The sequence below is a fragment of the Chamaea fasciata genome, unplaced genomic scaffold (assembly GCF_029207755.1).
Source record: "Chamaea fasciata isolate MVZ Bird 193981 ecotype frontalis unplaced genomic scaffold, bChaFas1.0.hap1 SCAF_19, whole genome shotgun sequence".
Taxonomy (NCBI): Eukaryota; Metazoa; Chordata; class Aves; order Passeriformes; family Sylviidae; genus Chamaea; species Chamaea fasciata.
In genome coordinates, this window is record NW_027094104.1 from 8,844,059 (window position 1) to 9,087,851 (window position 243,793).

A 243,793-nucleotide genomic window follows, 5' to 3' on the forward strand; every position below is an offset into this window, starting at 1 on the left:
GAGCTGCCAGAAAAGAATCACCCCACAGATACACGGAGCAAAGCAGAGACTCAGAGCACCTGGATTCGGGGAGCTGTGCCCAGGAGTGAGCTCCCCACGGTGCCGGTTTGCTTTGCCGGGCAGGTGGTGCCTGCAGAATGGAACACTGAGCACACTGAGAGCTGGGAAGAGAGAATTCCTGATGGGAAAAGGGATCATGCCTGCAGATCTGAATTCCATACCGGGGCACTGGATTGCTGTCAGTGCTGCCACAGACAGGCTCTGACTGCAGACCACTGCTATTTTCCAGCTTTTCGGGTACCACCCATCAGCCAGGCTCCAGGTGCAGGGGGGAAAAGGAAAGCTGTGTTAGACAGCATTTGTATTTGTCTCTCTACACACAAAAATATGATTAAGGCTATTCAATAAACCAATTTGTTTTTATGGGATTGTTTCCCTGGTTAGAGCTAATGCTGAGATAACCATGAGCCTCACACACAATTCCCACTGGGCAGCACGAAGCACAAGCTGGTGCTGGGTGAAATTAAAGCTGCACTGGGTAAAAGGAAGAGCATTAATTTTCTTGTAGATGCTGATTTTCTTTAGGTTAGGTAAAGTAAACACCAAGCTAAAAAAGAGAATAGAAAACTTTTATGAGGAATATCATGACTTAGCCCCAAAAAGGAATTTAAACTAGGAGTTCAGACATTTGAAATAACTTTCAATTCCAAAGAAGAATGGAAAGCTGGAATGCTGAGGTGAGCTGGAAAATGAGACATTAGGGAGCCCTGGATGAGAAAGTTTGAAATTTAAATGTTTCTTTTCAACAGAATCACAGTATTTTGCTAAATACTAACACCCTTGGGCTTGAAGTGAAGCAATAGGAAAAAAATCTTTTAGAAGTCTCAGTGAATATTTACCATGGAAAATATCAGCGCAAGCACATTTTTTAATTACAGAAGTCTCTTTTCTCTAACATTACTCATCTGTGGTTTTAAGAGGCTTCAGAGAAGGCTGGGATTTTGGAGGAGGTGTATGAATTACTGATTAACTCTGCAGGAGAACTCCGAGCTGTGAAATCTCAGGGCTGGAAAGCAGCCTTTCAGCAGGGCACTTGTGTCATCTTTACATCCTCTGTAGGCAGGAATTACAGCAGGAAGACAAGTTGGGATGTGTGAACTGCTCTGCTGAAGGGATTTCAGTGTAACCACAGGAGGGATTTCAGGCTGAGGGAACATCGACAGCACAGGTAGCTGTGAGGTGATAAATCAATACCACTGGGGCAAGGGCTTGTCTTTTGAAGTCAAAGTCTTATTAGCTACATTTTTAGCTCATCATTTTTTGGCTTTTTGTTGTTTTTTTTTTTTTTTTTTTTTAGCTAACTTTACTGGAAAGAGGAGGTGGAAAGAAGAGATACCTGAGTAGAGGCTGCTGCCAGACAGAAGTTGTATGACATGCTGACAGCCAAGCGTCCATATGTTTCCCTCCTGGACAGTGTGTTGCTCCTCGTCTATAAATAATGCAAGAGAACTGTCTGCAAAGAATTAGCCTGTGGTTATTCCGTTATTCAGTGCACACAGGGCTGAGACCTGGGTTCATTAAGCTGAGCAATGGGAGGACGGGCTGTGGGATGTCAGCACAGCTGTCACCGCCACGGCGTGGCCAAAGGAGAAGTGACAGGAGGATTTGGGCCAATTATGCTTCCCACAGCTGGGAGCTTGGGCTGATAACACCAGAGTGGAGCACCACCGAGCTGTGGGATGAAAGGACAGGCCAGCTCCCAATTTACAGTGCACAAACTGGTGTCACATTGTCCAGCCTGCCTGTTCTTCCCTCCATGGGGAGCCTGCCCACCCCAGCAGCACAGCAGCTCCAGGGCGGTGCTGGGACACGTCTGTTCAATGCTGTTTCATCTCTCCACACAAACCACGCACAGAGCATCAAACCCAAGCACTCCTCACCCCAAGGGACTGCTCCAAGGGGTCCTTTCCTTTCCATCTCCCCTGTTATTTCTGCACATAAAGCCCCCAGACTCCTCCCTGCTCTGCAGCCCCACGGAATGACTGTGATGCCACGCTGAGCACGCGAGCCAGCCTGGGCACCAGAAGCAGCCTAATCACATCAGCACAGGCCTGCACCCAAATGAAGGAGCTGTAGGGAGCTGCAGGGCTAATTGGCACCACACAGCGCTGCTGTGCCTGCCCTGCCTCGGGGACTGGAGCCTGGCACAGAGTCAGGCACAGCTCAGAGCTCCTGCTGCTGCTCCTCACACCCTGGAGCTATGCCAAGGGCAGAGGTGCATCCCACGGACACCTCTGTAAGAAACAGCACAGAATTCCTCTCCCTTCCACCCCGCTGCAGGAACAGCCCAGGACAGACACTGACTGGCCCAGCTGGTTCAGACAAGGGTCTCTTCTCCTCCCCTCAAGCTGGAAGCACAAGGTGGGTCCATGTAACCCCAACACCATGTAACCCCTAGGTCTGAGCAAACAGCTCCCCAAGCTCCCTCAGCTCAAACACACCAACCTGCATTAACATACCCCGTGGGGATTTCTTTTCCAGGCTCATGTGTGCAAAACGGACAGAAAATGCCTCTAGGGATGTGTGAAAACACTGAAACCCTCAGATTCATGACAAGATCTATGATCAGAGGGAGCTGTGAGGGCAGCCTGGAACACTGAGAGCCTGGGCACAACCAGCCCTTGCGTGGAAGAATTTGTTCTGCGACATAGAAGGATGATTTTTATTATTATTTTTCTGCCTGTTCATTGTTCCTTTTCTTTCTAAATCCCTCCAGAAAACACCAGGGGTAATGTATTAAGAGCTGCAGATGTCAAAGAATGCTCTCAGGTACATTTAACAGCTTCTTTATCCCTTCTGAAAGGACCTGGGGTCAGCAGTCCAGGCTTGATACCTTCAAATGGTTTTTCAAAAGAAACAATTTCAGTCCAAGTATTCTTAACTCAGTGTAAGCACCACACGCCTTAAAACATAGAAACTTTTTATACAGCGAGTTAAAAGCCAGAAAAACGACGAAATAAAATAAATACACCTGACTATGATCTCCCCTGCTGTATGAGCTCATTTCAAGGATGCCAGGACTTTATTCACTGAAAAGCTGCAAAGAAGCCCAGGGATGAAACAGCTTCAGCTTTAACTCTGGAGTGTTGCTTCTTGCTTCAAGTTCTGTGTAGTGAATAACTAGGAAGTGGTGAACGTGATGCCAGTTTTGCAAAGAAGGTTTCAGTGATGAGTAGAGGGACTACGGAGGAGTAAGGATGGTGAATTAGGAGAAACTGGAGTAAAGAGAGTGAACAGGCACTTGAATAAGCAGGGTGGGGAAAAGGCAGCTCTGGTTCTTGAAAGAGAAGCTCTGCCTCAGGAATAGATTGAAGCTCTCTCAAGGAGGCCTTGAGGGTGTAGAAATATAATCCCAGCAGTTTGTTTGGATTATCAGGAAGCAGTCAGCAAGGTCCTCCAACAGCTACTCTTCCACGAGCCAAGAGCAGAGGTCGTCAGACAAATATAACTGGTTAAAAGTTCAGAGACAAAGTGTGGGGGTAAATGGCCAATTTTCAGTGGAGGCAACCACCTGTGGTGTCCAACCATCCAGCACCTTCCTAAGTGAGCGGGGGAAGAAGGACTGAAGGGGAAAACGACAAAGTTTGCTGATGACGCAGAGAGATTCTGGAGAGTAAAGTCCAACTGAAACATTAAACTTGTTTGCTTCTTGACCCTGATAATATCTGAGTGTCCCAGCCAGGGCTGCACTCACAGCAGGGCTCCAGCAGCAAATGCTCCTCCGTGCTTACACAGCCCGTGACAAGCCCTTGCAATGGAATTAATGTGCTCACAAAGGCCATCACAAGCCCTTGCAGTGTGGTCAGTTGCCATGAAACAGCCAAGTGGGTCCCTGCACTGTGCCCTGGCCATGGCTGTGGGGCTGCCGAGCCACAGCCACGCCAGGAGCAGCTCGTGGGAAGCTCTGGCAGTGAACGTTTGAAGGGAAAATGCTTCAAACTGCTGGGCACAGGTGGCACTGGTGGCAAAATTCTGCCCTTCCTTTCCGCCCTAGTGAAGTTCTGTCAGCTCCCACTGCTTTCCGTGCACAACCGAGGGATTTCTGTTGGCTGTGCTGCCAGGAGGAGGCACGGCCAGATGTTGCACTGGCACAGAATCCTGGACCATCACTTGGATAACGTCCCAAGAGGACAGGAACTCAGTCAAGGCCAGCACAGGTCACCCAGAGCCTCTTTGCAAGAAGTTGTGGGATATCTAATTGCAGTCATTACCAAACAGAGTCACGCACTGCTAACGCAGGCTGCCAAAAGGAGCTTCAAGCCACGAAAATCCTTGAGTGTTTTGCTTGCACTTAACACTGGAGGTGTTTAAAGGCTCTCAACAACCATCCTCCTGTACAGCAGGTGCCCAGCCTGTCTCATTTGTGCTGAACACAGCAAACTTGCAAAGTGCAAAGTGCTTCAAGGCGCCCTGCCAGACCCAACCCCTGAGCCTGGCTGTGTTTCTCACCTTCAGTGCCCCAGCTTGGAGAATTATCTTATTCCAAAAACCCTACGAAAGACAGTGTTGGCAACGTGGGAATAGGCAGGGTGTGGGCTAGCAAGGAGCTGTGGAGATTTGGGTGGCAGGAATGGGACAGGCTCCCCTCTGCCAGGGGCCTCGGTGTGGCCTCAGCCACCACGGTGATGCAAACTCAGAATAAACGGAGTTGCACCAGACCAGTCAGTCTAACAGGGGCAGAAGGGCATTGCCTGGGCTGCAAACGGGCAGTTTCATGGGCTTGTCTGCGCCCCCTTCTCACACCAGTGCTGGGGTGAGCCCTCAGCAACCCCAAGGCCACCCTCAGCTCCCCCATCTGCTGTGGGCAGTCCCCTCACATTGAGTGGGGCAGCACCTGGGAACAAAACAAAAAAAAATGGCAAAATATTGCTTCAAAGTATTACTCCATCAAGCAAAATGTTACTTTGGACCAAGCCAAGGCAAAGAAAAGCATTTTGAGGGAACCAAACACGCTTTCCAGCTGTGGAACCAGGCACCTGCTCAGTCTTCCCACTGCTTTTGGCTGGGGAATTAAGCCACTTTTTCTACATTAGAGCCATTTCCAGAGGAATTTCCCTCTGACACAAAATTCCAGCAGCCACTTCCCTCTGGAGGAGGGTTCTCAAAATGCAGGAGCAGACAATGATGGGAAGGGACAGCGGGCAGGGGAGTGCTGCACCCCGAGAGAAGGGAAAGAAGAAACCCTAAGAGAGTGTGGCGCAGGTGGAGTGCCACATCCACTGCTCACTTCAGCCACAATCCCCCTGCCTGTTCCTCCATCAAAAGTGCCACCAGAGGAACAAACACGGCACAGCCGCCTCCCCTGTGCCCTTCAGGGTCCTTTGCTGCTGCCCAGCCCTTGTGCTGGTGACACAGATGTCCCTGCAGAGAGGGACCGTCTGACTGGCACAGAGGAGGCATCTGCTCCCTGTTCTTCATCCCAGGAGGCGACCCATGGAGGGCAAAATGCTTTATTTAAAAACTGGCACATGCTTTTTGGAGCAAGAGACAACCAGGGGACTGCCAGGTCTCACCAATGCTCTTCCTCAGGAGCTGCTGCCATTCCTCTGTGTTCCTGGCCAGCATCAGAGTTTCAGGAGGACTTGAGCTCAGCACGACGATGCAAACCCTTGGTGTCCTCTGGGCTGATCCCAAAGTCAGGGCAGACTCTCAGGAGCTAATTGGAATTTCTGTGTGACCACAAGAGCACAGGCAGTGGACACTCCGAAGATGGATGTTGTACTGAGACTGCTTGTGTGTGTGTTACGGGGTCTGGAGTTGAGTAAAGCAAGCCAGGAAAATGGGGATCACATCTTATCCTGAGCCTGCACATGTTTCTAGACCTGATCCAGCCCAAGAATGCAGACACATTCATGAGATTCTTTCCTTTTATCAATTTTGGCTGCATTTGTACAGATTTTTTCGTAGAAGGAAGGAGCAGCCCTTATTAGATTTTTAGATGTGATACCTTGACAAACTTATGTGTCCAGCTTGGAGCAGAAAGAAGCCCTTGGCCGCTGGCAAATTTGGACTCCAAACTGCCCCAGCAAAAGTGGAATATGCCAAAGGGCCTGGGCAGAGACCAGAGGCAGCAGACAGCTGGTGGGGGCACAGCTGGGAGGGCACAACTAAGTTCAAGACACACTAGAAATTTTACTGTTTCCATGAGGTTTGAATAACCAAACACAATCAAATTCACAAACACTGGCATAAATCCTCACTTCAAAGGGGAGAGTGAGTCTCTTTTGCCCTGTAATTAATAGAATAATTGTGGTTATTGCCTGTGCAGTAACTTCAGAAGGCTCCTATGCAGAACTCCAGCCCTGTAGCAGTGGATGTTGGATGTTGGATGTTGTCTGAATGATTAAGCAGACCTGATCCATATTTCAGAGGACTCCTATGTTCACCCAGGGTTGACTGTGCAGTTCCTGCTCCTGTTACACGAGATCCCAGGGGCTGCCACCCTTGTCTGTAGCTCTGACAGCACCAGACAAACTTTGAAACCCCTGAAACTCAGAGCACCGGGAGACGAGTGAGTACAGAGATCCCTGATCTAAAGATGAGGAAATAAGGGGAAGAGAAGCAGCAAAACTGCGACCCCCAACAGCCCTTTTGAGCCAGGACACTGCCCACACTGCTCCCAACCACTTCCCCTCTAATGACTGCAGCAGGACACAGACATTTGGGAGCCCAGCTTCCCCTCATGGCAGCCCCGTGGGCACTGAGATTTCCTGATAAATGAAATCACCAGTTTAATGTTTTTCGAAAGGTTTAAGTGCCACAAAAGGAAGTATCAAGTTGGGATCCCCAGGCCCAGAAAACTGATGGGTTACCCAGATGGATTAGCCTTCCTCCATCCCACTGCTCCTTCCTTTCCCTGGGATGGGTCAACACCAACACGAATGGCTCTTTGGGGACAGAGGAGTGACAGAAGTGTGGCAGTTCCAGACATCTGGACACACCTACCGTGTGCTGGAGGTGCTGAGCAGAGGCACCCACGCCCCCATCAGCATCCCTGCACTCCCCAACCCTTTGGGCCACATGCAGGCAGTAGGAAAGGGATTCAAGGACAGCAGCAGGTTGTCCCTGCTCTGCCTGGCAGGAGGGCACTGCCACATCTCGGACCTTCTCTCTCCCAGTGGGAGCCACTTTGCCAATGGCTTCAGTCTCAGTGCTCACCCGGGGAGTGTTCCTGCTCCCTGGAGTCACACAGGCGATGGGAAGTTGGATCTTGCTCAGAAGACAGCCTGAGAAGCAGCTCCCATCCCATACTCCACCAAAGATTTCTAGGGGCCAAACACAAAATGCAAAGTCAGAGCAAAACATGTACATTTGAGAGTGTTTGGGCTGGGTTTTCTCAGCCAACCTTTATTAGAGCTGCTTGCTAACATAAGATCTATTTTTACTGTAAAATCCAGCTTCCAAATGGATTTGCTGTTAAGCCAAGCCCTCACCCCCCTCAAAAGTCTTCCCCTGAGCAGGGCCCTGCTCTGCCCACCAGCTGCCTCACTGTGGGGACAGGCACAGAGCTCACCAAGCTACCCAGCTGCTACCACAGCCACCCTGGGCAGCTGGAGCCAAACTGGGCTCCCACTGCAGGAGAACAAGGCCTTGGGCACAGGACGCACCTCCAAGCAGGCAGACTGCGGAGTGCAGAAGGTTGGGAACACGGAAGCAGTGATACGAGTATCCAGGGAAAGAGGCAGAGGAGGGAAGAGCACTCAGGAGCAGCGCTGCAGGATGGATGTGGCAGGGCCATCTGCTGTGCCAGCTGCTGGTTTCTCCCAGGAGCCCAAGGTTGGGAAGCATCACCTGCCTGCTGTGGGTGCCCAGTGCGAGCCAGTGAAGCAGGGAATGGGCCTGCCAGGCATCTCCCACACACCTGTGTCCTGCAGGACACACCTGCCCCAGGTGAGCGCTCCTCACTCCCCCCCGGCACAAATCGGGAGCGACTCCCTGCTGTCCACAGGGGACGGGGAGCAATAGCAATCCCATTGTGTGCAAGCAAGCAGCACAACGTTCAGCTGCTCACGAAACAATCCAGAGTTGAGCTGCAGCGTTTCCCAGCCCCATCCAAACGCTGCTCTGTTTCAAGGTGCTGGGTTGACCGCACTCTGTGTTTGAGTGTCACTGGGGGGAAGGGGAACCACCCAACCCTCAAACAACTCAAGTAATATTTTATTACTGCCGGCCTGAAATGTCTCAGATGCTGTGGTGTGTGCCCCCGCTGCACGGCTTCGTCTGTTAACACGCCATCCAACCCGAATAAACTCCGGCTTCGCTTTGGAATTGATCTCCAAATCAAGGAGCTCTGCTGTTTCCCTGGGCAGCCCACCCTCCCGCAGGAATTTCACCCTCCCGCAGGATTTTAACCCTCCCTGGCCCAGTGTCCTTTCCCCAGCCGTGCTGGCCGTGCTCAGGCAGCGTTAGGAATTTAGGGATTCGCCCTCTCCCGTGCGGTGTTCCGAGGGCGCTTTGCCTTTCACCCGCTGCTGGGATGAAACAACCTGGATCTCTCTCCTCGCCGGCGCTGGGCAGGGGGATGCGGCTGAACAAGCCGTGGTTATCAAACCCTGCTTCTTTAAACAGCCTCTTCTTCGCCGGCTGCAGTCAAAGCCACGCTATGCCTAACGTCACCGGGGAGCAAAAATAGCCGGCACGAGTGGAGGGAGGGGAATGTGAGTATTAAGAGCGCCCAGATTTCAAACATACTCGGCTTGGCAGCACGCTCCCTTCCTGCCCCTGCCGCTCCAGATGCGACGGAGCACCGGGATCTCTCACTCTCTGCCCTTGAAGAAGGATTCTCTTCTTTCTATTTTTTTTCCCCCCTCTTTTCCAGTTTTTCTTTCTTTAAGTTCCAGCTTTGATACTACTAGATAGATTTTTTTTTTTTTCCTTCTTGTAGGAAACTTCACCCGCCGAATTTGAAAACAAGGTTTGAGCAGGAGAAATTCATTTCTGTTTACAGCTGTTAATGTGCGTGGTACTCCTGTGGGATGACACCGTAGAGGGAAAGGCAAGATTGGCTGGGAAAATCGCCTGGACCGTAAGGTGCTTGAATGGCTGCTTGGAACAACAAGCTCTCTGTTGTGTGTGCATGTGTGCGTGTGTTTGTGTACGAGAGCTGCAGTGATGGGAAGTTTAAAACGATGCAAGGGCTCCCCATTTGGCTTAATTTTCCTCCTCTAGCTCTGCGTGGAGACGGGCAAAGTGTCTGAATGGAATCAGTGCTGTCGGAATTTTATGAATGGAGCAAAAGGCAGGTTCAGCGGAAGAGGAGCAGAGCAGGGAGATGCAGTGGGCTCGGCTGTCTCTGGCAGGAGCTGTCACTCCAAGGAACTGCTCAGACAGGCACCAGCACGGCACAAACCTGCTCTAAGTCCCTGGGACACCAAGTGAGGCAGCTGCAAGGAGGCAGCACCTGAGCCATGGAAATATGCTCCTGAAAACGAGCTGTCACCAGCACACCGGGCTGAGAGCCGTGTGTGGGACCAGCCCTGGGCTCAGCTGGAGCATCCCCTGCAGAGCTGCTCATTTCTCACCCAGGGTTGTGAGGCAGAGGAGCAGCCACAGCTCCCAGAGCAGCCCTGTCTCCTTCACGGGAGTCACTTTCACTGCCGGCACAGCTCGGACACCAACATCGATTAAAGGGACAACGAGGGTCTGGGACAGACTGGCTGCACCTGCCCTACAGCAGGAGGGCACTGCACAGCACAGCAGGAGCAGGAAGAGGCAGATTTGGGGCTGCAAGGTCCAAGAAATGGATCTTGATGCTTCTGAAGCTACTGGGGACCAGCCCAGAGCAGCACTGTCCTGAAGGAGCGCTGACCACTGCAGAACCTCGCTCATCTCTCACCTGGACTCGAGGGACTGGGGTGGGAGCTGGGCTCTGTGTGTTTCTCTATCCCCATTGCTAAGTGAGGGAAAACCTCCCTCTGGGCTGGATTGTCCCCTCTTATAAAGAGTTTTTAATGACATCTCTGTAGCACCTGTCATCCTCAGCAGGTGGCAATGGGGAGAAGGTGAGGGCAAGTCATGGAGAGGATGAAAATTGTCCGTCCTCAAGTGCCACAGAGGTCACTGACAGGGTGACACAAGGGCAGCAGGGTAGGGCCTGGGACTGTAATCCTCCTGCCAAGGAGGCAGTGGGAGGAAAGAGGCAAAGGGATCAGAGCTGGTGAGGAGGGAAAGGGACACCTAACTCACCGGGAAAAGCTGCAGATTCCCAGGATTCAGCAAATCCAACCTGCCCAAAGGCAGAGGGGAGTCTTTGGCTGCTGAGCCTTACAAGGACAAGGCAGTCCAGCAGCCCTCCCCCTCAGCATTTTCCAGAGAAAATGAAACAGTCTGAGTGCTGTAAAACACACAGTGCAAATCACTTCTGTATGCAGTGACCTTTAGGATGGCACAGGCTTTTGGTATGCCTTAAAATCTGGGCATTTTAGCTACTTCTTCAGCATTTCTCCGAGGTAGGTTTGCTGTCCATTTGCCTACACCCAGAGTGAATTCAAAGCAACCCAGTCCTGATTTGTGCAGCACCGAGCCTGAGCTAAGCAGAGGCACCCACGTACGGAGTTGTCTCACATGTTGCCTCACACCTCGCTGCTCAAGGGCTGTTCAGGCAGGTTCACACCCAGCTCTGGCTGAAATAGATCTGTTTTACAGACACATGGACAGCTCTGGTATCACACTGGGCAGACAGCGTGAAAAACCCTGTGTTTACAGACATAGAAATCCCACAGGGAAGCTACACTTTGCTTTATAAAGTGCCTTTTCCTCCGTCACTCGAATAGTGTTTGAAACTGCAGGACAGAGGAGGAGCTTCTCATTCAAGGGAAGCTGCTCAGTGAAAACGCTGCAGGGATGCTGGGCAGGACTTTGAATGCATCACTAACACAGAACAGACAATTTGGCTGCAAATGATAAATCTAAAGTTTGTTTCCCCCTTTTTAGGGGTCTTCCTCTCCTTCAGGGTTAAGAACGTAGCAAAGAGGTTTAAGCAATCATGCTGATAGCTCTGTAAATCATTGTTAGGAATTTAAGAAGGATTTTTTTTTTTCCTCCAACATCAAGCTAAGGACTGCAGTAAGTGGTTCCAGTGATCCACACGACCTTTTTTGTCTCTTTTCCATGGACACACCTCACAGCTGGGCTCTTTTAATGAGAGCATGAGCCCCACAACAGTGGCCTCCGTGCTGAAGACCTTTGCTACATTCAGGCGGTGCAGATACGTGCTCAGGGACAGGTAAATGATCTTTTGTGTTGCTCTGGCAGATTTCTAAGATGTTGTTTTTGATGTCTTTCCTCTAGGGGAGGATGCGGATGGTCCTTGGATGAGACACCTCTAAGAAATGGTTCAACATCTCCCAGCGGCCGCGTTTCTCGGAGCAGAAAGAACCCCCTCAGACCCCCGTGACATGAGCAAAGCTTCTGGCATTTAAACCCAGGAGGATGTCCCTACCTGACGAGCTGGAGAGCCACTTCCCTGCCACCCCCTACATGGTGACAGACACGAGTGAGGATAACGTGTTCAGGATCAGAGCCAACGTCTCCGCCAACGGCACCGGGGATGGCGCGTGGGCGGCCGGCTCCACGGAGGACATGATTGCCATCTGCACCATCGGGGCCATCCTGTCCCTCATGTGTGTCATCGGGGTGACGGGCAACGTCTACACCCTGCTGGTGATGTGCCACTACCTGCGCTCCTCCGCCTCCATGTACATCTACATCATCAACCTGGCGCTGGCCGACCTGCTCTACCTCCTCACCATCCCCTTCATCGTCGGCACCTACTTCATCCAGAAGTGGTACTTCGGGGACGTTGGCTGTCGCATCCTGTTCAGCCTGGACTTCCTCACCATGCACGCCAGCATCTTCACCCTCACGGTGATGAGCACGGAGCGCTACTTCGCCGTGCTGAAGCCCCTGGACACGGTGAAGAGGTCCAAGAGCTATCGCAAGGCCATCGCTGTGGTGATCTGGCTGGTGTCCCTGCTGCTCACCCTCCCCATGCTCATCATGATCCAGCTGGTGCAAAGGGACGACAAAAGCATCTGCCTGCCCACCTGGAGCAAGCTGTCCTACAAGGTCTATCTCACCATCCTGTTTGGCACCAGCATCGTGGGCCCGGGGGTGGTCATTGGCTACCTCTACATCCGCCTGGCCAGGATTTACTGGGTGTCACAGACTGCCTCCTTCAAGCAGACCAAGAGGCTGCCCAACCAGAAGGTACTCTATTTAATCTTCACCATAGTGCTGGTCTTCTGGGCTTGCTTCTTGCCTTTCTGGATATGGCAGCTCCTCTTCCAGTATTATGAGTCCTTCCCTTTATCTCCCAAGGTGATGAAGAACATTAATTACCTGACGACCTGCCTGACCTACAGCAACAGCTGCATCAACCCCTTCCTCTACACCCTGCTGACCAAAAACTACCGGGAGTACCTGAAGAACAGGCAGAGGTCCCTCAGCAGCAGCAGTGGGTACTTCCAGAGGAGGAATCGTTTCCAGAGGATTTCAGGGAGATCCCTGTCCACCAGCAGCCAGCACTGCACAGAGACTTACGTCCTTGCTCACGCTCCCCTGGGAAACAGCAGTGCCTGAAGGTAAAATATATCTCCAAGAACAATCAATATTGACTTCAACGTTGCTTTGATAAAAAGTGTGCATTGTACAGGCGAAGCCTTGGCGGGCCCAGAGTGTGCACACATTTAGCCCAGAGGCTGTGCCGTGTGTCTGTTCTCATTTCTCCAGTGCCGCTGATTTGATGCTAGCAGCACATCTATCTAAATAGCCTTTCACTTTTTATCTTTATATTTTATAGTGTATGTCTCCTCAAGTAGCCATCAATAATGAAAGCCCATAACAGGGCCGTGATTTTTAATAGTATCAGCTGTCTCACAACGTTTAAAATTATGTTACCCCATGAATGGCTGTAGTTTGCTCTTTTTTTTTTCTTTAGCAGTAGTGCTAAATTTGTAGTTGTATGAGGACCGAAGACAATGAAATAAAAAGCAGCTGATGTTTGTGACACACCATGCGGTTTGCATTTGGGATAGGACTGGGCAACGTGGATGAGGCATAGCCAGGGTAGCTTGTCCTGGTTTGGGTCATACTCACGTTTATTCTGCACTTCTGTGTATGCACTGGGCTGGATTCTCCAGTCACGGAGGTGTGTGCAGTGGAGTTACACCATGGTCCTTATCAGCAGCACAGGGCTTCCCATGACAGTGCCACAGGCAGGGAACAGCATCTCCTACTGCCCTGACCCCGAACACCCATATGGAGCAGCATCATCTGTCCTGGGCAAGCGTATCCACCCTCTGTCCCCTGTCTGCACGGAGCACCCTGAAAGCAGCAGTGTTGAAGGCACTAGGCCATGGCAGATGTCCAGGGGAAGGAGCAGGGATTCCCTTTTTCCCTGGAAGGACACACAGCCTCAGCCCTGGGCTGCACAGTCGCCCTTCTCCCTTCTCGTTTGAAGCTCCTGCTGTCTCAGCAGGGGCTTTGTGATGCGTTTGTCAAATCAGCTGAACAAAGCCAAGAGAAAAGACACCCCCGGGCCAGGGCCTGGCTGTGGGTGATGCTTTTGTCAGTACTGGGTCATCTCTGAATGATGAGATGTTTCACTCAAGCCTTTCCCTTCCCACCCCAGGCTGGAGTTGGTTTTTGCTCCTTCGAACACTCACGTCCTTCAGCACTCAGGCAACAGTAAGGGAAGATTATTCCAAGCCTGCAGGTACAAGCAGGGCTCTGAGCACTTCCCAAGCAGCAGAGTCCCAGCCCTGCATCCCAGCCTGACTTTCCAGGGCACCAGCCACGCTCAGATACCATCAGGGAGCTGTTCTCTGCCTGAAAGCAAAGAGCAGCTCAGCCCCAAGAGCCCGCTGAATATTAACAGGGGAGCAGGAGCAGCAGTGAGAGCCAAAGAGGGAGCTGCCTCCTCCAGGACGTAGATTAACTGCGTGTTTAATGATAGCCACAAAATTATTGTGCCCTATTTATTCCTCCCTGCACAAACCTGTCATCAGTCAAAGACCCAAGAGCAGTCCTTTGCATAAATAAAATCTGAAATTGGTGTGAAAGAGAAGTGTGTATGTGTGTGGGCTTGCATAGCTCAGAGCTGACTCTATTTGTTAGTTTTCCCCTGTGGGGTAAGGCCAGGAGTTCTTTCATGATCCCAAATCCTTAAGTCCTCCCATCTCTGAGGTGTTTGATGCCCCACAGACTGGAATCACCAGCTGAACTCCAGATAGTAAAAGCCAAAACACCAAATTTTTTGCCCATTTAAGCCAGGAAACATTAACAATATCTCAAAACTCATAGAAAATACAATTTTAAATACTCCAAAGGTTTCGAAAAGGGCCAGGGCAAGGACCAGTGCTCCTACAGCTGGAAAAGGCCAGGTACCCACTCTGGTGGCTGAAACAGGCAGCAAAGTGCAGCTGGGGCCAGGCAGTGCTCTCAGCTGGATGTGGTCTTTGCCAGAAAAGGATGACGTCTGTGTTTACCCAAATGATTTGCAAATCCACCCAGAAATTTAAGAATCCTTCTGGAAATTCTCTTATTTCTTCTTTTTCCAAACTCTGAATTGTCTCCTTTCAGCCTTTAGGAGGCAAAACAGCACAATTTGTCACTTCAGGGTGAAGCTCTACCCATCAGTTTGCTTACACTTCATTTTAAAAAGCCTTTTTCCATTTTGTTCAAACCACAGGACTCTTACAAAAACGTCCTGTGGTCCAAGCAGGAAAGCAGAGAGCAGCTGTGCATCCCTCTGTCCAAACCCTGCCTGGACAGGGTGGTGTCCACCAAAGTGCCACCCCCTGCCCAATTCCCAGGTGCCACAGCAATCCCAGGCACAAATCTCCCTCCTCACTGCTGATGGAGCCTGAATTAAACTCAAACCCACGCCCAGCTTGAGCCCCCTCCTTGTTCCTGCAGCCCAGTGACTGCAAGGCCACCCTGTCCTCCTGTGAGTGTCCCACCTCAGCTGCTGGGACACAGCCAGGCCAGGAGCTCTTCAGCCTCCAAGCACCCAGAAAAACCTCAGCCCAGGCTCCCAGAGAGGATCTGGGCAGTATTATGCCCATTTTGGTTCACTTACAGCTCAAGATGGGCCAGGCTGGCTGGGTGAAAGGTGGGATTTAAGGAGCACTTTGGCTCTTGGTGACCAGCTCAGTGATTACCCCACAGGGCCAGGGGGTGACAATTTCCAGATTGTCAGGTGATTCTGCCCTTGACAGAGCTGCCTAGAAAAAACATTCCCCCTGCCAGGGCTGCCCCACTGGCATCTGCTGGGGATGCCACATCAGGATGTCTCCGCCGGAATGATCTGCCCCAGCCACGAAGGAGCAGCACACTCAGACTGACTGCTCTGGGGATCTTTCTTTCTTAAAATTAAATCCTGAGGCCTCCACACAGCCACGACTCCTTCTCCAGATCAAACTCCAGCTGTCTCTGCAGTTGCAACGGTGAAGAGTTCATTGAAAGAAAAATATCGGCTCCTGTCTTGTGCTTGGCAGCTTTGCCTTAAAGTGACGTCTGGGCACACTGGGTATTGTCCTGTGCACCCCTGGAGCCAGGCCAGCTCTGCGTGGGGATCTTTGCCATCCATTCACTGCATGAGCTGCCATAGCCTGGGAAAACACTGTCAGTTCTAAACGGTTCTGACCACTTTTGCACCTCCAAAAATCAGTCTTTTATCTGCAAGTCCTGCTTAGACCTGATTTTCAGCTGAGGATGCTGATCCGGGCACATCAGAAGTGTGGTGGAATCAAGGTAATCAAGGAGAGAGAGCAAGAGCAGGGAATGAATTATGCCGCTAGAATACAGAGGGGTATTTGAAAGGGCTGGGAATGGCAAGGCAGAGCAAAACCAGGTGATTTTTTGCTGACTCCCAATTTTTCAGTGTAGTAAAAATGAAAATTCGCTACAAACATTGCAGAAAGAAAACCCCCAAAATCCCACATGTCTGAGTGAAAGCTGAGCAGCAGATAAATCCATCGCTGGTAGTAACAAAGCAGCTCGCTATTGTTCTGATTTCCCAGGAACAAACACCTCACCAACGTACTCAAAGATCAGGGAATCCACCTGTCAAAAAGTCAGAGTTTCCTCTGCACACTGAAGGCTTGCTGCTAAATCCACTCTTCCCAAACATTTATCACCACTGAAGCCATCTGTCTGCGAGGAAAGCACATGTTTTTGCCAAAAGAGAAAGTGTAAATATCACAATTTGCGTTTCAAAGACCAAGCCACTCAAGCATGCATAATTTCAACTGTTCCTGGCTTTAATTACATGTCAAGTAGCTGCTGTTATTAGTTTAAAGCTGTCTAGGAAGACAATAAAATAGCACAATAAGAGCAAATATATGACAAAAATCAGTGAAATACCCTGCCTCAGTGGCAGAGTGGAACATCCCCTGGCTCAGGAGCAGACAGGACAGGATTTGCCGCACCAGCTCTGACTGTTCCAACCACTCCTGGCCAGTTCTGGCATCTCCCTTTCACAGACATCCTGGAAGTCCCATAACAGAGTTAATTCATTGGCATCAGCTGCAGTTCCTGCCACGAAACATCCAAGACTGAATATTTTTTTTTCCCTTTCTGTTGTGCCAAAGGCAGCACAAGGGGTGCACCCACCAATGGACAGATCCTCAAAATTAATTAATCCTTGTGGGAAAGAAAGGCAACGCCAGGAGTGAGGTGTGAGCATCAGTAAGGAAATTCTTTGAGCCCTATGAACACGAGAATCAAATATTATGACAAAGGTTTCTAGTTTTTAATCACTATTTCACAAATGGGAAAAAAAAGTCTTAAAAGGAGGGAGGTTTCATCCATACCCCAAGTGACAACAGGTACCCACATGCTTTGGGAATTAAAGTAGTCACACTCCTTCCAAGGCTTTCCTTTCCATACTGAATTTGGAGCCCAAATCTGAGCACACTGGGCAGCAGAAGTGCACTTTGGCTTTTCCTGTGTTTGTGTTTATTTGAAACACAACAGGAAACGCAGGCAGCAAAGCCTCCTGCTGATTGCATCGTTTAGTTTATGGGCTTGCTGCTCAAAGGAGAGTGTAACATAATTAATTCATTAACTGCGAACGTTCTACAAACCGAATTGCCCCATGTTCATGTGAACTGCAAAATGTTTATGTGAATCTGTGAGTCACTGGTCCTCTCTGGTACCATCAGAGGAGAGATTCCTTCAGGATCCAGAACTGGGGCTGCAGAGAGCTCAGTTCCGAGCACAAGGCACTGGGTGCCACCAGCCCCAGCAGCCCCTGACCCAGCTGCCCAGCCAGGACCCCCTCCCTGGGGGTCAGAGGCTCTCCATTCCAGCCCCTCCACCGGGGAGATGCTGGATCCCAGCTCCTCAGGGCAGCATCAGCACTGAAGTCTAGTGAGGAAAAAAATTCTTCAGGTAGTTTGGCAACACTTCGCAAAACCTGGAGAGGAGCAGGGCAGGAGCACCTGGCGTTGGCTGCAATGCGCAGGTAGCCCAAGGGAAAGGAAGTCTGATGGTGAGGAGTATGGGCCAAACCACACAGAGAGCCCAGGACTGACACATTCAGGCTGAGATTTCTGGAAGAAATGCATGTTTCATTTTGCACAGAGTCTGGCTATCCTATGCTTTCAGCTGAGGCTATTCCTTTCTTTTTTCATGCAAATTAAGCTTTCCAAGGAAAAGCTACAAGTCTCTAAACAATAAAAGTAGGTTTGTTTCCACTGGAGTCAATGCAGTTGTACCAGTTTATACTAAAAACACCCCAAACATTTTTGATCCTCTGAGTCCAGGAATTCTGCATTTCAGCTGCCCCCTTGAGTAACAGTGAAGATATCAAGTGATCCCATGAATGAGGTACTCCATTTACTAGGACTTGAAGTCTTCAAGGGTGAGACCTACCCCGTGACACCAGGATCTGTGCAAAACCATGTGAGGTGAGGCAGAATTTCTGAAGTTTCCCGGTCCCTGGAGTATCAGACAATGGTAAATTTCCTTCCTTTAAGGGCAGTTTGTGCTGTTTCAGCCTCCTCCTCCGTGGCTGGGTTTCAGTACAGCAGCTTTGGCCATCTGGCTTCATTAGAACATCATCCCTGGCTTCTTTGTGATGGACCAAAAATAGTAAAAGCAGTTTCCCTTTGGGCATTTATCAAGCTAACTGGTGGGCTGATTAAGATTTAGTTTGGCTAATTAAGGAAGAAAACATCTTTGTAAGCTGCTGGGGCTTGATTTGCTTTCTGCTGCCTAAAACTTCTTCCTTGCTTTGAAACCCACGTCTGGAAAAATCTGCTGTTGGGCCAACCCGCACAAACCCTGAGGCAAACACCAAATGCTGCCACACTCCTGCACTGCAGCAAGGGAGGAGCTTTAATTTATGCCACCCCTGGGAATGGATGAAGCAGAAACTTTATTACCCCTGAGAGAAAACAACCAGGACCTGCAGGATTTTGGACACTCAGGCAGGCCCCTCTGAAACTGTTCTTTATGGTTGTCTTACCCAGGGAGGTTGGGCACGTCTGTCCCACCCATGGAGCTCCCACCCTCAGACTCCCTGTCCAGGTTGAAGGAGAAAATGACTGCAGTGCATGGAGCAGCTGTGCTCAGCCAGCAGAGACCTAAAAGCTCTTTTTTTCCTACTCTGCGGGAACACCAGAATATTAAAATCCGTTACCAAAAAGAATCAGAATCAGAATCAGAATCAGAATCAGAATCAGAATCAGAATCAGAATCATTATGTTGGAAGAGACCTCCAGGGTCATCAAGTCCAACCCAACTCTAACCTCAACTAAACCACAGCACCCAGTGCCACATCCAGTCTTTTCTTAAACACATCCAGGGATGGTGACTCCACCACCTCCCCAGGTAGATCATTCCAATACTTTATCAACCTTTCTGTAAAAAACTTTTTCCTGCTTTTCCTGTATTTCCCTTGGTGCAGCCTGAGGCTGTGTCCTCTCGTTCTGTCAGTGCTGCCTGGAGAAAGAGACCAGCCCCAGCTGAGCACAGCCACCTTTCAGGGAGCTGTGGAGAGTGATCAGGTCACCTCTGAGTCTCCTTTTCTCCAGGCTGAACAACCCCGGCTCTCTCAGCCGTTCCTCACAGGGTTTGTATTCCAAGCCCCTGACCAACACCAAGAGAAACCCACAGGCTCCTAAACCCAGGTTTGCAGTGACTGAGGATGATCTTGCGTAGCTTAAGAATCACAAATACCTGCTTTAAACATTTCCTTGGAGGAAAAGAACCTCCTCAAAGGTGATGAAGAGCAAAAGTCCAACTTATATCCCAACACCTGAAGAACAAAACGCCCTTCTCAGGAGCAGGAGGTGGTTATTGTACCCTTCCCACGTGAAGAAATCCACATCCCCATGGCATGGAGGGCAGAAGTGGAGGTGTGCTGAAGACACTGGGCTGAAACTGAAGAAATTTTGGTGAAACTGGCTGCAAAACAGCCTTTCATGTGAACCCAGGCCAGCCAAACAACTTTTCTGGGTTTGAGATCCTCATCACTAACCAGCCTTTTCTCTCCCCTGGTTTTGTCCCTCTCCTCTCTTCAGGACACAAATTCCTCAGGACACTGAGTACTTCTGGCAAAGCCTGTGCAGATGCTCAGTACAGTGAGGCCACAAATGTGGCTTCAAAAGCAGCGTGACACAAACGGCAAATTTCAGCTGCTAATGATAAAAGCAGAGGTATTTACTAGAGAGAGGCTTTAATCCCGTGCAAAGCTGGTGCCCTGCAGCCAGATGCCCACATCCATGCTCCTGAGCAAGGAAAGGACAGGACAGCAGCAGAACAGAGCTCACCCTGTGCTTGTTACCCCCTCTGTGAGATGGCTCTGCCTTCCCTGAGCCAGGTTATGCAGCTGCCTCCAGAGTCATTGCAGCAAATATCCTTTTCTTTTTCCTTTTGGTTTTTTTTTTTTTTCCCATTGAGTAATAAAGCAGCTTTTTCTACCCTGCCGTGAAAAGAACGGCTATCTCTGGATATGTGCTTATGGAAGAGCTGCACTGGCATATTTAGAGCTTCTCTGACTGGTCAGGTAAATCCATCAGTGACATGTGAAAACGCTGCCCAAAGGGATCAGCTATCAGTTTGCAGGAAAGGCATAAGTCGGGGAAGCAAGCTACTCAGATGACCCAGGATTAGTTAAGTGCAGTTGTTTCTCCTTCGAGAAGCTGCTGAATTTGCAGCTTTGGGAGCGTGAGTTATGCACAGCACTGACACCCACTGCAGCTGCCCACAGCCCATCCAGCGAGCTGCACCTGAAAACTGGCTTCGTAGGATTAAAAAACTGCAGAAATTGTCTTTTCTGGGGCTTCCCCACACAAGCCTGTGAGCTCCTGGGTGTGCTGTGCTGAAGCTCAGCAAATGGCAAAATACCTGGGAAGCTCAGAGCGCCCAAATCTCCCCACACAGCTGAGAAACAGAGCAACAAGTCGGTGTGCACAGAGGGAAGGGGTTTTGCAGCTTGGGGTGAGAGCCTGCCAGACCAGGGTGGAGAAGGGCTGTGGATGTGTCCCCTGGGGGTTGGCAAACTCCTCCAGAACAGCTCCTCTCTCAAACTGCTTAGCTCCAAACAGGAGAAGCTGTGTGGCAGGGTGTCCCCTCTGCCTCTCTGAGGGAAGGTGAGCTCCATTCCCAGCTCTGGGCCTTGAACCAGTACTGCTGCATTCCTGTTGACAAACTAAAACTCAAAAAACCTTTTGTTTTCCATCCTGAAGTCCTTTGAGATCAATGCATGAAACAACAGTGTGCCCTGTACCGCTTGGATCTTCTCTCTGGCATAAACTAACACACAGCTCTGTGTTTTCCTTATTTCTGAGCAAAATAATCTCCAAGAAGAGAAAGGATCTGCCAGGTTGATTGGGAAAGGGAGCAGGAAACATTCGGGTGCAAGCAGGGAGACCTCAGAGCTCTGCTCAAGGCTGAAATCACCTGCCTGGCAAATTGCATGACAGCTTCATCCCCCAGAGATCTGGCTTCTCCTGGCTGTGGGGCCTGGGTGAGGCTGAGCAAAAGCCTGTCCTGGGAGGAGAGCTGAAATGGGAATTCTGCTGCAATGGGAATGCTGCTGGAATGGGAATGCTGCTCAGCCCTCTGCCGCTCCAGACAGCGCTGAGTTATCCTTGGCACGTCTCCCCCGAGCTGGAGTGATGTTTATAAGGGTGCTCTTGTAAATGGAAGAAAAATACACCCCAGCTGAATTAAATGGCAGACATTTCTCCCGAGTGAAGTTTGGCAGGGGATGCAGGACAGGATGGTTCTGGCACCGTCCAAGGCAGCTCCGCTCTCACGGAGGTTTCTCTGTCTCCATTCCATTTATTTATGTATTCCTTGTGAATGTGTAGTTCTCGTTCAGGGCCTGGCATGCCATAGGGTGAAAGTGCCCACCGAGGGGGAATCCAAAACTCTCTGGGGACGGCAGAATAAGCACGTGGGAGAGCAGATGCAGAGCTGTGGGTGTCTGAATGTGGTCGTGTCAGCATGGAAGTGTTTGGAAGAGCAGCTGGATGGTCCTTTTGTGCTTGGCAGAGGCAGGTGAGTGGGGTGTTCATGGCTGTGCATGTGAGCAAAGGCACCATACTCCTCTTAACCCACTGTGTTCACATTCCTGATGGATCAGCCACTGAGATAACAGAGCTGTCTTTCAGTCCTGGAGAGAGTAAGTGTATTTTTTGGGTAAAGGGTCACTGGAGACATTGAAAACCCACCAGCCCTGACTTTCACTCCTAGAATTTTCCAAGACTTTCCCAGGGATCTGCATTACATCTGTTTAGCATCGCCTTCACACCTCTAAGCACCTCCTGCGCCAAACCAGCTCAGCCGAGCCAGGGGAACACAGGTAACAACAGCACCTAAAACCCCCGCAGGGAGGAACAATTTGCCCTTCATCATCCCTGAAACAGAAAAATGCGTTGGGCTACAGTGGATTTCTGTTTTCTCTTGCGCCCATTTGACTGGAAAAACCTCAACAGCAGCAGTTTGTCAGGAGCACATTACAACCAGCAAACCCAGCTCGAGCAAGAAGGGGGCAAAGCCTGGGTTCTGCACACACCGGGGTGGGGGGGAAAGCAGCCCTTGCAAGCACTTTATTACACTTCTAATGCACAAATGGGTGTAAAGACTGCCCAGTGACAGAGCCAGTGAGGCCCAGGAGCTCAGTCCCTTAACAGCCAGAGACCCCATCCCAGCTTCAATGCCCATCCCCTCCTAAAGCCTCCACGTGTCTCTCCATCCTGACCATTTCAAGGCGTGGTGTCTAGAGATGGATAGCAAACACTTAGGCTGTTGGTGCTACTACAGCAATGACAAGAAATTAAGTAGGCAGACGTTTAGGAATCAAGACCATACACATCAGGCAAGAAAGGAATCTAAATCCTTCCCGAGAGGAATGGATGTTATCATCACTGATTTTTTTCGCTAGGAGTCATCCTGCAATGCCACATTTCACAGAAACGTTTCCTTGGCCTTTTCAGAAGGGTTTGGTGGTGTAAACTTTCTCACAACTGGACATTTTTCCACCCTATGAAGTCACCAGAGTTTTTAATTTCTCTCTCTGTCCAAGAGAGAGCACAGACCGTGAGGAGGAGGGCTTGGCCCAGCGCTGAGACTGGGAGAAACCCATACTCACACAGTGCCTGCTCTGGAGAGCGCTCATGGTTTCATCTTCCCCAAGCACTGAAATTTATTCCAGGTTTTTGTTTTCTTTCTTTTTTTCCCCTCTTTTTCCTCTAAGTAATCCTAAGTCTCTGATGGGACTCTGCATTTTGTTTATTCCGATCAGCAGCAACTCTAGTGGCTTTTGGACTGCAAAAAAGCAGAGTGAAAAAGCAGACAGCGGTGGGAGAGGGAACACACAGACACCTTAGTGCCAGCACTGATGTCACGCTGAATGGACATTTTGAAAGAATTTAATGTCTCAGTATCATTTGCTCCCAGAAGCAGCAGCTATCCAAAACACTCCAGCATGGTTTGCATCCAGGAATTCTGATCTCTGCGCGCCCAACAAGTAGCACAAACTCCGGTTTGTATCTCACGGTTCAGGGTCAGGATGGTTAAAGCCCCCATGACTTCTGGTGTCCAGCTGTTTTATGGCAATTTAAAAATCATCTTTACTGCTGGAACGTGGCAGTCCCCCTCCCCAGCAGGTGGCCTGAATCGAGGGCCAGGATTTCATGGGGTGACACTGAAGGATTTCATGGGGTGACCCAACTCTGCAGAGGTTTGGGCTCACTCAGGTTCCCTCCTTCCTCAGGGCCATGGTCTGCTGGCACTGAGGTGGTGACAAGTCTGAGCTCCCCAGCCAAGGGCAGGGATGTGCTGCAGGCCCAGCAGAAAATGAGAATATCAAAAGGCAGAAGTAAGTGGCATAACCTGCAGCTGTAACTGGACAATTAAACCCCAATATGCAAATGGACCAAAACTTATCAAAGTGTCAGACCTCGTGACCATTTTGGGTCCACCTTGGGTGTAGCCCTGGTCAGGCTCTTGTCCTGCCCAAGGTGTATCCTAGAGGCCTTTCAATAAATAACTACTTTATTCTCCAGCTCTGTGCAGTCTCTGTCCCAGCTCTGTCCCAAGGCGTCACAGGCTCCACGCTGCCCTTGCACAAAGCACTGCCAGCATCACCAGTGCCAGCAGGATGGCACACTGCAGAGCCTGCCACTGCTTTTCTCCACCACGAGAGCTGCTTTTAATTGATGGAGTGGGACCACTGACAGGGCTGGGAATGCTGGGAGAGAGTGTCCTGCAGGATAAGAGCGCTCCTACCCCTGCTAGTCCACAACTTTACCGGTGCATAAGCCTTTTTATTCTCAGCAGGTAAAAGTCAACCCGTGCTGACAGCAGGCAAAAGGCATCTGAATCACAGCCTGCAAGTGGAGCAAATGAAACCTGGAGCAAAGGGCTCTGCGCCGTTCTGCCTGGGATATTCAACAGGCACACACACCTCCTACCAGCTTTCCTAAAAGCGTGTGCCACTGGTGTCAGCCTGGTGCCACAGGTTTGGAATAGGTAAATTGCTGAAAAGCAAACACAACATTTAATTTGACAAATACTTCCCAAAAAAAAAAAAAAAAACCCAGCACCCAACCCCTATGGCAGCCATGCCACAGAAATGAAACTAATTTAGAAAGCCTGAATGAAAGGAAATCATCAGTATTCTTTGCGGGAAACTAAATTTACCTTGAGTGAAATCTAGCTTGTGCAACCAGCCACCAAAAGGCCTGCCAAACTCCCAGGCAGGCCTTAAGGACAAATTTTGCCAGCTTTAGGCTACAGAAGTCTGTGTTTAATAAATGTTGACCCACCAGTAAGTCCCTGGCAGGTTTTGAAAGGCACCAGGCTGAGGGAGCTCACAGATTTACTCGTCATGGATGACAGTGAGAAAGCTCTCAAAGGGCAGTCTGAGAAAATTGGTTTATGTAATTACAGAGATTTATGTCTGTTACAGCTCCAGAAGTTTCACTGTATCCTGGGGATCTCGGCACACGGGAGTCAAAAAAAGCGAAATGTAACATCATCTCTGGACGGAGATTGTAGGATCAACACCCACAGGGTAAATAAAGTGTTTGGTTAGGACGGAGCACAGCAACCCCTCCCTTGGAGGAGACAGAGGTGGCAGAAGAGCCTCGCTGCAGCAAACCACCCTGCTGAGCAGGAAAAGCCATGGGAGCTGGCAACCAGCAGCCACATTTTGATTTATTTCCATGTGGCAGAGAGAAACAGCTCATTATCGAAGGCACTGGGCGTGCCAGGGCTTCTCATTAGCAGAGCACAGTTGTGTGGTCAGCCTGAGATGATTTTCGGGGCTGGAATGTGCTAAAGTCAGAGTGTTGAGGTCTCATTTAGGGGTAGGTTGTCTAGAATAAACACCTACAGCTCTAAACCACAAGAGTCTTTGCCGCAGCCCTGAATTTCCCCAGTGTTGTGGAACAGTAAATTCATCACTTAAATAGCACCCCGACTAAGATTTCAATGAACCAAATGTATGAAAAATAAATGTCCAAGCCCGTCTATGTTTTTCAGTGTACATACAAGGCAGAATTAATGACTCCACGGAGATGGAAACCAAGGGCTTTTAAAACGAGGGTTGTCATTGTCCTATCAAGCCTACAACAGGACATTGTGCCACCAGCTCCAACAGTTTTCTATTAAGTCTCAGATGCAAAGTGATTTTTTTTTTTTTAAACAGTCTGGTTGCTGAAATCCCTGGACTGTTGGAAAACATCGCCTTACTTAAAAAAAAACAACATACAGTTTAGTTTCCAGACCCTCAGATTAGCTCACAGGTGTGACAAAGAAGATCAAGAGAAACCCAGGTCTATTTTCTCGTACTATCCTGTGCTACCTGAGTCAGTCCCAGCCAGAATTCTGGCTGAGCTCCAGACTGATGCTCCTGCTGCCCAGCACCCGTGGATTCACTGCCCTGACCTGGCACCTACATCCTGGGGAAGTTCTGTGCCAAAGACAAGGGCAGGAGAAAGACAGTGAAGAAGAACAAACTAAAAAGGCTTTTTGAGCTCTTCCTGATGCAGCATTTCCTCAGAAAGAATTTCTGGAGAAAGGACCACAATAAAAGACCCAACCCAAAACCTTGCCATGGGAGGCTCGCAGGCTGCAAGGAATTTGGAAAGTTGGCTTTTTGACTGCACTTATAAGTTGATGACAACAAATTGGTAGAAAGCTTTGAATGAATAACTCCTTGAATTCAATGCCTGAGCTCCTGGGCAGGGCAGCAGCCCCTTCCCAGGACAGGAAGGCTTGCTCTGGCTGCTCGCTGAGGGAGAGGACAGGAAAGGCTTCGTGTCAGCACAGTGCTGAGGTTTTCTCTGACTGGAAACCTTCCTTGTGTTATTCTGAACAGTCTGTCCAAACTTCACGGCATAAACTGCTTTAGAAATTACAGCCTGGAATGTAAACCCAGGGCGGGCTGGCTGCGGGCCCTGGCTGCTCCTCCAGGCCTCTCTGCCAAAGGGTGTCTGGTGTCAGCAAGAGGGACAGGAGCATAAAAAAGCAAACAGCTAGCTCCAGCAGCCATCCACCCTTCTAGCCAGCACTGTTTGCTTTGTGCCACAAGAGAAGGGAGAATAGAAGCCACGCTTTGGACTGTCAACAGCCAAAACCAACACATGGACAAAACACATCCTGCAGCGATTACACTCTGTGGTTTCCATCCACATCTGGATTTCGCCCCAATACCATAGATCTGAGCCTCTTGAAATGGCTCCTTGATCCGCCAGCGTTGGTGCGGAAGGCAAGCAAGGAGGGGTTTTTTGGGTGAGAAGTGCTCAGAACTGCCACTCTGAGTGGTTTGGGGAAGGCTCCCCAGGGCAGGGACCATGAGTGTGCCTGCCCCAGGAGCAGGAACAAGCAGGATACGTGCCAATCCACCCCAAACACAGCCAGTGCATGGGAATGCAGCCAAGGGGAGCAGTCTGGTCCAAGGTCCAGATGTTGCCATCTTATCCAGATAAGATAAACAGCTTTACACCGCAGCAATCAGACTTTTACTCCCCTCCATTAACTCCTAACTGATCAAGGGTTAAGAGGGTTAAAGTTCACGCACGTTAACGAGGTTCAGACAGAGTGATCCTCCCCATATTAAAACAAAAATCCCCAAAGCACAGGCCAACTAAATCATGCTGAGGGGTCACATTCCCCAGCCCCTGTGATGGCTCCCATTTTATCAACACACCAGCCAGAAAAGGGCTTCTGGCCTGAGATGATGTGCAATAATTATATCTTAACAGCAGTACTTGAAGGCCACATCTTCTCCATTACTCCTGTGTTTTCAATGTTAAACTCTCTACCAACCTTATTTAAGACCAAAGAGGGTTTACAGGGCCAAAGCCAAATATGTTAAGAAGGTCTCATCACATGAAATTGCATCTTAGGCACCAGAGAGAGCAAATGAGAAACTGGGTGAAGGCAGAAGCCAGAGTGATGAAGCTAATGCTGGAACTCTTTATCTCACAGAAAAATGACTGGGTAGCTGCTCATTTGACGTGCAGCAATTAAAGACTAATTTACACAGTGCCACTTAGTGACAAGTATAATTATGTCCTACTCAGGGTACATATCAGATAATAATTGCCTCCAGCTGAGCTGGAGGTTGTAACCACTAAAAGGGACTTTAATGATGTGGCCAAAGATGGATTTCAGCTGGAAAGTTTATGACTGACCACAAGAGCACAGGAGTTGCTCACAGCTTTTTTAGGAAAACTACAATAGAAGCTTGATCTCCTCTCTGTAAATAATTGCACTGATCTATGCATAGATGGATAACAAAGATGAGAAGGTAGAAAACAAAACAGATTTCTGGGGCAAGTAACACAGGAATTTGTTCAATTCACAAGGTTCTGGTGCCAAAAGCTTTTTTAAAAAAGTACTCTGCAGTACTTAGGGCTGCTCGTAGATTTTATCAGCCTGTTCAGGAGAACAGCATTAGTAGTAGAGGTAGTTTTGATTAACTGCCATAACATGACTCGAATGTGCAAGTGTGGAAATGCATCAGAGTGGGATGTCAGCGCCGTGGAACAATCAAAGTCACTTTAAATGAAAGCTCAAGGCATTTTCTCACACGCATTTGTCTTCCTCCTCCTCCTCCTCTGACGTGACGAGAGATGCGAGCCAAATTTCATCTCTAGTGCTCATTCTGGTTTCTAACTGGAAAAAGATTCTCAAACAAATTCATTAAACAGGTGAGGTGGCTCAAGAGCTCGCACCTGTGGCCCACTGGGGCCCAGGATGGCGTTTTCCAGCACAGGAAGGACTGATAAGAGACTGAGCAAGCTGAGCTACACCCACAGCAAGGACTTTCTCAATTTGCCATCTCTTCAAAACAGTGAGAGGTTTCATTGCTTCTCATTATTAATTTTTTATGCTTGTGGATACTTTGTTTGCTAAATAAATAGATTTTTTTTCCATTTTTCTCCAAGGATATCTTTTCCCGAACCCGTTGGTAGAGGGATCACTTGAATTTGCTCTTTTGGAGGGACCCCATTTGGAGGTTTTCTCTCAAATTTGCCCTAAATCAGGACAAGTGGGTACCAAGACCTGAGGTTTCACCTGGCACTTCAACTTCACTTGTCCTTGGAAGTAAAGGTCTGCTAAGGTTAGGCTGGGGTGAGGGATTCCTGTGTGATGATCACCATGATTTTGGGAGGAGGCCAATGACTGTGATCATTAGGCTAAAATTGGCTTAGCAAGGCTGGGCTATAACGTCCTGTGACCCTTAAAGCACTGTCCCCGCTGTAAAAATAACTTCACGTGGGATCACACGTCCCGGCAGGAGCACGGGTAACGCACACAGACAGTCCTGTCCCCAGGCTCAGCAGGGATGAACACCCTGTCCCCGCTGTTCACCATCCTAGCTGCCATCCCTGCTTCCCCTCGCCCACTGGATTCTCTCTCAGCTGTTGGGAGATGACCAGGCTTCCCAAGCCACACCTTGCTAAGACGCCTTAAAAAGTGACTGAGCAGTTCTGTGCAGTCTTTTTTGTATTTGATGGTCCAGATGAGCTTTTTTGGCACCTTGCTTGATGAAACTGGCAACGGGCTTTGAGGTACGTTTCCAGAGCCCAATCAGCGCCCCTGTGCTGCCACTGGGCCAATTACAATGAGAATTTTATGAAAAATTCTAGTTTAACTTCTTTTCATGTTCTAAGGTAAGCTGAAACTCCTTTCCTCATATAGAAACACCTGTTGGGGCATGGGAGTGCCTTACTACACACCATCCCAGATTTTAGGCCAGTTCTTGCAGGATTAGGGAGTTTGCAGCACCCAAGGTCCCTGCACTTGCTCTGGGATGGGTGTGTTTGCTCACGCAGACATATGCAGATAAAGCACCTCGTTAGCTGTGTTGATAATGGCCCAAAAGGTGACCCAGGCTCTCTCCACAGAGCTTTGGTAATTAATGCCTTGCACTTCCCAAGCTTCACAGAAAGCATTTATAATTAACCTCTTCTTCTTTCCTGCTGTATGGTGCAAAAAAAACAACAACTGTTACTCTGTCAAGAGCTCAGGAATATCTATTGGGCAGACTCAGTCAAATCAGGGCAGAAGCAATTTAGAAGACAGTTACAGGTAGGAGACGTGAGCTCCATTCTCAACTCCAGACACAGCACTGAAGAATAAAATGCCTCAGCTCCCAGGCTCTATGCCAAGGGTAAGCAGCATGTGAAAACCTCTCAAGTCCACAGCACAAGTCAGAAGGCCTTGAATTGGAGAGGACTTGGACTTGATGCTCATTCCTCAGAGCCCTCCCCGGCTCTGAAATCAGGCCCTGCTTTGCATATTCCAGTCTAGCAGAGGAAAAAAAAACAAATCCAAACACCAGAAAACAAGAGAGGTGGTAAAAAGAACAATGAAACCAGCAGAAATATTTCCCCAAATGAAGCTGCAGTAGCTCCCAACAACACTGAGGATGTGTCCAGAGCCAGAGCACCTGGGAATAACCATGTTGCAGAGGTCTCTGCACGTGTTCCCAGAGCAAACCTCTGTTGTGTTTTCCCACTGCCAAAGCAATTCCCTGCAGGCAGTGGCACAGACACGGGAAGGGGAAGCAACTTCTCCACACTCACTCAACAGGGCAGTGGCAAAGCTGAAACGTGTCCAGATCCCAAATCCCTGAGTTCTGGTCCAACAGTCCAGATACCAAACCACATGTTCATCCAGATGCCAGATGGCAACAGGAACAGCCAGCACAGGATGTGTCCTCACTGGGAGGGGAAGAGCATTGAGTGGCAAAAGGGTTCAATATTTCATTATCACATCATTCCCTGCCACTTCTAATGTTAAATTAATCCCTGTCTGTCCAGATCAGCTAAACTCATCCTCGAGATAAACTGGGTCAGCAATAGCCTGAATTTAAAAAGGAAAATAAAATCATCTGATTGAATGTTGCAAGTTTCTTCCGCGGCTGATTTCCCCGTGAATTATTCATCCCAGCAGCAGCTCTGCATTGCTCAACAGAAACATTCCTGTAGTCAAGAAAGCACTTCACCAGCAGGGCAGGGCAAAACAAGCCAAATTCCCCCAAAATATGGTGGCAGGGCACACACCCTGGCACGCTGTAAATCATCCTTCACAGAGCTGCATCCCTGCCCACCACCTTAGCCTTCCTTGTTCAGCAAGCACAAAAGCAATTTGCCTTTGAAAATTTGGCCTCGGGGTCAAAACCAGCCAAGAAATTCCACCAGGGCTTTATTTTTTTTCACCCTGCCAAAGGAAGATTGCTGCAACAGTCATTGATAAAGTGACTCAGAGCCTCTGTGAGCCACGGAAGAAAAACGGAACAGCAAAACCTTGACTATCCCAAAGCTGTTGCAAAACCCTGTGTCAAATCATTTATTGGCTGTACCTACACACACTTTAGTTAGTCCTACGAGATTTTAAATGCTTCCTAATATAGTGATGGCCCGGATTATCTTTCTACCTTATATAAATGATTTTAAACCTGTTTCAGATGCATAGCAAATTCTCTGCTTGCAAATGAACGTGCTTCTATCACAGAGAAACCTGAAAATGCTCTCTAACATTAAAAACCACCTTTTCTGAAATAGACCTGGTTGTTTTAGAGCTATGCAGCTTTTACTTTAAGTATTAAACTGTTCTCCAGGGCTTAAATCCCGTAAGTTTTAAGATAAAAGACGCTCTCACACATCTATTTAATTGTTATTAGATGAAAGATTCTAAGATACTGGAAGGGAGATAAGCCTGTACAGAGACAGAAGCTGTTTTCTAGTTCTAGGGGACAATAAATCACGCTACTGGTCTGTCTCTGGCCTTGGCTGGTGATAGATCACAGACATTTTCATGCCCAAGTTCAAAAAACACACAGAAAACCAGCCACAAAATAATCACAGTGCCAAAACGCATCCTAAATAACACTCACAAAAAAAGGCCGCAAACCAGTCAGGGTGCCAAAATGCATCAAATGTTAAGCAGCCTGTGGTGTTCAGGATGTCAGGGTGAGACAGGCTGGTTGATGATGGCTTTTCAAGAGAAATTTTGGGGGTTTGCAGGCTGTTCCTGACAGGAAAACTCAGTTATTAGAGATCACGACTCGTGGAGCCATTTTATGAAATTTCCCCTGAGATGGCTGTCTCAGAAAGGGTGGGAAGTGGTGGAAAGCACCCAGAGCTGTTAGCATCTCAAAGACAGAGAGTACAAACAAAAGGCTGCCAGAAGCAGAAGGTGGCTTCAGCTGCAGTCCTGACCCCTCCTCACAGGGACAAGGGACATCAGGAGGAGCCACAGTAAAAAAGGCAGAGGGAGAAAATGGTGAAAATCAGCATGTTGGGATTAAAAATTCAGCATGTCTGCGCTGAGAGGCAGCTCCTCAGGCAAGGAAACCAGAGAGGGGAAGTGGTGTCATGGTCAGGACTCAGGGACATGTGACCATAGGGAGCACAGTGGGGACATCGTCACACCTTTAAACAGCAGAGAGTGGCCTTGAGCTGGTCCTCAGGGTCCTTCAGACCCTTTACACACCTCCACACACAAACCCTTTGCCCCTGTGAGTACAAAACCGCAGCACACCCAAGGTGGCACCCAAAGGGACAGCCATCACCCGAGCGTGACACACGGGACACAGGCCACGCACATGTCACCAGTGTCACCCCACCAGGGCACAGCGTGCAACACACGTGGTCATCCTGCAACCACAGAAGGGAAAGGAGCATGAGGAAGGTCCTGTCTGGAAGATAATTCAAAGGCAAGCGGCAGCATCCAGCTTCAAAGAGCACCAGTGAGTCAACCTTCCAGAAGAGAGCCGCTGAGCCATCAGTGGTGATGGCAGCTGAGAGGAAGGGAACTGGGCTGGCATCACAGCGCTGACCTTTGTGAAAATTGCGATGCAGACAGAGCGGAGGGAACAGTCCGTGCCTTCACCCGCTAATTCCAGCCCTTCCACAGCTCCAGAGCAGGAACTTGGTACCCAGCCCACGAGCACATAAGAGGGCTCTGCTGGCACTCGGAAGGACTCGTGTTACTGTAATTCTTCTCTGTTGAGAAGAGATGGAAAATAAAGCTCCATTTTCCTGAGATGATCCTCGCTCTCCATACTCGCACGGTATCCGTGGCATGTGGGCACCGCACCAGCCCCAGCGGCGTCAGGGATACAGACACTGCCTTCGGGAGCCTTTCCCTCCTCCTGGTAAATCCATCCAGCTTGGCCTTAGGAGCGGTGAGCAGGCACAAACACACCCGGCACTGAGGGGTGGGGGTGAGGGCAGACAGGAGATCAGACCCAGACTGCTTCCCACAGCCCGGATGCACCAGCAGACGCCGGATACCGCCCCATGGCTTTGCATTTTTACTCCTGTCATACCTGGGATGTCTCAGCAAAGCAAGAATGAGGGAAAGCAGCAGCCCAGGGATCCCTCTGCTGGCCTCTGCTGCTCAGACCTACCACGGTGTGCTCCTCTGCACATCCCTCTTGCTCAAATGAGCATCCCCTTTGGAAATTCAGGCTCCATTAAAAGCAGCAGGCAGTATGCCGTCATTTATCCTGCTTTAACGTGGATGCTCAGTAACAAATGTGCTGTAGCTGTCACGTGTTGTATTCCTCAGCTCTGTTTTCAGTCCTCCTTTCCAAGTTTAATCCTCCCTGGAATTAGTGAAGTCTGAAAAATATCACTCCTCAGAGGCTCTGATTGAGGACTGGGAGTAGGATTAGCTGGGTTCTCTCAGAAGGTGCCAAGCAGCATGCAATTGATGTGACAAATATCAGGACAAACAGAGAGGCTGAGACAGAGCTAACAGCACAAGCATGACACTGAGATGAGAGAGAAAAAGAGCACGATTCAAATGAAGAAAAGACAGTCAGAGGGCAAGGAAAATCTGAGGAAGACAATGCCTTCAAAAGTGACCAGAAAATAAGGGTCCCTTACCCCATGACCAACTCTCAGAGGCTGCTGCAGCCCGGCCATGAAGGAATGGAGTTGGTCCTGTATATTTACAGCTGCTTTTTACTTCATATTTCCAGCTTTCTAATTCCACTGATCCCAAGGGGACTCTAAAGATCACAGCTATGCTGTGTACTGAACTTCTGCTGCAGAGATGTCTCCCAGGCACAACTCTGAACTGCCAGTCTGAACTGAGAGAAGTCTCTGGGACGTACCAATATGCAGAATAACAAAAACAAGGAAAAATACATCCTTTATTAGCTGCTTTGTGATTCATTCAGATCGTGGCTAAACACAACCAGAAATGAATGGACAAAATTAAACTCTCAGCTTATCATTGTGACGAGTAGTTGTTCCTGTCCCAGGTCACAGATGCAGGTGGCTGCAAAGGGGACCAGCTAAACAGCCTGCCTGGTTGGCATGTGGATGAAGATACTTGAATTGTTGTCCTCCTGGACCCTCCTATGGGAGGGTTGAGGAGAGGGCTTCTTTATCCTCTAAAGAAAAAAAAAAAACCAAGACTTTCATGAAGTATTCACTTCTTTGTTTTATTCTCTCCAACATGAAGCTTAAACAAAATAATTTGAAAGTTTCTTCACTGCCATCATGGGCTCCAGGGGAAGCTCCTCAGCTGCCTTCCTCCATACCAAAAGGACATCCAGCCCTTTTTCCCCTCAGTCTCCAGAGCTGCTGCAGAGGCACTGCTCCCTCGAGTCACAGGCTGGTTTTATGAAATGCCACATAATTGAAAAACCTCCAGCCCAGACCTTTGTGCTCCTCCCACGGAAGACAAGCTGCTCACAAAGACCCACCCCAGGGAACACTGCAGGGGCAGTGAAACCTGTGACACCTCGGTGACTCTCAGTCAGTGAAGGAAAAGTCCAGATCTTCTCATAGCACCAGGAATCCCGCTCTGAGCTACACCTGAGGGCTCAGCCTGAGCTGATTTCTGAGACTTGTCTCCCCCAAGCCTTGGCTTTGCTGCTGGCTGCGCTGACACAGGGCTTGTGCTGGCCTCTCGTGCACTGTTTCTTAGCCACTCCTTTTCTAGTCCAGGCACTCCAAGGTAGCAAAATTCCATATTTATTAATAAAGGCAAATCACATTTCCCTGCGTGGAGCAGGTGTTCCCATAGAAACGATTCAGACACATTCATGTGAATGGGCAATTTTACTGCACAAAAATCCTTGACATCGTCAGAGCTGGGGGCAGACTCGGGGACTAAACAAAGTTCTGAAACCTCAGCAGGGGACAGTGGCCTCAGTGCTGGCTGGTGGCTCCCAGGAGTGCTAGCTCTGAGACAATGGCCACGTTTGTAAAGTGTTGTTTCCAGTCATTTTTCAGCCACCTTAAACTGGAGTGCAGAACCCAGCCCTGGGTTCATGTCACCCTGATCTCAAGGAGGAAAAAGCTTTTCTGATACAAACAAGTGGTTTCCAAACTGTTGACCCCAAGTGGTTTTGGACATCATGGAAAAGGGGCTGCACACCTGCCTGGTGCTTGATCTGCTACAGCTTCTGGGGGTCGTTCTCTGGCCAGAAGTATTTGGGTATTCATTTGCCCTTCATGTTTATGTAAGAGGTTCCCATTGCTGTAGCCACAACCAATTCCCTGCAGATCTAGCTCAGGGTTGGGTGAGCAAGTCCAGAGACAACTGCTCAGAGACACCCAGAGCATGACACGGTCCTGGTCCGGGAAGGGAAGAAATAAGGGAAGAATAAGAGCCACAGGCTCTCAAAGGACTCAGTGCTGCAGAAGAGGCAGTAAAGCCATTCTTAGCTGAGGCTGCTGAAAAAAAGAGACTCTGGTCTGGTCCTACAGCTCCAGCTGTAACTCACTGCAGCTTTTGTGGCCACCACCACCACATGTGTGGCCCTGCCAGGTGGGACACAGTTGCCATGGAAGTGTTCATCAGGCACATCCAAAGATCATGTTCCCAGTTCCCACTAACCCCACTCAAAAACCCCTCCTACTTTGGAAAGCTACCGTGCAGGCCAGGAGGACGGGCTGAAGTAATCAGGCTTCGTCTCAATCTGCCAGCTGTTCTCCTCCTCTCGTTGAGATGTTTTAGTGGGCAGGGGAGGGATGAGACTGTTACTTCCTTCAGCTGGGATTTCAGCAGCAGCTCTGCAAATGCCATCTCACAAAACAGAGAATCTCAAAGCCACGCGCTGCCAAGGTTATCAGATTTGGGCAGCACTTGCCAAGTAACACAAGCAGGGCTTGGAGATGAGATTGTTCTAAGTGGCAAAACAAGATTCAGCTCCTCAGGGGGAGGCAAAAGTCTTTTCTGTGAGAGATAATTTCTTTATTTGCATATCAACCAGTGATCTTTTGACATTCACTTTAAAGCTGCTCTATAAAACTCTTTTCTGCTGTAAAAATTTGAACTGGTCACACTCCAAACTGCACAAAGAGCAGGCTGTGTCTACAGTGCCAGCACTAATCAGCGGGGATCCAAGCTTAGCTTTTCCATATGTGTTCCTGCACCGGTCGCTCCAATTTACAAACCAGAAGTTATTTTGTGAACTCCTTTAAATTATGTGCAAGTGTCAGAACTGCTTTAAATTATATATGTGTGTCATCAAAGTTTAAACTGCTCATGGATAATTCACTGCCATTGGGAGAAACTCAAAATGCAAATTTTTGTCCAAAGTAATTGCTTCCATGGCTTTGCAAACATGTCAGAAGTGAAGAAATTTCCCAAATATGGGGCAAATTTGCACTCTGGATTAGTTCCACCTCACCCATAGTATTGGTTCCCAGCAGTGGGAATCTCTTAAACAAACATGAAAGGCAAATGAATACCCAAATACTTCTGGCCAGAGAACGACCCCCAGAAGCTGTCACAGATCAAGCACCAGGCAGGTGTGCAGCCCCTTTTCCATGATGTCCAAAACCGCTTGGGGTCAACAGTTTGGAAACCACTTGTTTGTATCAGAAAAGCTTTTTCCTCCTTGAGAGCAGGGTGAGACGAGCTGTTGGTCTCGTGCAGTGGCTGCTGGTGAGGTTTGGTGCTCATTCCCAGGGCAGGGTACCTGGGGTTGCTGGATCTCCTCACCACCGTGCTTTGTTTAACATCACGCCCTTTGCCCCCTCCACTCTGTTACTTGCCACTAGAGCAGCCCTTAATGCAACTGTTCCTAATTAGTGGGGAGGAAAATTGGGATTCAGCCAAGGCTTTAATGTGGGACGATAATCATTATCAAAATGCTACAGCTAATAAACAACGGGTTGGATCTGTGACTACTGATCTGCAGTCTGTCTGTGCCAAGCAGCTGCTGGGAATCATAAACGTGTATAAAAGCATTTATTGTGGCCATTCGTGTAACAATAGGAGCCGTGAGGCGTCACTGTGTTCAGGCCCTGCTCAGTTAGGCTGAGATGGGGACAGTGGCTGCCCGAAGAGAATTCCTAATTGGAGAGGAGGAGAGAGGAAGGCAGGGTGTGCCCGGGAGGGGAGGGGCAGCACTACCACTTGCAATGACAAAGGACTTTGTGGCAGAGAGGTGAAGCTCTCCCATTCTCCCTTGTCATGACTGACCAAGACCCCACCCCTGCAAGTGTTCAAGGCCAGGCTGGATGGGGTTTTGAGCAGCCAGGTCTAGTGGAAGGTGCCCTGCACATGGAGGGAAGATTGGAACAAGACGTTCTTTGAGGTCCCTTCCAAGCCAAGCCATTCTGGGCTTTTAGGAAGATACTACCCCACCCTGGAGATGCTCCGCTATTGAATATGACACACTGACACACACCAATGAAAAGCCAAGTGCAGTGTGGAATTAACCCCCATGGGGCACCAGAAAGTCACGTCAAGCCTCTAAAGGGGGGAAATGATGCCTTAAGGTTTAGTTCTCGTATTTTCAGACTCTGGGCTGCCTAAGGGTGTAGCTCTGAGCCTCGTATTAAGTGCCAGTCAGCTCTTTTCACAGAGTAAAGACACAAAACAAATCCTTTTCCTGCTGCACACCAAGGACAGCTTTCAGGCCCAAAAGCACAAAAAAGGGTGGACTGAAGAGAGGAACAAGAAGGATGGGACCTCACAGCCTGGAGCTGGAATTGGACAATTAAACCCCAATACACAAGCGGACCAAAACTTGTAAAAGCGTGAGACCTTGTGACCCTTTGTCCATTTTGTGTCCATTTTGGGTCCACCTTGGGTGCAGCCCTGGCCAGGCTCTTGTCCTGCCCAAGGTGAATCCTAAAGGCCTCTCAATAAACACCTACTTTATTCTCCAGCTCTGTCCAGTCTCTGCTCCAGGTCAGCCTTCCCAAGGCATCACTCTTGCTTTTGTTTGTCACAAGTCTTCTGTGCTGGCTCTGTGGGATTTCTGAGAGCTCTCTGCCCGGTGTGTGAGGCCACTTAGAGCTCAGGTAGGGACAGCCCCTGGGAAATCACTTTTTGTCATTCAGTCTCATAAACAACTTGGTAAAGGAAAAACATCTGATGAAAAATTAACGAAACAAACAATACAAATGATGAAACGACTGACATGACTCAAATCCCCAAACCAGCATGAGATCTCAGAGGGGAGGAATGCAGAGATTAAAAGCTTTCCCCTGAAGACAGCACTTAGAACAGGGGTGGTTTCCTTCCAAATTGGGTCACTAGTCCCATTTTTCACACTACTACTTTGGATCTATTCCACCTGATAGACCAATTCTTCCACTCAGCCACATCCCTCAGGGAGGTCATAACCTTCTGTCTGCACTTTCCCTGTTTGCTTCCCTGGGAACAGCATCAGCTACAAACCCAGATTTACGACTTGGCTGAGAGAGGAGAGCTGAGGAAAGCGGAGAAGGAACAGTTCAGTCCAACAAGATACGGCTGTGATCAGTAGCAGAAGTGCCAAGGGAAACACTGGAGGACGGGAGACAGAGGGGTCTGAGCTGCTCTGCTCCAAGGTGGGCTGATGTGCAACACTGGGAGCACTGGCGAAATAAAGACACATCCAGTGAACTGCCCTGGCCCCAGAGGAAACCTGACAGTTCGGGGCAGCACCAAGCAGTGTTTCAGGCCGGGGAAGTTTCAATGCTTTTGGGGTTTTCCCAAAGCAATTCTCGCTGGTCATCCCTTGGTGGGGCTTCCTGCGTCACTGTCTCCTCTCTCTGCTTGCTATCCCAAGAAACAGTGTTGGGAAAAACAGTCTCCCCCTGCACTGAAGAAACACACCAAAGTCTCCGCAGCCATTGCTCCATAGAGCTTTTCTCAAAGAAAATAAAAAACAGTATGAAAATATTTCTATCAGAGAACAATATTCTCCTATGAGCTCTGTAACTGACTCAAATTTCAGTTGTATTTCTTTCCCACTGAGATCTTTTCCCCTCCCCTCCCTGTAAACACCAACAGCATTCCCTAGCAGCTCTATCCCTTTGACACTTCTCTGTAACATCACCAAGGAAAAAAGCATTTAATTCTCCGTGTATTCCAGCCAGGCCCACACTCCCACACACAGCACAGGCCCACAGAACTGCACGGGGGCTGGTGGGGTTTTGCCACCAAGGCACCACTTCAGGCAGGCCAGAACTGCCCACTTTCAAAATCCAATTTACCAAAGAGCCTCCAGAGCACCTGCATTTTCCTTTAATTGGGTGGATGTGCACAACATGAGACGGTATCTAACATTCTGAAAATCCATATATTCTTTTTCATCTCCTCTTGAATTTCGGTCTAAAGGGACACGGTATCTCAGGCTGAAGCTCCCATTCTAGATGAGTTAAACCCCACTTTTTGGCTAAGACACCTCAGTTCTGGTTTCTGCCTGCACTCGCCCTGCCCAGCTCTGAGATCCTGAGCTTGGCATCACAGCCACTGGGACTCACCTCAAGAAATTCAGTGCTGATCGGGGATAAGTCAAACCTTAGGGTGATGTATCATCTGAAAGTGCTTGTCTCTCCTTTCTTTCACCAAGCAGGAGTTTCAGATGCTGAAACTACATGGAGTAAATCCAGGCTGCCGTGGGCATTTGGATACCGGGTAAAATGGATCCAGCGCCTTCTGCTTGGTGACCTTGGCTGCCACACTTCACAAAATTAACACAAAAAAGCCCCGGCTTTCAACATTTTCACACAGGAATGGCGGAGGAGGCCACAGGCACATTTCATCTTGTTTAGCAGCACGATTCAAACCTCATCTCTGGCTCATGCAAAATGGCTGGAAACTCTTCCTGACCCTGGTTGACTTCTCTTGATTAACAGCCTCTGTCACTTTTATTTTGGTTACTCTGAACACAGTTGCTATTCTGTGCCCTGATGTAACATCACCAAGATCCAAGGAATCAAACCAGCCCGGGAAGTGGTGTAAAAAAAAGAAAACAAAACTGTACAAGACTAGCCAGATGAAAAATAGAAAAGGCTGAAAAACAGTTTGGTGGCACTTTGAAGAATGGGGATGAACAGTGCCATAACTCATGACATAACCAAAACTCCAGACAGGACAGAATTAGCTCCCTGCAAGCTCAAATTAAACCTCCTCTCTAACAAATCCTGATGTTACACAGGCTGCAGGTGCCAGGGAAGCAGCAGCCTGTGCCCACCAGCCCCTCAGCACTGCACAGCCCCAGGCTGGCAGCCACAGCCTCTTCTGTCTCAAAATAGCTCCCAGAGGGAGCATTCCCAGAAAACAAGGAGATAGAGGTCAAAGATAAAATGTGACGTTGGGCCAGATCCCAAGTATCTTCTCAGCTCTGTGATTACAGTGTACACCCCACGGAATATTTATCACATCTGAAATTAATAATGCAGTTTCCCCAGGGCAGGAAAGCCTTGTCCCTTTCCTGTCCCACACATGCATTCAAAAACAGGGCAGAGCCAGAGCTCTCCATCACAGACTGTGGGTTTGTAGAGACTTTGTGTGAACGTGGAGTTACCGGGCTAATCCGTGGAAATAGTTCAGCCACTGCCCAAAGGTGCAGAGGGGAATGGTGCTGGAGGAGCCTGGGCAGACCCAGAGCTGTGGGACACCACTGCCACAGCAGCAGGACACGGGCACAGCAGGTTTACAGAATCACAGATTCACAGAAGGACCAGGTTGGAAGAGACCTCCAAGATCATCGAGTCCAACCCAGCCCCGACACCTCAACTAAACCACAGCACCAGTGCCACGTCCAGGCTTTGTTTAAACACATCCAGGGATGGTGACTCCACCACCTCCCGGGGCAGATCATTCCAGTACTTTCTCACCCTTTCTGTAAAAAACTTTTTCCTAACATCCAACCTGTATTTCCCTTGGTGCAGCTTGAGGCTGTGTGACACCTGCCGCTCCAGGCTGAGATGGACACGGCAGCGTGGGCTGCAGAGCAAGGCAGGAAATGAAAAGGAAAACAGAGTGGGATGCATTAACCCAGAACATTCCAGGTGGAGAGGGGAGCTCCAGCCAAGCCAAACCATATTTGCATTCCTGCACAACAATTGAGCCCAACGACAACCAATAAAAGATAATTATTCTGGAGACTGGCTAAAATATAACCACCTGTGCCCAAGCTCTGATGAGGCTCAGCCTTCCAAACTGATCTCCAATGGAGTGCTGGTGGTTTGGGCCTGGACTCAGCCTCTTCTGGCCAAGGGCTGCTGAATCAGAAACAACTCACAGCCAACTCCCAAAGCCCTTCTGACATTACCAGTGCAGGAGGGGAGCAGGCAGAATGCAGCAATGTGGTTGGGGGATTTCACGCGGAGTCTTTCCAATTGTTTAATTACAAGAGGAACGGATGGAGAGGGAATTTCATTTTCACTGCAGCAGTTTCAGTGAGGAAGCCAAGTGAAGATCCCTTACAGCGACAGAGGCTGACAAGGAGCATTTCTTGGGAATTTTGCTTCAATCTTCTACCTACCTGTTGCTTTCTACATTTTCTGCTTTCTATTTCTTGCCTTGCTCTTCCTTTGTCTTCGTGTGACTCATTAGGTGCCTCTTTGGCTCCAATCTGTGGCTCAGATTTAATGAGGCTGTTCCAGCTCTGCAGTAGCTCCCTGCAGCACTGCTCTCAGTCAATGCCATGCAGACAGGAGAGCCCTGACCACAGAGATGCCGCCACCAGCATCAAAGCTGAGAGCTTGTGCCCATTCCTCCCCAACCCCGGAGACACCTTTCTACACCTCTGACCCTCAAAACCACGTCACAGAAGTTTGCATAGTTTTCCTACAAACACAAGAATGAACAATAGCAAAAAAACCTCAAGGTAGGATCACAAAACGAACTATCAGATACACAGTCACAGCCTCAGACCAGCACAACCTCTCCATGCTCATCCACCTTGGAGCTGCATTTGGCCTGCACAGCCCACACGATGGAGCACAGCCTGTCCACAGCAGCTGCTCCAAACCCACAGAACTTCTCCTCCTTCCCTTTCCTGCTCAGGATCCGACCCCTCCCTTGCAACAACACAATCAGCACTTCCACCCCTCCCAAGGGAAGCAGGGAGGGCTCTGGCACCTTCCTCCTGCCTCTCCCCACAGGCAGGCACAGCCTCAGCCTTTCCCTCAGCTCGTTTGCTTTGGAGCCCAGGCTTATTTTTGCAAATCCCTGCCCTAGGAACGTATTTCTAGCTGACCGTTTAAGAGCCTGGCATTTTCCCTGCCCAGACGACCTGCTGTCTGTTGGTTCACCTCCCAAAGCCCGGCTTGGGACCCCCCTTCACACATTTTGAATTCAGCAGTTTACTTAGTAACTGTTATGGTCAGCACCTTGACCTGACCCATCACAGCTCGCAGCACTTTGTCACTCCTTCCTGCACGAGTGGCACGGGCCAGCTGTGCAGGAGAGTGTTTAACCAAGTAACTGGAGCCATGTCCTCAGCAGGGGCAGCCTGGCAAAGAAAAGAGGATTTTCCTTGGTAGCAAACACCTGGCAGGCAAATCAGTTCCATCTTGCAGCTCTGTCTCGCCTCCCTTACTGTCAGAAGCATCTGCTTTGTGCAAAACAATCCGAACACGACCCTGTGCACTTCCCATTCCCGACCTTTTGTTCTCATTTACATCTAAAAGACTCATGGTTTGTGAGATTTATACTTTTTGCAATATTTGATGTTGACAGCTCACCCCTTGCATCGATAGCAGGCTTGCACCATCTGAAGTACATAATCACTTTCATAGCCCGTTTCTTGGTAAACACTGCAAATAAAGCACAGAGCAGAGTTTTCAGTCTATTCCTGTCTGCTGCTTTCTGCCCATAGATGCCAAGCACTTCAGGAGCCAGCAGTACACAGCAGGCAGCAGGCTTTTATGGCTGGGGCCAGTAAAACCAAATCAGGGCCAAAGCAGTTTGGAGATTTTCAGGGCCTGGGAAGCCCCGTGTTCTGAGGCTGCATGGAGAGGTTCATTATTAAATGCTCATTAAAAAGACTGTCAAGCAAAGCTCTGCAATCTGCCACCACAGCTGGAGTCCCCTTCTGTCCTCACCTCCGTGCAGTGGGGCTTTCCCTGGTGACCCCCCAGTGTCCTGGCTCTGGAGATCCCCCGTAATTCCATGGATTATACAGGTCAGATCCCACGCAATTCCCAAATCTAGGTGGTTTATGAACACTGTAACACTACATCAGCACTTAAAGGCTATTCTGACCCTCTCCTTCACGTTTTGTGTCTTCCCCAAAACCTTCTGAGCCAAAGCCCATGTGACCATCTCCTCTTGATATTCTGGACCTGACCTGCTTTGGAGCAAATCCCGCACTCATGAACCAGCTGCTTACACATCCCCTCCAGAGCCTTCCATTATTAATGCCTTTGCTTTCTTTTTGGTCTTCAAGTTACTCTATTCCTCATTAATTTGGGGTTTTTTTCCATTTCACTTCCCTGGAGGCTGTTATATTTCTCCCACTCCTCCTTGAAGATCCTGTTGCAACTCACAGGGCTAGGGATTGAAGAAGTCAAAATACACCCTTTTTCTGACAGTGCTATGGATGATTCCCAGTATTTATGAGCACTTTTTCCTCCAAGGAGGTGCACAAATACAGAAAAAACTAAACACACTGAGCTCTGCAAGGGAGGAAATCCATCACAGCTCAGAAAATGTACAAGTCTACTTCTCCACAGAACAGCTATCCATGTTCCTAATTGGATTTAATGTTTATAATCACTCAGTTCGTGCTGAAGAGCCCTGTTCACTCACCAGAGAATAATTATGCCAAGTCACCTTCGTATTTCTCATTTAACGTATTCCAAGAGATAACCAAAGGAATTAGGGAAAAGACAATTACAAAGGACAATAAGTGGGCTGGAGGCAGGCAATGAGTTGGTGGCAGGCAAGGACTGCAGGGACAGATCCAGAACTGCCAGATGTCCTCCTGCTCTGGGAGGGCTGGGGAAGGTCTGAGAGCAGGGCTCAAGTGTCATGTCCCAGGGCCAAGGAACACAGGAGGGTTGTGTCTGTTCAACCTGGGACACACACACACACACATTTCTGCCTGGGGACATCTCCTCGCAGTGTTTATGCAGATGTGAGGTGATGGCAGCCTGGTCAAACTGGCCCAATTTTCTGCACACAGGATTCCATGCCAGTTCCTCTTAGAACAGTTTGCCGAGTTTTGATGTAACCAGTCGTGAACAGGCTCAAGTCCACAGCAGAAGGGGAGCAAAATGGCAGAGGTGAGTTATTAAACTTGTCACTGACCAGCAACCTCAGGCTCTCAAATGAAATGCCTGATGCCAAAGGACTTTTCTGGAAATAGAGACCCAATCCAAAACTCAAAGATCTCTTGTTCTTCCATGGTTTCTGCGTGGGTGGCTCATGGCTCTAATGCACAGGATGCTGTGCAGAAGGCAAGGCTCTGCTGCGGATGATATCTAGCTCAGCACAGGGCTTCTGTCCTATTGTTAATGATGCCCAACTTAAAATCATCTTTATAAAAAAAAAAAGGGAGGGGAGAAAAAACCTACCAGAAAAACTCCAAAGACAAAACAACAGATAAAACCTTGATGTTATAACATATGTATTGACGCTCTAACATTGCTGTGTGCTGCAGGCTCTCAGCACCACATGAAACACTTCCCCGCTTTCCCCTGCAGGCAGATTTTCAGCAACATCAGCTTGCTGCTCAAGTCCAAGGTCTCTTTCTACAGGATTTTTTTCCCCCAGCCCTACATTAACAGCAACAGCTAGCAAGATGTACAAAGCCATGGTATAAATTAGAGGGCTTACATATAAAGTTCAAACTGTACTCCTCCTCTGGAGCTGTGCCATCTGTCCTTTCCCGATCCCATTCCACTCATCTCAAGAGCCCATAAAAATAGAGTAGAACACAGCCACAAAACAAGCAGATCTGAAGACACGCAGCCATTTCTGAGAGAATAAAAAGCCCCAAACCCCACGGCTTCTGGTGATTATCTGGGAGCACAAAAATCCCAAACCCCACAGCCAGCAAGAGGAGGATGAGACAGGGATGAAAAAAGCTGAAGTTGGATGAGTGACCTGGGTGGGAGCAGACAAGCCCCTGCCCACAGTGAAATCCAACCAGAAGATTTTACAGCTGGGATCCTCAGGCAAGGCTGGTCCCTGCTCAGACATTTGCCAGTTTGGTTTTAACTGGGCTGTTTGTTTGTTTGTTTAAATGCCTTGGAGCATCTTGGTTGGTAATTTCACACAGAGAGACGATACAGAAGCTTGGGAAGCAGGTAAAGAGTTTGCCCTGCTGAGCTGAGCAGGGAGAGGGACAAAACACAACACTTAAAAACATAATCTGAGCAAAGCCCGTTTATATGCAGAATCCACAACTCCCTCTAGGGATTCATTAGAGAAGGAAAGGAAATCTGCTTCTGTTTGTTTGGAACGCAGATTTATTAATGGCTGTGAAAAAGTTAGCACTTGCCAGCATTTCCCCAGATAATTTCTTGCAGACCAAGTCTAGTTTAAGGCGCAGAGAGCAGTTCACAGTTCAAAGTGAGAAAAGGATGAGCCAAGATTCAGGCTGGCCCTGATTTTATTTTGAAAGGGGCCATAGGCCACTGCAAGACATTACCATCACTGTTAAATGGAATTGCATCATCTGCAATGTGTTTTCATAACCAAAATATGCTTAAACTGTGGCTCCCGGAGTGCACTCCAGCTCTGGATGTGAACTTCCAAAGAACCTGAATGATTCTGAATTCCTCCAAGAGAGGAACACTTAAGCCAATCCTCACCTTCCTACATATTGTGATTAGATTTGATCCACATCTTGGGGTTCTTGTCCCCCAAACCTTTGGGACAGCCGTGTCCTTTCTCTTCAATTGTTTTTTATTGATTGTCTTTACAGTTCCTTGTTCCTGGGACAAGAAAAGCAGGACTCTCAGCCTCTGATTCTGGCACTTTCCCCATATAACGTGTGCTCTCCTCCCCTCACTGAAGGGCCACCTTCAGCTTGGTGCCTCAGCAACCCCTTGCATTTCCCATTAAAAGTTATCCAAAAACTTCCCTTTTCTGATAAACCTGTCTCTAGGACATCTGAACTGTTAGTCAAAATAGGTATCCTGCTTTTCTTTTTTTTTTTTTTTTTTTTGCTTGTAGTAGTAAAGATTTTCATGTAAATCCTCTCCACAACTTCAACAGAAGAAGTCCCAGGTGTTGTGCTCCATGTACAACATTAATTGTGATGCCAACCTGTGAGCTCTGGCGCTCACAGAAAGGAATGGACAAATAATAACACCCAGCACTTAACCCGTAATTATTTTCCTCCAAGGAGACCCAGGGGAATATTTACTCAAGGTTTTTTGACCATTTGGAAAACATAAATGAGGTATTTAATAAGAAATGCTTTCTTTCCACTGTCTCATCAGTATCAAATGTCTCATTGTCATTAGATCAGCTTGACTAATGGGATCTTAAATTCTCATTAGGGTCTCTAAATGTGACTTTCACACAATATAATTATAAAATAAATGCTAGTCAAAAAGACATGAAAGTGTATTTCATCGGAAAGTGCAATTCCTTCCAAAATCATGTTAGAAACTTTTCGGAAGGAAATTGTGTCCTAGATCCTCAAGCCCTCAAAAAAAAGTCGGTATTTTTTTCTTTTGGAACCAGAAGCTCTTTGCTGTTGTTATTTCTGTATTGGTATAGCCCAGGTAGTTCGATTGCTTCCTATTTAAAATTCCAAAGAACTTGGCTGGGGGTCTGGGGCAGTGTAAGCACCTGCCAATGACAGCCCTCAGTTGTTCCAATGCACTCACCAGGTTATGGAGGACTCCACAGGTTCCAGGGCAGGAGCCTTTCCATGGTCCAAGAGAGAGCCAGCAAAGAGGGATGAACGTCACAGCCCTGAAACATCTGATTCTCTAAATGGGGATGGCTCTCTGTTCACAACAGGCCAGGAGACTTCTGCCAAAGGGCAATATTTCCTCTTTCCAGATGTGCATCCAATCTGTTTCTCTCTGCACCCGGAGCTGCCTCCATTAGTGCAGTTACAGGACACTGTACTAATAAATGAGTATTTTGGAGCTTGGATTAATTATTTCACTTACTAATATGTGCAGAGTTAACGCTTCACTGGTTTTGACTGGTTGTTAATAAACAATTTGCTTCCTGATCAGAGGAGCTTCCAGCAGCACAATCACCTGCGAGAAGCCAATAAAGGCCATCGCTACGGCACAATAATGAATTTATAAATTAAAGTTTGCTTTGCCCTTGAGTCTGAGCAATTAGCATCACACAACCCTCTCACAGAGCAGCGATGTGAGATTTCTCAGGAGCTGCTCATTGTTGCTGCAGTCAATAGCTTGCTCTGGGGAGCCCATTGTGCACCACAAACAACAGTTCTGATAAACTCCAGCGCAGCCAGGCTGAGTAAAAGAAGCCTCGGGTCCACCTGGTTGACAGAAGCACCAATTAATACCCTCAAAGACCCTCAAAGGAGCAAGGACAGGATGGGCAGTGCTGTGGGGCAGAGCTGTGAGCAAGGACAGGCAGCAGGGGCAGGACAGAACAGCCCCAGCACCCACCTGCACACCCCAGGCTCCTCTTCCCAAATCTATCTCAGTTAAACTGGCCCGAGTGCCGCTGTCACCGCCAGCTCTGAATGCGCCCATTCCTCACCACCAGCACAAGAAGTGACAAGTTATACCCCAATTCATGGGTTTACAGGGAGATCTGACAACATCCTCCTCCTGTGCTCATCAACAGCTGACAATAAAGGCGCCCTAATCGACTCCCATCCAATCTGTTTCCCTTCATTTCTCTCACAGTCTGTATTTTTTTTTTTTATGTCACAAGGACAGGACCTTGTTCTGGGAAATTTATTGTGCTGCTATGCATCCAGTTTGCCCAGGCAAACTGAGGACAAGCACATATTCTCTGAACCCAAAGAGGATTTAATTGCCCCAACAAAAAATACCAAACAAGGGAAAATGTTACAGGTATGGATATGTTGCACCCTGCCTGATGCCATGGAGACATGGAGACCTCATGGTCTCTGCAAGTTAATGAAATATTTCTACCAAACACAGAACCTCTAACGAGTTTTTAAAAGATTATCTTTTTTTGTTTCTTTGTTTTCACCCTTTCCAAGCAATTAGTGCCGCTCAGGGTTTATGATTAATTAATGCAACTATCCCAATTGGTTCTTTGGAGGAAAACACTTCCTGAAATTTACCTGTCAGAAGTTTTGCCCATCTGATACAGTTTCTAACATCGGAAAACAGAAAAAAAAAAAAAAAAAACAGAAATGTTTTGGCTGCATTGCTTTGACTTTTGAAATAAGGCCATTAGCTCAGTTTTCAAAATGTCCGTGGTTTTGCCTTCACAACAGCCTTTGTGAGGAGGGTTCCTTTGTGTCTCCATGGCAGAGGCTCTTTTTCAACCTCTTCTAGTCCAAAGAAAAAGAATCCAGCTTTCATCTGCTTTTTTATGATTTTGATTGCTGATAAATGTGAGCGACAACATTTAGAGGTGATTTCACAGTCTGTGTTACAAAAACAGAGCACTCAAACGAAATCTGTCAAATACGTTCAGAAAAAAAAAACAAACCGAAACACAAAAGGAAAACGAACTCTGAGCAAGTTTTCCCACTGAGAAATGGGAAACCATTTCCAGCCTCCTGAAATAAAACTGAAATGCTCCCTTTTTAAGGAGGGATTCTTTCGAGCAGGAGACTTGTGAGAACTTCCCTACAACAGGAACCCCAAGGAGCTGGAACTCCATTTTTAAGGTGAAATTATCACACCACGAGCCTTGAATTATTTTGATTCTGATGGAGCCAGAGGGGAAGGCAGAAGAAAGGTACATTTAAAGAAAGCTTCTAAGGTCACTTGAGGTTGGTTGTCAGTGGAGTGATGTTTGTTCACTAAACATCCAAGAAAACTTCCAAAACTAATAAAGGCAGGCCTGTGTGAGAACATCCATAGAATGAGGCTGTTTGTGCTCCCAAAACCAGCTTCCATTTCAGCTGGGCTTTTCAGGACAGCTGAAGGAATCTCGGAGCCTAAATCCCCACGGGGGCCAACCTTTATTAGCTCGTGCTCTTGGAAATACTCTGTGCCTCTTACAACAACATGGATCCGTTCTAGGCTCGTGTGTTTCCAAGGAAAATTCAATCGTTGCGTCCCCATTCGGAAAGATTCCTGAAATGCTGAACAGAGAGATCAGTTCCGCTTTTTCAGAATAAAACCAAACTCCAGACCAGGCTGTGTTTGGCCTGAGTGTTCAAGGCAGGAGGACCTCGTGATGTTCAGTGCTCTCAGAGCTGAAAGCAGATTCCTCTCTCTAATAAAAGCCAAGTTTAGCAACAAGTGTATAAATATATATACTCAGATACCAGGGGCTTTTCCCCCACACCTCTTTTCACCCACACAAGAATCCCCACATAAGCTGTGTAATTGCTGCCCGAAATGGCAACACATGCTCTGCAATTATCATTAGAGTTAATTAAAGCCTCTGAGCAGTAGGCAGCTTGAATTGCTGTTTACTCTCAAGTCTCTGAAAATGCTGCAGGTAATTGAAAGAGAAGCGTCAACGCAATATTGCTGATTTTCTTACTGGCAAGGCTTTGATAATTTGATTTTGGTCATCACATAGTTCTAAAAATAAAAGATTAATTTTCTCTGACGGCCAGAATTTCCCTTGCAGCACACCCCACTAAGGTACTCTCACATTTCTGGGGCCTCTGCTGTAATGAATCTTGGAAGTCCTAAGAGAATCAAGTCAAAAAGGAGATTATATAGAAAAAAAATCTCATGTCTATGGGAGGGAAAAGTCTTTTCTGCATTTCAGAGCACTAGGCCAGGTGTATGCACTCTGGGATGTCAGTCAGAATGGGACTGGGAGGCACAGGGTCTGATCTGGATAATCAACTAGAGGCAGTCCATTTCTGCAAGACCTCAATATCCTCAGTACCCATTTGAGTACAGAAGAAAAAGGAACGCTCAACAACTCCATCCATCAGGGCAAACAAAACATTTATAAAATGGACACTTGGATAAGCAAGATGTGCCTGAAAGTAGATTCTCCAGCCCACAACAAGGACTGATGGCTCTGGTTTCTGATCTAGCCCTGACACCAGCCCCACATCTCCATTCTGCTCCCCAGGCCACGTGCTCCAGGAAAACTGGGGGTCTGGAGCACAGGGTGACCCAGCCTGGAGGAGGAAGACCCAACTAATTTGGAAACCTGAGCAGGTTCTACAAAAACACCCGAGGTCAGTTGCTGGCAATGAACCTCTGTTGGCTCCTGTGCACTTTCAAACACTTTGAAGGCTTCTGATGCCAACGTGCTGCTGAGCACGGAGCTATTTTTGGGCTGAGAGGGGCCCTGCCCAAGGAGAAAAGTGGCCACTTAAAAAGCCCAGACTCCTCCATCTCCATTAAAACTCATCTCTTCCAGACATCCTTCCTGCCCTAACCTCCTCAAAATTCAAGCAGAGGAGTACACACAAAATTCACCCAGCTTTTTCAGCTTGAGATAGAAGGGGAAAAACTCTGCCTTAAATCTGCCTCCGCCGTTAAGAAAAATGTTCTCTGTGTCTCTATTAATTTCCTCCTCAGCCACAAAGCTGATTTTCCAACAAGGAGCTACGGGGAGTGACATAAAAATGAACTGGTTTGTAAGAAGCACAGATGAAACATTACCTGGACACAGGAAAGCACTCCTCCAGGGAGATCAAACCCCAGACGCTGCTGAAAACAAAATGGGTTTTAATGAATGGCAGATCTTAGGTCAGCAACAGAGAGAGAGATTAGTGGAAACCTGATGAGATCAAAGTCTCTGAGCACGGCTTAGAGACCACCGCACCTGGGCATGGTCACTGAAACCTGAAGGCTGAGTTCTGTGCTGAGAGGAATCTTTTTGTGTGTGTGCCTTTAATCAGAGGAGGAAGAAAAGCTGTTTGAAGAGTGCTTTGACAGGTGTGAGGAAGATAAGCTGGAAGCAGATCAGAAAGACAACAATGTTTGATAAAGAGAAGACCGGGGATTATCGCCACAAATATGCATAAGCTCCATTCTGTATAGTAAAGCATGTCAGTATTAATAATACTACTGATCCCTCTTAAAGCACTTTAGGCTTTCAAGTGCTGAACAAATACTAATCACTAAGCAGAGGTGCCAAAGAGTCCTTCCCATGTCCTGCTGATTGCACAGACCGAAAGCACAATAAGTACGACGTGTACAATGGCAAACACAGGCCTGAACAATCACCGTCGTTCATAATATTACAAAAGAGATTGTGCTCCAAAGGGGAAGATATTAGTGTGCATCCATCAGGAAACTGCTCCTACCTGCTGCGGAGGGGTTGGGAACAGCAGGCCTGCTGCTGGGAGGGGGCTGGAGCACAGAGGGGAAATGGAAACCTTCCATCCACAACGTCAGCTATAGGAGATGAGGGCAAAAAACTCCTCAGAGGAGGGAACCTGGGGAAACTTTGCAGCTGTACTGGGCAGCAAAAGGTAAAGCTGGGACAAAGATTCAAAAGTAAAGTCATTAAATCAAGAAGGAAGGTGCTGGATCTTGGCAGTTCTACTTGATTAGAAAGGGGGGGAATCAAATAAGCAACTGGAAATCATAAGGGACGGTCAGTTCAGTCCCTGGCAATGGGAATGAGGAACAAATTATATTAATTGTAGGTAATGATGGGAAACTGTTGCCAATTTTGGTGGATACTGGTTAGGAAGCTCACATGAATGAATCCTTTCTAGTCCTTGAGTCCCCAGGCTGCCCAGCAGCCCGTTCTGCAGGAGTGCTCAGACAGAATGCACAAAAAGCCAGAGTCTGTCATCACAGTCATCCTTCTCACAGCAACATGGAACAATCAGGATCCCCTCTGCTCAGATGTTAATCACTGCAGCTGCTGACCCTCCCGGGGGGGCTGCAGGATCCCACCAGCCTGTTCAGGGGCACAAAGTGGTTTTTGGTATGAGTGCTCTGCGCCCCGGTGGGCTCTGTCCTAAGCACCTATCTGCAACCAGTGCTGGTAAAAATGCTTTTTCAACTTAAACCATCTCTCCTACTAAGTGGGTACCATAAATTTGGGCTTTTTGGCCTCGGCTTTTAGTCAAACATGAACAGAAAACTCAGTTAATTGGCAAACACGTCCATATTTATGATGTGGGAAGAGCAGAGAGAGCCCCTTCTGTGATCCTAAACCAGAAGCTGCACGAGCTGCTGGAAAGGTGCAGAACAAACTCAAGTGCACTTTTCAGGCAGATCCCATTCACATCCCTCCAGAAAAGGGCTGTGTTGTCTCCAAGGCAACAGGCAGGCAGACCTCAGGTCTGGATTAAATTAAATTATCTCATTAACATCTGTTCCCTTATCTCGTGTTCCATCAGGTAATGCAGAAGATGCTGCAGGTATCACAAAAAGACTCTTCCATGCAGAATAAGGAAACACAACAAGCAGTGGAGAGATCCCAACCTTTTTTCCCCTGAAGCTCTGGCAAAGCATCTTGGCCTTCAGAGAGGAAAGATTAATGCTTTCTGCATTAAAAAGGATGAGGTTCAATTCATTAAGGCATCCAGTTTTTTACACCTGTTTGGTGATTCCCAGTGCATTTTATTTGCAAATAATCACGTGGTTGATTTAATTAGTTTGACTTGTAAAAACATCCTGAGGTTGAGGGTCTTCAAAGTGGGAAACAGGCACACCCGAATGAGTAAAGCATAATGATGTTTTTATGTCCCTTCTGAAAGTTTTGACCCTTTTTACCCCCATTTTGCTGAACAAACTAAGGATCTTAGCAAGAGGGAGAAGGAAAGAATGTGGTGGATGACAGAGAAACAACTCTTTGGAGATGCTCAAGTCTCACCCCTTGTTTTCTGCCTGCCATCAGGGATTCAGCCCCATCCCATGAACACACACGGTTTAAAGACCAGTGTCTCCAAAATACCACATCTGAGTTTGGGTCGTCAAAAAATCAGGTTACATTTTCTGAATCTCCAACAGTCAGGTTCCTCGTTCATGTTGCTGGTTTGATGTCAAACATTTGCTGTGGGGTCCAAGTCCAACAGGCATTAGTGCCACTGGGAACAGCTGTGGGGTCACCCACGGGGGTTGATGATACTTCAGCTCCTTTTCCCACACCGCAATGGAAATGGCCAGTGCATGGCAGGACCAGCTCCCCCTGTGAAGAAAAGTCAAAGCAAAGTATTCCTTATTTTTCTGTTTGATCTCCTTCGCTCCTAGTTGCTCTTTTGGGCAATTCGCTGCTTGTAGTTTTCATTCTTAAATCTGATAATATTTCCCAAATCCCTTCCCAGCAGAGAGCTGCCATCTACATGCTGTGGAATGTCTTCCCTGGGACTGCAGAAATCCTTTTCCCTTCCAAAAAAGCTCAACGCCTCTTAGCAACAGACAGCAGTACCACTGAATTCCTCCAGTGCCCTTGGATGTGTTTTGGATGTTTAAAATTCAAGGGAACAGCTGTCAACCGAGATGATAATTGTGCTGTCAGCGTACCAAAGGAGAATTAGTGAAATTACCCTCCAAAGAATGTAGGCTACATAATCTTGTAAGAAAAAAAAAAAAAAAATAGGTTTCCTTATCACATAGAAAGGGAAATAAGAAACACTGAAATAAGTCTGAAATAAGAAACACTCCTCTGAAATCAATGCTATCTGAAAGATGAAGTGAACCACAAGCATTGCTGGAAGCTGTGATAAAAGAGACACAGGAGGGGCCAGCTGAGGCCGCCAGGGACCACGGCAGCACAGGAGCATCACTGCCAGACTCCAGAGCATTGGAGAAAGACTCCAGGCAGCAACTCCTGTGACCCTCTGGAGAGCTTGTGGCACTGAAGATCCCTACATGTGACATGAACGCCCCTTACTTCAGCATGACATTGCACAGACACCTAAAGAACCGCCGCATCCGCTGAGCTGAGAACTGGGTGGTGTCAGACTCCCATTCCCTTCTCTTCTGATCCAAGTGACTTGGTACAAAGTAATCCTGGCCCCTAAGAGGTGATGCCAAGCTCAGGTGAGACCACAGCACAAAAGGAATTCAGATCCCTCTGTTGCCATTGAAACTTCCAGGACTGAGCTCTCCAGCAAAACTTCAAAGGGGGCTTCCACTTCTCAGAAAATCCCAAAGGGCTGTAGCAGACACAAGCAGGGAATTCCTCAATTCCCGCAAGGTGGACGTGGCACTGAGCCAGGGTGGTTGAAATAAGATAAGGATCACAGCGACTCGTTAAAAGACAAACTGCTCGAACAACTCCTTAAAAGACAAACTGTTCAAATAGGCAAGCAGGACAGTCCAGCTTCAAATAAGCGATTTACCATCTCCAGCCAGAAAAAAAAAATCAACAGCAATTTTCACATGTTGGAGAAAATCAGGCAGAAATGAGAAAAATATGAAAATTGGGAAATGACTGACTTGTGACATAGCTGCATTTGTCCTGTGGATTCTCCAACAGCATTTGTATGGAATGCTCCCATCGCCCCCCTAGGACCAAAAGCTCCCAGACTCCAAGGCATTTTTCACACTGAAATATTCCTGGTTATTTCTCATAATGCAGAGGCAGAAATCAAGCCCTCCCTTTCAGTTATTAAAGAATCATTAACTGTGATTTCTGCTGCCTTTGTGTTGCTCCCACTCCCATTGAAACCACTGACCTGAAGAGAGGTTTTGTCTCTCCATCACATCCGTGTTGGGACGAGATCCAACCAGAGGCTTCACGTGCTAAAAGGTTTCCAGAGTTTCCTAATATTCACAAGGATTCTGGAATTAATATAAAAAGGTCTCATGCATGCTAGACATAAGGACTTGAAAGTGGAAAGAAACATAATTTTCCATGGATAAGCACAGACTGGCCTTTGGGACAAGGGCACACGTTGAAAATTGGAAACCAGAGTGAGGATGAGGAGCGGCAGAACTAGACAGAATTGTTCATTCTGGTTCAAGCTAACTATGAACCAGACACACCTAAATCAGTGCTAGAGGAGCCTTACAGAGCCCACATGTCACTGTCCCGTGCTTAGTCAAAATTTCCATCGCATTCAGAGATTTTTTTGTCCAGAATTAGATACCAGGCTTTAGCTCAATATAAGAGCCTTCATTTCTCACTATGAATAGAAAGTCGCCCCCATTTTTTTTTTAGCAAAACCTCCTGCGAGGAAGCTGGACTTGAATCTGCTCCATTTTTCTCTCCCCACAAAAATGCTGCACGTGGTTGAAAAAACTGTGCTTCCTCCTTGTGTTTTTTTGGAAGAAGTCAATGCTTTCTGCTGGGAAGAGGGTGAGGAGGGAGAAAAGGATGAAAGAAACGATCACTTTCCAACCAGCAGCTCCTGGTTAGGTCAGAGGCTGCATTCAAGGAGCACAGGAAGAAAGGGGGCAGACACCAAAGAATCATCCCCAAAGGCAGCTCTACCAAAAACTTCTCCAGCTGCTTCTCTGCTTTATTCTCCAACTCCCCTTTGGAGAGGGAACTTGTTTCACCTCACCCCCTGCACTCAGCTTGATGTTTCACCATGAATAACTGAGTTCTTCTATCAGCTCACTTGTCTGTTGCCAGTATCTTCTGCTGCTTTATGATTTTTTTTTTCCCAACAGGGCTTTTCATTCAGTAGAAATCTATTTGAAAGGGTTTCACAGTAATACTCTGCACTTTCAGATTTTGAAGAATGGAAATTTATTTCACCTTTGCAAGAACTGATCTCTTACCAAAAAGCGGCTGGCAGACAAAAGACAGAAAACAGACAGACAGATGAATAAAATACAAAGGACAGGGAAAATGCGCCTGCTGGTGTACCCTATCCTGAAGTTTAAAAAAATCCTTTAGAACTCAGCCAGGTTAATTATCCATCAATGTCTTTCCATTGATTTTTACAGGCTTCCTGTAGAGGACAGCTCTTATAAAAACCTGTGGAAAAAAAAAAAGAACCAAAACCACAGTTTTAAGTCGCCCCTTTTATTGCCATTTCCATGGAAGAAAAAGGAGAACAGAGAGGTCAGGCACAGACCACAGGAATGTTGTGGTAAAGCAGCTGCTGGAAGCCCTTCCAGGAAGCCAAATAACCAAATGAGCTGACACAGTCAGGCAAATGGGAGCCCAGAAGATTTGCTGAGGTGCCTGCACAGACTGAACACTTCTAAACTCCGAAAGGTTTTTTCCCACCTTTGGAGGTGCCTCGCACTGCCCCCCATCTCCATCAGACCCAGATGCTGGTGGAAAGGCTGCACAGCAGCATGAGATCCAGATCCTCAGCAGGGGAATAATAATATAAATTATTACTAAATAATTATTTATATTATTATTAATGATATAAATAAAACTATATAAATATATCAACAATATTAATAATAAATACATTAATTTTAATATTAAATATAAATATTAAATTAATCATTTAATATCTAATATTGCTCAATAAACATATTAAAAATTTAAATATATTAATAATATAAGTATATTAATAATTATAAAGAAATCCAAATCATTTTCCAAGTGTGTTTGGATCAGCAGGTGGTGATGGTCCCAAACCAGTCTCTGGGTCTGGATTCTTTCTCAGCCAGAGTTATGTAGCTTGCGAGACTCATACTACCAAAAGGAACATGTTGCTCTAATTTAGCTGATTCTCTCTGCAGAAAACTCAGACTCTTTCTGGGTTTCCTTAAAACCATCGTTCCACTCCAATTTTCCTCTTCCTTATTGAGGCTCACTATTCTCACCAAGTGGCATTACAGCTCGAGCTTGCCGCTTCTCACCTACACCCCTTCCTGGCCAGGGAAAATCAATCTTAGAGGGATTTATTACTCCTGTCCCTTATCAGTGGAAAGCAGGTGCAAGGGAAGCATCCATAAATCCCAGAGGGATCTTCCACTTGGCAAACTTGCCCTGCTCTCACAGCATAACTGAAAACCCTTTTGTCTTGGGTTTGCTCACTGAAACTACTCTAAAATGCCTTAAATACATTTAGGGTGTTTCAGCCACACAAAAGCAGAAAATGTGTATGTGTGTGTCCATCTGCACACCTGTGGGTGGTCAGACATGTATCATATATGATAGATATATGATAGATTAGATATATGATAGATACATTTCCTCTGGAAATTTCTAGGCTCAGCATTAGATCTGTACATATAATTGAGATTTTCCTTTGTTGTAACCAGCCCATAATGTCAAGAAATGCATTTATGACTGTCTGAAGTATATGTGGAAGATGGCCAGCCCTGCAAGAGTTGTTGGAGCTGTTCGTTTTACCAGGAAAACTCCCTTTAAAGCCATCAGAGACCTCCCACCCCAAAACTGGCTGAGAACAGGCAGCATGAAATATCAGAGGGAGGTAAGAGAGCTGGCTCTCACAGGGACCTTTTCCCAGTGCCTGATGAGATCCAGAAACACCTCGGACAGCCCTGTACTTTCAACAAGATGCTGTCAGAGGGTTCTTCCCAGCCCCAAAGCCACACACATTTTCTTCCCGACATCTTTTTTGAAAATGATTCCCATTTGTAATTGTTCTTTGCCATCTCATCCAGTAGGAAATACTGACAGCACGAAGTTCCCTATTATGCAGGAGGAGCTGATGGTGTTAAAAACTACATGGCACAGTCAAACCTTCCCGAGGCCTCACTGTCAGATTGATCTTGGTTTCCTATCGATAAATGTAAAGTAGTGCCTTGTCAAATCCATCTTTTTCCTCATTTTCTCTCTTCCCCAATGCAAATTTGGAGAGGAAACCACAGGCTGCAGCTGGCACCAGTCCTTAGCAAGGAAAAGAGACACTCATGTAAAGTAAACAAATCACTATCAACATCTTTCTCTATGTGTCCTGAGGGTCCTCACTGTCAGACATCCTCAAAAAACACACCCAGTGCTGCTCCACAGGAGCTGGAGTCCCGATTTACCTGAACACAGCCCCACAATGAGAATAATCGTTCATCATCCTCTCATGCCCAATTCCTTTTCCGTGTGATTTGCATTTCCTGCGTTTTGCCCCGTTCACGTCTTATCGTGGAGCACAGAGAGCTGTGTTTGAGCAGCCAAAGCCAGACCAGAAAAACCCTCATGCATTCCAGGCAGAGGAGATGGATCACACAGCAGCTCGAGGAGCTGCGTAACCACAACGTGATTGCATTTAAATACCCATCATATTGTTCGAAATGGACTTTGATTGGCCAACAGAGGTTCTCCAGCCCTGGCTCATCACAGGCAGGAGCAGAGGAACCACTTGGCACCTGAAGCAGCTGCTCTTGTAGAGCTGCAGAACAAAGGGGGGAAGAAACGCCCACCACCTTTATTGTTATTCCCTGGTAGCCATACAGCAATCCTGTTCTCTAATGAGCAGAAAGTTCAACCTCAGTAAAGCACAACCTAACGTTTCAAATAGCTGCTTCCTCTTCTCCCAGCAGGGAGCCTCCAGGGATTGTGCATTAAAGGCATATTTGAAGATAAACGGGGGGAAAATTTGCAGGAGGTAGAGAAAAATTGAAGCAAGAGAGACTAAAGACCTAACCTGACAGAAAAAAAAAAAAATGGCAGAGGAAAGGAAGAGGTTTGAAAAGGAAAGTGGAGTGTTTAGATGGCGGAGGAGCTTAAGAAAATAGATATTCCCTTTGGGAACATGAGGTTTAGCCTGATAGATAACACACCTCACCCACAGCTCCATTAAAACCAGAACTGAGCTTTAGAGGAATAAAGGAAATCAAAGTATTTGACAGGAAACCAACAAAGCAACAAACTACAAGAAAAACCTTGTTTGTTTCTCAGTCCCTGCTGACTTTCTTTCCAGAGCATCTCCAGAGGAAACTCCTCATCCCATTTGAGTCAACCTGTATTTCAATACACGTCACAAGACCCTCTGGGCACTCAGTTTGGGGGGCCAGGTAATCTCCAAGGAAAAGCCACAGCCACTGGATAAATCTATAAATTGCTGCCATCAGGGAAATAAGGACATTTGGTTCTGGGAGCAAACAGGATCAGTTCTGCAGTGGTGAACCCCAGCTGGAAGAAAGTGGTAAAGTGTTGTTTTTTCTAATGAAATCTGCAGAAGAGAGTCGTTCTACGGAACATTACCACAGGAATGGAAAGCAAAAACAAAAAGTGCCCTCCACACCCTAGTGTTAATTTAATGGTGAAAGGTTTGGGAAAACATTACAATATATCTGGAAAAAAGGACTCTGGAAAAAAAAACAACTCCACTGCAGATCAAGCACCAGGGCACGAGAAGAAATGCACTGACAATGCCAGAAACCCCAAAATGAACCAGCATTGTAAAAGCTCAGCCAGAATTAACGATTCCGTTCTTGGAAGACCCCAGATTCAAAGCAGTTTGCAGGCCACATGAAATCCAGCCAACACAACAGCCACGTGGAGTCACCCCCAGAGTTCCCTTCCAGGGTGTTCAGATGGCTCCCATCCCATTCCAACAGCTATTGACACGAGAATATTTCTGTGCCCCCAGAAATACACATATATTTATTAAACAAATTTATGACAGACTGAGTGACTTAATCAACATAATATTGTGAACCTCATAGGAAACATCCCCCAAATTCCGCAGATTTACCATTCTCCCTGCAGAATATGGAGAAAATACGAGCTTCAAAGCATATCTTGAATACTGACACACTTGAGCTGTTAGGGACCGCAGGCAGAGACCCAATTTACAGCCCCTATTCTCATTGTGCCCTTCATGACATATTTTGTTGGTCAAGGAGTGAAACCACTGACTCAGGAAGAGGAACGGTGCATGGGAGAGGCTTCCAGAGGACCTGAAGGACCAGGGAAAGGAAGAGCAGAGCCCTGGGGATAAATAAAACTGTATCCATTGAGCTGAGCTTCCCTTCTTCCTCCTTAAAACCAGCCGGGTGAGGGACTCAGACCCAGCCCATCTGTGGGGCACAGGGAGTTGGTGGTGCTTGCTGACAAAAATAACAACTCTATTTTTATTCCAGATCCTCTTAGCAATGAGTGTCCATCCTGGTGGTCTCACCCCCTGCTGTTCAGCTTGTTTATTTCACGAAGTTGCTCCTGAGATTTGAGCTTCATTTCCCTGTTCATCATCGCTGGGCTCCCCAGGAGCACCAGGCTGCTGGCAGCACTCTGTTCTTGTTGTTAAGAGAAAAGAACCACATCATTTATTTTGGAAGAAGAAAGCACCGTCACAGAGACTTCTAAAATGATTTTTTTTTTGGCCACAATAGCTGCCCAGAAAGCTGTCAGAAGAAACCTTTTGTCTCCTGCTTAATCTGCACCGGGAAATGACGGAGTGATGAACTCGCTGCTAATAAATAGATGAGCATCTGCCTCTCTGCAGCTGAGAAATCCTTCCCACCACGGTGTGCAGCCCGGGGCAGCGTGCTGGGCCTGATTCACACCATCCCAGTGCTGCAGGTGCCTCGCACTGGGATTAATCAGGCACACACAGGTTGAACTCCTGGTGTACACTGGAGAGGGCATTAGCTGACATCAGTGCGATGCTCTCTGTTGGGTCCCTGCCTCCCAATAGAGCCTCTTCCCTTCTTAGCAGCCCAGCTATTAGCAATCAGAAGATGCAGTAATTGTTTAGGGTCCAATCAGCAGGAAATTTCATTAGCTGCATAGATGCAGCCTGTGCTTTTTACAGAAGCCAGGAGGGGACAAGAAAAAACCCTCAGGTTTATTTAAGGAATATCCAAATGTTCCTCAGACACCTCTCTGAGTGGCCTTTCTAACCATGCCCTGTGATTCACAGACATTAAGATCATTAATTCCTTTCCAAAAAGGCTTCTCATAAATAGATACCGCAGGAGCTTTGCGTCATTCATTAAAGGATTTTATTTTTTTTTTTCCTGAGAAGCTGCAAGAGGAGCCTTCTTTTCCTCCTCTCTCCAGGGAGAGGAAGAGTTTTAGGTGATGAATGCCTCCCCGGGGACGTGGGCAGTGGGTAAAGGCACGAGCTGTTTGCAAGTGAGCAGAGATGCAGCCACAAGACCCCGTGTCCTGTAGCGCCCAGGACCTTGGGGGCAGAGCCTGCAGCTGAGGGGCTCCGTGCCCCAGTTCCCTTCATTTCTAACACAGAACTAAATATTGTTTTCTGCATTCAGAAATTTTGCTGATACCCATAAGAGTAACCTTAAACTTAAGGGGATGGACCAACACTGAGGGCTTTGTCTCATATTTTTTGTAGAGGATTTGGAAGCATTTCCATCTCCTACAAAAACTGGCTCTCTGTAACTAGGTAAGACACCCTCTAACAAGTCAGACTCTTCTGCTCTGCCACATCTTTTTCTATGCATTAAAATAAGATTTTCTGCTTTTCAATCCTGTTCCCTGACCAAGCAACAGGACTTCAGCAATCCTTTGGAATTCATTCATTTCATTTCACTCTCCTACTTTGATTAAGGGCTGGTGGGGTCACTTGGAGGTTTTAACCTCTCCTTCCTTGTTCCAGCCTGGCACTGACAGGTGCCATTCCCAAACTTGCCTTTTCTCCTTCTCAGACTCACCCAGCAGCTCCATTAACCTGCTCTTATTGCAGTTCTAAGTGAGAGGTCCACGATTTTATTTGCTCAGCGCCCAGAAGCTGCAGCTGGATCCATTTTCCACGCGGAGATGCTCAGCGCGGTGTCAGACCCCTCCTGGAAGCTCCTGCTCCTCAAAGCTGCACAGCAGAACACTGCTGGGCAGGGAGCAGCCCAGATTTGGAAGATTTCTTGCCCTTTACCGTTCTGACTGCTTGTCACTGGTAGGCTCATTAGTAGAATTTTGCAAAGCGTTTTGAAAGTACATCAGGGCACTTCATGAGGAGATGTGTCATTTTGGACTCTTAAGCTTTTTTATTACCTGTAAGCTGCTGAAGTAATGAAGTCACACTAGTACCTTAAAGGAGTTTAAATCATGAAAATTTAACAAGGGAAGGAAGCCAGCCGATTTGAATTATTAGAATTGCCTTCTCCTGTTGGTTTGCAATTCACAGACCAGTTGGAGGCCCCAGCAGGTGAAGTCATGCTCAGACTGATTCCAGCACAACTAACCAACTGGACTGTCTGGAGGCATCCAGACCTTGGGAGTGGACTGTATTTCCAAAAAAGTATTTAAATAGTAGCAAATTGAGTATAGCAGGGCAAATTCTCTGTGCAGAACAGCTCATTCGAAGGCAAAGCCAGTTTGCAGGAAACGAAAATACGGCTCATTGTGTTCTCTAATTGATGCTTTCATCCTTTACTCTCCCCAGACTTAGACTAATTATTCTCTCCAACAGGTTTTTAAAACCCTTTCCATTTCCCGTACCAATTATTGTCGTATGCTTTAATACCTATTACTCTTTTATGTTTTAATAACTCTCTCTTCTGGGAAAATTGGAGGCCCCAGGCTACTTGTGCCCTGACACTTTTCAAGTTCCACATGGAAACAGGACATCTAACTCAGAGCTAACTCACAACAGCAAAGCTGGGAATTGTCTGAGCGTGTCCCTCGGTTTGTGTGTCAAAGCGATTGTAAATATCTGGTGGGAAATGAGTTTAACTCCCCTCTGATGGCACGGAGAAGCCAAGTGGGGCAAGGCCTTTGGTCCCACCCTGATTTCATGTCTGTGCACGTGTCATGACCCACGTCCATCACCAACCCTGCTCCTCAGGGACAGGTTCAACCAACAGGACGAATTCCTCCCCACAGCACCAACACTTTTCCAGCAAACACTGGGTTTGGGCCACGCGAAAATCGCCTCACCATTCCCTGTGGGCTTTGCAGTTCTGCATCAGAGAAGTTGTGACTGAGGGAGGGGGCTGGCGAGAAGAATTCCTGTTTTCAGCAGGTTATTAAGTTACTCGGGCACTCAGCATTATTGCAGCACGCTGGAATTTTTAGCTCTCCTGCTAAGTTCAGCCCTGGCTGCGTTTTGTGTTACTCTTGAGCTCAAGAGCAGAGTCTTGCTCAGAGAAAGGCTCTGACTTACTGAAAAGCTGCCCAGCTGATCAGAGGCAAAGGGGAGAGCACAGGACAGCTCAAAGTCGTGATGGTGAAATCCCTTCAGTGGAAAGGAGAAATAGTCAGCCAATTACACACACACAAAACAAAACAAAACAAATACCACCACACCACAGTTTTCTTCAACTTCTCTTCATTTTTGCTCCCTCTGCCATGGGGCCAACTCCAAACCATTACAGTTCCTCCAGTGGCACTCTGCCTCCACGTGGGCTTTCCCAGGCTCTGTCTTCCTGGTGCGGTGCTAACGCTGCCCCTTGCCTGGAACAGGGAGAGGTCTCTGAAGTTTGTATTGATTGAATCTCCTCAAGAGGCACTGGAGTTAAGCAATTCCCAACTCATCGGGCAGGGAGTTATTCCCAGAGTGGAGCAATAATACACCTGAATTCTCAGAGGGCTCTGAGCAGTCACCAATCAAAGCAAAGGCTGAATTACCTCTTCAGCCACTGCAGAGAAGTGATTTCGAGCTAAGGCAAAACAAACAAACAAACAAACAAACAAACACCACCCGCATTTATAGCAAAGCCCTTTGGGCAGAAAATTTGCTCCTCTAGCACTTAAAATTCTGCCCAAACGCACCAGAGAACCCAGAAATCCCTCTCCAGCCCGAGTTGCCCAGTTTAAGTAGGTTTGAGGCCAAAAAGGTGCAGTTTTCATGGCAGCATAACTGCATCTCCACAGAGAGACGCAGTAAAACCTCCAGAAGACTCTTTATTATGGCCTCAGCCTGTCTTTTATGCAGTTTTTACAAGCCTCGTGGGCAGCTTTAATTGGTTAATGGCTCTCTTGCTAATTATTCTATTGCTTAGTAAAAGGTATGCCACTTGTCTATCAAATCTCTCTGTTCTCGGATTGTTTGCATATTCTCTTTACTGATTCTCATGGGACACAACCCTTGTTATTACACGTGTATTTGTTTCTCACCCTCAGAATAGGTTGCTGTGTTAAAGGAACTTCTCATTCTCAAAATAGCTTCATGTGGGAACTTGGAAATTGCTCCTTAGCTGCACTTAGAAATGACAGGCCAGCTTTGGCTCCTTCCACAGAATGCAGTGGGCACCAGCCCCAAGAAGTTTTGGGGAGAACTCAGAGACCTGGGCTGGGTGGGAGATGAGCAGAGACAACAGGGAGCAGCCTTGGGCACCCAGCTGGGAGGGTCCCAGGAATTCACAGCTTTAATCCAAATGCATCCCTGTTCCCACAGAAACATGGCAGCACAGCTTGCAAGTCCGTGCCATTCCCAGCCTGCTGGAGAACACTCAGCACCTCTGAGGGAAAGGAACCTCGACCTCCCCCAAACCAGTGGTGGCAATGCCCTCCCAGGCTCCCCACGCAGATTCATCTCCCCATCTTCCCCAATGAACATTTTTTTTTTTTTCTCATCACCCCATTTCTCCTGAGTTAACAATGACACTCAGTGGTCAGGAGGATTCCCTGCAGTCTACACACATGCTCCAGCATCCAACAGTTAATAGTCATCATATATTGCCCACAGCAAATGTCTTCTGTGAGCTTCAGGACCCTAAGACAGGGTCCAAGTGATGCTGGAAGATCTTGGAAGGAAAGGCTTACGTGAAAGGTGAATCCAAACCATAATCTCTTTTCCAATTTGTGCAGTGACCTGGGAAAAATTTTCCATCAATCCACATCCAGGCTATTAAAAAAAGCAGAGCAGAGGAGGCCAAGGCAGCTCTAGATCAAATTATTAAACAGAGAACATGTAGTCAGAGCGAGTCCCACTGCCACCAGAGAGATCCAAACCACAAGTGAAGTTGGTTTTTTATAATGTGAAACTTCTGCTTTGTCCTCCTCTTCCAGCCCCAAAGATGGATGAAGAACAATTGCACAGCCCCGAGCTTTGCCTCTGGAGCTTGGTTCTGTTGCTTTCCTGCCACAACAGGATTTCTACCTGTGCTCCACATCCAGTGGATCACAGTGTGATGTAAAACCAGAGGAGGATTAAAAGAAAATTCTCGTCTGTGGGCAAATACGTGGTGAATAATTCAAGTCCGTTTCCAAACAGCATTTAATCAGCAGTTGGAAGGATTCCTGCACATCTCCAGCAGTACAAATCACACGGGGATGATGCCTTGCAGTTTTGATCTAGACACAAGACAGCTTTGCAATGAATTAAGAGTTTGATTTACAACGTTCCTGTGCTGAAAGAAAAAAACAAGCAATTAAATATCACACTTCACTGTAAATTATGTATATCCCAGATTCTGTTTCTCAAAATAATTCTCCGCCTCCCTAAAGTGCTGTGCTTATTATTTTTCAGGAAACGGTTTGACACCTTTTTTTATTTTCAATCTATGTGGGCTGTATCTCAGGCAAATGCACAAAAGGCAGGAATTACTCTTTTAAATTATTTTGCAATGTAAAGCATACACAATTTTAAGTGTATTCATACATTGATAGAATATGAAAACAGGTATTTTACTCCTTCTAACAATAATAACTCTATTCATTCCAGATTGCTCGTTTCCCTTTGGACTAGAACAGCAACACACCAGAAGGAAAAAGGGTTTCCACCTTATTTATTGGCAAAGAGAATTCATCACAGCCTTACCCAGGGTTCTGGTTTTTCTCCTCCCATTGTGGCAGAACTGTGTTTTCCATCAATCCAGTGAGAGCAGCACTAAGATACACCTTATTATTAAAGATTATTACAGCTGTCAAGTCGGGCATTTAAAAGACAGGAAATGCAAGAATTCACGTTTGGCTCCCAGCATGTTTACATGCAGTAGGATATTAACTTTATAATAAGACCTGTCCCCTAGATCTCAATATTTTATGCTCAGAACTGCACCCACTGGGCCCAGTTTAGGCTCCCTAAAGGCAGCCCTGGCAATGCCCACGTCTCTCCAGTGCCCACAGGGCTGTTCAGGATCTGCAGGGAGTATTTGGGAATGCCCACCACTGCAGGAACACCAGCTAATAGACGCCAGAATATCCAACACAGAGAGTATTTCCAATAAGGGACTGAAAACCATTTGAGCAAGCCGTCATTTAAACAACTTTCCCAACACAAGCTCACAAGTTTTTGTGAAATTTCATAATTTGTGAAATAAATTGGAGGGGGGCTGGGCTGGCACAGGGTCTCCCTGAGATGAAGAACCAGGCAGGGACAGCCCCTGTGCCATCCAGCCCGCGGTCAGAGCTACAGGACACTCCATCACACTTAAGGACAGAAATGTTGGAGCGTTCAAGGTTGAGGTTGAAGAAGTCTCACGTGGGTTGCACGTACCCAGAATGAACGAGCACGGCTCAGCATGATGAGCAAATTGCACTGGGCCTTTCCGGTGCTAAAAGGCATTTCATCATTAGCTCCATCACTTTAAGATGAATAGCAGCCTAGAAAATAACATCCTTAAGCCATGCCCTTCCTCCTTGTTTGCCATTGCAATGATGGAAGGATAAATTAAAATGCTCCAGCGTAAAGGAGCGCGAGAGAAACTGAGGATTCTGTATCCCATGAAACTTTAATCAGATCCACTGAGCAAAATAAATAAGACATTCTGATTATTAAACTGATATTTAAATTACAATTCAGAAGGACTCCAGCTGCCAAAAAAGAGAACTCATCTTGCAAAGCCCCGACACATTAGCATAAATCCCTGCCAGATTAATCAGCTCGGAAGGCCAGCAAAGTGACCCAAAATGTGACTTTTGCCCTGGGAACTCATCTCCCCCTTGTAAGACTCCAGCAGGATTGACACCCGTCAGGAATTCAGCTTAGGAAAGAGCTCAGCTTGCGACAAAGATTCAGGGTTGGAATGCACTGCACATGAGCCCCCCGCCCCAGAGACACAGCACACATCAGCCAGGAAAATCACTTCATTTCCAGGGCAAGTGCTGAGCACTTAATCTCACACCAAGACCATCCTAAGCAGGTAATTACAGGCCACCTGCCAACTCATTACTTCTTCCTTTCCCCATCCTCAACGCTGCAGCTGCTACACAACAGTGATCACACTCTGACTTCATTCAAACCTTCAATAAGCACACAGTTAACCAAGAAGTCCATTTAGTAAAAAATAGCTGCTGCTAATATTAATGGCATCTCCATTTGCATGTTGCTGGGGAAATTATTTACTTACTAAGGCCTGGGGGGGGCTGTTGGGAAGCGAATGAAGGTCAGTCAGAGATTAAACTTGCTCCAGGCTAACCCAACCAATGCCTGGCTCTGTGCAGGTATTCCACAATGAACCCACACCTCAGCCAGGTGCTTACAACCAAAAAACCTTCGGAACAAGAGAAGCAGGAATTCTCCTAAACGTCCTGATGTCTTCCACCAGCAGCCCTGTGTGCACAGCAGAGCTTTTATCCAAAGGCCAGGCACTCCATGGAGGCATAAACCAGGATGCGGGGGGAAATTCTCCCCTTTCCAGCAGCATCTTTCACAGGTCACGTTCGTGCCCTGAAAATACATCAATTTATTCCTCTCCCTTCCGAATTCTTTTTGAAAACTGGACCTTGGGATTTTGCGTAACATCTGAGTGAAAATAAAGGAGAAGCAGAAAATAGAGATCATCAGAATAGGATCCCCAGGTGCTGCAGAGGTAAGAAAGGCAAATTGTGTAGCAGGATAATAAAAAGAATTTATTCCTGGATTTTTGAGTGTAGAAAACAAAGCATTTCACAGCAGTGATAAACTTCTTAATCTGTTTACAGCAGAGACACTGAGGCACAGCAAAGAATTTATTACAAACCCCACAAACAAGGAGCAGCACCAAGAATTGCACCAACCTCCCAGCAGCAGCATCAGTGCTCCACATCCAGCCCTGCATCACCCAAGGACATCAAACAGCTGACAGGTGACTGGGGAAATTGAAACACAGGCGGGGAAGAGGCACAAAAGGGAGATTTCTATTGTTCAGTCACCCTGGGTGACTTTCTACAGGATTTAAATAACTGCAGAACTCACGGCTTCATCAGGCTCATTCAGGGGTGAATCCAAGTGCCAGAAGTGGCTTTGTTCCTGCCCTCATCTTTGGTGCAAGCTACCTGAACACTCACACCGGTGCAGACACCGACACTGCAAGGGTTGGAACTCCTCTGGCTGAGTTTGGTGCCGAAACTTTGTGGTTTTTCTCTCTGCAATGATTATACCAGGACAGCTACACCTCTGAAAGTCACTGCTACTGAGACACAGAACTGGGCAAGTGTTTGTCCAAACTTTAACTCTTACATCCAACAGGAATTTTTTTCGTGTCAGATTTCATCCCTATAGAAGGGGGGGAAAAAATCTACTTTTTCTGCTTTCCATCAACCAAGGTTACTTTCTGAAATAGAGCATTGAAAACAGACACTTCTCAGCAAAACCTTACAAAAACGAAGAGACTTCACCAACTCCTTCCCCGTAGGCAGCAATCTGCCCTTCCCTTCAGTCTCTCTTCTCAGTGCAGCAACAGGGACATTTAAACAAAACAAAACAAAACGAAAACCACACCAAAAAACAAGCAAACAACCAAACAAAATATATATCTATATTATATATATAAAATATATATACACACACACACAAGGCCCTCTAGCAATTAAATCCCTTTGTTTTGTCGTGCAAACACAGAGTTCTGTGGAGATCGCAGGATTCCGCCTCTCCATGGTCCCAGTCGCTCTGGAGCAGGTCAGGGGTGTCCTGCCAGCCAGTGTCACCAGGGCTCAGGGCCAATGCCACCCTCACAAACCCTCCTCTCCTGGGCACCACTGAGCTTCGGCTGCTCCAACCCCAGCAGCACAGAGTGTGAACTGCCTTGATACAAAGATGATTTCGAGGCATTTCTGAGCTGTCCAAGGCGGCTTTCACGCCCAGAAACACCGAGCAAGTTCCACAAAGAATCACTTCGCCTTTTCCTTGGGATCTGTTGCTGAGGCTGCTTAAGCCCGCTGAAGGAAAAGGCTGTTCACACACACGGCTGCAGCCGTAGCAACTGCCTGGGTGATGATTTCACTGGGGCAGGGAGGCCATCTGCATGCCGGAGACGTGGTCCAGGCTGACCCAAACTTGGCAGAAACCTTTCCCCAGCTCAACTTCCTCCAGCCACTGGCAGCATCCCCATGATTTAGCCAGGGCCAGATCTGTGCTGAGCGTTCCTGGACGCCCTTTCCCTATCACACAAGCTTTATGCCATTTTTTTTTTTTTTGTTTTATTTTTAACAATTCGCAGAAAAAATCCTTGGTGGAATTGCAGGAATTCGAGGCTACAGATATAATTTGAGTTCAAGCTCGGTGGGGAGCTAACCTGGATGCAGCTTTATGGCCAAAACAGCAACTTTTGCTGTGGAACAACCACTGAGCCCAGAAAGACTTAAATACAGCTAAGCTTCCTCACTCCTCCCAACCTGTAAAGCAAATAAATGACAGATTTTCTAGGCTGAGGCATCTCCTGTTATCAGCCTGGGGGGATTTTATATCCATGAGTTAAGCCATAAGAAGACATGCTTATGTAACAGAACAGTTTACAGGGCACCAAAGAGCTCCAGGCACCGCTTTAATGCCTCATAAACTTCCAGGCATTGGGGCATCAGTATTTACACTCCCCCCTTTGCTACCCCCAAGATTTCCTGGGATTTTAGCATAACACCATTACAATTCATTCTTTTAAAAAAATCAAAATCCAATCTCCTGCCACGTCGGCGCGTGACTTCACTGCCCCATCCAAATTAAAAAGAAACCAAGTGTTGTGCTCCTGTTCGCCGCCTTTGCCATCTGTATGAAGCTTCCTTTTGTTAAACAAGGGCTGAAAACAGCAGCAGCAACCCAGCACCTGCTACAGGGCAAAGCACGGGGTGTGCCCTCAGCAGCCTGGGATGTTCTGTCATTTCATGGGTTCAGACAAGCAGAAAGCACAAGGCAGAGCTGGCGCAGCCCCTCGGGCCGGCAGAACTTGCAGCTCCTCCTGGGCAAACTGCTGCTGGCTGCTGGCTCCCAGGGCGTCTCCCAAAACATCTCACAAAGCCTTTTTGTTCTCAGGAAGGGCTGAATTCGGAAACAATGTGCTTTCAAATGATGTTTCGGTTATGAAGCGTACCCTGGTAAAACTGAATTATGTAATAAGGGCGTCTGGAGCTGCGTAAGTGGCCAAGAACCACAGTTGGATTGAACCTTTTGGGTGTTTGGTCTCTGCAATGGCTCAGTCTTTGACCTCTCTTCTCCAGCCACTTTTCTCTCTCCATCCCACAGCTCTCGTGCTCTACAGAGATAACACCAGAATAACAGAGACCTGGAGCCTTGGTCCTGACCATCCTCCAGCCAGGGATGAGCGAGGGGCACCTGCTCTGCCCCACACATCCCCCTGCCCTCTCCAGGCTCAGCAGTGTCCCCTGGCACCAAGCCCAGCCCCGCTCTGGGTTTGCAAACCCACATCAGTCGTCTTGGGGAAGGGCTAAATGCCACGGTGAGAAATGATTTGGTGTTTATCCAAAACCAAAACAAATCGGTCTCGCTCAAGCCAGGACACCTCACCCCTTGAATTCCCTCCAGGCATGATCAGCAGCAGATAAAACCGTGTCAGGCTTTATAAATGTCACGGAACAGGACCAAAACTGCTTCTGCCTTCACTGATTAGAGGGGAGGAGAGGCTCTTGTGCTCATCTGCCTTGGCCTCCCGTGTTACACAAGCCCAGGGAGCTCACCAGGATTTCCAGCAAGTGGAAACTGTCAGGAATCAGCGTTTTGCCGCTCCAAAAAGCGCATTTTTCCAAGCTGCTTTCCTTTGGAAAAAATTGTTTTATTCATACCAGTTCAGCATTCTTTTTGCATCCCCCTGGAAAGTTTCAAAATTCAGCATTTAATGCCGATGGGAGAGAGGAGAAAGAGTCGAGATTTTTAATCATGTCTTTGCTAAAGAGCACAAAAAATGAGCTACCAAAACACCTGTGGCTTTGGGATATTCCCTGAAGCTGGAGGTGGGAGGGTTGTAACTGGAGTGGTAAAGCTGATAAGGAAACCTGCAATGTGTCTGGGAAAGCAGGAGTAGATCAGGAACAAGTCAGGATGGCTCTCCATGATGAGATGGGATAATCCAGAGCCAGACACTGGAGAAGAACCCAGGCAGGAAAAAAAAATAAAATAAACAAGAAAACAAAACAAACAAACAAAAAATAAAACCCCAAACAGGTTCTTCTCCTTAGTGCTGAGCAAAGAGGAATGGGCAGGAACTGATGCCCAGGAAGCTGCTCCTGGACATGGGGCAGAACTTCTTCCCTGAACAGATTGTCCAGAGAGGGCAGGGGAGGTGGGACCAGATGACCTCAGTGGTCCCTTCCAACCTCACCCATCCTCTGAAATCCTTCCTGCTGCTCTTCAGGTTTTCTCTGCTGACCTGAAACCCCTCTCCATGTTCCTCTTGCTGGCACTGGCACCAAACTAGTGGGAGTGGGGTGGATTGAGGTTCCCCTTCCCTGGAAATGTTAGATGAAAGCCTTTTTGTTACGTTAAAAAATAAAAGCGTGTGTGTTTTTAGATGAAAACCACAACAAAATTGTGCAGGGTATTTTTTTTTATTATTTTTTTTTAGAGTCAGAAACCAACCAAAATTACCTTTCTTATAAACGAACATGACTCATCCAGGCGTCTTTGTCGAAGTGGTGGATTTCTTCCCAGTAATTTAATAACTGAAAGAGTTTATCATGAAAACAGCAAGCCACCACCATTAATATTCACACAGAGAAACCAGAGAGGTTTTACAAAATCTACTTGCATTTGACATTTCTCCCGGCTCCAAACAGCGAGGACGCATTCCACGGGACTGTTTGTTCCTGGAAAATGCAGCCCCAGCTCAACTCCATATATCAGCTTGTCTAGAACAAACATTTTGTACTTACAAACAGCGCCTTAATTGACTAAATGAAAAAAGCAGAACATTTGCTCCACAGAGCTAATGGGGACGTACTTCCTTTGTCTCCAGCCACATTTGATGCCTTGAGAGGCTGCCTAGGGCAGAGGATAGACAGAGTTAAAGGAATAAAGCAGGGATTTATTCAAAGGCCTTTAGGGCTACACCTTGGGCAGTGCAAGGTCCTGGCCGTGGCTCCACCCAAGATGGACAGTGGGTCACGAGTTTTCACACTTTTATAAGTTTTGGTCCATTTGCATGTTGGGGTTAATTGTCCAATTACAGCTCAGGTTATGCAGTCCCATCCTCCCCGTTTGCTCTCCTCAATTCGCTGTCGTTTGCACTTTCTGGGCCTGAAGCTGCAGTGGTGTCCTTGGTTCTGCGGCTGGAAGAGGATTGTGTTTTCTGAGCTATGAGGAGAACTTGCTAACGCTTTCTATGAAGTTCAGAGTTATATACTAATGCAGTACAGAATCTGGAAAATATGAAAGCTCAAACTGAAGGCATCACACTGCCAAGTATATACATTAGGATAAGAAAAAACACTTGAGCATATCAAGAAAATCCCACGTGCCAGAAGTCGTGGTTACAGTTTTCATGCCTGGATCTCTCTGCTGGTCCCGATGAGAACTGACATTTTTCTGGTGTGAAGAGCAGAATCCGTATCCAAATGGACACATGCTGGGAATGAGAACTCTGTCACCTGGCTCGTGGGACTCTGCAAAACTGAGGCATGACTTAATGCATATCTTTGACTTCCTGCATATTCCTTAACCCCTTAACATTGCTGTCATGCAAACCACAGCATGAAGCTTATTTCTGTATTAATCCTCCAAATCTCTTTAATGCCCTAGGCAAGTCTATGAAAATTTTCTTTAATTCAAAATTTTTCAAAGACTGTGAATGAGTTTCCAATGATGAGGGAGAAATAATCACTTTTCTCACCATATCAGAATCCGTAAGTAGCTCCTATTTACTCACATCTCCTAGCAGAAGTCAAGGATGTTTGAATTAGGTTTTTTGAGGAATTAACAAAAGACACAAAGCATCATTATTGAGCAGCAAAATTTAAATTTACTGTTGCTTAGTACTGCCAGGTGTTGCAGGAGAGTTCCTGTAGCCTTGATGCCTTGGGAAGGCTGAGCTGGAACAGAGACTGGACAGAGCTGGAGAATAAAGTAAATATTTATTAAAAAGCCTTTAGGATACACCTTGGACAGGACAAGAGCCTGGCCAGGGCTGCACCCAAGGTGGGCCCAAAATGGTCACAAAATGGACAAAGGGTCACCAGGTCTCACACTTTGATAAGTTTTGGTCCATTTGCATATTGGGGTTTGATTGTCCAATTCCAGCTCCAGGCTGTGAGGTCCCATCCTTCTTGTTCCTCCCTTCAGCCCACCCTTGTTTGTGCTTTTGGGTCTGAAAGTTGTCCTTGGTGTGCAGCAGGAGAAGGATTTGTTTTGTGTCCCTACTGTGTGCAGAGCTGAGTGACACTGACTGTGAGCTCAGAGCTGCACCCCTGGGCAGCACAGGACCTGAAATACATCAAAGCTCAAACTTCAGGCATCATACAAATGCCACATCCCCAGTTCCCAGATTAATTATGTCGGAACTGACACAGAACCCTCTTGCTCTGGACACTCCCATCTCACTTTTTTATACACACACATGAAGCACTCTCCAGCCACTTTCTCCCCCTCTCTGCTATGTCAAACGTTCCCATAAATTTATTAATCCATTCAAAGTCCATCCTGCAAGAGCCTGTTCCTGTGTTTTTGTTGAAGCACCCGAGCTGCCAAACCCACAGAGGACCACGGCGTCCAAACTAGCAGTTATTTTGGCAGTGTCTAGAGCCCCATGTGATGCACCCAGCACCACAGCAAAAGCTCCAGCAGCTTTTCCTGATCTCTTCGGAGTGCAACAGGAGGTGTTTTCCTTAAGTGCAAAGCATTTAATACTGCAGCAGCCGCTAAACTCATTAAGCCAGCCCAGACAATGATCACATCATTACCATAATTCCATTTAAAGCACTTGCCTCTTTGAAGAGGCCCCCACACAACACAATCATTACAACGTTTTTCTGGCAGTTAGCTTCCTTGTTTGTTGAGGGAGTGAGGAGTGGATTGAAACGTCCTCATTTTTCTTTGATTAAGAGCTCAATTAGGAAATAAAAGATGTATTGATGTCACCACAACATTCCAATTTCCCAGTTTTTCCAGTGGAGCCCACAGAAACATCGCTGGACTCCAAAAGATGAGCAAATGGAGCTCCTTGCTTGTGAGCCAGCACCAATATCAACTTTACTAATCACTTCTGTCCTGTTTAGAATAAAATTCCCGTTCCTTATCACCAGAAGGCATTTTGCAAAGGCAATAAGAGAAAACTCAAATGTTCTTTTTTTTACAGAATGCAAAAGCAGCACCTGAGAACTCCTCGCCACATCTCACAAGCCTGCAGGAATGCACAACACTCCCAAAGGGGCAGCTTGGAGAGAGAGGAAATGCGTTGTGAAAATCTCATTACAGAGCCCTGAGCAGAAGGGGCAGGAAGCCACCCCTGATTGCTGCTGCCCACCCAGCGCCTGCAGGGAAGAAATTGCTGTGCAGGTGATGAGAGACAGAGCTTTTGTGACAGTCTGACAGCAGGGTGAAGCCACCAGGATGTTAAAATCTCAGAGAACAGGCTGCCGGTCAGATATCCAGCATCAGCTGGAATGAGCCTCACATTCATCCCTGGGCTAAAATGACACTAAGGAGTTCTTTTTCCAGGAAGAGCTGTGTGCTCTCACATTTCGAAGCTGCCAGGTGGAGGATGTAGATGGATAACTCCACACCAGTGGGAAAAGTGGGTTTCCACAAAACCCTGCCTTGCCCAGCCGTTCACTGTTTCCTGCAATTCATCGAGTGAAACCACGAGGCAGCAGGTTTTAAACAGGGGAAGTGGAAGTGTTTTCTACCCACACTTGTGGAATTAAAGTGGGGAAGGGTCTGCCCATGTGTGAGGAGGCCAAAAGCCAGTGAGGAACCAACAGTCCTCACCCCACACCAGAGAATCCGAAGGTGAGTGAGTCCCCACCTTTTGTACCTTCTGCCGCAGCAAACTCCTCCTGAAGCTTTCCCACAGCTGGGGGAATTGGTAACAAACACCTCCAACCTTTGTAGATACCTGCAAGACTACTGAAACCCTGGACTCACACCTTTCCCCCCTCCACAGATCCTGGAATTGGGTTTTCCTCAATTGCCGTTTATATTTACAAACCTTGAATCTCTGAAGTCTTTGCTTGCTTTAACTGAACTTGGTCAAGGCACTCAGAATTAACCAGGGGAATTGTCAGAAAGGCTGATATGTGCAGAGTGAAGGACCATGAGGAGTTAATTTTCTTCTGGAAAAAGCCTAAAATGAACCGTTTTTTCTGGCCATTGGGAGAAGGTCTGATTTCAAGGAGGGGATTCACAAGGAACGGTCAGAACACTTTGATGTTGTACATTCTGGTTCTTTCTCTTCTGGGCTGCAAGCCTGGATAGCTTCAGACAGAGAAAGTGAAAACTGTGGCAACAACTCATCTGTCCTGGGTGTGCTGCTTCCTGTCCGTGCCAGCAGCTGGGAGCATCTGCTGCCAGAGGAAATTCTTTTATAATTTCTTATTTATTTATTTAAAGTGTGGGTTGTTTTTTTTTTTATGAATCGGAATCTCTGAGCTCCTTCCAGAAGACACAGATTTCAATTTTCGCAACACTTCTCACCGGAAAGTCTTTCCCCCTCCCCGCCCCATCCCCATCCCTCCATTCCAGCTGTAAATTTAAATTTGTATTTAGTCATGGTGGGACTGTCAGCAACAGCAAAACACAGGCTGGGCTGGATCACAAACTTAAAAGAACAACAAAAACCAAAAAAAAACGTGTTGATACCTCTCCACACCCTCTAGTAAGATATTTTTATACTAAAACATCAAAAGAACAGAAATTACACTGAAAGCAGCTCAGGCACCAGGGAAACGTGGGAGTTTGCTGCCTCATTATGATTAAATGAACATTTATGTAGCAACCATGATATGCATCAGTGTCAGTAGCAACAGCAACAGAGGGAGTTAAGGGGAATCACGACTTGCTTAAAAAAAAAAAAAGAAGAAGAAAAAAAAAAAGAAAAGAAAAAGAAAGGTGTTTTCTTGGATGAGGAATTTGCAAAGGGAGTTCAGGGCACATCACAGGTACATTCCCACACCTCAGTGCTCCTGCTTGGGTCTGTCCTACCCTAAACCAGGCTCCTCGGTCTGAGGTTTTCCAGGAGAAAAGCACCACAACAGCCCACAGAGAATCTCCTCCAGCCCTGGAGTTTTAATTCAGGACAGAAATGCTGAGCCAGGTAACTCCTGCTGGCTTCCCTGCAAAATCCTTCCAGGATGCATTCAGTTTTAAAAGTTGTTTTGCTCCAGTTGTCCTGAACCAGAGGAGGAGAGAAAAGCAGCTGAATTTAAAGCAGAAGAAGCTGCTCGGTGTAGGAACGAAAGGAGGAGGGAGCAGAGCCCTGCAGTGGGTAAAGGCCACCACGGTGTCCTCAGGGTGAAAAGCAGAGCTGGCCCGATGGCAATTCCATGGGCTCTGTACACAGACCTCAATGCACTCAGAAAAACAGAATTTCAGCTAAAAATCTGCCTATTTCCTTTGGTGTTTATAATCCCTTTCTCTGGCCGGACTGAGGATCTTGTCCCGATGGTATCCCGTGAAAACACAGCATAGACTCTCACTAATATTTGATGTGTATTAATATTTCAACAATGTAAAGATGTAGCAAAGAGCTGGCTCTCACCATGAGATATTGCTGACAATCCTCAGGATTTGCCTTCAATTTCTGATGACTAATCTGAAAAGCCTCTTTTAAACAGGCAATTTTAAATGTCACTGCTGCACATTTTTTTCTGGTGAAATTTCCCCTTTAAATTTGGACTGGCCAAAAATGCAGACTTTCAGATTTAGTCAGCTTCTGCTGGTTTTCTGGGTGGGCAGCGGGTTAAAATATTGGATTTTTTTTTTTTTTTTTTTTAGGTTTTCCTAAGGAGTGTTTTCTTTTGAAATATTGGTTGCAATATCATGACTCCTTGACAGGGATAATGAAATTTCACCAGATGAAAATGATATTGTGCCAATTACTTCCTCAAAAGAATTCCTATGTAAAGCTCAGGTAGAAATCCGTGCTCCTGCAAAAATACTTTTATTTTTCTGAGGAAACATTTCTACACAGAAAACAGGCTCTGGTGAATTTTTAAAGTGATTTTCATTTTTTTCAGAAGCTTTCAAGTTTGTCATCTAGAAACAAGAATGCAAAAATCTCCAGACGGTTTGGTTTTTTTTCACTTTTGGGCATTGATGCACACAGACACGCCGTGGCATATACCAAATTTCCTTCCCTTATTGATCCTGTCACTGTGATAAAAGCTGCTACACAGCAAAAAGGCTGATCCAGGCAAGCCTGAAGTGTGAATTGAAAATAAACTAAAGAAGATTTCTCATGAGAACCAAACTGTTAAATCTGCTCCTCCGCTTCATAAAAATCTGTTCAAAAACAACGTTGCTGCAGTATAACTTCTGTCTTCAGTCACACTTTTTCTGATCAGTACAGAGACAATTTAACCCATTTCCCAGGAATTTCGCAGCCCGGCACAGGAACACAAGGAGTCACTTTGACTCTTTCAGCTTTTAAAAAAGAACACGTTCATAAAAAAGAGTCGATGAGGTCAGAGAGAGAAGGGGATTTAAGAGATTATCAGTGCTGGTGCATTGTGCTTGTTATGTTTGGAGTGTTCCCACTACCAGCAGCAGTATTTTAAATGAACAGTGAGGATTCCACGTGTCACTTCAGTTGTGCCTACAGGGAATTCCAAATAAACAGGGAACACCCAAATAAAACCCCTCAGGCTCACAAAATTACCTTTGCCCCTTCAGCCACGGGCACGGGGAGAGTTTTTCCACTTTTGGCTGGTCCTGACATCCTCTGCCCCTCCAGCTCCCAGCAAACTCACACCCACACACCTCACTCCCGGCACAGAGAGAGAGTTCCTGGCATGATCCTTCATCCCCCTGAAGGTTTCCCACCACAGCAACTCCACCAAGCCTCAGCCCACCCATCCTGCACCCCACTCTGGCTGTAGTGTGCTGGTGACAGGGACTTCTCTCTGATTCTCTCATCATATCGATGATAAAAGCAGGTAAAACGAGAAATTGAGCAAATCTTTCGTTGTTTTCACCAGTTCCTGTGGTAGTTCCTAGAGGGGAAAGATTAAAAATAATAAGCATTCCTGTTCCATCACAGCACAGCCTCCTCCCCTCAAAAAAAGCCCCACTTTGATGATCAGGTAACATTTCTCGACCCTGATGCCCAGAAACATAACACCAACCCCCCATTTCCAAAATACCTGTTTGAATTCCAAGCCCAGCAAACACACACCTTCACACAGATGGAAAGATCAGGGAATTAAAAAAAAAAAAAAAGAAATTAAAAAAATTCAGCAAATTTAATGACACTCTCAGTTGCATCAGTGGTGGTGACCAGGTAGGGCACCAGCTCTTCTGTCTGCGTGCAACAACAGTGGGGAGCTCTCTGCAGGCCTTCAAAATAATGAACAGGGGCTTCTAGCCACAAAAAAAATAAAAAATGCACTGTGTTTCTCAAAAAAAAAAAAAAATCCTAAGAACCTATGACCTTAATGAACCACATTTCTCAGCAACTGCCACACTCTTTTGCTGACAGGGAAAACCATCATCAGTGCTAATATTTTGTTCCCGAAACACAGCTTCAATTGTCATCACAGTTTGAGTCACCAGCACAGAGTATCAGCCTGTAGTTGGCAATTTTAATTTCCTGCTGGTGCAAACACGTGGCCCTGTTCCAAGCCCACAACTTGCCTACCAACATGAGAAGTGGCAGAAACTTACATTTCAATTAAAGAAATTGTTCGGATTCTCTGCTTTCAAGAACAATGGGATGGCCCTGAGAGAAGTTTTTTTTGTTGTTGTTTGGAAAGGTAAAATCCCAAAGGCTGATGTTACAAATTGCATTTTATTGCTCTCTTTTTACGATATATGACAGATAGGACATCTGGCTCGAGATCTACCTTCAGTTTTGGCAGAATGCTCGTGGGCTGCGACTACAAATGGGTTTGCATGAAGCTTTTTGCACCGCCCAGAAGCTGGAAGTTTGCATCCAGGCCCCCCAGGAAAGCTTTCTGCTCTGCCAAAGCAGATATTTCCCTAGTGGTGCTGCTAGGAGGCTTTCCTTGCTTTTACATTTCAGGATGGAAATAAAACGTGTACAGGAGAAGCTCTGAGGTCGTGGTTTTGTTACACGACACCTGGCAGTCCTTCATTGGGGTGACAAAAGTTGCACAGCGAGGCAGGAATAGCAAGGTAAAGACAGGCTTTAGTCTGGCCTTTGGTGACGTGGCCCTGGAGAAAAACCTGTTTTCTCTAAGTATTGTTTCCTGCAAAATAAAGAATGTCACTGCAGAGGAGGGAGAAGAAGAATACTGGAGTCATGTATGACGAGGCAGCACACTGAGATGAGGCACTTCTCACACTGCCATGAGCTCCTCTGTGCCTACAGCTGCTTGCAAACATCACTCCAGCAACCCACAAAGCATAGAAAAAAAAAAAGCATCAGTTAATGTTCTTTCTAATGATCTGTACAATTCTGGAAGGGTCTGGAAGGCTGAGGTTTTTAATCAGAATATACTCTGGAGAGCCAGGAATAAGGGGGGAGAATAGGATTAGCCCTGCAAACACCAAGAAAATGAAGATGTTCTTCCCCTTTTCTGCTGTCCCCTGGAGGTCTCGCCTTAAGAGTTTGAGCAGTTAAAGAGGTAAATATTTTGTCCTCGAAGGAGGCTGAAGTGATACTTAATCAGTAAAAGACTTTACTGTAGATTGATTCTACTGAATGGTTTTCAGAAGCTAAAACCCATTTCACTGAAGACCTGTCTGCAGACTAATTAGAACCACTTTCTTCCTCAGTTAAGGCTGCCAGAGACCAGCAATTGTGCCTGAGGAGCACCGCAGGCAAAGCTTTTTTTACCTATCTTGAACAATGCAGTTATTCCATAATCAGCTGCCAACTGGGTTGGTTTATTCACCTGTTCTGCAGTTTGAAAATGCACGTCTTGGTTTGAAGAGACAGGTGCCTGCTAAGGAGGGCAGGAGCTCATAATAATGGATTATTGCATTGCAATGATCAAAACCTGTAACCACAGACTGTCCCAATGGCACCACGCACATCCCCCAGCTGTAATCACCCCTCACTTGTGCAGGCTGGGAGAATAAATCCAAGGTGGTTTCCAAGCCCAAAATGGAAAGTCAGGGGGCTGGGTGCACTGGCACCACCTCTGGTCCACACGGACTCCTCAACGCTCAGAGGCAGCAGCACAGACAATAACCAGGCCTGGGCTGCGATTTCTCCTTCCCTCTTCTCTGCGGGTTCGTTTAGGCTGGATATCATCACTGCCCTTGGTTAGTGAGGAGCCAAGGCTGTGGCTCCACTCTGGGCTGCATTGCTGGGATTGTTGAAGGCAACAGTCTGCTCTCAGCTGTGAGATCCCTCGCAAAGCACCGGAACTCAAAACACCTCCACGAGCGGCTGCTGTTCATCACCTCTCGCGGGCTCCAGAATGCGCTGGCTCAGTCAGCCAGAGAGGGGGGTACAAGCAACTGAACCGTGAAAGAATGATAAAATCACGGACAAAGACTCTCTAACTAGTTAAAGTGCGAAAGTGGTTTGGTTTATTGTGACGTCTCCTAGAGTCGTGCCTGTGAATTACGAGGCTCTTTGCCCTCCATTCATCTGCCAAAGTCTCACGTACTCACAATGTTTATACATTTGCATAATCCCAGAACCTCCCCACTTTGGATTAAAATAGGGCTGGAGTTCTTCATGCCTGTGCAATTCTTCTCTCAAATCGGGTTGGTGGTCCTTGAATTGGACCGGTGGTCTTGAAAGATGAAGTCAGGGATGTCTTCCTCCCGATGACCTTTCTTCTGGCAGGCTTTCGTGACCTCTTGGCACAATTCAATCTCCCCTACTTTGCTTCCAATTATTTCTGGGTCCAGGTGCTGTCCTGGTTCCACTGGTTTTCATTTCTCTCCTGATGCTCCATCCATCTCATTTCCTTCTATAAACACAACTCAGACAAGCTCATAATAGCAAGAAATACGTCACCTATGTTCTAGTTTGAGCATCTAGTAATTATTAACTCGTCTTTGTTCTTCTAACTTGTATTCTATCCCTTGCCTAGAATCTTGACTCGCAACCTTTTTCTTTCAGCTCTGACGCCTTTGTGGCACCTGCAGTCCAAGCTCAGCCCTCCCTCGTTCCTAGAACAAGCCTGAAAGAAGGACGAGACAGATGAGCTTTTAAATACACCTTAACTAATATTAAAACTCAACCTTGTGAGGCCAAAATTACTCCCAGTGAGAGAAAACCAGCCATATTTCCTTCGTTTGCCAGCCAGGCAACCAGGCACAATTCTCATTTGTACACAAATCAATAGATGCAGTTGGGCGCAACCGTTGAGCTGCGGTCACGCTTTCCAAGGCAAAGCCACACCAATTTCTACATGATGATGATTCTGCCATTCACTCACCCCACCTGGCAGTGCTGTAACTCTTGATACCTCTCCCAGAAATGACTGCACTCACAAAACTGAGTGCGGAAGGGAAAGGATATTGTATTTTCCCTTTTTTTTCTCAGGCTTGCTTTCTGGCTGATCCCTTCCAGGACCAAGTTTCAACAAATCCAAGAATTTCTGACAATGCAAGAGCTCGTTTTCTAACCCTGATCTCAGGTTCTTGGTCAAAGTTTCATTACAGGCTCTGTCCCGCTGGTCTTCTCAACTTCCCAGGATTTGAATGGAGGTGTTTGAATGCACAGCTTTTGGAAGGGAGTGGAGGGAAAGAAAAGAAAGCAAGATAAAGAGCTATCTGCTCTAGCAATTCATTTCATTCAGAGATTCTTTGCAGTAGATAATGGACTTTGAGTATCAGTAACATTGCATAATGCAGCCACCCACCATCAGGCTGCTTAGCACAAATTTGGCTACAATTTTATCCCTTTCCCAAGGAGTTCCTGCAGCAGGCCCCTCAGTTGGCAGAGAGGCTGCTGCTATCCTGGCTGCAGAACACATTTCTGGGGAACACTTTGTTCCACAGGGTCGGATTTATTCTGAGCAAACTCTTCCTCCCTACTGCAGAAAAAGGCACCGACCCCAGAGCAGCCCCAGCCTTGCTCCCGGTCCATCCATCACCCAACGCCACAGCTCCACCTGATGCCTTGGGAAGGCCGAGCTGGAACAGAGCCTGGACAGAGCTGGAGAATAAAATAGGTATTTATTGAAAGGCCTCTAGGATACACCTTGGGCAGGTCAAGAGCCTGGCCAGGGCTGCACCCAAGGTGGACCCAAAATGGTCACAAAATGGACAAAGGGTCACAATGTCTCACACTTTTACAGGTTTTGGTCCAATTGCATATTGGGGTTTAGTTGTCCAATTCCAGCTCCAGGTTATGAAGTCCCGTGCTTCTTGTTTTCTCTCTTCAGCCCTCCCTTGTTTGTGCTTTTGGGCCTGAAAACTTGTCCCAGTTGTCCTTTGTGTCCAGCAGGAGAAGGATTTGTTTTGTGTCCCTGCTGTGTGCAGAGCTGAGTGACACTGACTGTGAGCTCAGAGCTGCACCCCTGTGCAGCACAGAACCTGAAACACATGAAAGCTGAAACTTAAGACACCACCTTTTGTTGGGAGCCTTGAATGAGCATCAGAGTCCTGCTGGTGGGACCAGCTCTCCTGAAATAACTCATCCCAATGGGCAGCGTGGGACGTGCTCAGCACAGGACTCGTGTCACGTGGAGTGACAGGAGCCACATTCGGAGGCTGGTCTCCAGCTCGGACCTGGGTTTATTGACAGCTGGGACAGTCGAGTCTTTCTTCGGCTGCATTTCCCTCGATACAAACTGCCCACGATAAAAATCCCTACGAGTGAGGCTTCTGGACAGAACTAACACAGAGTTTTCTCTCATTTTCTCCTTCCCCTCAGCCCATCAGGCCTGGAGGCTGTTGTAACAACCGACTCTTCTCTTTATCACGGGATCACAGAATGGTTTGGATTAAAAGGGATCTTAAAGCCCATCTTGTTTCACCTCCTGCCACAGGCAGGGACACCTTCCACTACCCCAGGCTGCTCCAAGGCCCAGTGTCCAACCTGGCCTTGGACACTGCCAGGGATCCAGGGGCAGCCACAGCTTCTCTGGACAACCTGTGACCAGGAAGAATTTCTTCCTCATATCTGATACTAGGAGTAGGTTTGCTTCTGGTCCAAGTTTTCATCATTTTCATTAAGACACAGCAACTTAAAAAGCAGTGGGAGGTGTTTTGAACCCAGATTTCTACAAAGGGCAGAATCAGGATCGTTTGGGTTTGCTTTTTTTTTAACGTTTGAGAAGTACCCATTAATTCCATTGATGCTCATTATCCCTTAAAGCTTGGAGGTAAATCCCGAAATGCCTGAGTCCCAGTTGCAGGCTGCAGGCCTTTGAAAAGCCCAGCACAAAAGCAGAGTCAAGTGCCCTGCTCCCAGACTCAGAGCTCTTCCACGAGACCAAAACCTGCACTGAAATGAAAGAAACAGATGTGCACTGCCACAGAAAAATGGAATAACACAAGCTGTAACATTATCACTGCTTATATGTGACTTTGGCTTAAAACCATTAACCTTTTTACGTCTTGCTTTGTGGCTGAGCACTTTCCATTCCACATAATGTTCTTCTGAATACAAAAGCACTCCTGAGTGAATTTAGCCTAATGAGAGAAGCCTGTGATGACACTTAACATCATCCATTTATCTTTTGAAAAGAAACAGCATAATTACATTCCCCATACTCAGAAATATGCTTCAGCAATTTTTTTTTCTGCAGCGAATCCTCTCCCAGGACAGCTCAATGAGCTTTGGCTTTGGCGTTTTAGACTGGGCTTTGCTGTTCTTTGGGGACTGGTTTGACGTTCACTGAGACAGGAATTAGCTCAGGGTTAAGGTCAGATGGGTTCACAAACCAGCAAGGGACTCAAAGGGCAAAGGCTCCACATCAATTGTCAATAAAGCGACCAGCAGGGATTGATTTGTGTCAGGGGCTGGCACGTGCCACGTTTGTCCCAGCCTCACCCACTGCTGCTGTCAGGGACACACCTGCCTGCTCCACACCTGTAAATACCTATCGAAATAGATATTTTATGTAAATACCTATTTCTGTCATCATCACCACCCCCTTTTTCTGAGCCTGGCAGGCTGCAAACAGCCAGACAAATCTCTCTAAAAACAAAAACCCACCGAGGATGCTGAACTATGTGTGGCACCCACTGCAGTCAATGATTTTAACACCCCCATCATTTTTACATGCGTATTACTTAGGTGAAGAGCAGAGCTCTTTCTGCTCCTCATTCCATCGCCCAGGCTGGGTTTTGTCCAGAGCCGTCTAAATTGAGCTTTTAGTAAAATGGCTTTTTTTTTTTCTTGCCAATATTAAAAAAAACTTGCTCTTAGGAATAGTAAATTTGTATTTCTGTTGAGAAACAACATGATCAAGAGAGAAAATGACACCAAACTGAATATCTACCATTCCTGTACCTAGTTATTAAGAAGAAAGAAGGAAAAAAAAAAAAAAAAAAAAAAAAAAAAAAAAGAGAGATGCAGTGACTTTAAAAGAAGCACAGAACCATTCTGCCAAACAAATATCTTGACTTGAAAAATTAGAATAATTACTAATGCTCTCTTACCTGGCTGATGAAGTCTCAAGTGAGCTTCAGACCTAAATTGTCCTGTAAATGCAGCACAGCTTGAGCTCACAGAAGCGCCTCAGGAAAACACTTTGAGAGAAGTGCTTGAACTTAGTTTCATTACACAGCACTGAAGATAATTTGGGTTGATTGGTTTCTTAATGAAACCCAATGAGCTGATATAATCCATTTAAGGTGTCACCAGCTCCAGAAGTTAAAGACCCTGAAAATCAGTGAGCCTGATTCCTAAAAGTAAGGAGGAACAAACTAAGAAGAAGAGCAGGAGGGAAAATTCCAACTATCTTGACGCTGGAACCCCTAAGTGAAGTAATAAGTAACCAAAAGAAGTGACAGGGACTTTTAAAAGGTAGCAAATTAAAAATAAAAAAAAAATTAATATCTAGGTCCTGACGGGCCAAAGCAGCTCTTTAATCACCCTGAGGTTTTCTCATGAAGGAAATGTCTTCCGAGGCAAAACACAATCAAAAAAAAAAATCAAAACTAAACCCTCAGCACGGCAAAAGTCTGGAAAACACCCCTGCAAGCCAAAACCCAGGTCTCATGGGAAGTGTTGGGTGTCCTCAGCCCTCAGCAAGCGCAGCAAGCACTGCTCACAAACCCCTGAGAGCCCAGGGACTCCTTGCTTTCAGTGCTTGGCTGCACCCTGCCAGCCTTTCCCTTGGCTCGTTCCAGGTCACAGCAGGCACCAGACATCATGTTCAGCTCATTGAGCTTGGGCTTATCCCCCCCAGGTCTACAGCGCAACTCTAAACTTGCAGCAGAGACTTGCACCAGAGACTGAGTTCACAAAAGCCTGTTTCCCTCGGGCAGCAGGAACTCTGAATGTTCGTTAAATCAGAAGCATCTCGGCTTGATGGGGACATGGATTCTCTCCCACAGGGTTTCTGAAGCCTGCAGAGAAAGGGGTGGAAGATATCCTGCCAGAGCCAAACAGCCTCGAACTGTGCAAAGACAGACAAATTTTTTCATCAGCCTACCTGGATTGCCCGGCTGGATTAAGGATGAAGAAACCCCTCTACCTGGCAGGATAAAACTTACTAAATTCCATTTTCTGATGGTTGGAACACAACCCATCCCAATGCGAGCAGCTGGAAGCATTAGTGTGAACTAATATAAAAATAGCCAAATACATTACAGTGATTGTCACTCAGTCAGCAGTAGCTGTGCAATATGAACAAAAAGCACATTAAATCTGTTCCAAATAATTGGCATCATGTGTTTATATAGGACTAGGGCTGCATATTAAAACACACCTGATTTGTTCTGCACAAGCAATGAGTATTTACTACATCTGTGATAGCTGTATAGATTCAGATCTCATTTTTTAAAATGATTAATTGGTATTTAATTAGCATGTATTACCATACTAGTTATACACAGCCTAGCTGGGAATGCAAATAAAATTCTAATAATTACATAACTAGCTATGCTTTCAAGAGTCTACTACATAATGCAGTGCAGACAGCTTCCCTTGGAACAGAAAACAGCACGTAACACAGACAGGGTAACATTTAAAAATGCCTAAATCCTCTTTTCAGAGTGGACTTTGAGCTAAATCAAGAATTCTGATGTTTTCTAGTGTCCCAGCGCAGAACTGATGTGCTGCTGCCATCCTCCAACCCTGCTACATGAAGCAACCCGGACAGACCTTTGCATCGGCATCTTTCTAGGAGTGCTGAATTGCCTCTCTGAGCACCATCACAGGGATGGGAAGAGGGTTTTTTATCCTTCACCATGAAATGCCTCAGTCACACTACTCGCTTCTTTCAAACGCAGAATTGATGTGTGAGGTTCTGGAGATGTGTTTGGATCTCAGCTGAGCAGCAGAGCTGTGACACCTCAAGGACCGAGCAGAGGTGGCACCTTCAACTCAAGTGCCACCGCAGCTGCCGGATGTGAGTAAACATCTCTGGGAGACAAATATTCCTGCAGGCTCCTTCCCTGCAGGGGTGAGTTAATCCAAAGTGGCAGTGCAGAGAATAACCCCAGAGCCACTGAAAACGTGAAGATTGAGAGAATCCAGGGGTAACAATCAATGCTTGCATCCGGTGTTTTCCCAATATCTAAGAAAAGTCCTGGAAGCCCACCCTGAACCCCAGCAGGTCTGTCAGACACTCTCCCACCTTTTTTCAACTCCATCCTCCCAGTGGGGAGATGTTTCTGAGCAGGTGAGGAAGGGGTGGGGGGCACAGAGAGCTCTTTGGAAAGTGAAGAAACAACATACTTCCTGCTGTTTCTCCCACTTGGGAAAGATGCTTCAGCCCACCAGCCTGAACTCCGGAAGAGACAAGCTGATTATACCCCCTAGCAGAGAACCTTTCACCTATCTCCCATCCACGCTGTTTGGGGTACAATGTAGGGCCCCTTCTCAGCAGTCACATCTCCCCCGAGGCTGACAGGTACAATTGCTAGTCGGCAGCTGCGTCCCCACACATCCACCCTCTCTGCTCGGGGGAAAGCACAGGAATCCCGGCCCCTTTTCTGCACTTCAGCAGAAAAACCCGCCCCCTAATAGGTGGCTGTGGTGAAAACCTGTCAGATGCAATTCTTTACTCCAACACCACCTCCCATCTTTTCTTTCCAAGGTCCCACACCTCACAGAGACAGGCTCCTGGCCCTGTTTTGGCAAACTCAGATACTTCTAACTGTAACTAAGGGTGATGCCCTAAGTTTCAGCTTTCATGTGTTTCAGGTTCTGCGCTGCCCAGGGGTGCAGCTCTGAGCTCACAGTCAGTGTCACTCAGCTCTGCACAGAGCAGGGACACAAAACAAATCCTTCTCCTGCTGCACACCAAGGACAACTCTCAGGCCCAAAAGCACAAACAAGGGAGGGCTGGAGGGAGGAACAAGAAGGATGGGACCTCACAGCCTGGAGCTGGAATTGGACAATCAAACCCCAATATGCAAATGGACCAAAACTTATAAAAATGTGAGACCTTTTGACCGTTTGTCCATTTTGTGACCATTTTGTGACCATTTTGGGTCCACCCTGGGTGTAGCCCTGGCCAGGCTCTGTCCTGCCCAAGGTGTATCCTAGAGGCCTTTCAATAAATACCTGCTTTATTTTCCAGCTCTGTCCAGCCTCTGTTCCAGCTCAGCCTTCCCAAGGCATCAAGGCTACAGGAACTCTCCTGCAACACCTGGCAGTACTAAGCAACAGTCCTGCTTCCAAGCCTAGGTGTATCCCTTAAAAAGATGAATGCACTCGCTGTGTGTCTCTGTGTGAAGCTACAAACAGAGACTTCTGTGCCTCAAAGGCCAAAGATGCACAACCTGCTCTCACCTCCCCACCGTGGGGTGTGTTTGCAGCTCACTGACAGAAGGGTCGGGAGCCACTGGCCTCAGCTGCACCCAGAGCATTCTGCAGCTACAGTTAATAGGGGCGAGAAGGCTCCATTTGTCAGCCTGACAAAAACACCCCCGGGATGTGACATTTTCCTGTGTTCAATGACTCCCCAGGCTGAGCTTTCTCTCTCCAAGCCCTGCATCCACATCCCTCTGCTTCCCACCAGCAGGGACAAAAAGCCCGCAGCTATTCAGCTGCACTGACCAGACTCCCCTCCCTGGGCTCTGCCTGGCAGAGTGATGTTTATCTTTCATTTCTCCCCTGGAGTCCAGTGCAGGAAAATCCTGCTGAAGATAAATCCCCTCTTTTAATAACACCGAGCTTTGGCGGAAGCAGTTTTTAGGCGAAGATTTGCTGATCGCTCACGGCGAATATTAAACAACTGTTTATTTGGTTTATGAACAACCGCGATTGCATCATCTGGCCTCTCCTTTTGTCACGCCTCGCTCTCGATCTTGCAGAGGTGGCTGAAGTGGCTGGTGTCAGTTATTGCCCCAAAGAACCATTTGGTTGTGTCTGTCCGGTGCAGCTGCACATCCCCGTGTCACTGCAGGCAGAGTGACACTGGCAGTCGTGACCGGCTCAGTGCTGAGCAGCACAGGCAGCAGCAGATTTGCTGACGGGAGGATGACAGAAGCTCGGACAGCTCTTTACTGAACCCACAGTGGCACCATAGCCCTCACCCAAATGGGAAAAAGGGGGATTGACACCTTTTGGCACAGCCGTGATCAATGTTCACCGGACTCTGCAAATCCCAGCTCACCCTCGGAGTTGTGTCCCTAACACCAAACCCACCCCCTGGGGAAGGATGCATCAACCAAGGGTCTCTCCTGGACCTGTCTCAACACCAGCAGTGCCCAGGACCACCAACCCCCTCCTCCCAATTCCCAGCTGCATTTTAGATTTCAATGAAGCTTGAACATTGCGTGCTTTGGGAGGAAACACTTGTGCCTTCCTGCAGACAGTTAAAGCAAAGGCACAAATTCCCATCAGGAAGCAGGGAATGGTGCAGTGGCTGCGAAGCTTTGTGGAGCCAGGAACACGCCCGCTGCAAAACGCCAGCTGATCATATGGCACAGCAGATTTTGGTGTTCTCTTGGTCGTATGTCTCATACTTCAGAGCTTTTTGTGCCGACTGCCAGGAGACAAGAAAAACATACAATTAGTGGGGGAGGATCAAATATTCCATTTTCTAGGCAAACTGTAGGGGCCTAAGCTCTGGGCTGTCTTCAGTAATGAAAGTATTTGTGAGTTTACATATCTATATGCTGATCTAGTCCCAAATTTATTAGCAAAGAATTGCAAATGTACCTGGCTCTCTGCCGCCTGCAGGGAAAAAAAGCTGTGCTCCTAATGCTTAGTTCTTGAGGCTTCAAGTTTATGAACATTGATTTTCTGATTGTCTGCAAGTAGCCATGAACTAAAAAATTAGCCCAAAACCTCCTCCAAAAAAAAAACAGAACAAATCCCTGTGTTGCCTTTTTTGCTGCTCCTCCCCAGTGCTTCTGTTTATCTCCACCGTTCATGGTGAGGACATGGCACAGTGACAGGCAGGAGGGAGTCCTTGGGGACAGCTGGCAGCTGGTGACACAGAGCCATGGCATTTTCCAGACAAAGAAAATCCAGCAGCCCTGGTCCCTGCAAATCCCTGTGCCCAGAGAGGCCAGCCAGCAGCACAGCCCTGCAGAGCCCTGGGTGAGAAAAGCACTGGGACAAAACTCTTCTGAAGGTAATTTCGGGGCTGGAAGCAGAGCACATGGAGAAAACCCTCTGCTCCATTTCAAGGCTTTTATAACCAAGTTCAGGACAGATCTGGAGAGGCAAAGTCTGATCCAAAGGCAGAGGAAAATCATCAGGAGGACCTCAGCGCTCTCACTAAAGCTGGCAGAGGTACCCCCACAGCTGGAGTTTCACTGCCTGAAATCCCCCTCCCGCAGCAACATCTGACACTGATAGACTCCGACACACACCCTCACGTAATTAAGCCAGAGAAACATTAGAATGAAAACACAACAAACGGTTCTGACCTTCCCTGGAGGCACTAGGGTGTGGAGACAAGAGTCAGCTTCCAGATAAAACTGGCAGCAGTGAGATCCCCTGCCCTGTGCTGCCGGGTTGCAGCACACTCTCCTTTTCTGCACAACACACTCACCACGTGCCTCCCGGAGGTGTTCAGGAGGAAGAAACCTGTAAGGGAAGGTAGATGTGAGGAGAGAAGTGACAAAGCAGAGGCTTTGAGGCACGCACCCTCAGCCCAAGAGCTGTGCCAGGAGTCAGAGCACTCCTGGAGAGCTCTCAGCCCTGCTCTCTGATGCTCTGAGTGTGGCTGCTGCTGGAGGAGTTTGAATATTCTGCCTTTAAAAGGGTGTTGTGTTGCCAGCCTCCAAGCCAGAACCGCCACTCCGTTCATACATCCCCAAAGCTGCACCCAGCTCTGTTCTTGTTTGGTTTTTGATCAGTGGCTTTCTCCAAAGCCCTCTGAAATCCAGGAAAAAGCTCACGCTGACTCAAGTGAGCTCTGACCCAGACAGCAAGCATGAGGCTTGACCACGGGTTGTTTCCTTTGCAAAAGGAGATTCCTTGGACTTCCATCCTTTCCTCACATCTGTCAAGAGTTTTTATATTTATAAACCAATATGAAACAACATCTATTCTATGAACTGTTCCTCCAAAACAGTGCAGGAGTTTCCCTCTCCACCATCCTTGCAGATCCCCATCAGTGCCTCTCACAGCTCCCATGAAATGCAGACTGCTCACCTAAAGGCAGTTGCTTGGTGTGGACCAAGAGATATCACAGAAGTCAGGAAATAAGAGAGAGTTTCCAGCATCTGAAGCTCTTTATTAACAACAGGCTGAGTTTTGGAGATGAGAGCGTGCTGGAGGTTTTGGACATTCCAAGTGAAGGTTAGCCTGTGGGAAGAGCCAAACCCTCTTCGAGGGAGAAATCTGCAGATACAAAGTCCCTAATTTTCCATCAGTAGAAAAGGCCATTTAGTAGGAGTAAACCTACTTTTTTATTTTTCCCACCTTGAAAAAAAAACAAACAAATCAAGCACCAAAAGCAACACTGCACTGAGCATGCGACTCCCAGAGCTCCTTCAGCAAGACAAAAGGTAACTCAGGTTGCCAAATCAAACCTGCTGCTCTCCCCAGCTCCCCAGGCCAGATCTTCAGCACCATCACTGCAGTGCCCAGCCTGTGCAGACGCTGATTCGTGGAACAATAAAAACCTCCCTGGAGCCAAGACAGTCTCCTTTGCACTCACAATCATCACAAGAGGATTTGGTTTTTTTTCAGCATACAGTTCTGTCTTTCAGAGGAGGAGAAAGGATTCACATCCAAGTGTAATGGCAGTGGTTTGAGTTTCTGCAGGAAATGACTTGGGGTTATTAATATGTATTTTTTTTCCATTGTAAAATGATCTCAAATGCTTTAACACAAGGAGAATATCCTAAAAATCCAGTGCAGCTGAAAGCCACTGTAATAGCACAGAATTCACACCCTTCATCTTCTGCAAAAAGCGAGGACAAAACCTTTGATCTCCTCACCTTTTCCCATGGCCACTCTATTCTCTGCCAGGTGCAATCTTCAGTACTGAGGGTCTCAGGCTTATGGCAGCACCCCAAAGGTATTTGATGTCTTTGGATGCACGAGGGGAGAGGAGCAGATTTTCTGGGCTCATATCTGTCACACAGGTGCTTGAAATGACATAAAATTGGACTCAGTGACCCTAGGAGTGCCTTCCTGGCCTGGAGCTGCCTCCAAAGGGAGCAGCCACCACCAGCCAAATCCCCTGCGGGCACAAATCCATGTGGCACCTCAGACCTCACCCTGCCAGGGGCTCTGCTGTCCTCACAGGAGCCGCAGAGCACTTGCTCAGCAGTGCTGTGATTAAAAGTACAAGAGCAAGTCCCTCCTATGTTCTTTTTATCTGGGAGGGGTTTTAAAACCCATTCAGCCACGTTCCTGAAATAATGTTACACAGTCCTCTTTAGAGATCTCACAGAGGTTTCTCTCCAGAGCTAGGACAATTGCATCTCAAAACCTCTGAGCGAGGGGCGAAAGCTCTGACTTTGAAATAAATTGTGCCTGCAAATTTAAATTTAAGGGCATATTCAACTCCATAGGACATAAATATAGCTGTTAACAACACATTCAGAAGTCGGGGATCGCGTTTGCTCTTCCTTGTGTCTGCGCAGCTCAGGAGCGACTCTGCTGCAACCAGCGTGCACATTCCATGCTTTGAGATAATCCCCTGCACCCCAGTGATGACTGGTTCAGAAACAATTCCAGAGAGCGACAGGGCCCTGTGCATATCGCAAAGCATAAACTTTGCTCCGCTGAGATTCGGTGGCCAGGCTGCAGGGATTATACGCCAGTGGGTGGTAACCTGAGAAAAGGATCTGCTATTGAGTCAGCAAGGCAGCCAAATCAGTCTCTGGCTGTCCCTGGGACACTGAGCTGCAGTTGCTTTCAATTCCTCTTTGTCATCCACTTCCCCTGCAACGTTCCATTCCGCTGGCAGGCTCCGCACTAACAGATGATAACTGAGCCTCTAGGTTTGGGATTAAGAAATGAATGCACAGATCTCATCTGACAGCACATGCCTGGGATCTAACAAACCTCACCCCTGGGCTTCTCCAGAGACATCCCATTCTCTGCCCCGCTCACTCAGATACTCTGTCAAGACGCCTCTGAACCTGGCCAAAGCAAAATACTTTCCTGATACTTCGGCAAGTGATCAGTTGAGTCTTTTCACTTCCTGCACTTCTGATGGGAAGAGCATCACCCATGCGGTGACAGGGCACAAGAGTCTCACGAGAAACACCAGTGCCCACCTGGCCAGGCAGAAGTTGTACAACTAAAATCAACTTCAGCCAAAGGCTGGACCTGCCCTCCACAGCACCTCTACCCCAAAGCTCACATGGAGGACACATCATCTCACATGCTCCCTATCCTGAACTCAAAATTCACTCTCAACACTAAAATTCCACCCAGGAGGTACTTTAGGAGGCCAGCATGTACAAAGGTGGTGCCTAACAGGGAGCCTCTGCTTCCAAACACTTGTTTGCCCAGACCACAGCTAGTTTGGATCCTGTCACAGCTGAATGGAGCAAGGAGAGCTGCCTTTCCATCTGCCAAGACAACAGCCGTCAGCTGCCCACCATATACACCATGACCTTCACAGCCAAACAGAGGAGCACCAGATATTCACACAGAACGTCAAAGGCCTTATAAGAAAAAATGTGGACGTGGCTGCTCAAACAGCCCTCACCACGGAGACTGCTGCTGTCTGCTTCCTAACAAGCAGAAAAAATTTGTTAGGAAGATCTAAAATTAGGTGCTGTGCACCTGAAAAAGGTTCTGTTCAAAGCAGAGAATAAAATGCCACGTGGAGATATATTCAAAGATGACTGGGTGTGCTCAGCATGAGCCATCCGTGGCTCCAGAGGGGAGATTTTGCACCTGAAGTACATGTGTAAGGTTTTGTCCAGAGCAGCTGTGGCTGCCCCATCCCTGGAAGTGCCCAAGATTAGGTTGGATGGGGCTTGGAGCAACCTGGGATAGTGGAAGGTGTCACTGCCCATGGCAAGGGGTGGCACTGGATGAGCTTTAAGGTCCCTTCCAGCCTAAACCATTCTGTGATTCCATGAGTCTATGATTCTGCATTATTTACTATTTTCATACCAATACTTTTTTAGAATATTACAAGAAAACCACATAGGGAATAACAGATCTTGAGGTTCGTGAGACAATTTGATCCTTGATGACTTGGCTTTGTGTGCAAGTCCCCAAGGATTTACTCTGACAGTCATCATGCACTGAGCTCCCTATTCTTGTTAGATTAAAAATCACCTTCCGAAAAAAGCACTTGTAGTCCTTACTTAGCTGGAAAAATGGAAAATTCATCACTTTTCTCTGGTAACTTGTCACCCGCACCGCTGAAAGATGTGTTCCTTGTGTACACAGACAAATGGGGAACATCAGTATTCCAGCCTCCTGCATCGTGCCCCTTTTAATTCTGATTGATCACAGTTCTCACCCGCTCCAGGCCCAGCTCCACCCGATATGAAGTGCTGTGTTAATGCCTGTGGCTGTGCAGAAGAGGCTCGGCGCATGGTGAGAGCAAAAGTGCCTTTTGTTCAGAGAACGGCTTTTGCTCTGCTGCAGAACAACTTCAGGCAACGAAATATTTTTAAGGAGTTTAACAGGACTAAGTTCCCGTGGATATATGTGTGTATCCTACATGTTCAATTAAACAAGTGTCTCTCAGGCTCCCTGGTGCCTGGTGTTGCTTAATGAAATATTCTTGTGCTGGAAGGAAGACCGGGAAGTTGGAATTAGGTATTTACTAAACAGATGAAGTAATTCTCTGTCTAGAAGAACATATTACTCTGCTTACCTCTGACACCTGGTGTGATCACCCAAAACAAATCAGGTAACACAGCAGAAAACAAAATATCTGTTCTGCTCTCTCTTTTCCCTCTGTCCTGGCCGCTAGATGAAGACAGATAAAAAAAAAAAAACCCAGAACAATTCCAAAACAAAAGGCTACAGGGCTGCAAAAGTTGCATGCAACCTAATTCTCAGCGACGATCTCTTCGTGCCAAATCCGGATCTCGCTTGAAGTGTGTGGCAGTCAATCCCCTTGACTGCCGTGCGGGCAGGGTCTGGCCCCGGTGAAGCATCCGCCTGCATTCCCAGCTGCTCCGTCCAGCTGCCGCAGAGGAATGCGGGGCTGCAGAGGGCGCTGGCACGGGCCGGGCTCCAAACTTCCAGAGAAAAGCAAATTCCACCGAGGCACTCGGGTCTGAACCTCGCCGGTGCGATGGCTGAGTCTGATAAAGTAACCCCCGCTTCCTGAAAATAATTCCGTTTGGTTTCTTCTCCCCCACCAGCATGCGAACCATGGCTGAGCCAGCCCTTTACTGAATACAGCTTTGAGCGTTTGGAGCGCACTGGGGAGAGACACGAACGCTGATGAGCAGGAAGGAAAGCAGGGTTGTATTTCTGCGTGTGCTCGCCTCACTGCAGATTACAATCAAGTTCTCAAGACAATATTTTAAGAGGGCTGAATACTGCTCCTACAAGTCATCAAGGCTTCCACTGCTTCGTAGCGTGGCACGAAGAATTGGACAACAGTTTGCACAAAAGCACTTTCAGGAGGGATTAAAGCAAGCAAATAAACTTGTATCGGTAATTTTAGCACTCTGGTTTAAGCAGAAATGTTTGAAGGCATAAAAGCCAGTTAATTCCTTTTGGAAATCAATGGTAGCTTAGGGAATACAGCATCCTGGTACCCTTGGGAAGTTGTCCTTTGGCTATGGACTGACCTATCTCTGTTTTCTCTAAAATAAAATGGAAATGTAAGGTGCTGTCCCCAGACTGCTTGCCTGAGGGGAGAAGTTGTCTCTGTGAACCTCATACTCATCCCACCCTGTGCCTCCCCCTCTTCAGAAGAACCAGCCACCACTAAAGCTCGAATTTTAAATCTTATGACAGCACTGCCGTGCTTTTCTGGGTAAAACTCCAAAATACGAGCTCTTTCCAGGGAGAAAGGAGGCTGTTTCAGCCCGGGTGCGCTATCCACCTCCACCTCAGCCTCTCTCCGAGCGCATCTGGAGCGCTTTGCGCCGGGCACCTGCGGAGCGCGGCTGCCTCTGGCTCTCCCTGTCGGCCGCTGGCACCTCTCTTTGCCCGAGGACCTAAAGCGCGGCGCCGAGCCGCATCGCCGGCGATGGCACCGCGGGAGGGAAGCGCCAAATTCCAGCGGAGCGGCCAGGAAAACTTTTCAGGCAGCTCCCGCAGGCTGACGCTGCCCGGCGGGGCTCGCTCCGCGGGGGGCGCGGGGCGCTCCGGACACGCTCCCGGCTCCGGGATCCCCAATCCCGCCGGGGAGAGCCCCATCCTTCGGAGGGAGAGCCCGGTTCCCGGAGGGGAAAGTCCCCTTCCCGGCTCTTGGAGCCCCGTTCCCGGCTCTTGGAGCCCCGTTCCCGGAGGGCAGAGCCCCCTTCCCGGCTTTTAGAGCCCCGTTCCCGGCTCGGGGAGCCTCATCCCCGGAGAGCACAGCCCCGTTCCCGGCTCTCGGAGCTCCATTCCCGGAGGGCAGAGCCCCGTTCCCGGCTCTTGGAGCCCCGTTCCCGGCTCTTGGAGCCCCCTTCCCGGCTCTTGGAGCCCCGTTCCCAGCTCTTGGAGCCCCGTTCGCGGAGAGCACAGCCCCGTTCCCAGCTCTTGGAGCCCCGTTCCCGGCTCTTGGAGCCCCATTCCCAGCTCTTGGAGCCCCGTTCCCGGCTCTTGGAGCCCCGTTCCCGGCTCCTGGAGCCCCGTTCCCGGCTCTTGGAGCCCCGTTCCCGGCTCCTGGAGCCCCGTTCCCAGCTCTTGGAGCCCCGTTCGCGGAGAGCACAGCCCCGTTCCCAGCTCCTGGAGCCCCGTTCCCGGCTCCTGGAGCCCCGTTCCCGGCTCTTGGAGCCGCTCTCCGCAGGGTCCCCGCCCGGCGCCCCTCGCCCCTCGCCCCGGAGCGCTCCGGGCCCCGCACGGGCGGGGTCGGGGGGTCCCGGCGGCGGCAGCGGGCGCGGAGCGGGGGCGGCCCTTCCCCCGGGGGCAGCCCGGGACCGCCCTGCCTCCCGCGGGGGGCGGAGCGGCCGCCGCCGGGGCCGGGAGCTCCGGGGCCGGTGCGACGGTGCCGGGGCCGCCGCCGCCGCCCATGGAGCCCAACGGGACGGCGGCGGCGGGGGACAACGGGACGGCGGCGGCGGCGGCGGGCGGCGGGGGTGCCCCCGGGGGCGGCCCCCTGCTCATCCCCTCGGCCTTCGGCACGGTGCTGTCGGTGATGTACGTGGCCGGGGTGGCCGGCAATGTCTACACGCTGGTGGTGATGTGCCACTCGGCGCGCTGCGCCGCCCCCATGTACAGCTCCATCGTCAGCCTGGCCCTGGCCGACCTGCTCTACCTCTCCACCATCCCCTTCATCGTCTGCACGTACCTGGCTCAGGACTGGTACTTCGGGGACCTGGGCTGCCGCATCCTGCTCAGCCTGGACCTGCTCACCATGCACGCCAGCATCTTCACCCTCACCCTCATGTGCACCGAGCGCTACCTGGCCGTCACCCGGCCCCTGGACACCTTGAAGCGGTCGCGGGGCTACCGCAAGGTCACGGCGGGGGCCGTGTGGTCGGTGTCGCTGCTGCTCACGCTGCCCATGATGCTGATGGTCACGCTGACCGAGGGGGGCAAGGCGGAGGGCAAGGTGAAGAGGATGTGTGCGCCCACCTGGAGCGTGGATGCCTACAGGACCTACCTGACCGTGCTCTTCAGCACCAGCATCATGGCCCCGGGCATCATCATCGGCTTCCTCTACACGCGCCTGGCCAGGACCTACCTGGAGTCCCAGAGGAACCCCCCGCACAAGGAGAAGAGCAAGAGATCACCCCGGCAGAAGGTCCTCATCATGATCTTCAGCATCGTACTGGTCTTCTGGGCCTGCTTCCTGCCCTTTTGGATCTGGCAGCTGGTGCGCCTCTACAGCAGCTCCCTGCAGCTCACCACCCAAACCCAAAAGTGCATTAACTACCTGGTGACCTGCCTGACCTACAGCAACAGCTGCATCAACCCCTTCCTCTACACCCTGCTCACCAAAAACTACCGGGAGTACCTGCGCAACCGGCACCGCAACTTCTACAGGTTCACGTCGTCCTTCCGCAAGAGGGGCTCCAACCTGCAGTGCTCCTGGGGCCGCTCCATGTCCTCCAGCAACCAGTACGACTACAGCTCGGAGGCGCTGGGCATGGCCACGCTGAAGGACAAGTGAGGAAGAGGAGGCGCTGCCCGCACGCAGGACCGGCAGAGCGTCCGGCCAAGGTAGGGCTTTGGGACCCCCGAGTCCTGCCGGGGTCTAAAAACTCATTTCTGGGGCTCTCCCCAACGAGGGGCGAGAAGCCGTGTGAGTCCCAAAGCTGCGAGATGAGTTTGGATTTCCATCCGGCTGAGGGCTGTTGGGGGGGTCCTGCCGGGAGCCAGCGGCAGTTTGGAACAAATCCGGCGGGGTTCGGGGTGCAGAAGATGAGGTGGATGCTCTGTTCGGTCCTGCCACAAACTCTTTCCGTGCTTGGCTGAGTTTCGGCTCCGGCTCCCCACAGCGTTTCTGCCGTGTGGTTTCTCAGTGCTGTCTTGGGGCTACAGCTGGGTCAGAGCTGCAGAAATCCGAAATTGGCCCTCTATCACCTAAGTGAGCTGCCAGCCTTGGGTTTGCCCTGTGTGTTACCGCTGGCTGTTTCTGGAGTGTGTGAAGAGAATTTTAAGCCCCTTTTCCTGTTTTCTGTTACGTTACGGTGCACTACTGTTCTATCAAGCTTAAAGTCTCTACTTTAAAATCCATTGCAGCAGCACTTTGAACTCCAAGCATTCAAAAACCACCAGGTAAGCTGACAGAAACCGCAGGATTACCTTAAAAAAACCCAAAAAACTCTTGTAATTTTTAAAGGTTTCTACCTAAGGTGGTTTGAATTTGCCACTGATTTTTTTTTTTCCTTGAAAAAGTTTGTCCTTTTCTTAAAAGTCAACAGAGCTTGACAAACCTGAAAATTTACCTTGGAAGAAATAAAAAATTATTTATAACCCTATCACTCAATGACCTGAGGCTCTAAGAAAAATGACTGAATCCTATATCATGAAAATCATTATAAAAGAGACAAATTTTTTCATGACATTCGATCAAAACCATTTTGCCTCAATGTATTCTGCTCATTTTCTCCCTGCTTGGCATCTCACGGTAAACCTTCACCACATATCCTGGAGATGCCTGTAAGCACTTAAACAATTGTAAAGCGTCAGTTTATAAATAAAAGCTTGTTGAAAACGGACCCTGCTCAGGTTTCCCCTCGCCTGGTCTCTTCACCCAGCTCAGGGGGGTGTATTTATCAGGGCAGATGCTGCAGTTTCCAGCTGTGGGGATGAAGTTGGGTTCAATGTTCTTCTTCTATTCACCTGTGAGGGTGGGGAGGTGTTGGCATGGGGTGCCCAGAGAAGCTGCGGCTGCCCCTGGATCCCTGGATATGTTCCAGACCAGGTCGGACACCGGGGCTTGGAGCAACCTGGGACAGTGGGAGGTGTCCCTGCCCATGGCAGGGGGTGGAACTGGTTAATCTTCAAGGCTCCTTCCAACCCAAACCGTTCTGTGACCCTGTTACATTTGTCACTGTTCAGGGTTTTCATCCCAGCGCTGCTCCTCTCTCCCCCAGGCTCTGACAACGCCAAGCTTACTCCAAGCAGAGACCCTGTGAGTTGGATGGTGCCCATGACACCTTGGGAAGGCTGACCTGAAACAAAGACTGGGCAGAGCTGGAGAATAAAGTAGATATTTATTGAAAGACCCTTAGGATATGCCTTGGGCAGGACAAGAGTCTGGCCAGGGCTGCACCCGAACTGGACCCAGAATGGTGACAAAATGGACAAACGGTCACAGGGTCTCACACTTTGATAAGTTTTGGTCCATTTGCACATAAAAAATTGTCCAATTACAGCTTCAGGTTGTGAGGTCCCATCCTTCTTGTCTTCTCTCTTCAGTCCACCATTGTGCTTTTGGGCCTGGAGACTTGTCCCAGTTGTCCTTGGTGTGCAGCAGGAGAAGGATTTGTTTTGTGTCCCTGCTGTGTGCAGAGCTGAGTGACACTGACTGTGAGCTCAGAGCTGCACCCCTGGGCAGCGCAGAATCTGAAAAACTTGAAAGCTGAAACTTAGGGCATCGCCCACACAGCAGGTCCCTGGGCCCAGGAGGGGCTGTTCCACCCCCAGAAGGGCTCAGCAGCCACAAGCTGCTGCTGTGTGTGCTCAGTGACAGCTCTTCACTGGTGCAGACCTGCACAAACACCACTCCCAGGGCTCAGAGCTCCATTCAAAAGCTGCATTTCAGAAACAACATCCCTCCTTCTGGCCCGTCAGACCAGTTACGCTGCCAAAAGGCAGTAGGTTTGGTCCACTTCGAAAATATCCTGCTGGAGCAGAAGTTTTAGCTGAGTTCCCATTGTCTGTAACTGGGCAAGCCTTGACTCCTCTTGGGGTGCTCATGGTTTGGGAATGAGGCCACTGTCCTGGTGGGTTTTCCTTTAACAACAAAACCAAATTAATCTGGTAGCTCACCTGGGAAGGGGATTGCTGCTGGCCCTGCCTGGGGCTGACACAACCTTCAGGTTACCTGTGAGGGGTGGCTTTACCTGCTGCTCTCCCAGAGGATTTTGGGGAGCTTTGGGGTTGGGATCTCAGCATTCCTAAGCACATCTCCCTGTGTGCAGGCTCTGCACGGCTGCTGTAAGGCAGCTCAGGTTATTTCCTACACGAGGGAGAGTTGTTACCTGTCCTGAGCGCTGAAGAGCTGGGATCCCCAAAGCCATGAGATTAAAAACATCTTGTGTCCCCAGACGCAGAGGTTGTGTGAAAACTGAGATAAGCAGAATCTGGATGATGGGACTTTGCAAATTCTCTGGTTGGTGTCACTTCAGGTAAATCTGAGGCATCTCAGGTCAGGACTCAGTAACAACAGGGAGATCAGTGGGGCTGTAACTAAAATACAACATGTGGAGAGTTCCTTGAAAACTATTTCACTTTGGCTATTTTGCATTCCAGGAAATCAAGTTCTGTGTACCCTGGGGTCACTTGTCATACCTAAATCATTGTAATCCTGTGGTTCTTAATGCTTTGGGTGTTTCTTTATTAAAAATGAAATGTTGCTGCAGGCCCAGTGACACAGTTCTTCATTTTTAGGGAATTTTAGGAAAGGCAGGAGCCTTTTCTGTGTTGGGCCAGAGGCTGTCCTTATAAAACTCCACACATGCTTTACAAGAAAGAAAATAATTTAATCACTCGAGATTTTTTTCAATGCCCCTTAGGATTTAGGGGCTTATAACAAAAAAAACCCCACCAACCCAGACTGGGAAAGAAAAGCAGTTTCACCCTGAGTGCTCTCTCCTTCCTTCATGGAGGGATCTCCTTCTCAGAAGGGAAAATTGCTGCACCAATGGCAATTTTTCCACTTTGACTTGACAAGATAAAGACCACTCCTTTGTGGGGCAAATGAGAATGACTGTTTCCATCAGACACAGGGGAATCCATCCGAACCTCATGGAATTTTTTGCAGCCTTTACCTTCAGTCACGTATTTTTAAATCATCTTTCTCCTCACTTCCAAAACCCAAATCTGCAATAAAAGCTCAAGGGCCCCAGGTTACAATTCCCTCGTGAGTGCAAGCAAATCATGAGCGTTTTAACTCCTGTTTCAGCAGTCAGGTTTGGTGCTCGGTGTGTGACTGAACATCAGGAAAGCCACCAAAAGAGAGGGGACTTGATGAGGGTTTTGCACCTTGAGCTGCAAGATGGGATTAACTGTGGGGAATGGGAGGGATGACGGAGTTCATAATCTATTAGAGTCTATTAATAATCTATTCATAATCAGGAGGATGGTTACAGAAGAAAGCACATAAAGCTCATTTCACAGCCCTCAAGCCCTGGGCACAGAAAATGCAGAAAAATCCTCAGAGCAGCCCCAGAAAGTCAGGGAGCTTTGCCAGAAGTTTGGCTGGTTTGAGGGCACTCGGCTTTTCTGTCGCATTTCGGAGTCCCTCTGGTGGCAGCAGCAAGTTCCCATCCCGAGGTCTCAGGGAGAAAATTTGCTGGTTTTATTTCTAGGCTTTAAAACACAGAGGTTGCCCCAAATCACAGCACAGTGAAACCGCATAAAAGCATTTTAGCCCTCTAAAGTGGAGCATTACTTTGGCATCTGGAGGGGAAGAGAGAGAGAAGAGAGAAGAGAAGAGAAGAGAAGAGAAGAGAAGAGAAGAGAAGAGAAGAGAAGAGAAGAGAAGAGAAGAGAAGAGAAGAGAAGAGAAGAGAAGAGAAGAGAAGAGAAGAGAAGAGAAGAGAAGAGAAGAGAAGAGAAGAGAAGAGAAGAGAAGAGAAGAGGAGAAGAACCTACTTCCAAGAGTTCCCTTTCCTCTCCCGTGTTTCTTCCTGTGCCAAACCCAGACTAAGTTCATTCCTGTCATTTTGCACAGCATCCTCCCAGCCAGCACCCACACAATCACCCAGAGCTGGTGACTAACTCCAGTTTAGCCCAGCTGGGTTTATTTCTGCCTGATAATATTGGGGTTCGCTGTTAGTTTTTAGGGTTTTTTCCTGGGGACCAGAGAGAGGCCGAGTTAATCACTGTGGTTTATGAGAAATAAATTCCTTTGTCTTCAAAACAGTAGCCACAGCTTCGCAGGGTGTAAGCACCTTGTAAAGTTATTGTTATTACCCTTATACGAGTTTTTTGCCCTTCTTTGGGAATGTGTCGGGAGCACAGCAGGGAGAAAGGATGCGTCAGTTGGTGGCAAAGCGCTGGGAGGGGTTGGATGGCTCAGGCTGAGCTTTGTGAAGGCAGATGGAGGAACTCCTCCCCGCCAAACCTCTGGGATGCAACAAGCTTCTGTCAGATACCCAGTTTTATTTCAGCAAAAAAACCCATTTTATTTAAATAAAATAAAATAGTAATATAAAGTTATTAATAATTAATGAAAACATTTTGATATATTAATATTATACTAAATATAGATATATTAAAATCTTAAATAGTACATATATCAAATTTTTTTTATCATAAATATTTCTGCTCAGGAACGCAGCTTTCTGCCCACACTGAGTTTCTGGCGTGGCATATTTCACCTTTGGGGGAGATGAATTCCAGTTTAACAAATGTGAACGCTCAAAACTGAGCTTTGTGCTCTGTGGTCACAACTGGAGCCATCTTGTCCCCAGAGAAAATGCTCCCAATGGAATTTGCCAGAGCAAAACTGCTGCATCATTTTACTTTGGTCACCCACCCAAGAAAGGGAGAATGAAAAGAGGAAAGAGAGAAATGAATCCTGTAGAAGTCTTCTGGCATTTGGGGCTCTGCTTTTCTGATTCTCCCCATTTGTAACACAAATTTTAATTTAAATGAAACATTTCGGTGAGCACTAGAAATGCCTCTACAGTGAGAGATGGGGTGAAGAGTTAACGAGCATTCCTTAAAGCATTTATTAAAAAAGGCTGAGCCTCAATACTGCAGAAGATCCCGCCCAGACCCCTCCATTGGGATCTGTGGAAGGGAAGCAATAAATAAGTTTGTGCACCATCAAGCCACCAGCAGTATCAGCCAGGCTTGGCAGAGGGAACCGCTCTCAAACCAAAGCCATGCTAATGCTGAAGAAGTAAAACCTGCCAAGTTCGTTCCAGCTTGTTTTGGCCAATCTCTCTCCGAGATGCCGTTAGTCTTTCCTTGTGCATTCCAGAATGCAGCTCCTGAATTCTTAACTAGAACCAAACATGACTCCATCCAAACAAAGCAAGGGAGATTCCTGGAGCTAAATGTGCTGTGTCCATAAGCACAGACAGTTCATCTGTGTGCTCCTGCAAGCCAGGGACGTCCATCAAACTCACAGCCTTCTACCTCTGTTATTCTTTTAAATATCAGCCTGACATTTGAGAAGCACAAGGCTGCCTCTTGCAAGAAGCCTCTGAGGGCAAGGCACTACAGAGCGCTTGTTCTTGGGTATCCTGAGCCTATCTTTCAAAAATCTGCAAGGATGGAGCAGGTAAATTGTCTCTAGGGTAGCAATGCTGAAAGGGGAGAGACAGCAGCACCCCTGGCGTGTGCAGAGAGGGCACCTAAACCCCTGGGAGATGCAGGTCCCAGCAGACAAGCTGGGCATGGCAGGAGGCAGCAGCAGCTCCTGTGCCAGGCTCGCACAGCCTCCTCCCTTTGGGGAGCACGGGCTGGCAGCCAGCCCCCAGCATTGCACTGCTCAGAATCCCAAAGGAAAAAAAATCTGAAAAGCCCTGAAACCCTCACGGACCACGGGCAGATTTATCTCCTCTGCACTTCCAAAGTGACAAACGTTCAAAGCCTCCAAGAGGTCACGGCTCCTCTGATCCTGTGGGAAGGAAGGAAGAGTCTGTTCTGAGCCTCATCCTTCCCAACGCACTTCAGAACAAAGTAAATTTATTTTTTCTGCAAGGGAGGAGGCATTAGAACAACCCACATCTTGTATCTGTGGCAACACACCAGTCTTCTGCAAAGGCATCCTTGAACTTCTTCTAATCATGCTTTAGTTCAAATGCTGCAAAAAATAGGAAAGTCATTTTTAAACAGGTTTTTTTTTTTCAGGGGCAAACTCCGTGAGGTAAATGCTGCAGAACAGAAGAGTCATCAAAGCTGGTTGATTTTAAAACCTGACAACCTTGACAGCCTCCTTGCAGCAGTGCAGAGCCACGTCAGTTCTGCTGTTACCCGTGGTTACAAAATTGGTGAATGAAATGAAATGGAATCCAAACCTGTCCACAGTTGTAACTCTCACACTGGCAGGACACATGACCTGAATGAGAGCTCCTGCAGTCCTCCACTGGGTCCTAACTGAAGGTTTTGTCAAAGTGCTCTAAATTAACAAAGCTCACCCATTCCGAGTCTGGGCTGCTGAGAAGATGAAGCTCTTGGTGGGCTCTAGGTGACTTCAAATCTTTTTTTACAAGAGGACAAGGCATAAGGCAGATCTCCAAGAGATCGTGTGATTTCAAGTAGAGAAGTGTTGTGGGATAATCTCTCGTTGCCCCAGAGGAAAAAGAATCAAGGTAAAGTAGGAGCTAGAATTAGCTTTTTCAGCCAGTGAGTTCTAAATTAATAAGGCAGAGGCAGCTGCTGTAGCAGAACAATTAAACAGCCCCTCAATAAAGCAGCTGCTGCCTTCCACCAGGCGAGTGACTTCCCACTGGGCATCTCCCAGGTTTGTGTGGGTGGAGGCCACGGAGGCAGCCCCTGTCCCTCGAGGTTTTCTGCTGGATTTTGGAGGTCCTGTGCTGGGAAGAGGACGACAGCAATGCCGTCAGGATCTTTTCTTTCCTGCTAAGTGTCCCTGCCGAAGTATCTTCCCACGGCACGCCAGGGCACTGCTTTCCCACCGGCCCCCTTTCTTTACCCACAAAAAAATCAGCAGCTCCGGAGTCCTGGCAGCAGAGGATGGCTGGAGAAGTGCTGCAGACTGATCCCAGCCCTCAGTACGAGGTGAAATGTCTCTGAACAGCCATTGCAGCCTCTGCTCGCAAAGGGATCCCACCCTCTGCTGCAGGCCCTGGGACAGCAGCTCCTTTTCCCTCTCCCCATCCTGTGCATCCACGTGATTTCAGTCCCTATCGTTTGGGATGTCAGACCTTGCCATCCAGCACCCAGCGTCACCCAGATTTAGCATTTACTCCTTCCCAGCACCTCTTCAGCAGCGGGAGGTGAGACCTCATCCCATCAGCTGCCGAGTCCCACGAGGAGCCCGAATCTCCTCTCCCAATCCCCCCGCGGGGACTCCGCTTCTACCACCACCTCCTCGGAGTGCCCAGATGTGTCCTCCCCATCCCAGCTGCTCACTGCCTTTTGGACTGAGAGCCAGAGCAAACCCTCCAGCCCTCACCAAACCCCAAACCTCCTGCTGGGGTGGTCCCACCACCCACCTCCTGCGGGGCCGGGGGACACGAGGGTCTCCTTGTCTGGAGGGGGTGCAGCCGGAATTCTCGTAAGCACCAGTTTTACTGTCTCCTCCCAACATAAACTGGACAAATTGATGGAGCCCTGGCCCTGAGGATAAACTTTACCAGGATAAACTTACCCCAGTGTTTAGAGTAGCTGTCTCCAGAGAGGAGCCAGGGCACCCTGGGAGCTCCCCTGGGACACAGGGGGGGTCTGCAGGCTGGTGGCACCTCCCTGGCAGGAACCTTCCCCTGCTCTCAGAGGTGCACAGGCACAGTCCGCAGGGAGCAGGAAGACGAGAAAACCCTCAAGGATCGTCATAATAATCCCAAAGGCATTTTGCAGAAGTATAAAGGATTTGTGGCACCTGAGGCTCTCGCACAAATTCCTGCCAAGGACTGGCCCCAGCCCAGAGGGACTCCCAGCTCCAACACAGCAATGCTGCAAAATGTTCAGTTCTGTGGAGTTTTCATATTTTCTGATTAGTTTCAGCTTCTTAGCTGTTTTGGAGTGGTAAATCCTCCTGTGGATTCTTGGCTATTATCTTCCAAAAAGAACTTCAGTATTTACAGTCAGGCTGGTACTTATGAAGGAGACTGAGATTAGATAAGCTCATTAAGCCAAGCGTTCTTTCCACACCCGTGTTCTTCCCAACAAAATAATAATTTTCCCGTTTCAGGGCTGTTGATTTAGAGACAGATTTGACTTGTCACACTGATGCAAACCTGAACCCCTGGCATGCTCCGTGACTAAAGCTGGCTCAGATTGCACAAGGCTGTCCTCCCCTTCCAGGGCTGTGGACACAACTGGAAAATCCGTGTCTCCTAAGTGACACAGTCTGGTGCAGCTGGACTGCTCGGAACGCATTCAGCAAGCAGGTGTTGCCGTTAGAGAGCTAAAACCTGATGAATTTAACAATCTGGAATATCATTTGCCTCCTCTGCAGAAGCCCTCAGCAGCTCCTAGGAGGAAGCTGTGGGTGTCTAGAGCAGGCAGTGGCTGAACCTTCTCCCAGCTCCGCATCCATCCACAGCCAGAAGGAAATAAATCCAGGGGTCACTAACCCTGCTCAGGGGACAGGCACACAATGATATCTGCTTTTCAAACTCATTGATCCACTGACTCAGGTTTACTCATTATAGACTTTAAGGCACAAAGATTTCTGGTTTTTTGTTCTGTCCTACGGTCTAACAAGAGGTCGCTGCTGTTCCTAATGACCCTGTCACGTTTATAAATTTAACACAGAAACCCTTTTCAGTGCGCCACAGTTACAGAATGATTACGCCTCCCGCTCCAGGGGAGCTGGGCCATCAAACACCTTCACTTCTGCCTCGCCCAGATCCTGCAAATCACAAACCTGTCCTGACCAGAGGACAGAATCATTAATTTAGACCCGAACATCTCAGAAATATCTCCCTGTACAACTCAACTATGGAAAGGTTTTTGATTAATGCCCTTTTGTGCATGCTTTGTGGCCGAAGTATTTCATTTAAAGAGAATGATTAGGAAGAGGACAAGTTTTAGCAGTCTGCTCCAAAGCCTTTCGTGAAAAATTAACGGAAGGGACAAAACGTGTTTAACTTGCATTGAATGTGATAATTTCTGCAGCACGCCGGATTTCACTGACTCACGGCCGTCCGGAGGTGCTAAAGGCATTTAGAAAACAAAGTCAAGAGGTCTCACGCTGCAGATGTCGAGAGGAAAAAGCTCAGAGGCAGCAGCTGAGAGGGGAAGGCTTCAAGGCACTGCTAAATGTGACCTGAGTGAGTCCCCATCACCTGTGCTGGCAGCTCCAGGTGGGAACAGCCTTCCTGAGAAATCCACAGGAATTCGTCTTGTGCTGGTGCTGAGGCAGAGAAAGGAGATTTTTCCTGCTCATGGTCTGAAGGGATCAAGATCTCCATCAAAACGTGCACCTGGAAAGGGAAAATGGGCAGGGAGAGGGCTGGGTTTCCCTTACCTGTGCAAGCTTTTAAAAGCAGAGTACAGCCTCGGTGGGGAGTGCTGAGGAGCAGGTGCACATTCCCTACAGCCCACCCAAAGGATTAATAAATCAATTATTTTATCTTTTTTCTCTGTTTTTTCTTACGGTTCCAAAACCCACAAATATTTCAAACCCCCTTTTTTCCCCCTAAGGGGAAACTTTCCATGTATTAATTTCTTCTTGGATTATTTATTTCCAGGTCTAAATTCTGTCCAGTTCCAGAAAAGGTGCAACAGACACAAGCTGTATGTGGAGGACACCATCACTTAAAAAAAGAAAAAAAAGCCCATTTGATACACAAGATAAATGCAGAAAAACCCCACAATTCATCATTTTTTAAATAGGTGGATGCAGCATCACTTAACTTATTTCAGCATATTCAGTGATCATTATTAATTCAGAGGACGGACAGGGTAAGAAGCTGAAGCAAGTGGTTATCAAGAGGTCCTATTGAAAATTCTATAAAAGCTTTGAACAGGAAGAGCTTTGCTGCCTGAAAGCTCTCAGTTTCCAGTTGTCTGATCTTCTAGTCAAACAATAAAGCAGAGTGAGGAGGAGGAGGAGAAAAATGTCAGTTCAAACTGGCACGGACACGTCAGTGTGGGAGAAATCTCCTGTAGCTGCTCTCTGCCTAACACCACCTGAAATTTAACTTCCCCCTCCGCTTGGCTGACTCCTGTAGTATTGCTTCTTCCCTGCTAGTCAAAGTTTATTTTGATCATATTCATCCCCGTGGAAAGGAATGACTCTCAAATGAATTCCTATTTTCCTTTAAAATAAAGAAACCGAGAAAACACGCATTTACGGCCCGGAGCGAAGTAGAAATAATCCAAGCACAAGATCACTTCTTTCTTTTGTGTAGAGAAGTGCAGGGACTAAAAGGGCCCAGAGTTTGTCTTATTTCACAGCAGCCTTTCAGGTTTCGAATCACCTGGTAAAACGTGGCCTTCTTCTTACGAGGTGATTCCGTGAACCACAATTAAAGCCCCACCATGCAGAACCCAGTGACGTAACAGAAATAAAAACGATTCCCTGCTGGAGGGAATGGAAGAAACCACCACCCAGGGCCGAGACAAGCGGGATGACTCCGTTAGGACCTGCCTTTGTTTATTGCCACAAGTGAAGATGCTGAGGAGGTCACCCCCAAGGTAGGAATCCACCCAGAGCCCTTCCCCTGGCAGGGAAAAGCTCTCTCAAAGGAAAACAGCAAGATTTTTAATTTTTTTTTTCCTGTGGAGTCAGCAGTTAAGTGTCCAGGCATCTATATAAACAGCTTAAAATAATTGCATAAACTGAGGAACGAGAAAAGAGACAACTCCTCAAGGTGTCTGAACAGAAAAATCGTGGCTCAGGAACATAATTGGTGGTTTTTTGGGGGAGGGTGGAGGGACTGCTGTGGTTTGTTAAGAAAAGAACAGGGAGGGTATCCATGTCTAAAAGGAGCTTTTTTTGAACACTGGAGGACAATTCCAAGAAATTCCCAGAAACGTGGGACATGAACGCTCCACAAATCTCAGCTTCTCCCTATAAATAAAATATTTCCTTCAAACAGGGGCAGGTTTCAGTGCAGTTCATTATGAACAATCTCAACCTGAGCTGGCAGCTCGTGGATTCACCCGGTCTGGGTTCCTTGGACAGCCTCAGGATTAGCCAGCAGTAAACCAAGATGTTTTTATTTAGATGCATCTAAATGCTACACAAATAAAGGAGATGGCACTTCCAGGCTGTTTTATTGATTCCAGAGTAAGAACTACTCAAGCAAGGCATTTCTTGCTGTGATCTCAAGGTCTGACTCACTCTCTTTGGGATCTGTTTCAAAATTCCCTACTCCTTGTCCAGGAGGTATCAGGAAAGACAAGAACGTTCAACAGCAGGCAAAACTGATCCATACCTCGTCATTATTTCAGCTTTACAGGCAAACAGGCAAGATGGAAATATTCTGAAATAATTGGTGTAAACATGGACAATGCCCCTGCTAGAAGAAAAACGAGTATTTGGGGGGGGAAAAAAAATGAATGCTGAGGAATGAAAAAAAATCTCAAAAATTGAGTTAGAAATCCTTCATAAAGGTTAATACCCCACGTGGGCTAAAGGGATCAGAGGAAAAAGCCAACTCCTCTGCAGTGCTAGCAAGCCAGTCAATGGATAGATAATGCACTGGAAGAGGTGAAATGAGTGATTTGAGGGCAGATGGACACGCTCAAAGAGGTGTACTTGGGAAACTGGACACTTCTTTGTTTCCTTTGAAAAATCCACAATGAAAAACTTTAGTCCAAAGCCACCAAGGCCCACAGAAGATAAAAAGCGGCCACACGGAGACTTTGGGGATAAATTAACAATCAGGAAGAGAGAGCTGGAAGGCTTCGGCCAATGATGTAAAATGAGCTCTCAGCGTCCTCAGAGTGTTCCCAAGACCCAAAGCAAGGCAGAGCTCCAGCTCTTCAGGGTGTTGCACAGGGAGCAGAGGATTCCCACCCCTGCAGGACGCTGCCTTGGCTGGATTTTCCCAGGTTGAGACGATCCACGTGAGCCGGAGCCACCTGTGGTTCAGAAAGGAAGTAACTCTGCTGCTGCTCCTGGAATGTTTGCTTGGATTTCCACAAGAGAGACTCAAAAAAGGGAAGACAGGAGTGGGGACTTTTTTTTTTTCACTTTTTTTTAGCTTAGAGAAGGTAGATTGGTTGGATTTATTCCTCCCCACTCAAAGACATTTGACCTCCAGCAGCATTTCCTGGTTTTACCCCTAGAATTCAGACAAGACAAAAACATTGCACAGAGCTCCCCACGAGCAGGTCAGAGAGAACCAAATCCCTGCAAACCCTGTGTAAGGATATCTGGATGGAGAAGGAACACCAGGAACTCTGACATCAAAAACAATATCTTTATTTACTGGGGAAAGGAAAGTGTGAAGGGGCAATTCAATACCAAGAAATGCAATTGAAGAAACAAAACCAGATTTCCTTGGCAGCACAGTCATCATCGATGCCCTTTCAGCTACATTTATTTTAATGTGCACTTTATTAGGTGCTACAGCCTCCTAAAGCACCCAGCTGCTGACCTTAAAAATAAGTAAGACGTGAAGCTGAATTTCTGCTATAAATCCAAATTAAAATCTTTTTGTAAATCGGGTATCCTTGTAAACATTTCCGGACTTGAAATGGATTGAGATGGAGCACAGAATATTTCAGGTGGATGATACACATTCATAGAGTAATAAATGACTCATAATTCAACATAAATGTGCCCTCCCAAACCTTCAGCTGACTTACAGGGAATTAAAAGCCATAATGGTTCCACAACTGCTCACACAATGAAGATGTTGTACATGAGAAATGCCAAGAAATCCACCTAGAGTTCCTAGAATCACAGGGGATAAAAAAATTAAAATTTAATGCATGCTGCAGGACTGAAAGGTAGGTGTACTCTAGGAATCTAATCTGACCACAAAACCTGTCAAGCTTTCAAAAGCTCCTGGTATTCCACAAGGCATTTGAATGGAAATGTGGTTTTAAAAGTAGTACAACTTCACAGAAGTCCTCAGGAGGCTCCACTCAGCCTCGTTGCAGGGAGTCAAATCTGGCTTGCTCTCCTGCTGCATTTTCTATTTCACTCAGGGATTTTCACACCAGCAGCCTTTCCCTTTCCTCACAAGAAATCTCCTCTCAAAACACAACCCAGCATTCCCAGGTACTGGTAACAAGTCTGCTTTCAGGTGCAAAGCTGTCATTTTAACATCAGGACTCGGCCCCAGTTCACACCGCACAAGCACTGACCTTTCTTTATTTTAAGCACAAGGGCTCTTTCCACAGGTCCTCACACGACTGGGACACCTCCAGCCATGCTCTGTCATCACCTCTGTTCAATTAAGAGCACTCCTGTGCAGCAGCTTGGCATCAGCCTCATGCTACTCAAACAAATCCTGCCCTCGGAGCGCTCAGAGTTCTAAGAATCAGAGCCCTGCAGTTCCCAGTGGCAACAGGCAGCTGAGCCCCAAAAAGGACAGAAATTAACGTGTTTCAAGTTCAGAGTTAGATGTCATTATCTGGAGGGACCCCCAATAAAAAAGTTATTCAGGGTATTTAAGCGGCCTAAAATAAATTAAACCCATTTTGTTCCTATTAGGCAGTGAATTCAACTTCCACTCTGCCCCAGGAACATCCTGCGATCACTGCTTCCCGCTGGAGGCTACCTTCAGAAACTTTAACATTGCACTTCGCTTCCTCGTTTGCCGTTTAAATCCTCCCTACATCTAGGCATTGCTTCTAGTAGGCTGGAGATTGAAGCTCTAAACAGAAAAAGCTCAGTGGCACTAAAGCATACAAAATATTTGGCTTTTTTTTTTTCCAAAGAAGAGCTCTCCTACCATGGGCAGTGCACAATTTCCCAGAGAATTACAGGTGACAGGTTTGGTGATCATATTGACCAGATCACTGAGGCTTCAAGACTCCCAAAGACAAATAAATACCAGCTTGATTTTATTTCTGAACGTCCACCAGTTCCCAGCAGGAGACTGCACCGTGGGCAGCAGTTATTCCAAGACACAGGATCTTCAAAAGATGAAAAGCCAAGAGGAGATGAGCTGAGATCTCCCCCGCGGTGTGAGATGAGTTTGGTGAGCAGGATTTGACAGAGGGCAGCTCCAGAAGTGCCACTTCCTTTCAGTGCCACTCACAGCTGGCACGACAGGAGTAACCAGCAGACACGGGTCTATTCATGTTCACATTCCTATCAGGTATTTTTGGGGGGGAAAAGCCCTGTATTTAAATCTCAGGGTAATGGCAGGAATCAAGTTCAATCCTGTAGAGCTGCTGGTGATCTTGGTCTGCCTTCACACGGTGTAATGCAAATTCCTTGGAATAAACAGACTTTAAGACACGTATTTCAATATGGAACCCAACTGACTTTATTATTCCCTTGCATCCAGCCACTTTAACGATTCGCCCTTGTTAGTACAGACAAGGAAGACTTCTTCAGGTTTCAGAACAAAGAAATGAAATTACAGAGGACTAATCTTGCTGGTGTGCCCAATGAGAGCCCTCAAAAGTCCAAGTGTTCTTTTATCCCTCCTCTTTATATTGATCTGCAGTGTAATTCCACCCAGTACTTATTATTTCCGTAAAAGGGTACATTATAAAATCCAAACTATATGCACAAAATTTAAAAAAAAAAAAAATCAAAGCACATTCCCAGATTTTCAGTGTTTCACAGAAATTATACATCCAGGTAATAACAATCAAATCAACACAGTTACTTCAGAATTTGATTGAGAAAAAAAATTAGGTTTTTCTACCATTTATTTATCAACCTCCTGACCCACAGACATCTTTGACTGCAGTAAAAAACCCAAAGTATTTTGTAAGGTCATGCATGTGTTTGTTACAATGCACAGAGCTCCTCTTGGAAGCCCCTGCAATTTAATATTCAGGGAACACCAGTGGTCCTTATCAACAGAAAAAAAAAGTCTTCATACTAAACTGGAAAAGAGAAGTCCAAAAACAGCTATTGAGGGACTTCCTGAGTATTGAATCAGTAGGAATTAAATTTAAAAAAAAGTTCAAGTCCCAGTAGCCAAACTCAGGTGTATTCCCCACTGATCCCACACTCAGGAGAATCATCCCTCCCAACAGAAGGTGTGTTCCAGAGAATAACACCCACCTGGCTCAGTTCATTTAGGTCAGACTTTCAATTCTTTAGTCTCATCAGTTACTCAAGCGACACCACATCAGTAACTGAAGAGACTGAAGAACTGAGCAGGTAACTGAGCAGCCAGGGGAGTCAGACCGAGGCATGGCCCAAAAGATTGTTTGTATCTTTCAAACTGAAGATTTTTTTTTTTTAAATATTAAAAAAATGAAGAGCCCACTTTCTCTTCTTTGTGGAGCCCATTGTGTCTTCTTTGCAGCCTGTCCCTTTGGCACACGAAGACAACCCATGTTCGGAGTGCATTCAGATGCTCCTGACGCCACCATCCGCAGCGTTCGCGGAAAAGGAGACGCGAAAACCAAGCGTGTGCCAGCGTGTTCCCACAGCCGGGCAGCTCTGACTGCACGTGAGGTTACAAGGGATGGAATCTCCCTTTCTCCTCTCCTCCTGCAGGGCTTCTCCCCCTCCACTGGAGCTGCCAGCCCAGGGGCAGCAGGTGCCAGCAGTCAGCCCAGCAGCGGGTCCGTGATGCCGTGCTCCGGGTCGCAGGTGAAGGAGATGGTGATGGCAAAGCGAGTGCCCCACTGCACCTTCTCCACCCGGTGCAGGTTCTCTGATCCGGAGGTGAAAAACGACACCCGGCCTGCAAAGACAAAGGGTTTTAACCCAGGCGTGGAGTTTGGCACCCAGCTGCAGCTCTCCCTCCACAGCTCAGCTGCTGCCCGCTGACCTGAGAGCCCACAGGTGATCACAGACAAACTGCCACGAGCTCACACCGCACTCTGACAGCTTTTTACTCCTTAAAACACACATTCATCCTTTGTGCCACCACGCTGGAGATGTAATCCCACCAGAGCTAGTTTAGAAAAGGCAGGGGGAAGCCAAGCACATGGAAGCCAGTTCTTAGTCGCCTCAATTAAAAACAAAAAAGCCCAACTCTAGTGAGTGTCAGCAAAGGGCACCGATTTCCTCCCTGCTCCCCTTCTAGTCCTGGCTCTAATTTTAGATCAAAGAAGGAGGAAGCAGCACAGAGGCGGCAAAAAGCCTTCAGTGACAAAACCTCAGCAGGTTTACAAGCAGCTGTGGCAGAAAGCAGCAGAAAGTCTATCAGTTTTTTGACTGAAGGGAAAACCTTGATGTTTGCCATTTATTCTTACTCCTCCTGGATGTCTTGCAGATTACTAAAACTTGTCTCAGACCAGCAAAAAAGAGTTAATATTGAAAGGGCTTCGTTTTGAAGGCCCTCATTCAAAATGTTGCTCTGTCTCTTACAGTCTCTCAAACAGAGCCAACCCTGGTGCAAGGGGTGGAAAAAAAATCCCAGTATGGCGATTTTGGGAACAGAATTTCCATATATGTTTAAAAGGATCAGATACTCCTTTAGATCTGTTTCTTTGTCACAAAAAAAAAAATTAAAAATAAAAGTCTTCTTTTCAAAGTCGTATTTCCCTTGGCACTGAGAATTTTCTTCCTCACGGTACAGTGAGTTTCTTGTGGCAGAGAGAGGTCCTGACTGAAGTCAAAAGACACATATTCACTTCTGGAGCCCGTCAGAGCACAAGAAAGATGTGTTCCTTCGTGCCACGTCTGGTTATGAATCAGCCAAAGGTCTGTACACTTGAACTGGTGCTGATTTTTTCATTACTGTTAAAAAAAAAATAATCTCAAGAGCCTCAAGGTTAATGAATTCTAATTCCTTCTTAAAGCTAATGTTTGCTAACAACCAAACTAGGGGATGTTAAAGATCATCCTGCAAATTAGAGAGGCATTCTGTCAGCTGTGTGAGAGCCAGGACTCAGAGACTTCTTAGGTAATCTGCAAGTGATATGCACTGAGGGAAGTGAAAAGCATTTTAATTTGGGCTCCACTCCTGGCAGAACAGTTCTCCCTGTCCCCAGCTGCCTGGCTGACACCGATCCTCACCACTAGAGTGCTGCAAATTCACCTGCAGCAGCAGTGGGACTTGCCCAGGCGGCACGTTCAAACACAGGACATCCCACAACGGTTTAATTGCTTTTTCTTGTACTTCCAATTACTGCTTTTCTGTCCTGCTGCATCATTAACGAAGCCTTTCTGCTCCCCACTGACACTTGAACAAATTGCTGCTCACAGGAAAAGAAACCTGCTCATATCAGGTCCCTAAAAATGCAGGCTAAGCGTGAGACAAGTGCCAGGTTTTAGCACTGCAGTGGCATTAGCAATACAGAAAAGTAAATTAGCTGTCAAGCCTGAAAACTGAACCAGTGATTACGACAGTCATCCCTAAAAAAGCCTGGAGCTCCAAAAGGAGAAGCACGAAAGCTCATCAACATGTGGTTTTAAAAGTTGAGCTGGAGTGACAAGATAGCAAAAACGATCAAAAGCAGCGTAAAACAAAACAAACAAAAGCCAAAAAGACAGAAGGAGAGAAAAAACCACTGCAGAGGAACATTATGAATATGAAAAATACATTAGCTTGTACCAGCAACAGGAAACAGCCTGGAGTCATTCCTTCACAAAACTTTTTATCAGCAAGAGGAAAAATAAGTGCAAATGCCTTCACATTGTGCTTCACTCCTCCAGCATTTCTGCTTTGCTCACAGGATGTCAGTGGTGATTGTGGCACAATCACAGGAGCCCTGACAACTGTGCTAACACAGAGATGTGTTAGAAAGAGTAATTAATTTCCTCCTGTGTCCATGAAGGACATTTGTGCTATTCCTTAGGGGTTGTGCATTGTTTTGTTTCAGGAGGGGCGTCCTGTGGCACACACTGCCCACACTACCCTCTGGCAAAGGGAAGGGCCAAAAAGAAAACCCTGTATTTCATCAGCTACCCCTTCTTCCCCCGAAACGACATCAAGAGCAAAGACCTTGAAGCAGAAAACCTGAAAACGAGTAGATGGGGCTGAATAAAAGCAATTTCACAGTTACAGACTTTTGGAAATTAAGTCAGGGGCACGTTGCACACTGCAGCCAGGCTGAGAGCCCCTGCACTGAGGCGACAGCTCTCCTCACATACCTGGAACTCAGATTTCTACAGCTATAAAGATCTGGTAATCTTAGAATCGCATCTGGAAATAAAATAGTTTCATGTGTTCTCTTTCAAAATCCTGGCAGCAGCAGTATGCAAAAGATGAAGCTTTCAATTTAGGGTTTACTTCCAATCGTAAAAGACAAAATAATCAAACACACAATTCTTGATAGCAAACCCAGAACGCAGGAAATCTCAGAGTTTATGTAAACCAGCATCACTGCAGGTGAGTGGATCACTATGATGCACAAGTCAAAAAACAGCCACCCCAATTTGCAGGCAGCAATGGTCTGAAGTCAGTTCTGCTTGGGGTAACAACTGTCAGCAGACAATTACTGAGGCTCTTTAAATGAGTAAATTTCCATCTTTTCTTTCTTGGAAAAAAAAAAGACAGAACACAGCAGGAATATAAAGTAGTCCTTTTATTTTTTTTTTCCCTGCAGCGGTGTGGTTGATCTCGCATTATGAAAGGTAACACTGCCGGAAGCTCAGCACTCACCTGCCAGACAGATGAGCTGAGGCTGAGCTCCTCTCTAGGCAGCCCCAGAGTAATTCTAGTTTCAAATTATCCACATATTAGAAAAACCTCAACCAGCCTTAAAGGCTTTTTATTTATTTATAACTGACAGCCATCAGAGGGTTCATCCCTGCCAGACTTCCTGGAAGCAGGGATGGATTTATACCCAGGTAATCACAGTCCATCATGCTCCAGCAGGTCAGCAGAGCTGAGGCAATCAATCACCTTCACACCCAGCCCTCAGCCATTACAGGGTATCAAGCCCCACCTTGAGCAGCAAAAGAATTTCAGGCCAGTGTAAAATAAATTGCTTTGATTTGGATTTGCTGCAGTGAGTTAGCTCAGCTCCTGCTGCACAGTGACCTGCTAAGCTGTCAGGACTCGTCACCTCTTCTAAGCCCTGCAGCTTCCAGGAAAGTCACTTTTTGTGGCTTAACACCAGATATTACAAACTCTGGCTGCATTTCAACCTGTCTTAATCTTTACTTTTGATGTCATCAGCCTGAGCACAGAACGCTACACTACCCCACTGCTGGAAATCTGGAAACTGAGAGTTTTAGGCTTTCTGTTCTAAAAGGCACTGACCCTCAAAAGCAAGCACTACATTTGACCTGAGGCCATGGAACAGGCTTCCAAAATTGAGTGACAGCACTGGGGTTGTGGGTGTGGAGTTTGAATTGTGTGATCTCACAGGGGGAAAAACTTAGAATTTAGGGTTTTAGTATATAGCAATGTATGTGAAGCAATATGGAGGATTTAGGGCATTGCCTAAGTCCTTCTTCTTCACCTTCTTCTTCTTGTTTTTTGGGTGTTTTTTTCTAATTGGGTGAAAAAGGTCCACACTGAGGACCTTGGGTGGTCATTATTGGGTTAAAAGTATAAAGATTATAGGTGTCATCTCATTATTTGATAGTTTATGCTTTAAAGTCCTTGGAAAGAGTTAGAGACACCTTCATTTTCTACCTTGTTAGCTAGGACTCATGACTCATGAGACTGTGCTATGGACAAGAATGAATAAACACCGAATCTGAACACAAAGCTGCAGCTCCCGTGTGTTAATCCCGGCTCTAAAACAACGGATAGAAGGTAAGAAACTGAGACCCCAGGTTATTCCTGCTGACACAAGACACAGTCCCAGCTCCCTGCAGCCAGCCGGGGCTCATACCTGCTCGGGGCTCCACTGTCTTGTTGGAATCTGCATCCATGAACACGAACCGTCCGCCCCCGAAGTCTTCCGCGTAGTCAGAGAGGTAGAGCAGAGAAGTGTAGTCAAAAGAGCCATAAGTCACCTGTGGGGGAAGCCAAAATTACCCCAAATTACCCAATTCTTCATCTTATCTCTGCAGAGCACAGCTAATTGAGCAGATGGATCTGGTGGGTTTCTCCAATTTTCGGTTTTTCATGTATTTAATAACGGGGTCTTTGAAAACCAGGAGGACCACTTGCTAGGAATTGTCTATGTTTATTAGTCTGTTCTCTTGTGTTTACACACACACACCACAAGACTAGCATGCCACGTTAATTATTTCTATTGTTACACTTTCCATAATTAGAGAAGTGCTCCTATTGATTTCTATCATCCGAGAGCAAAAAAAACAACACAGTGTCAGAAGTGCATTGCATCCAAAAGACAGGGTTTATACTATTCCATGATAAAATTGCACCAGGAGGTTAATAAACCGAAGAACAACCCTTGACTAATGATTTCCACCCATTACCATTAAAGTTTCTGGATAGCTCAATTCTATTCTTTCACCAGCTATCCCACAGGAGATTCATGCTAACAGTAAATCAGAACTTCCAAGCAAACACACATTTTTTGAAGGAGCTTCTACTCTTTTCCACACAGGTTTTGTTTAAAACCCTTCAAACTGAACTTTGGAAGTCCCTGCTTCTTCTCAGCCTGCAGACCAAACACCCCACTTTTAAGTATAACAAGGTGATTTTTTCCTTCCTTTTAAAGCATTATTTTTGGTTGATACCATATGCTGAAGTTGGAGGAAAAAAAAATCACTACATATTAATGCTCAGAGTGAAGCTGTCTAAATATTTAACACTTGAGTTTAGATGATTCTGGAAGTATTTCCTTTCGTATCTACCTGTCACCAGCAATTTTAAAAAATACTTGAAATCAATGTCTGTGTTCTCCGATTTCTTTGTGTATCACAACTCAGGAGTTCAGCATGACACTGTCAGACAGCGAAATGTGCAGCACAGCAGTACTGTATAAACACACAGAATTTGCAGAGTGTTTTCACTGACCTGGTGACCGCTAGAGGTAAGTGCTACTTCCAAACTTAGAAAGTTTTCTAAATATTTTCAGTCATGTTTCAAGTTATGCTCATTAGTGCCAGCTGGATTTTGGCTCAGGAGCAGTTGTACACATTTTTCTGTAAGGGCAGGACCAGAGAGAACAGAACAGCAGATGGAATAGGAAGACATTTCCATTCATACTCCTGTTATTATTTTGACCATAAGGGCTGAGAGGAAAAAAAGCCAAATCTGGCGATGTGCTGCCCTACATGGTGTGAATGACAAAAAATGAGAGAAATATTACAGTGATCCCCTTCTGCCCGTATTTTCCCAAACCCTGGTAGCAATACAAGACAATAAATGGGAATTAACGAGCAAGTGCTAGTGCAGCCCCTCAAACCAGCCACTCTACAGCCCTTCTCATGCAAATCACCTTTGCAAAGCTATTTTCCACTTCACTGACTTGCTGATAAAACCTTCCAGTCAATTTAGAGGAAGTCTCCAGCCGGTGGAGAAGTTTGTTCAACTCACACTTGCAAGTTCAATGCATTAGAATTGTTTGCATCAACTCTTCAGTGCAGCAGCAATCTTTGCTCCCTCGGTGCACTCTCCCTCCTCTCGAAGGTGGTTTTACCAATTCTAAACTTCCAAGAGCTGACTACCAACCCTTTCAGCCTAACCAAGCACAACTGATTTCTGGAGGTGACTCATTTGGGGAATGAAGTGTGCAAGGGAAAATGACTTTTCTCTTCCTGTCCTTATTCATTACTCACTCTCAGAAGCAGCCAGGCCTGAGAAATACAACACTGTGTAATGTAAGCATCAAATTATACTCAGTTAATTTAAAATGCTAGAAGCACCCCCCCCATGTACATCAAATATATTTGTTACCCTGGTAATGATTTCCAGTACCAGACAGATGAATAATTGCACCAAAAGATCAAACTAGGTGAGAAAAGCTGTCATGAAAAGCCACACAGCTGCAAATCAAATTTCTACAGCTCCTTGTAAACAACTCGAGAAAAAAATGCAGATACTTCCATTCAGCCTGCTATGGCACATGGGTAGCGTGCTCTTTTTGAACACTCCTTATCCAAAAAGTCAAACACAGATAACATTTCATGGTAGATGCTCATAATGATGTTTATACGACACTTCTTTAAAGGCTATTGTTATAAATAGAACTAATTGCCAGAATTAGCCAGCCCCATTTTGCAGTGGGTTTTTTTTTTCTTGAGACACATTTCTATGCAATTAGAAATGCTTGGTTTTTTGCTTGTTTGGGGTTGTTTTTCATGTTGTGGGTTTTTTTTTCCCCTTGCTTCTTCCATTGTTTGCATTCTGCTGTTCTGCACAGAATGTTTGAACTCAGTGAAATTCAGAAATAAACTTAATACCAAATCACTTACATCCATTGAAAAATGACAAGTATTAAGCTATAGGCCTAGAGATAAGACTGCAGTTAAAAGAGGGTAGCAGGTACCACATCCCCACTGAAACACAAAAAGCTTTAATTCACATATAGCTGAAATACAACTATTAAGCCTTTATGAAGAGCCTTAGATCAATAACAACGGTGAGCAACTGACCACTGTGAAACAGTGAGAGCAATTCAGGTCATTTTAATCCATGTTTCTGACAAAAGAGATTCCTGAGTAGTCATTCTCACAGTTTACTAATTCTAGCAAGACTAACTTAGAGAAAATAAAATTGAACGGCATGTAACGGCCTATGTTTCTAAAACTCACTCGTCTCCCGTTAGGTTCATCCCCTGAAGCACCAGTTTTCAAACCTGTCGGATGGATTGTTTAATGCAAAATGATGTCAAGGTGATCTAACAGTAATAACAGGAGATGTTTGCATCCCATCTCAGCCTCGTCCTCACCTTGTCCACGTGTGGGTGCCAGTACTCATCGTGTGTTGTCTTGGCTCCTGTGCTGTTCATCCTGGAGAAGAAGGTTGGCTTGGTCAGGTACATGGCAGAAGAGCTGATACCAAACACCTGAGCAATCCTCTGCTGAATCCTCTGCCTCACATCCCTGCAGAGAACACACACAGCACACAGGGCTCAGTCAGGGACAGCTCCCTCCTGCTGCTTCTGCCTCAGCTGAGAAACATGGGAACACACACACGTATCTGTTTTAGCCTTGAGAAAAGAAAGAGGGGGAAAAGAGGGGGAAAAGGAGGGGGGAAAGCAGCTGTCCTGCTCTGCAAGGAGCCCTCCCTCTTCTTTCAGCCTGATTCACCTTCCACTTTTAAAAGCTTTCTATTAATGTTTGCTGTGGGGTGTTTATAAGGCTCTGTTAAAGCTTCACTCCTCGTGGACACTGATGTGTGATGGCTTTGGGCAGAATGTGTGTTTTACAAACCAAACAGGATGCACAGCCCTACTCAACAAGCCAAATACAGCAAATAGCTGGGTTTGAAAAGTAGAATAAGGTCACTTTTTAGCCCAGAAAAACTCCCCTGTCCAGTGTGTGTTCTGCTGGCCAGGCCATTTCAACATTTATCGATATCACAACTGCAGGTTTCTCATTCCATTCCCTGCCCTGCTGTTCCAAACACAGCCTGCTGGCAAAATATACAGGGACAAAAACACTGTCCTTCATGAGCAAACCAAGTGACGAGAGAAGCCAAATTTCATCTCAGAAGGTGCACTCAAGAAAGGAATGAATGAGCCCAAAACTGGGAGAGCCACGTTCCTTCAGAAGCAGCAGGAGCCTCCCTTCCCTCATTGCTCCTGGCCCACTGGCTCTTCAGAACTGTTGGGAGAGTTCTGCTGGACTATGGCTACAAAGAAAGTACTTCTTGTCTCATTCAGACTGTCGAGGTGTAGCCTGGCTCGGAGCAGATGCAATAACAGAGCCCTGCAGGTGCAATAAATGCCCAGGAGCAGCATCCAGTCAACAGCATCAGCACCAAATTAATGCTCCCCCCACACCTGTCAGCAGCAGCCCCTTGTCCACTTGCACTGAGCCACTGGAAAATATCAAAACGTTCACGTCAGACTCAGGGAAAGGCAGCCCAGAGCTCCCGGAAAGGAGCACACGATCACCACGTTTTGTAAAAACAGAATCTGGGTTTGGAGTTAGGGTGACGAGGAAGAAAATTTTAAAAAGCCAACGAAGTAGCTGGAACACACAACTTGAGGGAAAGGAAGTTCACTAGCTTGCAAAGCTGCCAGCTTAATGTAGCAGCAGAGAGCTAAAAGTGCCACTGAAGAGTTTCTGTGAGACACAGGCTCTGCCAGACCAACACAAAAAACGCAGTTAGGAGCCACTGCAAAGTGTGATTCAGTCATGGTGACAGGAACACTCAAAGCTCAATCCCACACAACTTCCTGATTATTCCACTTGTCAGCACTGTCTCAGGGAGCTGACAAAGCAAAGGCCTCCTGCAGCCAGGGAGCTTTAACAGCAATCACACACAGAACAGACACAGGCAGAGAGCAAACTCACAGCTCCTCCTCCGTCTCTGCCCTCCTAAGCTGTAAGGTTTTGGCAATAAATCTCTGATGGTTCTGTTTTCTGCTCAACTCATCCCTTCCACCAAGCGTCCTGATTAAAGGTCTCCCTTCTGGATAAACGTTTCATTTATTATGTGGAACAAGAGGGATTGCTGCAACGTGCTTGGCAGATGGTGGTTGAAGTATCGGCCTAGAAACCATAATTGAGTCTGAAGCAATGTAATTTTGACAGAGATAGTTTAGAAATCAGCCCCCTGGCTCAGGATGCCTTCTCAGATTCAGGTTATTGTGGCAATCAGCAATACTTAGACATGAATCACATTCAGTTATCTCTCTCAAGAGTGTATTTTTAAAGTGACCTTGGTAGGTAAGGGAAAGTAACGAAGATATAAATGCTCCCAGAAAGAGCATAAAATCATTCATTAAGGCCATAAAGTATTACAGTCCATGCTAAAGCACTGCCATTAATAGGAATAGAAGCATTTAATAATATATTTTGTATTAGCTTCATATCCAGCAGACTGAAACATGCCCTATACTGGCACGAAATCCCAATGGAATATTGACATTCCCTGGCAGTTGTCTCATCTCACAGCATAAAGTTAGAAAATTATTGAAAAACTGAATGCTTCTGCTCATGTGAAACAAAAATTATACATTTTCTTTATGCAAACTTCAGTAATAATCAAGGAATCATCTAATTTTTGCAATACTGGGATCCGAAGTAAAAACATTTTAAAGAAGTTCACCTCTAAAGACAATGACATCTAAAAACAGAAGCTAAATAGAAATAAGCCTAACATGACTAATATTTTAGGATTATATTAATTAATCACAATTTTAATAAAACTAAAAAATGCATTTGGCTACTTAACATTCCTTCCACCACTAGAGGGAGGTCAGATTCCTTCACACAGGCAAGGAAAAGAATATCAAATAAAGAGTTAAAATGCTCAAATCAGGGACTTTTTAAATTACGAGAAACCAACTGAAATGTATGACCAAAGAATTATTGTGTCTAGTCAACAAAGAATGCGTGTTCCCAAACTTTGGCCACACACCTTCCCAGGCACATGGAACTCATTAGGTTTGCTGTGTTTGCACAGTGCATGAGCAGGGCTGCAGGAAAGCTGAGAGCATCAGTTGCCAGAGCTGGTCCATTATAGAGTTATTTCATCCTCTGGCTGCTTCTCCAGCCAGAACGTGACTTATCTGAAGTCCTTCCACTTCCCGCTTTACCATTTTTAATGTTTGCATCACCCTGAGGATGTTCACACCATAAAACTGTCCTGACGTGGCTGATGCAGCTCAAGTGTTGTTTGTTACTCACCAAAAAGTCCTTTTACTTCTCTCCCTCAAGCCATCTTAATTCTCAGAGATCATTATTCTGAGCTGCAAAATCCAGTGTATGAACGCAAAGGGGAAAGCCCTCCCAGCCTGCTCAAAACCAAAACCATAAAAAGTTCTGGGTTTGTGGCTCATTCAGCAGGTTAATTAAATTAAAGACTGAAAATCTTTACCGGTATAATGCAAAATCCTCTTCTGTGAAGATGTCTTGAATTTTGTCCCCAAAGTACCTGAAAAATTAAACAACAGTTTAAAAGAGGAGGTGCTGAATCAGACTGAGCAACGAGACACCTTCTCACCCCCACCTGTGCTTTACCCACAGCCAAAAAGGGAGAACACAACAAGAAATAAAAATCTTACAAATGCTTTTGAGCATGATGTCCAAAAGCAATGCCAGAAGATCAAATGTTTAAAAGATTAAAGGACTGAAATGCTGCAACTGGTAATGGCATTCCTCAGGCAGTAAAAAAAATCCCCTCCCACACCATGAAATAAGCACATGGGTTCATGTTTTTAAGGGTTCAGGCTATTTGATTTCTCCCAGTGCTGAAAAATAAACTACAACTGTGAAAAAATTCTATGATTAACTGGTGCAAGAACATAAAAATAAAGATAATGGCAGCTTTCATAGTGCCCAGTTCAACAAAAGATCCATTTTCATGCCAGGAAAGCTCTTTAACTGGTCATGGAAACTGGTGAATTCAGCCAACTTCCATAATTTCTCATCACTAATCCCAGCCCAGGGGCTGGAGACACTGGGAAGGGCAGTGGGCAGGGAAGGGTGGGAGGACAGGAGGCAGAAAGCCACAGCCCCATTTTACCTGTACAGATTCACAAAATGCTTCCCCAGGGAAAGGGCTCCGGAGTGCAAGTCCAAAATGGATGCCTGCAAAAGGGAACGAAGAAGGAAAAATGAGCGTGAAAAGGTTTTAGCATTGTTTAACTATGACCTTTAATAATTGTCCCGAGTTGCCTCTCACTTTCCACAGCCTCCCAAGTCAAAGTAGTTTCCACCCAGCCTTTGGGTTCACAATTTAACATTTATTTTACAACCACAAACCTCCCTCAGATCCTTGCAAAGATTATGAAGAAAGCACAGGACTGCTATTCCTGACATTCAGATCTGACAGGGAATTGCCAGAGCCTCCCCTCAGGGGCTCAGGGTAAATCCCTCTGCTCCAGCATCCCTTCTTGAAGACATTTCAAATCTGACTCATCTTCCAGAATTTGTGATGTGCTCGAGTAGCAGCACTAATATTTATCTTGCCCTGAATTTGTTATTAAAACCTCTCCTTCACCACGAGATCCTGTATACTTCTCATATTTAATACAGACATTGAAAAGTCTCTTTAAAAGTACAATTAGAATTCCAAGGCTTACTAGGGCCAAACTTTCTTTCCCTCAGTTTCTAAGCTGTTGTAAAAGAAAAGCACATGGTGAAAAGCTTTTCCACATAGGAAAATTCAATTCATTTCTTCATCCAATTCAAGCCAAACTCATCTGCTGAGCTCCCAACAAGCTGCAAAGATTAGAATTCAGATTTGCCAGAAGGGAGAGCTACCTCTCAGGATTCTAAAATGTTTCTCTAAATTGAACGAAGTACACTCTTGGATGCCCCTAGCTGTCCACAAAATACGTGTTTGTTCTGCATCAGTTCAGAAGTATTGAAAAATACAACTAACAGAAGAATTTTTGTCTTTTACACTGGAAATATCAAAGAGCAACAGTTAATTAACCTGACTGGCACTGAAGTACTGGTATCTCTGAGGTACAATATCTGGGCACTCATCTTGGAATTTGGCGTTGTTTTGATGCACCACAGACCATTCGCATCACTCGAACAAAATTCCAGCAGTAATGGCACTGGGGACAGAGGAACACACTCATAACAGTCCCGGAGAAAATCTCTGCAGCCTCAACTGCTCTGAGCCCCCAGAGCTGAATCAGGGGAACCTCACTAACAACCCTTATTACAAGAGATAATAACAACTTCTAAAAAATAAACCTACACAACCAACCTGATTTATCCCTTGAAAAATACATAAAGTAAGGAGTTATTCCAGTGGACACAGCATGAGCTTTACAGATCTGCCCTTCCCACTGCTCCAAAAGCCTCAGAGAACTGTTAGGAAATAAATAATCCCACACTCACCCCTGAGTGTGTGTTTCCTATGCACTAACAGGAAGGAAAGAAGAGAACTCTGCAGCCTGCAGCAGAGGTATGAGACAGGACAAGGATTCTGCATAGGGAAAGGCAGCATTTTGAGGACTTCAGGTTTTGGCTGGAAGGGCTGAAAGCAGAACAAGGGATAAGTCTGCAGAACCCCCGGGCTGCAGGGCCCGCAGCAGAACCCCCTGTTTGGCATCACACAGCTTGTTTGCTTCTCCCAGGGCCTGAACAATTTAATTTTCCCCTGCAAAGGGAGGTCTTGCCAGCTCTGCTGGAAGGCAGGAGACAGACTGCAGCCGCCTGGCTCACCAAGGGATTTCTTTTCTGGGGCTTTGAAATAAACACAAACAGTAAATGAGTTGTCTCGTTATACCAGAGGTTTGCTATGATGGCAGCACCTACGAGACCTGAGTGAATGAGTCAGGACTGACGTGTTCATACAAGCAGGGGTGACGTGCAGAAAAATAGCAGGGAGGGAAGAATTACAAAATCACAGAAGGTTGAAAAGGCAAATATCATTATCTATATGAATAAGAAAAAAGCTGAGGCAAATATCAAGACAACTAATGCAATTCCCATTCTGTGAATAAGGAACAGAGTAGAAAACAACTTTATTGACAGATGTACAAGGGAAAGCAGCTCGCTGGTGGAGAAAATATTCCTGTCTGGATTCTGCTGGAAGTTAGACCGGAAGATCACCCTGGCCCCTCTAGCTTCACTCTGTGTGTGTCTGCATAAATAAATATAAACCCAGGAAAAGTTACAAAGGAAGGTAATACAGCTCAGCACGACAACTGAGATGTGACCCCTGGGAGGTGTCAGTAATTCAGATGTTTGTCAAGATTTTCTCAACATAAAAAGATGGAATGGGAAACAAGTTTTGGTGCTGTGCTCCAGTACTCCAGGGAAGGGCAGCAAACAAAGGGAGGAGAGAATTGACAAAGTCACGAACTGCAAGTTTAGACCTTTAAATTAATAAATAATATCTAGACACACAGACACAAATCCACTTCTGAGAATTCAAAATCTAACAACTATGACAGGCAAAAAAAAAAAAAAAAAAAAAAGAAACCCAGATATATTGCTTACAAAGGGGTTAAGAGGAAATCCCAGGCAGTGAAAATGCAGTCTGAATCCCAACAGAAACCTGTAGCAGTTTTATTTTGAATAGCAAAGAGAACAAAGTGGCTGAAGTAAGAATTGAAAATATTTGAACAGCAACAGTAACTTTGAGGCATTTTAAAGGAAAAATCAGTCTTACAGCAGACATAACTGGACAGAATTATCCAAACACTCTAAAGCCAAAGAAATTCAAAGCAACAAGCCCGACCCATTGCAAGTGGCTGGAAGCTTGGGAGCACACAGACGTAACTGGATGGAGTAACTGAAATATTCTTTATGCTCTGTGGGTAAGAGACTGGAAAAGATGAAAGGCTCAAATGAAGACAGTTTCCTCTAAAGCCCAGCAGCACCCAATGGTATCTGAGAGCCAGGACAGCACTGCCAGGAAAAGATCTGCACCGTGACACAGAGGGAACATGGAAGAAAGGAAGAGGGAAAAGGCAGGACAGGACAAAGAGGTATAAAAGAAACTGGGTAAGGAGAGTGCATTTAAAGGCTGCTCTTGGATATGATCCTTCCCTGTGCGGGTGGTGAGACCCCGGCACAGGCTCCCAGAGCAGCTGTGGCTGCCCCTGGATCCCTGGAAGTGTCCAAGGCCAGGCTGGACAGGGCTTGGAGCAGCCTGGGATAATGGAAGGTGTCCCTGGATGATCTTTAAGGTCCCTCCCAACCCAAACCATCCTATCCCAGTGTCCCAGAACCACTGGTCAGCTCTTGTTTCTAACATCTTCCAGTTTTTATCCATTATTCTGCTGAAGTGCTCAGTACAACATTACGCTTTCTTCTTGAACCTCTCCCTAAGGATTAGGAGCACACAAGAACTTCCTCACATCTACAGATGATGAGACATGTGAGAAGGCTTGCCTCAGAGCCCAGGCCTCTCCGTGCACATCAGGTTTCTAACAGATTTCTTCTATTGCAGCAAGAGAGAAGCCTCTTCCCCTCTCCCTCATTTCCCTCCCCCTTAAAAAAAAAAAAAAAAGGCACAATGAAGCTTCCAAAATAACGAGATGATGGATTTATATTTGCCTGTCACTGGTTTGTTGTCCAGCTAAGCCAGCAGAGCACCCCTGCCCAGCTGTGGCCTGTGGGCAGATCCAAGCTCTGTGTGTTCCACCTTGCCATCCCAGTCCCTCTTAGTGGGAGTGGAATGAAACGTCCCACAAAGGTCCCAAGAGCAGAGGAAGGCAAAGCCAGGTGACAGCCCCAGGAGCCACACTGGGGGTCCCAGAAGGCAGAGCAATGCAGGGAAAGTGGAAAATGATGCAACCACAGAACTGGGAAAAAAAAAATAAATAAAATCCAGGGGATCCCAACAGAACTGAACACAGAATGTTAAATCTTTTAAACACCTTGAGATGGGCAGAACTGCTTAAATTTTTCAGTTTGTGTTTTTTGCAGATCTTTCTCAGCTATCACAAGGACAATAAATTCTGTTTTTTTACCACTGAAATCCTTCTTTTTTTGCTAATATATGCCCTAATTCAGCAGAGGCCTGAAGAAGTGGCTGTGTTTACAAACAGTCAAGAAACAGTTCCTGTTCACACACAGAAACATGCTGAGAACAAAGACGGGGGAAAGAAATTAAAATAAATGTGCTTGTCAAAGAGAAGTGGGATTCTTTCAATTTAAAGAATGTTATTCCAAGGTCTACTTAAGACATTACATGATATTTTTTTTTTGTCACTACACAAAACCAATCTTCACACGATGCTGTGAACCACTGTAATTTACTTTCAGAAGACAAACTTTTGCAGTTCTGCTCCAGCAACTGTTTCCAGATGAAGACAAAATCAGTTCAAGAGAGATGCTAGAAATAATTAAATACAAGGAAATGGCAACTGTATTGCAGAAGTCAGGAGTTACAGTGCTTGCAAAAGTATTAATGGGAAATAACTTTCCAAATTAATTTCTTTCCAAGTCTGAACAGAAGAGAAAAAAAATCTCAATCTCCTCACCTCAGCCCCCAAAAAATGCATTTATAATCTTGCCTTGGCAGTAAAAGAACGTAGAAAATAACAGGACACTGCTCACCCCTCCATCAGATCCTCCCAAGGACAGTCCCCTCTCTGCTATTCTGCAGGCAAAACAATAATCTCAGATGAGAACTGAAGGCTGATTACTATGTTCTTATTTACAACATGGAACTCCTCAGAGAGTGCTGTCTGATGCATCAGCTATAACCCTATAAGTTATATATATATGTAACTTATATATAAGTGAGTTAATGGCAGCACCCACTTATTTGGAACTGAACTTTCCAGCCTGTAATGAACATAAAGTATTTGTGTTGCAGAACATTTCTGAGCTCGCAGCTCCCGTCCACAAATCCCCAAAATATCCCAAAAACATCCCCAAACCAGTCCCTTCCCAGAGGATTAGAGGGTCAGCAGCAGCTGCTGCTTACCCAGACAGAGACACAGCTGCAATAAGGCTTACATTGTTTTGTTCTGCTTTTAAAGGCTAAAAGGATGCCAAGGGAAAAGCCTTTAAAACTCATTTAATTCATTTTCCTGTCTTTCTGTGAAGTGCTCGTGGCCCTCAGAGCCAGGCAGATTCTGTGTGAAAGAACTGCCCTCACTGCAGTAAAAATGGAAAACGGCTTTAGTAACAAAAATTTCGTGTTTTTATCAGTCTAAGCCGTCGTGCTCACCCATCCTACACCTCAGACTGGCACAATGGCATTGAAGTCAGTACTTTTAAAAGACAGAACTAAAAGAGAAATTACCTACGAATTCTTTCAGCTTCTTCCCTTGTGACTACAGCATCTGTCACACCTCTTCCACACTTCCTAGGAGTGCAACCTGCAACACAAAGAGGAGGAAAAGAACCCCTTGAAACCACTTCAACCACCTGAAGGGCAGGTTTTCAAATGAGACTTTGCAAAAAAAGTCTCTCTTGAAGTCACTCTTGAAGCACACAGCTCGGATATAAAAGATTAAAGAAGTCCCCTAAAATTCACTGCTGAGAAATCTAACATTAAATTTTAAAAGCTCCTGGGAATAACAAGTCAGCAGCAAGAGTTCCAGGTGAAGAATATATGAAAGTTCTTCTAAGTCTGGTTGACAACAATCTTCAGGCAAGAAGAAGAAATAAAATCAGTGGTGAGCCACCAGAGACCTGGGGATGTTCCATTTGGCACTTCTCTGAGGAAGATCCATTTACAGATGTAAAACCCCAGGAGAGATGGGCTGAGTGGGTTTTCTGACACCTGCCAACACACTCAGTGCTCCTGAACTGTCACTTCAAGAACTATTTGTTCATCAGAACACAAAATTCCTGGAAAGAAATCCATCAGTTCACCCATGGAGGACAAAAGCATCCGTCTGCTCTGATCAAAAGTAAATCATAATAATGACCAGGCTGACAGGAGAAGTTTTGCCAGGAACTTTGTAGGAATTTCCATTTCCTGTTACTGGATGTACCCCAGCTGTGTCTCAGGTGGGCTGCAAGGGAAAGCTGATGTTCAAGTAGAGAAGAGCTAGGGAGGAGCACAGTCCAAGGAGAAATTTCACACTCCAGGACAAACCTGGCCATTGAGAGCTTCCTTTCTACAATGTTCTGCAAAGATTTCTGATTTCAGATGAGATGTGTTCCTTTTCCAGCTGTAAACATCAGCACAGCTCTTACCCTTTTGGAAAAGCCAGAGCTGGAGAGTCCAGGCTTGCCAAAACTACAGGGTTACCTCAAACAATTGTTAAATGTCTGGGGTCTCTGACAGAGACCTGGCAAAGAGTACTGGAAGCAGGAGGTGTTCTGAAAGCAACAGCAAAAGCTTTCCCAAATGGAGAAAAAACTCCAGCAAGCAGAAAAATACAGTCCAGCATGAAGTCAGTCAGGGAGCAACAGTACAGCACAAACACTGGGTGAATGCTGAGGAAAAATCAGAACGGTCTGCTTGAAAACGATTTCAGCAGTAAGGAAAGTGTTCTCTCAGTCTCAGAGACCACGGCACACGTGAGCAAGGAAGTGTCAAAGGCGTACCTGGAGAATCTCAGCAGAAATTCAGATTAATACTGCAAGCACCTGCAAGCTTCCACAGATTTGTGCCCAACAGACACAAAACCATCCCTTTATCTGACAAGGCACCATCAGCTTTGGCTGTCAGGTAAACCACGGTGAAGGAGGAACACACCAAAACATGTAAAACCACAAGTACTGCCCTTGGCTCCCATTCAGCACAAAACCCAGAATGTAACACGAAGGACCAAGTGCCCAAACTGCAGCTGTGTCTCCCATATGGTGGTATTTAGCCAAGAACCACTCACTGCTGAGACAGAGAGAACTCACAGGAGAAAAAAGCTCCGTTGAGATTTTCCCCTGAGGCACAGGATCCTAGAACAGTTTGGTTGGAAGGGACTTTGGAGATCATCTCATTCCACCCCCTGCCCTGGGCAGGGATCAATCCCTCTCCAAGCCAGGCAAAGATTTACAGCTGCCAGCCCCAGAGCAGTCTGAGTCAGACCTTTCCAGGCATCTCTGCTCTCCACATCCCCCGGCCTTGTCTCTGGAAAAGCACCTTAACTCTTCTCCTGGGCAGTGACCAGGGATGCTCTGTGCGCTGACACAAAACGCCAACACACCGCAGCAGTAAGATCTCAGCACACACAGCGGCCACAACAGGTTTGAGTAGGGAACTGTGTCTCAGGAGAGCAGGAATGGCCCAGATCTGCCCACAGAGTTTACAATGCAGGTGAGGCTGTGCTCACACAGCATCTTACCTTCTGCAAAATGCTCGGCCTCTGAAAAATAACCAGTTTTATTTGGTATGAAGCGTGTTTACAGGCAGTGCTATGGAAATAAATCCTGCTCTGACACCAGCTACCAAATCACTTGAAGCAAACTGGAAGCAGGTGCATAAATAAAAAGCTCATTTTAGCTGTGGAAACTTCACAGCTGAGCATCAGACACCGAGTGGTGACAGGAATGTGCCTCCTCCTGCCACAGAGCCTGCAGCTGTGGGTGCCAAACCAGGCTAAAGACAGAATGAAGAGCTATGGAGTGACAGAAACCCATTTCCCAAGTGCTAAAGCTGCCGAGCTGATCCATAATCCACATTTTCTGCCTCGCTGGGCTGTGGGAAACAGGACACACACAAAACTCCTCCACAGCTCATCACCACCCTCAGGTGGGGAAAAGCCCAGAGCAGAGATTATCACAGCCCAGCTTTAATTAACCAATTAACAGTTGCTCACCCTCGAAAGCACAGTCACAACATCTGCTGAAAACCCAAATCAATCACAGGACTTGAGCAGCAGCACCAAGCAAACTCCTAATTAGAAAGGCGAGTCAATTCTCCCCACGCAAAGCCAAGAGGCGAGACCTCGACCTGCAGTCAGCACTTGCTCCCTGTGACACCCCCAAAAATAAAAACCACGTTCATTCCTGTTCCTGGAGAGATGTGCTTGAAGCTTCTGCCTTCCCTGAAGTTCCAGCCTTCCTTACAGTGAAAAAAAATAGAATGAAAGAGAAGAAATAGAAAGAAAACAATTAAAAGGATAACTGGAGGGATGGCCCACACCGCAAGTCCACAGCTTAAATAAATTGCTCTTGCAAATCAGGGAAGGGAAAAATAAGGTTTTGTTGCTTTGGGGGGTTTCTTTCGGTAAGCAAACACTGCAGTGGCAGAATCCAGAGACTTTTAGCTCCGGTTCAATCATAACCAAATCACCAGCTGCAGATTTCTCTGGCCTTGCACTAAGCAAATACAGCCAGCAGCAGATTCCCTTTATAGTAACTATGAAAAGTCAAAATAGAACACGTGCTCTGTTAAAAAAAAAAAAAATTACCTTACCAAGATAGTTTTTTTGTTGGTAGCTTCCTGACATCAGTCTTCTCAGACTAAATAACATTTGGGATGAATCCTCAAAAAAAAGATGCCACAGTAGCAGCACTGAGGAAAGATTACGTGACCCCAGACTCCACATAAACTTCTCTTTTGTGTTGCAAGTCTTCTTGACCAACAAGACCAGGACCAGCCACCTGAAGAACACAGGGGGCTGCAATATGTCCAACACTTTCTATCAGAACTGGCACAGTTAAAAATTGCAGAATCACAGAAGAGGTCAGGTAGGAAAAGAGCTCCAAAGATCATCTGGGTCAGCTTTTCGTGGTCCAGAGAGCCTGGGTAAGATTATCTAGCACAGAGGCCAGTCACACCCTGGAAACCCTCAGTCACAGGGCCTGCACAGCATCCCTGGGGAGGTTCTTCCAGTGACTGAGTAAATTTTTATTATATCAAGATGAAACCTTACCCAATGCAACCTGCACCCACTGTGCCTTGCCTTCTCCGTGCAGCTCCTTGCAAAGGCAGAGCCTCTGTCCTCTGTAGCTTCCCTTTAAGCACTGGAACACTGGGATGTGCTCTCCCCGAGCCTTCTCCAGGGAAAGGAGACCCTTAAGTTTTCCTTATAGGAGAGATTCTCCAGGCCTTTAACCACCTTTGCTCTTCCTCTGCTCACAGGCAGCTTCTTCCAGCCTGCAGCTTTGTGTCAGTGTTTTCTCAGCCCCATCACGAAGCAGATACAATCACTAATTTGGCTAAAAATTGACTCAGAAGTTTTTTGTTCGGTTTTTTTTTAGATTCAACAGCTTATCAGTCAACACACAGCCAGACGTACTGACAAAAACCAAGGGCAGAGCTGCTCCTGGCAGCTGTACCAACTACAAACATTCACCACAACACACTTTGTAAATGTGAAAAAGAACATGAGCGCTGCTCGTCCACGGAAGCTGCAAGTCAGACTCTCACTGCTCTCTGTCAGAGAAGATTAAAATCTTCCACATCTCTCGAAGAACCAACCTCAACACTTCGAAGAAAGAAGTGCCAGGGGGAACAGAGACCAATTTGACAGAAAACAGGCTCAGCTGAAAGACACAAAGACAGAAAAGTGCTTTGCAGGCAGCCCCCAAAGCTGCTGGCAGGCACACACCTCAGAACAAGAGCGACAAAAGCTGGCACCTGCGCAGTCACCACACGCTGGTGGCACAGACAATGTCCTGAACCAGCTCCACTCCGCAGCCTGTGTGTACTGACCAGCACCAAACTCACTCACCAACCTCCTACAGGAATCAACAGAGCACCAGAGGAAACTAAAAACAGACTTAGCAAAAGGTTTATCTCCTAGAGCCCTGGCAAAGCAGATTCAGAAGGGAGTTCCGGAGGAATGACAGGAAAACCTCTCAGAATCAACCTCTGGGCTGGCCAGAGGAGCACGAACCCTTGGGACTTTAGGCAAGAGACGGTGAGCACGAGTTTGCTGCAAACTGGGGAGTTTTGCAGCCCGAGTTTGGCGGCCAGGCAGCAGCCAGGCTGGCTCTGCCCTCGGAGCCCCGCCACCGCCCGGACAGCCCCGTCCGCTCACCTGCAAATCGTCGGTGGCTGTCATAGTCCCCCGAGCACGGGATCTCCACGAACTTGTCCTGCAGAATGTCGCTGCGATGTGCCAGCACCTCGGTGACCGCACCTGCAGGGACCCCACCCTCGGTGACCCCACCTGCAGGGATCCCACCCTCGGGGATCCCACCTGCAGGGACCCCACCCTCGCTGACCCCACCTGCAGGGACTCCACCCTCGCTGACCCCACCTGCAGGGATCCCACCCTCGGTGACCCCACCTGCAGGGATCCCACCCTCGGTGACCCCACCTGCAGGGACTCCACCCTCGGGGATCCCACCTGCAGGGATCCCACCCTCGGGGATCCCACCTGCAGGGATCCCACCCTCGCTGACCCCACCTGCAGGGACCCCACCTGCAGGGACCCCACCCTCGGTGACCCCACCTGCAGGGATCCCACCCTCGGGGATCCCACCCTCGCTGACCCCACCTGCAGGGACCCCACCTGCAGGGATCCCACCCTCGGGGATCCCATCCTGGGTGCGGAGGCGGCTCCAGAGCACGAGGCCGCCGCCGGCCGCGGCGGAGAGGAGGAGGATCGCTGCCTTCAGCCACCTTCCCCGGGGATCCTGCTGCAATCTGCCTTTCCTGGCGCTGCGGAGGGAGCACAGCACGGGCCCCGTGAGCGAGGGACGGTGCGAGCGGGGCGGGACCGATACCCCGAGCCCCGGGCCCTCACCCCGCGGGCCCCTGCTCCGGAGCACAAAACCCGCGTTACAAACACGAACACGAACACCCGGGGGACCCTCCCGGGCCCTCACCCCGCGGGCCCTGCTCTGGAGCACAGCACCCGCGTTACAAACACGAACGCCCGCGTTTCCCTCCCGCTCCCGGGCCCAGCGCCGCGCCTCCGCCGCCCCACCGGCGCTCCCCGAGGAGGCGCAGCGCCGCCGGCCTGGGCGCCGCCGCCCCCGGGACAGCGGGCAGGGGGTGACGGGCAGGGCCCCGCGCCGGTACCTGCTGTGCCGGCGGCCCCCGCGGCCCGGCCCCGGCCCCGGCCCGGCGCTGTCGGGGCCGCGGGGCAGCGCCCGCCGCTGCGGAGCCATCGCGCCTCCTCCGCCTCCAGCGATGCGCTCGGCGCGCCTCGCCCTGGCCTGCCGGCCCGCCTGCTTGGGGAACACGCCTGACCGCCGGGAGGGAGTGGGAGGGTTCAGCGGGGAGCCGGGAGCGGCGGAGGAGCGGCACAGGGACACGGGGAGAGCGGGACAACGGGACACCGGGACAGCAGAGCGCGGGCGGGCAGCGCCGGGACACCGGGACAGGGACAGCGAGTCGCGGCCGGGCGGGGTGTGCCGGAACGCGCGGCCGCAGGCTAAAGCAATCGAGGCTGGAGCATGCGGCGGCGCCTGGTGCACCTGGACCTGAAGGGCGCCGCGCCGCGCGCGCAGTACCTGGAGCAGGTGAGGGGTGAGCCTGGGATAAGGTGAGGGATGTGACTGGGGCAGGTGAGAGTTGCGCCTGGTGTAGGTGAGGGATGTATCTGGCACAAGGTAAGGGATGTCTTGGGCTCAGATGAGGGGTGTTCCCGGCACAGGCGAAGGATTTATTTGGCTCAGGTAAGGGGTGTACTGGGCTCAGGTGAGGGATATACCTGATGCAGGTGATGGATGTGCCTGGTGCGGGTGACAGGGGCACAGGGTGGTGGCACCGGTCACAGCCCAGCTGCATCCCCAGTGTCCCCTCCCTCCCGCAGGTGCTGCCGCTGCTCCGCGCCCTGGGTGCCACCGGGCTGCTGCTGGAATATGAGGACACCTTCCCGTACACGGGGCCGCTGGAGCTGCTGCGGGCCCCCCACGCCTACAGGTAGCGCCCCGAGCCGCGCAGGGAGCGGTGGGTACCGCAGGTGCCCCGGGCCGTGCCCGCGGGCACCGACTGTCGCTGTCCCGCAGCCCCGCCGAGCTCCGGGCGCTGCTGAGGCAGGCGCGGGCGCAGGGCCTGGAGGTGGTGCCGCTGGTGCAGAGCTTCGGGCACATGGAGGTGAGCTGGGGGGGCTGAGCCAGCAGTGCCCGGGGGGCTCGGGGTGCGGGGGGAAGAGCATTGCCAGCAGGGCGGGGAGTGGTCCTGCCCCTCTGCTCGGCCCTGGTGACATCTGCAGCGCTGTGTCCAGTTGTGGGCAGAAACTGGCGGCCGGGGTACTCCATCTGAACGTGAGGAAGGACTTCTTTCCCGTATAGCGACCAAGCCCTGAACGGGGTGTCCTGGACACAACTGTGTGCTCTGGGATGGCCCTGCTGCAGCAGGGAGGTGGGACCAGATGAGCCACTGTGCTCCCTTCCAGCCTGACCCACTCTGTGATTCTCTGCTGGGAAATTTCCCATCCGGGTCCCGGTGCTCTGGTTATGGAGCTCTGCCAGCTGCAGGGTTGGACATCAGGGTCACACTGCAGGGACCTCCTCATTTCCTTCACCCACCCTGTGAGGTGCTTTGGGGTCAGAGACCCCCCCCAGCAGCGTGGAGCAGCAGCTGTGCCCCCAGCCTGTCCCTGGGGCTCAGTCAAGCCAAACCCCAGGTTCTGTCCTCAGAGCCTTGGGGACAGGAGGAGGCTGCTGTCCGCTGGTGTGGCAGCTGCCCCCGAGCTCCCCTTTCCCTTGCAGTTTGTGCTGAAGCACAGGGAGTTTGCTCATCTGCGGGAGGTGAAGGCGCTGCCCAACGCCCTGAACCCGCACAAGGAGGAGTCACTGGCGCTGGTCAAAGCCATGATTGACCAGGTCATGGCCCTGCACGAGGACTTACGGTGGTTTCACATCGGATGTGATGAGGTGGGAATGTTTCTTTTCTTTTGAGGAATGATAGCAAGGGCTGAGGCTTCTGCATTTCAGTGGTGCCCAGGCCGTGTTTGGGTGGGATTTTGGGGACAGAAAACACCACTTGAGCCAGTGTAGAAAAGTCCTTTTGACAGTAAATGATTCCAGTAGCACAGGTTGTCATTTCCATAGATACAAGTGTAATATCAAAGTGTTGAAAGCAGCTTCTTAAATCTAACAGCTTTTGGGTTTAGGTTTGAGTTCTGAAGTGAGATAACAATTAGAGACTGTTCATTAAGAATCCTTTGAGTTTGGTGTAAGATGTTGGCTCAGTGTTCTCGTCAAGTTACTCAAAGGAAACCCTTCTGTGGCTGGAAGTGTTGGGTTTTTTACCTTGGTAGTTTGTCTCCTTGAGAAGGAGAAGACTCAAGCATCTCTTTCTCATAGTTTCTTAAAACCATCCTGATGGCACACAGATCCCTGGAATTCATTATGACCACTTAACTGTACTGATATTAGTTTAGTATTTTGTATCCTGTCGTGTTATACTGGTGGGTAGGTTAGACGGGCAGCTGTAGGCTTTTATAAAGCAAAATACTATTTATGTAGAATAAATAAAACCTGCTCTAAACCAGCAAATTGTAATTCACTCTCTGCATGGGACCAAGTATGCTGGGCCACCCTTGGTCATGGCCCCAGGTCGCTTCTAGACTCACATTTGGATGATCTTCCCCAAGATAGGAACCTCATTTTATCTACCTAAGGTCCTGATGGGTTGCTGGATTTGAAGTGAATAAATGTGATGAGAGCTACTTCCAAGGACAAACATTCCCAAGGCAAATATGGCATGCAGATACTTTAGTTTCTGAAGGAAAATTCCCTCAAGTGATGCATGCAATGATGGCCACAGTCTCCTGCAGACTGATCGAAATGCTTGCAGTGTCTTCAGCACTGAGAGGTGCTTTTGAGTGTGTCCACCACTCAGCGGGTCACATCTGGGCAGAGGTTTGGAATCTTGTCTACCTCACCTTCTCTATTTCTGTACAAGAAGTCAGGATGATTTGCTTGGTGTTCCAGGTCTACTACCTTGGCGAAGGAGAGGAGTCAAAGCAGTGGCTGCAGCAGCAGGACAACACTCCAGAGAAGCTGTGCTTATCCCACATAAAAGCAGTGGCCACTTGTTTGACCTCTTCCTACCCCACAGTGACGCCCATCGTGTGGGACGACATGCTCAGGGGGATGAGCGAGGAAACACTGGCAGGTGTGTGAGCAGCCATGGGCTGAGGCAGCTTTACACAGGCACATAAAACAGATCGCCTGGCAGCTGAATGTAGGGAAAACAACAAATCTGGCAAGAGGTGAGGTGTGGTCTGTTTGACTGGAGAATAGAAGCACTCAGTCCTTGGCTGTCTGGGCCAGTCTGAACACTTTAGTTTTCCATCGCAAAACGCTCACCCTGAAGTGGCTGCCATTTTTTATACATTAAAACAACCACCTATTAACACCTGTGGTCCAAGTCTAAATCTCTGTGCCTCTCAGCACCTTCTAATGTTCCTTGCTGCCCTTTGCAGCACCTGATCCCACGTGGTGCAAACTCACAGTGAGCATCTTTGTGATCACAGTGCACATCGTGAGGACTTTGATACTGAATTGTGGGGTAGCTCCAAGACCTTGACATCACAAGTCTTGTTTGTGGAAAAATATCAAACCACTGCCCAATTTTGAGTGGTCTGTGCACAGATGGACTTCCAGCATTTTCAGAGCCACATGGCTGCTGTGAACAGATTTAGATGGTACCAGGAAGAGCTGTGCAGCTCTTTCAGCAGTGACTGACCTATTCAAGGCTTTGAGAGTGGGAAATCATCCCCAAAAATGCAGGTGGGACCCAGGGAGTTTCCACAAGAACAGTACAGCATCTAGTGCACTCTAAGTGCACTCTACTGCCACAATAACAGAATAAACAAATTAGAATGTGATGGAGTTAAAATACTGAACTTCTGCACAAATTATTATTGCAATTTCTCTAGGGGTCAGTTTCACATGTTTAAAACTAGCTGTGGAATCCAGCTGGTACACATGGAGAGGCAAGGAGCTAAGAATGAGGTGGGCTTGGGATGAATGGCAGCTCTGATAAATTGTCACTGCTCCTCCATATTAATGTTTCACTGAGGACAGGGGCCCTGGGCGTGCGTCAAGTCCTGGCCGGGTTGATACTGCCCAGGAGCACTTCAGCTGTAAGTGACAAGCCATAGTTGTAGTCACATTCTAGTGCCCCAGTAACCTGTGCTGAGTTCTCATTTTCCCAGCTGTTTTCCATGATTTAGAAGAGCTCTGTTCCTTTCAGAGTCCGGGGTCCCACAGCTGGTGCAGCCGATGATCTGGGACTATGCAGCAGACATCGACGTGGAGAGCAAAGGTTTGGACTTCTCTGCTGAGCTGTGTAAAAGCAAAATTCTATCATTAAAACCCACCTTAGCTGGACACCAAAACATTCTGCTTTTGTTGAATTGGCTTTTATTGCTTTAATAGCTTAAAGACAGCCCTTGTTTGATTTCACATCATCATCGCTATTACTTATTTTCTGTTTATGTTTCTCCAATGAATGACTTGCACTGTAAGCTGCTTAATTCTTTTCAGCAGAGCTGTGGAATCACTGATAAGAGATTCAGAGGTTTTCCACAAGCACTGTTAGATTAATTCTCCTTGCATTAACTCCAGTAGGGGCACATAACTCTGTATTGAACAGCTCTACAAGAGAAGCTTCAGGGCCTTCATTAATCTATAGAATTCAGAGGGAAGCTCCTAAAGGCTCCAGTAGGCATCTAACATTCATGCAAATATTCCTTTGTTGCAAGAACAATCAGCTGTCAGATGTTGTGCATGCTTGTTACAATCTCACAGCTCTTAGCGTGGTAGCAATACAAGGGAGTGGAATAACACATGAAAATAGGAGGACAGCCACTCAAAAGGCAGCTCAGAGAGGGTGTAAAATCCCCCATCTTTGCTGATGCTCCAAGCCTGACAGGAAAAGGCTCAGCAGCCTGTTGGATGTGGAGCTGTGTTCCCCTTCACTGCAGCATTGCAGTCGGGGCTGAAACTGGAGAATGCTCATTGTGTGTGTGTCCCTTTGTGTGTCACTGCAGTGCAGCTCATGGAGAAGTACCGCAGGTGTGGCTTCTCCAAGGTGTGGTTTGCAAGTGCCTTCAAGGGAGCCACGGGGGTGAACCAGTCCCTCACACTGACTGGGCACCACCTGAGGAACCAGCTGGAGTGGCTGCAGGTGGCCAGCAGGAGCCCCGCTGATCTCCTCGAGGGTATTGCACTGACTGGCTGGCAGAGGTGAGCAACGCCTTTTTGCCTTCTTCCACGGCTCACAGATCAGCAAATTTCCACCCAAAAACCTCCTAAGAGGTACAGGGAAGCTGGGCATTTAGAAGGGAACTTTGCAACCCTGCAAATCTTCCCGTCTGTCACTGCTGGGCCTCACCCCCCAGCCTGTGAAGGGAGGATTTCAGAGTTGCAGTCAGCTGTGCAGCATTAAGCAGCAGGAACAATGGCTTTGGGGACACCACCAGCAGCAGATTGGGCTGGAAGGCTTGGATGGATTTTGTGCCACCTTGAACTGCTCACAGACAATCGTAGTTCATGCCGGGTGTGTCTATCTGAATGTCTGATGGGAACTCAAACACAATGAAATCACGTAAGAGATGAGAATTTGTTAATGTAATGAAGGAGTGAAACATTTTTATGCAGACAGGAGGTCTTAGGGAATACCAGAGAGCTGATGTCCAATTTCTGACCCTAGTTTGCCTTGAGAAAATAATTTGGTTTTTATCTGTTCTTACTGGTAAAACAGGAATTCTTCACATTTCAGAGACAAGTGATCTCTTCCCTGAGACAGAAACTGATGTTTCTGAAGCACTTTGAATTTTAGTGACTGAAATATTAAAACTTCCCACTTGTCTAGTATGCTCTAACAGTAAAATGTGTAATTAATGGATGTTTTCTTCTGTAGGTATGATCACTTCTCTGTTTTGTGTGAGCTTCTCCCTGTGGCAATTCCATCACTGGCCGTGTGTCTGCAGGCACTGAAGAATGGTACAATGACAATTTTATTCTCTCTCAGATAATGCCTAGCCACAGGAGTGAAGTGACCTTGCCCTAAGATTGGCATGGACTTGTTCTATTTTGAGGTGGTTTGCTGAATTGATCATGGCCTGAACTCTGAATAAATTACAATTTGCAGTATGGGAGCAGAGAAGCCTCTTGGCCTAAGTATTTAAAAATAGCCATTGTATCCTCTTCATTTCTTGTGATCTAACACACATATGGTCAAAAACTTCATGCTTCTATTAAAAAATAAATTGAAGGTGCAGAATTGCTTTTCAAATTGATTTGAAACAATAGTGATATATAAATGAGACTAAATCTAAGTTAGTTTAGAGTTAGAATGTGCTCATGTGTAAAAGCTAATTGTTTTTTCTTAAAATGGATCTAGGGAGGACACTGGTAAAATACCTCCTGTAGTTTCTGCTTTCTTGACAGGCAGTTGCCAACAGAATTTTTCTTATTTTCAAAATAAACCCTGATTTTTTAGTTAAGGCACTAGAAATATTCAGCACCCTGAACGGAAAGCTCCGAGCTAGGAAGTGCTCACCTTGCACAAGACAACTGTGGGAAAGACAATGAGCTCCTCCTCCCACCCACAAGTGTCTTTTCCTTTTATTTTCATTTCACCTTTTAAAAGAATTCTTCACCAAAGGGGAACTACTAAGCCAAGACAGAATACTCCAGAAAACTCCTCTTGTATGAACATTTTGGTTCTTCCTTAGGCTCCTTTACTCATTTTTACTGTCTTCTGCCAGGTGGCTATTCTGAAAAAGTTAAAGAAAATGTGGAAAAGCTCCTGGGAATGTCTAACCTGGAAATTGACACTTACATGAGGTAAAATTCCAGCTTCAGAATTCAGGTGCTTCTCCTTGTGTGGTAAGTTCAGAAACTAACAGATCCTCTTTGGACAGCACAAGTCTGGGGACCTTTCCTGGGAGCAGTATCCTCACACTTGTGACACAAGTTAGTTTCTACCTCAAGTCATCAGTGGATGAACTTCTCGAAAGGAACAGGTAAGGAGGTTTCTGTTGATTCTCTGCCTGGCTGTAGGAATGTTGGAGCTGTATCATCTCAAAGTGGGGCACAGCTCCAGAAAAGTGATTTAAATATCAAACTCTGCATTTCGGGTGTCGCTGGCACCTCAGCAGAACGTAATATTTAGATCAAAATTTAAAATATTTTAGCAAAGTTCCTAAATATTGTGTGCTGCCTTATTTGAAGCATCTACTTCTTTCCTTAATTACATTTTACTGCTATGTACAGTTAAAACGAAAATTTTGAATGGTGCAGTTACAAAAAAAAGGAGCTTGAAATAAAACTTATGCTGCAGCAGATGACCAGGTGATCATCTGCCAGGAACACTTCCACAAGCTAATTCCACAGATCTATAGACTGAAATAAACTTACTCCTTAAGCATCATCTCTGTGCAGGAGTTCAGCTAAAGCCTTCCCCACCTCCCTGGCAGTGACAAACAGATGCTGCTGCTGTTTCATCACTGCTCCCAACATCCATTTTCAGGTATGTCACCGGCTGGTTCAGCCCCTACCACAGGAAAAGGAAGATTATTCATCCTATCATCATGCACCACTTCCAGCCAGATGCAATCAGGTACCACCACTTGTTTTGCATTACCGGGGAAATAAAGTCTGATCTATTTTGGGCACTCGGGTACAGAGAGCTGTGAGCCTTTCCCTCTTTCCATAATTATCTCAAAAACATCAATGGGAAGCAGACAAAGTATCCATAATATGTTTTTATACCACATGGTTGGGTTGGAACTAGATGATCCTCAAAGTTCCCTTCCAACCCAAACCATTCTGATTCTGATTTTATCTTTGCCTTCTGTTGAATGAATTCTTTGAGAACAGGAATGAAATTGGTCTCCAGAAGCCTCTCCCTTGTTACTCCCGTCCAGCTCTGCTGCACCTTAAGCAGTAGTTGGCCTTGGTGTGGGAGCTGTCCTGGGCCAGGTTCCAGACAGGGCTTGGAATAAAAATAAAGCCAGGCCCTGTCACCATGGGCTTGTCAGAACTTGTCCTAGACATTTTGCCAATTCATGCTAAAAGGTTCATTTATACTTGTTTTTTTCCCCCCGTGGTAAGATGAATATCTAACCTCCTCTACTCTTTCTGATAAAACCCAGAATTAAATTCCCAACAAGTCTCACAGTGGGTTTCAGTTACGCTTAAAATGTGCTTTTTAATTTTTTTGAGCTCCCATTTTTGGTACTTTAGAAGTCTTTGCATAAGGAAAGTGCCAAGATTAATGGAACTTAAACAGAAACAGCATCAAGCTTTTGCCATCTGAACTAAATCAAGTCCTTTGGGCTCCTGTAATAGATGCTTCTTTTCCTGTCAAGTGGTTTTAAGGACAGTACTCCCTTCCAAAGGCCAGTAAAACAACCCTCCCCTGAGGCAGAGCTCACCTGCAAATGTCATTGCTTCTTCCTTCTCATTTCTGCTCAGCCTCCTCTCCAAGTGGAATGCTGTGGTGCAAGACCTCCAAGCAGCCATGGAGCAAGTTTTCCACAGGTGTGCTATAGAGGAATGGATGGAGGAGAATGTCCACCCCAGCCTACAGAAGCTGCAGCAAGTGGTGGATGATTTAGATGAAGCAATAAAAGCACAAAATTAGGGGCATTTCAATTAGTCTGACTCATTCCCTGGGGAAGCATGGCGAGTGAAAATCAGCAACAAGTCCTTGAGCTGGAGTTTGTCATCTTGAGAGTGGAAGCATGAACTGTGGTTAAACAAAAGTGACCTGAAGGCATGGAGGAATTTATTAACATAAACCATTTCAACTCAATTTTCCTGTCTTAACACAAGCTGAGCTTTGATTCACCTGCCTGTAAGTCAGGTTTGCTCCCCATGCAGGAGTGAGTCACAGCTCACTCTCCTACAAGGCAGGAGAAAAACCCAATTTCTTCCAAAATCAGGATTTCAGCTGACTCAATGAGAGTCTCTAACTAGGTCCACATACAGCTCTTTATCTAAAAAGAGCCAATTGCTATGTATACCTGTCACACAGCTTGATCTAAACAAGATCTTGATTTATTTTACTTGAATAAAACCTTTGATACTCAAAGTGTTTGTAGAAGGGTGCTGCTTTTTTGTGTGTGTAGCATGTTGGTCTGGTTTAAAGGAGGGAAAATGGAAATATTCACCAATAGAGAGTTGGATCTATCTATCTATCAGATTATATGGAATTAAAAGTTGCACTGCTGCAAGAGTGTCAGCAGGGTCATTTCTAAGCAGGTATTTGAGCTGCTTCTATTCTGTCGTCTCCCTCATTAACTCCTTCAGTAGATCTGTGCCCAGTAATAATTTAGACAGCCATTAATATTTTAATAATTTTAATTAAAAACAATACAAAATACAGCCACACAAGACAAGTTATCAAAGTTGATTTTATCCATGAACTTAAAAAAAGACAATACAACAAGGCCTTGCTGAAATTCTACTTGCAATTTTAAAGATTAAAAAAAAGGCAATTTCTAAACATTTTCCAGCAGTATTTTTGCCTCCCAGCCATCTATGACACTGTCAGAACTAGCACTCTGTATTTCTTATGTGAGCCACCTGAGGTTTTGGGATCTGTGTAACTTCATAAAGACAGCCCGAGTGTCAGATCTCAACGATAAATATTTGGACTTTCATTCAGACCTGCACAATTGATGGCAGGTATGGAATGTTTCATGGTGCAGCACTGGGATATGAGGTTACACCTTACACAGAGCAGTGCTCTCCCTCTGCACAGATGCTCTCTGGCTTTTGCTCACCGCAGCAGCCACAGCCCCAGTGCCATCCCACCCCAGCCACGCAAGGAACTGCCACTGTGCTGCTCAAGCAGGAGCCGAAGCATCTGCTGAGTGGCATTTGCCACACAGTTATAGTAAAGGACATGACAAAAGGGTTTGGTTTTAGGGGTCAGGCTGTTAGATCTAACCAAAAGTCTGCTATGCAGGTTTTTAAATCATTTATGAGTCATGCAAACTACAGCTGTCCAGGCACAAGTCTCTAGATAGCCTGAGATGCAAAAGTTAATGACCACATCTGTAACAATCCTCTAGGAGTACCTAATTTACTGACCAAAACCTCTGAGTCCAAGTCACTTTTCACCAGGCACATGTAAGGCTCTGTTTACTGGGCCTTTGACTCTGCTGGGCCCAAGAGAAGTGAGGAAAGCCTTCAGCAGAATGCTGAGAAGTGGCAGAAAAGGAGGAGGAGAGAGGACTTGTCCAAAGAGGGAAGAATGCAACCTGTCCTGAGCTGCACCTGCTCTCCACAGTGCTTCAAGCTGATCCCACTGCTGAGCAGTGCAGACACTGCCATTGCCAAATCCATGGGAACAGCAAGTTAATTGTACATGCACACAGTAACTGCATTGCATCTGGCCACGTCTTCCGACTACAAATGATGAAGGTTTTGAGGGCAAGAAGCTCCACACGTGGATCAACGGAAATACAAGAGAAAACCCCATCAGCCTGTGTGCTAACATGGGTGCAGTGTCCCACTGCCAAGCTCAGAGGCTCAGACAGATCAGTGCCACAGCATCAGCCAGGACACAGCCCCACAGGCAGCACCACAGCCTGGCAGGATGTCCTCAGCCCCATCCTGGGAGCTCAGAACACAGGTTCCCACTGAAACTGGACTTGTTGGTACAGTGACAGCTGCCAAATGCAAAATGGAAATGGCACAGAGAGGGTGGCACCAGCTGCTCCAAGGGAAAGGCTGAGGAGTGAAAATATTCCTCCTAGACACACAGTGCATGGCAGCAGCCATCCCTCTCCTGCCTAACACAGCAGGAGAATGAGTGAGGAGGATACTGGAAAACATCTCTAAAGAGGTGATCGCTGACATCAACCCAACACGCAACTTACACCACAGGGTGGGTTTCAAGTTACATTGTACCTTACTACAGCTCCTTCCTCTTTCTAGAGTCTGAATTTTCCTTGTTTTAGTCTAAGATATTGCATAGTCTATAAGTACAGACATGACTAAGATAAATGCACAGCAAGCTGGATGCACACAGCTCAGCAGAAGCAGGACACAGGGTGCAGTGCAGGGTCACATGTACCCCTCAAAAGCTGATTTTTAACTGGAGAACTACAGCAGGTTTGTATCTTCCATGGAATGTCAGCTCTCATGGGAATACAAAGGAAAGCCAAGACTAAAGGCAGGTAGTTTTGTGTGTTTTAACCATGGTGCTCTCCACGGGTGCAGAGTAAGTGCAATGCACACCATGAATGTCCTCTGAATACCTGTGATGCAAAGCAGCAGCTACCACAGGCTGAGCCCTTGTGCTTACATTGTACCATCACATACTCCAGGACAGTACTGGAGTCCTCAGAACACTCACCGTTCTCATTTTACACTGGGGGGGAAAAAAAGAGTTCTCCAATTCCTCAATCCCATTCTCTCTCTAAAATGAGCATCACCTGGGGTATACATTACAGTGGACTGGAATGAGGAACAAAGCATTATTTTTTTAAACAGGTTTGATGATTATGCTTAGCTTACAGATGTGCTTCAGAATAAAGGCAAATTTAGCTCATTGCCTGAAACCTAATTTTCCCACATTCACACACAGCAGCTCCCCAGTTCCAGTGGTGTGGGGTAGGCACTGAAAGCCCCATGATTACCCCAACAACTCAGAGGACTCTCAGGAACGTGTATTGGCAGAGGTCTGTACTGATACCTAATGTGATTACAAGTGTTTTATCTGATTTAAAGAAAACAGACCTAGCTCTGTGCTGCAGGCAAGGAACATCAACAGCCATGTTCTTGCTGCAGTGCGAGAACCTTCCACTGCCAGCACCAGCCTCTCCCTCCCTGCTCACATCCCGGCTCTGAATGGGTGAAATCTGTTCTTTGATGAGCAGGTGCTCAGCTTCAGACCTAACTGGAACACACAACAGGATGGGGCTTCTACCAAAGACTTTTCAGAGCCTTCTCTCTGTAGAGGTAGAATGATTGGAAACAATAGCACAGGCTCTTTTAAATCCTGAAGAAACTGCTGCCAGGAGACATTTGCTGCTGGCCAACTGTGAAAGCAGACAACACAGTCACCTCGTACCTGTTCAGATCTCCTGGATGTAACTGTGGAAATATTTTCTAAAGCAGATCTAAAGACCATAAGATTCCTAAATAAAACCTAGTGAACTTCAGTACAAGCAGCTGTTGCATGCTGAAGGAACTTGCAGCTTTTTACAATTCTTTCTTGTACTGAGACATTAATATGAGCATGATGGAGCTCTAGGTCTAGACAGAATATGTTGACTAACAGAGGTAGCTTTTACTTCAAAAATACCTTGAAAAAAACTGTATTTTAACTATTTGTGAAACCATTGGTCAGAACAGAGGACACCACACACCTGGAGTAAAACACAGGTACAAGTCAAACATTTAGTCTATGCCAGCTACCTTAAAAAAGTTATTATTTAGCACTTGGGTATCATTTCAAGTGAGGAAATACTCAACAACTCCAGGCTACCACCTTGTTTGACATCAGTCTTTTCCCTACCTAAAGCTACACACGACCCTGTTTCCTTTCTAAATACACAGTTTAAACAGTAAACATTGAGGTCTAGAAAAAGATTGTTCTGTTCTGCCCAGAAGTTAAGCAGAACAGGATTAAGGTAGAACATCCCAAAGATGCTTCATCATGATTATTTTTCCTCTGCTATTTATAGCTCCTTGGTGAACCTGATATAAGTTAAGACACTGTTACAGGTTGATCAACCTGATGTTTAGAATTCCAAGAGAGGCACTCAGACTTTAATTTCCACAGACATCCAATGGCAAGTCAGTAGTAGAGAACATAAAAGTGCCACTACTCTGCATCTCCTAATTGCATATATTAAAAGGGAAACCTCAAAGCATTGTGTTATGAGTTGCAAATGCAACTCTTCTACATTGCATACACTGTACCTGCAGCAAATGTTTGCAGTAAGCAGAAGTTCACATCTGTATCTTCACCTCATTAATGGAAAAGCAATTATTCCAAACTAATACATTAATAAATAACAATTCCTAGACAGGTTTGATGAGCTGACAAGGCTCAAAAGCCAGCAGTGTCCACATGCAGGGTCTTGAAGCAGTTTAGCATTAAACAATGTGCCCTAAGACAGATTCCACCCATTGTAAATGCACACGTTGAGCAATGCCCAGGTCAAGGTTGTGAGGGATTTCTTTTTCTGAAGAACAATCAGAGTATTTTCCAGATGTGTGAAAGCCTCTGTTTGCTTCAGTTCACAATGACTCTCAGTATTTAGCCTCTGGTTCATCTGCATCACTTGCCTCTGTTTCGCTGCTCTGGGAGAAATCCTGTGGGGTCTCTACTCTGTCCAGTTCCAGAAAACTCATAATGAGCTTGGCAACTGCTTCCACATCACTGTGGAAAAAGAAGAAACGATGGAAGAGTTAGTGGGACTGTGGTGCTGACGAGACAAGAGCAGGCAATTCCTGAGAATAACTGCCTTGAGGTAAAGTCTCATGGGCATAGAGGGGATGGCTGACAGCATGGCACACCAAGACATTCCTCCACATCAGTTCTCTCCGTAGCCCTGCTGCAAGGTTCCTTATTAAATAAACTTTCTGTTAACTAATACACCAAGTGGTTGCAAAGTAGAATTAATCCCCTGAGGAAGACAACTGTCTGGAAGACAACTCCAGCAAAGGGATCTCAGATATCTAAACAGGATCCTGATAAATGGCGTTACCCCAGAGGTCTGTTAACAAAAACGTGATGGGGTTTAAAAGTTTAAACTGAACAACACAAGGTCATAGCAGCAAGTCTGAAAACTGAGCTTGGTTCCAACAGCTGGCAACTACTGACCCACATGACTGGCACTTCCCACCTCACAGACATTTTAAGAAGCCCCCGGTGCACCTTCTGCAGCCCAGCACCGCGCTCTGCGTGAGCGGGTGTGAGAATCCCGTGACAAAGCGCAGCACCACCAGGTGGCCCTTCCCGAAATAGCGCACGGCCTCCTCCTCCACGTTCACATCGCGGATCTCGTTCAGCACGGCCACCACTGCGGGGACAAAGGGCACAACACGGCACTGTCATCGTGACTGCACACCCTCAGCACTGCCAGCGGGACAGGGACCCTGCTCCTGGGCGCCGCTGCTGGCATCCCACACTGCCAGGGCACCCCTGGGGCAGCAAACGGCTGCTGGGCTGCTCAGGCCAAAAGAAAACATGCAGCACGTTGTAGCTGGGACAGGCCCTAAGGAAAAACACCCAGCCAGGCATTGGGGAGCAATCCATTATTACTTCTGTTTCCCACTTGCTCTAATACCAGTTTGAACTATTTTTCTGTAGGCAAACAGGTGTTCAGTTTACTGAGATTGAACAAATACTGAAATATTTAACTGCTCAGAGCACCTGCTGATTTCTGCATCCTCAAAGGAGTGGTACCTAAACCAGATATTACCAAAGAGGAAGAGATATCCTCAGCTCTCCATTGTAGACATGTATCCTAAAGGAAAGTTCAGAGACATTAAACATCCTTCTCTTCACATCTTTAATCTTCCATCTCGAAAATGAACTCTTTAAAAAACCAATTCAGCTTAAGGTCATTCCAAATTTGGCCACTCTTCTGAGCTTATGGAGAGCTGGTTCTATTTACATCAGGGAGTAGAACAAAAACTGACATGGAAGAAGATCCTGCTTTTGCAACAGAATACAAGATCCTAGTTTGCAACAGAGCTACCAACTCACCTTGACTCAACCAAGTCACAGACTATACTGCACTTCTGTTAATCCAAGAGGAAGCCAAAGGACATCAGATCCTGCATTGAACTGAGCCTCCTGAACAGGCTGCTTTAAATGCACATTTTCTATCTGCAGGATGCAACATGTCTGCTTGCATATGGTAGCTAAACCTTTGCCTGCTCCCCAGAGCAGATGAGATTACAGGAATCTCAGCTTCTGGATCCAAAACTAAAATCTTTCCAGCAGTCCCAGCTGCCAAGCAGGCTAGCCAAGTGCAAGGCAAACACATTAACATCCCAAAGGAATGACTAAGATTATTATGGAAAGCAATGTGTAGGCCTACTTACCTTGGATTAAAATAATTAACAAGATGCATTCAGCGCAATGAGAAAAAGCACTTGTGCCCAGAGAGGCAGATTGTTACATCTGCTGCTTGGGAACAAAGCAGATCTGGAAGCAGATGTGACTTAATTTGAGTACAGAACTCCAGAGAAGCTATTGAATGGGCTCGTATCCATCTCTTCTGCTGCTCACCACATTTTCGACCACAGATGCTGCTTTCTCACCTTGTTCATTGCCTCCTTTTGACAAGGTCAGGATTTTTTTGTAGAGATTGAATGTTTTTAGGCAGACTGTTCCCTTGTTCTTATCAAATATAGCTTCCTGTAAAATTGAAAAATAAAAATTATCTTGAAAACACCATCACTAGCTATGCTTCAAAGTCAAATAAAAATACTTCTACGGGAAAATAATCTTGGTCAACAGCTAGTTTAGAGACATTCCTCTATTACTAGACTGTGAAAATTACAATCTTGCTCTTGGTTTTAACAGAAACTTTACCACATCTCTTGTGTGACTTCTAGAAGGGAGTCAAAAATGGGTTCATTGTCCCTCTTGCCACATTCCTCACGTAATAAAAACTTTGCCTGGAATCAAATTTGAACCCTAACTTGTAACTCCTATAATTTTCACTCCTGGTGAATTTGACATTCCAGGGCTGTGCTCTATGGGCTCTTACACAGACCCCAAATACCCCTGCCAAGCAGTGAAAAGAGGATCTTGTTCTCTTTAGGTGAGCTGCTCATTCGAACACAACTCAGGTCAGCAGGCTGACAAGGTGGCTTATTGCTCTCAAATCAACATCCACATGATTCCAAACCAGCTTGTCCCAGAGGAAAAAGGCTGAGCAGCCCTCAGAGATCCCTTATTTACTGGTTGTTCTGTTATTAGCTTGAAGGCTAAGTTCCAAATCATGTTGTGCAGCTGAATGTCCTAGTCATCCTCCCTCTTTTATATAAAAGAGAACATTTTGGGCCAAGCCTCTCCTTAAAAATACCCACATGTTTAGCTTCACATTTTCATGTTTGTGTAGTCAAAGAATTATTGCCCTAATTCTAGTCTCAGCACAGCAACCCAGAGGGTTTCCTCAAAACCAAAAGCAGAATTTGTCTGTTTGGACTGAGCAAGTGCGTGGGGCTGCTGGAATCAGCATCTGCCAACTGCTTCCTCCTCACAGAGCCTCATTTCCTGACTAGAGCATCTTACCTCCCACTGCTCCAGATTCTGGGCTGCCACAAAGAAACACCCAGCCATGTAGAAGAGCTTCCATGCCAAGCTGTCTGAACAATGCAAAAAATGCACACATTTAGCTCTTTTTTTCCCCCCTCCCTTCTTTGGTATTCAAACAATCCTGAAAGCAACATGCTTCCTTTAAAAGCCACAAAAGGAGGAAAGGTTTCTCTGATGGAACATTTTTGCCTTTAGTTGTACTACAAGCAATTTTACAGCTCTTTGCCAGGATGAAAATACAGAAAGTCTTCACACTTTTCAGAGACTTCATTCATGCTGGGCTCCAAACCATGCAGAATTATAAGCATATGTATTATTGGCAAGGTTGTAACATCACATCTTTTTCTTCTCTACAAGCAAAGGCATCTTAAAAGGCATCCACAAAACTGCCAACCTGCTGTCAAACACCAAATATTTGTGCTGCAGAGGACAAGGATAAGGACAATGAAAATTCAATAAAGCAAAACTTGTTTCTGCATAAAAGGAAGCTGTTGGTCCTCTTAGCAAACAAACATTTGCATTTCATGTCCTGGAAGTGTTTACATGTCACAGCCTAAACAATTTGCTCACTTAGGCTTTTAACTGAAGGCACAGTAGAATTGTGCTGGGCTTTCAGAAAACTTTGCCTGCAATGTCTTAAGAAAAACAAGGCTGATTTAGCTGGTGGCTCAAGCAGCTTTCGCTGCATTTTGCTCTTTAAATAAAAATACGTGGGTTGCATTGGTAGCACGTTCCTACACAGAATTCAGTTTTCACATTTGATGTTAACAGGCTGCAGCACAAGGATCACAGGGCAGCTTCCAGGATAAATCCCAGTGATGAGAAGGCAGCTGGCATTTGGTGCAGTGTGCTGTGCTGCAGGGGGAGGAAGCAGCAGGAGCTGTGTGACCTCTAAAGGTGCTTGGGTGAGTAATCTCTGCTAGTGATGACTTGACAGTTTCCAGAGAAACAGAGAATTTCTGTCACAGGCAAAGCAATCATTTCATTATGGTGTCAAATAATCATTGCATCTTCCCAGGAGAGCTGTGAGGACCAGCTCATCACATTTATAAAACATTCAAAGTACAAAATGCCACAGAGTACCAATATCATTATTAAAAATACTTGCAAATGGAAAAAGGAGGCTGAGTAAGAAACAGAGCATTAAAGCACAGTCAGCCATAGAGGCAACAGTTATTATTGGTTTTAATATTCACACCACAGAGGGAGAGGAACCTCCGCTGCCTTTGAAGGGCCAGACAGAAGCTGCAGATGTGTTATCAGCATGAAAAACAGATCAAGGAAAGAAAAAACTCCCCCCAAAAAAGTGATAGGCCATTACCTGCACTGTAATAAGCAGCAGCCAAACCTATGGAGGCTATTCCTAGGAGGAAAGAGGAGACAATTAGGACTAATAAGCAGCTCAAAAAACATCTCAAGTTCCCTGATGAAAAACGTCACTTTACAAGGCAGTACAAATGTGATTTCAACATAAATCACTATATGAAAGTCAAGTTATTTTTTCTCTCGGTATTAAAAAAACTTTCATTCTGCAAAGGCATTAAAAGCACAGGGGCTGGGGTCAGAAATAAAAACGTTGTGACACAACTGGGAACAGAACCTCAGAGGGAATCAATCTAACCATAACACCGTACCTTTCCTCAGCACAGTACAACTTGGAGTGCTCACACAAACCTTGCAATGGTTATTTTCCCCTGTAAGTGCTCTATAGAGCCAAAAGAAAGCTTTTGCAGTAAAGTTGTGTCACAAACTGCCAGCTCCTTTCTCCCAGGGAGGAGGAAGCACCTGAAGAGTGCCCCAGAGGGGGCATGAGATGCAAAGATCCTCTCAACATCCCTGAAAGCAATGACACCGTGGTGTTGCTGCAGTGGGATCTGCTCAGCTGGAAAGCAGGATATGCCAGATTTTCCCCAGCAGTACAATCCTAACAAGTTTATTTTTCCTGCATAGTCAGTAGTGTTTATAAAGATGCCTTTCAGAACATCCTGTATGACTTCCCATTCCTACAGTGTCCTCAGGAGCTCACCACACATGATCCAAGCCCAGCATGGCCACACTGCAGTCTTCCACTCCTGAAAACTGAGATGTTCTTTAACCTAACTACACAGCTCCTTCAGAAGCTTCACATTTCTGCTGCTGCATGGCACATAATGAACTTTCTGTTCTTGATCTCTCAGGATTCCCTTAAAATTCCATCCATGAGCTCCTGAGGTTCTCCAGATGAGACTGAAAGTCTCCCAGTGAAACTCCCAGGCTGAGGCTTCAGACTCATTTAGTGGCTCTGAGAAAGGAAGAGTTCAAAGCACAACCATTCCTTCTCCGGAAAGGAAAAATGCCTGGAAGGCAGGCATCTCACTGGGGGCTCTTTCAGGGTTTTTTTCAGTGACCCTCTTCCCTTAAAGCAAGCCCTGAAATAAGCTGAGGAATGCTGTGGCCTTACCAACACAGAGAGACCAGGATCGGATGCCAGGTGACCTCTTTAGGTGAAGATGGGAATTGGTGCGTTTTTCAACCAGCATGTACATCTTCAAAAGACACTCCCCACAGCCCAGTTTGACTCATGAAACCTCACTGGTAAAAAAAAAAGGAAGAATTTTAAATCATTGTAAAAAAGGAAGAATCTTAAATCATTGACAATTCCACCATTTCCCCTTCCTAGTATTTTTCAGGATTTACCAAGTCTTAATCTAGACTATAAAAGACACTCCAGGGTAAGAACACAGACTTTTTTGACAGGAAGAGCAACGTTTACACTGAAAACAACCACAAAGTAAAACTGTCATGAGAGTTGCGTAACAACGACAGAGATCTGAACACTTGGAAGAAAGTTCTCATTTTGGGGGGAGGTCTCTTCCTATTATAATCAGATTCCAGAAGAAAAGACGTGAAAAACAAGAACCTGGAACAAAGTTGTTGCCAATTCATGCAGCCCTTCAAACAGATAAACCAGCAAGGGGAATGGAAATCTCTTTGACAGCATTTTTGGGACAGTGCAGCCTCCTGCACCTCTGACATGGGGTCTCATCCCTGCTGCTCCTGCCCAGGAAGGGCAACAGCCAAGCACTGCCAGCATCCCATAATACCACACACAGCGTCCCCATCTTCCAAACCACCTCAACAACACAACCAGGAGCTTCCAACAACAACTACGTCTGTCTGTCTGTCCTCCACAAGACCACGCCTTCAGCCTAGGCAGAAACAGTAGAGACTAAAACAGGTACTAATTAAAACCAGTAAGATCTGGGTGACCCCATGCAGCATTTTCAGTATGTTTTTACTGGTTCACAGCAAAGAATCGGAGTCATTTAGGGTGAGAAAGGCCTTTAAGATCATGAAGCCCAACCACTGCCCAGTCCACCACTAAACCATGTCCTTAACCACCTCAACTACGTGTTCTGTGAACACTTCCAGGGATGGTGACTCCTGTCCCACAGAACCAGTTCAGGGAGGCTGGCACTAAGCTGCTGTTAGCTGCCCATGATAACAGGCTTCCAGAAAATGTCAACATTCATCAGGTTTTGAATAACCATGAAAAACACGGAGAGAGCAGGTCTGAGCACATCCAAGCCCTTACAAAAGGCAAATATGTGATTTTCAGTCCTTTAGTTATCCGGCTGCTCTTGGGTATAAGACGACGCTCCTGTAATTCTGGCAGTTTGGACACAAAGCTCCAGGGGAGCAGATTTAGCCAGGTCTTTTCAGTTAAACAAAAAAAAGCACCCACGACTTTGATTTTAATCTCTTAGCAACACATCTGAGAGCATCTGAAACCGAAAGAGCCAAAAGCACTTATGCATGAGCCACGCTCCATCTCCTCCGGATGTCAAGCATCAAATTTTAATTTTCAAACGACTCCTGCGAGTTGCTCTCAATATACCGGAAAATACTTCTGCGTTTACCGTGCCTTCTCCTGCCTGTTATCAAAGACAAGTCATCAAATACACCGAGATCACTGCAGAAATCTTGCTGTATTTAACAAATATTACACACCCTACTTAGAACATAATTCTCACACGTATCAGTCAAGCCCATTAATGCAAATTTTGATATCTCCCTCCACAATAATTTAGTGAAGTTGAAGCAGGCAAATGCCAGTTTTGGTTTAATGTTGGACACTCAACACCAGTGCATTGTCTCTCCCAGGCTGCTGCCTCCAACAGATGGACCTTGGAATAAAAAGCACCAAAGCAGCTTCTAAAGTTACGTTTAACAAATCAATCATAAACGTAGAGATTTATCTAAAGCAAATACAAAAGTTTTACTACAACAACGCTGTGATTACAGAGGAAGAGGTATTTTTGTGCTGCTCTTTCATTTCAAATTCCAAAACTCAGCTTTGCCTGAATTTGGCCGGTTTGACACCGAACTGGTCTCCAGCATCAAAACAACGTTCTCAAGCTTCCTCCAAGCTCCGGGTTGAGGGCGAGCCTCTGGAAGGCACACCTTGAAACCTCCACCACCACCGGGCACCGAGTCAGGACCGCTCACGGGGTGAATTTTCTTTGCAGAGCTCCTTTTTTCTTTACCACCCACCCCTGCACCTGCTCCCAGCGCATCCCCCCCGCCCGCCTGGGGGAAGGAAGACCCTGCCCGGGCACGGACCAGCCCAGCCACAACCCACCCGAGGCCGCGGGGTTTGTTCCCTTACGTGTGGGGAGCCGAACCCGCCTTCAGCCTCCCGCAGCGCCGTGCCCGCGGCACCCGCCCCGCTCCGGCCGCCTCCTGAAGGGACCCGCGGCCGCCTCCGCCTCCCGCGCCCTCAGCGCCGCTGCCGCCTCAGGGCTGGGCGGAGGCGCCCGCGGCCATCTTGGGTGAGGGCAGCGCCCGGGACGCGAGCCGCCCTTCCCCCGCCGTGATGGCGGCGGGCCGCCCGTACCCGCCATGGCGCCTGGGCCCGCCGAAGTCAGGGTGGCGACGTTTCCGCGGTGCTTTGAAAGAGCGGAAACCTCGCGTGGTGAGAGGAGCGAAGTGCTGTAGGGTGTGGGAGAGCCGTAGTGGATCCAGTCGGACCGACCCGCCGTGGGTGAGGGGCTCGGGGAGGGCAGGGCAGCCCCTCGCTGGAGCAGAGCTCCCCTGAGGGCTGTCCCCAGGCTCGGGCACTCCTGTGGAGGCCAGGAAACCTCTGCGTTCTCGATGGCAGCGCTCGGTGCTGTGGCTCGGCTATGGCAGAATCACAGAACGTTTGGGGTTGGAAGGAGCCTCGGGAGATGCCTCAGTCCAGCCCCTGCGGACACACCTTGAGCAGCCGGCACAGAAACGCGTCCAGGTGGGTTTGGAGCGTCTGCAGGGAGGTGTTGCCGATTTTAAGAGCTCTCTAAACACACACACAGAGTCTAGTTTAGCAAGGCGACGTTGTTTATTCTGCACAAGGTGCAAGGTGGAGGTTTCCGCAGTTCAAGCACGCCAAAGCTTTTAACTACTTTTACATTTTAGCAAACAAAGACATTAGTGCTCACTGGCTACAAGCTACATAGTTCTCTTATTAATTCGTGTTCCCTCTTCCATCGGTTAATGATTCACTTCTCATGCTAATTAAGTCTGCATGCTCAGTCTTACCTTCGTGTAGGTGGATTTCTTGTGTCAGTGGTTGCAGATTCCCCCTGCCAGAATTACTTTGTAGCCAGTTGGAGCTGATTTCAGCACAGTTGCTGAGTTGGCTGTATTAGTTTCTTCCTTATCTTGGGAGTCCTGGCCAGATGGCCCCTAAATTCTGCATTCTTTGTGTCCACTGCCATTCTTTTTTTCTCAGATTTTGTTAACCTCTGCTAGGTCTGAGATCACTAAAGCACGTCAAGCCCATGACTTTTAACAAGGCAATTCCACCAACAAATACCTTGTTTTTTCTAACACCTGGACATCACATTTGCAAAGCGGAAATATCAGTGATAATCTTACAGGCCCAACATTGATGTCATGGGTTTTGTGTACATCAGCTGAAGGCTTGGGTTTGAAAATCTGTTATTTGGAGAGGAAAGTTTCTCATTCACCTGAAACACAGAGTAATTTTCCTGTTGTGGACAAATAGGCTGCATTTGGAAAATCTTTTGTGTTTTAGTCAAACATCATTCAGATGGGAAAATGTTCCTGTTCAATCCACTAGAGCAACTGCTTATGTCAGGCAGGATGGGTGAAGTGCACACATCTGTAGTTTAGCTTAACTTCTTAAATTCCCTTTATCTCAGTGTGTAACTTCATCTACAAATGATATTTGGTCCTCTCTCAGTTGCACAGGAATGTCCTTCCTGAATGAAATCCTCAATTTTTGGCTTTTTTTTCTGAACATGAATATATTCCGGAGTGTTTGCTCAGGGCCATGACATGACAGAAGTTTCTTTAGCTGTTCTCAACACTGTTCTGGTGAACTGAGATTTTGATCAGTGTTTTTCATAACAATCCAGAGTGAAGATAGGGGAAAAATAACCTCCAGAGTCCATGGTACAGACATTTAAGTGTAAATACTGGAAAATACCAAGTGATGTGCAGTTTGTGTGTGAGTGTGTTAATGGGAAAAGGCAGTGAGGAACTGCAAGGATGAATTGGCCTGTGAGTCACAAGGTACCAGCTGCTGGATTTGGATGAAAAATAGGAAGTAATAAGTATCACGTGTCCTCAACCCAAACAAGCAGCTGACTGAGTCTTCTGGGAAAAATTTGTCTTAATTAGCTGTCAATCAGTTTTTATAAGCAACTGGTTTCTCTGGAAACCAAATGGTAAGCTGTTTTGAGTGATACGAGACAAAAGATTTCTTGTGTCTAGAGTAGAGTGAAATAAGAAATTCATCTGTCCCCTCCACTCAGCATATTTTATTATTATGTTACTAACTGCAAAAATATCTGCAACTCTCTACTTCTCCAGTTCTTCAAAGGTCACACTAGGATAACCTGATACGACTTAATTTAATTATGAAGTTACAGACAAATTTTTTCAGCTGTGGGAAATACCACTGACATGCACACACAATCAAAACAAACATGGCAAAGATCCTTTTAAGTTTCTGCTATCCATTAATGATTCTTACAGCATTTTTTTCTAAAATCTCACACCGCTGGGGATCGTACACCAGCTCTTTGTAGTAGTGAGTGCTGTTATGCCCACCAATAGAAGAAGGAACATTTTGAAAGCCTGATCCTGGACTTAAAGAACAGCCTGAATTCCAAACCACGTTGCTGCAGAAACAAAAACTATTTTCCAAAATAAACAATTCAGGAATGTGATTGACTATTTGTAGACTTCTTCCTCAACAGTGTAAAAATAGATTCTGTGGAAGTGTTTATGTTCTATTTGTGCAGTAAACACACTTGTGACTTTTAAGTCATTGATCTAAACCCAAGAACATGCAGACAGAACAGAAGTGACCTTTATTTTGAATTAGTTTGACATGTCTGGAATTCTGGTGCTTTCTCCTATTTCAGACCATTTTCTTAAATATTCTTTTCTAACTCCTTATACATTTTTTTCCCCCACCCTAAGATGTTAAACTTAGGAATTCAGCTCTGCAATAAACATGTGATCTTACTCACATGGCAGGATAAAATCCCAGAGTGCTTGGGTGAAAGCAGCCACCAAATGCTTTGGCTGGACAGAATTGGCTGCGAGTGCTGCTAGAAATGAGCTCATCCCACAGAACGAGCTGACCTCGATGGGAACAGCGTGTGTGCAGCCTGCAGAGCACACATTTCGTGGAATTCATGTTTATCAGCTTGTAGCCAAGATTTCTTACCCAATTCTGACAGCTGTGGGGTGGCATGTGCTGTCGCTATGGCAAGGAGGCATTTACAGCTGGCACTGCCCTGCAGGACTGCTGCAAAGCCTGGAACGTTTTGCAGTTGTTTGCAGCACTCTGTTTTCACAGGGAAACTCTTCTTTCTCCATTTCATTCAGGGTGTAAATGCTTCAGGTGCAGGGATAAATGTTACATGGAGCCACAGAGGCCAAATACATCAACAGTGGCCAGAAAAGCAAGTGATGCCTTTAAGGGAACAAGTGTTTGAAGTTGTGTCCTTGGCTAACAGACCTCTCTGGCCGTGCCTGTCTCCAGCTCTTGTGCTCAGAAACCATCTGTTAAACATTTAATTTTTAATTTCTATTGATCTGAGGTAAGAAGTTCTTCCCAGGAAAGAGCAGTAGAGTTCTTACGTTTAACTCTCCATACAGAATGATGTTGTCGTAGATGAGAAAATTAGAAGGGGGGGGGGGGGGCAATGTTAAACATTTAAAGCATTAGAGGTCACTGTAACAGGAGGGGATTTACCCAGTGCTACAGAAAAGTTGCAGTTTAGGCAGGAAATCGTGTGTTTTTTGGAAGTTCTGTGGTTTCATTTATAAAATGTCATTTTGCACTTGAAAACTTCTTTGTGTAGCCGTAGGCGTTTGCTTGTACGTGTTGTGTTCGTGTGGCCGGGGGTTAAAAAAGGAGCAAAAAGTTGATTGAACCTTTCTGACTAAATCCTACAAGCTGAGGTTCAGAAAGACAAGAAATCATAAACATCTTGATTAATACTCTGGAGCCTTTGAGACTGTGGAAGGCTGATGTCTGTTTAATAATCCTGTTCGTGAGGATTTGCGATTCCTGCCTGGGAACAGCATCGCTGGTACTTGTGTTTTGTTACAGAAATGGGAAATCGCAGCATATCGGTTAAATAAAATGGTGATGATGCTGTATTTAGTAACTGGCAGAGTGTAATTTCACTTTAAAGCCATCGGGAGAAGAAAAACAAACCCTTTGTACGATATAACGGAGGAGCGCGTTGTAAAAAATACGCAGGGACGCTCCAGAGGAGCAGCGAAGCCTCGGGCACAGCCCCGCCGGGAAGGGCACCTGCCTGGCGGGTCAGTGGGGCCCGGGGGTCCCGCTCGGGACGGCGACGGCGATGAGGATGGGGATGGGGACGGGGACGGGAGTCCCTGGGCGTACGTGCAGCGGCGCAGGTCCGCAATGAGCGCGGCCGGGGCCGTGCCGGGGAGGCGGCGGAGGAGGCGGTGCCGCCCCGCCCGCTCTGCGGCCACAGCACAGCCCCGGCGGCAGGTACGGCTGCGGCCCTGCGCGCCGCTTCCCCCGTGACAGGCTGCCTTGGGGCTTTCGGGGGCATTTCTGGGGTCCTTATTTTTTTTTTCCCCTCTGTCGAGCTGCTGAGCTGCGGCTCGTGCCCGGCCGCTCCGCCGTCACCTCGGTGCGGGGCGCTCTGAAGAGCCGGGGCTGCGGCGGCCGGGGCTCCGCTCCCCGTGCGGGGCCGGGGCCGCGCTGCGGGGGCGCCTTTCCCGCGGGGCTCGGCCGGCGCTGTCCGCCCCGCGTCGCCCCCGGGGCCGCTCGGGGCCGCCCGCAGCGCCGGGGGCCGGCGGCGATCGCGGGGCGATTCCGGGCCGGGGAATTGCGGGACACGTGAGCGCGGCGGGGCCGCCCCGGGACCGCCCGGCGGGGCGGGCGCGGCAACAAAGGGCGGCGGGGCCGGGCGGACGGGACGGGAGGGAGGGAGGGCGGCGGGGCCGGGCCGGTGGTGGGCGCTGCTCGTGCGGGTCTCACCTCCCGGCCCGCTCTCTCCTGTCCCGCAGCCCCGGCGCCCAGGAGCCCAGGGCCGGGCTGCGCCGGCCGCGCCGCAAATGAAGTGCGAGAACTGCAGCAAAAAGGTGAGTGCGGCGGCCGGGTCCTGCCCGCCCCCTCGGCGGGTGGGGGACACCGGGGATGGGGGGATGCAGCCGGCCGGGACGGGCTCGTCCTGGGGCCCGGGAGCCCCGGCAGGGGGAGCGGCGCTGGCCGCCGGCCCCAAGGTCACCGAGCTCCGCGTCCTCGGCGCGGCCCGGCCGTGACAGCTCCCGAGGAGCCCCGGGTGTGTTACCGCGGGCCGGGATGTGCCCGGGCCCGGGCCACACGCAGCGCCCTCGGCTCCTCCTGTGCCGGCGCGGGGCAGCCCCGCAGCTTAACAAACCGCCCGGAACTCTCAAACCCGTGAAGCAGGGAAATTCCTGGGGAATTACTTCCATCGTAGTAATTGCACTTTGAACGCACGGTCTCGCATGTGTTCCAAAACGCTGTGAATAACTCTGTTAGTGGTTAATGACATGAACAGTTCTGGAACAGAACAGTGTTCTTACAGAATGGTAAACAGGCTTTGCATAATCCACCCCTTTTATGTTTCGTTTCAGGAATGCAGTAAAAAACAGAAAAATGATGAGACACAGAGTACATCTGTTGATGCATTGAGTTCAAATGATGGCTCTGAAGAGGTAATGTTCCTTCTAAAACCTGTATGAGACTCTATATTCTTTTTTGTGCACCCCTAAGGAGGTTATGAGGAGACAGCTTTCACCTACTAAGTATAACAACGAACAACAAGCAGTTGAAAAGAATTACGAGCTCTTGTAGGCATCCCTGAATATGTGAATCAAAAATCTTGTAAAAAGGTGAAATAAAAGCCATTACTCTGCAATCACAAACCAGAAATTCTAAGCTCTAAAAATGTGGAGTGCTAAAACTCTTTTATCAAGCCTTCAGAACAGAGACAGAGCTTAAAAGAGCAGTTTTGATAGTACAAGTGGACAAAATATCTACTTATTCTTTATATCCTAGTGTTCCTTTTTCTCAAGTGAGCTGCAGATAGTGTCATAGCCAGGACTGTGAAACTCTTGGTCTCACAGAGTCCATTCAGTGCAATTGTAGGAGACTGTGTTCTGTTTGTTTGACCTCGTGGTACAAAGCCTAAGCCACCTTGCTGTTAGGGGGACATCTCTAGTAGTTCAAGGAGAAGTTTTCTCAGTTGCTTGGTGAGTTGATGTCAGCCCTGGAGCACAGTGCAAATGAAGTTACTAGCACATGGACTAGGGGCTAAATTTAGATCTTTGTTTACACTTAAATATTTTGCAGTTTCACAGTAATAGGAGGAGCAGAACTATGATTGGGATGGAACATATTGTTTTGTTTACCTGTAAATAATCTTGGTTTTTATGCCAATGTCATGGATTGTCCCGCTTTAAACCAAACAGTGATACTGTGTTTGCTTTTCACCTGGCTCATTGCAGAGATCTTGAAGATCATTTGATCATTATTAAATACTTGTTTCCTTTTTTTTTTTTTCCCCACCAGAAAAATGAGTTTGATACATTGGCTAATGCTAAAATACTCCTTAGTGACTGCCTAGCTTGTGACAGTTGCATGACACTGGAAGAAGGAGCCAGAGTTTTCCAACAGAACCAGAAGGAGTTCTTTCGTATTCTCAACCTTAATAAGGTAAAGTGACCCAAACAATAACCCCCTGTTTTTTGGGAGGAGGAGGCAGTTACAGAATGACCGAGCAGCTTGGTTTTCCAAGGCAGAGAACATGAAGATTTGTCAGGATAGGCTTTTTCCAAAGAGGAAGTGAAAACTTCAGGCAGCACAAAACGTTAAAGTGCTTAAAATAATTCTGTACTGGAGTTGCAAGGTCACAGCAATTAATGTGAACACTGGAGAAAAGTTACTGCGCCTGCAGAAGGAAAATTTATTGGCAATGTGATGATTTCATTACGGCACTGACAAATTCTCCTGTAGTTCAGTGTTTATAGATATTCATACCTTCATTGCTAGGACTGTTCTGGGTGGTTTTTGGTGCTAATGTATCCACACTATACAAACCTATGGAGACATGTTTTTGAAATTAGAATTCTTTATAATATATATTCAACCTGACTACATTTTGTCCATATTCTTAGCAAACCTTGTAAGTGTGCTATTGCTGTTTTATTTTCTGCTGAGTTAATTGCTATGTGTAGTACTCAGATCTTTAGAACCTGATATTAAATTAATTGTTTTAGTTCTGCTCCAGACTTCTGTGCAAAAACTGCTAGAATTGAAACTTCTTGATCTGTACATGTCTGTCATAATTATGGATTAATTACATTGTACTTACATTTCCTTAGAAGGAGTTTTCCTCTCCATACAGAATGATGTTGTCATATATGAGAAAATTAGAAGAGAAGGGGGAGGAAATAATCTTTTGGCTCACACGGGTCCTGTTAAGAGGGCCTGAAACCTCCAGCAGCAAGGCAGGCAGGTCCCTTCATCACAGCTCCAGGGGTCCAAATGCAGACAGTGAGCAGAGGGCTCAGGAGCTCTCCTTGAAGGGTCATTGCCCAGACTGTGGCTCTGGCCTTTGCAGGGTGACACTTGTCTGTAGCACAGTCCTGCTTTGTCTTCCAAGGGTTCCACTGGTGTGGAAAATGTCCCAGCTAAAAAGCAAGATGAATCTGTCATTAGAGGTGCACAGTTCCACACCATACACTGGGTGTTTTTATAGGATTCCTCCGTGCCTACAAATGCTGATTTGTTGAGAGTCCCATCTTGCCACTTTCCCTTAACAGCTGCAGTGATAAAGACACAGGAGCCTTAACAAAAAATGAGATGTGTAATTTGCTGGGTTGCTTTTTTAGCTTCCAATACCCCTGCTTCTGTCAACGTTATTTATTAACGTTTAAACATACAGCTCTTTTAATATTTGTTAGAATATTTCATCCTACTAGAACATCAGAGGTGCTGAATGTCCCTTAACTTTCCTTATCCCACCTGGAAACCAGCCACAGAACTGTCCTAGGAGAGATGGATTTCCCCTGAGTTATATAAAAGAAACATCTATGGATGATTGGAGATGAGCACTGTCAGAGGAACATCCTGTCCTGCTGCAACTTGGGGGTTGTTTTACAGGGTTTTTAATGGTGTGGCCCACTGAAGCATAAAACTCTAAGGAATAACTCCAGGAACAGGAAAGGAGGGGAAAGCAAGGAGCCTTACCCTGTTGTAATGATGTATCTTCCCCCCCCCCCGCCTTTGTTTCATTTTCAGAAATGTGATACCTCAAAACACAAAGTGTTGGCAGTGTCTCTGTGCCCTCAGTCATTGCCTTATTTTGCTGCTAAATTCAATCTCTCTGTGAATGAAGCAGCCAAGAGACTCTGTGGTTTCCTCAAAAGCCTTGGTAAGTTTGCATTTGTTATGGTGGTGAAGCAGAAAGGGAGGGATTGTTTTGGTTGGTTTTGTTTTCTCAGCGGCTTTCCAATACCTGAAGGGGCTGTGAGAGAGCTGGAGAGGGCTTTTCAAAAGGGCCTGGAGTGAATAGGGCAGGGCTAGGTTCAATACTGGGAAGAAATGAGGGTGGGCAGGCCCTGGCACTGGTGCCCAGAGCAGCTGTGGCTGCCCCATCCCTGGCAGTGTCCCAGGCCAGGCTGGACAGGGCTTGGAGCAGCCTGGGACAGTGGAAGGTCTCCCTGTCCATGGCAGGGGGTGGCACTGGATGAGCTTTAAGGTTCCTCCCCAGCAGAACCACTGGTGGGATTCCATTCCAGGATATTTTGTTACTCAGTCCTAAGGTGCCATTGCACAACCGTGTTCAGAGTTTGAACTCCACGCTCTGTGAAGTGCCAGCCAGGCACCAGTGTGAGCAATGGACTGGGGACATTCCCTGCTCACAGGAAAGGGCACAGAACAAAAGGACATTGTAGAGCTGCCTCCCAAACCTTTGCTGCCAAGAAATCAGGGAGGGCTTAATCACAAGCTTCCCATTATTTTATAACTTGAGGGAGAAGGTAGTTCTTACTCTAAGTTCCTTTCAGTCCTTTTGACGCATTGTATCTCTAGAAGATTTCTCCGTTCTGGTTTTTTCCTGTAATTCGAAATTACAAGCACTGTTGTATCTGCCTATTTTATGTTACAGCTGTATTTCCTTTGCTCATTATATACAAAGTTTTAAATAAAAAGCAAAAGCAGTTTTCCTTGTAAGTTTGGGATTGTTTTACTTATTTGAAGGAAGAAAAAGGACAGTAATAAACCCAAACAATAATCTGTTACCTCATATCTGTATCTATATATATATTAATTTATATATTCATATTTTTTTCTGATGCGTCTCTGTACCCAGTGTGTATTCTTCATCTCCAAGCATTGCTAAGTTGTGGGCCCCAGTTTTCCTAGAATGCATTCATTATCTACACTCACTTCTGTGGGGAGGTGCTCAGTGTTACGTAGGCTCCCAGGGAGTGTGTTGCTGAATGAGCAGCCAGAAGGTCTCTGCTGTGTTGGTGAGATATGCTCCTGTACCTCTGCAGACAACTTGAGATACGCCTCTGAGCTGGATATCATTTTTTTGGGTGGCTTCAGCATGTCTTGAAAAGAGCATTGCTTTGCAAGAGTCACTGCATGTCGCCCAGGAGCGGTGACATCCTCTTCAGTTGAACTAAAAGTGGCAGATGCAAGGTGCTCAGGAGGAAGCAGAGAATGTTTGCTGTGCTGCTTGCAGCATTAGCCATTTGGTGGTCCTTTTCAGCTCAGGATGTAGACGATGCTTTTCCAGTGTATGGCTTTTATTTGTGACTGCTGTTTGTGAAAACTTGCAGAGGGGAAGGAAATATACCCATTGATCCTGCAAGATTTTTCACAGGCCTGGAACTTTGAAAGGGGTTTGTGAGGTGGAAAACATTCTGATGACTCCCTGTTGCTTTCTGCTTGCCTCCCTAGGGGTGCATTATGTGTTTGACACCACTATAGCTGCAGATTTCAGTATCCTGGAGAGCCAGAGGGAGTTTGTGCAGCGCTACCAACGGAGGAACCAGGAGGAACATGCCTTACCAATGTTTGCCTCTGCCTGCCCTGGTGAGAACTGATTGATCCTTCCTGCCCTTCACACTGCTCTCACTGGAACAGCCAAGGAGCTGAGGAAAGAGTGGCTTCCTTGGGGAGCCTCCCATAATTTAGAGCATTTTTGATTGGCTTTTGTAGGACACCGAGCACACAGTATTTGTTCCCAGTATCACTGGTCGTCCTGAGTGCATTTCGGGGCTTGGAATTGAGAATCAGAACTGGAAAGGAGGAGTTTAGTGGGTGCTGCTTGTGTGTTCAGACCACAAAGTTTCACAGGGTGCTTCCTCATTGAAAAGAATCTTAAAGGAACTTCGACAGAATTAATTAAACCACAACCTCTGGTCATCTTGAGCAAAGTTTAGGACTTGCCATTTCAGCCTGGGGGAAAGTAGCAAGTGCCATTCCTTGTGAAGACTGTGAGATGGATATGTCTGACACTCAGAAAGCAATTCTCACATGAAATGTCACAGGTTTGACTTGCTAAATGTCTCGCTTCTGAGAACCTTGCACCTGAGAACCTGTTATGAGCAGAACCTGCACTTGTAGCTGCTGAAAAGATGCAGAATGTGCAGTCACCGCTTACTTTTTCCATTAGCACAGCACCAATTCAATTCAAGTAAAAAGTCACATTCCAAAAAAAAAGTATCAAAAAGGAGGTAGAAGTAACTCCTTCACCTAACAGCCTCCTCAGCTCCACCCTAAAGTTCACAGTGTTGCTTTTGATAAAAACACCAAAGTATTTCTTGCTAGCTTTGAAATAACTCAAGTGGATTGCATTTATTAGAGAAACATTAGAGTGATGACGAGTTGCAGTTGGTGATCCCCAGGATCTGCTGTTGTCATTGATTTGAAGTTTAGATGCTGCTGTTTGAATTATACTTGTATTCTTGTTTGTTCCACAGATTTTGTAGTGGAAGTATCTGGGTTATGCTCTAAGTACAACATATATGTGTTAAAAACATGTCTCTTTTTTCTATTACTGTTATCTTAGTGTACCCCCTTATCTTCAGGAGCAGGCATATCATGTATTGCTCTTTTCCATGTAAAACCTGTGCAGCTGAAACACCCCTGTTACTCCAGTTTTGTTGTCTTGTATGTGCTTTAGGTAAAATTCAAAACCTGAGGATTTCTTTTAGAATTTCTGAGATAATTTTAATTTTCTTCATCTGGAAACAGAGCTCAGATTATCTTCTGCTCTCAGTGGAAATAGTTTAAAATAGTTAATGGAGCACTTTCCTTGTCCCTGTGTGATCTGCACAAGATAGTTTCTGGTGTCAGTGCTGGTTTTGTGATAGAGATGGTGACAAGCCTGAGTGCTTTCCATTGCTGGGAAACCCAGAATATCACCATAAACCCATTTTGAAAACAAGGTGTGTTTCTTTGTCAGCAATTAGAGAAAGCAAAAATCCTGATTAGTCATCTTTAAAATGAGGTTGTTCACTGTGTTTCCTGGCTTTATTTGTCTGAGTGCATTTTCTGTTCCTTTTTCTCCTTCCTCTTTCTACCCCCAGATGACATAAATTTGTCCCAGAGATGTTGTTTACTGGGTATGTTTATCACAAAATGGTTTTTATATAGCTCTGTAGATGCAAGGTCAGTGTGAACTCAAGTATAAATGCTTTACTCCTTTTTATCTTGGTGTGTGGCTTTGCACAGACCCGTCACCCTCTGGAGCAGTCAGGGGTGTAACATGTACCATGAGCAAAGAGCAGAGCCTGGATAGTCCAGAAAAGCTGTTCTCCTGTCCCTGTCTTCATTGTTCACCTCCTTCTACTCTCTGGGGAGAAGCTGAGCTCATTTTTGCTTTGTTTCCTGTTGAAAGAACAGTAGTGTTACTACTGAGAGTAAGTGTAATATCTCAGGAGAATCAGTTCCCTTCCTTAATGTACCAGGCTGGTGAGCAACGTGAAGCACTTGCTTTGGAAAATCCTGTGGTTTTAAGCACTGCCAAGCTCTGTGTTCTCCCAGAAAAGCCAGTGGGCAGACTGCAAACAGCAGCAGGAAGATCATAACTATTGAGGATTTTAATGCTTTTGTCCCAGCCAATCAATTTCCTTTTGCAGGAATGGGGTTTTGCAGTAGCAAAAGTTTTCTTAGTTTTGCCCTTCCTGCAGATACATAGATGCACTTTCATGGTCTCACACTAAACCACCAAAAATAACATGTTCTGAGCTACCTCTGCAAGAATTGATGTGGTCATTTGTGATGCTTTCTGCTCTTTGATGCCAACACAAGCCAGCAAATGGCCAAGAACCCAAGGGAATTGCTGGGGGTGTAGGTGTGGATGAGTGCAGGTGTACCCTGGTCTGAAATGAGGTTTGCCCTGGCCGTGGCTCTGTGGTGAGTGGGCAGAGGCAGCAGTGTGTGTGTGTGCAGTGCAGATAAATGCTCACTCACCCAGGCTGCCTGTACAATTAACCAGTGACTAATGAGACTAATGATCTTTGGGAGCTGCTGCTGTGGGATACTTGTTCCATCCGCTGCAAGGACAGAAACAGTTTAAGGAATTGCTTCAGATAATACCTGTCAGAAATCTCTTGGGATTTAGTGCAGTTTCCTTATAGGTCACGAGTACAAGATTAAAAACATTCCAATTAAAAGAGCCAGCCTCACAGCAGCAGTGCTGGGCTGATTAAAGGTGAGTACAATTGTTTTAAAAACTGTCCTTGTTGTGTTTGAAGCAGTTTTTGTTCTGTTCGGACAGCACTCCAGATTAAAGCCATTTAAGCAATAGGGTGTACCTGTCCTGCAGAATATGCTAATACAGCTTTTTACCAAGCACCAATAAATTTCAGTTGTACACAGCTTTGTTGTAGGTATTGTCTTGGACCTAAAGTCCCACTTGAAGGTGGACATCAGGCAAAACTTCCAATTCAGAGTCTGGAAATTCAGTGCAGTCCTGGTGGGTAAATCCATGGCCCTCAGCTTTTCCTACAGCAGGAATGAATGCTTGTTGAAGATGATGTTTTTTATGGAAATCAGCTTGAAGTCTGTACATTCACAAGAACTGGGAATATTTAAACAGCTGGAGGATCCTTGGCTTTTGCTAATACTTAGCACCCTTTCATTTTCATCAGGAAGACGTTATTACACTGGGAACACTTATTTCTTTGAGAGACAAATCATCTGAACACTGCTTTTCATCCCAGTTTTGTGCTGCTGTTGCCATTTGTGGTATTGTTCTGACTATAACAGCACCAGGTGTTTTTACATAAGTGCTAATTTCAAGCTTAAAAATGAACCTCCAGGTTTTCCCCTTCCTGGGCAGCATGTACTGCACAGCAGTTTCTCTTTTATGTAATCACTGATTTGCTTGAAGACAAAGTGTGATTTTTGTCTTTTCACCATTTCTTTGCACCAAAAGCAACACACCTGCCTCAAAGGCTGGGCCTAACTCTCCTGCACAATGTAGGTGTCATGTAAATGAATGAAACTCCAAACCCTTGCTGTGAAGGATTCTGGGCTTTTCAGTAAGAGCTACAGAGCCCAAGAAAGAATTGCACACCCTAAAAACGTTAATTTGTTTCATTTACTAGGGAATAATACAATAGCTCTGCCTCTTGGGGGTCCTGTGGGTACAAAGGCTGAGGTCTAGAAGGTTAAATTTCTGTTAGCTGGGGTCTTGCTCTTTCTGCTTTGTTAAATCCGTGCACGAGGAAGGGGGTAACAGGTCATGAAGTTCACAGTGGACCTTGGTCTAGAATTACTGACACAGTGAATTATTGATTAAACTATTATTAACAGAGCCTTGAGGTTTCCTGTGGTTGCCAAGGTGGGGCTTCTAGCAGAAATGTCCTCCCTGTTGTGGAGGTGTCATCATTCTCAGGATCTGCTGTGTGACAGCTGCCCCTTGCTGTTCTTACGGGTCACCTCTCTGTACCTGTGATGTTTTTTGTTGTTTCCAGGTTGGATCCGATATGCTGAAAGGGTTCTCACCAACCTGGTGACCTCTCACATTTGCACTGCCAAGTCTCCACAGCAGATCATGGGCTCCCTAGTGAAGGGCTACTTTGCCAGGCAGCAGGTAGGTCATTCTGATTTCTTTTTACCGTTATATTCTTCTAAACAGAGCAGACGGGCTTTAATACTGAGCTGCAGATCTTAGCGTGTTGTATTTGTCCTTTGCTTGAAGAAGAAATGGTGTTCTGCTGCTGTACAGGTGCCCATGATGAGAAGAATGTACAGAGAAGCTCATTTCATACAGTGCAGGGTGAGCTGCAGTGCAACATGGATTTAGAAATTGATGGGTAAAGTTAAAGCCATAGCTGTTAAAGGTTTTTTTGTGAAATGCTGCCTGTGTGGTTCTACAGCACAGCCAAAAGAGGAACGGAGGAGAATAATGTGGAAATTGCCCTGTTAGCTGAGATCAATAAAAGATTGTATCCTAGGAACTAACCTTTGTATCTCCTCAATTTTGTATGTTGAAAAAATTGCTGTTCTTTACATATCACACCTAAATGGAACCACGGGTACATTCTGCAGGGAAGTGCTGCTGCCTGCACAGGCACAGACAAATTCTGAAGGGCTTGCTGGGGGTGAAAGTGAGTGAGTGACACCAGAACTCTGAACTCCTGACTTGTATTCGCTTCCTAAGGCAATCAAAAAGCTGCAGAAAATGTGGCCTGAGGGAAATATGGTCCAGCCAGACCGACTTTGGAAGTTTGTTACTGCTGCTTTGTGACTTCTGGCAAATCATTATCTGTGTGCAACGTTCTTTACATTTAATGGCCAGGGACTTATTCCTGGTAACGCCTGCATGAGGTTTCTGTCACTGTCTTTGTCCCTGTCATCCTTCAAGCTGTCTTTTGCTCTTCCTGGAGTTCACGTGTGCTCCCTTCTGTGTCCCACAGAACTTGTCTCCTGATAAAATCTTCCATGTAGTCGTGGCACCTTGTTATGACAAAAAGCTGGAAGCCTTGAGGGAAGATTTCTACACTGCCTTGTATAATTCACCCGAAGTTGATTGTGTCCTGACATCAGGTTAGCTTTTTTAAACTTCTCATCTATAAATACATAAGCGAATCACCATTTTTAGAATAGCCTTTATGCCAGAGTTTGATTTTTTCATGTCTGCTTTAGTCACAAGGTTGGCTTTTTTTCTGCTTTAAAGATCAGTACATATTTCTGTGCTCCTGGTAGTGCAGGTACTGCACAGGGAAGGCAAAGTGACACATCCTTTCCTTCTAAGTTGCTATTCATGTAAAAAATCAGGTATTTGTCAGCCTGTTAAAGAAGGTAAAAGTTATATAAATCCATATTCAAAATGATTGTCTGGCTTGTCTGTGGTCATTATTTTATTAGAAATCATTCCTAACTCATGGCACCAGTTGCCTTTTGATGAGGATCTTGTCTTTAGCCTTAGTGTCCAAACATCCTGCAGTGTAGTTTGATTGTTTCCAAACTTGGCCTAACGGAAAGGCAGAGGATTTAAGCAGAGTTTGGGCAAGCTGAAGGCCCTTTTTCTTTGGGGCTGGAATTGTCAGGCTTTTCAGTTATTGGAGGTAGGAAGAGCTGGAGAATGTGCCACAAAGCACAGGCAGGTGTTGGCATGTTGATCTCTGAAACAGAGGCACTGTGTGTGCTGTGCTTTGTGCTGAAAGTAAAATGTCATGTGTTTTCCCACAGGTGAAATTGTCCAAATAATGGAACAGAAAAATGTGTCAATGAAAGATGTGCCTGAAGTAGCTGTAGATAGTTTGTAAGTAGTTTTGGTGTGGATTGCTTCCTTCCTTTGATGACAAATGACATGTTGGAGCATATTCAACAAAAATGTGAAACTGCTTAGAAGAATTTTGGCGTTTTTTTAGAGAAAAAAATTGCTTCAGAGCCTGAGTATACCACAGCTCCCCCCTTTATATAGTGGCCAAACACAGAAAATATTCTCTTAGATGTTCATTGCCATCTATAAAAGTAGATGAAACAGAAAATATAAATCTGCATGTGCTGTCTAAATACAAAGCAGATAATTTGAGCTAACGACCCTTATGCAGTAACTCCTTTAAAATTTATGCCTTGAAGATTTGTGGAGCTCCTGGTTTATATTTTAATGCAGAAATAACAGATTTGACTGTATGAAGTTCAAGCCTTGCCAGCCTGGGGTGCTGACCCTGTTGAGAGCTCTCCTGTGCTCCTTGTGTAGAGCCCCAGAGGCTGCTCTGCCCTGCCTGCTGGGACACAGTCCTGGGGCTGACCATCTGCTCTGGCCTCCCCTCTCCTTCACAGCAGCCCCCTGACAGGGAATTTCCACTTCCCCACTGTGTTCATGGAGGTTGCTAGAAGCAGCACTCTTTCAGGAAATGGTAATTCATTGGTTTTTATACCGAGGACAGCAGTTTGTCAAGATGAGATCGAACCGAACCGTGCTTTAGATGAGAAGCACACAAAGCATTGAAGAGGTTTTGTTTCCATCCCTTATGCTTGGCTCAGGGAGCAGCATGTGTGCTGTTTAATTCTCTGACTTAGTTACAGAGGCTGCTCTGGCTGATCTTTGTTCAGCTGTGACACATGTTCCTTGGTATCTTTCCAGAGGGCTGCAGTGAACGTGCTGGCTTGCACAAAACAGAAAGCTCTGGAAGTTTTGAAAAATCCTTTTCAGTTCCAGCTACTATCCTGCTTGGGCCTGGAGGGGAGAGATTTGAGTGGGTCAGTGGGAAGACGTTCAGAGCTGTGTTTGTAAGGCAGCTCCTGCGATTGCTCCTAGCTGGGATTGTCACACAGTATGAGAATGAATAAAGTTCTTGCAGGAATAAGCACAGAGACAGTCGTGTAATTCTGGATCAGAGCAGAGATGGGAGCTGCAGATCCTGGTGACGTGTGACCTCGGTCTCCTCCAGGCTGAACAAGCCAAGTGCCCCCAATTTCTGTTGGAAAATGTTAATTTTAAAAAGGATTAATCTGATAATACTGGTTCGACTGTGAGACTTAATGACATAAGTTTTTGCTCTCCTGGGGTCTTAAAAGTAGATCTTGCAGAGGAATTTAAACAACTTGAAGTCGTATTCTTAAAACAAGTCTCAGCACTGCAGCAATTTTTGATAAAGTGCTGGGTATTAAAACAGTTCTCTGAATGTGGGCTCTTCAGAGCTGCCTTAACTGGGGGAGAGGTGAACCTGCAGGAGATTCCCTTGGGATATGATCTCCCATTTTCTCTCCTCAGCCACAGTGTAGCACTTATTTTCACTGTGAACCACTCCAAGCTGGTTGCAGCTGCACTGATCTGGTGTGATTTTACTGGCACAGTGTTACAGACTGTGACAGACAGTTCCTAAAGCAGGAGACTTGTCAGCAGAGACTTGTATTTCTGAAGTAGTTTTGTATTCTCACGGGTAAAAAATGATCATTTATTTAAATAATTTTATTTAAATAAGTTTTTTTTTTCCCCAAAATGGCTCTTGAGCAGTAAATGGCTGTTATCAAAATCTTCAGGTTGTGATGAAGATGCATTCTTATAAAATACATGTGCTGGATATTTCTCAACATGGAAAGCACTGCATTGGGGTTTTTTTAATTAATTTTTTCACCATCTCACTGCTGTCCTGAGTAATTGACATTTTTTAAGCCGTAATAAATAAAAATATAATGGGTTCTCAGTGCTACAAAACACTTTTTGATGGGGGAGACAGAGAAGGGGAGCAACACACTACTTGACTGAAGTGAAAGAATGAACTTTTTGGAGTTGATTTTCCATTTCTGTTGTTCCCTAAGGTTTGATGACCTAAAGGAGGGAGATGTGGTAAGGCATGAAGGGAAGAGATCTGATGGTTACCTGGAGCACATTTTTAAACACGCTGCAAAGGAGCTCTTTGGCATGGATGTCAAGGAGATAACCTACAAAGCATTGAAGTAAGTTAGAATTTTGTACCCTTGTTGTGTAGAATGGGTGAACTAGAACAGAGAAGGGTTTTTTTAATTAAAAAAATATTTTATTAAAATCTGACCTGCACTTAAAAATAAAGTAGAATGCTATTATGAAGATTCCACCCCGACTTCTGCTTAACTCAGTTTGGAAGAGTTCACCTTGATCTCAGTGTTACATTTGTTCTGTTCCCTTTGGAGCACGTGAACACAACCTGGCACAGTTGGGTTGTTCCTCTGGGAACGCAGGGGGTAAAAATGTTCTCTGTGTGTCTTGACAGGAACAAGGACTTTCAAGAAGTTACCCTTGAAAAGGATGGGGAGACAGTGCTGCGTTTTGCGGCAGCTTATGGCTTCAGAAATATCCAAAACATGGTCCTGAAGTTGAAAAAAGGAAAGTTTTTGTACCATTTTGTAGAAGTCCTGGCCTGCCCAGGAGGTAAGAATAATTGTGGATCTGCAGCTGTTCTGCACGTGTATCTTGAATCTCAGAGGAAAGCTGCCTTCCAGGCAGGCACTTCATTTCTCTTCTTAAGAATCTAAGATCTCACTATTTACTGAAGTGCCCAAAACACCAATTACAGGTGCAGCGTTGGCTCAAAACATGACTGAGTTTTCTAAAATTAGTCACAATGTTATCTTTGTTATCTTCTGACCTATAAATAAGTGCTAGCAGTGCACTGCCAAACCTCAGAGGAGACTCTGAAATGGTGCTTGTCAAGGGCAAGGAAAGACAAGGGACATAATTAGGATCATAAAACCATGGAGAATGCAGAGAAAGATTGTTGATATGGAAACCTCATTTCCATTAAGATGAAGTTGATATTGGAGTCACTTTAGGTAAATACAAATTGTAACAGCGTGGGAGGAAGTTTAAAAAAAAAATTTCCTTTAGAGAAGCGTGAAAAAAGAATTCTGACTTAACAAGAGACTTTATATCAAATCTCCATCACTTTCCATCTTCTCTTGATTTATCTTTTTCCTCAGGGTGCCTCAATGGCAAGGGCCAGGCCCAGACTGAGGATGGCAAACCAGACAGAGCCCTGCTGGCCCAGATGGAGGAGGTGTACACTGCCATTCCTGTCAGGCTGCCAGAGACCAACGTGCACGTGCAGAGGATGTACCAGGACTGGCTGGAGGGCACGGGCTCCAGGAAGGTGCAGGACACTTTGCACACCACCTACAGCGCAGTAAATCACGGCACCAGCAGCTTGGATATCAAATGGTAACAGCTGCAGGCGCGGGGCTGAGGCTGCAGGGCAGCACTGCAGCCCTCTGTGCAATCCCTGGGCACTGCTGAGGCCGTGAGGGAGGCTCTGCCCAGCTCAGCATTGCTCTTGGGAAGAACCATTGCTTTGCAAAGCCCCAGAAGTCTCCAAAAGCCCTGGTCCTGCCACTGGCATTTCACTGTACTGTTTGTCATTTCCTGCCTCCAATGGATTTCTTCATTCTAAAGCCTGATCTTGCAAGGTACATAAAGCCTTTCTGCCAGGGACAGGGAGTGGAGCTCCTGACCAAGGTACTCCCTGAAGGGAAGGGTTCACTTCACCAAGAGGGTGAGATGATTTTACTTCTAGGTCTGCAGTCCCTGTCACGACAGGAAAATTTCAGTGTTGATGCAGTTGGTGTGAAGTAACTTGGGATTTACTTACCTTGTTAAGGAAAAGGCCCTTTTAAAGGACAAGTGAGTACATGGAGAGATGTAATGAATTTCTATTGGCCTTGTGGCCATAATTCAGCAAAAAATACTCAGTTCCAAACTAGCCACCATTTCTTACTGGTGCAGTGTCACAGAATGCTTCACAGAAACTGAATTCTGGGAAGCGAATGCTAAATGGTTCATTTAAAATAGTTCTAACTAGGTTGGTTGTTACAAAAAGAGAACTTTCTTTCCGTGGAAGTTTTCTGCCAAGCTTGCAGCCAGGAGGACTGGTGCTGCTTGCTTTGGCTTCTCTCTGAGAGTGGAACGTGCCCAGATTGTTCTTTCATTTGTCTCCATGTTGAAAGACTTCTGCAAAAAATAACTCCCTGGGGTGCCTCTGAGGAAAAAATCCTGAGCAATGCTTGTGAGCTCTTCAGAGTTACGATACGTCGGCATCATGAATTTCGATGCACTTATTTTTATAAATACGCTATAGAGGTTCATTTAACAGACGTTGTGAAGCGGTACTGCCATGCAGCTTGTCTGCAACTTCCCCAGTTGTCGGAGACAAAAGATGGACAAAAGAAATTAAGACTCCTGCCAGACTTCTTCAGGTTTTCCTGGTAGCGTCAGATCTGTTTGTGATTAATGGCTGTTTGAAGCTAGCAAAGTTCTAGCTTTCCTTATGCAGCCTGAAAGTGTGGATGGGCTTTTTTTATAACCATTTCGTGCTGTTTGAATGAATCTTCTTGCAAATTTCTTCAATATTACAACTGCTTGTGTGAGTAAGAAATCCTGCAGAAACCTGTGAGTGTTTAAAATGCACACAGCGGGATGGGGCAGAAGCATCAGGGAAGGCAGGGCAAGACCAGGGAGGCTGAAAAGGAGAGAGACGGTGAAGTGTCACCCTGCTGACAAGAAATAACTCTCCTATGTGAAGCTGTTAAAAATTGCAGCTTTCCATTAAATAACATTGCATTGGGAGGGAGGTTTTCTTTCAAGTGCAAAGGAGTTTGATTTACTGCACTACCTGAATGCCCACAATGAGATTATGCCCATGAATTACAGGAATCAGCCTCTGCAAGTTGTTCCTTGTGATCAGAACGATTCTTACCGTGGTGCAATATCAGAACATCGACAGAAATCTACCTCTGTAGGGGAAGGGAGTCCGGGAGTCGTGGGAAGAGCTGTGTGTAGCTGGAACTGTAATAGCTGTCTGCTAGAGAAGGCTGGGGGTGTTGTGTGACATTTCAGATGACTTTCAGAAGCAACATACACCTCCTTCGGTCTGATTTTATCTATCTGCCGTGATTTCCTCCAAAAGCTCCACCGGATTTCTGATGTAATAAAGTGGTCCTGTCCTGTTTGTATAGGTCTGTTTCTCTGTATATATGGTTTGTAGCTGGATGCATGTTTAAATTATATGGCTGCTGCTCTTTGTACAGTGTGCTTATTTTTGTGTGCGTGTGCGTATGCTGGGTGAAATGGTACAAAACCAGTTTGCTTTTTTTTGAGGAAATCTTCAGTCAACTACACGAGAGCTGCCTTGCTGTTCTGAAAGCAGAGCCCTGAAGTGTTTGTACAATGAGCTGGATCCTCCCCACGGCTGGGGGCACTTTGGCCAGGGCTCGCCTGCTGCACTGAAGGGCCTCCCTCCCTCCCTGTGCTGCTGGGGGCGCCCAGGGCCGGGCTGGGCAGTGAAATCAATCTGCTCTGCTCCCACTGCCAGAGAAATGGGTGCCTCAGTGTCTGAAATAACCTGTTTCAGCTGGATCCACCACCTCGTCCATCTGCTCAAGGGTTTTCACCTATTGAGGTAGTCGCAGTGCAGAGCTGTTGATGATTTGTCTGCTGCAGAATTCCTTTTTAAAGACAAGGCAGGCAATTAACTGAGCTTGTAGTGGCTACACAGAATGTATTAGTGACTTAAGTCACTGAGACTTGTCTTTTATTTTTTTTTTTTGGTCAGCTTTTGTGTTATAAGACTTTTTGGACTAAAATGTTTTCGTTTTTTAAAAGTCTTTCCTTTAAAGTCCCAGTTTAAAAGGAAAGAGAAGTTCTATCCTGTAAATCTTTCCCCCTTCACTTGCTTTCATTGAAATTTTAACATATATCAGAAAACCTTGTTGCAGATTCATATATAATGAAATACTTGCCTAAGGTTTCATTCTGGCTTTTAAATCCACAGCTGGAAAGTCCATTGATGTTGGCAATACATGTTTGTAGCCACACTTGTGAAATTACAGCACTATTTGATTCCCTGATTCCCTAATAATTTCTATTTGCTGCCTTTTCAGCAACAGGAAAAGCTCCTGGCGTGGCCACAGCCATCATGCTTTACCTCTCCCTTGAATGTTGTGCTGAGACAAGAGGATTTTTAGAAAATTGTCAACTGGAGGGATTGTGGAAAAGGAACTGGACGTAGTAAATGAATTAATAAAATTGTCTCGAGATGTTCTTGACTGGCTCATGTCAGGTGCTGGATTCTTGGGGTTATGGTACTTTGCTCTGAGACTGCTCCAGCATTTTGTGAGCTCCCTTTGCCTGGAGCAGGTTTTCCTCAGCCACAGCACCTGTGTGAGCCGTGTGGCCAAGGACCTGGGCTGTGCTGGCCCCCAGAGCAACGCAGCATTCCGAATGCGGCAGTCTCAGCTGGATTATACCTGGGTGACGTTCAGTTACCCAAATTTCGGTGCTTTGTTTTCAACTGCAGCATGACCATGAATTGTGAATAAACCTCAGTACTCAATTCTGTGCTGATTCTGTCTCGTTCCATGCAGAAGTTGAACTCTTTTGAGCACACCTGGTTTCACCCAGGGGGTTTTTCTGGGGCACATCTGTGGCAGCAGTACTGCAGGTGACAGTACAGGGACTTTTGGATCACAGCTGCACCTCAAACTCTGCTAAATGGGAGGAGGAAGTTGCCAGATTGCTGTAGGAAATGGTAATTTGCTCTCTAGAATTGTCAATTAATTGATTCCCTGCGAGGCAGACAAGCCCCTGTGGCTTTGAAGCTCTTGTGCCTGGGGAGAATGATGTTGGTGCCTGTGAGAGAGGCTGGTCGTGCCGAGGTGACTGGATAGAGAAACTTAAAACACGGGTGTGCAGGGAAAAGATCTTTGTGTGTGACCTGATCCAACAGTTGAGGAAATAATGAAAACCAGCCCTGACATAGACAAGGGATTTTTTCATCACTAGGCTGTGTGAAAATTTAATGAATTGAGCAAACATTTCCATATGTTCTCCTGAGCAGTTGAGACGTGGATTTCTGCTAAATAATAACTCGATTTGCAGGTGTTCTGTGTTGTTTTTTTCAAGGGCCAGCAAGGCAGGGTTACCTGGTCAGAGGAGGAGGAGCTGTTGGCACAGAGCAGGCTTGTTCCTGTTGCTGTGTAAACAAGTGACTCGTAGGACAGGTTTGGGAGAGGGGAGCCAAGGTGTTAACATGTCCTTAGCTGCTCTGGAAATGAAAAATCACGACTGAGGGTTTGTGTCAGCGAAGCAGAGGGAATATCCGGTTTCATTGTGCAGAGTCTATCCAAAGCCACCGCGTTTCTGCCTTTTATTTTCCAAGGGAGTAGTTGCATCTGAAGCATAGCGCCCAAATTCTCCACATCTGCCTGATGAAATTTTCCACAGTGTAAATGCCCTTTTTTCCCTCCCCCCAAAAATGCTTAATATAAAACATGGGTAAAATACAATGGAACACCTAATTTAAAAAGTAAGAATTATGTAAGCTCTTTTGTCGAATTCATTGCGCGGAAGAGCGTGCCGGAGCTGAGGTCGAGGACAGCGAGTGTGCCTGCCGCGCCGGGAGGCGCAAAAGGAGCCACGTGCGGCAGGTTCTACCGAGATTTGAACTCGGATCGCTGGATTCAAAGTCCAGAGTGCTGACCATTACACCATAGAACCGGGCGGTGCCCCAGGCCTCCGCCAGCCCCCACAATTAACCGCCGGCAAACAAACGGCGCCGGGAACCCGCGGCTCGCTCTGCGCCCGCGCCCGGCATCAGCGACGGGAATTTGACACCGCCTGAATCTTCGCCTTTGTCCCGAGTTTCGTTGTCTCCACAGAATCGTGGAATGGTTTGGGTTGGGAGGGACCTTAAAGGTCACCCAGTCCCAGCCCCATGCCATGGGCAGGGACAGCTTCCACTCTCCCAGCTGGCTCCGAGCCCCCTCCAAGCTGACCTTGAGTGTTGGCGCTGATGGAGCGCCGAGTTTCTCTGCGCACCCTGTGCCAGGCTTTCCCCACCCTCACAGGGAAGAATTCCTTCCCAATATCCCATGTGACCCTCCCTGCGGCAGAGTGAAGCCATTCCCCCTTGTCCTGTCACTGCAGTCCCGTGTCCAAAGTCCCTCCCCAGCTCTCCTGGAACCCCTTTGGGCACAGGAAGGTCACCCCGGTATAATGAGGGCGGAAGGCAAACGTGAACACTGGAGAACATCTGCTGTCAGTCACCCCAACACCTCACCCCTGCGCAGCTCGGCAGCTGCCAGCAGCTTTGCTGATGCAGAATTCGGAACTGTGTTTCCACACAGCCGAGTCAAAGCACAGAAGGAAAAGGAAACAACACGCTGCGACGTGTCTGAGATTCTTCAGGGAATTTGTCAGTAAGTGCTAACCTGGCTGCAATAAATAATAAATACGGGGGGAAAGCCAGGAAAGCTCTCTGATCGGTCAATCTTCTACTCAACAGATGTTTTCCACGAGGCTTGGGATGTTTCCGGCATTCCAGCAGTCCATGAAAAACGCTCCAGAGTCATTTTCCACGGTTCTGGGCGGCAAAGAAATGTGTTCGCGACAAAAAAAGCTCAGGTTCCACCGAGATTTGAACTCGGATCGCTGGATTCAGAGTCCAGAGTGCTAACCATTACACCATGGAACCACACAACACGACCCCCCGAGCCGGGCCTTCTGAGCCCAGTGGGGGGAAAGAGGATTCCATAGTTCCTACGGCTCTACAAACAAAACCCCTGCCTTGTTCTTCTTCCACGTATTCCCCACGTACTCATTCCATGCAAGGATTCCACTGGTTCCCTCTCACATTCTACAGCCCTGAAAACAACGTCCATTGAGAAGCATTAAGTTCACAGAGCCCTTCTCCTCAGATCCTGCAATCCGGAGGCCGAACACAGACTTTCAATACCACGTGCATTGACCTGCACATTTTCGCGTTTGTGTTTTTTATTTTGCCTTCCTACATTTTGTGCTGAGAGTCTGCTTGCTACGTTTGGCATTGCCACAAGGTTTCATTTAATCCGGCAAAACAGGGAAAAATCACAAATGTGCGCAACGAGCTTGGATGCTCAATTAAAGACACGGACCTCTGGGAGCGGGTCCAGACGAAGGCATGAAGATGCCCAGAGGAGCATTTCTTCTGTGAGGAAAGGCTGCGAGAGCTGGGGCTGTTCAGCCTGGAGCAGAGAAGGCTCCTGGGGGACCTTGTGACCTTTCAGAACATAAGGGAGCTAAAGATAAAGATAAAGATAAACAAGAAACTTCTCACCACAAGGGTGCTGAGGCACTGGCACAGGGTGGCCAGAGAGGTGGCAGATGTCCCATCCTTGGAAGCATTCAAAGCCAGGTCAGGCGGGGCTCTGAGTAACGCGGTGTGTCCCTAACCCCGGAAAGGGATGGGACTAAATGGTCTTTAAGGGTTCCTTCCCACCCAAACCATCCCGTGACTCCATGAGACCTTCAAACGGCACTGAAAGAAAGGCAGCAGGCATCCCGCTCTGCGCAGCGCTCGGCCCGTGCTTTACTCGCTGCAGCTGTATAGCATGTCGCCAAGATTTTAGGAAAAACAATTGTCCCCGCACCAGCCACGCCACAGTCCCCCACACCCAAAAATAACCAGCAGAGAGGACGGGCGCTGTGCCGTGAGACGAGGGAAAAACGAAAAGATTTCTGCTAGCAGAGGATGGTTTCGATCCATCGACCTCTGGGTTATGGGCCCAGCACGCTTCCGCTGCGCCACTCTGCTGCCCGTGGTAGTAGCTGTACCTGCCCCAGCTAAGAAGGGGCAGCGACGAACAGTGCTCGCCCCCCGCCATCCGCGCACGGATCTGTTCCCTGCCCGTCCCCGCAGCCACGCGGTCCCGCTACAGCTGCCCGCTCCGGAGATTCACTCCAAATGTATAGGGAGTAATGGTCATAAACTAAAACACAACAAGTTTCGCCTCAGCAAGAGGAAGAAGCTCTTCGCACTGAGGGTGGCAGCGCAGTGGAACGCTGCCCAGGGAGCGGTGGCGTCCCTCTCCGCAGACATTCCAACCCACCTGGCTGCGTTCCTGGGTCACCTGCTCCAGGTGACCGTGCCTGGGCAGGGGGCTTTGATCCCCACACGGGCCTGCCTTCCAACCCGAACGATTCTGTGATTCTGGGAGACGGCAAAGGGCTTCAGCCAGCCGCACACCGCCACAGGTCAGCGGTATTAACCCATTTGGGTCCAAAGCAGGATGTGTCACTACAGAGAAGCGTCACATTCACCGCTGCGCAGAAGCAAACGCGACTCCGAATCCCGCCGGGGGTCATTGATACAGAGCGGCCCCGCGGGCAGCCCCGGTACCGCCCCGCCCCAGAGTGCTTTGCGCACATTTGCATACAGCGGGTAATTTGCATACCGCGCGTTAGGCCGGATTTGGGGTCTGTCCCCCGCTCTCCGCCGCCTGCTGCCCGCCAGACCCTCACTACGGCCCGGGTGCTGTGCACGGCGGCTGCTGCCCCACCGGCACCGCCGCCGTGTCCCACCCGGGTCACCCTGACCTGGCGGAGCTCGCCTCCTGGAGGTTCAAATAGCGGCGGGTGAAAACAGCAATCCGTGCTCGCTTCGGCAGCACATATACTAAAATTGGAACGATACAGAGAAGATTAGCATGGCCCCTGCGCAAGGATGACACGCAAATTCGTGAAGCGTTCCATATTTTTTTTTCCCCTCCTCTCATCCCGCTCTCCAAGCCTGGAAGAGGAAACTTGGCGGTGACCACGCTCTTCCTGACAGGTGAGAGTCAGGCTGGCGACAGGAGGAGAAATGACGGCCTGGAGCGGCACCAGGGGAGGCTTAGGATGCACATCAGGAAGATTTTCTTCATGAAAAGGGTAATTGAACATCAGGGCGGAGTCACCATCCCCGGAGGTGTTCCAGACACAGCTGGACACTGCTCTCAGTGCCGTGCTCTGGTTGACAAGGTGGTGTTTAGTCCCAGGCTGGACGCGACGGTCTCAGATGTTTTTCCAGTGTAACTGATGCTGTGATCCTGTGAGCCCCTCTGGTGCCCCAGCAGCTCCCAGGACCCCAGAGACACAGCCAGGATGACAGTGGGTCCCTTACTCCTTTCCTGCTACTGTAAGAAAAAGGAGAGTTATTCTTGGAAGGTCTTTTATGAAGAGGTAGTGCTTTTTTGGCTTTGGCATTGGGGATTTTGTTTTAATTCAGCCCGAATCCTGTGATGGGGTGAGTGAAGCTAAATGAGGTGGATGCTTTTCCTCAGAAAAAAAAGCTGAACAGAGGCAGATGGTGAGGGGGAGAAAGTAAAAATAGGAAACCTGAAACAAATATATTGTTAGAGATCCCATTTTTCTGTAGTAAAAACGCTTCAGCTTCTCGGTTTGATTGACAGTTCCTTTTTATTTTCCCCGTACTTCATGTTTTCTGCACGTTTTATTGCATGTTAGGTACCATACAGCATAATTCAGTTTCTTTTTCAGATAAAAGTTATTAATTTTTTTCAGATACGATGATAACAGATCAAAGAAGGAAGTTAGGAAGCTCATGTGAAAGATTTTCAATGTGATGAATCATCCAACCTCAGCAGTGAACAATAAATGTGAGGAATTCTACTTTGGTATTACTTGGATTACACCGCTAAAGGTACAGTGAGAGTGCAGGTCTTGATTTTACTTCCCTTAAAATCTCTTAGAATAAAGTAGCTCCTCTGTTGTATCACGAAGGCCCAAACAACCAGGAGCTCAGTTTGGAAATGCCTTTATCTGAATGTCAATTTATCTTTTCTATTCTGTTCTTAACAACTTGAGGTGTTCTGAAGGCACTGAGGACCCAACACAAGCCAAGTGTCCTGCTGGAATGAACCGTGTGGTGATAAACCCTGTGGTTTTCACTTTTCAGCTTTATTCTTATTTCTGTTTATTAAATAGTTGCTTTGATTCTGTTTTGGGTTAGAAACAGACTGGTTACAAGATGAGAGATGGTCTTTTGGGGGCTGATTCATGTCACTGCTGTGCTGTGCCTTTTAATGAGGTGTCAGTATTGCCCTGGAACGTAGAAATAAATGGCTTTGTGCCAGTGTCATAACTCCCTTTTTATCTAGAAATAACAATTATGTAACAAATGCAAAAAGCAAAGTAAAGACTCCCTAAAGTAGCACATTATGAAGTCCAAAATATTAAGAGGCATCTAAAAGGGATTCTGTTCCTGAGGGGTAGGTCTTCCCACACCCGCTTACTGAAATGGTTTGGAGTCACCCTCATCTTCCAAGTCCTTAAATCAGGGATAACTGGAATCTGGGAGAACATCCAGTGAAAGGGCTGAGCTTCTCATGCCTTCTGGAAACAGGATTCTTGGCTAGATCAGCCTGGTCTCTGTGAGGGTTTTATCCATTACACAGATACATTAATTACTGCATGAAGAAGTTTGCATTGGCGTTTCCAGGGGGCAGTTTTTAATCCCATCTCACAAATACTCATAAAACACAAGATAAATGGGGTGCTTAGACATGTCCCTGGGTTAACTGATGGCTCTTGTAGCAGCATGGGGCATTTTGAAATGAAAATTACACTTCAGGAGGCAGAAGGCTCCTGGGGTTTGTGAGGTGCATTATTGCCACGCTCACAGCTGGGAGCTAAACAAGATGTTTGCTCTGGAAACTACTGAGGTAGAGCGAAATATTCATCAGCAGAGAGGTGATAGTACAGCCAGGATTTTCAATTGATAGAAGGGGAGAGAATGAGTTGATATAGCTGTTAGAGTGCCATACAAACCTCTATAAATATATATATAGACCTCTGGAATTCCTTCCTGCAAGGCCACAGCTTCTGCACGTGGTGCCCTCCGTTCCACGTCTGTGCATTGCTGCAGAGAACAAACCCCAGCCTCTGGGGCCTGGGGAATTGCCTTTGGAATTTCATTCCTGAGCAGCAGCTGCTGCTTTGCAAGACACGATTCCACGTCCCAGGAATGCTGCTCATTTCGGGACCTGTGTGAAACTGCTCAGGGGCAGAATATTCACCGCGCTGGCAGGGATGTCCAGGTGGTAAAACCAACATTTATACAAATATTGGTGTGATTGAAAGCATTCCTGTGCTGTGTTTGTCACAAGCAGCTGAAATAAACACTGGCTTGCAGATCCTAACGAGATGAAAAAGAAAAAAAAAACCCTCACAAAAACGGCAAGTATACATTAACAGCTTTAAATTTAAAAAAAAAAATTAAAAAAATTAATTACTACATTATTACTACTAATTATTACTTCTAAAATTAATTACATTAATTATGTAGTAATTAATTTTTGAGGACACTGACACAGTCCTCTGCTTTTACATGCTATTTTTAACTTTATTAGCATGCATAACAGCAGTAACTTGCTTAACTTAGCAGGCATAAAAGGTGAGTTGCTGCATAGCTGCTTTTGTTTCCAAATTACTTGGTAGAACTAAATGTTGTTTGCAAATTCTCACTGCATTTTCGTTCTCTTGGCGTCACTGATTCAGCATTTTAACAGGTAGGTCTCATTTCAAGCATTTTTTTGCTTTTCGGAGCAACATTGTAGTTTTGTCTCTGAATCTGGCCTTTCGGAAGCTAAGATAACCACGCAGTGTTTTGGATATTCTTCCGGCGAATTGCTGCTTGGGAAAACAGTAAATTTTTTAATCTGTGCATAACACACGTAATTGAAGCTTGTTATTAAAACAAATGTTTAAAAAAACCACGCGAGGTTACTTCTTCCTCTGGGCTTCAGTGAAAGGCTGAAGAGAGGTTTTTACCTGAGCGCCACTGGCTGCTGCCTCAGGACAGATTTCGGGTCACTGCCCTGGTTTAACACCTAAACCTCATTATTATCATTACGATTATTATTTTTAGCCTTTTTTCCTTAAAACCGGGGCCGGGCCCCTCCCCGCCCTCACGTGTCCCCGCGCCATCAGCGCGCGCCGCCGGTCACATGTCCCTTGTTTACCTGGGTCACTGCCGGTGGTGGCGGGGACCGACGGACGGGGACCGACAGAGCGACCGACAGAGCGACCGACAGAGCGGCCGCCCCGCCGGGGACAGCGGGAGACGGTGTCGGGGGAAAGGGAGGGGCGGCGGGGAACGGGCGCACCCCGCGGAGGCGCCGTGAGGGCTTGTCCCCTCTCCGGGCGGTGTGAGGTGCGCTTGTCCTCCCTCAGGAGCGGCGAGAGGGGCTGCTGTCCCCCCGGGGGCGGCGTGAGGCGGGAATGTGCGTGTCTGTGTGTGTGTCTGTCCCAGCAGCAGCGTGAGGAGAATGACCCCTTCTCTCCCCTCAGGAGCGGCGTGAGGTGGGAATGTCCCCTTCCCTTCCCTCAGGAGCGGTGTCAGGTGGGAATGTCCCCTTCCCTTCCCTCAGGAGCGGTGTGAGGTGGGAATGTCCCCTTCCCTTCCCTCAGGAGCGGTGTGAGGTGGGAATGTCCCCTTCCCTCCCCTCAGGAGCGGTGTGAGGGAATGGCCCGTCACCTCCCCTTCCCTTCCCTGCCCTCAGGAGCGGCGAGAGGGGCTGCTGTCCCCCCGGGGGCGGCGTGAGGCGGGAATGGCCCCTGCCCTCAGGAGCGGTGTGAGGTGGGAATGTCCCCTTCCCTCAGGAGCGGTGTCAGGTGGGAATGTCCCCTTCCCTTCCCTCAGGAGCGGTGTGAGGTGGGAATGTCCCCTTCCCTTCCCTCAGGAGCGGTGTGAGGGGCTGTCCCGCAGTCCTTCACCGTGTCCCGGCTGGAAGCGGCTCGGTTCTCGGCCGCTGCTGCCGCGGAGAGACGCCGAGAGGGGAAGACCCGAGCGGGTGGGCGCGGGTCGGGAGCCGTCGGTGCGGAGCTGCAGCGGGTGCTCGGTTTGCGAGGAGCCAGAGGTGTTCGGCCATCAGTCCTCGCTGTGCTGTGCTGTGCTGAGGTCCCAGCTGTTGTTCTGAGCTGCCCCTCAATAAAGCCTCTCCTTTATTTCCAGGCTCACCATGTCCCTGCCAGCAAAGAGGTGTGGAAGGCCCCCAGTGTTGTCTTTTCTGGAAAAGAAAAAGAGAAAGCAAAGTCTTGATAGAAGAAGGGGGAAAACAAGGATTTATGTGGGAAATCACATTGACCAGTGGCTGACACTTAAGGAGAAGTTGGATTTCAGAAACGACGCAGAAGTCGCCGGGTTTTTACTGGACATGTGAGTAGATTGTCACGACACTGCTCTGTTTGCTAATACCAAGTAAATAATTCTGAATGTTGATACCAATTGTGTCTTGTCTTCCTAGGTATGACAGCTATGACCCATTGTCAGAAGCTCCGCTCTGTCCCCTCTCTGAGGGTGTGAGAAGGATCACTGGGAAGGAAGAAAGAGCATTGTCAGCCAGCACTCCTTTACTAGCAGCAGATGGAACGTTAGTACTTCCTTACCTTGGAAGGGTGGTTGAGATATTTTTATTGGTACCACTTGAAAGACTGTAGCTGATATTTAAAAATCATGAGATAAAAGTTATATATAGAAAGGAAAATATACAGCTAGTTTTAGTTGAAATGAAGATTTTGAACAGAAGATTTTCATTCTTTGCCTGCTTGTTTGTGTAGGTGAGCACATGACACTACTGCAGATGAAACAGAGGCAGAACCTTTTTTTTCAGAAGAAGTGTTCCAGTTAACAGCTTGGGTTGTATTTGCAGGTATGGCAATCATGACCAGCTGCCTAAGGAATCTGCTTGTTCTGGAGATGTGGGAATTGTAACTGTGAAAGAGGAGCGAGAGGCACCAGGGGACTGCACCTTGACAAGGACAGACGACACGTTAGTGATGCTGTGGTTTTTTGCATGTTTCTCATTTGAAATTATTTTGAGTTGATTTTATTATCATATTTAATTTTTTTTATTAGAAACTCATATCATTCATGCCCTGCTTCATTATCTAAAAGCATCTTGGTACATAATTGATGGTCCAATCCTTCTGAGGCAAGAATCTGAAACAGATAGTGGAGAAGTTGTAAAATAGCTGAGAGTTCAAGCAGCAAACCCAGTGACTGCCTTCCTTAATTGTGTACAGGGTTCATGAGTGAACAAGGAAATAATAGCCAGTACTTGTGTCTCCATCAGCAGTTAGGCTTTTACAGTAGGGCAGTGTCCAGGCAAGTGTGACTGCATGTGCTTTAACGTTTCTCAAAAGGGAGATGTTTCATTGTCGACCCAGTGATGTGTTAAACTATCTATAAATAGTGCCGTGCTCAGCGAGGCCACCCCACCACGGACTGCTGGTGCCTGTTACTGCAGTGTCTTCAGTAACTGGGGCATTCCCAGCTGAGATCAGAGGAGCCTCCAATAGGTATGCTTGTCCATTGCTTTTTCTTCAGGTTTTGGTTACCCTCAACAGTCTTACTGAATAATTCGTCCACGTCTTAGTTTTCTGACCTTTGAAAAACTGTATCTTTTAATGTGCACAGGGAGACACAGAGGCCATGGGACATTGCATTGGCATTGCATGATGTGTCCAAACCCCTCGCCAGTATGGTGAAGTATGTCAAGTACCACGTTTGTCTGATTCTCATCCAACTGTGGTTTTCCTTGTGACTTTCCTAATTGTTCTTACTTTTGATTTTAGTAGGTGAACAAGTTGGGGTTCAGAAAGCAGAGAAGAATCCTTGGAAGCCAAGTCAAGTGCAAATAAATACCAGTGAAGCTGAAAAATTCAAGTATATTCTTCAAAACAGCATTTTTCTCTGGCACTATCATTTTAATTTGGAGTGCAGCAGTAACTGAATTCCTGGGACTGATTTGATACAGGTGAGACAGAGGGTTTGTGTTTAATTCATTGCTCACCATGACAAAGATGAGCAGCTGAGGAGTTTCTTAGCAGGCAGGAAATTAAAAGTTAAATTTCAAAGAAAAAGAGAGGAAAAAAAAAAAAAAGCCTGATAAATATAACCTGCTTGGTAGGACAGCTTCCTGTGCTCTCCAAACAAATCAGTTTTCAGTGCCTTGTTTCGAATAGTTGAAACTTTTAATTAGCCTAAAAGATTCTGCATGTACTGTGTTTGATCTTTAGTGTTCATAGTTCGTTTTTAATTAAAGAAAGAAAAAAAAAACAAAACCCAAGCAAACTAAAAACAACCACCCCTCACCCCTGACAAACCACAGTCTATGGTTGTTTCACTAACGTCACTTCAAAGGGGCTGTAACAAGGCTTACAGGCAATTGAGGGGGTAGTCTCAGACAAATCGTTCATTGTAATGCTGAATGTTGGTCTGTATTTCACCACAGTGAAACCTCTGTTTAGATATCATAAAACGTAAGATGTGGGTCTCTTTATGTGTATTGCACATAGAAAATGCACTTATTGTCATATTTCCTCTGATTTCCAAGTTAGAAGATTGTATTAAGGGAATGTACTTCTCTAAACATAGTAGTGAAACAATATAAACTTATTTCTTTAGGTATTTGAATGTCATATTGTAACTGTTATTGTTGTGTTGCTTTCTAGGGTGAGCAGCAAGAAGAAAATCAAGCTCTTGCATAACAATACAGGGGCAGTTTTTACTCCCTTTTGATTTTGCTGTGAGGTTACTGTGAACTGTATGAATTACTGTAAGTTGTGTGAAATTCCATGTTGTGTTGATAGCACATTAAACTTAATTACCTAAAGTTTTATTGTGTAATGTTAATGTTAATAAAGTGTGTGGAGTGGATTATTTACCTGGGAGAGACTGTACAGAGTTCTCTGAAAGGCAGCAAAAAAAGGACAAGCCAAAGTGCTCATGGTATTGCTAAACTTAGTCAGAATTTAATAACTTTTTGTAGGTTATCTTAATGACTGAGTTCCTTACATGGTATTAAAAACTCAAAAGGGTTTTAATGTAGAGACAGTATTGTAGTGTCAGTTGCAGCATCAGGTGTGCTTCCATCTGAATGTGTTTCTTGGAATGCTTCTCTTTAGGGAACAAATTTAACATTTCCCAAATATTGGAAGGCATTTGTGCAGTTGGCTGCTGCCCTGAGAACTGATGTGTAAAAATGCTGGACTGTAGATTGTGTTGTGTTGGTGCCTTCGAAAAAATGAGTAATTGAGATCAGCTACTCTGGTGCTTATCTAAAACCTTTTGTGATTGAATCATTTGATATCTTGCTTTGGCTTTTTACTAGAACAAAAGCTGACACATCTTAATTATTTTCTTCTGTGACAGAGAAGAAATAAGTGCAGGACTCTCAGTAACTGAAGTTCTACAGAACCCTGTTGGCGGTTCTGAATGTTCTGTGGTTACCAAGTGTGAGTAATCCTGTGAAGGTTTTGAGCTCAGAGGCTGAGGCTGGTACAGCATTCAGCTTATTCAGTGTATGCTTGTCAGAAGCACAGAAACTTCCAGTTTTCTGATTTTAAACTTTTTTTTTTCTTTAACCACACACTTGCATAAGCTTTCAAGTCTTGATCTTACAGTATTGGAGCCAGCTGGGCTTTCCCACCAACTTACACCAGAAGAGCCTCTCTGTGGGGAGAAATTCCCCTAATTAGATCATTATACTGTGCATTCAGATTTTTAAATGAGCTACTTCACTGGCTCTAAGAAACTGCTGTTGCTCTTAAATATTGTCTTGATGCTTTAGAAGTATCAAATTCAGTGTTGCTTTATGAACAACAGATTTTTCTGTAAATGTTACACAGGTAGATCTTAAAAAAAAAAAAGAAGTTGAGAAGGCAGTTTTATGAGTTTCTCAAAATGAAGATGCCACTTCCTCTGTATTTGCTCTGTACCTTTCAGATTTTTCTTTGACTACCAAACATTGACTCATGTCAGTAACTCAGTTTGGCTCACAGAAGTGTGACGGGTGACACTTACCCTATGTGAAGTGTCTTCCAGTTCTCTAAGATTTCAATTGTTGGTGTCATTACATTTTCCACCGAAGTCTTCAAGATCAGAAGAATCCACAACTGCTCCATATTCTCAGCCAGTTCAACCTCGTTCTTGTGCCTTTTTAAATGCACACTGCAAAGGTTTATGTTATTTAATGACTTACTGTTATGCAAATAGGATAATACTGCCAGTACCTGATTTGTGGAGTTGCACTTGCTATGTAAATTACTGGTAAAATGATTATTCTTGTTCATAGTACTGGAATATAGTACAATTCTTCCCTTTCTGAGGCTTCAAACCTCCCATTACACTGGCACTTCATGCTGAAGAAAAATCAAAGTAGACTTCGAAACATTTCCTTTAGTACTGTTACAGTGTGACAGATGATGTATTTGGGTTGCTATATGAGCATATGCTTTTGAATATCTGACTTCTGTAGAGCAGAATATGATCATTGTTATTTTGCAGCAAAGTTCAGAGTGGTGAATGGAAATGATTCTGAAACAAGATTCTTCTGATGGATATGATGAGCAGTGGCTCTGCTTTAGTCAAAATGGCCAAGTAAGGCTTTCTGCTCCTGGGGGTCTGTGGGAAATGTGGAATTTGACTCTGTTCAGATGTCAGAACTAAACCCTTATTGCTTTTGCAATGGCTTATATGTCCTGTGCCTGGTAGTGAGGAGCCTTTTGGGCTTCTAAAGCAAGACACCCCAAACAAGTTTCAGCTGTGGGTCATGTTAAGCATGTTCTCATGAGTCACTGCTGAAAATACTGATCAGTGGATAGCAGGAGGGAGAATGCATCAAAGGAGGAATTCCAGAGGTAGGAGAAGTGGAGTTTCAGTCTGAGATTTGTAAATGAAATGTGGGTCAGAGAGGAATGGTGAACCTGAGCCCTGTTTGTGGTTTGAGTGTCCTGTGCCAGGACAAGCCTGCTTCCTCTCTTTTCCCCTGTCTCAGCAGAAGTGATTGATTTCATTTATAATTCCAGAGATTCCTCAGCACTGCAGCACTCAGAACCCTGGCAGTGAGGATTGTGGTTTCACAGTGCTGAGGATTCAGCAGATAAACTGGACACCTCTGAGATCGGGTAGAGCTGATAAGTGTGAGGGGTTACATCTTCACCACCTCACACAGGTGACAGGGCAATACTTCTTTCTGTAGTTCTTGTGCAGAAATGTAAAAGCTAAAATCAGTCTGCTCTACTCAGTGCTGTGTGTAATCATGCTCTGTATGCAGTGCTCAGGGGAGCTGAAATTAAGACAGCTGCAGGTGTGTTTTGTGAACGTGTAGAAAAGATAACTGTTCCTGTAATTGATGTAGCTGTTGTCTCCCTATATCTAAAATAGTCCTAAATCAGCATTTTTAAAAGTCTGATCTTTTGATAAAGATTTGCATGACTTTATTTCAAGATTAATGAATTAAAAAATAAATACAGGAAATGCAGGAATAAGGTACTTTTCCTTCTTTTATAGGATAGCTTCCAAAAGCCATAGGCAGAAGAGGATCTGTGATGGAAGTCTAGAAATGCTGTAGTGAGTGTGCACAGTGTTCTTGGCCAAGGCTGTGAGGGCTGCCAGGCTATCCAGGGTAACAGTGGCTCATGTTCCAGCTCCCACAGCTGCTGCTGCTGCTCTCCCCTTTCCCAGCCTCCCCACAGCCTCTGACACTCTTTGTGAGTCCATGTGGTAACCTGGAGACAGGAACTCACTAAATACACGCTCACAAGGGTGCTGTCTTTGATTGGGGTTTTTTATTCCTGTCATTTCTTTCATGTGGTTTGTTCTCAGTCGCACCAGGGAGGTGCTGTGAGGTTGGGAACCAGTGACAAGCCCAGGAAATGACACTGCCACTGCAAGCTTGGGATTGAACTGTGGGCTAAACATTGATCTGTGACATGAAACACCTTTTCACCTTGTAGTCATGCATAAAAGTACTGAGGAAAAAAGCTGATCCAGCTGTTCAGATTATTATGTTAAGTTATTCTGGGATCTTAGGCAAATAATACCTATTTTTGGTGACAAATTTAAAGCCTACTGAGCATTAGAAATAGGATATTAAGGGTTTAACTTAAAATTAGGAGCTTCCAGAATGCTGATTTTAAGAACTTTTTCATTTGCCTATTCTGCCTCATACCTTCCTAAAAAAAACCCCAAAACTGTAAACAGGTGTTAAGAGGGGGAAAAAAAAAGTTTGTGAGGATACTTAGTAGATGTTTTGAATTCACCTGTTCCAAATTTTGATTATTCTTTGATACCAGATCTTTGTGGTGTAAAATGGCAAAGGTGAATTCCAGACTGCAGGGCAGTACTAATGTATTTAATGGTGAGGTGACACCAGCTGTTCCCAAAGAGGGTGAGTTTCGTGTTTAAAATTCTGTATTGGGAGTTGGAAGAAAAAAATATTATTAGATACAAAAATGTGTCTCTTTTGGATGTCCAGTGATCCTCTCTCCTTTCTTGCTTCAGTACAGACAGGTTCTAAACTGAATAGTATTTTACAAATATATCTTGGGTTAGAAACTTTAATGATGATGTGTGAAAGTTGACTGATTTTAAGTTTGCGTCCTCAGGAGAAAGGGCAATATTTCAACTCTATTTTAAACTCTCAGTTTCTGGTTTTATGTACATCTAAGAATCCTGTTAGAAAGTGGCTGGATTTTATCTGCAAAGCTTTTGTACTTGGCAAGTTTCAGGTGGCATAAACAGCTTATGATAAGTCAAAGAAGTCCTGTAGTCCTGTAGCTGATGCTGTGGAATGTGCTCTGCTGTGGAGTTGATGCACGTTGCTGTTCTTCTCTAGTGCTGCAGTCCATCCTTGGAAAAGCTTTAAGTGTATTTTAAAATTATTATTTATATTGGTCTGTATATTAATTGCAAATATACAAATGCTTCTCTTCATGTTATCTTTCCATGATTTCTACTGAGCAAACTTTTCTCTTCCATTGGTTCGGGTTTTTTTGTTTTTCTGAGCCACATGTTAAGGGGAGGTTTGGGTTGGACATTAGGAAAAGATCCTTCCTGCAGAGGTCAGGAGACTGTTGGATGCTGAAAAGGTTTCCCAGGGAATGGGCACAGCCCCAAGGCTGCCAGAGCTCCAGGAGAAGTGGGAAAAGCTCTCAAGGATGCCCAGGGTGGGATTGTTGGGGTGTCCTGGGCAGGGCCAGGAGCTGGGCTGTGATGATCTCTGTGAGTCTCTTCCAGCTCAGGATATTCTGTGATTGCTTGTCCCAGTTTTGCACCTCACTCAGTGATTTAATAACAGGTAATGAAGAACTACCTGTGTGTTGCTGACTGTAGTAACTGTCAAAATTACAGGCAAATTATTCCACATTCCTCTAGTGTTGAGTTCTTCCCTACCCAAACAGTGAGTTCCCGTGGCAGCAGGGATGACCCACAGGATGCCCTGCAGCACTGGTGAGGAGCTCTGGATCCTCACCACAGGGTGGGTTATTTATTGGGTGGTTAGACTACAGTCTACTGCATCATTCCTTTTCTGAGACTGAAATGAAAATAGAATATCAAATTAACCACAGGCTAATTCAATTAGCACAATAAATTGAGGTGGAGGAGATGGGTTTTGAAGAACCCAAGTCCTCAGCAGAGAGATTTATTCCTCTGTTGAGCATCTGTCAGTAATTACTGTCTCTGAGCATCAGTAGCTTCTGGTCACAGACCCTCTGCTGGCTGTTCCTAACACAACCCCGTGCTGCCTTTCACTGATGAGACTCAGCTTCATTTTTCTGCCCCTGGTTGAAGTAGTACCTGTGTGTTGGTGTTCTGAGAATCTGCTGAAGGGAACTGTTTTCCTCATGTGTGGTTCTGTTTTCCCCAAGGGACTCACCTTTACAGTGCTTATTATGCATCACCCAGGAGAAAATGTAGAAATAAGTGACACCTTTCTGCTTCAATATTCTATATTTGCAGTAGATATAAATTTGTTTTCATTGATTTTTTTTTTCTTTTCTCCCTGTGTCAGAAAGACTTTGGTATTGATATTTGGGCAATAATTTTTTTTTAAGGTAATCTCAGACCTGTCTGTGCTGTCCATTTTGTATTGCAAGGCATGTTAACACGAGTCTGAATCTTGAAAAGATTCCTGTCTCTCCTGTCAGAAATGTTTGTATTCTCCCCTTGCCCTTCTGGAGGTTTTTGAACACCTTGTGATTTGCACAGGACTCAAACAGAATCTGTCCAGCACAGCATCTGTTTGGGGTTTTTTTCCTAAATAATTTTAAACAGCTGTTTGTTGTTCAAGTGTTCCCCTTGTGGAAAGAAGTCAATAATGTGACTTCCTCTCTCTCTTTTATCAGAACTTTAAATGCTTTATGTTTTAAAGATTAGGTCTAAACTTAAGGAAATTTCATAGAAAAAGCAATGAAATATGACAACCATTCTGAATATTTTGAGATTTATTGGGAAAAAGAGAATCTGTTGGGCCAAACCTGAGACTGAATGTACTTCAGTATCTTCTTTTGTCTTCAGGAAGGACATTCTCAAGCATGTCAGTGTTACAGATGCAGTTGTGCAAGACTGGTTCTTGGTAGATTTTGGTATAAACAGAGAACAGAGGTTGGTTCTTGTGTTGGAGGATTCCTAACAGGGATGGAAAATGTCCTATTTTAAGTTGTTCAGGCTTTGGCTACACATTAAAAATACCAATGCTAAATACTTTATATGGATGTGAAAAGCAGTGCTGCTGTCATCATGTTCCTTATAGGATTTCCTTTGTGTGTTTTGAATTCAGACAGTTTCCTTACAGGCATCTTAAAATGTCTGTTTATGGAACATGAGGTTGTTCTCCCAGTGCTTTTGCCTTATTACATGTTTTCAGTAACATTTGTCTCTAGCGAAAACAATCCAATTTCTTAACCTTTGTGTAATAGTTTTTCATACCTCAGTATCTCAGTAACTCTCCTCTGAAGTTTGCTTTGTTCTGCAGTTATCCTGTTGGACAGAGTAAGAAATATTTCAAAGACAGACATGAAGAAAATGATCTCTTTACTTTTCACTTTTCCTTTCTTTTTGGCTTCTGAAAAGGAATTGATTTTAAAACAAACCCAAACCAAACTGATTTTGATAAAAGCTTCATTTCTCTCACCCTGAAAGGACAAATTTCAATTAGAAGGCTCTGTCATGAAAAGAACATTTTAAAGCCTGTTTTTCATATTGATTCTTGTTAGTTTACACTTGGTATTGGTTTTGATTTATCTTTGGTTATGTTTCATGTAGTTAATTCACATTTCTATAATTCCTCTCTGGTTTTGATTAGTGTAAATCATTTATTCATTGTCCTACCCTGTCGTACAGTCTCCACTTCTTCTGACCTGCCTTTTTCTGCCAACCAAACCACAACTCCTATTCCTGGTTTTGCAGCCCCACTCTGTATCTGCCAGGTGTCAGCTGCAATCACCTCCTTCAGATGCCTGGAACATAAGCTGGACCTTGACAACTCAGTCTGCTGCTTTTGTTTATATATATATATATATATATATATATATATATATATATATATTTGCAACACTTAGCTTGTTTATGATACCATATCATAAAGGTGTATAATGCTGTGGTGCTAAAAGGAGACTGAAAAAAAAATCAGCTCAAGTTTTAGGAAGAGTAAAAATTCAATCGTGGTAAATAAACTCGATGAGCCCTAGTGGGGCTGTCCCTCTAAAATCAAAGTGCCAGCCATTCTTAGTTTTTTTTGGGAAACTACAGCCTTTTATTCAAATACATACAGCTGGGTGTGCACAGAAAATATTCTGTACAATCTGAGCTCTCAGGGGATTAAGGAGCCCCAAAGATGCTTTTCATGTCAATGTCACAGGACTGACCTATTGTGACAGCAGAAATAGGAATGGTGTCAGTTTGGTCTCAGGTGTGTTTTGACAGTGGCTACTAAGTGTTTACTTCAGACAGAATTGCTGTACATTTCTTGATCCAGCAGAGAGATAGGATAGGACAGGATTTTCTTCTTTCTGTGGCAGAAAAAAAAGGCAAAAAAAAACCTTGGAGAAAATTCTTACAGTGGAATTGTGGGTCATAACTCATAGCAGTTACTAATGATCAGCGTTAAATCCAATGAGTGCTGCATTGATAAGATCTGGTCCTGGTTATGCTTCAGGATTTCGTTGTGTAGAACTCGTCGTTAGAAAAGGGTAACAAAACTTCAATGCTTTTGGATCATCGGGTCAATATTAAACATAAAATAGAAGCGTGAAGAATAAGTATTTCTTTCGCAAAGGCCTGGGTCATTAAAGGCTGCATTGCAAAGCAAGGGGGGTTTGCATTTCCAGTTAACAAACGCTGCTGCTGCTGTGACTTCTAAAAATCATTTTGTGGTGTTGGGGTGTGGAGTTCCTTTCTGAGTGATCACCTGGGAGAGCGGAGTGGATGATCTCTGTTCAAGGCACGTGGGTTTTCATTGTCTCACAACTCATGGAGGATTTGGGGCTGGGGCTTTATCCTTTAGGTCACTATGAAGTTACTCTGTTCCAGCAGGGCTGACTGGACTGCTCACCTCCTCAGAGTGCTCGAGGTCAGTTGTGGAATTGCTCTTTGCAGAGAAGAATTAATTAGCCCGATTATTTCTCATAGCTTTTAGATGGGTTCCCCCACCTGGGGAGGACCAATTCCTCTGTGTCAGTGATTGATTGCTGAGCCAGGAGCTTTCTGCCTTGCACTTGTAAGAAATGCTGACTGCTTCTTCGGGTCATGTTAGGCAGCAGGCAGCCTGTGGTTAGAATGCAAAGGATAATACAGCAGTTCTACAGATGAGCCCAGCGAGCTGCTGGGTGGCTTTGGCTTGTGCAGTGCTCATTTCCCTTCCCTCCAATAGCACATTAACAAGTGGCAGGTCAGGTAGCTGTGTTTGCCCTCCTCCCTGTTCTTCCTACAAAAAAATGCATTCTTCTGGATGTCTTAGGTTTTTTAAGAGTATTGCACGTTACAGCTTTATTACTTAAAGAGGTGTGAACGTCATCCATAAAGGAAAAAATGCTAACATTTGAGGTGTAGCTGTTTATTTCCCCCTGTTATTTAAATTAAAGTCACTTCAGGAACTGGCTGGGTGTATCTGGGGAGCTTCCCACCATCATGGCCGTTTGCTGTTTTCAATACTTTGCAGTAATTGCACAGTGCTTTTTGAACATTTCCCCCTTGAACAAAATGCGTTTGTGAGAGAATGACTAAATCACAGCACGAGTCCTGCTAAGTTTTACACACCTTGTTAAATTTTAGCATGTGAAGAGCTCCAGGACAGTTACTGGGATTACTCAAAAATGTGGTTGTGGGTTTGAGGCTGTGCTGGAGGAAGCTGTTACTGCTTTCAAGGGGCTTCTCACCTAGGGAAAGGGAAAAAGATGTTTGTCAGGTGCAGGGATATTAATGTGGAAAATCTTTCTTCATTCAGTTGTGCAGGGTCTGGTATTTAAGGGCTTATTTTGTTACATCACACGTGAATGTTACTGAGGTGGTTCTGACAATTAACTTTGTAGGACTTTGTTTAATAAAAATCAAATCTCACTGGAAGCCTGGGACACTTGCTACAATAAAAAGATTATGGATAGCTCTTGATAGCTTTTAAAAGCTGTTTAATTGCTGGTTGTGTCAAAAGCAAGCAATTAAGGTCACTTAATCTACTTGATTATTCATCATATTCCTCTAGTAGTACTCTGTGCTTGGGATCTGTGCAAATGTGCATCTCGAGAAGCTGCTGCACTCATTCATAGCCCTCAGTACAGGCCACATGTAATGAGAAAACCCAAGAAGGGAAACTTCATTCTATGGCAGGGCATGCCCCAACACAAGCAGCTGTTAATTAATGCCCTTGTGTTGCTACAGCGTGAGCTTCAAGGAAAAATGAAAGTCTAAAAATGTGTAGTCATTTAAAGGAAGGTGGGTCACATGAAACAGTATTAATGGATTAGCTCTTAGATGGTACTTACACATTTCTGTTAAACTCAGGCCAGGTTGTTTTAAGATTAGATGAGACAGGTTCTTCACTTCTGTGATGCGGGCAGATGCTGCTGCATAATATAATGGGGACTGGATCACATTGGGTTACTTGGCATGCAGTAGAAAAATATAAGAAATGCTTTCAGAGCCTGTTTAGTGTCAGTGGCCATTGCAGAAGTTCATTGGGATGATTAAATTTTGGTCAGTAACTTCATTCTGTCCTGAGCAGTTAAGGTGGATGTCAGGCAGGCAGACAGAAAAAGGCCTTTTGCTTTTAGTCAGCTGGCAGGGGGAAAAAGTGTGAAAGAGGTTGTATCTGCAGTGCAGCTCTGACATCAGGGCCAGGTTTTGTTCAACGAGTGGATATTTGGGGAACTCGGACACCCAGAACAGCACTGGAGAATGATCTGTGAGCTGTTCCCACACAGAGCTGTTCCTGCTCTCTGCAGCAGGGACCAGACGTGGGCAGGTCGGGGTGACCTGTACCTGTGCTGTTGTGATCACAAAGAAAGTGACTAAATCTGCTCCAATTTAGAAAAAACATGGGCAGAAAGGTCTCAGCCGTCCTCTTGAAATGAATGGAGCTTCTGACAATGGGGTCTGGTGTTTGCTCTGCAGTGCTGCTCATGCAAAAGCAAACAGCCCTTCTACCGGTGTTCAGTTTCTTTTCACAGAGCAGCTTAGTGACGGTGGGACCCCTGAAAAGACATCTCGGTGCAGACAGATCGCAGAACTTCAGCATGCCGTGTCAATGGCTGTGTTCTCTGTTCTGTGTGAGCAGGATTTATGTCAGCTTTGTGAATTCAGTACTGCTTGTTGTTAATGAATTAATACAAATTAAGAAAGCTGTGATTCACATAACTGGAAAATGGTGAAGTAGCAGCAGTGCCTTTAACTTCTGCAAACTGAGCAACCATCAGGGTGGTGAAAAGTGCTGCTGGCCTGATGGAAATTCACCTGGCTGCTCTCCCACTCTGCCGGTTTTCTCCCTCTGCAGGCGTGGGGTGTGTTGGGAGATGGCAATCCACGGATAATTCCAGCCAGCAGGGCCCTGAGGATCCCAAAGCGATTGTTAGCAAAGCAGGCACAACATTGCTGTAGCCAGCAGAGCCAAGGGATAAAAACAAGCTGAGAATCAGGGAGTCATAACTGGCTCTCTGATGCTCCACATTTTCTGTGCCAAACATATGTTGGTATAGAAGAAAGTCTGATTCTAAATACCAAAGTGTGGGCAAGATGTAACTAAAGTTTTATCTAAAAGAAACCAAAGCTCTAAACTGTTGCTATATTTTACTGCGTCTGCTGTGCATATGAGGTTGTATAAATGGACTGAACCAGTATGGGATTGTGTTGTAGCTGCCTGTAAGAAGTGCTGATAAATCCTAAGGGTAAAACTGAGGTTTGCCATCACTTTGCAGGTAGCAGGTACCATGTTCTGTTCCTAAGCATTCACAAAATAGTTCTACAGTTGAAGATCTGTTGACTTAATGTGCAAACCCAAAAGTTTCAATTTCAGCTTTAATGCTGGATGTTTGTTAGCAGGCTGACTGGTTTTTGTCTGAAGGGTAAATATGTTTAATGTCTTGTGAATTTCCAGAATGGTTTGGGTTGGAAGGGACCTAAAGTGGATCCCATTCCCACCCCCTGCCATGGGCAGGAACACCTTCCACCAGACCTTGTCCAACCTGGCCTTGGACACATCTGGGGATTGGGCAGCCACAGCTTCTCTGGGCAGTTATTTTTATTAATAAACAATAGTGAGCTTCAGTACTGTAAAAAACCCAAACAACACAACCCTCTTCTCAGCAAACCACGGTGAGGTTATGGAGCTGTTACGGTGACGTGTTGGTAAATAGGCACGAATGCATTTTCGCACCCTCTTCGCAGTTTATAGCCAAAGGTGTTCAATGGTTTAGTTTCCTGTTTTGACAGCGCCTGGTCCTGTAACAATGAGTATTTGGGTCAGGTAAAACATTTTCATTGCAGATGCTGTGTTTGACAAACTGCGTACAATTAATGCCAGCTTTTTTTTGGTAGCCTGTGACATTTTCAAGTCAAACTCCCAGCTGTGGCTTCTCAGTGTTTCCATGCTGTTACCTGTGCCATGCCCTTGGAGCGGTGGCACTCAGCACTGGCTGTCTGGGTGTTCGTGTCAGGTCACTCGCTCACTCCTTGTGCCCTAGTTCCTCTGAGAAAACTGGGGCTGAGCGGAGGTGTGTGCACAAATGCAGCCTGGCTCACCTGGAACGGGTGCATTTGAAGCATTCTACTGATTTTCCATGGCTGTCACAGAACTCTGACAATGCGGAGTTACCTTTAGGTTTAACATGACCCTCAGAAGGCTGTCAGATGCGTATTAGGGTTAAAACTTAACAGTTTTGGTTTTATCATTATATGTTAATAATATGGTATTTTGAGGCTAAATTTGAGCAGTTACCCAGCTCTCTCCTCATGGTTCTTGCTCACCCTCTAGCACTATTTGTCTACTTGTATTTATTCCATTCTCGATTCTTCCCCTCTCCCCCCGCGCTCGGTGCCGTTCGCGATGGCGCTGCTGGCGGCCGGCAGGTGCGGGGCCCGGGTCGCCGGCGGAGGCTGCAGGTGGCCGGGAGGGCCCGATGCCGGCCGGGGCGGCCGTCCCAGAGCCGGCTCCGTGCCTCCCCTCCCGCTCCGTTCCCTGGCCGCCGGCGGGCGGGAGGCGCTGCCCCGGCAGCTCCGCCCCGCTCCCCGCGCGCGGCTCCGCTCCGCGTTTTCCGGGCCGCGCCCCTGCGCTCGTGCGCCGGCACTGGGACGTGCGGGGCCGGCGCCGCTCGCCATTGGCCGCGCCGCCGTAGCCCCATGGGCGTGCGGGCCGCGCATTGGCCCCGCGCGCTGTCAGTCAGCGCGTGGCTGCGTCAGGGCCGGGTGCGCGGCCCCGTTCCCTGCTGTGTGCGGGGCCGGCGCGGGGCCGGTGCGGGCGGGGCCGCGCCTCGCTCGTCCCTCGCTAAGATGGCGGCGGCGGCGGCGGCGGCGGCCGTGGCGCGGCTCGAGGGCCGGGAGTTCGAGTACCTCATGAAGAAGCGCTCGGTGACCATCGGCCGCAACTCGTCGCAGGGCTCGGTGGACGTGAGCATGGGCCACTCCAGCTTCATCTCCCGCCGCCACCTCGAGATCTTCACCGCCGCGCCCCCGCCGCCGCCGGCCGGCGCGGACGGGCCGCCGCCCCCGCCGCAGGGGGACCCGGCGGGCGGAGCGGGGGGCGACTTCTACCTGCGCTGCCTGGGCAAGAACGGCGTGTTCGTGGACGGCGTGTTCCAGCGGCGCGGGGCGCCGCCGCTGCAGCTGCCGCGAGTGTGAGTACGCGGGGCCGGCGCTCCGGGGCCCGCCGGAGGCCGCGGGTGCACATGGCGTGTGACAGGCGAGAGCGGCCCCGTCCTGCCTCCGCCGGCACCGCCCGGCACCGCCGCCGTGCCCTCCGCCGTGTCCTTCCCCCGCACGGCCGGCCCGGTGCCGGCGGACAGAAGCGGGGACAGCCCGAGCGCTGTCTGCGGGCGGTTCTGCACCGGTCCGGGCTGTCGGGGTTTGAGGATCGGCGCCGGGAGAATCCTGGAGCCCCCTCGGTGCTTTGGCAGAACTGGGGGGGGGGGTTGTTCTCCCTCGGTGCTCTGCGGGTTGTTCTGGTTTTGGTGGTAGTTTCTGCTGCCTTGCCTAATTTTAACGTTTATTCTTACGGGTAAACTGAATCATCCACGTGAAATGCTTCTGCTGGCCTTAGCGTTTTAAAATGTTTTCGTTACGTGACAACAAATGTATTAAGAGGTTTTAAACGGTAATACATTCCTTTGCCATTACCAAACATTAACTGTCTGTGCAAAATGATTTTCTAGGGCAATACGTGAGGCCTGCCCACGACATTTAAGGATGTGTTGAACTGTAAATAAGTGATCTGTGCTCTGAGGAGTCACATGTAGGAAAAGTGAAAGTGCTTTGGTTTGGTGTATTTTAGCTGCCTTGACTAAGAAATACCTGAAACGTTACGAGTGCTGTACCTTTATAGAGCACATGCCATCAGTGACACAGCCTTCATGCCCTGTGAGCTTTCAAACTGTGTTTAGGACATTAATGGTGTATATTTTCTGCTCTGTCGGCCTAATGTTAGTTTTCTCACCTGCTTTCTCTGTGAAAATCAAATTGTCTTTCCTTGCTGCTTTCTAGGAAATGCTCATTCTGAAGGGCTTGAACAGTGCCGGTGTGTAATCCTGAATACGGGAGGACTTGTTTGACCTTTAACTGTCACTTCCCTTTCTGCTTTTAATATTTATAATTATTTGACATGTGGTTAATCTATATTTTAATCTAACAGATTTATGAAATGTAGATCACATGCTTTTTTCTTTGTAAGCGCTGTGGTATAATTTACTATTTGTAAGCACAGTTGTGCATGGTCTGTGTTGATTTCAAACAGTCTAGAATTAGTTGGAGTAATTGAGTCAGTAACATTCTGTTAAATGCTTAAGACCTGAGGAAAAAAGTGATTCTTCATGTTGTCCAGTGATTTGTCATTTATTCTGGTTCTTTCCATCAAACGTCTCTTTTCAAGTGGAAAGAAGATTCAGAAGGATTTTTTGTCTCACTTTTTTCTTAAACAACGACGAAAAGTTGCGTGTAGTTGAAATTTCTTCACCACTGCACGTGGGTGGTGGTGCAGGAGCTGGCCTTTGCAGTGTTCAGAGGTGTCACCATTCCTCAGCTTGCAGGGCTGGTGGAAGTGGTTATCTCCTGGTTACAAATGGTAGGTGTAGGCTGGTAAATAAAAGGCGCCCCTGGCCAGGAGCTGGAGCCGCTGTGCAGGGGGTGAGAGTCACCTTGAAGGGCAGGAAGAGTCTACACCCCCAGAGTTACGCTGGAGATTAAGAGCAAATGCTACTGTGTTGCTTTTTAAAAACTAAGCCTGTTTCTAAAACACAAGTCCTGAATGGGAAAATAGTAGTTTGGCTATTTATAAACCTTTTTTTTTTCCTTCTGACTAGTCTTCAGGCAAATTCAAAGTACTGTCTGCTCCTAGGAAGTCCTTACTGTGACTTTCTAATGATTAATATTGTTTGTAGTCCTGTTCTTGAGTTTTGTTGTAGATTTAACTGGTCACACTGAAGGAGATCTTCTGGATTTTAAGAGTCAAACTTCCTTACTTCAGTATAATGTAAACGTTAATTAAGGATTGAAGTGTGATGGGAAGGAAGGTAGTTTTGGTGTGAGCTCAGGATTGATGATTGCCAACCTCCAGCTCAAGTAATCACCAGATCTATTTTTGTTGTTGTTTAATCCTACTCTGTTGCCAGTAATAAATATGCTTTGCCTATGACTACACAATCATGGGAAATTTTCATGGCAGGTGAAGTTTAAAAAATCCAGGGTGGCCTGTTCCTTCTGTTTATTTCCAAGTGATCCTGGAAACCAAGAATGGAGGGTCCACCTCTGTTTTGTCTGTTTAATAGTGACCCACAAAGGTGCCAAGTGCAATACTCTGACAGACTTGAAATGTCTTATTTGCTTGTCACTAATAATTCTATGTAGTTCCAGTGTCCTTGGCCTTTTTTTTGTTTCAGCACAATGTTTAAATTTGACTGCATTAGTAATCCTACTGAACTCCCTGGTTTTGGAAGGAAAAAACAGGAATACACAGTGGTAGTCTCCTGCTAAACACACATTTTAAACATCTGGGGAAATTAAATTATTAATGTGAGAGTATACACTTACCTGTAATAAAGGCATCTTTTTTTCTACAGCTAGAAATGTCATGAAACATGGAATTACTGTGCATTAAGATAAGTGTTCTGCTTGCTATTTTTAATGCTTCCCTGGAAGCCTCACTGGCAATTCAAATGTTGAAGTTATCAAGCAGGAGGTAATAGCAGTGGGAAGTGTGTTTTTGTTTTTGCAGTTCTTGACAGACTCCCATCCCTACTTGTGTATGTACAAACCAGCTGTCGTCTTGGGAGATGAATCAAGTGGGGGTGGGGAGAAAAGAGCCATTTTTGAGTGTGTCCAGCAAGGAGCTCTCCTGTCAATGTCATGGCACACGTGGGATGAAAAGGGTTTCAGAGGCTCCTGCTCAAGACACCCAGATCAAAGCAGTGCAGTTATTCTTCTCCAACCACCTTTGAGATGCACACACTGGCCCTCTCCGGTTCCTAAAGTTCACCTTCTTCAATTGGTTTCATTTGCTGCTTGTGGAATTTCCCTTGCCCTCAGTGGAAGCATTGATTGGATCTTTTGCTAGGTAAATCATAACATCAATATTTGCTTTTTGAGGTACTTGGCTGGAAAAAATACCTTTTGTGCTGGGCAGAGCAGCAGAGCTGTTGTGTACGGCTTTTGGAGAGGCAGGATTCCAGACAGATGTAACTGATCCAGCTGGAAAAACAGCCAGACTTCTGGGTACAGCTTTGCTCTGAAGGAGTGCGTTTGTTTTGGTTTGATTTTTGGGTTTCTCGGATGTGCTTTGTCCTTTGAATTCGCAGAACTCTGGACGTCTTGGACTTCGCTGTTCCGAGGCAGTCGTGCTCATTTGGACAAACCTATAGATTTTGGATTTTAGTCATAACTTTTGGTTTTGCTTTTGTGGAAGTAATTTGTGGTTCAGAAGCAAGATACCATGAACATAGGAGCAGCATTTTTAAGTCAGATCAGAGATGCATTTAGTCCATGACCTGTCTTCAGGAGTGGTCAGTAGCAGGTGCCCAGGAAGGAGCATAAAAATTGGATTAATACAAATGCTTGTGTTTCCCTTGGTTTTTCTTTTGGGTCCAAAGTCAGTATTTAGTTCTTTTTGAGTTAAAATAATTTACTGTTTGCATTTTTTTTCTCTGTCTTTTTGTAGTAGTTGAGTTTGGGTAAACCTCTTCTATCCACAGTGTCTTTGGGTAGTGAATTCTGCCATGTAATTGGAGCCCTTGTTGGGAGAAATACCTCTTTTTGCTGAGTTTTTAGAACTGGATGCTTGGTAATTGCATTTGATCCAGCTGAAGCTCTTTTATAGTAAGAGACAGTAAATAACTCTCCCATTCTGTCATTCATTCTGCAGACTTCTTTACATTACTAAGTGTGGGTGCTCTTACAGTAAATGACATCAAGTACATTTTACTTCAGCTTAACATTTACTGACTAATCCTAAATTAGGCCTATGTAGCTGAAAACTAAAATTTAATTTCTTTGTATTCTTCTGCTTTTCCTCCTGGTAATAGTGAGGGCTGAACCCATAGTTTTAACTTGGTCTTGTAGTCTGGAGCCACAAACTGGGGTTACTGCTGCCTTTAAGCAGTAGAAGTTCTGCTGATGAAAGCTGGTAGATTCTAAACAAGGATCAAGTAAATCTATTCCCTGAGTCAATTCTTTGGGAAAGTTTATTATGTTCAGTGTTCCCTGCCCAGGAAACAGATTGTAAAGAGCCTCAAATGTATCAGTGCACTTTTTTCTGTCATCTAATTGCAGTTACCGAAAGTGTATCTGTGTGGTTGGAGCTGTGACTGTACATGTGCTCCATGGAAATGTCTCACTGGAAACATCCGCAGTTTGCCTTGACGGTGGAGGTGAAAGGATCATGACATTTCCTTGGGTAATGTTCTATGGTAGCTAAGGCAGAACATGCATTACTTGGGTTTGGGTTATGATTTATGTTCTGAAGGTCTTCTTACAAAAATAACCGTTTGATACTTTGAGCAATCAAACAAAACACTCGCTTCAAGGAATTAGTGTTAATATATTCTTGCAGTCTGTACTCAGCAGTGTGCTGTAAGTCCCTCAGGCCATGTGGGCACCTGCTTTCTCCCTTCCCTGACACCACTTTTGACAGAGACAGTGGCTCTCAGGGCAACAGCTGCCTGCAACTTTGGGAGACCTTGTGATTGATTTGTGTTCGGAGGTGTGGTTTGGAGCTCCATACCAGCTGGATTAAACTATCAATTACAAATTACCTCAGAGCAGAAAACTAGGGAACATTGGACTTGGCTGTGACTTGACAGAATCAGACTGCAGAAACTTTTATTTGCTGTCTCTGGCAGATGCTGGTTCTGTGCCATACTGACTAATAAGGTCAACGGGACTGTGTTTATAGGTGGGTTTTTGGCTACTTTAAAGCAGGATTCAAATGTCAAGCTCAGTAGAAGTAGTGTTCTCACTTGAGCAGATCTGATTGAAAAGGAGTGTAGGAGGAAGAAGGTAGAGCACATACGATTTGAAATGAAAATAGAGATGAGCGGGAAGTTTCTATAGTAATAATTTCTATTGCAGTTGTTTCTGTCATCTCTTTTTTTTTTTTCATATTTGCCTCTCAGTTACACACACCTTCTGAGTGATTTTTTTGTTGTTTGTTAATAAAGCAGTGTTGCAAATTGTCAGACACCAGTTAGGCAGTTTATATTTGGATTAATTTGCACCGGATAGGCTTTTTGTGTTGGTATGATTGATGTGTATGTGAAACATCCTTACCCAGTTCTGCTGATCCTACAAATGTTCTTACATCTGTAGTTAGCTATAGGAGTAAGTAGATTCTTTGTGTAGTTATATGAAATACTACAAACTGGAAAATCATCTTTATAGTTCTTTATAGTCTGTAAAGTTCCAGTTCTGTGACAGAAGCAAGATCAGCATCATTTTGGTTTTAAGGTGCAAAGTCAGTATTAAAACTGTCTGTTGCAAGAATCTGAAGCTGAAAGAGAGTTTTGAGATTCTTACTTCAGTTATAATAATGAGGTAGGAGATAAGCAAATTAAATCATTCTTTGCATTGATTAAATCAAAATACCAAGGTGCCATGTTTGAGTAGGATGATACTCTTAATCAATAGCAAAAGTAGGAAATTAAATGAGCTAACAAAGGAAATAAGTTAATCTTCCACCCTTTCCAAACTAAGTGTGTATTATTAAGTTGCTTATAATTAGGCAAGGGCACTGTCTTACAAATATTCCTTCATAAAGGGAGGTGTGTTTTAGAGATTAATTCTGCTGTGGAGGAGTTCTGCTGTTATTTTTCTTTTTTTTTTTTGGGCATGTGCAATTGTCATGGGCAAAGCAAAAGGTTTTTTCTACAGTCATGCCTGAGCTATTGAAAATAAGATTATGCTTCTCTTTTGCTGTATTTTTCACTAAATGCAGCAGCTCTTCAAGACATCTCAAGTCCCATTAATTTATATAAAATTATGTAAAATACAGGAAAAAATATCATTTCAAAGGAAACTATGTATTTCTCATGTGGTGTGAGGCCATGGCTTTTGCAGTTATAAGGACTTTTCCCAACAGTTCACTAATAAGCTGCTGTCTGTGCTGAAATCCTGGGAAGGTGGTGGGTTTATCTGCTGCCTTGCTTGTTTTCATGATAAAAAGTTGATGTGTAGTGACATTTGTTTCCTGCGACTTCCTGCCTTTAAGGAGTTTTCTGACCTAGATAAAGCAGTCGGAGGGGAGGAACCGTATTTATTCTGCAGCTATTCCACACTGGATGGCACAGGAAATAAATGTTCCATTCTCCACTTAAGATTCCCTCTCTGCTGTTTGATCACTGAAGGGAGCTGAGGCTTCAGTGACTTACACTCGGTGAGCACTTGCAGAGCTGGTGCAAATTTTTTGACACAACAGTTTTTTATAGGGCAGGAGAAGGTCTGTACGTGGTTGGAATCTGTTTCTTCACGTTTGTGTGTGTGATTCTGCTGCAGCCCCTGCACGAGCTGCTCTGTCCTCTCGGGGATTTATTGCCGAGCAGGAGCTTGGACAAAGCATGGTCTCCCTGTGTGCTGGAGTACTGGGGGGAGCAAAAATTTCAGTAGTCAAAATTTCAGTGTGTCTTAATGGATATTAATAGGAACACAGCACCTTTGTGTTTGTTCCTGTGTACCAAATGAAATGAAAACCACGAGGAGATTGGCAAACAGTTCTGTCCATGCTGATCCAAACATTCCTGTTGACCTCAGCAAGGAAGCTCCTGGGGATAAGGATGCACTTGGAATCGAGAGTTTGGAGAGGCAGAGCAATAAAGTAAAAAAGCCAGACTCGTGTCATCATCAGAGTGTTATGAAGTGGAACAAAATTAGTATAAAGTTGACTGGAATTAATTTTAATTCAGAGCTGGTTTAAGGCATAACTTTGAGAATTACAGAAGGAAGCTCCAGCCAAAGCCTTGCTGAAAGCAGAAGTGGCTTCAGTGTTGGATCAGGGCACTCAGCACCTTGTCTGTTTGGATTCTCTGGGGATGGGGATAGCTATAACTATATAAAGTGTTTCATGCCACCACAGTCCTATATTGAAAAAAAGTCTGTATTGCCAACAGCAGAACTTATGGAATGCATAGGCTGGGGTAGAATAATGTGATGCACAGCCTTGTTAGAATAATGTGCAGCTTCGTGCTAAATCCTGATAAGAAATACCTGATCACTACTGGATTTTGTGTAGTGATCTGGAGTAAATGCAATTACTGATAAATATTTACAGTGTTGTAAACATTGTCCTCACAAATAATGAGGACAAAAAAAAAATTGAATGAATCAATTTTAAAAACCCCCAAACGATGTCATCTGGAAAAGTGCACTGGGCAGAACTCTAGGATGGAAAACTTCTGCAGAGTAGCAGTAGAGTGAAAAAGGCATGACTGCAGAGAGATGGGGAGATGCCTGTTCTGAGGTGATGTGTCAGGGCACTGATGGGATGACTCTCTGGAAACTGGAGGGTGGCAGCCCATGCTGGAGCTTCACATCATTCTGGAATCAAATCTGTGTTAAAGAATCCTGCAAAACTGCAAGGGTTTAAGTGCAGGATTGTTAAAAAGCATCGAAGGCTGAAAGAAGTCCCAAAGAGTGGGGGGCATAAGGAGTTCAGTGTGTCTGTTTGATTCAAAAGGACTGTGAGGTGTTTGGGTTGGTGTGGGTCCGTTTTTACGGGGCTGAATGAGAGTATTAAAGTCTCTCTAATGGATCACACGCAGGTGTGAAACCAGAGGCTGTAAACTGAATTATCAAGGTTTGAATTGAGCTGTGATGCAATGGTTTACTTCCAGGAGTGCTGGGATGTCTGTCTCACCATCTTCCACTGATAAACAAGAAAATAACCCTTGCTATGGTCAGAGCAGGTGTGGCTGGGTGACATATCATGGCTCAGGCTTACAGGAGGTAAAGTTGAAGCTTCTTTACTTCCTCTGCAAGTCTTTTTTAATAAACTGTCACGGGGTTATAGCAAGAGACCATTTCATTATGTGTTTTAACCAAGAGTCAATATTTGTCTTGGTTTTAAATTAAAATTACTTCTAAAGCATCAAACATCCAGTTGGGTATTTGTTTATTTACACTTGCCAGTAGTGTTCTCACACTGATGTTGATGTTTTTGTTCCCTTTGTCGTACTCTTTGTATTGGAGGACACTACTGCTTCAGAGATAATTTTGGTGTGATATAAAGCGATTCTGTGAAAACTTTTGTTCTTCAGGTGAGCCTTAGGTACAGCTCATGAGGTATAAGCTGCTTAATTCTTGTGCTGATAAGAAATCAGGCTAGTGTATAATGGAAAAGGTCTTTACACCTTGCAGTGAACCTAAATTCAAGTTTTTAGATCTCTTAAATGAAGAGTAAATGTATGGTCCTGCTTGAGGAATGGTGTGGATGAATTAATGTATTGATAGAAGTTCCTTTTAAATTTTGATTGTCACTGTGTTCCAGTATGGGAGCAGCTGTTTTGCCTATTTCCTTCTTTGCTTCCTTTTTTCCCTGTCATAGCTGGGAAAAAGTAGTTTAACTTCCTTTGAAGAATCAATTTCCTCAAAAAGCTGTAGCTGAAATGTTGGTGTCTTAGCACCAACAATACACATTTTACTCCCTGTAAGGTAAAAGTCTGATTGTTTATGAAGATATAAACACAGTTACCGAGCCTTTGTTTGTTTGTTTTGATGTTTTCCTTGTTGCTTTTTAAGACTGAGAATACAGTGAAAGCGTCATTTGTCACTTTGTATTGTCCTCTGGACATATTTGGCTGTTCTAGGCAGAATGTAACTTGAGCAGACATGTAGTTTATACACTTCTGTAGTAGTCAGGCTTGTTGGTTACAATCAACTCAGTAAACACACAAGGGAACTAATTGGGAATGATCAACGATGGAAGCTGGCTCCTAGAGAAAAGAATTTCCCTCCTTGGGTGATTCTGCAATCTTCTGGCCTTTCTAGGCAGGTGAAGAAGGGCTGCAGAGCTATGAAGGAGACTGAGAAATAATTTTAAAATGAGTAAGGCTTAGAGAAGAGAAGGGTGAATTTGTTCACGCGAAATTCTCTATGGGGATAAGTTCAAATTTGAATCAGAGCAAACTGATTGTTGAAGTAAGTAAAAATAATGGTAAAGAGGATAAATGCTCTCAAGCACACAATGGGATTCCTGGGCTTGGACTCTGATCTGTGTGGGTCCCTTCTAACTCAGGATATTCTGTGATTGATTGCAGCATCATACCCCACAGAGATTAGAGAAGTGGAAGAGAGGAATTCAGTTAATGCATAAGAAAGATGGTGAGCAAAACCCAAGGTGTTTTTCTTTAGAATATGGGCAGGAACTTCTGGGGTTTGTAGTTGTGTGAAGTGAAAAGGGTGTGCTGGGAGGGGCTTGAAGAAAGGTGGGAGATTAAGATCATCTCAATTTAAGGGCTGAGGCTGAGAAGCAATACAATCATTATCCTCACAGAGTGTAAGGAGTCTCAGAATTGGATATTTAACTGGGGAAATGTGATTCAGAAGGACCTGGAGTCTCACTTTCTGATCCAATCCAAGATTTCACTGCTGCTGCAGTGGAGCTCAGGAGGGAAGGTCCTGGCTGCAGGTTGGGCTGGCCTTGGAGCTCATCAGATGTTCATATGCTGCTGCTGCTCTCTGCTTTTTTTGCTATTTTTGCTTCGCTCTTGCATTGAAATGGCTCACAGAGAGGTCTGGCAGGCAGTGGAGTACATGGTGGGCCTGCACTGACTTTGGGCAGCGCTCAGCTGGCTGGAACTTGTGGAATTGTACATTAAGGAGTTGCAGTTACAAGAGCTGTTTATGCTCTATGAAATAAAAATGGAAAGGAAAAGAAAGATTCAAAACAGCGTAAGGCCAAAACTCATTTTGGTGTACTAAAAAAGCGCTTGCAATGCCATGTAAAAATGTTTCAGTCCTCAAAGTTCTTGTGACAGCATGCTTTTTTGGTAGAGGGGTTTGTTAAATTAAAAACAAAAAATTAAAAAGGTGAACCGTAAGTAGACAGTGTGCTGCATGACTTGATGGTGTCATGTCTTTGGTTAATCTGTGCTTTCTGGCTCTCTGTAAATGTGAATACACAGAAAAAAATATGAGAGAAAAAGGGGAATGAGCTCCTTGGCTGTGGATCATCTCATAGCAGAGGACAGAGTTAATGTTTGCATTCCATACACTAAACCAGCCTGGCTCCTGCCTAAATCTAGGCTTTGCTCCACGGGTCTCTAGTCCACTTGGTGGGATATTGTGCAGTAGTGGAGTTACAAGCTCTAAGAAAAACTGACCATTAAGGATATAGAGGAGGTAAATGGTATTTTTAGACATTTTATATGTGGTTTTTGTTTTTAGCATGTGTGGGTCCCAAAAAAAGCCCTTTTATCTCAAAGACTTCTCTGTCTGTAAGGCAGGCAGGTAAGTGATTCAAGTTTGGGCCGCATTCTGTGGACTGCCTGAAAGGAAAGCATCATTTTGAAGGTAATTGTAAAAACCTCACAGATTTTTCCACGAGTTTCATGTATGGATAGTGCTTTTTCAGGAAATACACGAATCTGCTAAAGTTGACAATGCAGGTAGATCACCTGTGATTTGGATTTCCTGTGGTGTCTTTTGAGGACCTCAGCCTGACAGGTTGTAGAAACATCTCAAACCACAAAGGTGTGATTTGGAGAGAGCTTTTGCTTCTTGCTGCAGGACAGCAAATCCAGAGTGGTGGCATCAAAGGGAAGTGTGCTCATAGGAATTCAGTCAGTGGAGTTGATCCAACCTTCCAGAAGGCTTGGGTAGCTGTGCATGGGCTTCCTGCTGTGATGGACCTGACTGCTCACCTTCACTCTGAGCCTTCTTCCAGGGGGGATGAGGTGCAGCATTTCAGGAGAACCATCCCTTGCAGGAGGAGCAGACGGTAACAAATCCCACCCTTCGTGTCTGAGCAGCGTTTAGTGGCCTTGGATGCTGACTGAGGTTGGTAGGAGTGAGTTACCTAAGTGATCATCAATCAGAACCCTGTTTATCACTTCCACAGATGAAAGCAGTAAATAATGCGTTAAGCAAAGAGGCGTTCAAGGAAGTGAGTTGTTTTCTTTCCTTAGGTGTGCGAATGTCCTGGGTGTGGCTGGGCTAGGCTAGCATAAAGTTCTAGAGGTGTTGCTGGCTGAACTGCCTGACATGGTCATCATTTGATACACTTTTTTTTTGGAGAAACCAGCCAAAGCACTTGAGTGACCCAGCAGGGTTTTTTTTAGCAGGTAGAGGAGTTGGTGGTTTGCTCCTCTCTTCCCTTTCATATTACTGAACATTTTTTTGCTTTTAGTAGCCTTAGGGGCTGCAAAGGCACACACTGACTTCGTGTTCAAATGTTGTGAAAATCCTGCTTTGAGGAGTGTACAATATATTCTGAAGTAACTTCATTAAAATTACTAGATTGGGTGGTAAGATTCTCAGGGAATGATGAAATGCACGCTCATGCAACCCTGCTCTCAGTGATACCATCAAGATCCTGACACCACTTTTGCAGCTGCATCACAAACGCAGCAGTTCCAGGTGGTTCCCCTGTGCTGGGAATGCAGGTTCTGAAATGAATGCTGGCCTGAAGTCTGAGGGTAGGGTGGGCTCTACAGTTTGTGGTTGGGTACAGTATTATTCATTCAGCTTTCTAGATATTGATAATTGACAGAGACGTTTTGGAGCTGGAAACCACAGGGTTTCAGTTAAAATGTTCACGTGACAGGCGCGTGGAGCAACACAGGAAAGGGATGCAATAGGTAAAAACCACAGCACAAGTTCAGTTGTTTGTTTATCCTCTTAAATTGAAATTCAAACCTTTGTTTTTAAAACCTTTTCCTGCTATTGGTCTGCCCATAAAGCTGAGAAATGCAACTAGTCTATGAATATTTACCCTTTCTGTAACATAATTTCATTAGAACTGAGATTCTGCCAGAATTCTGTTAGAACTTTTAAAAATACACCGTTTTCTTTATTTCTTCCTCTCTTTAATGTTTTGAGATTTTTTGGTGGCCTAAGATGATGTTTTCTCATATAGTAATTTTTCCTTACCTGCATCATAGGATATAGGGAATATCACCTCAGATAGAAAAAAATTGACACTAATTGTTAAACCGTCACAAGATAAAATTGAAAAACCTCATTCACAGCTGGGAGGAGAACTCAGATCCTTCCACCTTTCCCTGCTTAAACATACAAGTTAAATTCAAAGCAACTCCTGATGAAGATTTTAAATTTCCTTCATGACTTTTGGCCTGTTCTGAATGGCTTTTGCTGTCTGCTGCAGTGCAGGCAGCCAGAGCTCTCCTCTGCCAGCACACCCTCGTACACAGATGTTGACTTTCCTGTCAGGAGTGAAACAGCCCTGCTTGTTTTATGGGGTGGTTATTCTGAGGTTGGAAGATTGTCGAGCCTGGAAGAGATCACTAACCCCAGCTTGCTACTTAGCTATAAATAAGTTTGGTCTGCTGTGTGGACTAGTAAGTACTCAGGATTCTTACATGAGGTTATTCACTCTTATCTGGGGCTATCAGCAAACTGGGTGGTTTGAAGCCTTTAAAGAAAAGAAGCATGCAAGCCTTGCAGAAGAGTCAAAGAAGCATCTGAATATAAATAATTCAACCCTCAGCCAGAAGGATAACATAAAAATCTCGACAAGTTTTTAAGTTTGGGGGTAGTGTTTTGAAGTTATTTTGGCTTAATAGTAGCTGAAGGAAAGATTATTTGTATTTGTCTGTGTGCATTCTTTGAGTTAGCTGCAGTGTTGCTGAATAGTGTGCCATAAAATAATTGAACTTCATCTGAGGAGCTGAGAAAGCATGGTTACATAGAATGCAAAATAACCACAGTGTGGGAGAGCGTGATTTTGAGTACAGGCAGAAGAAACTGAGTAAGGTGGTTTAATCTAATATGTTGGTTGTAAAAATCAGGCTTTTCCACAGTTTTTGGTATGAAAAAAGAAAAATCCTGATGTTGTGGAAATGAACCTGGGAGGTGGCAGTGTGGGAATGTGATCCAGGTCCCTTTTTTGGGGGCTGGGGGAGGCAGGGTGTGTTTTTGGTCGTTCTCATAAAACTCAGACTCCGATTCTGTTCTTTAGCTGAAAGGTGTTGGTGTGCCTCGTCCCCAGGGAAACTCTTGTTTCTGCAGCTTGTTCTTTTTGCAACAACATTTGATGTTCCAGCATTTGGTGGTTTTCTTGTTCTTCCAGTAAAATCCCTTATCAGGAAGATCAAAGCAGTTTAGGGTTAATTACCCTCGGATAAATACAGGTAAGGCCCAGGGGGTTGGGAGCCTGTTGCAGTGACACTGCTCCTCAGCTGGGACACCCCTGGGCTCTGGTTAGGGAGGCATTGGCTACTGGGTGTGTTACACCAGCAGTTTTGTCCTTCTTGTGACTCTTTTGTTTTCATGGGAGCTGCTTGTTCCAGCCTTCCCCAGGAGATGGAAAGAAGGGAATATCTACAACTGCCCAATGTTTTGTGGTAAATAAATTGCTGACAGTGAGCAGGGAGCTGGACTTACTGAGTTCTTCACTGAATGAAGGAGACTTTTATTTTTAAATCCCAAAGGTCCTTAGATACTTGTGATGGTTCACACCATGTTTAAGTCATTAGAATAACCCTCTTAAAGATGTTCTAAATGGAGACAGGATTTGACTTGTGCAGGTAATGATTTAATACAAAAATACAGAGGAAAGAGCAATCGCTCTGGGGGATTTAAAAGGAAAATACTACATGATAGGTATTGAAAAGGAACTAAATGGATCTAATAGTTGCTACTGGTTTGGGTGCAGAAGGGGCTGAGGGTGATCCTTCCCCAGAGGATCCGTGTGCCAGCAGCAGAAGCAGCATTGCTGTTGAGCTTTGACAGGAGTGGGGAGGCAGAGCTGGCTGCTGCAGACAGCAGCTGTTGGAAGTTGCATGTTTGAACTCCATCAGAGTCAGGGTTTTTCCCCTGCTGCGTTTGGGAGTCTTAAAACATCACCGCTGCATTTGGCTGCCATCTGGGCCACGGCTGCCATGGTGTTCTGCGTTGGTGTGTTTGAGGTGCTGAATGCACACAGGAGCTGTGCACACCTTCAGAGGGTGCTGAGCACTTTAAACGTGTGCCTAAATCCAGGCACAGACGCTCCAGTAGTCATTTTATGTAATCTTAGATAAACTGAGTCTGCTGCTTTTAAAGGTTGCTTCACGCTACCACTGGTTATATTTAATAGAAGCTCTCGAAGTGTGTTAGTGCCAAGCAAAGCATTGTTTGGAGTATGGAGAAATAACCTGCGAGCCAAAATTAGCCCGTGCTCGTGTGGAGCGGTGTGTGTTTCGTCAGGGCTGCCCGGATCATGCCGTCCCTGAAGGCAGCACATTTCAGCCGGGAATGTTTGAGCTATGACAACATGGAACATGCTGGTGAGCGGTGCCAGTAACATGCACTGAACATATGACCAGCACATGCCCCCACTTCAGCCCAGGCCGGGAATTATTTACTTTTTGTTACAAGCTGTTTGTTTTTGAGTGGTTTTCTCCCCTCTGTCAGTGTCAAGCACTGAGCCTTTTGTTTCTTTTTTCAGTTTTGTTTGGTTGATTGGTTGGGGGTTTTTTCAATCTTCTTTTCTACTCTTTCAGTTGGTTCTGTATTTCTAAAATTCTCCGCTGTGTTTGCCACCACCCCCACCCCTATTTTGTTTGTGCTTGTTCTCTTAGGATGCCATCCCAGGTAACTCCTGTGGTAATGTCATTGAAGCTGTGGGGACCAGTCTGATGATTTTCCACTTGTAATTGAGAGATAAAATGACCTTACACTTAATCTTCTGGGACTTGCTCTATATTCATTAGTTAGCTGTGATACCTCTTCTCTGTGTCAATTTTTCCCTGTAATGTTTCACATCTGTGAAATGGCAGGCCTTTTCCCTCATCCCTTGTCATCTTTGGTTAGATAAATGATGTGAAGCAGACACTCCATAGGCCTTTTCTGATTTTAAACTGATTTTTGATGACAGCTCGAGTTCCCAGACTGCTTGTGACTCTTCATTTGCAGCAACTCTGTGCTGTGGATTCTGGTACCAAATGAGTGAGCACCAACCCAGACTGATGGGCTGGGGAGCTCTGGAGAGCAACAGCAGATAAAACTTTAATGTACATACAAGTCCACTGCATCTTTGCTGCGTGTTTCATAACATTTTAGGGAGTGTTACCTCTTGGATGGGATCAGGCTTGACACAAAATTAATTGGACTTGGTGAGCTTTTCAGAATGAATCATCTCGTAGTTATTTGTGTGCACTGTAGGTAACAGGCTTAGCATTGCATACTTCTTTATATAGATGATTCTTTTAAATTCAGTTTTCTCCTGGAAGTGCATTGAGTTAAAGGATACACTGTTACACAAGGCTTTTGCTTCTCATTTTAAGTATGTTGGTAAACTGGCTTTTTCAAGCCTTTGCAGTAATTAAAAGTGTTCTTCTCATGGTTCCTGTTTTTAGAAGCCTTTTTTTTAATATTCGCATTAGATCTCTACGGGTACACCTTCATTAAAACAGCACTTTCTCCTTGTTTTAACCATACCTTTCGATAAAATTCAGGCTCTGCAGATAAACTGTAACTAACCCTTTGGTTTCTAGGTTATTTAAAACAAACTAATTGGGAGTTAGAGCTGGAAGAACCATCCTGTCCTGCCCCGCGTGAGAGCTTTGGTGTTCATGTTGTGTGCTCAGGTCAGATGAGTTTACTGGTGGGCCTGAAAAGCAATCCCCAGGAAGAGAAGGGGAGAGAGAGGCTTGGGATTAGTTTTCTGTCAAGTCAGAAGTGCAACTTTTTCCATTCCCGGATGGGAAGATATTAATATAAGATTGATATCACAGTTTTAATAGCATTTCATAGAATCATAGGATTTTTTAGTTGGAAATGGTCTTCAAGGTCATTAAGTCCAACCACTGAGCCAGCGCTGCCGAGGCCACCACTGACCCGTGTCCCCAAGTGCCACAACCACACGTCATTTCAATCCCTCCAGGGATGGTGACTCCAGCCCTGCCCTCAGCAGCCTGTGCTGGGGACTGACCACCCTTCCTGTGAAGACGTTTTCCTCGTATCCAACCTAAACCTCCCATGGCACGGCTTGAGGCCATTTCTTTTGTCCTGTCCCTCGTTCCCTGGGGGAAGAGCCTGACCCCACCTGGCTGCAGGTCCCCCCTGAGCCTCCTTTTCTGCAGGGTGAGCCTGGAGCACTCCTTGTGCTGCCTCTGGCACTGGATCCCTTGTGGGCAGGTTCTCCCACTAACCCCAGAGAACACTCTTTTCTTATAAAACATTGTTTTGCCGGCTCAGATGGGGCTGGTTTGGTTGGTTGTGTCACTGAGGGGTTTCACAAGCAGAGATGTTCTGGCCACCTGCTCCCCAGGCAGGAGAGATCCTGAAGTGTTTCTGCTCGTGGATTTTCTTACTCCACAAACCTTGGAGTCAGAAAAACAAAGGAGACCACTGTGGACAATGAAGTTGGACTGGAAAAACAACAAAGCTGTGCTGCTGCTATTTTTAGTAGGTCCAGACTGTTTGTGTGGTTGATGGTTCTCGTTTTGCTCTTCACCACAGACGTATCTTCAGGCACAGATATTTGATAAGCAGTTTCTGTAGTCTCTGGTAAACTTTGTGTTTTGTTTTGTGAATGGTGATGAGGAATTCAGGGTTTCTTGTTGGCTTTCAGGCTCTCTGTATGAGGTGAAGGTGTCGTGTCTTGTCACCTTTGCAGTTCTTGGGGAAAAGTCACTAATTCTCCTGGCGCTTTCATATAAACTGACTGGTGTTTTCTCAGGAGAGTGAGCGAAACTGAGTGAAAGATGTAATTTATAAATGAACTAATTAGTGCTCATAAGGTCTTCCTGATGTGATTCCCGGTGATGATTAAAGGAGTGGTAGTTTAAAAATATCTAATGCAGCTTTTTGGCTCTGAAAAACATAACAGACTCGTGCATTAAAGTTAACATTTAATGAGCAGCTTGTAAAAAAATCCTGATGATTTTTTTATTTTGAGAAAGGATGTTGAAAAAAGAGCAGGTTTATACAGACTGATTTGAATCATCTGAGGTGTCTGTTATCTTAGTTTTTAGCTTTTCTGACTTAAAACCTGCATATTGTTGTGTCCTGGGAAGGTGTCCATATTATTAAAATGCTGGCTAAGCCCATGGTCATGCCCTCCAGAATTGTTAACATATCTCTTCAATTCATATTTTAGTTATCATCTCCATTTTTGCTTCACTGTTCCTTACTAGGATTTAGAATATTAGTCTTTTACTTTTCCAGATGGGTATTTCTAAGATTATAAAATAATTAGGTGTAGGAGATAAAAACAAGGGAAATGGGCTCCACATCCATAGTAGTATTTGCTGTTACTTCAGTATTTATGGTAAGTTTAACTTTGGGGTCACCTTGGTTATTATGGGAAATGCCACTTTTTTATGGTGCTTCCTATACTGACATAGGGATTGAAAATAAAAAGATATTCTCCTGATAAAAGTTTTTTACCATTATTGACAGAAGTGTAGTATAATGCTGTACACATACAGGAAAATAGGAAACACTTTCACTAACTAGGGATTAACATTTCATTTCAGCACAGCACATCTTCCTGAAAATCGAAATCTTCCAGATATCAGCTGGTTCTTAAGTGTAAATGGAAACGTGTTAATTTAAGTGCTGTGAAAATTAGTGTTTGCACTTCTCTTTGTGCAGCAGCATGTGCATTGAACTCATTTGCATCTCTTCAGCTTTGCCAGACAAGTAGATTCTGCAGTGGAATTTTGAAGTAATCCTGTGACTGCTGAAATTGTTAAATGTGCAATCCTGGGTTGGAATTTCACTACCAAAAAAACCAAAAAAATCATGAATTTGTAGCAATCAATATTTGTGCATGACAGAGATGTAATTTTAGCAGCAAATGGTGTTCTGCTGGAGGGAGGATCCAGCTTACGGATGTGTGGGGAGTTTATAATTCATAAATTGGAGGATTTTTTGTTACAGGACTGTTTTGACAGTGCCACTGAGGGAAGATGCTCAGTTGATAAACCTGGCTTGGACAAATGTCACTTGCTTTTCCAGGGAGGGTGAAAATAAGACACCTTGCTTTATTCCTATCTCTGTGTAGGAAAGCTTTGCATGTTTCTGCTCATCCAGTGAAGTTTAATTGTTTGAGCAGTTTGGCAGGATCTTCCCCTGCCTAAGAACCTTTCTGGTGTTGATTGCAGCCTGCTTTTTTCAGTATTTCAATGATTTTACCGAAGAGTGTACAGCAGTGCCCTTGATTTACATAGGACATGAAATAAAAAGGGAAAATAGTACTTTCATCATTAAAGCAGTTTGGTTATTGAAAAAAAAAAAAAAAAAAAAAAAAAGTCTGGCTGTTCCTGGCCAGTGAACGATTTTTCAGTTTCCCTCCGTTGGTATAGGGCAGGGTAGGAGTAGGAATATGATTAATTAAAAACAGTCGCTATAACACAGATAAACAAAATGGAAAGGAGTCCTTCAGTATCACCAGGGGTAGGATGTGCCCTTGCTGTTGAACACCTCCGGGCATGAATTGCAGGGATGTTTTGGGGTGGTCCTACACTGGACAAGTTACAGGAGTGAGTGACACTTGTAGAACCTGACAGCTTTTTGTCACCTGGACTGAGGAACTCCTCGGTGCTAAAGGACAGCAAATGAAGAATCCTTTCTCTCCACACACTTTTTGGTATTAAGATAGAAATTTTAGCTTTTTCTTCTTTAATTTATTCAATCACTTTAAAAATTGCTTTAATTTTCTTCTGTTCAGTAAGGAAATAGGAAATGAGGTTTGTGTCATTTAGCATCCTCAAACCCTTCAGTACTTACTGAATAGATTTTAATTGGAATGTATGCATTTAATAAACAGTTTTCATGGTGTAATAGTAAAGTACTGATGAAATGAAAGTTCCTTTGGTGTTGTTTGGGACAATGTGATATGTGGTTTTAGATAAATGTGTGTGTGTGTATTGCTCTTTGCCATGTAGGCTTCACAGCCACTACTTCTGTGCTCCTTAAACTGCTCCTCTTGTGCAACAAACTCTGATTGAGGTACTTCAGCCTCATTTAATGAACTAATCTCCCTTTTCCTGAAGACATGTCTCTCACTTGATGTTTTGCCTCTTGAAGTGGTTGTAGAAAAAGGAAGAATTGGGGGATGATCCAATGGTTTAAACAAAGATTGGGTGTTGGGGAAAAATACGTTCTGTTCCCAACTCTGTTGCACACTTGCCAAAACGGCTTGGCCAAGTCGCAAATCCGTTTAATCTGTTTTTGAAAATGGGAATAATACTTCATGGGCAGGCAAATGATGAAATTTCAGTGCTCTTTTCCAGCAGTTTTAATCAGGGAAGAGCTTTGCCTTGTCTTTTAAAACCAATCCCTTGGGTTTTGAAGGGCATTACTTGGTGTGCAGGGTGATCTCTGACTCCCTCCCTGCTCCCTGTTCTTGGTGCTGTTTTTCCTTGTCCTTCAGGCTTTCTCACGTACACTGTTCCCATGTGAATGCTGCTGGCCCTAAACTTTGGTGTGCCTCCGAGTTCAAAACCCACTGGATCTACCCCGCTGACCTGTGTGCAGTGTGTCAGTGTTTTCTAATGAAAGGGACAGCAGTGGCTCAGTTATAGTTAAGACCTTGAAAGTAGCACAGAAATTAATTTCGGAAGCTTATCTTTCTCTATCAGTTCAAATCTCAAGCTTTCAAAGAGAATGGTTGGAACAGTTGCTTGTTGGGAGTGTTGTCTTGTGTAACACAGCCACTTTAGGCTTTTCCCTTCTGTGTCCAAAGCATCATGAAGCGTTTGCCCGTTTTTACTCACTCTGGAGGCAGATGACAAACATGGGCCCAGGTTGGTGCTCGGAGCCATGAATCCCTTGTGGCTGTGCTTTACCTTTTCCTTCTCTGTGCTGGTGCTCCTTCAGTGTGTGACAATGATTGGCCTGTGCTCTAATAAAAACTTTTATTGAGTCTATTTTTGTTGATTTCCTGGACAGTTTTCCACATGCGTGACTCTCTGACTGGTTCAGTCATGTCTGTTGTTTTTATTTGCTTTTACCCTTCTGTGCTTTCCTGCTGCCCCTTCCACAGCCCACGATTTGAGAACTTGAGTCTCAGAACAGCTCAGGAGGAGGAGGAGTGCTTCTTGAAGGATATTTTCCAATAACAACGTGCTTGTGGTGCATTAGTTTCTTTACTTTGTGGCTTTTCAGACTTTTTGGCGTCTTGATTGGTTCTTGAGTGTCCACACAAGTGACAAAGGAACCTACATTTCTGTCACACTGTGGAGCAGTCAGTGCATAGAACATTTCTAGAGGGTCTGCACATTCAGGAGAAAAGCTTGAGGAGTTTGCAAGTAGAATGAAAATTGAAAAGTTGTTAGAACAAATGTTCTGGAAAACGCGCTTGGTTTATTAAAAAAAAATTACAGAATATATTACAAAATCTCGATTTCTGTTCAGATTCCCAGCCCAGCAGTATCACCCCAGTGAAGCAAGTACGGAATAGCTCTTGGCCATCAGACATCTTTAGGTAGGCGACTGTGAAATTTAATTAATGCCCATAGCCCTGTGAGAGGAGGCTGAAGAAAGCCTGTTCTTTGACCAGACAGGCAGATTTAGGGGGGGAAATTAAACACTGCTGTCTACTCAAAGTTCGAGTTGGTAGGAAGCACTTTTTGTCATTCTTCAATGGCCTGAGTTAGTCATGGATTTGTGTGTCAAATAAAAGGTTGTGCTGCTCTTGGAAGCAGAGTTCTGCCTTGAAAAGCCCATCTAAAATAAACTTTGCTTCCTCGGATCGGGAATAACCATTGTAGCTGCACTCCTGGTAACCATTAGGAAGTTTGGGCATAATTTTGCCACGGAATGCAGGTCTCTGATGAGGTAATAAATGAAGGCTTTTGTTACTAAAGTAATGTATGAGTCACAAGTGCTTTTTTTATCATTATGCTTGCGTCAAAACACATCATGACAGCACTTGTTCACTGTACTCCTCCTACTGCTTTAATTGTAAGGACTGTGAGATGCCAGGAACTGTCTGCTCGGCTCCCAGCAGTTTGCTTTGCTTTGCTGATAGCTTTTATTGAACACTGATTGATATTATTAGAACCTCGGTGTTTCCATATGAACCTTTGCACCCCCACGAGTAGCCTGTGACTGAGGCTGAGGTGCCAGGCACTTGTAAGCAGCCGGCTTGGTGGTAAAGGATGGAGAGTGGCTTTGGTTTGTCAGCTGTGGTTGTAAATCCTGTGCTTTATGGAAAGTTTTGGGATGGCATTTACAGTCACGGAGAAAGTTGGGAGTTTGCATATTTATGGTTAAATGCAGTTATCTGGAAGGAGGAAAAAAAAATGATAACTGATCTCTGTTTTCTTGTTGCAAGTGTTTTGTTTGTGTTTCTTAAGCAGGGGGCTGTTGTGTTATATGGAGTGATGTGTGTTGTGGGTCTGTTTGCAGTTTGGCAAAGGTAGAGGCACTCGAGCTTTTGGACAAATGTTAAATTGTTTTTATAGTTTAGTAGGAAATGTAGAGATTGAGACCACACAACCTGGCTCTGCATACGGCTTTTGTGTACAGAGATGCTAAACACCCGAAAATGCAGTGTTTCCATAGGCGGAGTTTCTTTTGTATTCACAGGCTGGGGAGCCTCAAATTCCAGAGGCATTACATGAGCAGTTTTAATGAATTAGTGTCTGGTTTTCCTGCAGCAGATGTGACAAGCAGCTTTATAAGCTGCTTCCCATCGATCGCTGTTTTCCAGCTCTTTTGTGTCTTTCTTTTGCTCAGAGAAAAGCAGGGAAGAGCTCGGTTTCTACAGTAACTGCTGCCTACACTCCTGCCTGCAGGCCAAGTGCTTTCTCAGTCCTGCAGCCTGTGCAGGGCTACTGCATTGAAATTCTCTAGGTTTTGTTTGGGTTTCTGCTGGTTTTATTTATTTTTCTTTCCCTTGCTGCTTTAAATATTTTGCCCTTTAAGAAAAGAAGCGAAAGCAGTGGAAATTTGCGATTTTGAGATGGGCAGTTTTAATTAACCGCAGCACGTTGCCATGATTGTAAGATAACCTAAATGGTTTTTGCTGCTGATCCGTACCAGTGTTGTGTGGTTGGTATGGAAAGATAAGAGATCCCGGCTGCCGAAACAAGAGCCTCTGGAAATCTGTGATACACTGTGAACGTTTCTGTAGCGTAATAATGCAGGGGAGGAGTGAGATCAGCCTCAAGTTGTTAATAGAATCCTTTACGTTTGCAGCAAAATTTTGCTGTAGTGGAACAACTTCAGCACGCTCTTTTCGGTCTAAACTCTTAAATAACCTTCGAGAAAGTGCTGTGAATACAGGGTTAAAAATGCCCAGGTTGTCATGACGTCAGCTGTGTGAGGGGGAACCAGCTGAGCACCATTTCATCTGGGGTCGTGTGTTTGTTACTCCATTTGTGTTTGCTGCTGGTGCTTCAGGAATGTTCCTCTTGTCGTCATCAATATTCTGCTGTCATAGGATCATTTTTTGATGCGGGCAGGTTTGTTCCAGACCCTTCTGAGGCAGGTCAGCCCCCGTTCCTGTAAGGAATATCAACCAGCAGCTTTACTTACTTGTTATGCGCTTGCTAAAACATGAGCAGGGAAGTCTGTAACCAAGGTTTCCCATGAGGGAGCCCGTAATTTACAGCTAGATTGTATTTCCAGCCTTTGCTTACAATTTGCTACAAGTGTTTTATTGGCCGACTTGAATTACCATGAGGCCACAGCAGTATTTCATCTGATGCTGCATAGATCTTGGCTTTTGAATCTTAAGAGATCAGAGAACAGAGATAGATGGATCAGTGATCTTGCTCTTGAGGGTGTTTTCCATCCTGTTAGACGGCACGCCTGAAAAAACACCCAAGTCCTTGTGAAGACAATGCCCAGTGCTCAGAATAAAAAAAATCTGATTGCTGGTTTAAAAATCTGCCAGTGTTTTGTTCCTTATGGCATTAGAGGTCGAGCGTGCCTCCAGCTCTCCTGGTCTGCGTGTGGAGGACATGCTGTGCAAAGATTGATCTTTGGGCCACAGAAATCAATTGCAAAGGATACAGGGAATTAAAGGGGAACACGCGTGAGGTCGGGATTCAGTCCCCAGAGGAAAAAGCTGCCACTCTTTAAAGGGCAGTTGCTTTTTGGGTAACCTCTAGAAGTGTCCTGACTAGTAATGGCCAAGCATAATTGAATGGAAATTTATGGTAAATTAGCCACCTCAGGACTTGGTTTCAAAGCAAGGAGGAGGAGGAATCCATCCCACGACGATGTAGGAAGTGATGCCCACAGTGATGTTCTGGCTAGGGTGTTTCTCACAGGCTGTGGTCAGCTGCAAGCAGGAGGGCATCAAAAATATCCCTTCTAAAAATCTACTAAAGGAGCTGGGCTTTGCGTTACGTTAATGTAAATAATTGGTTTTCATCACCAGTCCCCCATTAATAGAGAAAACCAGATGCTCCTATTGCCAAAAATGGAGAAAGGTTTACAAATACCAAAATATGTGACAGGAGCACAAGGTGACACCTCATGTAGGTGAACAAATTCCCCTTTGAGAAAGTTTCCTTGTTTAAGATTATAAGAAAATAATTATAACCTGACTAGTTTTATACTGGGTCACTCTTTTCCAGTGGGTCCACGAGAACTTTTCCTATACTCTTAGTGATGTCAAAGTGTTGCAACAACACTCTTTTAATGTAATCCTAGAAGAGACTTTGTAAAAAACAAACAAACAAAACCCTAACAATTATTTCTGTTTAAAGAGTCAAGACAATGCCTACTGTAAAAAAAGTGTGATATTTTCTTAATAACCTTTATCGGTAATCATTTAATGCTGGGAGTTTTCAGGTGGCTACTCGATGTATGGCTATTTGGATGGATTTATATATCACCTTTGTTATCAGCTTGGAAGCTCAGACTTCAAACTGTTGGGTACGTTTAGATGAGCTTCAAATAAAAACAGCAGTTCAGTTCAATTTGTCTTCTTAATAAGTTTTGGGTTTGTTGATTCTTTTAGCTCTAAAGGTGACGACTCTATTCCAGAAATGGACTCTGGTATTGACTTCCAGTTCAATTAAACACAGCCCAAAGTCTTAAAAATAAATTCAGGACGTGAATAATTCAGTATGCCTGCTCTTGGTGTTGAGCAGTCAGAAACCTTTTGGTAGAAAATTCAGACACTGAAATATGTGATCATACTTCAGCTTGTTGAGCTTTTCTCACTTCCATGGTATTTCTAGTTGTACTTGCTCAGACTCATCTTTTAAGTCTCGTTGATTTAAAAACCGGTTCAAAACCACTGCCACGTATTGTTTAATCTATAATTAATGTCCTATTAATCCATTGTGATGGAATCAATAATAAATGAAGCAGCAAATGGAGAAAAGATGAAATTGGGGTCCTTGTGCTTTCAAACTGAAATTCACCCATTAGTAGGAAGTCAATCAAATTGCAGTTTCCAAGCACCACGTTCCAGTGGGCGCTTGCTTGAATGGGCTCTGCTGGAGTGCTCAGGGCAGAGGGAGAGGCTAAAGGACCTCGATTTCATTGAATTCTTTTTTCCTGGAGAAGCCCAAGGGTGGATCTTAGAGCAGCCTTCCCCTGCCCAAGGAGTGGCTGTGGAAAGCCTGGGGCCAGGCTGTGCCCACAGGCTCGCAGTTTGGGCACAAGCAGCTGTAGAAGTTGCAGTGAAGGATTTGTATCTGTACAAATGAGAAAGCTGTTTGCTGCTTGAGGGTGTAATTCGAGGAAACGAGCTGCCCAACTCTATGTTTGGAAGGCTTCAGAATTTGGAGAGACACGGCCCTGAGCAACCTGGTCTAAGTTGGAAGTTACCCGGCTTTGAGCAGGACATTGGGCTGGACACTTTCAGAGGTCCCTTCCAAGCTCAGTTTCTCTCTAGTTATGTCTGAAAGATGTAAAAACTCAATTTTTGCTTGACTTTGGAAATACAAATATTTCCAAAGGGGGCCTGGGTGCGTGCACTGTAGGTGATGAAGTGTCAGTGTGCACATCTTCCAGCAGCATAAATGAATGAATTGGCTGTGTGAGTCATTTTTCCTGGAGCAAGGGGAAAGTTTGGGAAGTAGATCACAAGTGAGTAGGTAAGAGGAATTAGAAAATGGCTTAGTTTCAAATCTCCCTTCCACGGAAAGGAGACTGCAGCCAGAAGCATGGTGATTTCCATGGTTTTTTGTTAGTACACTGATCAAAATAGCAGAAGGAAGTACAAATAGTGTCATCTCAGGCTGCTGAACTGTCAGAGCAAAGTGGAAGTGGAAAAGCTGTGTTTGGTGGTGCAGATGTTGCTGATGACCTCTGCTTCTCTTTGTGGGGACTTAACTCTGCCTGTGTTCACCTTGAATGTGTTTGAAGTCAAAAATCGACACGAGCAGTCTCCCAGATGCTGACTGAGTTCTTTTTGGAGTCTTGGCTTTTTAATGCGAAAAGTTGAAGCTGTCCTTAGCTCTCAGTAGATCAACAAGAGTTCAAAACCTGGCATCCTGTTATTCTTTCAGATCCGTTTAAATCTCAGGAGATCTTTAAGTTAACAGGGGTTCAGGATCACAGTCAGTGTGAAGGAATTGAGCTGTGCACTTGTAACTACTGTGACTTCAGGGGTTAGCACTGCTGAACTCTTATAATCTATTTGAATGTAGAATCTGGAGGTGCTGATAAAAGAACCTGCTGATCAAAGTGGCATGGCAGCTTCTCTCTGATTCTGGTCCTGGTTCTTAGAAGGCAATTAAACTGGAATAATTCAAAGGGTACTGAGGCACTGGGTGCCACAGCAGGGTGTATGTACAGGGAGGAAATGGAATTCTTCTGCTGTGTTTTGGTTTCCCAGATAAAGATGGGACAAAATTCCTCCTTCCCAGTCAGATGGTATTTTCACACAGGCAGAGCTACAAGCGTATCATCAGCTTTTCCCTGCATTATGGACAGAACTGCTGAGGGGAGGTGAGAAAATATTGGAAATAACAGATGTGACAAAACCAGACTTTGCACATTTTTACCCCGAGACGCTTCTCTGGCATCTGCAAAATTCCTAAACTCTGCAGAGGTCCTGGAGCAGCATCACTCTGCTTGGGAACTGCAGGTACAGAAGAGTTGTCTGTGGAATAGTTTGAAATGATGGGATGCTTGCTGTCTGCTTTCCAGTCGTCAACCCACAATGAGCTCTTTTTAATTTAATTGAGGTAATGAGTTGCATTTTAGTTGTTACATCTCCTCTGTGCTTCCCTGGGTCATGCAGTGGCTCCGTTGTGATGCTCACCTGGACTTGTAATAAACGCACAAAACAGCCCACAAAACCGCTTCATTTCTTTGGGATTTGCTTTTGTAAGTAGGTTGTGTAGATGAGTTTCTCCTCCAGCAGCCATTCTGTGGTAGTGTATTATGAAACTATTGTAAACTTCTGAACAGTGAGTAAAACTCAGCTCAGCTTGTTGAGGACTAAATGTTTGATGAGGTCTCTCCCTGTGGGTGTTTCTGTGGTTTTTGTTTAATTCATTGTATAACTAAAGAATATGCCCAAACCAACTTGATTCTGATCAAATTAGAACATCTTCTGTACTTTGATTTTGGATGTAAATATAATACATTTGCATAACTGCAATTTATTCAGGAATTCTGTTGGTTAGTATACACTCTTTATTCTGCATTTTGGCTGAATTCCAGCTCTAAAAATAACCTTCCATTGAAAAAAGGAAAAACAACACCAACTATTAGCAAATATGTATCAATCGGTAGATGTGGTGTTTTGATAATAGTCAGGTGTTTTATTGCTCTAACCAGGCAGGGATTTGTAAGTGCATTGTATCTTCCTTCCTTACAGGGGCCTTTCAGGCTGCAGGGGAAATGTAAACTGCGCTGGGGACGCCTCTGGGTTTTCATGTCTGTCAGTTCCATGTTTGTTTGACACATGCAGAACCTCTGGAGTCCCCCTGGTTGGTCTAAAGCTCCTGTGTTTGGGGCTGCTTTTTGCGGTTGGTTTTTTTCCAACCTTGATGAACACCTGAGAGCCCCATGTCTGCTGTTGCCTTGCCAGAGGTGCCCACGGGGTGACGATGCCTTCAGGGCTGCAGTAGGGTAAGAAGGGAGATCTTTTATTGTGTGTGCCTACATGGAATATCAAAGGAACTGCTGAGGATTCCTTTTCTGCCTTTCCATGTTCTTCATCCTTGTGTGTGAAGTTGTGGAGATCCACCTCTTCCCCATCCTCACCCTGCCTTGGCACAGGAGGACTCCGTTTCCTCCCTGCTGTGCTCTGGGCTGGATTTTACCAGGCAATAAGGACTCTAACTAGGGAATTAGCACCTAAAGCCATGTCCAATTCTTCCCGTATCTTTCTTGAGTTGAAATAAATTCGGTCTTAAAAGCATTGAAGGTAAATGTGCAGTTGTGGAATAGCCTCATGAAATGCATGGGGAAAGTGACTAAAATTTAAATGTATCTGTGTCAAACACATGTTGTTCACTTTCTCACAGGGGTTTTTACTTAATCTTTGGCTGTCTTTGCATAAACTTGAGTGTTGTTTTTATTGCTGCTTAAAAGAAATGCTTGGAAAACACTTTTATTAGCAAAACAACCAAGGACCCCTCTCCATTGTCACTGAAACGATAGAAGCACGAAATACTTTCTACTGTAAAAGGCAAAGAATTGAGTAGTTAGTGAATATATTAAAAAAACCCAACCCAGAAATTGGTCCATTTAACTTCCTTGCTGAAATGCATGTGCAGTTTTTTGGCATAGATTCCGTTCCTAATTTAGTACATTGAGCATGTTTCAGAAATAGGTCGTCTGTTAAATGCGGACACGGTCCGCACTCAGAAGTAAGACACAGCGAAAAGGAAGGTCACTGTCAATTCTTTCTCTTTTTCCTGCTCCTTGAGTGTGGATTGTGGGGAAAAAGAACCACTGTGGTGCGTGTGGCAAGGGACATAGTGAAAATCAAACGCTGCCTTTGTTCTATAAACATCCTTAGATTCATTTTAAGATATGAAAGCCAAAACACACGGGAGTTCATTTCTAAGGCTACTCTGCTGCTCAGTGCCCCTGCCGATTCTTACATCACTTTCATGTTTAATCTATTTTTCCAGAGAAATGATCACTTTTATTTACAGTCTCTATTCTGCTTTCATAGCTCATTTCTTACTCCTTGTTCCAGCATGTGCTTCTTCCCTTTCTGTATCAAACTAGATCTGCCTAGAAGCATTAAAAGCAAAACAAACCCAAAGCCCGACATTCTGTGAGGTTTGTTTCTGGGTACGGTGTCGTTGGAAAGTCCTTTTCATCATGTGGGAGGTGTGTAAATGTCATCGTGGGTTTAGTGCTCGGTGTGGTCTAACAACTTAAGGATGAGGAGGTAGTAAAGTTATTTGAACTGTATTTTTATGGGTGCTTTTGTTGAGACAAAATGAGGTTTCTTATTTGCTCCAGATTGAGCAGATTTATTTACTGAGAAGTTAGGAACGAGCGTGTCCTGTTTAATTGGGTTCAATTCCAAATGCAGTGCACAGGGGTGTAGAAGGGGGATTATCCTAAGGTGCATCCATTGTATTTTATTTTTCAAAATTTTAAACACTTGCACATTGTTAATTCATTGTTCATCATTAAATTTAGGCGTGTAATCCGTGGTAATACATGAAAATAGGCGGTTTACTGAAATTGGGTCTTCAATTCAGCTCTGAAAAAAAGGTATTTGAATGTAGTACTAAAGCAGCAGTATAGTCGGTAAATGAGCTGAATTAGAACTGATATATGTTTAATTTAATAGGTATTTTAAGAGAAAAGAGCCCAAATCTCTTAGACCAGTCTATGAAACTGGTTAGACCTCAAATTGGCCAGTGTTTATGCTTCTGATTAATTCTCCTACCATGGACCAACTTGTTCATTTGCTGAAGCCATTCCTTGGCATCATAAAATAATGAGGTTTTGTTTTTCAAATAGCTCTGCTTTGGCGCTCCTGCAAGATCAGGATGAACCTCAAGAAATTTAGAGACTATGGACACACTGCCCTTGTTAGAAAGAATTGCATTTGCTTGTATTCCTTTACAAATGTTAGCGCTTACCTGGGGATCTTTCTCTGTCACATTGATCTCCCTTTATGATCTGTAAAATGAAGATGGTTGTGGGTAATTGCATAAATATTGTACCTTATAAATTCTAAATGAGCTTAGGTGATGACATGCAAGTTATTCAGAGAGTCTTACATTCTGTAAACAAGTGGATCATATATTTGGTTTTGTTTTGTTTTGTTTTTTTTATTTTTCAGCTGTACTTTCAGGTTTCCCAGCACAAACATCAAGATAACATTCACAGCTCTGTCCAATGAAAAGAGAGAAAAACAGGAGGCCCCGGAGTCCCCAGTGAAGCCTGTGCAACCCCAGATCTCTCCCTTAACAATAAACATTCCAGACAACATGGCTCACCTGATCAGCCCTCTCCCTTCTCCCACAGGAACTATCAGGTATTTAAACCCTGCAGGTGGGGTCAGGGCCACATGCACTTCGGCTCAGCACAACTTTCTCACTCACTATTTTGCTTTTGAGGTCAAAATTCAGCTGAAGCTCTGCCTTACCTGCCTCAAGAAACCTTTCTGCCGACATAGCTGCATGAGCAGTCTGTGATACTCCGGTTTAACATGTTCAGTGTGGAGCAGTCTGCTCAGGAACCTGGCATTTTTTCTTCCATTCCAACAATTGAAATTCCTTTTTGCTCTTGCATGCTTATTGCAGCTCTTCAAATGAGACAGTTTTAAATTACACCATTTTAAAACCTCCTGAAGTTCATCATCAGGAACAGCGGTGGTTTGGGTTATTATTGGTGTGGCAAATGGACTGATCTCTTACTCCAGAAGATTAGTTGTTGTTTGTCACTGCTGGAAGTAAGCAGATCTTAAAGCACAGGCTGGGGTGCAGAGCTCAGTGTTAGGATGTCTGATCCCAGGTGTGGTGATCCAGGATTTTCCTTGCCCTGCTACTTCTTTGGTAGTTGCAGCCCTTGTCCCACCTCTTCCTTGGGACCAAACTCAATTAAACAAGCAACGCATCCTCACAAATGGGTAAAATTACTTCAGATGGAATTTTTCAAACTCTTGGGAAGATCAGGAGCAAAACTTCCGTGTCAAGGCACTGAAGGTTGTTTCAGTCCTGGACATGGTTTTGAAAGCTTTTTTTGTCCCCTCTCACTTCTTGCATCTTCACTTGAGCAAAGAACTGTCTGTGCTTGCTTTTGAAAAAGGTACAACTTGTTAATGAGATTTGAATGGAAGGATAATTGACTTCTTGCATGCTTGCCAAACTCTTGGTCTCTATCTGGGAGTGTTTAATGACACCTGCCAAAATGATGGAAGCAGAGAGAAAAGATATCTAGACTTGTCTGTGTCACAGGTTTGCTTTCTTAGAAGGATCCAGGGAAAACACATCTTGCCAATGACAGAGCAGCTCACAAATATTTCAGATAATATCCCATCCATCACCACTGTCTTTGCCTCGCTGAGAATTTTGTAATTCTCTTCAGGGCTTTCATGCACCTGTTGAGTAGTTTATTACAGGAAAAAAAAAAAAAAGATGACAGTTTAGAGTCTATTTTGAGAGCAAAGCCTGACAGTTTCTCTGCAAATCATCCTGTTTTGTAGAAGACTTGTAAACTTGCTTTGATTATACCATATGTGTCGCTTTGTCAATATCTGCTGAAGGGAGCAGAGCAGAGGGATGTTGTCAGCTGATACGTGAAAACACAGAGCAGGAGTGACCTATATCTAAAAAAATAAATTAGCTACACATTTTGGCTCTAAGCAGGGATTCTTCTGTACAACACTTAAAAAATGCCATCTCTCTCTTATAGTAAGGATGTCACTACTAACAAATCATGGATGGATTTCTTGGGAGGTGAAGCTTTGATACTTTCAGTATAAGTATTTATTGCCCAATCTATAATGTTTTCCTCCTTCTGCACATAAAAAGGGAGGTAGCAAAAAACTTGAGGGGCCAGGCAGGCAAACAAACCTTTACAGATGAAAATTGTTAAAGCTTTAGTGTATAGATCTAAATAACATTTTCTAGGTTTATTTGTGGTTGGTGTTTTCAACCGTAGATTCAAAGATTAAAGATTATCTTTGGAGATAAGGCTGGTTCTGGGGCCACAGCAGGTGCAGCTGTTGAGATTTCTAGTTTTTTGGAATTTCTGAGAGCTGCCTTGAAATCAGCTGCAGTATGAATTGCAGAGAGTGCGTGTCCTTGCAAGAGAGCTGCCAAAATTATTTTGGGGAAGGGGATGGACCTCACCTGCTGACTTTCTCTTTCCTCTTGGCTAAAAGGAAATTGCAGAATAAAATTGGCATCGCGCAGCTGCAGTTGCTGTGGACTCTGCAAGGCAGGGGACCTCTGGTAGAAAGATGTTCCAGTGGAATTATATACAGTTACAGCTGTTTTTCTATGATGGATTGCTAAATGTGAAGTGTTAGGAGATACTCTTTTAGTGTTTGGCACCATCTCTTGCTTTCTAACAGTGTTATCTGCTCTGTTGGCCTAATACTGCATTTTATCAGCTGAGTCAGTGCTGATGCCTCCCATTTATAGATAAGTTAATGATTTTTATGCACATACCTGCGTGTAAGTATGTGCACACACCTGTAAACACTTAAAATAATCCTGGTTTCCATTTAAATAAGAATCAAACCTTTTTTTACCTCACTGCTTGCTATGTTTTCTCAAATGTACAGAAACACTAGACAGGAGAGATGATTTTTTGGGGGCAGACTGAACGCAAGCATATGGCAGAAACTCCATGCAAGATGTGTGTCTTGTTTCCAACGAGTGTCTGAAGATTTGTGGCTGCTGATGCAGTTAAGGGGGACTTAAGGTGGCAAATCTTAACAATTACATTAAACAAATCTACGCAAATACGTAACAGCCTGATCAATCAGCTGACCCTCGTTGTCTGGAGGAGGAAAGCCTGAGCAGGGTTTCCTCCTGCACTGGTTCTGATCCCATGGCTGGGTTAGCGAGGCGTGGAAGGTGGTTTGCAGTGGAAGCCCTGACAGCCCTTTAGCTGCAGCCTCACAGCTCTGCCAGTGGCTTTGCTGCAGCAAGAGCTTTTTGATGAGACATAATGTGGTGATATACTGTATAACAAAATAGTAGGATCTTCTTTTTATGCTCTACAGTGCTGCAAATTCCTGCCCATCGAGCCCCCGCGGCGCAGGCTCTTCAGGGTACAAAATGAGTCGTGGAATTGCATCTGACCTACATTTGATGGCTGACAATTCTCAGTCAGAAAACGACAAGGAAGCTTCGGGGGGAGACAGCCCAAAGGTAAACACAGCTTGAAACCAATCCCAGAAATTACACCTCAACTGAATGGAAGACTTGGGATGTTTTTGTTTGCTAAGGTGTATGCGCTGAGGGGTAATTTAACATGCCAGGCTTTAAAAATAATGTGTAAGGTTTTGTGATCAGATGTGAGATTGATTGATTGTTTTACCCCTGGCCCCTTTGAGGGAGGGTCTGTATGCAGTCTCACTTACAGATTTGATTGAAAATTCTTTGCTCTTATACATATCTGCAAAATTTATTTTATCCTAAAATTGCTAATCAGAAGAACAAAGCTTTCCTAATTTCTTTCCTGCCTCAAGATTTTGTTTGTCCAAAATTGCCCTAAGTCAAGTTAATGATGTTTTATGACTTTTGATCTAGTAAGCAGTGTGTATCTCTTCAAAGTTTGTTGATGCAGACTTTTCTTGTTTTTGTCCAGGATGACTCTAAGCCACCCTACTCCTATGCACAGTTAATAGTCCAAGCAATTACAATGGCCCCGGATAAGCAGCTTACACTAAATGGAATTTATACGCACATAACTAAAAATTATCCCTACTACAGGACAGCAGACAAGGGCTGGCAGGTAATCTTGATTTCTGGAATATTTTATTTTTTTTAACATGTGAGCAATACTGGCAGCTGTAAATGGTCATGAGCAGGCAGTTGGTAAGCCTCATAACCCTCCAGAAATAGAATTTGTCCAATCAGTGTGTTGTCTTTCTTCTGATTGTAAGTTTTCCAATGGAGTGGCCAATTTACATCAGTCTGCGTTTGAAATACTGCTTTCTTGATGGAATGGTGGTGTCTAAACCTCCAGTAGGGATGCAGACAGACTTTGGGGAAAGCAAAGTGCATTTGGCCCTGGATTTGAATCCTGTATGCTTTCTAGGAATGCTGTCGTGTTCTGTAACTTACAGTTGTGTAAACATCCGTGTTGCTATCTTGAGATAAAATGGAGATATTAAATGCTCCAGGTTCAGTTCTGTTTGAAAACAGTGATTTTGCCCATGCAGCAGCTGAAGGAGCAAGTGTGTTATCTGTCTTTATCTCACCTTGGTTCATGCACTATTTGATTTGTGAACTTGCCCATTCCTGTACCCGGTTGGACCAAACCTTTCAACTCGGCAGAATTAATTTCTGCTTTCTTTTCATTCTCACGAGACCAGCCTCAGCTTTTGCCAGGATGACTAACCGAGTACAAATCAGTCTGGCAGAGCCTTCCAGACACAGGTGAAGGCTCTGTGCCTTTGGTGCTGTTTTGGGAGATCTGAGGCCAAGGAGCACAGTTTGCAGGGTCTGGAACACCTGGAGCACATGGTCTGTCATGGGCTATCTGCTCACTCTGCAGTTACTGTCAGGGAGGTAAAATTTAGAGAGACGGAGTGAGGGGGAAAGTGAGGAAGTGTTAACGTTGGCTGCACAAGTGAAGACTGAGGACTAGAAGCCTTTCCTGTAGAGGAAGAGATTTTTAAATATTAATCACATACTTTTGATTTGTCATAAAGCCTAAAAGAAAGCTGGATCACTCTCCCAGGGTTAGTGGGGAATGGAGCTGTTCCTGGCTGTTTGCTGAGGGTTTGGTTAGTCAAGGACTTGGCTGTTGTGGCTGGGAAGTCTCTTTTGTTTCCCTTTCCCACATAACAGTGCAGTATCCTGGCTGCAGTCGTGTTGTTTTAGCAACAAGACTCTGTTTATAAGATGTTGATGTGTGTTTTGCTTCCTATTTTGCAGTACCTTGAGTATCTGTGTAGATGATGTTGCTTTGTGAGCATCACGAACCCAACACACACACACACACACACACACACAGAATTATGCTGAGGTAAAGAGCGCTGCCACAGAACAGGGTGTGGATTTGGGGAAGTAATGCTTCCTAAAGCCAAGGTGATAGGCACAGCAGACACTGTGTTCTGGTGTCATTAATCAGCAGCTATTCATAGAAACAATTGGAAAAGCTGAAAATCAGACGCTGTTCAGTCACTGCTCTGCCAGCTTCTACATATTGGGACTTGGACTGCAGCTCAAATGACTTGGGGTAGATGTTTCAAATCATATTGGAGGCAATGCATGCACACGTTATTCCAAACGTAGAGTACAAACACATGGATAGTGTCCCAGTCCCCTACCTTAAGAAACAGGTATTTATGTCCTTTAGCATACAGTGGTCTCATTTTGATGAGCATTTGAAGGCTCCTCTCTGTGAACTTACTTTAGCAGGTACTTTTGAATCTATTCCTTTATTCTAGCATATGGAGAAATAAATACAATTTATAAATATGTTCTTGGCATCTTGCTAGTTATGTTTCCGTTTTTGGCAGGGAAAAAGCCATCTCTGGTTTCATCAATTTGCATTCAAGAAATCATATGTGGTTATCACTGCTTTAAGTTTTCCAAACTTAATCATCAGGGTCATGAACTCAGATATTTGAGCAAGTTTTACATTTGCTTGGCAAATTTTTGAGAGCTTTTGCTAACATAAAGCTTTTTCCCACTTACCTCTGTTCCCCCACAAGTGTTTCAGGGTGAATCCTTAGCATCAGTCTCTTCTTGTTCAGTGGTAATATTGAGAGAGATTTTGGGGTTTATCTATGTTAAAAAATGAAAAAAATAAAATTAAAAAGCAATTCTGTGTGCAAAGCCAAGCCCAGGTAGAGGCACTTGCGGGTGTCAGCAGTTCTGTGCGTTGCTCTGATGGAGGAGTGGGGGGTTGTTGCAGCAAATTGAGGATGTGGGAATGTGCCAAAGGATCTTTGTGTGGTGACAGAGATCTGGAAGAGCTGGTTCAGGACCTGCTGCCACTTGGTGTTTTCATTGACACGTTAAATTCTTGGCTCTGTTATCGGGACAAAACTGGACTGTGGGTGAATTCACAACAATCCAGCTGCCTTTGGAACTTTTTTGGCCTTTTCTTTCTGAACTGTGGAACAGTAACTGAATTACCACACAGGATCAGAGTCAGTATGTGCTGTGTTGTGCTGGCCCTCCTGGAAGGAGCTGGGACACCTGGGGAAGGGTGGTGTGTACAAGCACTGATCATTTATTTCCAATTAGCGTGCTGGGTTTTGAATTGTTGGGAAAGATTTGACAAATGCAAGAGTCCTTTCAGGTTTATGGCACTGCTTGGTAGTGCTCTGAGTTCTGTTAAATGAAGGAATTAAAGAGCTGAACCCCGAGTCTCCTGTAGTACAAACTGCTGCAGTAGGCCACATTCTGACTTGGAAAAGTTATATGAATTCTACATATTTTTTTATGTTCCATAGAATTCAATACGTCACAATCTCTCTCTGAATCGTTATTTCATCAAAGTACCACGTTCCCAGGAAGAACCAGGCAAAGGCTCATTCTGGAGGATAGACCCTGCCTCTGAAAGCAAATTAATAGAGCAGGCTTTTAGGAAAAGGCGGCCTAGGGGAGTACCTTGCTTTAGAACCCCTCTGGGACCACTCTCTTCTAGGTAAGGAAAACCAGATGAACAAAAAGACTATGGCTGTTGTTTAATCTTCAGGCTGCTCCAGACTTGATAGCTTCGGATACAGTCCCGAGTTTAGTAATTTAATTTCATCCGGACTCAGTGTTTGAATTGTGTGTGTTTCATTAGGAGGCTGCCCCGCACACCAGGCTTGTGTTTATTGCTTGTTCTTAGCGTTAAAGAACTCGGTTTGCATAACTAACTATCAGATTGTTAATGTGTGCAAGCCTTGCTGTACCTTTGGTGGGTTTTGCAGAATTATAATTTTAATTTCTAACTGCCATCTACTGGATTTTAAAACTGTTTCCAAAGAAAATTCTCAGATACCGGCTACCATTTTATTGACCTTAGAGGTGACAATTGTGTATTCAGTTCCATAATGTTCGAGCAGATTTCGTGATGGGGAAATACCTGGGTTTAAATTATTCCCTCTGTAAAGTCACGGCCTTTCTGCTGGTGCAGATCTTTTTCTGCTTGCCCTGTAGCCTCAGATTTGCTTGTTGTTCTTCTCCACCACAAGAAATGTTCATGTGTCGCAGATTTAGAGTCTCCCTAAGAAGGCATCCAGCCACCGCTTCTCCGTTAACTGTACCTGGAGTTTGCTTTTAAATTCTGTCCCTGTTTAACAGAAGCTTTTTAAAAGATCCTGAGCTCTGGGTTGTAGCTGTGCCCTCCCCTGCTGCGGGCAGCGTGTTACGGCCTCGTTAGAGGAAGGCCGTGGGCTTTCACAGTTCAGAAGTTAAAACACATCAGCTGCTGCTTTCATTTCTGACTACAGAAGTGCCCCAGCTTCTCCTAACCACTCCGGAGTGTTGTCTGCGCACTCCAGTGGCGTCCAGACCCCCGAGAGCCTGTCCAGGGAAGGATCTCCTGTCCCCATGGAGCCTGAGCCCAGCGCCATCCAGCCAAAACTCGCCGTCATACAGGAAGCGCGATTTGCACAGAGTGCCCCAGGTGAGGAGCCCTGAGCTGGGCACTGGGGCTGGGGCCACAGGGCTGACACCAAAAACCAGTATATGTTTCACCTCTTCACACTCAGAGCAGATCTGTGAGAAGCTCCAAACAGCCAGGGATGGTCTGTTTGAACAGAGGGGCTGTTGTTACCTGGGGCTGCTCCAGAGCCTTGGCTCACGTTACTGAGGAGAGGCTGGGCCTCTGTGCTGTGTAGGACTGTGCAGTCTTGCAACAGTTCTCTTGAGAAAACTCAAAATGTAAGGCTGTGTGTGTCACAGAAATCAGGAGATGCCTTTCACACCTCTGTGATCATGTCATCCTTCCAGCGTGGGGGGGGGGATAAAAGAATTGAAAGGATAAAGAGAGATAAGAAATTTCCTATTTCAAACAAAAAGAGCATAAGGCATGATGGGGTATGGTTGTGTTTGTTTAATTACCTTCTTTGAGACACATTTGCCACGCAGTTTTTGGTGGTGATGTGGCACTACAGAGGGCAGCCGTGGTCCCGAGCAGTCCTCAGGATTCCCAGTGCAGGCGGGCTGCTCACAGCACCTGCAGCACACAGGTGCTCCCATCTGTGGAAAGGGCTTTACTTAAATAAGTGCCAACCACAGCTTTGTTTGGGGGCAGAGCTGGGCTGCCCAAATGATGCGTGGGTCTTGCTGAGCCACTGCAGCCCTTACCTTAGGCCTGGAGCTGGGAATAACCGCTTGTCCTAACCTTCATTGTCCAGTATCAGCTTTTGGCTCATTCAGGCTTTAGTCAAGAGTCTCATTCATCCTCTGAGGTTTTAATGTGAAGTTTAAAAGAATGGCTTAAAAGAAATACTGAAAGTTGGCAGTCTAATTTGGACCTCTTTCTTGCCAGGATCACCTCTCTCTAGCCAGCCAGTTTTAATTACTGTACAACGGCAGCTACCACAAGCTATCAAACCCGTCACCTACACTGTTGCAACTCCCGTGACGACATCGACCTCCCAGCAGCCTGTAGTTCAGACGGTTCATGTTGTGCACCAGATCCCAGCTGTGTCAGTCACCAACGTGACCGGATTAGCACCAGCAAACACTTACACTGTCGCGGGCCAGGCCGTCGTCACACAAGCTGCTATGGTCACCCAGCCCAAGGTAGAACCTCAAGAGAATGGAGACCACAAGGAAGTCAAAGGTGAGAAGCTGTGGGGTTGTTTTGGCACCTCCCTATACACAGGGATCAGTAGTTGAAGCTTAGAATCGTAGAACCATGGAGCAGTTGGGTTTGGAAGGACCTTGAAGCCCATCTCGTTCCACCCCTGCTGTGGGCAGAGGTGCCTTCCACTATCCCAGGCTGCTCCAAGCCTCACTCGGGGAGGGGCAGGGCTGGGACATCAAAACTTGCAGGGGGCAGTGCTTGAAGTGTTCGGCTAAAACTGAAAATTTCAAATTGTCATTTCTCAGATACGTTGGAGCGAGTAATAAAACAACACGCTTCCACTGAGGGCCGATTGAGCGAAACCCGAGTGAGGGGGTCCTGAGCACTTCGGTCATTTTAACCACATTTTCTCTCCTGTTCCCCAGTGAAAGTGGAGCCTCTCCCTGCTATTAGCCATGCTGCAATAGGAGCTGCTGGTCGCATCATCCAGACATCGCAGCCCGCCCCCTTACAGACAGTTACCATAGTGCAACAGGCGCCGCTGGGGCAGCACCAGCTGCCCATCAAAGCTGTCACACAGAACGGAACGCACATCGTGCCCCTGAGCGCCGCCGTGGCGGGCCAGGGCACTGCAGGTACGGCCCGGGACAGCCTCCTCTCCTCTCCTCTCCTCTCCTCTCCTCTCCTCTCCTCTCCTCTCCTCTCCTCTCCTCTCCTCTCCTCTCCTCTCCTCTCCTCTCCTCTCCTCTCCTCTCCTCTCCTCTCCTCTCCTCTCCTCTCCTCTCCTCTCCTCTCCTCTCCTCTCCTCTCCTCTCCTCTCCTCTCCTCTCCTCTCCGGTTTGTTGGAAGCCACCAACAGGAAAACCAGAACTTGCCTGTGGGTTGGCCCTTTGAGCTGTTACTTTTTATTATGATTTTATTGAACCTGTACTGAAGAGACCGAAATTCCGTAGGTTTTGAGGTGGTTCCTGTCCGAGTCCATCCTTCCCTGTGGCCTTGGCAGGCCCAGTGGGCAGCAGTGCTTTGTCATCGTTGCACACATTGCCTCTTGCTCCCAGCACGGGCAGCTTTGCTCTGCTGGCAGATCCTCACAGCTTGTTCTAACAGTTTGTGTGTTAGCTGATACTGAAGGAGAGGGGTTTTGTCATATGTTTACAGAAATACTTTCGGGGCTGTCTTATATCAATTTATTACCAGTGTTTCTGCTCAAAAGTCTTTCTCATGGAGTGAATTATCTGCTTCGTTTCCTTTTTACTCCTCTGCCATCGCTGACATTTATAGGTCAGTGTTCTGGCTGCTGCCACTTCACTTCCAGCTGAAGAGCAGCAAAAGCATCACAGTCAGACTTGAGGTGCACTTTCTGTGTCAGAAGGGATGTGTGAGTAGAGCTGAGAGCCATGTGAAATACACTGAGAAGCTATTTTTAAAAGTAAGGAATCATTCTTTTTCTCTTTTTCCTGGATTCTGAAAACTCAGCTGCTCTCAGCCTGTTCCCTGACACGGCAGCCAGGGGCTGCAGGGTGCGCAGGGAATGTGGCTGCACACGGGAGGAGAGTTGTGATGCTTCCCACTGCTGCCTCTGTGTGTGATGGGTGTGGAGCGAGCTGTGCTCCAAGTCCTGCTCTCTTGTTACAGTAGCTCCTAAACCAGCAAGAAACCTGGAAATCCTCAGGCAAAGCCTCAGAAGGGGGAGCTGGGCCCATAGAAACACAGATTTGTGTTTGTCTGTAACACACAGAGCTGCGTTCAGTGTGGTACCAGTGACAGAATTGCTCTCAGTGCTGGAGCACGTTTGCTCCCTGTATCTGATAAGGATCAGGGTGCTGAAGTTTGCATTCTCTTTCCTGCAGCTGCTGCGAGTCCTTTGCACATGCTGGCGACCCACGCGTCCGCGTCGGCATCGCTGCCCACCAAGCGGCAGAACGGAGACCAGTCGGAACAGCAGGAACTCAAACGGATCAAAACGGAGGATGGGGAGAGCATAGTCATAGCCGTGAACGTGGACACCCCACCCGTGGCAGTGAGTGACAAAGGCAGCCAGAACTAGAAACTTAGGGGAGTTTTCTTTTTTTTTTAAAAAAAAAAAAAAAAAAATCCAACAAAAAAACAAACAAATAAACACACAAAAAAAAAAAAACCCAACAAAAAACAAACTCCGTGGTGCCAAAAGGAGACACTTAAATCTAACACCTAAAATGTTGGAACATGTTCTCACGCAGTGGGGAAAGGGGCCCTGTGATCAGACTTCAACTTTCAGCACTGAAACAAAACCCAACACAGGTGGCCTTAAAACTTGGTGACTTCAAGTCAAACTGCAGAAAAACCTTGTTGTTGTAGAGGCTGTGCCCCCGCCCCTCCTGCCCCACGGACTGTGTGTGTGCTGGGAGGGCTGCAGCTTTAACAGGATCTGTCAGATTATTCCCAGGACTGAGGATCTCAGTGTAACGGCAGCATGATAGCGCTTAGTGTGACTGGTTTCAAACGATTGTATATTCCTAAAGGGAACAGAGGCAGGAGCCATTCCGACACCGTGGCAGCTAAGCCTTTCCGAACCACCCACCCATCGCAGTTGTTGATAGATATGCAGTATTTTGTTGTTCACAATGTGGAATTAGAAATTTTTGAGGTGTATTTTCATTTCTTTGCAAAACAATGGGGTCTTTGACATTTCAAATCACTCCATTTCTACTCCGGAAACTTTGGAATCACACAACTACTTTTCATGTGAAATTTTGTTTGGTAAAAAACTGAATGTAGGGTTTTTTTAACCAACGGAATGATTTACTTTTGTCTGTCCTGTTCAAGTTCAGATAAAGCTACTTTATTACATCTGCAAATTTTCATATTTTAGCAGTTGCCTGATAAATTTAATCAAATTTTATTACCATGTGTAGTGATCAAACGCTTCTTTGGGCTTGCATGTAACTGATTAGAAACTCTGATGTAAATGAGCCGTTAACTGACGTAAAGAACTGCTATGGATTTGACCAGAGCTGCACTTACCTGTTTCTCTCTCTGCTACCTTTTGCTGTTTGTTACTTTGTGTTGACTTTGACTGTCCCTGGCATATTTTTCCAGTCTAAAGTAAAACAAGAGTCTCGCTTAATATTGTGTATGTTTAAGATAACAGACTGTTCTTCATTTAGAAAGATAAAATTCTTTATCACGAGTCCTTTTAAAAAGAGTAAAATTATCTTGTCAGAGGTATATTCGATATTTTTAAGCTTAAGCACCCTTCAGTAGAAATTAATCTGCCCCATTTCTCTGTAACACTTTGATGTCAGACACTGACCTCGGGGTCTCCATGACCAGTAGCTGTTGTGGTTTTCTAACAGTGGCTACCAGATTATGGTAATAATTCTTTTTTTTTTTTTTTTTTTTTTTTTTTTTTTTTTTTTTTTAAGTGTGTGTTCTGCAGTTGAACATTTTAAAATGTATCGGTAATTTCTCTCACTTTAACGTGGTAATAGATTCCACTTTACATTTCAAAATTCAATTGAAACAAGGCTGCTGTTCAGTCTTCAGCTCACACAACGTCTTAGTTCCTCCTGCAGCCAGGTGAGTGGGAGCCGGAGTTGGCTCCAGCGGAATCTGGTTTTTGTCCTGTTCTGTAATAAAGATGCATTATTTATATTTCCTTTCCTGCTACGAAAGGAAAAAAAAAAACCCTGTATTTTCATGATGGACTGAACAGTTTGGAGTGGTTATTTTAGGCAGCTTTTGGAAACTATTTACCTAAAGACCAAATATGAGAAATCTGTACAAGTTTTGTGTTCATCCACACAATGGAACTGTTACAATGTCTCTGCAGATAATACATTAAAAAACTATGAAAAAAAAAACTCTACACAAGCTGGATTTATAACAGGCATTTAAAAAAAAAAAGCATAACCTGAAAAGAAGCATTTCTGTACAATTGCAACGTTTTCTTTAGAGGTTTTAAAAATAAAAAAAAAAAAAGTAAAGTTTTAACATACTTTTTTTAAGAAAAAAAAAATCCAGTACTAGTAATTTAATTTGGTGTTGAATGAATTGACTAGAATGTGGTTTATTTTCAGAAGTGAGAATCTGTTCACAACTAGGGCTAGGTGAATAATAGTGTATAAGATTTTTTTAAATAAAATTAAATTTTATTCAGCAAATTAACTTAAGTTGAAATTACTCAACCAAGTGTGTTTGGAATATTGATATATATTTGGGGTCAATGCAGCTTCTGTGTCAGCCCCAGCGAGCCGAGGTGTCCCTTCCAGCCACGCCGTGTCCCAGGAGCCTGGAGGGGCCTGGGGCTGGACCTGCCACTGCTTTGCTCTGCTTGGGGCACAGCAGGGCACAGGAACGCGTCTGCCTGAGATGGATCGTTGTTTCTGGAAGGAAGTTTTAGGAGATGGCACTTTGTGGAATCACTGTCATGCCTGTGGCTTTGGTGTCTGATCCCCTTTTCCTGCAGCGGTTGCAGTCTCTGTTTCTCAGCAGTTGGGAAGTGCTTTCAAGGACCAGGAGAACTTTCCTGGAAGCTGGGTCAGGTTTTTGTGGCAATGCTTTCAAGAGCTGGGGAGAAACTCAACTCCACGAGCTGTGGATGGCTGTGGAGCTGCTGGGGAGAGCTGCAGTGGTTGGAGCTGAATGGGCAGAACAGAAAGCCTGGTCTGAATGCTCTGAGCAAACGCGATCCTTGGGGAAGAAGAAGAAGAGCAGAGCTCACCCTGGAGGCAGTGGAGTGGTGGAATTGTAAGTCTGCCCCAGAGG

The 243,793-nt window shown here is 46.0% G+C and overlaps 8 protein-coding genes and 4 non-coding genes across 20 annotated transcripts; 7 read left to right on the forward strand and 5 right to left on the reverse strand.

Moving 5' to 3' along the window:
• Window positions 1–8,821: 8,821 nt before the first annotated feature.
• On the forward strand, window positions 8,822–13,068 carry UTS2R (urotensin 2 receptor). 2 transcript variants are annotated; one of them, XM_066200467.1, is made up of 3 exons: window positions 8,822–9,090; window positions 11,350–12,267; window positions 12,379–13,068. In XM_066200467.1, exons 2-3 carry the CDS (start codon window positions 11,491–11,493, stop codon window positions 12,637–12,639), a joined length of 1,038 nt encoding a protein of 345 aa, XP_066056564.1. In that variant the 5' UTR covers window positions 8,822–9,090; window positions 11,350–11,490; the 3' UTR covers window positions 12,640–13,068. The 2 variants fall into 2 exon arrangements, with proteins under 2 accessions (XP_066056564.1, XP_066056563.1); XM_066200466.1 differs by having other exon boundaries at window positions 11,350–13,068.
• An 82,884-nt stretch (window positions 13,069–95,952) lies between these two features.
• Window positions 95,953–98,100, forward strand: LOC136299101 (urotensin-2 receptor-like). Its single transcript, XM_066200429.1, has one exon. The coding sequence runs from the start codon at window positions 95,953–95,955 to the stop codon at window positions 97,054–97,056; it is 1,104 nt and encodes a 367-aa protein (XP_066056526.1). The 3' UTR covers window positions 97,057–98,100.
• Window positions 98,101–111,628: 13,528 nt separating this feature from the next.
• Window positions 111,629–134,721, reverse strand: OGFOD3 (2-oxoglutarate and iron dependent oxygenase domain containing 3). Its single transcript, XM_066200603.1, has 10 exons — window positions 134,633–134,721; window positions 134,121–134,269; window positions 133,644–133,745; window positions 129,008–129,083; window positions 128,314–128,356; window positions 123,809–123,873; window positions 123,161–123,217; window positions 120,060–120,213; window positions 117,087–117,210; window positions 111,629–113,035 (listed from the first exon to the last, which is right to left on the reverse strand). Exons 1-10 carry the CDS (start codon window positions 134,719–134,721, stop codon window positions 112,899–112,901), a joined length of 996 nt encoding a protein of 331 aa, XP_066056700.1. The 3' UTR covers window positions 111,629–112,898.
• Window positions 134,722–134,825: 104 nt separating this feature from the next.
• HEXD (hexosaminidase D) lies at window positions 134,826–143,797 on the forward strand. Of its 2 annotated transcripts, none has more exons than XM_066200722.1 (12): window positions 134,826–135,075; window positions 135,369–135,478; window positions 135,565–135,652; window positions 136,270–136,434; window positions 137,497–137,680; window positions 138,764–138,835; window positions 139,563–139,758; window positions 140,435–140,517; window positions 141,285–141,363; window positions 141,441–141,542; window positions 142,049–142,138; window positions 142,996–143,797. In XM_066200722.1, the coding sequence occupies exons 1-12, from the start codon at window positions 135,010–135,012 to the stop codon at window positions 143,162–143,164; spliced, it is 1,404 nt and encodes a 467-aa protein (XP_066056819.1). In that variant the 5' UTR covers window positions 134,826–135,009; the 3' UTR covers window positions 143,165–143,797. The 2 variants fall into 2 exon arrangements, with proteins under 2 accessions (XP_066056819.1, XP_066056820.1); XM_066200723.1 differs by lacking the exon at window positions 134,826–135,075 and adding an exon at window positions 135,194–135,275 and having other exon boundaries at window positions 142,996–143,796.
• Window positions 143,798–143,865: 68 nt separating this feature from the next.
• CYBC1 (cytochrome b-245 chaperone 1) lies at window positions 143,866–156,572 on the reverse strand. Of its 5 annotated transcripts, none has more exons than XM_066200757.1 (7): window positions 156,374–156,572; window positions 153,258–153,388; window positions 152,139–152,180; window positions 150,794–150,867; window positions 149,815–149,911; window positions 148,421–148,565; window positions 143,866–147,922 (listed from the first exon to the last, which is right to left on the reverse strand). In XM_066200757.1, exons 2-7 carry the CDS (start codon window positions 153,340–153,342, stop codon window positions 147,793–147,795), a joined length of 573 nt encoding a protein of 190 aa, XP_066056854.1. In that variant the 5' UTR covers window positions 153,343–153,388; window positions 156,374–156,572; the 3' UTR covers window positions 143,866–147,792. The 5 variants fall into 5 exon arrangements, with proteins under 5 accessions (XP_066056854.1, XP_066056853.1, XP_066056852.1 ...); XM_066200756.1 differs by having other exon boundaries at window positions 156,054–156,572; XM_066200755.1 differs by lacking the exon at window positions 156,374–156,572 and adding an exon at window positions 155,694–155,804.
• NARF (nuclear prelamin A recognition factor) lies at window positions 155,988–177,661 on the forward strand. 3 transcript variants are annotated; one of them, XM_066200751.1, is made up of 13 exons: window positions 155,988–156,083; window positions 160,367–160,441; window positions 160,958–161,038; window positions 161,895–162,038; window positions 163,626–163,758; window positions 165,294–165,428; window positions 169,322–169,440; window positions 170,267–170,396; window positions 171,042–171,114; window positions 173,121–173,258; window positions 173,552–173,709; window positions 174,258–174,495; window positions 177,210–177,661. In XM_066200751.1, exons 2-13 carry the CDS (start codon window positions 160,415–160,417, stop codon window positions 177,262–177,264), a joined length of 1,431 nt encoding a protein of 476 aa, XP_066056848.1. In that variant the 5' UTR covers window positions 155,988–156,083; window positions 160,367–160,414; the 3' UTR covers window positions 177,265–177,661. The 3 variants fall into 3 exon arrangements, with proteins under 3 accessions (XP_066056848.1, XP_066056850.1, XP_066056849.1); XM_066200753.1 differs by lacking the exon at window positions 160,367–160,441 and having other exon boundaries at window positions 155,993–156,083; XM_066200752.1 differs by lacking the exons at window positions 155,988–156,083; window positions 177,210–177,661 and having other exon boundaries at window positions 160,268–160,441; window positions 174,258–174,499.
• A 1,091-nt stretch (window positions 177,662–178,752) lies between these two features.
• TRNAQ-UUG (transfer RNA glutamine (anticodon UUG)) lies at window positions 178,753–178,824 on the reverse strand. The gene has a single exon. It is a non-coding gene; the product is annotated as a tRNA-Gln (tRNA).
• Window positions 178,825–179,728: 904 nt separating this feature from the next.
• Window positions 179,729–179,800, reverse strand: TRNAQ-CUG (transfer RNA glutamine (anticodon CUG)). The gene has a single exon. It is a non-coding gene; the product is annotated as a tRNA-Gln (tRNA).
• A 1,026-nt stretch (window positions 179,801–180,826) lies between these two features.
• On the reverse strand, window positions 180,827–180,898 carry TRNAM-CAU (transfer RNA methionine (anticodon CAU)). Its single transcript has one exon. It is a non-coding gene; the product is annotated as a tRNA-Met (tRNA).
• Window positions 180,899–181,735: 837 nt separating this feature from the next.
• LOC136299364 (U6 spliceosomal RNA) lies at window positions 181,736–181,842 on the forward strand. The gene has a single exon (XR_010723487.1). It is a non-coding gene; the product is annotated as a U6 spliceosomal RNA (small nuclear RNA).
• A 3,248-nt stretch (window positions 181,843–185,090) lies between these two features.
• Window positions 185,091–188,759, forward strand: LOC136299194 (uncharacterized). Its single transcript, XM_066200588.1, has 8 exons — window positions 185,091–185,209; window positions 186,098–186,301; window positions 186,390–186,515; window positions 186,795–186,914; window positions 187,338–187,443; window positions 187,562–187,633; window positions 187,720–187,901; window positions 188,599–188,759. Exons 1-5 carry the CDS (start codon window positions 185,091–185,093, stop codon window positions 187,420–187,422), a joined length of 654 nt encoding a protein of 217 aa, XP_066056685.1. The 3' UTR covers window positions 187,423–187,443; window positions 187,562–187,633; window positions 187,720–187,901; window positions 188,599–188,759.
• An 11,996-nt stretch (window positions 188,760–200,755) lies between these two features.
• Window positions 200,756–243,189, forward strand: FOXK2 (forkhead box K2). Its single transcript, XM_066200590.1, has 9 exons — window positions 200,756–201,249; window positions 230,451–230,645; window positions 233,346–233,493; window positions 233,933–234,079; window positions 236,757–236,950; window positions 237,744–237,919; window positions 238,787–239,083; window positions 239,473–239,682; window positions 240,898–243,189. Exons 1-9 carry the CDS (start codon window positions 200,756–200,758, stop codon window positions 241,092–241,094), a joined length of 2,058 nt encoding a protein of 685 aa, XP_066056687.1. The 3' UTR covers window positions 241,095–243,189.
• Window positions 243,190–243,793: the final 604 nt, after the last annotated feature.

What these genes read in the sequence shown, in the direction of transcription:
- UTS2R (XM_066200466.1), top strand. Translation starts at nt 11,491, where the DNA reads ATGTCCCTACCTGACGAGCTGGAGAGCCACTTCCCTGCCACCCCCTAC.
- LOC136299101 (XM_066200429.1), top strand. Translation starts at nt 95,953, where the DNA reads ATGGAGCCCAACGGGACGGCGGCGGCGGGGGACAACGGGACGGCGGCG.
- OGFOD3 (XM_066200603.1), bottom strand. Translation starts at nt 134,721, where the DNA reads ATGGCTCCGCAGCGGCGGGCGCTGCCCCGCGGCCCCGACAGCGCCGGG. An exon ending in CGAGGGTGGGATCCCTGCAG is followed by an intron (nt 133,746 to 134,120) that starts GTGGGGTCCCTG and finishes GGGTCCCTGCAG; the next exon opens with GTGCGGTCACCGAGGTGCTG. An exon ending in GACAGTGGAGCCCCGAGCAG is followed by an intron (nt 113,036 to 117,086) that starts GTATGAGCCCCG and finishes TTGTCTTTGCAG; the next exon opens with GCCGGGTGTCGTTTTTCACC.
- HEXD (XM_066200722.1), top strand. Translation starts at nt 135,010, where the DNA reads ATGCGGCGGCGCCTGGTGCACCTGGACCTGAAGGGCGCCGCGCCGCGC. An exon ending in GAAATTGACACTTACATGAG is followed by an intron (nt 141,364 to 141,440) that starts GTAAAATTCCAG and finishes CTCTTTGGACAG; the next exon opens with CACAAGTCTGGGGACCTTTC. An exon ending in TTCCAGCCAGATGCAATCAG is followed by an intron (nt 142,139 to 142,995) that starts GTACCACCACTT and finishes ATTTCTGCTCAG; the next exon opens with CCTCCTCTCCAAGTGGAATG.
- CYBC1 (XM_066200757.1), bottom strand. Translation starts at nt 153,342, where the DNA reads ATGTACATGCTGGTTGAAAAACGCACCAATTCCCATCTTCACCTAAAG. An exon ending in AAAAGGAGGCAATGAACAAG is followed by an intron (nt 148,566 to 149,814) that starts GTGAGAAAGCAG and finishes TTGTCCCCGCAG; the next exon opens with TGGTGGCCGTGCTGAACGAG. An exon ending in GCGGTGCTGGGCTGCAGAAG is followed by an intron (nt 147,923 to 148,420) that starts GTGCACCGGGGG and finishes CTTTTTCCACAG; the next exon opens with TGATGTGGAAGCAGTTGCCA.
- NARF (XM_066200751.1), top strand. Translation starts at nt 160,415, where the DNA reads ATGAAGTGCGAGAACTGCAGCAAAAAG. An exon ending in CAAATGATGGCTCTGAAGAG is followed by an intron (nt 161,039 to 161,894) that starts GTAATGTTCCTT and finishes TTTCCCCACCAG; the next exon opens with AAAAATGAGTTTGATACATT. An exon ending in AGCAGCTTGGATATCAAATG is followed by an intron (nt 174,496 to 177,209) that starts GTAACAGCTGCA and finishes CTGCCTTTTCAG; the next exon opens with CAACAGGAAAAGCTCCTGGC.
- LOC136299194 (XM_066200588.1), top strand. Translation starts at nt 185,091, where the DNA reads ATGTCCCTTGTTTACCTGGGTCACTGCCGGTGGTGGCGGGGACCGACG. An exon ending in GCCGGGTTTTTACTGGACAT is followed by an intron (nt 186,302 to 186,389) that starts GTGAGTAGATTG and finishes TTGTCTTCCTAG; the next exon opens with GTATGACAGCTATGACCCAT. An exon ending in TTGACAAGGACAGACGACAC is followed by an intron (nt 186,915 to 187,337) that starts GTTAGTGATGCT and finishes ATCTATAAATAG; the next exon opens with TGCCGTGCTCAGCGAGGCCA.
- FOXK2 (XM_066200590.1), top strand. Translation starts at nt 200,756, where the DNA reads ATGGGCGTGCGGGCCGCGCATTGGCCCCGCGCGCTGTCAGTCAGCGCG. An exon ending in CGGGGGGAGACAGCCCAAAG is followed by an intron (nt 233,494 to 233,932) that starts GTAAACACAGCT and finishes GTTTTTGTCCAG; the next exon opens with GATGACTCTAAGCCACCCTA. An exon ending in CTGGGACCACTCTCTTCTAG is followed by an intron (nt 236,951 to 237,743) that starts GTAAGGAAAACC and finishes TTCTGACTACAG; the next exon opens with AAGTGCCCCAGCTTCTCCTA.